The 263,865-nt window shown below is 61.9% G+C and overlaps 18 protein-coding genes and 2 long non-coding RNA genes across 70 annotated transcripts; 9 read left to right on the top strand and 11 right to left on the bottom strand.

Moving 5' to 3' along the window:
* Positions 1-361: 361 nt before the first annotated feature.
* On the top strand, positions 362-8,414 carry PKP3 (plakophilin 3). Of its 2 annotated transcripts, XR_009348800.1 has the most exons (14): positions 362-741; positions 2,855-2,934; positions 3,067-3,692; positions 3,795-3,918; positions 4,186-4,390; positions 4,672-4,846; positions 5,273-5,390; positions 5,461-5,631; positions 5,706-5,891; positions 6,376-6,529; positions 6,745-6,937; positions 7,013-7,100; positions 7,373-7,467; positions 7,550-8,414. XR_009348800.1 is itself a non-coding variant. In XM_059152815.1 (13 exons), the coding sequence occupies exons 1-13, from the start codon at positions 510-512 to the stop codon at positions 7,406-7,408; spliced, it is 2,388 nt and encodes a 795-aa protein (XP_059008798.1). In that variant the 5' UTR covers positions 362-509; the 3' UTR covers positions 7,409-8,414. The 2 variants fall into 2 exon arrangements, 1 of the variants encoding a protein (XP_059008798.1); XM_059152815.1 differs by having other exon boundaries at positions 7,373-8,414.
* A 331-nt stretch (positions 8,415-8,745) lies between these two features.
* SIGIRR (single Ig and TIR domain containing) lies at positions 8,746-17,808 on the bottom strand. 6 transcript variants are annotated; one of them, XM_059152855.1, is made up of 10 exons: positions 17,365-17,808; positions 12,776-12,938; positions 11,685-11,883; positions 11,127-11,260; positions 10,867-11,007; positions 10,330-10,473; positions 9,996-10,098; positions 9,780-9,930; positions 9,362-9,551; positions 8,746-9,069 (listed from the first exon to the last, which is right to left on the bottom strand). In XM_059152855.1, exons 1-10 carry the CDS (start codon positions 17,791-17,793, stop codon positions 8,906-8,908), a joined length of 1,818 nt encoding a protein of 605 aa, XP_059008838.1. In that variant the 5' UTR covers positions 17,794-17,808; the 3' UTR covers positions 8,746-8,905. The 6 variants fall into 6 exon arrangements, with proteins under 6 accessions (XP_059008838.1, XP_059008844.1, XP_059008853.1 ...); XM_059152861.1 differs by having other exon boundaries at positions 12,776-12,935; XM_059152870.1 differs by lacking the exon at positions 17,365-17,808 and adding an exon at positions 14,669-15,011.
* Positions 17,809-17,852: 44 nt separating this feature from the next.
* ANO9 (anoctamin 9) lies at positions 17,853-34,602 on the bottom strand. 3 transcript variants are annotated; one of them, XM_059152837.1, is made up of 24 exons: positions 34,491-34,602; positions 28,109-28,183; positions 27,898-28,023; positions 27,550-27,695; positions 26,300-26,346; positions 26,118-26,176; positions 25,967-26,037; positions 25,657-25,791; positions 25,316-25,412; positions 25,136-25,196; positions 24,945-25,027; positions 24,761-24,865; positions 24,511-24,672; positions 24,382-24,418; positions 24,062-24,173; positions 21,093-21,150; positions 20,886-20,983; positions 20,632-20,771; positions 20,343-20,495; positions 19,445-19,592; positions 18,810-18,911; positions 18,643-18,736; positions 18,411-18,523; positions 17,853-18,298 (listed from the first exon to the last, which is right to left on the bottom strand). In XM_059152837.1, the coding sequence occupies exons 1-24, from the start codon at positions 34,494-34,496 to the stop codon at positions 18,271-18,273; spliced, it is 2,256 nt and encodes a 751-aa protein (XP_059008820.1). In that variant the 5' UTR covers positions 34,497-34,602; the 3' UTR covers positions 17,853-18,270. The 3 variants fall into 3 exon arrangements, with proteins under 3 accessions (XP_059008820.1, XP_059008811.1, XP_059008825.1); XM_059152828.1 differs by lacking the exon at positions 34,491-34,602 and adding an exon at positions 28,957-29,047; XM_059152842.1 differs by lacking the exon at positions 34,491-34,602 and adding an exon at positions 26,952-27,036 and having other exon boundaries at positions 28,109-28,186.
* A 14,445-nt stretch (positions 34,603-49,047) lies between these two features.
* PTDSS2 (phosphatidylserine synthase 2) lies at positions 49,048-73,576 on the top strand. The gene is made up of 12 exons (XM_059152798.1): positions 49,048-49,338; positions 57,607-57,708; positions 64,960-65,042; positions 68,547-68,614; positions 70,165-70,299; positions 70,785-70,835; positions 71,064-71,177; positions 71,267-71,385; positions 71,802-71,916; positions 71,988-72,133; positions 72,234-72,419; positions 72,569-73,576. Exons 1-12 carry the CDS (start codon positions 49,157-49,159, stop codon positions 72,726-72,728), a joined length of 1,461 nt encoding a protein of 486 aa, XP_059008781.1. The 5' UTR covers positions 49,048-49,156; the 3' UTR covers positions 72,729-73,576.
* Positions 73,533-83,594, bottom strand: RNH1 (ribonuclease/angiogenin inhibitor 1). 5 transcript variants are annotated; one of them, XM_059152770.1, is made up of 11 exons: positions 79,651-79,751; positions 78,362-78,499; positions 77,387-77,492; positions 76,525-76,695; positions 76,015-76,185; positions 75,454-75,624; positions 75,192-75,362; positions 74,944-75,114; positions 74,567-74,737; positions 73,810-73,980; positions 73,533-73,727 (listed from the first exon to the last, which is right to left on the bottom strand). In XM_059152770.1, exons 3-11 carry the CDS (start codon positions 77,470-77,472, stop codon positions 73,640-73,642), a joined length of 1,371 nt encoding a protein of 456 aa, XP_059008753.1. In that variant the 5' UTR covers positions 77,473-77,492; positions 78,362-78,499; positions 79,651-79,751; the 3' UTR covers positions 73,533-73,639. The 5 variants fall into 5 exon arrangements, with proteins under 5 accessions (XP_059008753.1, XP_059008770.1, XP_059008743.1 ...); XM_059152787.1 differs by lacking the exons at positions 78,362-78,499; positions 79,651-79,751 and adding an exon at positions 83,465-83,594; XM_059152760.1 differs by lacking the exons at positions 78,362-78,499; positions 79,651-79,751 and adding an exon at positions 83,347-83,383.
* Positions 83,595-103,940: 20,346 nt separating this feature from the next.
* LOC131822746 (uncharacterized) lies at positions 103,941-105,726 on the top strand. Its single transcript, XR_009350304.1, has 3 exons — positions 103,941-104,043; positions 104,409-104,518; positions 105,612-105,726. It is a non-coding gene; the product is annotated as an uncharacterized LOC131822746 (long non-coding RNA).
* Positions 105,727-109,763: 4,037 nt separating this feature from the next.
* Positions 109,764-112,915, bottom strand: HRAS (HRas proto-oncogene, GTPase). 4 transcript variants are annotated; one of them, XM_059152711.1, is made up of 6 exons: positions 112,773-112,912; positions 111,896-111,969; positions 111,503-111,663; positions 111,148-111,326; positions 110,869-111,028; positions 109,764-110,210 (listed from the first exon to the last, which is right to left on the bottom strand). In XM_059152711.1, the coding sequence occupies exons 3-6, from the start codon at positions 111,611-111,613 to the stop codon at positions 110,091-110,093; spliced, it is 570 nt and encodes a 189-aa protein (XP_059008694.1). In that variant the 5' UTR covers positions 111,614-111,663; positions 111,896-111,969; positions 112,773-112,912; the 3' UTR covers positions 109,764-110,090. The 4 variants fall into 4 exon arrangements, with proteins under 4 accessions (XP_059008694.1, XP_059008687.1, XP_059008702.1 ...); XM_059152730.1 differs by lacking the exon at positions 111,896-111,969 and adding an exon at positions 110,693-110,774 and having other exon boundaries at positions 110,075-110,210; positions 112,773-112,915; XM_059152704.1 differs by lacking the exon at positions 111,896-111,969 and having other exon boundaries at positions 112,773-112,915.
* Positions 112,916-114,939: 2,024 nt separating this feature from the next.
* On the top strand, positions 114,940-133,961 carry LRRC56 (leucine rich repeat containing 56). Its single transcript, XM_059152676.1, is given in 14 exon segments — positions 114,940-115,002; positions 116,683-116,755; positions 117,212-117,313; positions 117,316-117,398; positions 120,633-120,720; positions 121,346-121,406; positions 129,330-129,426; positions 129,499-129,699; positions 130,485-130,668; positions 131,044-131,220; positions 131,300-131,364; positions 131,573-131,715; positions 131,914-132,029; positions 133,156-133,961. Coding segments are annotated over 12 exon segments (1,653 nt in total). The 5' UTR covers positions 114,940-115,002; positions 116,683-116,755; positions 117,212-117,222; the 3' UTR covers positions 133,503-133,961.
* Positions 133,904-138,885, bottom strand: LMNTD2 (lamin tail domain containing 2). 3 transcript variants are annotated; one of them, XM_059152656.1, is made up of 13 exons: positions 138,618-138,885; positions 138,030-138,237; positions 137,799-137,951; positions 137,074-137,452; positions 136,734-136,805; positions 136,555-136,643; positions 135,933-136,222; positions 135,504-135,591; positions 135,127-135,316; positions 134,918-135,037; positions 134,407-134,830; positions 134,267-134,319; positions 133,904-134,157 (listed from the first exon to the last, which is right to left on the bottom strand). In XM_059152656.1, the coding sequence occupies exons 2-13, from the start codon at positions 138,215-138,217 to the stop codon at positions 134,026-134,028; spliced, it is 2,178 nt and encodes a 725-aa protein (XP_059008639.1). In that variant the 5' UTR covers positions 138,218-138,237; positions 138,618-138,885; the 3' UTR covers positions 133,904-134,025. The 3 variants fall into 3 exon arrangements, with proteins under 3 accessions (XP_059008639.1, XP_059008633.1, XP_059008646.1); XM_059152663.1 differs by having other exon boundaries at positions 133,905-134,157; positions 137,074-137,229; positions 137,365-137,452; positions 138,030-138,885; XM_059152650.1 differs by having other exon boundaries at positions 138,030-138,885.
* Positions 138,886-140,034: 1,149 nt separating this feature from the next.
* Positions 140,035-142,857, top strand: RASSF7 (Ras association domain family member 7). Its single transcript, XM_059152690.1, is given in 7 exon segments — positions 140,035-140,160; positions 140,839-140,969; positions 141,145-141,857; positions 141,997-142,125; positions 142,202-142,235; positions 142,238-142,283; positions 142,361-142,857. Coding segments are annotated over 6 exon segments (1,329 nt in total). The 5' UTR covers positions 140,035-140,160; positions 140,839-140,845; the 3' UTR covers positions 142,644-142,857.
* A 1,622-nt stretch (positions 142,858-144,479) lies between these two features.
* On the bottom strand, positions 144,480-146,172 carry LOC131818351 (uncharacterized). Its single transcript, XR_009348790.1, has 2 exons — positions 146,075-146,172; positions 144,480-145,630 (listed from the first exon to the last, which is right to left on the bottom strand). It is a non-coding gene; the product is annotated as an uncharacterized LOC131818351 (long non-coding RNA).
* Positions 146,173-149,569: 3,397 nt separating this feature from the next.
* On the top strand, positions 149,570-176,916 carry PHRF1 (PHD and ring finger domains 1). Of its 4 annotated transcripts, none has more exons than XM_059152577.1 (18): positions 149,570-149,704; positions 153,373-153,488; positions 153,891-153,989; positions 157,814-158,031; positions 160,115-160,198; positions 161,358-161,476; positions 164,839-164,936; positions 165,079-165,254; positions 165,848-165,977; positions 169,246-169,373; positions 170,500-170,681; positions 171,012-171,131; positions 171,488-171,642; positions 172,570-175,170; positions 175,436-175,593; positions 175,713-175,973; positions 176,054-176,182; positions 176,563-176,916. In XM_059152577.1, exons 2-18 carry the CDS (start codon positions 153,395-153,397, stop codon positions 176,704-176,706), a joined length of 4,896 nt encoding a protein of 1,631 aa, XP_059008560.1. In that variant the 5' UTR covers positions 149,570-149,704; positions 153,373-153,394; the 3' UTR covers positions 176,707-176,916. The 4 variants fall into 4 exon arrangements, with proteins under 4 accessions (XP_059008560.1, XP_059008555.1, XP_059008546.1 ...); XM_059152572.1 differs by having other exon boundaries at positions 157,808-158,031; positions 171,015-171,131; XM_059152563.1 differs by having other exon boundaries at positions 157,808-158,031.
* Positions 176,917-177,250: 334 nt separating this feature from the next.
* Positions 177,251-180,494, bottom strand: IRF7 (interferon regulatory factor 7). 3 transcript variants are annotated; one of them, XM_059152618.1, is made up of 9 exons: positions 179,946-180,494; positions 179,703-179,865; positions 179,392-179,611; positions 179,046-179,098; positions 178,744-178,951; positions 178,472-178,549; positions 177,916-178,200; positions 177,704-177,822; positions 177,251-177,614 (listed from the first exon to the last, which is right to left on the bottom strand). In XM_059152618.1, exons 1-9 carry the CDS (start codon positions 179,963-179,965, stop codon positions 177,459-177,461), a joined length of 1,302 nt encoding a protein of 433 aa, XP_059008601.1. In that variant the 5' UTR covers positions 179,966-180,494; the 3' UTR covers positions 177,251-177,458. The 3 variants fall into 3 exon arrangements, with proteins under 3 accessions (XP_059008601.1, XP_059008595.1, XP_059008607.1); XM_059152612.1 differs by having other exon boundaries at positions 177,916-178,398; positions 179,946-180,492; XM_059152624.1 differs by lacking the exons at positions 178,744-178,951; positions 179,046-179,098 and having other exon boundaries at positions 177,916-178,398; positions 179,946-180,492.
* A 1,465-nt stretch (positions 180,495-181,959) lies between these two features.
* Positions 181,960-188,791, bottom strand: CDHR5 (cadherin related family member 5). Its single transcript, XM_059152599.1, has 15 exons — positions 188,617-188,791; positions 188,361-188,536; positions 187,982-188,032; positions 186,330-186,422; positions 186,152-186,253; positions 185,967-186,077; positions 185,710-185,880; positions 185,044-185,134; positions 184,790-184,887; positions 184,485-184,685; positions 184,300-184,413; positions 184,133-184,223; positions 183,511-184,005; positions 182,731-182,945; positions 181,960-182,483 (listed from the first exon to the last, which is right to left on the bottom strand). Exons 1-15 carry the CDS (start codon positions 188,774-188,776, stop codon positions 182,049-182,051), a joined length of 2,604 nt encoding a protein of 867 aa, XP_059008582.1. The 5' UTR covers positions 188,777-188,791; the 3' UTR covers positions 181,960-182,048.
* A 1,286-nt stretch (positions 188,792-190,077) lies between these two features.
* SCT (secretin) lies at positions 190,078-191,160 on the bottom strand. The gene is made up of 4 exons (XM_059152639.1): positions 190,924-191,160; positions 190,709-190,810; positions 190,522-190,614; positions 190,078-190,313 (listed from the first exon to the last, which is right to left on the bottom strand). Exons 1-4 carry the CDS (start codon positions 190,998-191,000, stop codon positions 190,190-190,192), a joined length of 396 nt encoding a protein of 131 aa, XP_059008622.1. The 5' UTR covers positions 191,001-191,160; the 3' UTR covers positions 190,078-190,189.
* Positions 191,161-202,279: 11,119 nt separating this feature from the next.
* On the top strand, positions 202,280-205,263 carry DRD4 (dopamine receptor D4). Its single transcript, XM_059159036.1, has 4 exons — positions 202,280-202,549; positions 204,096-204,208; positions 204,326-204,813; positions 204,942-205,263. The coding sequence occupies exons 1-4, from the start codon at positions 202,280-202,282 to the stop codon at positions 205,142-205,144; spliced, it is 1,074 nt and encodes a 357-aa protein (XP_059015019.1). The 3' UTR covers positions 205,145-205,263.
* A 3,415-nt stretch (positions 205,264-208,678) lies between these two features.
* Positions 208,679-231,417, bottom strand: DEAF1 (DEAF1 transcription factor). 4 transcript variants are annotated; one of them, XR_009348711.1, is made up of 15 exons: positions 231,040-231,404; positions 228,935-229,032; positions 227,110-227,239; positions 226,682-226,828; positions 226,034-226,173; positions 225,162-225,227; positions 221,639-221,765; positions 220,915-221,043; positions 220,403-220,531; positions 219,748-219,995; positions 212,711-212,800; positions 210,319-210,531; positions 209,730-209,820; positions 209,378-209,652; positions 208,679-209,134 (listed from the first exon to the last, which is right to left on the bottom strand). XR_009348711.1 is itself a non-coding variant. In XM_059152343.1 (12 exons), the coding sequence occupies exons 1-12, from the start codon at positions 231,326-231,328 to the stop codon at positions 209,030-209,032; spliced, it is 1,698 nt and encodes a 565-aa protein (XP_059008326.1). In that variant the 5' UTR covers positions 231,329-231,402; the 3' UTR covers positions 208,679-209,029. The 4 variants fall into 4 exon arrangements, 2 of the variants coding, with proteins under 2 accessions (XP_059008326.1, XP_059008336.1); XR_009348710.1 differs by lacking the exons at positions 209,730-209,820; positions 210,319-210,531; XM_059152343.1 differs by lacking the exons at positions 209,378-209,652; positions 209,730-209,820; positions 210,319-210,531 and having other exon boundaries at positions 231,040-231,402.
* Positions 231,418-231,510: 93 nt separating this feature from the next.
* Positions 231,511-232,887, bottom strand: LOC131818163 (serine/arginine repetitive matrix protein 1-like). Its single transcript, XM_059152376.1, has 2 exons — positions 232,532-232,887; positions 231,511-232,467 (listed from the first exon to the last, which is right to left on the bottom strand). Exons 1-2 carry the CDS (start codon positions 232,885-232,887, stop codon positions 231,660-231,662), a joined length of 1,164 nt encoding a protein of 387 aa, XP_059008359.1. The 3' UTR covers positions 231,511-231,659.
* On the top strand, positions 231,963-238,212 carry TMEM80 (transmembrane protein 80). Of its 22 annotated transcripts, none has more exons than XM_059152477.1 (7): positions 231,968-232,100; positions 234,564-234,611; positions 235,215-235,330; positions 235,510-235,582; positions 235,676-235,768; positions 237,332-237,657; positions 237,985-238,212. In XM_059152477.1, exons 1-6 carry the CDS (start codon positions 232,082-232,084, stop codon positions 237,535-237,537), a joined length of 555 nt encoding a protein of 184 aa, XP_059008460.1. In that variant the 5' UTR covers positions 231,968-232,081; the 3' UTR covers positions 237,538-237,657; positions 237,985-238,212. The 22 variants fall into 22 exon arrangements, with proteins under 22 accessions (XP_059008491.1, XP_059008515.1, XP_059008410.1 ...); XM_059152468.1 differs by lacking the exons at positions 231,968-232,100; positions 234,564-234,611; positions 235,215-235,330 and adding exons at positions 234,103-234,192; positions 234,396-234,534; positions 234,666-234,685 and having other exon boundaries at positions 235,489-235,582; XM_059152532.1 differs by lacking the exons at positions 234,564-234,611; positions 235,215-235,330 and adding an exon at positions 234,666-234,685 and having other exon boundaries at positions 231,964-232,100; positions 235,489-235,582.
* Positions 238,213-240,060: 1,848 nt separating this feature from the next.
* On the top strand, positions 240,061-257,642 carry EPS8L2 (EPS8 like 2). 5 transcript variants are annotated; one of them, XM_059152328.1, is made up of 21 exons: positions 240,061-240,210; positions 242,769-242,829; positions 242,914-242,969; positions 243,727-243,791; positions 250,112-250,273; positions 250,710-250,859; positions 250,924-251,003; positions 251,095-251,237; positions 251,327-251,397; positions 251,576-251,702; positions 251,902-251,990; positions 252,113-252,187; positions 252,385-252,533; positions 252,662-252,794; positions 252,921-253,039; positions 254,537-254,642; positions 255,360-255,473; positions 255,685-255,757; positions 255,929-256,109; positions 256,364-256,496; positions 256,632-257,642. In XM_059152328.1, exons 2-21 carry the CDS (start codon positions 242,786-242,788, stop codon positions 256,713-256,715), a joined length of 2,154 nt encoding a protein of 717 aa, XP_059008311.1. In that variant the 5' UTR covers positions 240,061-240,210; positions 242,769-242,785; the 3' UTR covers positions 256,716-257,642. The 5 variants fall into 5 exon arrangements, with proteins under 5 accessions (XP_059008311.1, XP_059008281.1, XP_059008271.1 ...); XM_059152298.1 differs by having other exon boundaries at positions 240,067-240,210; positions 242,711-242,829; XM_059152288.1 differs by lacking the exon at positions 240,061-240,210 and having other exon boundaries at positions 242,711-242,829; positions 250,710-250,853.
* The last annotated feature ends 6,223 nt before the right edge of the window (positions 257,643-263,865 follow it).

The raw sequence follows: 263,865 nt of genomic DNA, 5'->3' as shown, positions 1-263,865 counted from the left end.
TCTTGCGCTGACCCCTGCCTAGTTCAGGGTTGGCTGCCTGGGTCGAGGGGCTACCTGGAGCCCCAAGTCACCCAGGGAGAGGAAACCCCTCCCCTGCAGACCCCTGGAGGTGGCCGGCCACAGGCTCCCCAGCGGGCTACCCTGGCCCCTCCCAGACAACACTCAGGACAGGAGGGCCCACTGCCACTTGGGAACCAAAGCTGGGAATTAAGAGGGGCCCAGATCCCTGCTGCTCTGTCCTGGGGTGTGGGGAAGGAATAAACAGGCCAGGCAGGCCTGTTCTTCCGCCCAAATTCCACCTTAAGCAGGTGGTGGCCCCTCCCTCTTACCTGGCCCAGATGTCCCCGCCCCCAGCCGAGCTCAGGGCAGGGCCAGCGTCTGTCTCCAGGCCGGCTCTGGGCGAGGCCAGTGGGGAGGGGACTTCAGGAACAGGACGGTGAAGACAGTTCAGGCCAGAGAGGCCCCAGCGGCCCAGGCCAGGCACAGACCCAGCCAGGGCATCTGCCGCCATGCAGGACGGTAACTTCCTGCTGTCGGCCCTGCAGCCTGAGGCCGGCGTGTGCTCCCTGGCACTGCCCTCTGACCTGCAGCTGGACCGCCGGGGCGCAGAGGGGCCAGATGTGGAGCGGCTGCGGGTGGCCCGCGTCCAGGAGCAGGTCCGCGCCCGCCTCCTGCAGCTAGGCCAGCAGGCTCGGCACAACGGGGCAGCTGAACCCGAGGGGGCCACAGAGGCAGCCCGAGGTAAGCGGACGCCTGTGGGGTGGGCGCCGGGCAGTGGGAAGGGCGGCTGTGGATAGAGGTGGCCTCGGTGGGTGTGGTGGTTCGAGGGCCAGAGGCCGTGGTAGGGCTGGCGCTGAGGTTCAGCGCCCTGACTCACCGAGGCCTCGCACTGAGTCACTCGCCCTGCCCCACCAGGTGTGGGAGAAGCCATGGGTGTGGCCTCCCACCACCCAGTGGGGACCCTGGGGTCCTCTGGGCCAAGACTGGCTTGGGCTCGACCGCACCTGCCCCCGCGGCCCGGAGCGCCATGGGCACATGGCGGGATGGGCACATGGCGGGCTGGGCCGGGCCGATCTCCATCAGCACACCCGGAACACGCCCGCCGCCGGTCCCACGTAACACAGGCTCCCACCCAGTCTCAGATGCACAGACACAGGCGTCAGCCCCACAGGGACACAAACACACTGAGACACACACTGAGACACAGACAGACATCCAGGCTCCAGCGTCCCTCCACACCCCACCCCCACCCCCCTGCAGGGCCCCAAGGGAACGAGCAGACAGAAACGTGAGGGGGCGGGTCTGGGAAACCTGGACCAGAGCCAGCCGCCTGTCTGGACCAGGGTCTCCCCGTGGAATTGTAGGGGACGGCCCGGGGGCCTGACCCACTTACACTTCCTGAGAAGAACGAGCGGGGTAGCCCGCCCTCGGTGCTGGGCAGACCCCAGCGTGTGCGTGCACGTGGGTGTGGGTGTGCGTGTGCCTGTGTGTGCACGCAGGTGTGGACGTGTGTGTGCTTGTGCATGCACGCGGGTGTGGACGTGTGTGTGCACGCGTGGGTGTGTGTGCCCGTGCTTGCACGCGGGTGTGGGTGTGCGTGTGCCTGTGTGTGCACGCGTGGACGTGCGTGTGTCTGTGCGTGCGTGTGCGTTAAAGGGTCTCTCACCCGGTGAGTCAGGGCACTTGTTCCAGGAACACCATCTTCTCCCTTGCCAGACTGCAGCATTGGGGATCAGGGTCAGGGAGTAAGAGGAATGTCCCAGGATGTCAGGACACGCCAGTCCCCACAGGGCTCACTCGACCTTTAGAGGACCCTTTCCAGGACGGGTCTTGGGATGCTGGCCACTGCGGTGGGGCGGGGGTCGGGGGGTGCGGAAAGGGTCAGCCAGAGCAGCCTGGGTTCCTGAGTCCTCCCCTGCCTGGGCCTCAGCCTTGCTGCTGGCTGAGTAGTTGGGTGTCCGGGGGTCACAGGGTGGAGGAGGGAGCGGGGAGGGGTTAATTACCACCCTGGCTACCCTGCCTATTAGGGGAAGGAGTATAATTTGGGGGTGGGAATAAGGTCCCCAGGCTGGAGGTGTGTCCCCCAGGCTGGGCCTCACTAGCGTCAAAGGGTTAATAGCCCCTGCCCAGAAGCCTCATTAACCAGGGTGGGTCTGGGGAGTGTGCTGGGGGCCCAGACTGTCCAGGTCGCAGAGCCTGGGGGAGGGCAGGTCTCCTCCCTTCTCCACACGATGAGTCCTTTCAGCCGGTCACCCGCCCAGGCCCTCTGGGGACATGTGACTCTTCTCCCCCAAGCCGTGACCCCAGCAGGGACCTTAGCAGAGGCTGATCCCCACGCAGAGAACGTGGAGCCCACCTACCTGTCCATTCCCCTGCTTCGTCTCCCTCTGACTTCCCCCCAACTGTTGTCCGTCCAAGCAGCTGTCCATCTGTCCTGCCACCGCCCTCCTCGCCCCCTTCTCTCCACCCACCCACCTGTCTGTCCACTCACCACCGAGTCAGGCCGGCGTCAGCACCCTCCCTTTTCTGTGTGGCTGGACGGGGCAGGTGTGGCTCTTCCAGGTGGGACAGGGGACTGTCCTTGGCAAGCAAGCAGCACTCCTGTGTGACCACAGCACAGGACAGGCTCCCAGGAGGTCAGTGTTGCTTCCTGGAGGAGGGGGCCGGGTGTGTGCCCCAGCAGGGACTGTAAACTGATGGAGTCCCTGGCATACTTCCCAGGTGACCAGGAGGTCAGGGGGGTGAGTGTGCCTGTCCGCAGCATAGCTGGAGGGGCAGGAGGCTGTGGGAGAGGTCCAACCGGAGACCCATGAGCCATCTGACCCAGCCAGGCGACCACTGTCCCTGTCCCCAGGCACCCCGCGCGGTCACTACCACGCCCTGCAGGCCGGCTTCAGTTCCCGCTCCCAGGGCCTCAGTGGAGACAGCACCTCTGTGAGTGACACTCTCTTCATCCCCTGGAGAGGCTCGTGGGGAAGGCTGGGGGGAAGCTGGAAGCCCCAGGGTTAGGGAGAGGGGCCCGGGAGCCCCCGACACCCCCTCACTGCTCTCCTCCCTGCCCTGCAGACCTTCCGGCCCATTGCCAAGCCCTCCTACAGCCCTGCCTCCTGGTCTTCTCGCTCAGCCGTGGACCTGAGCTCTAGTCGGAGGCTGAGCTCTGCCCACAATGGGGGCAGCACCTTCGGGCTTGCAGGGTACGGGGGAGCCCAGCCCGCTGCACCGGTGCCTGCCCGGCCCCTGTCCTTCCACGAGCGGGCTGGGGTGGGGGGGCGTGTGGACTACGACACCTTGTCCCTGCGCTCGCTGAGGCTAGGGGCTGCGGGCCTGGATGACCGCTACAGCGTCGTGTCGGAGCAGCTGGAGCCCCCAGCGGCCTCCGCCTACAGGGCCTTCGCCTACGAGCGCCAGGCCAGCTCTGGCCAGGTGGGAGGCCTGGACTGGCCAGAGGCCTCCGAGGGGCCGCCCAGCCGGACCATTCGAGCTCCGGCCATGCGGACCCTGCAGCGATTCCAGAGCAGCCACCGCGGCCGCCTCGGGGCGGGGCCGGCACCGGGGGGTGGCCTGGAGCCCATGGCCCGAGCGCCGTCTGTGCGCAGCCTCAGCCTGAGCCTGGCCGACGCCAGCCACTTGCCGGACGTGCGCGGGCTGGATGGCTTCGGCGGCCGCCGCACGCTGCAGAGGCTCAGCAGCGGGTGAGCGGGGGACGGGGGCGGCGTCTGTCCGGGGGAGGGTGCTCCTGCGGCGCCCCTGGCCCGTCCCCGGGGTCACGCTGACCCCGACCCCTGTCCTTGCAGCTTTGACGACATCGACCTGCCCTCCGCCGTCAAGTACCTCATGGCCTCAGACCCCAACCTGCAGGTGCTGGGAGCCGCCTACATCCAGCACAAGTGCTACAGCGACGCGGCGGCTAAGAAGCAGGTGAGGGGCCGTGGTCCGCGAGCGCCCCCGCCGGTGCCCCTTCCCGCTGCCTCCGCGCCCGCGGGCCGGCCCACGGGCGACCCCGGCCCCGCAGAGCCGCCCCCGCAGCGAAGGGGGAGGTGCCGGCGATCCACACACCTCCGCCCGGCCCTGCGTGGCTGTGCACGCGCATCTGTGCGCACCCGCGCGCCACCCGCACAGCCGCACGCGTGCACGCGCACTGAGCCACGCGCGCTCGTGTGCTGACACCCGCCTGCCCGTGCGCAGGCCCGCAGCCTTCAGGCGGTGCCCAGGCTGGTGAAGCTGTTCAACCACGCCAACCAGGAGGTGCAGCGCCACGCCACCGGCGCCATGCGCAACCTCATCTACGACAACGCCGACAACAAGCTGGCGCTGGTGGAGGAGAATGGCATCTTCGAGCTGCTGCGCACGCTGCGGGAGCAAGACGACGAGCTGCGCAAGAACGTCACAGGTGTCCCCGCGCCACCTCCCCCGCCTGCTGTCCCTCTGCCTGTCCCCTCCACTCCCCCCCCCCCCCCGCCCCATGTCTGTCCTGGTGCACACCTCTGCGGTTAGCCTCCAAACCCCTGGTCCCTGAGCCTTGTCCTGTCCTCTGTGTCCTGCCCTGAGACCGGCAGCTCACACGCAGGCCCTCTAGCACAGCTCTTGGGTGAGGCCCCAGATGCCTCCCTGGCGGGCAGGAGGGAACCCGCAGGCTGTCGCTGACCACAGCCACGGCCCCACCTGCCCCAGGGATCCTGTGGAACCTGTCCTCCAGTGACCATCTGAAGGACCGGCTGGCCCGAGACACACTGGAGCAGCTCACGGACCTGGTGCTGAGCCCCCTATCAGGGGCCGGGGGACCACCCCTCATCCAACAGAACGCCTCTGAGGCTGAAATCTTCTATAACGCCACAGGGTTCCTCAGGTGTGCGGGAAGGGGGCAGTCAGCTGGGAGAGGCCAAGAGGGTGGGCATGGGGAGAGAGCTGAGTGCCTGTAAGGGGGCAGGGGAGGCCTGGGGAAGGGGCCTTTGACTCTGAGGGCCAGTGGCAAGGCGGATGTGAGGGGGGCTGGCGGGCGAGGCACTGCCGCCCATGCAGAAGCGAGACCAGAACCTGGGTATGGCCGAGATGTCCAATGTCCCAGGCCCTGGGGGGGGGGGGGGGGCAGGCTCAGATTTCATCAAATCGGGGACTTCATCAGACACTCATAACCCCCATCTGGATGCTTGGAGGGCCAAACAGATGCTAAGCAGCGGGGCCCAGCTCGGGGGAAGGAGGCGGGCTGGGGCTCAGGGGCTCCCCCCTGGGGTTTGGTTCCCACTGGGGATCTCGGATCTGCCTCCGCCCACAGGAACCTCAGCTCAGCATCCCAGGCCACTCGCCAGAAGATGCGTGAATGCCACGGGCTGGTGGACGCCCTGGTCACCTACACCAACCACGCCCTGGACGTGGGCAAGTGCGAGGACAAGGTGAGAGGCGGCCATCACCTCGGGGCCTGGGGGTTTCTAGCCCATTCTGACCACGGCCTGCCATCTGCAGAGCGTGGAGAACGCCGTGTGCGTGCTGAGGAACCTGTCCTACCGCCTGTATGACGAGATGCCGCCATCCGCTCTGCAGCGGCTTGAGGGCCGGGGCCGTAGGGACACGGCTGGGGCACCACCCGGCGAGGTCGTGGGCTGCTTCACACCCCAGAGCCGGCGGCTCCGAGAGGTGGGCGCAGGCCTGGGCAGCCGGGGTGGAGGGTCCTGGCCTGAGCCCGGCTGACCCTCCCCGCCTCTCTCCAGCTGCCTCTCACGGCCGACGCGCTCACCTTCGCCGAGGTGTCCAAGGACCCCAAGGGTCTTGAGTGGCTGTGGAGCCCCCAGATCGTGGGGCTGTACAATCGGCTGCTGCAGCGCTGTGAGCTCAACCCACACACAACCGAGGCGGCCGCCGGGGCCTTGCAGAACATCACGGCGGGCGACCGCAGGGTGAGGCTCCGGGCCCAGCCTCTCACAAGGGACGCGTGGGGAGAACAGGGGCACACAGGGGAGGGCTGGCGTGGATTCTGTTGGGGCGGGACGGCAGAGGAACCCAAACCTGCGGAGGAGCCGACATCGGAGGGACCGGCCGGACATGCTGCAGAGGGACCCCTGAGGGGTAGCAAGGGGTGTGAGGCCAGCATCCCCGGCCGGGCAGGCTCCGGAGGTCCCTGAGGATTTAAGGAGAGGTTTGAGCCTAGGAGGGGCCGACCCAAGGCATAGCTGGTGAGGCTCCTGGCTGGGGTTGAAGGCAGAAACAGGAAGACCTCTCAGGAGAGACACAGTGTGGGGCCGGTCCCACCTCAGAGTCTCCCAGGTCGGCTGGGGACAGAGAGGGACACAGAGAAGAACCAACTGGGAGTTCAGGCCTCGGGGCTGGGGCTCCGCCCGCTCTCACCAGCTCCTCCCGCCCCCCACACCCCCCACCCCGCAGTGGGCGGGCGTGCTGAGCCGCCTGGCCCTGGAGCAGGAGCGTATCCTGAACCCGCTGCTGGACCGGGTTCGGACCGCTGACCACCACCAGCTGCGCTCGCTGACTGGCCTCATTCGAAACCTGTCTCGGAACGCCAGAAACAAGGATGAGATGTGTGAGTTGGGCCATCCCAAAGCCTGGGTTCCGTCCTCACCCTGCCTCGCTGGGCTCACACCCGGATTTTCTCTTCTGCTCTCCATTTGGGCTGGCCTCTGGCAGCTGGAGCTGGGGGCATGGACAGGGCTGGGGGGACCGGAGGTGCGCAGGTTGCTGGGAGTGGAGGTGGAGGCTGGCTTCCCATCTCCCCCTGACCTCCTGGCCTCCCGGCAGCCACCAAGGTGGTGAGTCACCTGATTGAGAAGCTTCCTGGCAGCGTGGGTGAGAAGTGTCCCCCAGCCGACGTGCTGGTCAACATCATCGCTGTGCTCAACAACCTGGTGGTGGCCAGTCCCATCGCCGCCCGAGACTTGCTCTACTTTGACGGGCTCCGAAAGCTGGTCTTCATCAAGAAGAAGCGGGACGGGTGAGCCCCTCCCCAGCCCCGCACCCCTCCCCATGGCCCCACGAGTCTCCCTGCTGACTCCTGCTGCCCTCCCAGCCCGGACAGTGAGAAGTCCTCTCGGGCAGCCTCCAGTCTCTTGGCCAACCTCTGGCAGCACCACAAGCTCCACCGAGACTTCCGGGCGGTATGTTCTGGCGACCTGGGGCAGGCAGGGCTACCGGCTTTGACCTGGGTGTAGGACGTGGAGGCGGCAGGGTGGGCGGAGAGTGTGGGGACAGTGGGAGCGAGGCAGACCCGGGAACTCCCGCGGGGCAGGAGACTCAGGAAGAGGGAAACTCGAGATCGGAGACCAGAGACCCAGAGGGGGTCCAGGCCCAGACCAGGAAGGGTGGGGGCCTAGGGAGAGCAGGGCTCAGAAGGCAGGCACCCTAACTCTGGGCCCCCTCTCCACTGCAGAAGGGTTATCGAAAGGAGGACTTCCTGGGCCCATAGGTGAGGCCTTCCTGGAGGAGGAGGATGCGACGTGGCCCAGCCTCCAAGGGACAGGCTCTGCTCTGTGCTGCTCACTGGCCAGGCCACTGGAGAAGGCCGATGGCCTGGGGCCTCTCTCTGGAGCCCTGCGTGTGCCAGAAGGCTGATGGCCTGGGGCCTCTCGCTGGAGCTCTGTGTGAGCCCTTAAAGGACCTGGGGCACCAGGGAGGGGACGGGTGCTGGTGGCAGGGACTTGGCTTCTACAGGGCAGGGGGGAAGACAGGGCTTGAGGTTGCTCTGGTTCATGGGGTGGGGGTGGTGACCAGGTCACATGGGCAAAGGTGGGAACGGCCAGTGCTGGGAATAAACGTGGTCATGAACACAGCCCTGCGATTTTCTTCGGCCCAACCTGGGGGCCCGACCCAGTGATACAACCCAGTGTCCCCGAGCACGACCATGCCTGGCCCCATGCCTGGCCTTGAGGGAGCTCCCGCCCTGAGCACACCCAGAGGCTTCTCCAGGTCAGGAGGCCCAGGACGAGGAAGAGAGAGTGACCCTTGGGGAGAGCTGGCGAGAGTGGAGGGAACAGGACAGACGGCAGAGTCAGCTCTGATGCCGGCTGAGGCCCAGACACAGCAGAGCTGGGGACCTTGTGCCGAGGAGTGAGCACTACTGGGAGAGCTGCGAGCTTTCCTGGCTCCGGTGCCACCTGCTGGGCTGTCCTCTTGTGGCACACGCACCCAACACCCTGCCTCGCTCGGCCTGGGGGCTCCTGGCCGGGGACTGGCCTGTCCAACGGAGTCCTGGGATTCCCACATCACCAAACCAGGCCCACTCTATTTTTATAACAAAAGACTTCTCCCTTAAAGCTCAGAACCTGGGGGCGCCTGGGTGGCTCAGTGGGTTAAAGCCTCTGCCTTCGGCTCAGGTCATGATCTCAGGGTCCTGGGATGGAGCCCCCGCATCGGGCTCTCTGCTCAGCGGGGAGCCTGCTTCCTCCTCTCTCTGCCTGACTCTCTGCCTACTTGTGATCTCTCTCTGTGTGAAATAAATTTTAAAATCTTAAAAGAAAAAAAAAAGCTCAGAACCTGAGGGCCTGCCCCCTCCCCCAGAACCTGACTGGATCAGAATAGGGTAGTGGACAGTCGTGCCCCCAAGCAGACAGACCAAAGAGGCTACTACAGGAGACATTTCTGAGCTGGCTCAGGAGGGAGGCTGACAGCGGGACAGCCGGATCTGTGACAGAGTTGAGGAGCCGAGGGCCACTGACAGGCAAGACGGAAGTGAGGGAGCCCCGCCCAGGGGCTGCAGACCCCCTTCCGGCCACAGGAGAGGAGAGGAGAGGCTGAGGACCAGGCTGGATCTAAAAGGACTTTATTTTCTGGCACAAGGAGGCACACTGGGGCAGCTCCCTTGCCTGAGGGTCTGGGGGCTGGTCGTCCTGCTAAGAGGTGAAAGATCCCAGACCACCCCGCACCCAGCGGTCCTCGGAGCACTTGCTGTTTGGGCAGGCGGGGGCTACACGTCATCCTCGGACACCAGGCAGTAGAAGTCCGTGCGGGCGCTGTAGTTGCGGGAGCCGAGGTCTGAGACATCCACTTCACTCGCCCGGCCCTCTCCCAGCGAGACCCCACTGGCATGTGATGGAGCTAACGGCTCCCCAAAGACGGGCCCCCGGACACCTGGGAGAGGGTACCATCAGGCCTCCCCCTGGGTTGCCCACAGCCTGGCCCATGCATGGGGGTCCCTCCCTGCTCACCCTCCTGCCACGGTGGCATTTGAGGTCCTGGAGGTTCCCAGGCAGGCCCCAGGCCCAAGTGCCCCCAGAAAAGAGGCAGTGGGAGTGTGCTGGGGGCTCAAGCCCACTGTGGCCTGCAGCCAGACCCCTTTCTGGGCTCCTCAGCCCTGTGGACCACCGCCACCCCAGCCCAGGCCAAGCTTCTCCGGCTCAGGGGTGGAGCCAGGGGAGCCTACCCAGGTCTCCCTCGGGGTCGGGGTCCTGCTCCAGACTCAGGGTCCCACGCTCCCGGACGCGGCCTTGTGCGATGAGCATGGGGTCTTTGTCGTCCTGCAGCCGTGTCTGGGGGTCTCCCTCCGCGGCTCTGTACCGCACCTTCCGCGGCAGCGCCAGCTGCAGCTCTTTCCAGAAGTCTGAAGACGGCGCCTGGGGGCCAGCACGGGGCCGTTAGCCTGGTCACCCCAGAGAGCACCCCTGGAAGGAGCGCTCCCGTCTCAAAGGAGGCCCCTCTTCTGGGCAGCAGGCCGCAGGGCCCTCCCCCACACGGTCCCGGTCCCAAACCCCCAGACCATACAGCGGCCCGCGGAGGGGCCCCCTCCGGAGCCCGGGACCGCCCGGCCCTACGCCGGGCCCCTGCCCGCGCCCTCTCCTCACCACGGAGCCGGGCCTCCAGAGCAGCAGGGTCACCAGGTGGCGATGCTGGCGCAGCAGGCGGAGCGCGGGGTGCGCGGGGTCGCGCCTCTGGCCCTCGAAGGTGATGAAGATGGGTCTGCGTGTGAGCTCCAGCAGCCGGCACAGGCCCTCCCTGCGGGGGCGGGGCCGTCAGGGGGGTCGCGGCCCGGGGCCCACCCAGCCCGGCGCGGGACCCACCGGAAGCTGTGGCTGCACCAGGCCTGGCCGAGGAAGGCGTCCGACAGCACCACGATGAGGCGCCGGCAGCGGCTCAGGTTCACCAGGAGGTCGGCGGAGGGCTCTGGGGGGAACCGGGCGTCGGCGGGGCCGGGGCGGGGTTAGGGGGCGGGGCTATGGGGGAGGGAGGGGCCAGGGCTCGAGGCGGGGCGGGGCCTGCTGAGGGGGGCGGGGTCGGTCCCAGAGAGGGGCGTGGCGGGGCCCTAGGAGGGAGGGGCCCGGGCTCGAGACGGGGCGGGGCCTGGGCGGGGGGCGGGCTCGGCCCCAGAAAGGGGCGGGGCGGGGCCCACGGTACCCGCACGCGGCAGGAGGTCGCGGTCGTCCAGGAAGAGCTTGTAGCCCCGCCGGTGCTCGAGCTGCGGCTTCAGGATGAAGTTCACGAATTTCCGGTCCTCGGGGCTGTCGCTGTAGGAGACGTAGGCGTCGTAGAGCTTCCCGTCTGCGGACGGCGGCGGGTCAGTGCTCGGCTTTCGAGGCCCGGGCCCACCGCCCCCACCCTCCGGCGTCTTCTAAGCTCTCCCCACGCGCGTGCGGGGACCAGGCCCTCCCGCCGCAGCCGCACCCCGCAGATCCGGCACACGCGCCCGCAACCCGCCCCCGGGCCGCGCCTAGACCGTCTGTCCAGCGCTGGACTTGGGCCGCCCGGCCCTCTTCTGCTCCCCTCGCCCCTCTCCCCGGCTGTGTGCTGGGCTGTGTGCTCGGCAGAGCCTGCGGAGGGCCGCCGCCTCCCCGCTGCGACCTGCAGACCCGCACCCACCCCTCACTTGCCCCGGGGCAGCCCGCCCACCCAGATCTGAGCTCCTGCTCCCTCCTTGCCCGTCTGGCCGCGCACCGTTCATCTCCACCTCCCCGTAGGCGTCCTGGTACCAGAGCAGCACACTGAGTCGACACTTCACGTAGAGCAGGGCCGCCAGGAGCAAGACCAGCAGGACCAGGAGTGAGGCCAGCACCGCGGCCACGTGGCCTGCTGGGCCTGGGGACAGAGCCACAAGCCTGAACGAGTGCCACCCCCAGCCAGTGCCTTCCCAGCCTCAAGGCTCCCCAGACCCCCTGGGCTTCCCTTCTACCTTCTGCCCAGTGTACCCCACTCACCAGCTCTCCGAAGGGTGAAGGGGGAGGAACTGACGTTGTGGATGGAGCAGGTAAAGGCCCCATAGTCCTCAGCACGGGTCAGGTTGACCCCCAGAATACTGGACACAAGTACCTCTGAAAAGTTGTCCTTGACCCTGGGGAGATCAGACCCAGCCCTCTCACCTGGGGCCTGAGAGCATCACTGGATGCCCCTGGGCCCCACCTGTCAGACTTAACCACAGAGGCTGCAAACATGGGCTTCCCCAGTAGTCCTTGCCCCGCTAGCTAAGAGAAGTGGCCAGAACATGGTGGGGGTGTGGCTCTGAGGATAGCCACCCAGATCCTGGGTCTGGATTTTGGGGGTCAATGCCTAATTCAGGCTGTAGGATTGTGCTGGTACGCATGGTCCTGGGCTGTCTACAAGGTGCATGTCCGCAGGGGTCCCCTGTCTCTGCTGTCACTAACCCTTAGTCTGTGTCTAGAGTGGCACTCTGCCCATGTCCGGGGGTTATGGACCAGGGCTCGGGTGGCCATGGGTGTGACCGGGGTGGTCACCTGTCCGTGGACTTCATCTCTTACCAGGAGTCTTCATGGAGGTCATAATGGCTCCCGTTGCCCAGCGGCAGCCTGTCTTTCAGCCACTGGACTGAGGGCGGGGAACAGTGGGGCCCAGAGACCACCCAGGCCGTGCAGTTCAGAGCCACGACACTGCCCAGGGCAGGCTCCAGGGCCTGGTTTCCAGTTGGGGATAGGAACTCAGGGGCCCTGTCGCAGATGCCTACAGAGAGACGACCCAGATGTTAGCCATGCCTGGAATGCTGGGCTCCCCCCAGCCACAGGTGGTCTGTGGGCCAGGAAAAAAAAACAAGATGTCTGTGCACAGGTCCCACAGGGGACAGGGCTTGTCTTCCCCCCGGAGCAGCTGGCTCTTGGGTATTCTGCCTGCTCTCGATGTGGCTGCTCTGTCCTCAGAGAGGATGCTGGAAGGTGGGGGCCAGAGTCACAGCAGATCTGACCCCCTCAGCCCCACGGGGGCCCACCTGGCTGTTGCTCACCCGGCCAGGACAGGAGCCCAGCTCCCACACGTGCTGTGTGACCCTGTGGCCCACTACTGCAAGGCCCACCCCGGGTGAGCAGCTGGGCGCTGCCCCCCTCACCCCGCCACTTCTGCTGGGGGAGCTGCCCCAAGTGTGAACGCTGAGCAGGCCAGCACTTTCCACCCGGAATGGGGGCACAGGACTCCAGGACCCTCTCCTCCTGGTCGTGGGCAAGCTCGCCCTGCTCCCTGAGACCTGATTTTCAAATCAGGGTGAAGAGTCCTAGTGGGACATGAGAGGAGACCCCCGCCATCTTGATGGGGTGGTCTCTTGGCAGCCCACATGTACCCATCCTGCCCCCGGGCCCTACCACCAGCTCCCATTCCCAGTGTCCCTGAGCTCTGCTGACCCCCACAACCGTGGTGTGGAAGCTTTGGGCCAGAGAGAGCTCTGGGCCTGTCCTAACCGTGGGGTCAGGACCTCGGGCTGTGGAGGAGGGGCAAGCATAAGCCTTTGTACCCCTGGCTGGAGGCCAAGCCAAGGGCCTCAGCAACGTCACAGCGTGGAACCAGCCTGAGGGACAGGAGGGGGAAGCGGGGCCCGTGCCTGTGCCTCTTTGACCCGTCTACCTGCCATGGTCTGGCCGGGGCCTCCTCAAGGCAGCCTGGGCACAGGTGCCACCCCTGGGTTCCACGGGGCTCCTTGGATGAGCAGACGAGTCCCCCGGGGGCCTGGCGAGACTCACTCTCTGTCTTTGTGGACGGTCAGTCAGGGCACCAGGACGGGTCAGAGGCTGCTGCCATCCCGAAGGAGGAAGTTAAACAAGAACAGGATGAGTTAACATGTAACTTTGCACCGGCGGCCTCCCGATGCTAGGGACGCCCGCACAGACAGCATCACTTGGAACACGTCGCCCTGGGCTGGAGCGGGCACAGCAGGGAGGGGCCCTTGGATGGCACTGCACCTGTCCCAGGGCCACCATGACGGCCCAGGGAGGGACTGCAGAGGCACACCCTGGCAGCCCTCACGAGGGTGGGAGGTGGCTGTGTTAGCCCTAGCCCCTGGGATGGTGGTGCCACATACAAGGAGGGACATGGGGAGGGCCGTGCTCACCCAGGCCGTGGCAGGGGTTGGGGGCCTGTGAAACTTGCCCGTCCCCACGTGGTAAGTGTGAGCTGCTGAACAATGAGCCACACTCTCACTGTAGGGTTCTGTCCTAGCCGTGTCCCGTGTGTGTGGCTGTGTGGACACAGCAGCCCCCAAGGCCGAGCCAGGCCGCAGTCATGGAGACAGGAGGGGACAGCAGGGGCCTGGCTGGACTGACTCTGCTCCGACAGGCCGCCTGGGTCCCACCTCCTCCTGGCATCCCCTCACTTTGTTGTTTCCAAAACCAAAGACTTTTGTCCGCATAGTCTGGCTCTCCAAGGCCAGCCCCCACCCCACCCACAGGTGACTCTTCCGTCCTGCGTGGGGGCTAAGACCACCCCCCGTCCAGCTGCGCAGCAGCCACACATGCCTCCTGACATGAAGAGTTCTGCAGTGATCGTGGCTGGAAGGAGGAGCCCAAACCCCCCGGCGTCAGAGCCTTCACGGAGAGCCTCCCTCCTGGACCCCCGGAGCCCTGCGGCCACCCCCTCCCAGGTGCCCAGTTTCCCCCAAGGGTCCCAGCAGGTTCTCATGGAGCACTGACTCCACTCCTGCCGCAGGCGGTCCTCCCCACTCTGCAGGCCCCGGGGCTTCGCAGGGTCAGTCTCAGCCCCCCCCGCCATTCCTTCTGCGTGTTGACACGGCCACCGACCTGGCCCCGCCTTGCCACAGCCAGAAGCCCTGGGTTTGGCTAGGATGAGCTCTCCTTGGGAACTGGGGAGCATCAGCTGGGGAAGTGGTGAGGGGCTTCCTTCCAGAAGCCCCCTGGTACAGCACAGTCTTGAGGGTCCTCGAAGCAGGAAAACCAGTCCACTGGGAGGCTGTGGAACACTGGGCAGCCCACATCCCCCACCCCGGGGTGCCCAGAAGGACATGCCCTCAGCTGGGCGGCTCCCAGGGAAACCTCTGCTGCGGTCCTCCCACCTCTTCAAGCTCAGAAGAGCCCTAACCCCTGGAAAGGCAACCTTGAACCTTCCTGGAAGTTAAGGCCCAATGACACATCCAGGGACAGGCGACCCCCGCCTGCACCCCGCCCCCACATCATCTGTCTTGCACACACACCCCCACACACACCCTCTCCCCACACACAATTGTGCTAAACTCCTGTGTTGGAGTGTGTGCCTCCATGCACACTCCCTCCACCTCCAGCACCGCGGCCACACACACACACACACACACACACACACGTCCTGGCAACAGCTCCCACCAGGTGCGGGGCCACCAGCATCTGCACGAACCCCACACAGCACATACCGTCCCTGAGCCCGGCCCCTGCTGCTGGTGGCCCGTGGCCCGTGGCCTCCGGACAGCCTCCTGCCCCCCTGCTCTGACAGCCACACACATACCATGCCCCCCCTGCTCTGACGGACACACACATACCATGCCCGCCCTGCTCTGATGGACACACACGCTGCGGGTCTCCCTCAGCCAGGCCTGCCTCAGAGGACCGGCCTGGGGTTCGAAAGGTGTCCGAGGATGAGTGCCCAGGCTCCCGCCGGGCCGCGGGGCTGCTGTGGGAGTATGCGAAGTCACCTGGTTCCCGGTCTCTCCTCCTGGGGGGGGATGTCGGTCACTGAGGTCATTGACGTGTGCTTGGGGGCAAACTCTTTGCTCCCCAGCCCGGTCTGCCACACCACAGCACCAGGACACATCACCGAGCACAGAGAGGACCTGTCTTTTGTTTGTGTGTGTGTGTTAATCAGAACTTTCCCTGTAGCTTCCTGGCTTTGCAGTCACATCCTCTCCTAGACCCAAACCCCACCCAGGCAGCCACCAACCCCCCAGGCCGTTGGTGACTCTCGCCCCGCCCGACCGCCTTGCTTCTTCCTGTAACTCTGAGTCAAGCGGCTCCTTCCTCTGGGGCCCACCCCAGCCCACCCAGGCATCAGACTTCCCGAGGCCCCGCCTGGGAGGGGCTAGAGCCCAGGGGCATGTGGGTGGGGGTGCTCCCAAGGAGACGCCCAGGGGGATGTGTTGTGCCCACATGAGGAGACCCAGCGGACAGTGTGGCCTGCTTCCAGAACACGGCTGGCGATGCTCCCCTTGGGCTGGTTGGGGGCCTGTGGGCCGCTCTCCCTCATGCCAGTGTGTCTGACCTGTGACCCGCCGGGCTATGGAGGCGCCGCGCAAATTCCTGCCAATAATGGGGCCTTGAGCAGAGCTTTTGGGCCCCCTCCCCATCCAGTTCCCCCATAAAGTCCCCAACAGCAAGCAGTTAAAAGGGGGCTGTGGTATCAGATGGACCTTAGTTTTGGGATGAGAGGATAGTCCCCCTCCCTCACACACACCCCCTTTTCCAGATAAGGAGGTGGAGAAAGGCCTCCACAGAGGCTCCTGGGCTCTGAGCCCGGGCAGAGGACAGCCAGCCTCTCCCTTTGTCACCACTGACTTCCCTGCCCAGACTGACTTGGGACTCAAGGCCCAGCAATAGTGGGGCTGGTATCACCACCCACAGAGATCGCACAAGGGTCCCCTTCAGGCCCTGGCCCTGTTCTCACCTGCCCAGGCTCAGAGGCCCAGCAGTGGGCCCTCTTCAATATCAGCTTTCCTGTGTCCTCAGTCCGACCCCGTCCTGGTGGTGCTCTGCAACCCCCCCACCCCCCGTGGCCCTCAAGACCTTGAATGATGGTGCGTCTTGGGCTCAGGGCCCCACAGAGTCGCAGGAAGACCTGACTGCACACTCGCCCCAGGGGCCTCAGCTTCCTGGGTGTACACTAGCACCAGTACCAGCTCTCCTCCAAGGTGCTCCGGGGACCCTGACGCCCAGGTGACCTCCCACAGCCGTCAGGGACCTGCATGGAAGCTCCCAGGCAGGAAGCAAAGAGCCCCTCTCAAGTTCCTGCCAGGCGGCCTCCGCTCTGTGTGTCCCCTGTGTCACCAGCTTGCAGCCATGACTCCCTTCTGCTGTTAATCACCTCCAGGCCCACCCTCCAAGGTCAGCGCCAAGAAGCCCACGTGGCCTTAGGCACTGTCCTGAACCGCCCTTCGGAATCCAAGCCCCCTCCCCCACCCACACCTCAGTCTGCTCCACAACCCATGGTTCCTGGAAAGCGCCAGCTCCCGAGTGCGTCCTGGCTTGAGCTGTGCCCCCCGCCCCCGCTTACACGGCGGGACGCGATCTCCCCACTGCCCACCCCTCCGCCTTCTGCTTTGCTGCTTCGCACCCCGTGGTCTCTAGCATCTCCTGCTCATCTGGGACGCGATGCGCCCACGACGTGCCTCCCGCAGGCGAGGGGCTCCGACCCGCTCCCCTGGGGCCCCAAGGGCTCTGTTCTCCTCCACGACACACCCCACCTCCCGCTGTCCGCCTTTCGGAGCGGAGGACCAGACTTAGTCCCCCACCCAGCAGGTGCAGCGAGCAGGCTGGTCGGGGGCGGGCGCAGAGGGCGGGGACTCGGGTGGCGAGAAGGGAGCTCCGAGGCCAAGGCGCTCAGAGAGGGGAGGGCGGGTTGGGGCGCGCACAAGGGGGACGTGGATGACCGGTCGGGGTGCGCATGGGGGCAGCACCCGTGGGCAGGCCTGGCGCTGCGGGTCGAGGACGCAGACGGAGGGCGGGAACGCGCACGGAGAGCAGGGGCGCGCGCATGACGGTAGCTCCGCCCGGCGACCAGCGCCGCGCTGGGCCCCAGCCGGGTCCTCAGTGCACCCCCGGGGCCCTGGGAGGCCCGGATCCGAGCTCCGGGCAGAGGGAGGGTCCCCGCGCGCCTCGGCGTTCCTCTTCCCTCCGCTGGGCGAAGGTCAAGAGGAAGCCACTGCCCACGTCGGGCGGAGCGGGAAAACCTGGCCCTGGCCGCCACCCCCCCCACCCCCGCCCCGCCGCCAGGCCCAAGGGACGCGGACAAACTCGGGCTTCCGGGCGACGGGGGCAGCCGGCCGAACTCCGAGCCACTTCCTGCGGGACCGCACCCGCCGGCGGCCCAGAGGCTCTACTGGGCAAGGGGCCCCCTGGCTCCCAAGCTCCAAGCCCAGTCCCAGCTCCCGGGAGCCAGCGACCTCCACTCAGCCCCGTGGGTCTGACCCACTCACCTGCTGCCAAGACCTGGGGCTCGCGCGACCGCGGGGGCGGGCCGTCTCACCTGGGCCAGGTGCGCAGCGGCGACGAGCCCGGCGGCGGCAGGTGCAGCCCCGCCCAGCAGCCAGGGCCGGAGGGCGGACCCAAGAGTCCCCCTTTGCGCCCAAGTCTGGCGCTTAAGACTGTCCTGCTCGCAGGCGCCAGGAAGCCTCGGAGCTGCAACCACCCAGCCTGGGGGCACAGGGTCAACCAGCCCGACCAGCCCGAGAGTCTTGGACCCTAGGGACTCCTCACAGTTTCCACTGTCCCCAGGAGCACCTTTGGTGGTTCTGCCCCTCCTCCCCAGCTCTTCCTCCAGGAAGCCTGCCTTGACGCCTGCCCCAAACCCCAAGTGCAGGGAGGGTAGGACCTCAATAAAGCTCCCCTCACTTGGGAGCCCAAGGAATGTTGAAAGGAGGATCAGGACACTACCACATTCCAGACCTTTCCCCATCTGGACTCCAGTTTCCCATCTAGCCCCGAGGACAGACACAATCCACCAGTGGCCCAGAATCAACAGAAAAAGGGTTCATTTTACTCTAGAACGTTCTGTAGACAGAGGGGAGCCAGAGAGGTGGGGTCAGGGCCCCCTGGCCGGCCAGGAGGGTGGTGGGGCAGGACCTGAGTCCCACAAGTCAGAGGGAGGCTCAGAAAACAGGGCAGGTTTCCCTGTGTTGTGGCCTTTGAGAGACACACCCCCACCCCAGTTCTGTGAGTGGCAGGGGTCAGTTCGAGCTCAAGACAGGGCTGTCCCAAGTCTGAAGTCCTACCAGACGGATCCAGCCTGCTGCTCACACACACACTGGCCCTCCAAGACCCCACATAGACACAGACTTGCCCACGTGGACACCGGCCTCCCGGGACCCTGACATATGGCGGGAGCGGGGCGGCAGCAGGAGGCACTGGCATCTCCCAACGGGCTCTGGCTCTCCTACACTTCTGTGCTCCTGGGGCTGGGGCTGGAGCTGCAGGCAGGAAGGACATATTGGGGGTCGGGGCCAAGGCCCTCCCTCCAGCTCCCCCCTCCCCCGCACCCCAGCCTGCCTCCCTCCGTCGGATCTGCTTCCGCACCGCATTTTCTCCCGGAGTATCTGGTACTTCTCCTCCAGGACCTTGTTCTTTACGGACTGAGGGACATCAGGCACGAACCAGGCTGCAATGAGCTTGATGCACAAGGCCACGTGCTGGGGGAGCAGGGCACAAGGGCTGGCTGGAGAGGTCAGGACCCACCTAGCAGGGGCTTCGGGGTGTGGCTAGAGAGAGCTGCCCCGCCCCCCGCCCCCCTTCCCTGGGGCTGGCCCACCTCAAAGAGGATCAGGAAGACCAGACGGATGGCCAGGAGGACCCAGAACTGCTCCGATAGGCTGTAGTCCTGAGCATTGCGGTAGTCCCGGTACCTGGGGTGGGGAAGTCACGGAGGTCAGGGGCCCGGAGATCTGAGGATGCCCGTGGTGGAGGGGGGATCCAAACCTGCACTGGGTCACATTCTCCGAGCCTTCTGTCTGGATGGGGTCCTGGAAGTCCTTGGTGTAGAACACAGACAGGCTGTGGTTGACGTAGCCTGTGAGGCAGCTGGGGCAAGGGAGAGCAGGGGCCGGTGAGGGCCGCGGTGTGGCCCCTTCAGGCTCCCAGGGTGGTGCGTAGCACAGAAGCAAGAAGGCCAGGAAGGGAAGGGGCTCAGGGTGCCCGCGCCGGCCTTCCCCACAGGAGTTTCAGGGAGCCGTCCAGGGGAGAGGCCTGGAAACCCGTCCGCAGCTACAGCTGACCGTTGGAGGGCTGGAGGCGCCAGGTAAGGAAACTCTTCCGTCCTCTCCTGGGGAGCAGCCCCAAGGGTCTGCCTTTGGGAGGGAGTCACTCTGGTGGGGTCTGCTCAGGAAACTGCTGGTTCTGGGACCTTCCTCCTGCCACCGGGGTCCCCCCACCCCAGCGGTCTGCAGGCTGGTGTAGGGGGCAGGGCCACCCCCACACTCCGACTCGTGACTACCGCAGACCCTCCTGGCAGCATCAAGCCCTTCCCCCGGGGTCCCCCAGGGCTGAGCTGCAGTTTTCCAGGGGTTTTCCCAGGGGTCTCCAGACAGTCTGAGGCTCCCCCAGAGCCCCCTTACTCGACAGCAGACTGGGCCTCCGTTCGGCACGGGCCGTAGTGGTACTTGTACACCACTCGGGGGATGAACTCGGACGTGAAGGCGATGACCATCCCGTTGGCGATGACAGCCAGCACGCCGATGGTCTCCAGCACCTGCAGCCAGGTCCCTGGGCCACACGAGCCGGGTGAGGCATCTGGCCGGTCAAGCCCTGACCCACCGGCACCAGCCGCCTCACCTCCAGCCCCCTGCCCAGGCTGCTCGGGGGGAGCCTCGGTGCTTGGGAGGACCTGCTCACCTCTGCCTGTGCCACTGCTCATGGCCGCCGTCGGCAGCCTCTGCAGAAGCAGACGCAGACCAGGAGGGGCTCAGGTCTCCCCTGACCCCCATCTTCTGCCTAAAGCCCTCAGCTGCCCCCAAGCTTGCTCCACTCCGGGGTCAGAACCCCTTAACCTGGGACTAAGACTGGGGCCTCCCTCCTACTCCCACTTATCTCTCCCTCTGCCCATAGCCAGCACCCCACCCCTCTGCCCTTCCCTGACACCTGGCCATCTAAGAGAGGACAGTCTGGGTGACAGAGGCCACATCATCGTCCTGCTCTCAGTCCCTGCCCCCAGCTGCTGGACCCCTCCCTCCTCCAGCTCCCTGCTCTCAGAGCCCAGCTCTTCTGCCTGGGCCCCAAGGGGCCGCCGTTCATTCAGCCAGCTCCCACAAGGTGCACGCCAGCTCCTCTTTGGAGCACAGCCCCCTCAGGCCGACTCCCAGCCTAGAGAAGGGCTGGGGGCTGTCTGGGGAGTGAGGGGGCTTGTCTCAGAGAGATCATTTCAAGGGAACCAGCATGATCTGGTCCCAGCAGCCCTCACCGCCCCATCCCCAGCCAGAGGGCCTGTGCCCCTCGACACCCAGTCGGGCCCCTGACCGATGTCTTTGGCCTTGCGGGGCACCAGGCGCCGCTGCAGCCTGACCATCTTGATGGCATCCAGGCGGATCTCCACGAGGTTGCTGAAGAGCGCGAGCAGCGGGGCGAGCGGGAAGGCGGCCACGAAGATGGTGGTGAAGCCGTACTGGATCACTGGGGGGTGAGGCTGGCGGTCACTGCGCTCTCGGGGCACGCCCCGCACCCGACTGCCCGCCCCCGCCCACCAGGCCCCCAGGACCTGCCCCGCAACTGGCTGCTGATGGGCCCGAGCCCCAGCCACCCTGCGTACTCATCTCCATGAACTCATCGAAGAGGCTGAAGGTGCCAACTGGGTTCAGGAGGTAGTTGCGCCGCAGGCCCCTGAGCTCGGGCTCCCCGGATGCACGGCCCAGCCTGAACCGCGTGAGGCGCCACTTGTGGGCCAGCCACCTAAGGGGCGATGACAAAGAGTGGGGAACAGGGCGGGGTGCTGCGGGTGGACGGCCTGCGCGCGTGAGGGCTCCCGGGGGTGAGGCACCGGGACAGCCCTGGGGAGGTCCTCACGGGCTCAGGTACTCCACACAGTTGCTGAGTGTCTGCTTCAGGCCCATGATGATGGCCATCTGCAGGAACAGGTCCATCATGCAGCCACTAGGATGGCACTGTGGGGGCAGGGCTGGCGGTCAGGCGCGGGAGGCAGGGCTGCGGGACAGGGTGGCTTGTGGGGAGGAAGGAGCGCGGCAAAACGGCCAGGTGTCCAGGGAGACTGACCTCCTCCAGCTTCCACAGCCCCGCGAGGCGCACAGACTTCCCGGGGTGACCGTTGATCCTAGGAAGGATGGTTAGGCTGGAGGAGGGGCATGGGACCGGCTTCAGACTGGGTGAGTGGAGCAGAAGAGAAGGGGAGCGGGGCAGTAGAGGGACCAGGGGAGGGAAGGGAAGCGTGCCTCACTGCGGGCACAGAGGCTGCGTCCTGGAAGCTCTGCCCATACCCAGATGCGCCCCTGCACAGGCACTCACACATGGGCACAGGTGAAAGCCCAGCTGTCCACAGGCTCAGACAGGTTCCAGACAAGGCCTGTCGGGAGTGGCCTTAGTTTCCCCCCACTGAAACTATGCACTTAGTTTAAAATCACCTGCTTTCCATTACATGATAAAAAATACAAACTATATTAAACCAGAAGTCAGGCTTGTGGTCGATGGTCGGGAAGACAGGCTCACTTCTAAGGGCTTGGACCACTGAAGAGTCAGATTGCAGGGTTGGGCCGGGGGTCCCGGGATCCCGCACTGTCCGTTCCCCAGCTGAGCTCCCACCAGCAGTGACAAGTGTCCTTCTGCCTCAGGCAAGAGTCGAGGGACTGACAGAGCAAGAGGTCCTCACTGGAGAGATGTGGCCCAAAGCAAAGCCACTGGCACACGCCTTTCTCAATTATGGACAAGTGACATCTAGGGAAAGTCTTTAACACCAAAATCAGAGACCAAGTAAAGAAAGTGCATGATTCTACCCCCCACCCAAAAAAAAGAACATAAAAGGAGCTTGGAAGAAACAGAAGTGATACCAGAATAAAAGTTAAAAATGAGGCAAGATCCTCAGAGAAGACAAGCCGTGGCGTCCCGGTGCCACGAAGCGGATGCCGTGGAGGAACCATGCCAAGTGGCCCTGGAAGGAAAAGCATAGAAGCGTGACAGTCAAAGGGCTGGAAAACAGAGTCGAGAAAAACTCCCAGAATCTGGAACAAAAATGGGAGGGAAAAAAAGCAAAGAAATCTAGATGGTCAATGCAGAAGGTCCGGTCTGCAAACAGAATTCTAGAAAGGGGAGCAGAGGAAACCGAAGACACTAGCTGGGTGAGAATCGCTCGGAACTGAGGGACCCAAGGCTCCAGGCCCAGCAAGTGCTGGGAGTTTCTTTCCACGTCACTGATACTGAGTCCACACGGCAGGCCCGCCACAGGCACTAACTCAGCGACATCAAGCCCCTGTGCCCTCTGCGGCAGAGACAGGGAGCAAACATGCGCATGGGGCCAGAGGGGACATGGGGAGCCTGGGGGACCCGGGTTCTGGGCTGGACGGTGGAGCTGCCAGTGGAGGAGGGAGACTGAGGACAAGCCTGTGGGCACGGTAAGGTTGGGGTGCCCACAGGGCATCTGAGGGGAGCTGAGAGGCAGCTGGACCTGGGAGTCTGGACTCCAGGGAGAGGTCTGCAGACAGGGGTGCGGGCCTCACTGGTGGGTCTAGATGGTGTTGGAGACGGCGCCTGCAGTCCTGGAAACAGATAGCAGCGCATTGCGACATTTAGAGGTCGGGAGAAGAAGAGAAGCCGGAGTCTGGGGAGGCTTGAGCAGGACCCAGGAGGGGGAGGGAGGAGCAGGGAGCACGGGCCGTGGGGCGTGGTGGGGAGAACATTCCTTGAAAGGAATGGGACAGGATGCCCGTGTGGAGGTGGAGAGAATCCCGAACCAAGATAGGTGCTGAGGAGGCAGAGGGAGAGAACTGCTCCAGCAAGCCCAGGGGAAAAGACCCACCGAGACACCCCGCTGAGGCGCTTCAGAGGACTGCCTCCCTGAGATTAGAGTCGGAAGACGTCTCCCGCCAGCACGGGCTCCATCAGGCCCTCCGTAAGAGCAGCCACTTCCCTCCGTACCCCTCCTCAGGAAGCGCCTGGAAAACCGGGGGTCTCCTGCACGGTGGAGAGCCAAAGGCTCCCAGGACGCACAGGTGTGCACAGCCCCAAGGGGAGGGGCGGTCACCTAGAGGGCGTCTCCAAGGACAGCCGGGGTCTGGGGACTGCCTCATGCCTTTGATCATGCTTGGAGAACTTGGGCTTTTTAAAGGTTCCGCTGGAGTTTAAAATTCATTGGCAATATGCGTGTGTCTTTTGCAATTTAAGCAAATACACAGAAAGAACAAATGGAGCAATTATTTTCTTCAGAACCAAATTCAATGTGTTAAACCAAAAAATTGTTCTTTTCACTTCTAAGACAGAGCAGGGTAAGTCCCTGTGAGCAGCTTTACAAGGCCGAGCGTCGGAAATCAGCCAGATGTCTATCAACTGAATGGATAAATCCCAGCGAGTCCCGCAACCAAGGCTCATGCTGTGGTTTTTTAAAAATGAGGACTTGGGCACCTGGGGGACTCAGTCACTAAGCGTCTGCCTTTGGCTCAGGTCATGGTCCCAGGATCCTGGGATCGAGCCCCATGTTGAGCCCTGCATTGGGCTCCCTGCTCAGCGGGAAGCCTGCTTCTTCCCTCTCCTGCTCCCCCTGCTTGTGTTTCCTCTCTCTGTGTGTCTCTCTATGTCAAATAAAGAAATAAAATATCAAAAAAAAAAAAAAGAAAGAAAGAAAGAAAGAAAGAAAACGAAGCCTCACCCCCATGCATATGTGGGCTCTGCCCATAGTACGTTTCAGCACCATGAGAGGATAAAATTATGTTCAGGACAAAACCCTGTATGTCAACAGGTGTGTGTGTGTCCTTGGATGTGTGAAAAATTCTGGGAAGACCCAGACAGCGGTTATGGGGTCACCATATGGGGTCACAGCTGTTATGGGACCATAACAGCGGTTATGGGGTCACTTCCAGGGACGGGGAGTAGAGAGTTGGCGTCCTGTGGGATCCCCACACGTGTTTATACTGGGTGTCTGCTTGCTCTGAGCATGAGTTTGAGAATGAAGGCGAGCAGGTGTCCCCACTTTAAAGGGAGCACTAGACGGCGCGTGAGGTGGAGGGAGGCCGCCTCACCTGCCCAGGATGAAGGCGACGTAGATGAGGGACGAGAAGTGAGCGAAGAACTGGAGCGTGAAGAACTTGATTGTGAACTTGCTCTCGCGCTCGGAGAAGGTCCTGGGCTGCTCTAGAATGAGACGTGGGCTGTCCCTCACCCATCCCTGACCTGTCCCTATCCTGACAACTCAGGGACACCTGCAACCCTCACCTGTCTGCCGGGTGGGAGAGGCAGTAGAGGCAGCAGGAAGGGCTCCCTCCCCTGTCTGGAGATCTAAGACCCCAGCCCTGAACCCTCCTGTCCCTTTATGCCCACCCCCCCAGGTCCTTCCTCTCACCAAAGTCACAAAGCTTGAGGGCCACATACTTGTTGATCTGCAGGACAACCAGAAAACAGAAAACAGAGGGCTTACTTTGGGCCTCAGGGGAGGCCCTCCCCCACACCCCCTCTATCCCCACCCAGTCACCTTGGTCACGATGAGGATGACTACATAATGGACCAGGGCACCGGTCACCACCACGGCTGTGGTCACCTGCTCTTCTTGGAGGAGCAAGGCGGAGTTGAAGAGGGCAGCAGCCAGCACACGGTAGAGCACCAGGAGGTGGGCCATGCCGATCATGAGGCAGATCTGCGGAGGGCCGGCCAGGACAGGGCTCCTCAGGACGGCTGGCCCCTGGCCCTGGTCTCCAGCCCCAGTCCGGGTTCTCGGGGAGTACCATGAACAGAGACAGGACGAGGATGGCCAGGCTTCTCAGGTAGGAGTGCTGGTGTGGCCGCAGCTCGTAATCAGGGCAGTTAATGAACTCAAGCGCCATTTCCTCCTGCGGAGGGCAGGACGCACCTCAGAGGCGGGAGCGCGCCCCCGCGGGAGGCAGGCCCCTGGGTCACCCGCCGCCTCACCTGGTCCTGGTCCCACCCGTGCAGGTCCCAGTGCAAGACGACTCGGGCGCGCTGCCGCTTCCAGATCTCCAGGAACAGCGTGGCTGCGGACGGGACCAAGAGGTGACACCACGTGTTCCTGCGGCCGGCGCCATGGGCGCAAGGGGCAGGATGGCCCCGGAGCCCAGGCTGCCCCGCAAGCGCCGACTCACCCCACAGAGCCATAAAGATAGCAAAGACCACGGTGCCCTCGTTGTCGAAGAGGTGCGTGAGCTGCGGAGAGGGGCGCACCTATCGCGGCCGGCCCTGCCCCGAGCAGGGGCCCTCAGGGACCCTCAGCTTCCCCTCCTCCAGGAAGACAGGCTGCAGCCGAGCCCCCGGGGGCGGCAAACCTTGGCAAAGGTGCAGGTGTCCGAGAGCTGCTGGTACCTACGGCTGTGGTCGCCCCGAGGGCACAGGAGGACGTCGTGGGCCTCACAGATCTCCTTGCTGAGGGGCCAAGGACCGGGCTGGGGGCGGCTCTCCCCAGACCGCCCCGCCCCCGCCCGCTCCGGCGACACCAGGCCACCCCCGTCGCCCCCGGCCGCGCCCCGGCCTCGCCCCGCCCGCTCGGGCCGCTCTGACCACACCCGCCCGCCCCGGCCACGCCCCGGCCACGCCCCGGCCGCCCGGGCCACGCCCTCGTCCGCCCCCGCCGGCTCGGGCCACGCCCCGGCCACGCCCCCATCCCCACCTGATCTGGCTGGCATTGAACAGCGAGAAGCCGCTCAGGAAGACGATGAGACCCACCAGCGCAGCGGGCACCAGCATGTAGGTGTACCAGCCGAGCCAGGCGAAGTACAGGGCCACCTTCTCGCCGAAGTAGTCCCTGGGGGCACAGCTGCCCCGTCAGGGCCAGCCCCACCCGGGTGCCTCGCCGGCCAGTGCCCACTTGGGGTGTGCCACGGGTGGGGGCGAGGGGTGCACAGCATCTGTGTGTCTGGCCGAGGAGCACAGACACATCTGTTTGCAGTGGGCGCGGGCGATTTGGGGGGCATTTTCACCTGATGTCATCAATGGGCTGGCAGCGGACCATGTTTCTCCACTGGGCCCAATTCTTCAGGCCTTCCTCCCCCTGAGCACCACGGACAGACAGTGAGATCTTCCCGTCCCTGTCCGGCCCTCCTGCCCTCTCCAGGCAGGGCCACCCCTCACCTTGTGCAGGGCGAATCTGGTCTCAAAGACACCACTCTTCACCAAATCCTCTAACGTGTCTGGTGGTCACAGGGAGTCGGGTCAGAGGGGAGCAGAGGTGAGGGGGAGCCCTGCCCTGCTCTCCCCATGTCAACACCCCTTCGGGGGGCCGCTGCACAGGCCACCTTCCATCCTGTCCTTACCACCAGCGGCCGTCTTGCTGTTTAGTACAAAGTTGACAATGCGGATTCTGGAACACAAGAGCTGGTTCAGGTTGACTCTGCCTGACCTGGATGGACCCCACCTTCCATCTGGCCAGGTCCCAGGCCCCTCTGTGTCCTGGTGGAGCCCCCAGCCTGCCTGTCTTGACTGCCTGACCAGAGCCCAGAATCTAGGACTCACCAGGGAGCTCTTCCCCTGACTCCCTTGAGTCCTCCTGTGGCCCAGCTGCCCCATGACTCCATGATGGGGCTCGCTTGGGGGTAGGCCCTCCCCTCGCAGTGCTGGGTCCTGCACCATCCCCTCCCGGATACTAGGTCTAGACCCCCCCCACCTCCTATCCCACCCCCCACCTGGAGGCCCCAAACAGCCAGAACACACCCTAGGCCTTTAAATGAACAAGTCCTCACAGCCTGTGAGCCAGTTTGCCTATGGGGAGACGGAGGCTCGGACAGGCTGAGAACCTGCCCAAGCCCACAGAGCCAGGAAGTGCGACAGCCAGACATTTGGCTGCAAGGCTACAGTCCTCCAGAACGTCTTCCTGTGAGACACGGTCCCTCTAATGTCCCAGGGCACTCCCCCAGCCTGCTCCTCCAGCCCCCACCAAGGTGCCTCTACACCACCAACCGCTCGCACCTCCCAAAGACCAGCCAGTTCTGCATTCGCAGGAGCCCTCTGCCCCCATATCCGAATTCCAGGAGTGTTCTTGGCCAGTCTGCAACTGACCAGGCCCCAGCTTAGCTCAGAGGGGCCTGGGCAGAGGGGAGGCAGGTGACAGAGGAGGGATGGGGGGAGGGTGGGCGGGGCGGGGCAGGAAGCTAGACCATCAGTGGGGAGAAGGAGGTGCTTGGAGAGGAGAGGCGTGGGTGTGTGGGAGGCAGGGGACAGATGTCTGTGGAGGGACATTTGGTCTAGAGGGGGGAGGTCCGGACCCACATTCCAGGTCTTGGGAGATGACAGGACAAAGCAAGGAGGGACAGCCAGGAGATCCTCCTGGCCTGTCCAAACCCTGCCCACCCTTCAGGGAACGTGGTCACATGCACCCTGCAGAACACTCCATGAAGCGAGAACTGTCTTTATCCCGTATCACAGACAGACATGGACACTGGGGCACAGAGCTCTGTCCCTGGGACCTCTGACCTAATACCGTGCCTACAAGCCTGACTGGACCAGAAACACGGGGGGGGGGGGGGTTAGCGGTCCTCCTGGCCCCAGTTCTTGCCCAGCCTCTCACCTGGTGGTGGCTGGGACAGAGGTGGGCCTAGTGGGCTGCACTCTGGTGGCAGGACCCTCGGGCTCCATGAGGAGAGTGTGGTACAGGTCAAAGATCCTGCCGTCTGCTCGGATCCCATAGAACACCTTCTCACGGTCCTCCAGCATCTGGGGTGGGAGCGAGCTCGGGGGCCTCCTCTCCACTTCGGAAGCACCCACTTGGTGCACGGCCACTGGCCTGTCCCTTCTACTTCGGGCACAAGGCCACAGCCATTGTTCCCAGACCCCTCCCCAGGACACACCTGTCCCTTATGACCCCAGCGGCTCTGGCCCCCTGCTCCACACCAAGGCATGCCCTCCGCCAGCCCACCTTATAATGGAAGCCCTTTCTCTCGAGCTCCTCCAGGAAGTGCTGCTGCCGCTGGACCTGCCCGGCATTTCTCTGGGTGCAGCGGTCAGCCACAAGGACGTAATCCCACCACTCAGGGGCCTCAGTCTGGAGGACAAGTGGGGCTGGGGCTGGCACAGGGCACAGGCCAAGGGTGGGGCTGCGTCTGGCTGGGGCCCCGGGGGAGACTCACCTCCCCAGGCCCGATCTCCATCAGCGGGAAGCTGTCGCCTTCAGTCCCAGTCAGGATCCTGACTCTCTCCTCACCCTGGGGGCAGAGGGCAGAGGAGGACAGGATGGGGCCAGCAGCACAGCACCTCCGGGGCCAGTGCTCCAGCCCCAGGGGGGAAGCGCAAAGCTGGGGAGCAGCACCACAAGGGAACAATGGGTAGTTCCAGGTGGGGCTGGGGCTCGGTGCTAGGACACCGTGGAGGGCAACGGGCGGGGAGGCACTGGGTGACTCCCACAAAGGTCTGTTTAGAAACATCAGCAAAGGGGCGCCTGGGTGGCTCAGTGGGTTCAAGCCTCTGCCTTCGGCTCAGGTCATGATCCCAGGGTCCTGGGATCGAGCCCCACATTGAGCTCTCTGATCAGCGGGGAGCCTGCTTCCCCCTGCCCCGGCCTGCCTCTCTGCCTACTTGTGATTTCTCTCTCTCTCTCTCTATCTCTCTATCTCTCTCTCTCTCTCTGTGTCAAATAAATAAATAAATCTTAAAAAAAAAAAAAAAAAAGAAAGAAAGAAACATCAGCAAAGAGCTCTTGAAACCCTTGAGGAGAGACAAGCGGCAAACAGGGCCTCACCGAAGAGGAACGTGAGAGAGCAGGGCTGCAGGTCAGGGCCGGAGCCGCCACCTTCTGCCCTCGCGGCCACAGGCACGTCAGTGGCCTGACAGCGTTGAAGTCAACAGACTCCCCATCATGCACGAATTGGAGAAATCCTAGACCACCCGGCCTGGCCCATCCGGCCCCAAACACAAGGAAAAGGGTACTCACAGGAGCTTATTTCATATAAAAATCATGCAAATAGTTGTCTTGACTTACTTCGCTAAGCATGATACTATCCTATGATCTCTGATATGAGGAAGTGGAGATGCAACATGGGGGCGAAGGGGGTAGGAGAAGAGTCAATGAAACAACATGGGATTGGGAGGGAGACAAACCATAAGTGACTCTTAATCTCACAAAACAAACTGAGGGTTGCTGGGGGGAGGGGTTTGGGAGAAGGGGGTGGGGTTATGGACATTGGGGAGGGTATGTGCTTTGGTGAGTGCTGTGAAGTGTGTAAACTGGGAGATTCACAGACCTGTACCCCTGGGGGTAAAAATATATGTTTATAAAAAATAAAAAATTAAAGTATTAAAAAAAATCATGCAAATAACCCTAATTCCCACCAGCACGTGGGTGGATGAAGGCACCGCCCAGCCCTGCACAGCAGAAAACCATCCAGCAGGAAGGACTGGCAGCGGCCACCCATGGCCCCTGGGGACCCACGGGACAAGGGTCTGAGTTTAGGAAAAGGAAGTCCAGGGAGTTAAGTGCTGTAGGTGCACCGGGACAGACAGACAGGTGCTGAGATCGGGGGCAGAGCCTTAACAAGCGGACCGGCTACGCACACAGCCTCCAAGCCTCTCCTCACTGTGCCGCTGTCCGACTCTGGCGCAGCCCTGACGGGTGTCCCGGATCCTGGCCTCTCCTCGCCTTCTCCCTGCAGACCTGCCCTCAGGGACTTCATAACCAGGGAAGAATGTGTGGGCGGGGAGAGAAGCCTAGCGATGGCCCCCACCCCGGGTGATGAAGGTCCAGGTCTCCGTGATATCATTTAGCTGTGACGCCCTCCCCTGCCACCGATAGGCTGTGACCCGGTAGTATGTAGCCCCCTCCCTAAAACAGAGCCCTTTCTCAGCGGAAAAGGCCTTAGACTCAAGAGTTCCCGGCCGCGAACAAGGAAGGACAGAAGGACCGTCGCAGACAGGAGGAGGCTGGGGAGACGGGAAGGTAAGTGCTGTCCGGGATCCTGCACAGACCCAGGCCCAGGGCAAGGACGCCAGTAGCAAAGCTGGGGCCGCCCGAGTCCAGGCGGCCGGGTGGGGCTCTCCGTGCTGACCAGAGCCCCGGGCGATGGGGCTGTGGCGTGAGGGGGCGTGAGGCAGAGGGTTAAGAAAGCCTCCGCTACCTTCCTACACTTCACAGTTGTCCTACAACCACGCAAGTGGGCATAGGGGCAGGGGCCTCGGGCTTCGCCCACTCTTGGCAAGTAGGCAGACAGCAGGCTGTGAGGCTGACCCACAGAGCCCCGGGCCCCATTGTGGGGGCACTGAGCCACTGAGGGGTGGCGGTGCAGGACGTAGGGGACAAGGGAAGATGGTCAGGTCACAAGCTGAAGAGGAGACACCGGCTTCAGAGCCCAGAGCCCAGGCTGCCCACACCGTGTGCCCTCAGGCAGGCCTGCCCGCCCCTCCCCACCTGGTTGCAGGAAGAGCCCCGTGGCCCAGTGCAGCGCGAGGCACGCTGTGTGCACCCATGAGAGGGTCCCCGGCTCACTTCCCAGCTGGCGGCTCTCCCAGGAGGCACAGGGGTCCACAGAGTCCCAGGGCTAGGGTGCGGCTGACACACTGGGGGGGGCGGGCCCACCAGAGCACCCCGTTTCACGCCTCCTAGGCTGGCAAGTTCTGGCCCTGCCCGCCCCTCTTTGGGCACAGGGCTCCTGCCATGGCCTCCTGCCAGGCCACCACCCCTGCCCCGGGGTGACCCCAATCCTTCTCTTGGCTTGGGAGCTCAGATCAGCTGGTGGCTGGGTCTCCTCTCCACGCTCCCCCCGCCAGGACTTCATCCTGCTGAATCGCCTGGCTACTCCCCCTTCCCTCCACAACCATATTCCACCAAGCTCAAGGCCTGCCTCCTTCAGAAAGCCTCCCTGGACTGCTCCAGCCAGTCTGGCCTGGAGGGCGGCCAGCTAAGAAGCAGGCTGCCCCGTCACACTTCAATTTAAGATACACAGCAAATCCTTTGTAGTATAAGTATGTCCCAACTGTGGCATGGGACACACTTGTACTAAAAAAGAGATTTTTAATGTAAAAATTGAATGTAACTGGGTATCTGGTTTTTATTTGCTTCAAAACCTGCAATGCTAGTCCAACTCCCCAGCCACACCTATAGGCACAGCAACTACTGGCCCCAGGATGGGACCTGGTCTGCCCACTCTCCCTCTGTCCCAAGGGCAGAAGACAGAAAATGGCGACCCATGCCGCCATGGGACGGCAGGCTCTAAGCCCCCCCGTGCCAGGGTCTCCTGAAGATGGGCCTGATACAGACAGCTGTCTGGGCCCCAAGGCCCCTGGCGCTCCCGCATGGCTCATCAATTCTAAAACTCCTGCCAGAGGAGGAGGAGAAACCTGCTGTTCACAGACTTGCAGGACTGGGGGTGTGGGTGGGAGGGTGGGGGGCGGACCTTGGGCTGAGGTGCCTCTGTCCCCACAGCACGCAAGGAGGGCGTTCGGGTCACCAGTGTCGGGTCCTGTGGCTTGCCTACCATGGGGCTCGGTAAGTGTTGTCCTGGGTAATTGGTGAGTGCCACCGATGGGCAGGAAAGACCTCATGTGCTTGACTTCGGACCTGGAGGAGGCTCTCCCTGTCTCCCTGCCCAGCCCCGAACTGAGCTCCCCCAGCAGAGACGGCAAGGAGAGACCCCGGCATCGGCGTGGGCCTGAGGCTGAAGACCAGGACAACCAGGGGAGAGAGCTGGGAGCACGGGCGGGGGGGGGGGGGGAAGGCCCAGGGACCCAGGCAGGCGAGGGAGCCTGGGAAGAAGGGCCTCTCCCAGAGCATCCCTCCGAGGCCCGGCAGTGGTGGGGAGGCGGGCGCCACCTGGGTCACAGAAATGAGGCCACTGGGCCTGGTGAGCTGTTGATCCGGAACCCCTCTTTCCCCACCAGAGACACTGCACACCTTTGGAACAGTCACCCAGAGCCTCTGGGGAAGGGCTGGCTTGACCTCCTCTAAGGGTTGGCATGGGATCCGGACGGTGGAGAGTGATGCCACTGAAGGTATGCGACGGACACTGACCATGGATCTTGGCCACTGCACAGAGGGACCCCTGTGTATACTGGTCAGCCCTCGGCTACGGGCAGGAACGGCCAGGTCACAGCCCCCCACCGCCAACCAGCTCCAGTCCAGCCACCCCTTCTTGGCAGCCGGAGCAGGACCAGGTGCTGAGAATCTGCTCCTCATGTACTCTGGGCTCACCATCCCCGAGATCATCTGCTGCACACAGATCCCCTCTGTGGGCCATGACCACCTCCGCTGTCTCCAGGATCAAGCTGTCCCTCAGTCCATCTGTCCTCTAGGGTGAGAGGCCTTCACAGATGGGGACCTTGTCCCCACCTCCAGCTAAGGCAACTGCTCAGTGCTCCCTGAAGCAAGGAGTCTGGGGTGCCTGCGTCTCCGTCCCCTAGGCTCTACCTGCAGGATGCTATGTGCACCCATTAGGCTCCCAGGCCCCCAGGGCAGGGACAGGGGCTGTCCCGACACACCTAGCCTTGGAGACCCCAGCCTTCCCTGCCCTGTGCAGGCCTCAGGCGAGGTCCCGCACAGATGAGGGGTACAGACTGGGAGACCGTCTGGCGGTGTTCTCCCTCTAGTCCTTCCAGAGTCCACCCCCATGCAGGCCACACGCTTAGTGGACCAGAGCCCAGGGCTTAACACAGGCCAGAGTCCCAGGGGGCTCGCCCACTAGTTCCCAATGAGGGGACTTCTGGAGACTGCAGACCTCAGGAGACACTCCCTCCACGACAGCACGGAACACGAAGGGGCAGAGCTGGGGGAGTCCCACCCCGTCCACTCCTTCCCAGTGTGGGGCTGAAGACACTGCTGAGCAGACGTGACTGTCCCCCAGCTCCCGAGCAGGGGGTCTACACGGAACACACACGTGTGACATTACCCCAGCAGCCAGAGGAGCACACGGAGGCCTCCCCTCACTGCCCGCGGCTCATCTCACCCTGAGGTCACATTGTGACCTCTGGCGGGGTCCCATGAGCCTGCAGTTTCCTCGTCCAGCAGGGGGACCCTCCTGCCCTCTCCAAAGTGTGTGGACCCAGAGCAGCCCACCCGTGCTCCCTCAGCATTCCTGGGAGATGAAAATATGCACGCACAGGACCCGAGGGGCAGCCCGCAGTCAGCGTCCGGGACCCGGTACTCAGGACCTCCCAGAAATTCAGGACTCAGCACCTTCGAGGACTCGGTAGTGAGTACTCCTGGGGACTCAGCACTCAGCCTGAGCTTAGCAGAAGCATAAAGAACAAGAGAGAGCGGCCCGAAGGTGAGGCTGGCGGTTGGCAGGAGCCAGTCATGGAGGCTGCTGGGGCAGCTGGGACACCTAGTCCGCTGGGGGTCATGGGAGCCATGGAAGGGAAGGGCGTGCTCAGATCAGCGGGGGGCTGGAGGCCCGAGTCCTCCCTGCTGGCGCAGATGTCCCTTTCTTTTTCCTTCTTTTTTTTTTTTTTTTTTTTTTTTTTTTTTTAACTTGAGAGAAGGAAGGGGAGAGCGAGCAAGAGATCCCAGCAGAGGGCGGCAGCTCCCCACCAAGCATGGAGCCCAGTGGGGGCTCGATCCCAGGGCCATGAGCTCAGGGCCAGAGCTGAAGGCAGGTGCCTAACCTCCTGTGTCACCAGGCGCCCCTGCACATGTCCCTTTCAAAGCTTTGATTCCTTGCCTCAACCAGACCAGGTGCTGCCCCCCTGGCCCAGGCACCCCCAAGTCTGTCCTTTACCTACGCTTGGGACTGGCCGGGAAGGAAGGGGCTGACAGGGCTCAGGCTGAGTGAGGTCTGGCCATAGGCCAACCTGAGCAGCCAGGTGCCCGAGTGGGTCTGGCAGGCTGAGGAGGCGGTGGGCGAAGGTAGAGCGAGAGGCCACCTGCTTGGCCCACACCTGGGAGGGCCCTGGGGAAGCTGAGTGGGAGGCTGGTTTCACTCTCCACCCTGGCACGGGCCTCCTCCCAGAGCCACCCAGGCATTGGCCCCAGCCTGGATGGCTTCTTCCTTGGCAGAGGGGAGAAAGGATGTCTTCCTAGGATGCTTTCTTGCCTGCCTCCCTGGGGGTCCACAGCCTCCTGCTCTGCCCCCCAAATCAGAACCCAACAGCCCCCCAGCCAGCCCCCAACCTCTGCCTGGGGGAGGACTGAGGGAGCAGAGGGCTCAGCTGGCCACCCTGGGCCTTCCCCAACCCTAACTCAGCCCATCCTGGAGGCCAGAGCCCCCTGTCCCTTTGCAGAACAGAGCTGCAAATTCTGGGGAGGGACACGCCCTCCTCATCTCTGTCTCACACAGGCACAGAGGGCCTGGCCTGGGGTCCCCAGTATCCCTGGCTGGACAGGAGGAAAGCTGCCCTCTGTCTTGCTCCAACCCCCAGCCTTCCCGGGGACTCTGTCGGGGCTCTGGCCACCCTCCCCTCAGCCTTGCGGGCTGCAGGGAACCCCCACAGGTACTTTCCAGGTAATCCTGGCAGGGCTCCACAGGTGTGGAGCGGGGCAGGGGGGGCGTGGCCTGGCCACAGGTGTGGACCCCCGCACGCTGGACTCACCTGCATGCTGGCCCCGGAGTCTGGTGAGCTCTGGAAACTCGCTAGGGGCTGGCATTCGACTGGAGTGTGGCAGCCAGGCCAAGGGGCGGGAGAGTCCTACCTGACTTCCGCCTGGGACTCACCCCTCCCTCCTTCCTCTCTCCCGCCTCCCGCCTCCCCTCCCCGTCCTGCGCCTTGTGAACCTTCTGCAGGCACACCCAGGCTGGAAGAAATACCTCTCCCCTGCTCCCAGGGACCTCCGACGCCTTCCTAGGGACCGAGTCAGGTGGGGACCCTTCCCCACACCTGAGGGCGTTGCCCTCACCTGCGGGAAGGGTTCCCCTGTAAGATGGAGGTAGACTGGCCTCTCCCTCCTGGGGGGAAGCAGCATGGGCAGGGCACACGAGGATGCCCCAGCATCCCCCGCTCCCTGCTCACCTTCATTCTTCCAGACCGCAGGACACACTTGCCCTCCAGAGCGTCTGGCCCTTGCCTCCCCCCTCCCCAAGTCCAGTGTTGATTCCCTTAGAGGAGAAGCTGGGGCGGGCAGGGTTAAGGATGAGAGAGACCCCAGGAAGAAACTCCCACCCTGAGCCACTGCTTTGTGGACCCCTCTGGGGGAGGAGGGAGCTGGCCCCGGGCTGCAGGGACTCTGTGCTCTAGGCAGCAGCTGGGGAAGGCTCTGGATGCCCCCCGCAGCAAGGTGGGGGGCTCTGGCAGTTGCTCCGAGGCTGAGGACTCAGGGCAGTGGCTCCACAGGACAAGGCATATGGAAACATGGAATGGTATGAGGGGGCACCCCTGACGTCACGGGGGGCAGGGAGCGCCCCCAGGGTCAGGGTCAGCATCCTGCAGCCCATGCAAGCCTGCGGTTCAGACCCAGCAGCAGCACAGATTTGCTCCATGATCATGTGGCCCCACCGCACCCCATGGCTGCCTAGGGGACCCCATGGCAGGCTGTGACAACAGCAGGGACCAGGACTGAACTGAGGTGGCGAAGACAAGAGAGAGAGAGCAGCAGAGAACCTGCGTGACTCTGACGGAGCAAACCTGGACACACACATTAAGACTGGTGTCATGGCAAGCCCTGGTGGTAGTGGCTTCAACAAGTCCATTTCTATATATTCAGACCTGGCAACATATATATTGCTTCTCCCATAAATGAAGTCTGGGGCGGGCCTGTCCAGGACTGGTGTTAACTTGACTGTTGCTCTGGCACCTGAAACACTTGGTGGCACCACATGGCTCAAAATGGCTGCTCAACCTCCAGGCATCACACCCCCATCCAAGCCAGCAGGAAGAGGCAGGAAGGGCACTCCACCTGGCACGTAGTCCCCATGGTCTCAACTACCCTCATGGAAGCCTGGGAAGTTGGATCACTTTTCCTGTTGAAGAAGGTAGAAGGATACTAGTGTCACCCCGCTGTCTGCACAGGCTAAAGGGTCTCAGACGACCTATTCAAGTTCAGAAAACCATCAGCAAGGGCTTTTGAGCCAGAGTAATTCGAACTCAAGATCCAGGTTGCCAGCCAGCTCCTGGGCTCCCTGCTTCCTGGTCTCCAACTGCACCGGCTCAGGATGTCTGCGTCTACAGTGGCATCATGTTAAAACAGCCCATTAGTGGGTTTCCCCTGGCCCAGGTACCACCGGGTGTCCCCAAAGCTGTGGGGTCTCCCCGTCTCTGCTCGGCATTCCTGTTTGCATTGCCGCAAAGCACCGCTTCTCAATCCCACTTCCGAGGGCCTGAAGGAAGTCACGTTACGTCCAGACCCTTGCTGCCCCTCCGGCACAGACAGTGTCCCCAGCCTGGCTGAGAGAGCACGGGCCTGGCCCCACAGGAGAATAAGGACAGATCCCATCCAGGCCCATCTGGAGAGAAAACAGAGACGGCCCTTTGGGAAAGCAATTCAGCAAAAAGAATCAGAAGCCTAAAAATTGTTTATGGTTTGGTCCATTAATTCAACTTTTTATAAACTATCCTAAGGGGAAAAAATAATGAAAATGTGTAAAAATATGTCCTTTGAGGCAAAAATTATCCACCACTTAGATGCTCAGGAACAGAGAGCTGTCTGAGCAAACACGGTATGTCCGTACACGGACTGAGCAGCCGCGAATATGCTCTCGAAGAGTGGTGAGAAGGCGGGGGGCGCCGGGGACTCCGTGGGTGAAGCCTCTGCCTTCGGCTCAGGTCATGGTCTCAGGGTCCTGGGATCGAGCCCCACATCAGGCTTGGCAGGGAGCCTCTTTCTCTGCCTACGTGTGATCTCTCTCTCTCTGTCAAATAAACAAAATCTTTAAAAAATGAAAGTGACAAGAAGACAGGAAAAGGCGTATGCAGTGCTGTTGGGTGAAGAATCACGATCACAGACATCTACACGCTTTGTTGTCTTGACCAAGTTAAAATGCATTAAAATACTAAAGAGTGGATTTGATATTTATGCTCCCATCTGCTTAATGCTGTGAGCTGTTGATGGATGGATTTGCTTTTCTTCCTCCTTTTCCTTCCTCCAAACTTTCTACAACACACACATCACTTTTGTGAACCTAATTATTAAACTTATTTTATGATAATCCTAAAATCTATGATTATGGACTTAACTTCCCCAGACTTGGTCGTCCTCTCGGCCTTGATCTTAGATGCATCGTCTGAAAGCGCCGCAGTTCAGAGGTCAGCCCCTTGCCCGCAGTGTGCCCTCTCCCCCGGCTGCTGGCAGAGCCGGCCCTGCCTTGTCCTAGGGAGACAACGGGGCCTCCGCGGGCCTGCTGCTCTTCCCCCGTGGACCCTGCACCACTCCCTTTTCCTTCTTCCTCTGAGCTCCCGAGCACCCCGCCCATCTGACACCTTCCCTCCGAGGGCCAAAGTGCAGCAGGCAGCGGGCCCTGTTCCTGCCGTGTCCAAGGCTGCCTCAGACTCCCAACCTGGGGGCTGCTGGCTGCGGGGTGACAAAGCCTCCGGGAGTGCCCCCAGTGAAACCCTGCAGGCAGGAAAAGCAGGAAGGATCGCTGCTTGTCCTCAGCTTGGGAATCTGCCCTCCCAACCCCAGTGGCCTGGGTGTGATGCAGTTTTGGAATGTCGGCGAGACTGGTGGGGTCTGGAGCCAGTTCCAGAGACGTCTCCAGAGCAAAGTGTGGTCTCACTGAAGCACGGGGGCAGGCCCGGCGGGCGGGAGGCCCTGGCGCCGCTCCCTGATGCCCAGGGTCATGAGGAGCAAGTGATGACACCCTTGGGGCTGGGAGAAGCTGAGGTGAGCGAAGTCCCCGGACGACTGCCGTTGTCACCAGAGACCCGAGATCTCGGGAATGTCCCACTCGGCCTGTCGCGAGAACCTGCCAGCGGGCTGACATTTAATTTTATCCACACTTCCTTCTGCCTTTGTTTCCGACATCAGATGTGGCCCAAAGACACTCAAAGTCTCCCTGACGCCTTTTCTTAGAGGCTCACAGACAGGTCAGCATCCCACGTTCTCTCTGCGCTGGTCCCAGATTTCCCCTGCCCCTCTGGTCTCTCTGGCTGACAGCCCCTGTCCGGGGCGGGGAGCTCCCTGGGCTCAGGGCCCTGCAGCGGAGACCTTCCCAGGCTGAGCCCATGCTGCTGGGGTCAGCCAGATGCTGGCCCTTGCCTGTCACACGAGGGCTTCAGTGTGGGGACCCCAGCCCTGATGTCCTCACCCCAGGGACAGTTCTGTCTCCTGAGTGCTGTCCCCAACACCTCTGGCCCTTAAATTCCCACTGGGTTCTGTTTTCTGTCTTAGGAGCAGAGAGCCGTGGCCCCTAACTCTCCACCGGCCCTGGAAGACCTGCGGGGGCCGAGTTGTCTGGACTCCACCCACCCTGACAGACCCCGCAGCAGAAACAAGGGTCATTGTCCCTTCGGAAACCACAGCTTTCTCTGCCGTCCCTCCAAGGACAGTTGAAGAAAGCATGGCTGTCTGTGTTCTCACTGTTGGCCACCATGAGTGTGAGTCCTGCAGGCCAGGTTAGCCTTGGGGCCTGAGGCTGGACTGACCCACGGAAACATCAGCCCAGACCTGCGGCTCTCGGGTGTGCTTACAGGACAAGCTATTCCCGAGGAAGGCCAGAACTGGCCACCTCTACTGCCACCGGTTCCCCGGGGCCCCAGGCACTCCCCTCTGCGGCTGAGGAAGGTCAGAGCCTCTGCACCCTTTCCCAGGCAGAGCAGGTCCCAGGAACCAGGTGATGGACCATGTCCCCAAGCCCTGCAGTGTCCCCTGCCATGCCACGTGTGTCTGGAAGGAGTGGTCAAGACAGGAACTGGCAGAGGCTAGACCATGTTATCAGGCCCCGGGTGCAAAGCCGCAGGTGCAGACTACCTACAGAGTATGGCGGGGCAGGCGGCTGTCAGGAGGGGAGATCCAGGCCCCAGCGGGGCAGGAGCCGAGGGGGGGGACGTCACTGACCGTCGGTGCCTCAGTGTCTCAGTCTCTCAGCCAGAGATTAAAAATGGACCCAAGAGGCTGTGAAGGTCACAATAGTTAACATTTGTAAAGCGTTGGGAGCTCTCACTGGCATGTGGCCAAAGCTTGGTGGCTATTGTTAACGAACATGTGGCCGACTGCGCACAGGGCAGAGGGCACCCGTGGGATCCGGCCCAGCCCCTGCCCGGTTCCACTCTGGCCCCACTCGTAATGGGCCCGATCCCAGCTCCGCACACACACCACCCCCACTCCCAGGACAGGCTCCTGGGATCTGGCCCTGCCCCTGGCCAGCCCTGTCCTGTTTAGCTTCTGTGCCCGTGAGAGGCGGTGGCCCTCTCCGTGCAGGAAGGGGGTGGCTCCCGGCAAAATTTGGGAGAAACACCCACATCCAGGAAGCAACAGCGGCAGGAATCTGAGTGCCACCAGCTCGGTGGAGAAGAGAGGTCCTGAAGGACGGCTCTGGGCCCCCAGGGCGGGGTGAGGAACTGGCCTAAGGGGCACTTGCTGGACAGAAGGGGTGGACGGGGGTGGGCCTGCTCTGGGCACTTGGGTCCAGCATCACTTCCCCAGACAAAGCGAGTCCCAATGTGTCAGTCAGTGAAGGCCAGTGCAGTGCGGACCACAGTCCTAGTTCAGCCACAGTGCAGCCTCGTGAGCCTGACCTCATCACGCCTCCTGTGGGCTTCAGGATGGAGACCCAGGTACAACCCTGGCTGGGCTCTCCTGCCTCACTTGTCCTCACCTGCACGTGCACTGGACCATGGCCACAGTGAAGCTGGCAACCCAGGCCCACGTTGGTGTGTCAGGGCCTGGGGTGTGGGGTGGGCCCAGGGCCAGGTAGACAGCAGTAGCCAGGCCCTGCAAGGCTGGTTAACCTTAAAAATAAAACTGGGAGCTCTTTTACCAGCAAAATGAGTTTATTTTGGGATGAACAGAGAATTATAAGCTGCGACAAACGAGCTGCAGCAAAGCCACAGCCAACTCCCCAGAACTGAGGGGAGTAAAAGTCTTAGAGAGGAGGGGTGGTCAGGGGCAGCTGTGGATGAGAAGTCCCCCAGAGCAAACCGGGAGCCGCAAGTCTGTGGCTTCCCCTTGGCGGGCCTACTGCCTGGCTTAGGAGGTATTCTCGTCTCCTCCTGCAGGGACTGTAGTGTCCTCCTACAAGGTGTGTCTCTTTCTGCCAGCTTGGCCGTTGACAGCTGGGGCCGGCCCGAGTGCTCTGCCTGCTGACTCCGCTCTGTACAAAGTCTCCTTGGTATCATTACCCACATAGGATGACTGTTTGTGTTAGGGGTGCAAGTCTGTGCATCGTCCGTCTTACACGACTCCCAGCACTCACCGTAGCACATGCCTTCCCCAGTGTCCACCCCCAGCCTCCCTGTCCCTGCCCCCAGCATCCAGCAGCCCTCAGTTTGTTCCCAGACGTGAGAGTCTCGCTCTCTGGTTGCGGCTTGTTTCATGTTTCCCTCCCTTCCTCGACGTTCCTGCCTGGTTTCTCGAATTCCTCATACCAGGGAGGTCGGACGATCGTCTTTCTCCGACTGACTTGTTTTGCTCCGCGTGATGCCCTCTAGCCCACGCGCGGCGCTGCGGACGGCAGGATCACTTCTTCCGACGGCCGCGTCCTATTCCGCGGTGCGCAGGGACCACGTGTTCCCCGTCCGTCCGTCTGCGGGGGGGACATCCGGGCTCTCTCCGGAGTCCATCTGCGGGTGGACATCCGGGCCCTCCCCGCCCGCCTGCGGGGGGACATCCGGGCCCTCCCCGTCTGTCTGTCTGCGGGGGGACATCCAGGCCCTCCCCGGAGTCCGTCTGCGGTGGACATCCGGGCCCTCCCCGTCCGCCCGTCTGCGGGGGGACATCCGGGCCCTCCCCGGAGTCCGTCTGCGGGTGGACATCCAGGCCCTCCCCGTCCGCCCATCTGTGGGGGGACATCCGGGCTCTCCCTTGAGTCCGTCTGCGGGGGCCATCCGGGCTCTCCCTGGAGTCCGTCTGCGGGTGGACATCCAGGCCCTCCCCGTCCGCCCGTCTGCGGGGGGGACATCCGGGCCCTCCCCGGAGTCCGTCTGCGGGTGGACATCCTGGCTTTCCCTGGAGTCCGGCTCTTGTGGACGTCTTTGCTGGAGCGCGGCCCCTCCGCCACTTTTGTGACCTTTGGGTGAACACCCCGCATGGACGGCTGGGCATGGACAGCTCTGTCTCCACTTTCGGAGGAACGTCACACGAGGTGTCTTTTATTCGGGTTCACGAGCCAGAGAGCCGCCTCCTGGGACCGGCCTTTCCCGGCACATCGGCTGGTGCCTCTCGGGAGGTGGCACAGAGCGATCGGGGCCTGGCTGGGCCTTGGCAGGTGGGAGGGGGCTGGCAGGGGAGCCAGGGACGCTGATCTCCGTGCGGACCCCCAGTGAGACGCAGTAAAGGCCGACGGGCAGCGGAGGCCGGCAGGGGGCGCTCTCCCGCCCGTCGAGGCCTCCTCGCGCCCTCCGCCTTCCCCCGCGGGAAGCAGCCGCCACGCCCATCCGGGCGGCCCAGCCAATGAGAGCAGAGCCCAGCCAGTGACAGCACACCTCAGCCAATGCGAGTTAGCCATAGATCAGCCCATGAGAGCTGATCAGAGCCCAGCCAATGAGGGCAGAGCCCAGCCAATGAGGACAGAGCCCAGCCAATGAGGGCAGAGCCCAGCCAATGAGGACAGAGCCCAGCCAATGAGGGCAGAGCCCAGCCAGTGAGGGCAGAGCCCAGCCAGCGAGGGCAGAACCCAGCCCGTGAGGGCAGAGCCCGCCGACGAGAAGCCCCACTTCCGGCTCCCGGGTCCCTCCCCGGACTTCTTGTTCACAGAGCACCCCGCCCCCATCGCTCCTGTAGAAGAGCGTTTCTCGCCTCTGTCCTGGGAACCTGCCTGTGGTTGCGTCCTAGCTCGCTTGTCCCGAACTGCATTTTTCTGCTGTTCCCGAACAGTCCATTTTGCTGAAGGCAGTTTTGCTTTTAAGGAAAACATGACTTGGTGTCAGAAGTGGGATGCAGGTGCTGCCCCGGCGGTTCCGAGGCCGCGAGCGAACAGGTGCCAGGCCCCACAGACCCAGTCGGGCTCGCAGCTCGCCCACCGAGCCTGGGGTCGAGGGTGAGCTCTCTCCTGGGCTGTGTTTTGAGCTCTCCAGGCGTTATGCGAGACCTTTGGACGGCCTTGTCCTTTCTCGGAGTCCTTGCTTGACCTTGGGTCTGACGCCTTCCTAGAGCCAGGCTGCTCCTACCCAAACGGTACTGTTTGGAAAGTTTTCTCTTCCCTCTAGGGAAAAGCCTCTCGGAGAGGGGGTCCCGGGGATCAAACGCTTCGAGGGCACCACCGCCCCCACACTTCCACACTTCTGGGGCCCCAGCTTGCTCTAGGTTTCAAAACTGTGGTCCCTCCTCACGTGCATTCTTAACTCAATGGACGGACTCCACCAAAAGTAATTTACAACTTCGATGGCCGTGATGGGGAACGCGCCATCTCCCCAAATTCACTCTTCTCACAGCTGAGTCGGACAGCCATGTTATTTTAGTTGGTACCTTGAGGCTTCCAAACACTTCAGGGTTCAAAGTTTGCTCCCCACTTTGGTTCGTTAACTTAGAAACAGCATTTTCCAAAGAGGCAAACAACTGAAAGAAGTCAGCGTCGCCTCTGAGCCCGGCCTCCCCGTCTCCTTTGTCTCCGGCAGGTCGTGCGCTCAGGTCCCGCCTCTGGAGCCGTTTTCCTCTTCCCTCGGCACAGTCCCCACCTCCCTGCTACCCACCGCTCATTCTAACCCTCTGCTGAGCCTCCCTTTACCTCCAGACCTCTCCCCACCTGCCTCCTCCGTCTCCTGAACCTGTCCACACCTGCCGCTTCTGAAGTTCACTCTGCTGGGGCCCAGGTGAACACCAAGTTGCTCGTGTTGCCTGGACCAAGGCTGAATTCCGAGCCATATTACAAGAGTGTCCTAAAGTGACTGAGGACCCCCAGAATTTGCTGAAGAACGTAACACGGTCGCTCAAACTTACTGATCTGATTTCTCAGATTTATGTCGATGGGTCCATATGCTTGCTGGAGAGGGTCAGGCCAAACGCTGGATAAAACCAGCCCAATGGGAGCACCCTGAAAGGGATTTAGAGAAACAGATGCCTGAGTTTGGGCAAAGTACCAGAACACTTGCTGGAAATCTCCAGATGTTGGGGAAGGTCATCAAAGAGGTGTGACCCCCAGTTGACCTGTGACCTGGACCCCAGCACTTGGAAGCTCCTCACTCCGTTCCCGCATCCTCGGACCCTGGGTTCCCTTTGTGTGTCCCCGCCCCACCCCCCGCAGAGGCTGCTCCAAGGACGCAGCCTTGAGAAGGGGATGTGGTGTGGTGTTGAGAACACGTGCAGAGTAGACAGGGCTGAGCCCACTTACGGCCTCTTCATGAACTTTTCAAGATTTGGAGTCAGATGTGGGGATCCGTCCCGCTGCTGCCCAGGACAAGCCCTGTATGTCAGTTCCCTTGATGACTAGAATGGACACCTACGAACCTGGAGTGGCCGCCTCCTCAGTCTGTCCCTGCCCTCCGCCAATGGGGGGCAGATTTGGGATCGTACCCGGGAGCTCCCGAGAGGGCTGCAAGCAACATCGAGCAATTACAGGACCCTTTTCTGAGCCTGCTGACTGGAACAGATTCAGGCTTGCTCAGAGAAGCCCAATGAACCTGTTCATGACCATCACGAGCGACTCCACGTTGTCCTCAAAGAAAATTCTTCCTCTCGATGCTAAATCCACCCAGGTAGCCTTTAACTCAATTACTAATGAGCCGAACCATCATCTCATGGGAAACCTTGTCCACTCCGGACTTAGTTAACTTGGAAAACCAGCTCGTGGGCATCCTAGATGACTCACCTAAAAGAAAGACCACGACCACTCTCAATTTTCACCTCCAGCAAATTCGGTCCCTAAACAACCAGCCCCCGACCCCCAGCCCTTGATGCTATTACAGAGGGCCAGGGGACTGGTAAAGGGTCCGAGCATTCCAGCCAGCCTTTCCCAATGTCCTCCTAATTCCTGTTGTTGGGGCTCCAACCCTTCCCCTTCATCAGCTGAGAAACCGTTCTCCAGATTGGGAGTGAATCTCCTTCTTGACCCTGAAGCTATACTCTCGGGCCCAGCCCCCTGCTGTAAAGCAGCCTCTGCCTTGAAGGTCTGAGATAGATCAAACCTCAGGAGGTTCTTGGCTCGGAGCCTACTCCCTTCAGCCGAGGCCCTTTGAGGGATACTAGGGTTTTTACCTTAGTTCCTCTGCCTCTATTCCTTTACTGGACTGATATTTCTTAGGAAAATATCTTTTTTCTCCCAAAAGAGGGAAACAGTTCTAGAATTTGACAATTGTAATCAAAATAGAGAACATGATTCTTTGGTCTATTTTTTATGCTCTGCCTCTGATGGTGTTATGGTTGATTCTGGGGACGCTGACTGGGTCACTGTAAGTGACCCAGGCGGTGCATCTTTTGGTATTCTGGTGGATAAGCATAGCCAGCGCCCTTCTGCGCTCACTGGGGAAGAACAGCAGTGCATCCGGGCCATCATGCCCCAGGCCTCTGAGCCCTTCTTACTTTTCACAAACCTGGAAGCTGACCCAGACAGTAGAAAGTTTCCTTCAGCTTCCGTTTTGTTGCAGTTCATAGATGATCGCATTCTCCGCTCCCCTTCTCAGATCTCTTCACAGGAAACAGCATCCGCCTGTTAAAACTTTTGGCCTGAAAGGGAGATCGTGGTCGCCAGAGAAAAACCCGCAGGTCAGATTGTCACGACATTCCATCCCAAAACAAGGACTTCCCTTGGACCCAGACGAAAGCCCTTACATGTCGACTCCTTCTGGGAATTTATAGGAAATTCCTCTTATGCAGCTTTGTCTTGGTTTGCTGGTGGTTCTTGTCTAACAGACGGCGCTGGTAAGCGTCGTGTCAGATGTGCCATGGCAGCTCCCATATGAACTCTTCGAGCGGCACCTGTACTCTGGCTACGTCAGCCCAGCCCCTTATTCCAGCTGGTACCCTAGCCAACGGCAAAACCACAGATGGTCAAACCTATGGCAGCACATCACTGGGCGGGTAGCTCATGATCTGGAACAGGATGGAAACAATGAACCGTCCTTGCCTCCGGCGGGGCTAAAATTTAAAATGGCCCCTGTGTGCAGAATTAATTAAATGGCATACTTTTGCCAGTGGCTCTGGTTACTTTTAATATTCCCAGGCACTCCAGACTCAACACCCTGGAGGCTGAAGGAAACCACCCCACTGATAGGTCCACAAAAACCAAACCAAAACAAAACATCGCTCCCAAAGAGACCAATAGCCAAACCTCGAGTCCAAGGGAATATTCTCCATGATATGTGGAAAAATGGGCCAACAACAAATGCCCACCCACTGATCCCAGAGTAGGAAAAATCAGATGGGAAATCTAATAATTGTTTCTTTGTTCAAACTCTGGTTGGGACCCAATAATAATCCGACTGTACCAGAAATTCCAAAATTCCCACTACTTACCACTATACAAGCATTTAACCTACTGGCGAAATGCTAGCTCTGGAGAACCAACATTGGTGGAAAAATAGTAATAAGGCCGCAAACGTTGCCAGCGTGCCGGTCCTGCCTGTCTGACGTCCAATGCACAGAATTCCCACTCACACAAATGGAGCTTGGAGCTTCCCCATCCCGTGGAGATCGGTATGTTTTAGTCACAGTTTGCTTGTTCTCTCTCTGGACGCAGGTTTTCTCTGGCAGACAGGCCATGCTACTTTGGTGGCTACGATTCTGCTAGAAAAGATTATCCCTACTTGGGAACCCTTCCCAACTCCCCGTGGCCCGGGAGTCCTTTTTACGGGTCAGGTTCTCCGGCAGCTGTGCGCTGTTCCTACGGTTTTCCGGCGCTCGCACAGGGTGGATCACCCTCCGTCCTCAGAGCTTCTCAAACCCACCAGCGCCACTGTTAAGACTCAGGTGGCACAACCTGCAGAGGCCCCCCGGCGCCTCGGCAGAAGAGCTGCCATTGGTCCAACTGAACCTCAAATCCCCTCCCTTGAGAACTCACACACTCTTGCCCTTCAAGGCCGTCACAGGACGTCCCAGTGCCCTTGGCCCCTGCCTCCGACCCCCAGCGGGGAAGAGGAGACAAGGCTCAGTGCCGCAGAGGCCCAACTGCTCCCATTACAAACAGCCATCTTTTCACTGTGTGCCCCCGAGACGACGACCTTAAGTATCATATCTTGCAAATTGGAGATCTTGTTCACGGGAAAAGACACCCGGAAAGATTCTCTTCAACCTCTCTGGAAAGGCCCTTATCAGGAACCTTGAGCCAACCCTGTGCCGCCAAATCCCAGGGACAAGACTCTCAGAGCCACAGCACGCATCTGAAGCAAGCCGCGATCCCTGACTGCCCCGGCATGCCATCTCGTGACCTGAAAGTCAGGGTTTCCTGGAGGGCTCAGTCAGTGAGGCGTCTACCTTTGGCTCAGGTCACGATCGGGGTCCGGGGATGGAGCCCCATGTTGGGCTCTCTGCTCAGGACGGAGTCGGCTTGTCCCTCTCTTGCCCCTCCGCCCCTCCCTGCTGGTGTGCTCTCTTTCAAACAAATAAAATCTTAAAACAAAAATAAAAAGATTTCCTGGAATGGCAGTGGACAATCTCTGGCCAGACACTTTCCCAAGGTGTCCAGATAGGCCTGTGGGCCCTTTCTCACTGTTGCTGCTTCTCTCTCATGGAAAGACAATGTCCTTGTCTGCATTTCCCAAACCACTGAGAAAGAGAAAACCTTTTTAGATCATGACTTTTTGGAAACAGCTCCATCATGATCTTGTAACAGATTAAATTTTTTAGCCGCTTTTTCCTGAATGGTTAGAAGTTTCAGAATTCACAACTGTTTCTTTCATCTGAATGTGTGTCTGGCTCTGGATTCCTTTCCAAATTCACGGCCTCTGAATTTGCAACCTTACAGTCTGTCTTGTTGGGTAACATTTGTTTCCAAATAGTTCTTTTGACATAACAATGCTGTTTTAACACATCTTTGAAGTTTTGCTATTTTTGCAAAAAGTTCATCAGCTGTTGTGTCACGTTCATACCTGCATTGTACATCCCCAAACACACCCGATTAATTCTTTCCGTGTCCTCTTGATGTCTTCACTACTCTGCTTTCATGGCTGCAGATGGGGGCTTTCGAGAGCCCTGTGTGACTCCAGCATTGTCTTGTGGAGAGAGCCTTCTCTGTAAGTCAGAATAAGGGCCGAGAAATACAAGTTGGTTGCTTTCAGACCGAGGGTCCTAGTTTAGCGCCGTCTCGCAATTCGGAATTGCGGTGTTGCTTCTGTTTCATGTGTTTGTTTCAAGTTTTGAATTTTGTTGCCTCTCAAACTTTTGTGAAAATGATGTACTCAATACATGATCTCCAATGCTTAAAATCCTGGTAAATCTGGACTAGAGATGGGAAGTGCCTTGGAGCTCTCCCTCCTGACCTTCCTAGTTACTGCAGTGTGTCCTTACGTGCTTTCCCACGCTGTGCACTTTCTCTCCAACATGGAACATGACAACCAGAAAAGGTCCTTCCTGGCCCCCAAAGCACTAAGTACGGAAAACCTGACTCTTGATCAGGATGCTTTCAAAGAATGATCCCGATCCGAAGAGGGAAATGTGAAAATTAGTAAAAGGAAGCTCTCTTGTAGAATGGAGTCAGGAGGCCAGTGCCCAGCAGCAGTGGTCACCGCCAAGGCCAGCAAGTGGATTTACAACCCCAGCAGAGGAAGCAAGATTTCCCCTTTCACAGCCAAGGAGAAGCTATTATACTTCCAGCTCCCAGGCTGGGCTTTGCGCTTTTAACACCCCCTCCCACAACTCTTCCCCTTCCTGTATAAATAAGCTGCCCTGCCCTCTGTTCCCAGGATTTCGCTTTGGTTTTCTCGCGGCTGGCTTGTCCTAGGTCGCAATTTTATTCCAGAATAAGCCCATTTTGCTTGCAAAATAACCGGCAGTTTTATTTTAGTACCGACAACACACACACACACACACACACACACACACACATCCATTAGCAACAGCCGCACAGTTGGCCCATCCGGAGGGCACCGTCCAGTGCGTGCGACCCTCAGCACAGTCCACTTTAAAGGGTTTTCACGGCCCGGAGAAGAAACCCAGCAGCCTGCAGCCGCCGCCTCCCACGCGGCCCAGCCCGCGGGGCCATCTTCGTCCCTGTGGGTTTGCCTGTTCTGCTCCCTTCGTGTCAACGGGTCGCGCGTGACCTTGGTGACGGGCTTCTTCCGCCGACACCCCGTTTCCAGGGCTCCCCGTGTCACAGCGGGTGTCACACTGCCGTCCCCTGAGGCGGAGGGACTCGCCACGGCTTGGCTAGACCCCGTCTGCGGTCCCCACGCACCAGGAGGGGCTCGGTCGGGGCTCCCCCTCTGGCTGTCACGACGGCGGCTGCTGTCCACCGCGCGGCCCTGTCCCCTGAGGCCGCGCGCGCACCCCTCCCGCGCGTGTCCGGGACCGGCCGTGCTGGGCCCCGGGGTCACTCCGCGCTGAGCCCTCGGAGGAGCCGGCCCCGGTCTTCCAGGGGCTCGAGGCTAGGCGGGGACGCGCACAATCTGAGTTACCCAAGTCCGGGGGTCCACGCCGCTCTGCCCGCGAAGCCCCGGGAGACACCTGCCCGCCCCGGCGGACCCCGCAGCCCGGACCCCGGGCCGCGCGGACGCGCACGCGGGTGGGCGGTGGGGCGGAGCCCCAGAGGGTCGGGGTGCGGGCTCGCGACGGGAGGACGCTCCGGGGCCGCCCGGCGGCGGGGCGGGAAGCGGCGGGAGGGTGGAGGGGCTGGGGCCCGGCCCGCGGGGGCAGGAGCGTCTGGGGCAGCCCCGCCCGCGGCCCCGGGGACGGCCGGCCCCGGCTTCCTAGCAACCGCGCGGCGTCCTTCCCAGCAAGCACCGCTCCCCACCCGCGGCCGCGGCGACTACGAGGCCCAGCGTGCCCCGCGGCCCAGGCGCGCGGACTACAAGTCCCACAATGCACGGCGTGGCCCGCGGCCCGGGCGCGCGGACTACAAGTCCCACAATGCACAGCCCACCCTTTCCTCGCCGCCGCTCGCCCGGGCTCTCCCGAGACCCCGCCGGGGCCGCGCCGCGACCCCTTCCCGGCGCTCCCCGCGCCGCGCGCCGCGCGCCCTCGAGGTGACCCACAGTGCGTGGGGTCAAGGCGCGGGGCGGGGCGGAGCGGCCTGGCGGGCGCCATGCGGAGGGGCGAGCGCAGAGGCGCCGGGGGCCCGCGGCCGGGGTCCCCGGTGCCCGCGGGCAAGGCCGCGCTGGAGGAGCCGCCGGACGGGGCGGCCGCGGGCGGAGCGAGCGGGCGGGGCGCGGGCCGCCGCAGCACGGAGTCCGAGGTCTACGACGACGGCACCAACACCTTCTTCTGGTGAGCGGCGGGGCTCGGCGGACGGGCCGCCGGGGTCGCGCGGGCGCCTGGGGCTGGGGGCGACGGCCGCCCCCGAGGCCCCGGGACGGCCCCCCGCGCAGCCCCGCCGCGGCCGGCCCCCGCCGCTGCTGCAGCGCGCGGGTCGGGCCCTCGCCCCCGCTCCCGGGCCACCCGGCTGCAGAGTCCCCCTGGGCCCGCCGTCGGAGCGCCTCTCTCTGGCGCCTGCTGCTCGCCTGGGTGACCTGGTCTCCGCTCGCCCAGGCGTAGCAGTGACCGTCGCCAGCACGGGCACCTGCCCACGTGCCGGGACCTGGGCGGGTGTTGGTCACCCACGGCTTCGGTCTCTTGTCGGTTGCCGCTTGCGGAACCAGCCCTTCGACCCCCGCGCGGCTCAGTCCAGGCCACGGCTCAGGGTCAGGCTGTCCCCCCCGGCTGCCTGCATGGGCGTCGGGGACAGAGGGGCCCCCGCGAGCAGCGCCCGCCCTTCCGGAGCCTCTGTTGAAAGACGTGGCGCTCTTGCTTTATACCGAGTCGGGTCAGAGGGCTCTGACCTTGGGGTAGCCCTTCACCTGTTGGAGCCTTTCTTTCCTCCTTGGCCGGAGAGATGAGCCCCGTGTCCTAGAAGGCAGGCTTGCTGAGCGCTGGCGCCGGTGTTGCCGCCCTGCATGCTCAGCTCCTGTGCAGCTACACAGCAGAGTGCCAGCATGTTAGACCTGGGGTCGGCCCTGGGGCGACAGGCACAGTAGGTGTGACCACAGCCGCGAAGGGGATGCCACCTGGAAGCACCAGCTGTGGGATCGTTGCAGAAGACCTGGGCAGGGGAGAGACTGTTTGAGGGGAAGGCGCTGCTCCAGGCTGGAAACCGTGCAGGACATGCCCCTGGGGCTGAGCGGATGTCCTGGCTTTTATCAGAGTCAAGAGACATGCGGGAAGGGGGTGTTCATGGGGGAGCAGCCCTGCATCTGGATGAAATTAGGGCCTTCCCTGTGGGTGCCAGCAGCTGCTGCACCAGGATGGCGACCAGCTCTGCCTCGGGGACATCATGCTTTCGGGTGGCCATGGAGCCAGTGGGAGGGAGAGAGGGGCAGCATGCCCCGTCAAGGGACTTGTGGCCCCTGAGTGTCCAGAGCACTCGTGGACCCTGCTGGGCCAGCCGCATGCCGGTCAGGCCTCTCCACCAGCACGTGCCCTTCCGACGGTGGAGGGCAGGCACTGTCCTGAAAGGCACTGGCCGTGCTTGCTTCCCGTTTCCGATTGATTGACATATTGGGGGGGCAACTGGGTGTCAGGTACTGTTCTGTGGGTTTCAGCAGAGAACTGAGCAAGGAGCTGAGATTCTGGCCTGACCCCGGGGCTTCGGAAGGCAGAGTGTCCCGGCCGCGGGGATGCTGACGCAGCGCCCGAGGAAGCCACCTCAGGGAGCAGTCCCTCAGCCGCGCCGTGGAAGACGCGTGCTGACTGCTTTAGAAGCACAGACTGGCACCCACCCCCTCAAGTCCTGCCCACAGGGGTCTTGGTCAGTTGGACACACAGTCGCCTGCTGTAGCTGAGCTTACCTGCGGGGAGGGCTGCTGGGGACCACGAAGGCTTTCCAGGAGGGCAGGGGACAGGGCTGGCCGGTCAGGTGCCTGCCCGGCAGGTCTTCCGGCGGAAGACGGATGCCTCCCCACCACAGGTGTGCCGTGTGCTGTGCCCTGGGGTCTGGGTCTGTGCAGGTCCTCGGGGCACCCCAGGCCTCCCCTCACCTGGGTAGGGAAAGGAGCTTCACATTTCCTCGAGGCAGCAAACCAGGTGCCTGCTTGGTGAGGCTACTCATTCCTACCTGCAGAGAGCTAAGCCACTTGCTACCTTCTGAACCCCCTCCCACTGGCTTGCTGTGTTAGGGTTTAAAAACTTGCATTTTGTGTTTTAGAGAATTTTAATAATGAATAATAATGTTATAAAAAATTCATGTAAAGATTAAGAGTATGTTTTTGTGGAAATGATTTTCTGTTCCAGAATTGGTCAAAGGAACTTTTGTATGATTCAAAACCTTCTTTACACAAAATATGCCCCATGCTGGTGGTTGCACTGGGCCGTGGAGGACTCTGGGTGTCTCTGTTACCACTTGTTAGCCACCGAGTATGTAATTAGGGTTCAGGGCTTGCCTGTGCCGTGGAGCCTGAAGCTGGGCTCCCAGAAACCAGGCCCAAGGGATGGGGCGTAGGGACAGCTGGGTCTTCAGTGGGAAGGTCAGTGCTTTCCCTCCCGGTGGTGGTCTCCAGCATGGGGCCTCTGGGCGCCGTGGAGGACACACACTTAGGGGAACAGCACAAAGACGGGCTGACTCGTTTTCTGAAGATGGTTTAGGAGACACCTGGAGACTTGTTGTCCTGAAGAGGTGCCCCCGGGCTTGCCACCTGGAGCCGGAAGTTGGGTGTTGCTACTGGGTTAGCGCACATCCTAACCAGCTCCTAAGGCAGGAGCTGGGAGATGGTTGCTACGTTCTGGGAGTGCGTGCGTCTTAGCCACCGGGCCTTGGGCAAGCACTCTTAGTGACCCCAGGACCCTGCTGTCTGCAGTGGGTCGTAGGGTAGCTGCAAGAGCATGTGGCGGTGATGTGAATGCCCACGTTCCGAGATGCCTTTCTCAGTCCTGGTGGGGTGGGGGTTGCCAGCTTTGCCCACATCTGGGAGGCTTGGCTCTGCAGCTGATGCCTTTTCGGTCATGTTGGTCAGCAGGCCAGGAGGGTCACCGCCATGACCGCAGATAGGTCTTGCATGCCTGGGGCCAGCCCTCTGGCCTTGGCCTTTCCTGGCCGAGGCTTCCTTGTGCTGTCCGTGTGCTGGCCACACCTTCCTGTTCCTCTCCTGGGTTTGGCCTCTGCCGGCTTGGCATGATGACTGTGGTCAGCTCTAGGGACTGGCGTCTGGGTATTTGCCGCTCACAGTGGCAGGGAGCCAGCTGTCCTCACCCTCAGCATACTGAGTGACTGGAGAGTCACAGGACTTAGGGCCACTCTTGTCCTCTGCCTGGATCCCAGGACCCAAACCTCCCCTGAGTTACCTATTACCCACTGCACCAAAGGAGGCATCTGGGAGGGGCAGGGAGGTCTGCCTGTAGAGCGCTGGGTGCCCTCCGGAGTGGCCCCTCCATCCCATCGGTGGAGATGGTGCTGTGTGCGAGGCACGGGGTCGCTTGCTTTGGTTCTTCCCAGACTTACAGGGTAACATTTTCATTTTGTACACCAAACTTGCAAGCCAGCGTTTCTGTTCTCATTTCGAAGATGGGGGAATTAAACTGAAAAGGCGAGAGTCTCTCAAGACTGCAAGCCTGGTAGTCAAGCCCGTGCTTTCCCACTGTCCCACCGCCTCCCAAGAAGAGTCACAGTGGCGAACGTATGCTTTACACTAGAACTCAAAGGAAAGCACAGACCGTGGATTGAGCAGGGGTCTGACCATTAGAATTAACGGAGTTCTGTCCCCTCTGGCCACTGCCCTGGGACTTCCCTTTGTTGCCACAAGTTGCCTGTTGAAAGCGCTCTGTCGGGGGTAGAGGTCTGGCCGCACGGACACTACCAGGTCTCCGTGACAGCAGGTAATCTGCACCTGCGATTCTGCCTGCAAAGAACTGGGCTGGGGCACCTGGGGGGCTCGGGGGGTTAACCGTCCCGCTCAGGTTGTGATCCCAGGGTCCTGGGATCAAGCCCCACGTTGGGCTCCTTGCTCAGTGGGGAGCCTGCTTCTCCCTTTGCCTGCTGCTCTCCCTGCTTGTGCTCACACACACACTCTCTCTCTCCCTCTCTGTAATAAAATCTTTAAAAATATTTAAGACCAGAAGGACTGGGCTGATAATGTTTCTTCATCGAGGTGCCGTAATAATGTGTTGCCAGTGCTCAGAGAACTACGAATACGGTACCTGTTAACATCAGTGTTGGTCAATACGGTATATTTATAAAGTGATTTAGCAAAAAAATTTTTTATCAAGAAGGCAACTTTATTATTTCCCCACCTATAACTATCAGCCTGTCTCTGTGATTTTGGCTTTCCTGTTTTGTTTTGAGAGCGCGCGTGCGCGTGTGCAAGCTGGTGGGTGGGGGGCAGAGGGAGAGAGAATCTTGAGCAGGTGTCGTGCCCGGCGTGGGGCCTGCCTCGAGGCCCAGTCGCACCACCCCATGACTGACCGGAGCCGAAATCCAGAGTCAGACGCCCAGCCAGCAGGGCCCCCCGGGCACCTCTGTGAGTTTGGGTTTTGTGTTTAGATCCCGCAGGTAAGAGAGATGACACAGTGCTTTCTTTCTTACCTCACCCAACACAATGTCCTCGGGTGCCGCCTGTGTTGCACAGGTCAGGGTTTCTTCTGTTTGTGGCTGAGTGACATTCCGTTGCATAAACACATGTTTGCTTTATCCGTTCATCGGCCGACGGACACTTGGGCTGCTTCCGTATCTTGGCTGCTGTAAATAATGCCGCAGTAACATAGGGTACAGACATCTTTTCAACTTGGTGCTTTTGTTTCCTCCCGATACCCAGTAGTGGAATTCCTGGGTCTTACAGTAATTTCATTTAATTTCCGAGGACCCTCCCCGCTGTGTTCCCGCGCGGCTGCCCCAGCTCAGGTCCCACGCACAGGGACGAGGCTCCCCTTCTTCCGCGTCCTCGCTGACACCTGGCGTTTCCCGACTTGCTTGTTTCAGCCGTTCTGACAGGTGTCACGTAGCATCTCATCAAGGTTTCAGTTCATTTTTTCCTGATGCTGAGTGAGGTTGAGCATCTTTTCCTGTCTCTGGGCCATCTGGGTGTCTTCTTTGGAAAAGTGTCTGTTCATGTCTTCTGCCCATTTCTTAATTGGATTGGTTTTTTGCTGTTGAGTTTGGTGAGTTCCTCATGTATTTTGGATATGAGCTCCTTATCAGATACGTGATTTGCAACTATTTTCTCCCTTTTGCTAGGTTGCCTTTCCATTTTGTCAATGATTTCCTTTGCTGTACAGAAGAGGGGAAGTTTTTTTTCTTTTTAAAGATTTTATTTATTTATTTGACAGACGGAGATCACAAGTAGGCAGAGAGGCAGACAGACAGAGAGGAGGAAGCAGGCTCCCCCACCAAGCAGACAGCCCGATGCAGAGCTCGATCCCAGGACCCTGGGATCATGACCTGAGCCGAAGGCAGAGGCTTTAACCCACCGAGCCACCCAGGCGCCCCGAAGAGGGGAGCTTTTTAAAGACGGATTTTATATTTAATAATAAAGATTTTGCTTTCTAGTAGCAGTTGATTTTAGCAGCTCTGTAGTCTGTTCTGCTCCGAGGCTGTGGTGCCCTGTTCTCGTCCCCCAGTTTCTTGACCGTCTGCCTCCCTCTTGCCTCGGAGGGGACAGAGGAGGTCCTGCTGATTCCTAATTCTGCTCTGCAGGGCCAGGGTTGACTGCCTGAATGATAGTGTGACCATTGATCCCAAGGGACAAATAGTCGTTTTTATTTTTCAGATAATCCTTGTGGAGGATGGAAAGCTGTATGACCAGAGTTGCCCCGGGCCATCAGGGCATGTGTTTTAGCCCAAAGAAACTACAGGAAGATGACTGCTTGTGCAAAGTGTTATGAAAGAAACCTGGTTTTAAGACCCAGGACAGGGGCGCCTGGGTGGCCTAGTCACTTAAGTGTCTAACTCTTGATTTCAGCTCAAGTCTTAATCTCAGGGTCGTGAGTTCAAGCCCTGTGTTGGACTCCACATGGAGCCTCCATTTAAAAAAAAAAAAAGAAAAGACTGGAACAAAAGGCTTTCACATTTTAATTTTAGCTTCTGTGCCCCGGAGAGGCAGTCCTGGCAGAACACCCACGGGGTGCCTCTTGTATGTGGTGCCAGCACCAGGAGGGGTGGCAGGTCACCCAGCAATCTTTATTTTAAAGATTTATTTTATGGACATTGGGGAGGGTATGTGCTTTGGTGAGTGCTGTGAAGTATGTAAACCTGGTGATTCACAGACCTGTACCCCTGGGGATAAAAATATATGTTTATAAAAAATAAAAAATTATAATAAAATTTCAGCTATGAAAAAAAAAAAAGGCCAGAAATATATGATATTGCTGGCTTTAGAGATGTAGTAAAGAGGCCACGATATGAAGGTGGCTTTTAGAAGCTGAAAAAGACAAGAAAACATATTCTTTCCTGAAGTTTCTATGGGAAAAATAAATAAATAAATAAATAAAAATCAGGCCTAGTGACACCTTGGTAGTTGATGAGACTATTTTGGGCTTCTGACAATCAGGACTGTAAGATAATAAACTTCTTTTGTTTTAAATGACAAAAATAAATAAATAAATAAATAAATAAATAAATAAAGATTTATTTATTGGACAGAGAGAGCAATCGATTAGGCAGAGAGTCAGGCAGAGGGAGAGGGAAGCAAGCTCCCTGCTGAGCAGAGAGCCCTGTGTGGGGCTCGATCCCAGGACCCTGAGATCAGAACCTGAACCAAAGGCAGACGCTTTAACCCACTGAGCCACCCAGGTGCCCCTAAATAAAATCTTTAAAAATAAAAAAGAAAGAAAGAAAGAAATATGCACCGGTCGGAGAAACCCATTGTTTCTTGGAACTGCTGCGGTTGGGAACTGGGCCCTGGAGGGTTCTTCCTCCCGGCCGGTGTCTGGGTCGCGCCTGCTTAGAGTAAGTGGGATCTGCTCGTGGCTCTCCCAGCATACTTCCCAGATCCTGACTTTGTCCCAGAAATGGTCAGTGCATAACAATTTAGAGATCTGTATTTACTGTTTTGTAAGTTCCTGCAGTAACTCTGGCTTCACAGGGCCACCTCCCTGGCAGATCTGTGGGCTTCTCTGCAGGTGTCTGTGGCTGCTGCCGTCGGCCGGGTGCGGAGTGCAGCCTCAGCTCGGCCTCTGGCCTGGTCTTGGGAGAGCACCATATCAGCAGGGTCACGTGGCGCGTAAGGTCTGAGACCCCCCCCCCCACGGCCGCATGGTGCCACGCGTGGGACAGCCTCCCATGTTCCGTGGTGGTTTTAGGTCATTTGTGTTTAGGTAGTGAAGTGTCAGGTCTGCTGTTTTATTCCCTGTCCCTGTTTCTGCTCCCCTGCCCTTCTCCCGCACGTGGCTGGTCGTGTGTCTACCTCCGCAGATGGACGTGCTGGTGTTGATTAGGTCTCCAGTGTGTCCTCCTGGGCTTCCGCGGTCCCTGCCGCATCGGGTCATGCGGACCCATTCAGCCCCTCGCCTTCGGCTGCGGGTCCCGCTCACGGTGTTACGGGGGCTGCTTTCAGGAGGTAGACACGTTTGGAAGAAGTGGTGAGCAGGACAGTCTGTTTCACCAGACCTTTCCCGTTTCTGTTGCTGTCTGCTCCTTCCCGGTGGGCCGGCTGCGCTCTGTCTGAGGACTCGGGTGAGTGCTCACTCAGCCCCTTCCTGAAGGGCGTTCCTGCTGGATGCAGACTCGTCCTGGGTTGGAAGCGCCCCCATGCCATGATGCGTGCAGGATTGTCTCGGTGCGAGCTACTCACCCGGCAGCCCGGGGACCTGACTGCTCGCGGACCCTGCTCCCAGGGGAGCTGCACCCCCGGCTGCCAGAGAGCCCCGCCTCCTCCTTCCAGAGTGGGGGTGGCCGGAAGGGGCCAAGCCTGTGTCTCTGCCAGATCATCGTGGTCTTTATGTTTTTTTTTCTTTTTTAAGATTTTATTTATGTGAGAGAGAGTGAGAGAGAGCACAGAGGCAGTGGGAGAGGGGCACCCAGGCTCCCTCCTGAGCAGAGAGCCTGACGCCACGCGATACGGAGCGATGCGAGCTCTGTCCCGAGACCCGGAGATCATGACCCTAGTTGAAGGCAGAGGCTTCACCAGCTGAGCCCCCCGGGCGCCCCCTGCCAGGTCTTCTGAGTAAATGGTACTGCTGGGGACACTCACCTCCTCACTTGGGTGCTGGTGTCCCTTGGTCACAGCTCTGTCTCGTGGGCTGTCCCTTGGAATCTCTCGGATGTGGTAATTTCATGAATCCTGAGGCCCGTCTCTCTGGCTCCGTGAAAACCGCCCTGTTTCCCTGCTGCCCGGTCCCTGAGCCACGGACAGCCGCAGGAGACGCACCTCCTGCCTCCGAGCCTGCAGCCTCGAGCGCCCCGCTGGGCCGTTTGCTCTCCCAGCCGTGTGGGGCCCTTCCCACTCGACGGCGGGGCTGACGGAGCCAACACAGACCCGCGGGGAGCGGCGCTAGTGACGTCGGTCGGGGTTTCCAAGGGTGGGCGTGGGGGCCTCGCCCCCTGTCTGACCCGCGCTCCGTGCACTTGCGTTCCAGGCGGGCCCACACCCTGTCGGTGCTCTTCATCCTCACCTGCGCGCTCGGCTACGTGACTCTGCTGGAGGAGACCCCTCAGGACACGGCCTACAACACCAAGAGGTAAGCAGGCCCCTGGCGTGGTTGGGCGCGGGCACCTGCTCTACCGGCCGGGCCGTGGCTCGGGGCCGGTCTCCACACAGAGGCTGGCTGGGCTCCCGGCCCCCCACCGCTGTGTGTGCCCCAAGCGCCTCTCTGAAAAGCTGTGTGGCTTTTCAGCCCCGTTTCCCCGTGTCCAGGACCCTCGAGGGCGCCCTGCAGCCTGGGCGGGATTCGCACGAGCAACCGGCCAGAGTGTGTTGGGGCAGCACGAGGGAAGGAGCCCAGAAAGCTCTCCGGTTCTCCCGGTTCTCCGGGAGGGACGGTTTCCCTACACACCCCCGAAGCGACGCTCTGGACACCTCCTGCGCGTCCTGCGGTTCAGCTCGGTCCTGCAAGACTGTCCTCTTTCCCCACTTCCGGGCCAGGCACCAGTCGGGGCTGTCACCTGGGCTGTCACCTGGGCTTCTGACCAAGTGGCTGTAAATCCGAGGTTCCTGTGACTTCTGGGTTCTAGTCATTCGTCAGAGCAGCTCACAGAACTCAGGGAAACATTTCACTTACTAGATCCCCAGCGGATTACAAAAGGATCCAAGTCAGGAACAGCCCGACAGACATGCCCAGGGTGAGGTCTGGGGAAACGTGCGTGGTCCTGCCGGGCAAACCCCTCTCCCCGGGTCTCCACGTGTTCCCCATCCCGAAGTTCTCAAAACCTTGTCCTTGGGGCCTTATGGAGGCTTCATTACTCAGCCACGGACTGGCTAACTCATTGGCCTTTGGCGATGGAACCCGGTCTTCAGCCCCGCTGCCAACCCCAGAGGTCACAGGGTGGGCTGGAACCAGCCCTCTGATCCCTTGGTTGGCTCTCCTGGCAGCCAGCCCTCCTCCGTAGATGAGAGTCCCCAAGCCACCTCATTAACATAACAAGAGACACCTTTATCCCTTCAGAAATGCCGAGGGTTTTAGGGGTTGTGTGCCAGAAGCCAGGATGGCGAAATATGTATTTCTTCATATAAATCACAATGTCACGGAGCCTGTGAGTTTGGGTGTCTGGGGGGATCCAGATGGTGCTGATGGCCCGGGGAGGCTGTCTCCCTTCAGCCAGCCCCGTTCTTGAGCTTTGTTGATGCAGACGGGTTTTTTCGGACGGTGTCATCCTGAGGTCAGGAAGTGGGCAGGCTGCCCTCTCACTGTTATTCCCAGACACAGACGAGCTGGTGGACTGTGTTCTTTGCCGGAATCTCCTGGGCTCTGTGGCACCTCTCAGAAGTGCATGAGGGACATGAGCCGGCGTTCGAGCTGACTGCTGTGGGGTTTCTGCACTGGACGGAGTCCTCAGGCCGTGAAGCCCCCAGCGCTCCTCTGAGCCGCTTGCTCTGGTGGGACGGGGCCAGCGGGGAGGAGCAGAGGCAGAGCGCAGTGCCGTGAGATCGCTGGTCAGGTGGTGGGGGCGTGTGCAGTGCAGGTGCTCAGGTCCGTCTGAGAGTGTGGCGTGAATCCTGGCCCACGCTCCCTGGGTGTCTCGCCTGCTAGGACGTGAGGTGTCCCTGTCAGCAGGGTGCCTGGTGGCCCACGCGCACGCGCTTCAGAGCCCGCATCCAGTCCCCTGGGCTGCACCCAGCACGGCGGGGCCTCTGCTTCTCTGTGCTCGTCTGTCTGCACTTGTCGTCAGCGCAAGGTGCCCTGGCTGCCGGTTGCACGGTCCGGACCGCAGGAGGTCCTCCTGCCTTTCCCACGCCATCGGCCGGGCAGCCGTGCGAGGACTTCCTCTTTCTCCCAAGCTCTGAGCACAGGCACTGCCCGTCGTTCGGTGCCCCGCTGACTGGGGGGCGCCAGTCGGTGCTGCGGGCGTGGGCAAGGGAGTCGAGAAGTAGGAGAGGGAGCTTGGCCCCTTCGTGGCCTGAGGCTGCTCTCACTGTGGGGGTTCCTGGCCAGGGGGCCCCGAGCCCAGGGGTGCAGGAGACAGTAAGGCCGAGTTGGCTCAGTGGGTGTTTCCAGTAGGCTGTGGCCCTCTCTGAATCGGTTGCCAGCACTGGTATCTGCAGGGCACACGGGCGCAGGGGGGACCAGCAGGCAAGCTGTGGTCCCATCTGAGGAGTCCCCTGTGCTGTGACGTTAGGCCAGCGATGAGCAGCTCCAGACAGGCATTGCCACAGGTTGGAGTGCGCCCCTGGCAACAGTGGGCCCACGTGGGGCGTTCTGGGAGGGCCCTCCAAGGGTGGGGCGTCGGTGCTTCCTCACCAGATGCCTGCCGGGAAGCCCCGCCAGCCTGGACCCCGGGGTTAAGGGGCCTTGTGGGCTGTGTCTGGGCAGCAGCCATGGACCCATGTGGGCACGTCCCACCTCTGCCACTCACACCTGCTCCCTGTCCTGAGCTGCTGCCGCCCATGGCGGGGGGGGGGGGGGGGGGTTCCTCACCCCAACAGCCCCTGTGCCATTTCACTGAAGGGGACACCTCAAGGGGGTTGGGAAGTGGACACTTGTCTGCTCGGGGCACTGGAAATCTGCTGAGGGCACAGTCCCTGTCCCTCTTGGCCTTGTTCAGTGACAGAGAACCTCCTTCCCGGCCCCATACTTCTGCAGGTGGCCTGGAACCTACCCTGGCTGGTCCCTGGAAGCCTCCCTTGCCCTGGTGATGCTCCCACCCGATCCTCGCACATCTGTGGCTCTGCTGCTTCCAGGGCAGTTTTCATGGGGGTGTGGGTGGTTCCCCCGGCAGCCCCCTGGGCTGGCCCCTTCCTGTCACGTCAGAGCCTTTGATGTGAGTTAGGTTTCATGTAAAGAAAGTGCTTCCAAAAGCTACGTTTATTGTTTAAAAAAAAAAGTCTCTGTCTACATTATTCAAAGCGCAGAGAGCCGGCTTGTTTTCCTTAAGTTCTCCATTTCAGCTTGTGGGTCACTGTTCTTTTAATGGATCTAACAAACTGTTATTTGGGGGCAGTAGGTTTTTTTCTTCCAAAGTCAGCTCGATCGACCAGTACTGACCCAACACGTGTCTCGAGCGAGCGGCTCAGCGGGTTTCCGCAGGTGCGTGTGTCTGTGCAGATACAGCCCTCCACACCCGCCGTCTGCCCCGTAGGTTCGTGCACACGAGTCGCCCAGCCTGCGTGGCGTGGCTGGTTTCTTCCATGTGGCACGGTGCCTGTCAGTGGTCGGTCAGGTTCGCTGCTGGGGAGTGTCCGCTGTGTGGAAGGGCCACGGTTCCTTGATCGACTTAACCACGTGTGACATTGGGGATGTTTACGCACACGTGTGAGCATACACGTACTGACGCACAAGTAAGCTGTCACCTGTAGAACAGGAACATATTTTGCGTGTTTGTGGTGCGCCGGAAATACCACGTACTCGTACGCTGACGAGGAGCAGAGCTGGCCAGATGACCCTGCTGGGCCAGCGTGGTGGTGGCAGAGCCGTCGGGGGGCCAGACCCACGCAAGTACGGTCACCTCGTGGGGGGCGGAGGAGAAAGTCTTTCCAGCCAACGGAGCTGGGACAGCCGACTGTTTATATGCACAAAAGGAGGCTACATACAGACGTTACACTGTTCACCATCATTGAAAATAGATTATCGACCTAAATGTAAAATAAGAAACCATAAAACTTCTCAGAAGAAAACAGTAGAAAATCTGGTGACCGACCTGGGGTTCGGTGGTGACTTTTTCGGTGCGACACCAGAAATTTGACCGTCCCTTGTAGAACTAAATTTATTCTTACCACGAGGTCCAGTCACTGGAGTCCCAGGTACTAACCTGATGAAACAAAAACTCGTGTCCACAGCAACACCTGCACATGGTGTGGCCGGAGATTTATTCCTGACTGCCCAAACTTGGAAGCATTCAGCGTGCCTGTGCGTAGGTGAACGGATGAACAAAAGCAGGTACGTCCGGACCATAAGATATTATTGAGCAGCAAAAAGAGGTGCGCTGTGAAGCCGACTGAGTGTGAAGGTCCAGTCGGCTTCACTGAGCGGCTCGAGGCCGGATGGCGTCCCGTCCAGCAAGGCAAGGAGCTCCACCAAGCCGCAGGAGAGGAAGCGTGGTAAAGACAGAATGGCGCTGCAGGAAATGAGCAGAGAAGGGGGCGGAAGGCGTCTTCGGGGCTGACCGCCGCCTAGCGCCAGCCAGCTGACTCCGTGCCGACTGCAGGTCGCATTCCTGGGGTAAAGACACACTTCAGGCGGGTGTCAGGTCTCTGGTTTGCTGACTGGTGGGGCTCAGCCCAGGTGACTTGGTTTTGGGCCTGCCGTCTCCTTTTTAACACTACAAAGACGGAGGGTGAAACTCAGGTGCGTCTTACAAAGTGAAAGGAGCCGTATGGAAAGCCCACGTACTGTGTGATGTTCCATGGTGACATTTTGGCAAAGGTGCTGCCATGTGGTGGTGAGGTCAGTGGTGTCTAGGGCAGTGGGGGTCCGTGGACGGAGCATGGAGTTGAACGGGTGTTTCAGGTCTCTGTGTGGTAATGGTAGCTTTGGGACCCTTTGCATTGGGCAACACGGAGAGCAAACCTAATGGATGCAAATTAGAGAAAAGGAAGGAAGCCAGGACGTCGGGGACCCCAGGGAGCATGGCGGAGGGTGCAAGGCTCTGCGGTATCACACCTGCGTGAGGCCACCCCAGCTACGGGGCTGGAGTCTGCATGGCTCCAGGCAAAGCATGAACACACGAGCCCTGTGCTCTCGGGGACGCAGGTGCTTCCCGCAGGGGTCTGACCAGCTGTGCCGCTGCCGCACGCACCCTCTGGGGTGAGGGACCGAGTTAGCGGCCGGTGGAGGCTGGGGACTTGGGATGTCCCTGTGGCGTAGGGGCGACAGGGAATCGGAGGGAGAACGGCCCAGGAGATGACGGCTGGGAGCTGGAGGCACTGGCTTAAGGTGGACCCTGAGGGTCACACAGGGACACGGTTCAATCCAAGCACGTGCACAGTCAGCACACGCGGCTCCATCTGTCCACCAAGGGGCCCAGAAGCTACGGGGCGTCGAGCACTCCGGCCCCCGGAACTTGGTTCCCCAGACCGTCCTCCAGCGAGGGAACCAGGGCTCCTGGACGAGAGGCAGATTCCAGGCCTAGGGAAGGGAACGCCAAGCTAGTCTGGAGGGTCGTCCGGCGCCAGCCAGGAAGAGCTCAGAACAAACCGAGTCCCATAAGGATGGGGTTATGTCAAAGCTCTGATACAGGAGAAAAACTAAAAGTCCTCACAGCGGCCAAAGTGGGAACAATTGGAGCAACAGAGTTTATAAAGTCGCATCACAGCGTAATTCAAGGTATGAAATAGACACCCACAGGTCCGCTGGTACAAACGGTCAAGTGAGGGAGAAGAGCCAAGTCACCCCGCAGATGGCCTCCAGCTGAATTAGGAGCTCCTCGCCAAGGAGTGGGGGCTCGGCCCCGCAGCCCTTGCGTGCCGGTCGTGCCGAGGGACCCTCCCAAGGGCAGAGCAGGGAGGGCGGCTGACGGCACCCCAGCCAGGGGACGACAGAGCTTGCTAGTATGAGATGATCTCACTCCCAAAACCTGTAACCCCAGTCGAGTCACGGGGAGCAGCGGACAGCTCTGATGGGGACACCCGACAGAACACCTGACCAGTCCTCTTCAGAACTGTCCAGCTCTTCCAAAACGAAAGTCTGAGGCGCCGTTACCACCCAGAAGTGCTGAAGAGACATGACGACGGAATGTCATGGCCGTCCCGGTGGGATCCTGGGGCAGAAAGGGGGCTTTATTTATTTTTATGAGTTTGTTTTATTTATTTGTCAGATAGAGCACAGACGGGGAGCAGCAGGCAGAGAGAGAAGCAGGCTCCCCCCAAAGCAAGGAGCCTGATGTGGGACTCGATCCCAGGACCCTGGGATCATAACCCAGCCCGAAGGCAGCCACTCAACCCACTGAGCCCCACTGCGTGCCCCAGGAAGGGGCTTCAGACAAACAGGAAATCTGAAAACCCACAGACTGCGGTGAACGCACCAGCACGGACTGGTTAACTGGGACCGACATCTGTACTGTTGGAAGGTGCTGACGGGGCTGCGTGTGGAGACGGAGGCATTCTGTACACGGTGCGCCTGATGGACGCGCCTGCTCAGTAGCCCTGAAGGTCGCCTATAGCGCCCACGCGGGGTCTGGCTCGGGGGGCGGACCCGGTGTGGGAGGCGCCGCCCGGCACCGCTGGGTCACAGGTGCCCTAACATTTCGGCTCCCTCAGTCTGTCCTTGCGGTGAGCCCTCTGCAGGTCACCCATGGCTGCAGAGCCGTCTCTGGATCACGCTGGGAGGGGCCTCTCCGGGGCCTGGAGGGGGTCGCCCTGGGAGGGCGGCTGAGCGGGGGTCTTTGTGCTCCTCCTGCAGCCCGTGTGGACCTTACCTCCCACGACCCCCAGACGGACCGGTGTGCGTCTTCGGGCAGGTGCGTGCCTATGGGCCCTCTGTATGGGCTCCTGTGATGGGGACACGGAGTGGCCGGTGTCCTTCTGTCCCTCTGCGCCTCCTACAGTCCAAAGGCCAGCAGCCACGGGAGCCAGGACTGACCAGGAGACTGGTCAAGAGACTCAGGGTCCCCTGAGCGAAGGCAACACAGCCACGGCGGCCCACAGCCGGCATGATCAGACTTCATCTTGGTCCTCCACCCCGCCCTTGGCCCTGGTGTGGGGACAGGCAGGCGTGCCAGGGTTTCCTGTGGGGCCCGGCTTCGCCTGTGCCTGCCCTAGGCTCCGAGTGCCCTTCACGGGCAGAGGGAGACGACGTGTTTCAGGCTGACCCCTTTGGCCTCCTGTGAGGTCTCATGACGTGCTTGCGTCGGAGCCCAACAGCCCACCTGGAAGCAGCAGGCGTGTGTGTCTTTGCCGAGAAAGGGCCGGCTGTGGGGAGAGCAGGCCGCGCAGCAGCCCCAGCCCCTATGCTGGGCAGGGCGGCCGTGAGCACCGTGTGTGTCTGCAACCCTGGTGACCGGACGTGCACCCGGTGCTCCCGTGGGCTACAACGGCTGGGTCCCGGCCCTGTGGGGCAGGAAGCGGCTTTCCGGGAGGCCCCTCTGGGGCCTGGCTGGCCGCGCACACCTTGTAGGGGTTCTCTAGGTGGGAAGCACGAAGTGTGGTGGGGCGCCACGGCGCAGCCTATGTCAGGCCCAGCCCACCTCTGAGGCCCTTCTCCGGAGGGGCCCTTCTGGGCGGCACGCGGGCTCCGGAGGCCACGGCGTCAGCCCTCCCCGCTGCCCCCCCCCGCCCGCCCCCCAGAGTCACTCCCACCTGGGAGACGCGCACTGAGGGGCTGTCTGTTCTTTATTTGCAGAGGTATTGTGGCCAGTATTTTGGTTTTCTTATGTTTTGGAGTCACACAAGCTAAAGACGGGCCGTTTTCCAGACCTCATCCAGGTAACTCGCCCTTTCTTTGTCCGCGTGTGCCCACGTAACACTTCCGTCCCGGGCGGTCGTCTGCGTCCGTGCTGCCGGGGGCGGGTGGCCTGTTCTTCCCAGCCCCTCCCGGCCGGCCCGGGCACGCCGCTGTGCCCTCAGGAGGGTGAGGGCTGGGTTCCTCTCCCCTCCGACCCTTCTCCGCCCTCTGCTCCCCCCCGTCCTGCCGTGGTCCTTGTCCCCCTCTTCCCCCCGCTCTGTCTCGGGCAGCTGCTTCTGCACAGTGAGGTGCCCCAGGACTGGCCGTGGGGTCGGTGTGGGCCTGAGCTGGGGTCCCTGCTGTGGAGGTGCTTGCCGCATGCGATCGGCAGAGTCCTTCTGTCTCTCACGCCGACCCCCAAGTTAAGGGAGGCGTTCTAACAAGCCCTCGAGCCTCGGAGCTGCAGAACGTTGCTTATGCTGCCCCTGGTCCTGCCCCCAGTCCTGACCCCGTATCCCACCCCCTGTTCTGCCCTCCTGTCGCACCACACCCCACCCCCCGCCCCTGGTCCTGCCCCGACCCTGTCCTGCCCCCACTGTCCCATCCCTGGTCCTGAGCCCCTCTGTCCAGTCCCCAGTTCTCCTTGACCCCATCCTGCCCCTGGTCCTGTCCTGAATCCTGCCCCCTTATCCTGTTCCCCTGTCCTGCCTCTGGTCCTACCCCCAGCCCAGGCTGTCTAGGGCTCCAGCCTCGTTGAGGGGCTGCCTCTGAGGACAGGGCGTGGTGAGTTTTCCTGAAGTCTTAAGGCTTAGTAACATGTTTCTTTTCTGTGTTAATACGGGATGGTATTCATTGTGGAATATTGGAAAAATAAAAAAACTATTTTTAAATAGAAACAAAAATCAGCCACAGAAAGTAGCCACTTTAGGTTTTAATGTGATTTTAGGAGTCGACACACATACACAGCTTAAAAAGTGGGACCCTCTTCGGTGGCTTTTCTGTCATTTCTTTCCCACTTCAGCTTAGCGCAGACGTCCCCTTGGTAATTCTGTGTTTGGCAGCCAGACGTTCACGGGTGCTTGTCTGGCCAGCGTCGACGTGCGACGGTGTGTCCCCAGGCCCGCAGCATCGTGTGCTGCGAATTTCTGCGTGTGCGTCTGGGGTGGGTCTGATCGTTCGTTTAACACCAGGCCCTGGGAGTGGAAGCCGCAGGCCAGGGCGGGGGCGGGGGCGGGGGGGCCAGGGCGGGGGGCGCCCTGGAAGCCGGTGGTGGGACCGACCCCACAGAAGTGGTCGGGGCGCTGTGGCCGTGAGCCGGACCCATGTGGCCTGCTGCTCTGCCCCCTCAGTGTCTGCTGGGGATGCTGATGGTGGGTGACACCTCCTGGTCCCTGCCTGGGGGGCACCCAGCCCCCCAGCTTCCCATGGCTCTGTCACCAGCCTCTGAAGGCTCTGAACTCCCAGCCAGCATAGGGGGAAGAGAGAGAGAGGTTTGAAGCCGCCACAGTCAGAGCCAAGGTCCCCGTGCGATGAGTGCCTACTGGACTGGGCAGAGTCAGTGGTTCCAGGCGTGGCAGGTCCCTCGGGGGGTGCTGGGCCATGCTGGAGGCTGGACAGCTGCTTGGCCTCTAGACTCCCGGGGGCCCGTGTGCTCTGTCCGGTGGGGGTGCCAGCCAGCCTCGTCTGCAAGCCTCCCCTGTGGTCTCCGTGGGCTGCGTGAGTGCCAGCCCGGCCCCCGCCCTCGGAGGGCCCTCTCCCAGCCTGTGTTCTGGGCTCGGCTCCGCCTTCCTTTAGTTTGGAGGCTGCGGGTAAATGGGTTCCCTGCCGGTCACAACTGTGGGAGCCTGTTGTGGAGCCCCTCCTCCCCTAGAGTTGGCAGGAGGACCAGGTGGCCCTGTGCAGCGTGCTGTGGGGAACCAGGGAAGGCTCTTCGGGCCGGCAGGGTGCGCGGGTGCGGGCGCTGCAGGACCCCCTGGGGGTGGGGGGAGGGGCGGGCTGGCTGCTCGAAAAGGCCTCCTTGCCTTGATGATTTTCACGCTCATCTGTGGCTCCTTCCAAACACTAGAGAAAGCAGAGCGTGGCCAGGGCCACAGAGGCGGCTGGACATGCTGCTAAGGGAGAAAGTCAGCGGGCCGGTGGGGCAGGGGCTCCAGGAGCTCACGTGGAATGTAGGAGGCGCAGCGCCGGCCGGCCGAGTGTTTGGGGGTGGGCGGGCGGATCTGGGCCCTGGGGTCTCTACAAGTGGAGGGTGGCAGGTAGTGGGCGATGGCCGGCCCCTGACTGGGGGCAGTGGTCGGGGAGGAGACAAATCCAGTGTCCGAGGGTCACAGGAAGGTGCCTTCGCACGGTGGCGGGGTGAGCGCTCCGGGGAAGGCGGCCTGAGTCCCTTTTCAGAGGCCCTTTTAGGTCCTGCTGCAGCCCTTGTCCAGGGACAACTTGCCAAGCTTTTCCCAGACCCGAGGGCCACAAGGGCAGCATGTCACATCCACTCTTGATCCCGTGCCCCAGAATTCCTGCAACAAACCGTCCTGAGAACTGACCGCCTTCCTGCTTCCGTCCCCACCAGCCTGGGCACTCCTGGGTCTTGGGGCTGTTTCCCCTGCAAGCAGATGAGGCACAGGCCCCGAGTGCTGGGCAGGCCAGAGCCCCATGAGCTCCTCCGCGCTGGGCTGCCCTGCACCTGCAGCAGAGAGGCCAGGCTGGGCCTCTCCCACCTTGGCAAGCACCAGCCTTTTTATTCAAGGGGAGTGAGTTTTTCAAAGCAAACTCTTAGGGTTTTTTTGAACAGTGGTAGTAAGCAAAGGGAAAGTAGCTATCTTAGGCCTTTATCAGACAGGGTTATCAAGATTTCCGGAAGGTGGAAGTTAGCACGTTGGTCCAGGAATAACTCCTCTCCTTGTAACCGCGTGCTGGTGAGAAACCGCTTTCCGCATGAGCTCCGGGAACCCGGCGCTGGAAGAGATGGGGTCCTGGCTACGCAGAGGCTCCAGAGGGACAGTTTCTTTCTTCTCCGTTCTGTGGCAGTCTGGCCGGCCCTGACAAGCCAACGGGACACACGCGTGTGTTGTCTGCGGGTGGCCGAGCGAGGGGCCGTCTCCGTCACGTCACATTTCGTTTCTTTCTGGGGGAGCACGTGTGTGCTCGGCCCGCCAGCAGCTGAGAAGGGCACCACCCCAGGGACGGCTCGTCCCTCCCAAATGCGGCGTTTCCCCAGACCGGCTGCCACAGCCAGGTGCGGTCTACTCTGGGGATCCAGTGGGGCTCACGTCAGAAACCGTGTCGGTGGGACCCCTCCCGTGGACCCCCGGGGGGAACCACGTCCTGCCCACGTGGGAGAAACTGCGTCCTAGGCCGTGGGTTTTCTTAACTCGATAAACGGCATCGGCAGAAGGTTACTGCGTACTCGCTGAGCCACAGGTCCGCAGTGTGACTGGAAGCATGGCCGGGGGCGGGGGTGGGGGGCGCCACCCAGGACTGGCCGGGCTCGGGTGGCGCTCTCTGGGCTGCGGGGCCCCGCCTGACGCCTGCACCCCGCGTCTCCGCAGCGTACTGGAGGTTCTGGCTGTGCGTCAGCGTGGTCTACGAGCTCTTCCTCATCTTCATACTCTTCCAGGTAAGCAGCTTCTCCGTCAGATGGGGTGGCCCATCCGCTCCTCCGCAGCTTCCGCGGGAAGCAAGGCTGCACCCCCGGAGGAGTGGGCAGAGGCTGTGGGGGCTGCCGTCCGGGCACACCGTGTGCTCAGAGGGAGGTTGGAAACCCCTCGCCCTGTGAACCTTGGGTCAGGACTGGGCACTGGCGTCTGTCGTTCCTGTTCCTCGCCGGCTGGGTCCGGGGTCTGCTGCGATGGTGACCTCGGTCTGCAAAGTCGTTCTGCACAACCTCGGAGCTGCCAGTGGCTCTCGTCCCTCTCTGGGTGTGGCCCCATTATCCTCTTCAGTACCGCGCTTGTCACCCTGCGCGGAGAAGCCTGCCGTAGCTTGGGTCACCCGTCCCTGCGTCCCCCAGAGCCACCGACCCACCCGCTCCCCCTCTATCCCCGGGGCCCCTGAAGGGCGTCTGGGTCCCGTGCATCCTTCTGCCGAGTGGGGTGGCCAGCGACATCGGCGCCATTGCTAGAGCGGGGCTGTCGGCGACGGGCTCTCGTGGGTGCAGCTGTGGGCCCGTGAGTCGTGCACACGTCACCCATAAGGAGCAGCCGGACAGCCCCCAGCCCCCTGCACGTGTCGGGATCTGTATTGTGGCCGCTGTTGGCGGTGTGTGGAGACTCCTGCTTCTGTTTGCATTTCGGGAGTGACCTCACACTGTGGGGTGTCCCCATGGCAGGCTAAGCCTCCAGAGGCTTCTCAGCTCTTGTCCAGGTTCCATGCCCACCGGCCTGGGCTCCTGCTGACCTGCTGTCCTGACACAGGGACACAGCAGTGTCCAGCCTCACGTCCCATGGTTTCCGAAACCGCATGGGGGTGATTTCAGTTGTCAGTGATGTCAGGGTCTGCGAGTCATTTCCAGAGACCCCAAGCGGGGGATAGGGTCCATCGCAGGACAAGGCAGTGCAGCTGGGTAGCACGGGGGGCCGTGGTCACATGACGCCATGCAGGTCTGTGTCCTCTGCCCCTCCGTCCCCCTCCCTCTTCTTCCCTGCCTTGGCTGGTACTTGGGGCAGGAGCGGGGGGACGGGGTCCTGACCGTGGGCATCCTGGGATCCCTCTCTGTGGACCGAAGGCCCCAGCTGGTGGCCAGAGAGCGCCCAAGGAAGGGGAAGGTCTGGGCCTGCAGGTGGGGCAGCCTCTGACCACGCGGCCCCGGAGTCTCCTTAGCGCTAAGGCCAGAAGGAGCGATTTGCCAGCGCAGGCACCCGTGTCTGGGAAAGCTGTCCTGGTGCGCTGCTTCTGTGAGGGGAGGTGGAGAGGGGAGGCGGCAAGACGGGTGCCCCAGCTGTGTCCCCGCGTGAGGGGAGTGGGGCATCACCTTGCACGTGGACCCCCCAGTCTGCCCAACCCTGTGTTGGGGGGACGGCGGCAGAGACAGTGTTTGCCTCCCCTCGGTGGAGGTGTTTTCCACACGCCCCAAGCCACAGACATGGCTCGAGGTTTCGGGAGTTAGCCGGGTGCTCCCATGGCCACCAGCAGCGTCTGGCCCCGCTAACCAGGGTGCTGGCCTTGCAGACTGTCCAGGACGGCCGCCAGTTTCTGAAGTACGTGGACCCTAGGCTGGGGGTCCCACTGCCCGAGAGGGACTACGGGGGAAACTGCCTCATCTATGATCCACACAACAAGAGCGACCCCTTCCACAACGTCTGGGTATGGGCGGGGCCCAGGAGCCTAGTGCTCGGCAGGTGCCCGGGTATTGCTGACCTGTCCTGGATGTTTCTAGAACCCCAGTCATTCTGCAGATCAGACATGGCATGGCCCTGGCCTCCCTCCTGCTAGACCCAGGGCTCCCTTCAACTCAACCCACTTGGAGGAGGGTTAGGGGGGCCCCGGGGGTCGTGCAGCCCACATGTGGGGCACCGGCCCAGCTCACCAGGGCCCAGGTCCCTGCCATCCAGCCTGAACATGTAGTCTCGGCCCAGCCACGTACTCCCCTGGGGACCCCGTTGACGAGGGCACCGGCTCTCCTTGGTGGTCAAGGCGTGCTGACCGTGTGCGTGGGACCATGGCTTTGTCCCTCGGGTCCAACCAGTGCCACTTGGGAAGGCTAAGACTGTCCCAGCAGCCTGGACGTGGTGGGAGCGAGAGACGGGGGGCTGTGGGCTGCACCTGAGGCAGCTGTCCGGCCCCCACAGGACAAGCTGGATGGCTTTGTGCCAGCACACTTCCTTGGCTGGTACCTGAAGGTAAGATGACCTCGGCGGGGGGACGCCCTGGGCCTGCCTTGTGCTCCAAGCCCATTTCCCAGATGCGCACTGCCGTTCCGAGAGCCGGAGCGTGGTGGGTGAGGGCCTGGGGGCTGTGGCCCCAAACCTGTGCTGGTTCTTGGCACCAGCAGTGTCTTGCCCCGCCCGGGAGGGCGCTGGGGATGTCCCCCCAGCGGGCCTGGTCTGACGCTCTGCTGCGGCCCGCAGACCCTGATGATCCGTGACTGGTGGATGTGCACCATCGTGAGCGTCATGTTCGAGTTCCTCGAGTACAGCCTGGAGCACCAGCTGCCCAACTTCAGCGAGTGCTGGTGGGATCACGTAGGTGCCGCAGCTGCCTGGGGGGGAGGTGCAGAGGCCCCCGGGGAGGGGGCAGGGCACTCACCTGCGCTGCCGGCTCCTGCCCGCAGTGGATCATGGACGTGCTCGTCTGCAACGGGCTGGGCATCTACTGTGGCATGAAGACCCTCGAGTGGCTGTCTCTGAAGACGTACAAGTGGCAGGGCCTCTGGAACATTCCAACCTACAAGTGCGTCGCCTGAGCAGCTGCCCTGCTCCCTGGGGGCCAGGGTGTCCCCGTGGGGTCTGGAGGTGACGCCAGTGCGCCTTTTGGGGGGAGGGGCAGTGGACCAGGGTTCTGCCCGCGTCTCTGCTCACCAGATCTGCCCCCCAGGGCCCCAGTGGTGGCCAGGAAGCCTGCGGTCAGCTGCCCTTCGTGCCCCGGGGCTGCTCTCCTTACCATCCCTTTCCTTTGGGATCGGAAGCAGCGGTCTGGGAACAGACCCGGCAGGGCACTGGGCAGCAGGGGTCTCCCCACTCATCCGTCATGGGGCCCGGGGCAGCAGGCGGGGTCACAGGGAGGGAGCAGCCACTGGGCTCCAAGCACCTGGCATGGCTGCCTGGGGGACAGAGGCTCCACAGGATGACGGAGCCCTGTGCTCCCAGGGGCAAGATGAAGAGGATCGCCTTCCAGTTCACGCCCTACAGCTGGGTCCGCTTCGAGTGGAAGCCGGCCTCCAGCCTGCGGCGCTGGCTGGCCGTGTGCGGCATCATCCTGGTGGTAAGGCCGGCCCGTGTTGCGCGCGCCCGCCAGGCAGCCCGGCTTGCCACCGACTCTCCTGTGTCTCCCAGTTTCTGTTGGCAGAACTGAACACGTTCTACCTGAAGTTCGTGCTGTGGCTGCCCCCCGAGCACTCCCTCGTCCTCCTGCGGCTCGTGTTCTTCGTCAACGTGGGCGGTGTGGCCATGCGGGAGATCTATGACTTCATGGACGACCCGTGAGGGCCCAGGACGGGTGGGGCGGGCCCTGGCCCCCTCCGCGTTGCCGCCCCTGGGGCCCAGCGACAGCGCCCTCAGCCGAGTGCCCTCCCCCCGCAGGAAGCCCCACAAGAAGCTAGGCCAGCAGGCCTGGCTGGTGGCGGCCATCACGGCCACGGAGCTGCTCATTGTCATCAAGTACGACCCGCACACGCTCACGCTGTCCCTGCCCTTCTACATCTCGCAGTGCTGGACACTCGGCTCCGTGCTCGTGCTCACCTGGACCGTCTGGCGCTTCTTCTTGCGGTAAGGGCGTGGGCTGTCTCCCAGGCCAGGTCAGCTGGCATCTGGGTCATGGGGTCCCTCCCTGTAACTCTGGGAGCGTCCCTGTGAGGGGCAGCTTCTCAGGACCTCCGTGGGCCAGCTGGCGGTGACCTGGCTCCCGCTGTCCCCAGGGACATCACCCTGAGGTATAAGGAGACGCGGCGGCAGCAGCAACAGAGCAGGGGCGACCAGAGCACAGCCATGAGCCATGTGGATGGACACCTGCCTGAGCCCGAAGACCTCCCGGGGCCCACGGAACCGGAGAGCGAGGGGGTGCCGGCCCCAAACTGATGTAGCTCCCGACCACCGGGAGCCCCTCGGCCCATGGGGTCAGACCCTCCTTTTTCCCATGCGCATAGTGGGGCCCTGCGGGGCGGGGCGGAAGGTGGCCTGTCCCAGATGTGCGCGTGTGTGAACACGGTGTGGAGGGGTGTGGGCACGTGGGCTGCGTGTTGCTGAGGCTGCTCTGGGGTGACGAGTGTGGCTGGGCTGGCCCTGGGCAGTGGTTTCCTCCCTCCAGATCACAGGCATAACTGTGCCTTTCTCTGCTCTCTGGGCCCCGGCCACTCTGAGGCCCTGGGTGTCCATGCCGGCCACCCCAAGGCCCCAGCTGCATCTCACGGGGAGTGCGGACACCCCGATGGCTGAGAAAAACCTCACCCAGGGAGGTTTTGTCTGACCCCACAAACAGGTGGGCACGGGGCCAGGGGTCATGGGACTGGTCCCCTGAGGAAAGAGAGAGTCAAAGGCCCTGCATCTGAGGTGGGGAGGAGGGCGTGAGGGCCGTCATGAGCAAACAGAACAAGTGCACCGGTGCCGGAGGCCTGCGGCCCTGCGTCATCCTCACCAGCCCCCAGCCTCAGCCTGGTCCTGCCCTCAGCACAGGGGTTGCCCAGGGTGACGGGGGAGCGGGTACATGGGGCCACTGCTGTATTTGTGCGCTCGGGTCGGAGCCGTGCAGAGGGACGGCCAGGCCGGTGGGAGGGAGGCGGCCGTCCCAGGCACGGGTGCGTGCTTGCTGTGGGACAGCCCCGGTGGAAACACACTTAGGACCCAGGCCTGGTGGGGGCCCCACAGAAAAGACAACACTCCTCCTGCCAAAAAAAGTGCTTTAATAAAGTGTCTAGAACTTTCTTGCATTAGTGAGCTGAGAGCATCTCTTGGTTCAAAGCTAGGAGGCCCCCAGGAGGGCACGGCCGGGCTCAGGAGATGATCCTCAGGCCGGGCTTGCGCTCCCCCAGGGCCTGCAGGTCATCATCCATCTCCTCGGACCAGTAGATGTCGTAGAGGCTGTGGGCACCAGAACGTAGGGTCAGGATCTTGTGGGGACTGTGCCCCTCCAGCCTCCCCCCTCCCCGCACACGGCACTCACACCAGCTGCTCCAGCATGCAGCCGGGCTGCTCCACGCTCTCCATCAGCCACCGGATGCCTTCCTCGCTCATACAGTTGTTGCTGAGGTCCAGCTCCCGCAGACTGCAGTTGACCAGCAGGAGCGAGGCCAGGCTGGCACAGCCCTCGTCACCCACATCGCAGTCCCCGATCCTGGGCCGAGACCAGGCACGGGTCAGGACAAAAGGGCCTGCTGCTGATCACAGGGTGATGGGGGGGTCCGCAGCACACCATGTGTGGAGCAACGGGGTCCGGCCTGTCCCCCAGACCTCAAGCTTGGGAGCTCCTAGAGTCGTGCTGTTGGCCGGGTGCAGAGGGCCCGCCAAAGGCAACAGGAGCACACAGCTCCCCTCCGTGGGCACAATGGTCACACTGACCTCACACCACCTGGACCCAGGGCCCAAACCTCCCTGGACAGATGGGAGGGCACCAGAGGGCCTCATCCGACCCCTCCCCTCCTCAAGGGCATTGGGAGCTGGCTGGCTGGACAGTGAGCTGCCAAGGAGGCAACCAGAGGCAGAAGAGCAGGGGTGCAGGTACAGGGTGCACAGAGGCTCCAGGCCTCCAGGGTGAGGACCAGGAAGGGCAGGCCCAGCGCCGCTTGTCCACCTCCGCCCCCTGCCCAAGCCGACCCCTCACCCAGAAGCCACAGTAAGAAGCAGAGAGCAGACGACCGCGGAGACTGGCCCACGGCGCGTTGTGGGGAGCACGACTCGCCCCACGCCCCCGGCGCGCTCACCACAGCTCGCGCAGCACGGTACCCGGCTGGCGCAGACCCTCGCACAGCTCCCGGACGCCCGCGTCGCCTAGCTTGTTGCAGCTCAGGTGCAGCTCCATGAGGTGCTTGTTCTGGGCCAGCATCTCTCCGAAGGAGGCGCAGCTGGCGGTCGTGAAGCTGCAGGTTTTCATCCTGGGAGACAGCCGGCAGCCGGGCCCACAGCTCGAGGCGCTCTCCGAGGCCCCCGGGGGCCCGAGCAGGAAGCCCCCGACCCCCACCCTCCAAAGACAGCCAGCGCCCTACTCCTCCCCACCCCCTCGCAGAGGCCTGGCCCCCAGACACAAGCCACCGCAGCCCTGGGGCCCCTGGGGCCCCAGCCACCACCTGGCCGCACTCACCACAAGGCCTGCAGCTGGCAGCCGGGTTCCAGGACGCTCTCACACAGCAGACGGGCCCCCTCGTCCCCCAGCACGTTGTCCGCCAGGTTCATCTCCTTCAGGCTCTGCTTGGCCCTGATGACGCGGCACAGGTCTCTGCAGCCCGTGGTGGTAATGTCACAGTGCCAGAGCCTGCAGGCCCAGGGGACAGGTCACGGCAGGGGCCCCGAGGCCACGGCCCCAAGGGTGCAGGCCGGGGGCACACTCACCACAGGACCCGGATCTGGCTGCTGGAGTGCAGCAGGCTGGAGCACAGCGTGGCGATGCCCTGGTCACCCAGCTTGTTGTCCCCCAGGTCCAGGACCTGGAGCGAGGGCTTGGCTGCCACAACCCCACATAGGTCCTCACAGCTGGCTGCCGTGAGGCCGCAGTTCTCCAGCCTGGAAGCACAGGAGGGCCGGCTGGGCTGGGGAGACAGCCCTGCAGCACCCACTTCCCCCCGGCCCCCCCCCAGCCAGGCCCAGCACTTACCTGAGCGTCTCCAGCTGGCAGGCAGAGTCCACTAGGCCCTGGCACAGCACCCGCACACCGGCCTCCTCAAGCTCATTGTTGCTCACCACAAGCGCCTTGAAGTGCTGCTTGGCCTTGAGCGCTGAGGCCAGGGACGCACAGCTGGCGCCTGTCAGGTTGCAGTACTCTAGACTGGGGATGGGCGGGGGTCAGAACTCCAGCCCAGGGAGCACTGCCAGGATGGCCTCTCCGGCCCCAGGCTGCGGGGCCCATGAGACCGGGCGGGGGGGGGGGGGGGTGGGCAGCAGGGCCAGGACCATGCAGCCATGGCAAAGGGGCCATCTCCTTGGAGGCTCCCAGCCCAGGAGCCCCCCCACTGTGCCCAGGATGCCCTAGAGCTGGGAGAGAGACACCAGCCTCCCTCGCCCGGCCCATGGGTGCTTGCTGTGGGCTGCCAGGCCCACTCTTGGTGTCGGCCCATGGTCCCGGCAGCACCCAGGACAGCTGGCGGCGGTCTCCCAAGAGCCCCTTCCTCACGGCTCCCCGCAGCCCAGGGTGGGGGGTGGTCTGTCACACACTCACTGCAGGTTCTCCAGGTGGCACTGGGGGTCCAGGAGGCCCTCGCACAGCAGCTGCAGGCCCGCGTCCTCCAGCGGGTTGTTGCTGAGGTCCAGCTCCCGCAGGGTGGGCACGGAGCGCAGCACGTCGGGCAGGACCCCACAGCCGGCTTTGGTCAGGCAGCAGTTCTCGAGGCTGGAGTACAGCCAAGCTGGCCATCAGCACGGCCCCCGTCAGCTCTGGCCAATCCCGTACCCAAGGGAGCCCACCAAGCACAGCCCCATAAGAGGGCCAGAGATCTGGGGTCTCCTGAGAGCACAATGGGGCTGCTCGAGGCACTGTGAGGTCCAGAGGAAGCTGGGCCATGCATTCAGGAATGACAGGCGGGGTTGTGGCACAACCACACCCCTCGGGGAACCGGGGGCCTCGGCCAAGGCAGGAAGGGCCCCCAACGCTCCAGGACTGTCCAAGCAGGTTTGGACCTGAGCCAGGGATGGGGCATGCCCCGGGACCACATGGGTCACGCCGGCTCACCTGAGCTTCCGGATCTTGCAGGCCGGACTCTGCAGGCCCTGGAGCACCAGGCGCACCCCGCCGTCGCCCAGCATGTTGGAGCAAAGGTTCAGCTCGGTCAGGGAGGGGTTGGCCTGGAGGGCAGAGCGGATGTCCCTGCACCGCTCCTCCGTGAGACCACAGTCATCCAGCCTGTGGACAGGACACCAGGTCACCACACGGCATGTCCTGGCCTGTTCGTGGACCAAGAGCTCAACCTGGGGGAGGGATGGTTCCTGGGCGGCCCCTCCCATGAATGACCCTTGATCCCGGCGTGGTGAGTTCAAGCCCCACAGGGGGCATACAGGTTATTTTAAAAAATAAACTTAAAGAAAAGCAGCAGAGAAGTGTGTGGATTATCTCAGGAGGCTTTTGCTGCAGGCTGGGCACCACCAGGGGCCCGTGTGGGGCCCCGTGCTCCCCGCGCCTTCCCGTGCGGCACCGTCCGCGCAGGAAAGCCCGTCTATCTCCGCAAGGAAACCGAACAGCGGAAATGCTGGGAAAAGGACCCTGTGCCTCAGAGGGACACGCGGGAGAGCTCAACAACCAAACCCAGTCTTGACTCCATTTCCCAGCCCACCGCCAGCAGGGCTGCACCCCGGCGCCCTGCAGCAAGGGGACAGGCCCTCAGAGCCTCCATGCCAAGCCCGGGCCACCCCGCCTCAGCCAGGAAGAGGCTGATGTTTTCAGAGAGTGGGAAGGAAGTACAGTAACATCTCGTGCGTGTGAAAATCATGTACAATTCACAGCAAGTCCATAAACAGTGCTTTCGCAGCCCGGCGGCAGTGGGAGGGGGAGCCCGTGCGCCATGCCCGCGCCCACACCCCAAGCGGCTAGCTTCTACCTGACCACCTCGTACTGCTGCATCAAAGGCAGGAGCTCTGTCCACCGGGCGTCACTCAGCTCCTGACACTGGATGTCGAGGTTCATGGTTCGAGTCCAAGTGTTTTCTAGACAGAAGACAGAGGAAGGAGAACATCTCAGCCGGACTCTCAGTACGAGACAGGCCAGAGAGCCAGCAGACAGAAAGGAGTCGTAACAGGACCCCCAAGGCGGGGGGGGGTGGGGGGGGTGGGCTGCTGGTGTTTCAGAAGCCAGTGCCACTCCCCTGGCCAGTGCCCTTCTCCACCTCAGCCCCCAGGAGCACAAATCGGGGCAGGCAAAGGGAGGCTGCAGCCCCTGGGCTCCCCGGACAAAGGCCAACACAGAAGAACAGCAGCAGCCTCACGTCTCAGCCTCCTGCACTCCGCCCTGTGGGCCCTGCCTACCCAGGAGTGCCAAGGCCAGTGCTGGCCATCTGAAGCCGCGATCTCTCACTTGCCTGGCGACACCACGGTGTGGAGACCCCACCTGGTGGGGCACAAGAGCCAGCAAGGGGAGCAGTGCTGCAGCCTCACCCGGCCAGATGCGCCCCCCCCACCTGGCATTGAAGGAGCTCGGGCCTGAGCCTCGCCACCCTGAAGCAGCTGGCGGGAGGACAGGCGCCTGCAGCCGGCTAACAGCTCCTCAAGGGCCACCAGCCACAGGTCGACTGCCCTGGAATGGGCTGAGGAAGGAAAGCGGAGACCCCAGGCCCACTGGCCTGCACTCTGGTGTTGCCCGCATGGGTGGCCACTCGGTTCTGTGTCCACAGTCCCTTCCCAGGGACTCCCAACAAGCCGGAACACGTCCTCCGCCCCACCCTGGGTCAGCCCAGGCCCACGGAGAAATCAGGTAGGACTTTGGCAAATGAGGCTGGCATGGGAGCAGGTCACATGCCCTGAAACACCTCACCAGGGGCAGCACAGAGCCCCAAGAAGTGATTAACTGTCCAGCGTACCAGAGTTCCACGTGGACGCTGACTGCACAGGGGTGTCCCGAGGCCCTGAAGGTGGGAGCCAGAGAGCTGGGTTTCATTCAAGCGTCATCAGAAAGCCCGGGAAGGATTCACACCCGGAAACAGTGCCATTCAGCCGCCCTTTAGAAAAGCCGAGGCAAACGCTGACTGAAGCCCTCAAGAGTCTGCTGGTTCCCTGAAACCGCAGCTTCCTGGGAACACTGCCTCATCTGTGTTCCTGGCCGTGCCTAGCGGGGCCTGGCCGTGCTCAAGGGAGGACTCCCCGCCTCCATCCAGGCGGGTTCAGAGCCTACAGCCAGTGGGGGGCCAGACCAGTAAAGGCTGAGTGCCAGCCAGCAGACGAGATGCCCCAGTGCACACCCTCACTGATGGGCCAGCGGGAAAGACTGAGGGTCGGAGGTCCCGCAACGGGCCGGGTCCCACAAGCAACCCAAGTAGGAAGCCAGAGTTTGCCCAGCCCACTGCCCTGGCCACGTGAGCAAAACCCAGACCCGCCTGCCCCGGAGCCCCGGGTGTGGTCAGTAAATCCCCCAGTCCAGAGCCCTGCGTCATCGCCCCCGGAGAACGGGACGGAGGGGCGAGTTCAGCGGGACCCTCCCTCGCGGTGCGGCCCGCCGACCGGGGTCGGGCTCTGCCCCGGCGGCCCGAGGTTAAGAACGCGGGCGGGGAAGCCGGACGGGGCCGCCGGACGCCCGCACACGCCGCCCCGGGCTCGACCAGACCCTGCGGAAACCTCTTCGCCGGCACCGGGGCTCGGGGGCTCTTCTGAACCTCTGAGCGTCACGGACCCCTTGGAGAACCCCAGGAAGCCGAAGAGGCGCCGCGACTCCCTGTTTCCCCCGGAATCGAGACCCCCAGCAGCTGGGCTGCTCCCCAAGGCCCCGAAGGGCGCTGAAGGCTTTCGCGTGCGAGAAAGGGCCGCGCCCCGAGGCCAGGAGCAGGGTGTTGGTGCCCTCGGCCCGCGCCGAGCCGGACCGCAGGGCAGGGGCGTCTCGGGCCCGCTGAGCCCCGCGCAGGCGGCGGCGGAGCGCGCGGTTACCTGTGCGAGGCGCGGGCGGCGGCCAGGGACGCGCCGGGGTCCGCCCGAGGCCGCCCAGGGCCGCCACCCACCTCCGCGCGCGCCGGAGACTGCGCATGTGTCCCGGGCCGGCGCGGGGACACCCCGCGAGCGAGCGGCCGCTGGGACCCCGCGCGCAGGCACCCGCCGCCCACCCGCCCCGCTCCCCGCTCCCCGCGCCCGTCCCCCGGCGCCCCGGCCCCGCGCCGCTCACCGGCCGCCGAGCCCCCGAGCCGCGGCTTCCGTGGGGCCTGGGGTGCGGTCGGCCCTACGTCCCGGGGCGGGGTCACGCGCTGGGGCGGGCCGCGGGCGGGGCGGAAGGCCGGGGACGGCCCGGGACGCCGGCGGAGCGCGGGGGGAGGGGGGACCCGGGGGACCCCCAGGGCGCAGGAGCCGCACCACCGGGCAGGGCACTCCGCGGACGTGCGGGCCCTCACGCGAGCGCCGGCATCCCAAGGAGGGAACCCGGACCTCTGCCCGCTAGGAACACCGCGGCCCGCAGGGAAAGAGCTTCGAGGGCACTTCGGGTTTCATCAACAGGCGGGACAAGGCCGTGTTTGGAAAACCCCTGAGGGGGGCCGGGGGCTTTCTGCATCGTCCGCCTGACGAGGTCGCCCCCGCCCCCGGCCCGGGCGCGCACAGCGGAGCTCGCGCGCCCGCGCTCCCGGGCGCACCGGCGGAGGCTGCGCGCGGACTTGGACACGGGCTGGAGCGGGGTTGCCGGATGCGTCCTCGGCACGGAGGCGCTCACGGCCTCGCGGCTAACCCAGCACCTCCTGAGTGCCGAGCGCTATGCCGGGCGCTTGGGCCACGCTGGTGAGCAAGGCAGAGCGAAGGCCTCGGGCCCCGCGGAGCTCACAGTCCAATGCGGGGGACGCATGAAATCCAAAAATAAATTAATAGCATTTACAATGCGGAAAGTGCAGGGCAGGGGGTAACGCAGGGTTAAAAACAAGTCGAGAATGAGTGCTGGAGGGCCAGGGCAGAGGTCAGGTAGGTCTCCTCCCCAGCGCCAGCGAGCCTCTGGGGGCTGAGGCCCCGGGGCTGGGGCAGGCGGGGAGGGAGGTGCCCTGGTGTTCAGTTTCATAAACACAGGTGCTCACTGCAGACCTGACCCCATCTTTGCGATCACCAGGGAGCAGCACAGTATGGGATGGGGGCTGAGGACACTGGGAGCTGACCTGTTGCCTGGGGATTAGGTTCTCTAGGGAAATAAAGCGAGGGTTATTCAATCCGGGAGAATATTTGGCTGGGTCAATCCTTGCTCGGGTAACTTGCTGGGCTCCCAATGGACAAGGGGGTCTGGGCCACCAGTGCAGGGCCAGGGGTCCCAGAGAACCCAGTGGATTCAGAGAGGCGGGCTACGGCAGAGACAACCACCCCAGGGCCACCATGAGCTCCTCTGAGCAAGTCAAGTTGTCAGGCTGAACTTTTTACTAACTTTTTTTTTTTTTTTTTAAGATTTATTTATTTAGAGGGGTGCCTGGGTGGCTCAGTGGGTTAAGCCTCTGCCTTCGGATCAGATCATGATCCCAGGGTCCTGGGATTGAGCCCCACATCAGGCTCCCCGCTCAATGGGGAGCCTGCTTCTCCCTCTCCCTCTGTTCCAGCTCATTCTCTTGCTCTCTCTCAAATAAATAAATGAAATCTTTAAGAAAAAAGAAAATGGAAAGCCCTAGCATGCCCACATTCCAGAAACAAAGGCTCTGACATCTCAGTATGTGCTCCTACTCCTCTGTGCTCACAATGTTTTCTTAAAAGAAACATTTGTAATGGTAGATAGAGTATGTCCAAATCTCTACCTTACCCAGCAAAGGCGTCTTTGCAGTGTGACTAAGTAAGGGTTTTGAGATGGAAGATTGTCCTGGATGACTTGGGTAGGCCCAAAGTAGTCCTAAGGTCCTTACAAAAGGGAGGCAAAAGGTCAAAATCAGAGAGATGTGACCAGGGAAGGAAGCCTCTACAAGCCGGGCCAGGCCCAGCAGCAGGTTCTCCCCTGGAAACTGCGGAAGGAACCAGGCCCACGGATACTTGGATTTAACTCCCTAGCGCCCATTTCCCACTTCGGAGCTCCAGAACCGTAAAGTAAGAGACTCCGTGACAACGGGTCACAGCGGCGGCAGGAAACGGACACCCGATGAACTGTGGTTTCCACTTCGGAGGAGCTGCGCGGACAATGTGTACATGAATACACAGGTACACCGACCAGTAACAAACACAGTCTAACTCTGTAAAAACCTTGTTTTTTAAATATTTTATTTACTTGCTTGACAGAGAAAGAGCGAGTGCAGCGGCAGGGGAGCGGCAGGCGGAGGTGATGAGGGAGCAGGAGGCTGGCTGAGGACAAAGCAAAGCTGGCGCCTTGCACCCCCTCTTCACCCGCTCCCCTCCGTAATCTGTGTAGCGTTCCTCAGGCACCTGACCGCCATAAAACGATAAATAGTTAACTTGCAGGGATCGCAATCCTGCAGGACAGCAATCTCCCTTGCTCTACAGATGTCCTAGAGACCTAAACAGGGAGGTTACCTTATCAATAGTGTCGAGGTCGTGCCCCTAAGATGGCGCCGGGTACATAGACCGAGCAGCACGGACAGCCTACCCTGGCCACACAGGACCTCGTGCTTGTCACATGAACACCGTATGCCACCACTGCCTACGAGCCCCAGATACCTCCTGTTCACGTGAACGCCTCTGTGATTGGCTGTTATGCCCTATATAAGGCATGGGACCTTCCCCACGGGAGGAAGGAGAAAGATCGACCAGGGAATAAACACGAGCTTGTGCATCGACACGTGTGTGTGCTGGTGTTGCGTCATCTCTGCAGGCAGGGAGAGCGCGACACAATCGCACAAATTTCCAGAGGCAAATAACTCTCAGTTCCTGAAGGCCTCAGGTCTCCCTCCTCACCATACACTGGAGGAGGCCGAGCTAGAAGGGAAGGTAAATGATCGCAGGATCCTAACACCCCACCAAGGACCTCCCAGCTACCTTGATGTTAGTGCCTGACCTAAAGACACTGATCAGGCCATAAGGGCAAGGCCTCCCCGGGGCACCTTGCAGGCCCTCCCTAACACGTGAGAACTCTGTTGAAACCTCCCGTCCCTTCACCATCCCCCCAACCGCCGGGTACATAACCTGCCGACCCTACAACGGGGCAGCAGCTCTTCCTGCCCACGGGTCCTGTCCCTGTGCTTTAATAAACCACCATTTTGCACCCAAGAGGTCTCAAGAATTCTTTCTTGGTCATCGGCTCCGGACCTCAGCCCACCGAACCTGACCTAGGTTCCAGAACTTCATCAGGGACAGAGAGCAGCAGACTCCGTACCTGGCCGGGAGCCCGATGTGGGACACCCCCGTCCCCCCCACGACCCTGGGATCACGACCTGGGCCAGGCAGGCGCCCCACACAGTGTAGCCTTCCCCGTCACACCGCGCAACTGCCCGAGCGCAGCCGAGCCACGCAGCGGCCCTCCAGACCGCGACCCGCCCTCCCGCGGGACCGCCCCGCACACCACCCCAGAGCGGGGCTTCCCCGGTTCGGGGGTCCTTCCCAGCCACCGCCCGCCGGAAATGCTGCGCAGCCCAGCAGCCTCCCCCGCACTCGTGCGACCCCGCGCCGGGCGCCGACAGACCGCGGGCTCCCGCCGAGCCTCGAGAGGCCGCGCGGAGAACCGAGCCGCGCGCAGAGCCGGCGCGCGCCCGGGGCGCCCCAGCGCCGGGACTCCCAGCATGCCCCGGGAGGCAGCCAATGCGCAGGTGCGCACGCGCGGGCGCACTTGAACGCTCTGACGCCACCAGCACGCGCCGACCTCGAGCCCCGGAAAGCCCCTCCCCCGCCCCGCCAGACCCCAGCCCCACCGGACCCCGCTCCCCCTCCCCATGCACCCTGCTCTCCAGTGTCACTTCAGGACCTCGCGTCCACCCTGGCAGCATGGCTGCAGGAGCGCCCGGTGCGTGTTCACAGGCGATCCGACCAAGGTCGGCGCCGATAAGAGCAAACCCCGGGCACGGACCGCAGGACTGACTTACCTCCAGAAGACAGGCGGCGAGAGGGACAGACCTCGCCCGGCAGGGGCGGAGCCTGGCGGGGCGCGTTCTTGCTGCGGCGTCGGGACGGGCGGTGGGGCGGGGCCTGGACGCCGGGGGCGGGGTCTCGCGTGGGGCGAAGGCGGGCTGGGCGGGGGCTGGGCGTCGGGGGCGGGGCCTCGCGTGGGGCGAAGGCGGGCTGGGCGGGGAGGGGCGGGGCCTGGGCGTCGGGGGCGGGGCCTCGCGTGGGGCGAAGGCGGGCAGCCCTCCGCGCAAGTGGAGTGCTGGGGTCTCGCGGCTCCCACGTGGCGGCGGCGCGGGGCGGTGGTCCCGGCGCCGCGCCCCCCGCGTCCGGCCTGGCAGTTGCGCCTCGGACGTCCGGCCCCGGCGGTGACCTAAGGGGTCGGCGCCGGGGGCTCGGTGGGGCGACAGGAGCGAGGCTGCGTCCTCCGCGCCGCGCCGCCCGGTGGGTGGAGCCGGACAGAACGACGCGCAGACGGACGCGAGGACGGTTCCGTGCGGAAGGCCGGGTGACCGCCGGGACCGCGCGTGATCGGGGCGACGCTCGTTTCTCTGCACGGTCCCGACCTCCTGACGGCCCCGTCCCCGCGCGTCCGTTCGGGAAGCGCGTCTCGTGGAGCCCCGTGCCCGGCTGCGTCGTAGCTGCCGGGGCTGCGACCCGCAGGGACCGTCGTGCGGGAAGCGGCGGGGCGGCCGGGCCCGCGAGGAGCGGCCCGGAGGGGAGGCCGGTGTCCCCGGAGCGCCCCGCCCGCGGCCGGAGGCGGGAAGCTGGGCGCGACCGACGCGGGAGGAAAGGCCTGCGGGCGGCCGCAGGGAGCCTGGACGACGGTCCGGCGCTCCGGCGGCGCGGGGTCCTGCGGGCCCGAGGGCTGGGAGGTGCTCGAGGGAACACGCGCCGCTTCGGGCGAGGCTGTGCTGTAGCCGCTTTCGCGGACGATGCCCAGTCCCGCTGCTCGCGTTCCTGCTCTGCAGCCTCAGCGCGCCGGTGGTCCAGGCGACCCGCGCCGCCGAACTCCGTTTCCCGCGCTCTGGGAGCCCTTCTGCGGTCCGGCGTCCCTGCGGGCGCCCGGAGGACGGAGGGCCGGGCCGGGCCGAGCCGCGGCTGGAGCCACAGGTGGGACATCCCTCGGGACAGCACAGGTCCCGGGCATCCGGGCGGGACGCAGCGGGTTGTTCAGAGGAGGGAGACACCCGCATCCGTTAGAGCCGCCTGCTGCCCCGCACGTCCAGTCCTGCCGTCTCTTGCCCTTGTGTCTAAGGGGAAATCCTAGTGGAGCACCGTCGGGGCGGGGCCCGGAGTGAGTGTGGAGTCGAGCACACAATGCAGGTGCGCTTGCACGGACAACGCTTATGCGCTGGAGTCCCTAAATGCTGTGACTTCATTTTGGGTGCTTATCAAGGAGAAAGTGGTGGGCTGGTCCCCAGTTCTCAGAATTGACATTTTGCCAGATCAAGTTTGCAAACAAGGGAACTGCATCCCAGAGCCGGTAATGAGACCACAGAGAGCCGCTCCTCTGGTGACCTTTACAGGAGATGGTGGCGCGCAGGGCCTGGAACCAGCTGACCTGGGGTGGCCTTCCCCATGGTGAACGGCACCGTCATTTTTGTCCGGACACCAGCACCACCCAAGTCCCCCCTCTGAGCAGTGAGGAACCCAGATGCGGTGCAGGTAGACGCCGACACACATGGCTCCAAAGACTGATGATGCAAATTCATGCCGCACAAAACAAGGCACTTTGAGTGGGAATCTGATGTGAGGCTTAGAATTCATCACTGGACACCGGAAGGGCTCCACTGGGCTGACTCAGGCACTGGCTCCCTGGACTACCACAACAGTTACGTTTTTCGGAAAGCTGCTGAAATGGTCTACTTTCATTTTATATCTTTCTATGCCATAACCCCTTAGATTTGTTTCCTGAAATTCTTGTAATTGATAAAGAGAACTACTTGAAACAAATCTTTGGCCCTAAGACTGTTTGGTCCCCTTTGTGAGAACCAGTGAGGAGCTTGGGGGATGTGTTGTCGACCCCTGTGAAGCCAGGCGTGGAGACCACCACCATACATGTGGCTGTACCCCCTCCCACACAGAATGTGGGCCACGAGGCAGGCCGCCGGAGATTCACGGGAACTTACGTCTTTATCTTTATTTTTAAACTCAGCTCAGCTGATGTGGGATTTGGGATTTGTGGTATGTAGAAGGACTCCCCCAGTTTCCCCTCGCCCCTCCCCGAGGGGAGCACTCTTGCACATCTCCAGGGTGCAGTCTGTCCTCTGGAGCCCTTTCCACCTGCCCCATATGCTTGTCCCCACTGAACGATAATGTCTTCTGAAATGCGCACCTCTGGGTCTGTTTTGCCTTGTCCTCAATGCCTGTTGCAGCGTCTCAACACAGAGGGTCTCAGGAAACAGGAACAGAGGGGCCGAAGAGAGAAGCCCCAGGATGGGTTTGTGAGATGTTGCCCAGGAGTATCTTTGGGTGGCGTCCCTGTTCCTACTCTACTTCTGTAAATATATTCCTTTAAAAAATATCTTGTTTATTGAAATGTGAGGCACATACAGAAAAATGCACGTTGTGAACATAAAAGCACATTGGGTTTTCCCCCAACCTCCCCTCAAGTGAGCTACAACCCATTTAGGATGGAGGAGGACCGTCAGAGGGCGAGGCTTCTCTGCTCATGTGCCTGCGCTTGTGTCACTGACTGTAATTACACCGGAGACCTGCGCTCTGGAGTGTGGAGCTCCCTCTGATCTGTGGACTCGGTTCTATCCTTGGGCAGGACAAAGTTCGTGATGGGGCAGGTGTAGGGGAAGTTGGGCATACCCACCCTCTTCAGGCTCAGGCTCCTTGCCACAAGTGAGAGGATTTGGCTTTAAGTTGATGGTTTCAGTCATGCAGCAAGGAAGCAGCCAGTCAAGGGGACAGTGTGGCTTCGGGAGTCGTGTCCTGCACCGGCACGGTGTCCTGTCGCAGGGATGACCCCCTTTTCCCTCCTGCATGTAGACGCTGCAAAGATTTGCCATTCCTCGAAGACCCCGGGTCAGACCCTAAGCGACACTGGAAGCAGCAGCCTGCTCACAGGAGGGCGCCAACAGCCTCCGTCCGTTACCTCAGGGACGTGGGGGGCCACTCTGTACCGGGGATGCTTGCATGCATGTGGTAGGGAGGAAGGGCTCAGGGGTCTAGAATGACGCTCCGATCTCTGCTTCCACAGGCTCATTTTTGCCTGTTTTTAAGCTTTATAGAAATGGAAGTGTACTGCACGGTATCTTTGCTGAACAGCTGTGCGAGTGAGTGACAGCCACCCGTTTCATTGTGAGCAGGCGTGTCTAGTTGGTGTCCCTGCTGTGTTTCCTACGGCGGGCACACACCTTCCCGATGTACAGCTGAGTGTTTCCGAAAGACTGGGTTTTGGCTATTATGTGTAGCCATGCTATGAACCCACATGTCCTTCACCGAGTGTACGTGAGCGTTTCTCCTGAGTATATGTCCGGACGGTTGTTCGGGTATCGAGGCTGTGGAGGCCTCTTAACGCGGGCTGGGAAATGTTGCCGCGTTTTCTGTCTTTTCTAAGCATTCATGTAATATTGGTGCTAGCTATTCCTTAAATGTTTGTTAAAACCCATTAGCAAATTCTTTGTTTTCTTCTTAAGAAGTTTTTACATCATACATTCTATTTCCTTAGTACTTCTAGAAACATTCAGATTTTTCTGTTTCTTTCTGTGAAGGTTTTTGTCATACTTATGTCAGTCATGACATTCACATTTGTGAATCTTTGGTTAAAATCTACATCTTGAACCTCTGCCTTCGGCTCAGGTCATGATCTCAGGGTCCTGGGATCAAGCCCCGCATCGGGCTCTCTGCTCAGCGGGGAGCCTGCTTCCTCCTCTCTCTCTGCCTGCCTCCCTGCCTCCTTGCGGTCTCTCTCTGTCAAATAAATAAATGAAATCTTAAAAAAAAAATCTACACCTTTGGGGGATTCCTTTGTCTTGTGAACTGTTGTAAGAGAGGAATATTGACTCTCTACCCTGATCGTGTTTGTGTCTTTTTAGTTCTGCTAGGTTTGTGCTTTTCTATTTCTAGACTGTCAAGAGCCCATATCTTAAATCATCTTAGCATCCCAACAAATGGACTGTGTCCCCTCTGAGATGCTGCTCCTGGTGCCAGCGAGGCCACTGGCTCACCGACTGCTGCAGTGACAACAGAAACAGGCCGAGCACTCAGCTCGTGCCCCAACCGAAACCCATCTTCCTGATTCTTGCCACGCTTGCCTGAAGCACTGATGAGCTGCCCTTCAAGGATGGCAGCTTCCACCTGCCAGGCCGGAAAAGCCCTGAGCAGCAGAATGCCTAGAAGACACCCGCCCCATGTCCCCTCCTCAACCAGTACCTCACGCTGAATGCGAACCAGCTGCCCCCACCCCAGGATCACGTGCTCCGTGCCTGCTCTCTTGCACGTACCCCCGACCCTTTCCCTGTAAAACCCTCGGGGTCTGTCTTGCCAGCAGAGAGGTAGGATGTTGAGGCCTGAGCCCGCCACCTCCCCTGGTTGCCGGCACCCGAAATAAGTGGCTCCGTCTCTCCCGAACCTTCGTGGCTGGAGTTGTTGGCTTCTCTTGTCATCCGTTACCTGAGCTTGTTCGGCAGCAGCGTTGGCAAACCTGGCCAGGAGCTTTGTCCTGGCCAGGGGACTCCCCTGGACCGAGCAGGTGGCCACAGCAGCCCGCCATGGCTCTGCCCGTTTGTGGCCTGAGTCAGCAGCTGAGACGGATCAGGGAAGTCATCTCTCGGGACGCTGGTTGTGAGGTGTGTTTCTGAAGACACAGCCATGCCAGCCTTCTTTGGGGTAGGGCTTACATGCTGTTTTTTTTCCATTCCCTGACTTTTAACCCTTCTAGATTCTTTTATTTAAGGTGATCTCTTAGAATTGGAATGTAGTTGACTTCTGGGGATTTTTTTTCCTAGTCTGATGATCGTGCTTTCCACTGGAAAATTTAGACTGAAAATTTACATTTAATTTAATCACTGATATATTTTGGGCGTTTTGTTTTTTCTGCCTATTCTATGTTTCTGTTTTTCTCTTCTTTTTTCTTTTGCCATCTTCTGGGTTTTTATTTTACCATTTTCTCCGCTTTGGTAGTTTTCCATTGTTTTAGTATTATTTTAGTAGTTACTCTACGATTATACATGTGTCTTTGACTTATTAAAGCTTAACATAAGCTTATACTTGAGCCACTCCCTGGACAATCCTAGGACCTTAGAGCATTTTGTCTTTATTTGTGACTAATGATAATTAATAGTAAATAATAAGTAAATAAGTTATTAAGTTATGGAGTCAGTATTCATTTAGAATTTTGTTGCTTTTCAATCTTAACATCTTTCTACTTCCATCGGGGGTTGCTCTTTTTTTTTTTTTTTTTTTTTTCCTGCCTGAAGAACACCTGCCTGGAGTTTACTGGTGATAAATACTGCAGTTTTTGCTTTTCTGAAAATTTCTTGGTGTGCCCTCTACTTTTGAAGGATATTCATTACTGGGTATAGAATTATAGGTTGGCAGTCATTTCTGTCAGTAGTCTGAAAATGGGACTCTGTTGTCTTCCGGCTTTTCTACTTCCTGTCAGCCTTCCTGTCACGCTCTGAAGGAGGCATGTCTTTGCGGGTGCCGCAAGAGTTCCTCTCTATCTTCAGTTTCACATTCACTGGGCTGCGCCTCGCTGTGCCTCACCCTGACTTACCCTTCTCGAGGCACAAAGTACTTCTAGGATATGTAGCTTGATACCTTTCATCAGTTTGGGGATATTCTCAGCTCTTCTTTCTTCAGATATTTTGGATGCCCCTTTCTCTTTTTATTTCTTAAGATTTTGTTATTTGAGAGAGAGTGAACGAGCAAGAGAGAGAACATGAGGGGGGGCAGAGGGAGAGGGAGAAGCAGACATCCCACTGAGCAGAAAGCCTGACGCAAGCCTCGATCCCAGTGTTGGGCACAGCAAAGATGGCGCTGGCCTGCCTTCTCTTCTGGCTAGAAAAGGCGCCACCGTGGCAGTTTCGGTTCCGCATATCTCTGATATTTCCTCCTCTCGCCCAACACACCCTACCCAGTTACTGACTACGTAACCAAACCCCATAGGCTCTCTCCCCGCTGACCTCATTTCCCATCCCCTACCCAATATAAGCTGCAACCCCGCTCAATAAAGTGAGATCCTGCTTCGACAGATCCCCCGAGCCTGGTGTCGTCCGTTGGTGCGTCTGGGTTCGCGACACTCGCCATCCCGCTCAGCCCCAGGAAGGTGCCTCCGGCTGGTCCGGTCGCCTCCACCCCTCCGAGGGAACCCCAACATCCCAGGACTCTGGGATCATGACCTGAGCTGAAGGCAGATGCTTAACCAACTGAGCCCCCCAGGCACCCCACCCCCTCTCTTTCTGATCTCATTTAAGAATCCAGCTAAATACATGCTCTACCTTTCCTCTCTCCTCACATGTCTCTTACATTCTTCACTAGACTTTATATCCTTTTGACTCTCCATTTCAGGCTCAGTAATTTCCTTTGACCAGCCTTCTAGTTCACCACCTTTCTTTATCTGCATTGAGTCTGTTGTCAGTCTCCTCCATTGAGTCCTTAAGTTTAATCATGCTATTTTTCTTGTATTGGAATTTCCATTAGTTTCTGTTTCCAAATCTCCCACCTAACCAAATTAGTTATTTTTTATCATTTGACGGGATACTTAATGAAGTATACTAAGTATAGTTATTTTAAAGTCCTTATCTGATAATGGCATTATCTGCATCTCTGTTAGGTTATTTCTCTTTTGTACCATTTTTTAACTTAAATTCCATTAATTAAGGTATAAGGTATTATTTCTTTCAGAGCTAAAGGCCTAGCATTCATCAGTCTTATATAATACCCATTGCCCATGACATCACATGCCCTCCTTAATGTCCATCACCCAGTTACCCCTCCAGCAACCCTCCATTTGCTTCCTATGATTAAGAGTCTCTTATACTTTCTCCCTCTCTGGTTTTGTCTTGTTTTATTTTTTTCCGTTCTTCCCCTGTGATCCTCTGATTTGCATCTTAAATTCCACATATCAGTGAGATCATGTGATAATTGTCTTTCTCTGATTGACTTATTTCACTTAACTTACTATCCTCCAGTTCCATCCATGTCACTGCAAATAAAGATTTCACGTTTTTGGGGAGGCTGGCTAAGTAATATTCCGTTGTGTATATGAACCACATCTCTAGCCATTCATCTGTGGATGGACATCTGGGCTCTTTCCATGGCTTGGTTGTTGTGGACATTGCTGCCATAAACATTGGGGTGCGGGGCCCCTTCAGATCATTCCATTTGTATCTTTGGGGTAAATACCCAGTCGTGCAATTGCTGGGTCCTGAGGTAGCCTTATTTTTAACTTTTTGCAGAACCTCCATATGTTTTCCAGAGTGGCTGCACCAGCTTGCATAAGAGAGTTCCGCTTTCTTTGCATCCTCACCAACATTTGTTGTTTCCTGACTTGTTAATTTTAGCCGTTCTGACTGGTGTGAGGCGGTATCTCACTGTGGTTTGTATTTCCCTGATGCTGAGCGAAGGTGAGCATTTTTTTCATGGGTCTGTTGGCCATTTGGGTGTCTTCCTTGGAGAAAGGTCTGTTCTTGACTCCTGCCCATTTGTTGAATGGATTATTTGGTCTTCCATGTAGAGTTCGATAAGTTCTTTATAGATGTTTGACAATAGCCCATTATCTGATAGGGCATTTGCAAATATCTTCTCCCATTCTGCTGGTTACCTTTTGGTTTTGTCAACTGTTTCCTTTGCTGCAAAAAAGCTTTTTATCTTGATGAAGTCCCAATAGTTCGTTTTTGGCATTGTTTCCCTTGTCTTTAGAGACATGTCTAGCAAGAAGTTGCTGTGGCCGAGGTCAAAGAGGTTGCTGCCCGTGTTCTCCTCTAGGATTTTAATGGGTTCCTGTCTCACATTTATGGGTTTATTTTTGTGTGTGGTGTAAGAAAATGGTCGTGTTTCATTCTTCTGCATGTGGCTGTCCAATTTCCCAACACCATTTGTTGAAGAGACTATCTTTTTTGCATTGGACATTCTTTCCTGCTTTGTCAAAGATTAGTTGACCATAGAGTTGAAGGTGCATTTTGGGGCTCTCTATTCTGTTCCAGTGATCTATGTGTCTGTTTTTGTGCCAGTACCATACTGTCTTCGTGATTACAGCTTCGTAACAGAGTTTGAAGTCCAGAATTGTGATGCCACCAGCATCACTGTTTTCTTCTTCAACATTCCTTTGGCTATTCAGGGTCTTTTCTGGTTCCATACAGATTTTAGGATTGTTTGTTCCAGCTCTGGGAAAAAAGTAGATGGTATTTTGACAGGGATTGCATTGACTGTGTAGGGATGGTATTTTAATAGGGATTGCTCTAGGTAGCATAGGCATTTTGACAATGTTTGTTCCTCCAATCCACGAGCTTAGAACGTATTTCCATTTCTTTGTGTCTTCCTCCATTTCTGTCATGAGCATGCTGTAACTTTCTGAGGACAGATCCTTGGCCTCTTTGGTTGGGTTTATTCCTCGGTATCTGATGGTTTGGGCGCTATTGTAAATGCGATCGACTCCTTATGTTCTCTTTCTTCCGGCTCATTATTGGCGTATAGACACGCAACTGATTTCTGGGCATTGATTTTATATCCTGCCACTTTGCTGAATTCCTGTATGAGTCCTAACAATTTTGGGGTGGAGTCTTTTGGGTTTTCCACCTAGAGTACCATGTCCTCGGCAAAAACTGAGAGTTTGACTTCTTCTTTGCCAATTCGGATGCCTTTCATTTCTTTTGGTTGTCTGCTTGCCGAGGCTAGGACTCGTAGTACTATGCTGAACAGCAGTGGTGATAATCGACAGCCCTGCTGTGATCCTGGGCTTAGGGGGAAGGCTCTCAGCTTTTCCCCATTGAGAATGGTATTTGCTGGGAACTTTTCATGTATGGCTTTGATGATACTGAGGTGTGTTTCTGTTGGGTCATTTCTATCACCTGTTCTTTGTCATCTCACCTTAAGTTTACTGGTATGCCAAATTACTTTTGATTGAGTATTGCATATTTTCTGTTAATCATAGAGAATCAGATGATTGGATGATGAACTGGATACTGCCTTCTGCTGGGGCAGACCGCAGACTAGGAGTTCCAGAATCACCAGGTGACTTAACCCTAACAGTGAGTTTGGGTCACTTGAGGCCAAGCTTCCATCATACCAGGGCCAGTTCCCTTTCTGCTTGTTTGATCTGCTGTGTCTCTTCTAGGATGCAGCCAACAGCCTGGAGAACTGACTGGGGCCCATCTTCCTCAGCACAGTTTCTGAAGTTGGTTCTCTTCTCACGTCCGTGGGACTCTGTAGAAAGTTCTGGTCAGCCTCCTGGCTGTCGTCTTCTGAATGAGCAGATTATCTCTTGGGCTGAACTTTCTTCTGGGTCTCACCATCATAGTTCATCACTGTCTTGGTAGCAGTTTAATAGGTGTGTGTATTTTGTCTTAATCCTGTGCTCACTCTAACTCACGGCAGGCCATTGATCTGAGCCTCTGTTCACCATCTCAGGACATGGGGCCACCTTCCTCTTTTCAAGATTAGAAAATGCAACCCGTACTTGGGATTATACTGAAAGTCCTTGGGAGGCCCAGAAATACACATTTCTGAGAAGCAGATGCAACTCACCTTGCCTGTGCCTTCAGGAGTTATTGATTTGATGTGTGACTCAGAGTATCCACCAGGTACCTGGGTTGACATGGGCCCTTACCCCACCCTCTTGGGAAGGAGACAGAAAGGGGAATACATTTGTTGTTCAGGACACAGGGTTTACTGGCAGCATCATGACACGGATGCATAGGATACATCACACTGATCTACGGTTCCAGCCAAACTCAGATCTGCTCTGAGCTGCCCCTGCCTGAGTGTTCAGGGTACAGGTAAACCACTCCAACTGCAGGTGCAGCATTGCTGTGATGAAGGTCAGGGAGGGGACCTCATCCCACTTAGGATGGGAAAGAGGAAGGGATGGAGGCAGAGCCAAATGTGGCACTCTGTTTGGGGCCTGGTCGGGTCGGATCCTGTGGCACCTTCCACAGGCTTCCCCTTGTTGCCTTCACAGCCTTCTGAGACATAGCTCGTCCGCTTGGAGCCCCCCACCATCCCCTCAAATCTCCCTGTTTCCTTGGACCCCTCTCATCAATGGAGAGCATCCTGCCCCCCACCCAGAGTCTGCTTGTTCTCCAGGAGCTCCTCTTCCCTCTAAGAGTGTCTTGACATCTCCCTGAAGGTACCTCCCTGAACCTCCATCAGCCCTCTGGGAGCACCCTGTTCTTCTGGAACCCTACCTCATCTCCCAGGAACCCCCCACCCCCCACTGGATTCCTTCCATTCCATGCGAGGCCCTCCCCTCAATGTCCCCCAGGGTCCAGCAAGGGTAGAAATGGATCAGTCAGGCCTGCAAGTTTGCAGACCTGCTCTCGAGCTTCGGTGCACAACTTGGGTTCTGTCCGAGAGCAGGGGCAACCCCTGGAAGTTAAGGTCATGGTGGTCTGGCCCAGGGTGTCCAGGGGTATTTTGGAGGTACAGATGAGTGACGGTGTCGAGGGGTTGGCTTTCAGGATGAGAGGAAGGGACACTCCAGGGTGTCCGCTGGAGTAGCTAAGGACATGGCCTCCCGAACAGGAGGGCCAAGCAGAGCCAGCTGGAGCTGGGACAGACTTACTGTAGGGATTCGGGGATGCTCACGAGATGCCCAGGGATTTAGCTACTGGTGATGTGGAGACAGATCGCAAGCTGGTGCTTATTCACGCCTGTGGGGAGTGGACCCAGAGCTGAGCCCTGGGCACAGCTGGCATTCGCTGTCGGCCAGAGAAGGGAAAACCCATCATGGGGTCAGGGCCAGTGGCTGGGGGTCCAGGGAGACCAGCAGAGAAGGTCAACTTGGCATGAAGCCAGAGGGGCTCAACAGGCCCCTCCAGGGCACCAGGACAGACCCTAGCAATGGGGTCCGCTGTCACCATTCCTGACGGGGCGGCCTTCTGTCTCCCGGGTGGAGGAGCGCTACAAAGGGCGAGGGGAGGGGAAGGTGTGTAGCGGCAGGACACGGTTGTCATACACAGAAAAGAGAGGATTTGGAATGAGGTCACCTTCATTTGGGGACAAAAGGGACTTATTGGGGGAACCAGCTCATCTTCCTCTGGGGATGGAGAGTGGCCGTGGGAGGGATGACCTCTGTGGGGCTGACCAGTGGAGACTACACTTCTCGGGGAGCTTGGAAGAGGCCAACGGGCAACTGAGCCTCAGGGTACTGACGTGACCCAGCCCAGGTGACCCCATCTGGGGCCCGTGACTTTCCCTAAACAGGACACAGGCAGGAAGATGTCACTCACGGACTCTCACCCCGATTCCTGAGCCTCAGCGTGCATTGCCTAGGATCGAGGCTGTTGGGGTGACTGTCTCCTGTCACACCGTATCTGCCGCCCTCTTTCTTCTTGCCTTGTGGAACCTGAAAGGATTCTTCGAGCCACGGGCTGATTCACAGCCAACGGCTCCGAACCTCGTTCTCATGATTCCACAACTGGACAGCAGGATTTGGAGTCCCTAGGGGGCTCTGTCAGTGAAACATCTGCCTTCAGCTCAGGTCACGGTCCTGGAGTCCCAGGATGGAACCCTACCTGGGGCTCCTTGCTCAGTGGGGAGTCTACTTTTCCCTCTGAGCCTTCCCTCCTTTGCTCGCTCTCTCTGCCAAAGAAAGAAGGAACACTTTTGTGGTTTCCAGCCGGTCAGCATTCGTGTCTGCTGCCGCTCCCTCTGCAGGGTCCGTGAGTGTGTGCAGAAGCCCCGAGGGCCCCCAGAGCCCCTGGCGCCTCTCCAGCCCGCGGTGTGATGGTCACACGCATGTGCAGACGCTCTGGCTCAGCCCGCCCTGCTTGCCTCTGCGGGAGACGGCCTTTCCTAGGACTGCTGCGCTGCTCCCGAAGGCCGGAACTCACTGTGCTGTGCTGCTTCCCCCGGACGGCTTCACCTCCTTCCGGGAAATCTCTGGCCCCTTGCGTAGGCTCTCAGGGCCCACCTTCATTCCCTGTCAGCGGCTCGATCCCCAGTCTCGGGTGCCTGGGAGGACACGCCGGGGGGACTGTCCTTGACTGCTGTCTGCACCTGAGCCCATCCGATTTCTGTTCCCATAGGGTTGGTTTTACAATCAGAAAACAATCAGAACCAGAGCTGCCTGCGGCCTGATGGGCCTGCTTCCCTCTGAGGCCTCTCGTTTCCTTCTTGGGGGAGTGAGGCGCTGCCCACTGGTGTGGATTCTTTTTCTCTGTGTCCTCCTGCCTCCGTCTTGCTTAGATTCAGGAGGATCACAGGTTCGACAGCTCCGTGCACTCCTCTGCGCCACCCAGGGAAGTGTCGTGGTCTGTCCTGCACTGCCCTCCCCATCCCTGGGAGGTCCTGACTTTACAACTGGAAGTTTGCGTCCCCTATTCTGCCTGGTCCCTCATGACGTCCCCCCTGGGCACCAGGATGTATGTTCTCTGTGTTCAAGAGTCCATTTGGTTTTCCCTCGGTTGGTTTGTTTTGGTTTATTTGTAGCTCCCACAGGCGCTGAACTCACCCAGTGTTTGTTCTTCTCTATGTGACTCCTCTCCCTGGGCTTTATGCCCCCAGGGTCCATCCGTGTGGTCACAGTGACAGGACTTCCTTCCTTTTCCTGACTAGTAGTCTCCGGCAAAGGCCTAGCCCGGTCATCTTCATCCGCGCGTTGGGGACGGGCCCTCGGGCGACGCAGCAAGTGCAGGGCTGCTCAGATCCTCGCTTCCACACCCAGCAGCAGACTGGCCTGGCCGGGCCACAGGGTAGCTCCGTTGTTTATTTTCGGAGGAGCGACCGGACCGGACGAGCAGACAACCAAAAGAAATGAAAGGCATCCGAATTGGCAAAGAAGAAGTCAAACTCTCAGTTTTTGCCGAGGACATGGTACTCTAGGTGGAAAACCCAAAAGACTCCACCCCAAAATTGTTAGGACTCATACAGGAATTCAGCAAAGTGGCAGGATATAAAATCAATGCCCAGAAATCAGTTGCGTGTCTATACGCCAATAATGAGCCGGAAGAAAGAGAACATAAGGAGTCGATCGCATTTACAATAGCGCCCAAACCATCAGATACCGAGGAATAAACCCAACCAAAGAGGCCAAGGATCTGTCCTCAGAAAGTTACAGCATGCTCATGACAGAAATGGAGGAAGACACAAAGAAATGGAAATACGTTCTAAGCTCGTGGATTGGAGGAACAAACATTGTCAAAATGCCTATGCTACCTAGAGCAATCCCTATTAAAATACCATCCCTACACAGTCAATGCAATCCCTGTCAAAATACCATCTACTTTTTTCCCAGAGCTGGAACAAACAATCCTAAAATCTGTATGGAACCAGAAAAGACCCTGAATAGCCAAAGGAATGTTGAAGAAGAAAACAGTGATGCTGGTGGCATCACAATTCTGGACTTCAAACTCTGTTACGAAGCTGTAATCACGAAGACAGTATGGTACTGGCACAAAAACAGACACATAGATCACTGGAACAGAATAGAGAGCCCCAAAATGCACCTTCAACTCTATGGTCAACTAATCTTTGACAAAGCAGGAAAGAATGTCCAATGCAAAAAAGATAGTCTCTTCAACAAATGGTGTTGGGAAATTGGACAGCCACATGCAGAAGAATGAAACACGACCATTTTCTTACACCACACACAAAAATAAACCCATAAATGTGAGACAGGAACCCATTAAAATCCTAGAGGAGAACACGGGCAGCAACCTCTTTGACCTCGGCCACAGCAACTTCTTGCTAGACATGTCTCTAAAGACAAGGGAAACAATGCCAAAAACGAACTATTGGGACTTCATCAAGATAAAAAGCTTTTTTGCAGCAAAGGAAACAGTTGACAAAACCAAAAGGTAACCAGCAGAATGGGAGAAGATATTTGCAAATGCCCTATCAGATAATGGGCTATTGTCAAACATCTATAAAGAACTTATCGAACTCTACATGGAAGACCAAATAATCCATTCAACAAATGGGCAGGAGTCAAGAACAGACCTTTCTCCAAGGAAGACACCCAAATGGCCAACAGACCCATGAAAAAAATGCTCACCTTCGCTCAGCATCAGGGAAATACAAACCACAGTGAGATACCGCCTCACACCAGTCAGAACGGCTAAAATTAACAAGTCAGGAAACAACAAATGTTGGTGAGGATGCAAAGAAAGCGGAACTCTCTTATGCAAGCTGGTGCAGCCACTCTGGAAAACATATGGAGGTTCTGCAAAAAGTTAAAAATAAGGCTACCTCAGGACCCAGCAATTGCACGACTGGGTATTTACCCCAAAGATACAAATGGAATGATCTGAAGGGGCCCCGCACCCCAATGTTTATGACAGCAATGTCCACAACAACTGAGCCATGGAAAGAGCCCAGATGTCCATCCACAGATGAATGGATAAAGAAGATACTATATATATATATATATATATATATATATATATATATATAGTATATATACTATATATATATATAGTATATATATGTAATATATATATGTATGTATATACATATATACATATATGTATATATGTATATATAGTGTGTGTATATATATATATATATAGTATATATATGTAATATTCCACCATATATATATGGTGGAATATTACTTACCCATCCAAAAAAAGAAATCTTTCCATTTACAATGACATGGATAGGATTAGAGGGTATTGTGCTAAGCAAAATAAGTCAATCAGAGAAGGCAATTATATGATTTCACAACAGAGGAGCATAGGGGCACCTGGGTGGCTCAGTTGTTAAGCTTCTGCCTTCACTCAGGTCATGATCCCAGGGTCCTGGGATCAAACCCCCCATCAGGCTCCCTGCCCAGTGGGGAGCCTGCTTCTCCCTCTCCCGCTCCCCTCTGCTTGTGTTCCCTCTCTCACTCTCTCTCTGTCAAGAAGGAAAGAAAATCTTTAAAAATAAATAAAACACTATCTTATAAAAGAAAAAACAATAGAGGAGCATAGGGGAAGGGAAGGAAAAATAAAAGAAGATGAAACCAGAGAGGAAGACAAACCATAAGAGATTCTTAATCATAGGAAACAAACTGAGAGAGTTACTGGAGGGCAAAAGGGTGGGGGAACAGGGAAATTGGGGGACGGGCATGAAGGAGGCACGTGACGGAAGGAGCACTGGGTGTTACATGCAACGGATGAATCACTGACCCCTATCTCTGAAACTAATACTACACTATATGGTAATTAATTGGATTTAAATAAAATTAAATTTAATTTTTTTAAAAAGATAAGTTTAATAAAATCTTAAAAAAATAAAAAATAAAAATAAAAAAAAAGATCAGTTGACCATATCAGAGTGCATTTCCTTCTGGACTCTCTCTTCTGCTCCACTGGCTTTTGCCAGAACCACACTGTTGTGGCTTTGTTTGTTCTTTTTTTCTTTTTTCTTTTTTCTTTTTTTTAGGATTTTATTTATTTGACAGAGAGACACAGCGGAAGAGGGAACACAAACAGGGAGGTGGGAGAGGGAGAAGCAGGCTTCCTGCTGAGCAAGGAGTCTAATGGAGGATTCGATACCAGGACTCTGGGTTTATGACCTGAGCCAAAGGCAGACACCAGCCAAGGTGCCCCATGTGTCCCACAACTTTCTGAATTCACTCATTAGTTCTAACAGTTTTTGGTGGAGTCTCTAAGGTTTCCTATTTATAGTACCATGTCTTCAGCAAATAGGAACAGTTGACCCCCCCAGCGATGCAGAGGTCTGTTGTTTTTCTTATCCGATTGCTGCAGCTGGAACTTTCAGTGCTGAGAAGGGACTTCCTTGTCTCGTTCCTGGTCTTAGGGGAAATGGTTTCTTCACCGTCAAGTATGAGGTCAGCTGTGGGTTTCGTACATGGCCTTCACTGTTTTGATATACATTTCATTAAAACCCACTGTGTTTTTATGTTGTATTTTGTCAAACACTTTTTCTGTAAGTACTGAGATGACCTTATGATTTTTGTCCTTTGTTAATGTGACGGATCACATTGGTTGATTTGCCAGAGGGGATGTGGGTGGGCAAAATGATGATGAATATTATAAGCTATAAACTTCCAGTTATAAAATAAACAAGTCACGGAAATTTTAAAAGTACAGCATAGGGAAGAAGTTGTTGTAATAACTTGTATGAAGATAGATGGTGAGGACACTGCTCCTGAGGAGCGCTGTGGAATGTACAGAATTGCTGAATCACTAAGTTGGACTCCTGAAACTAGTGTAACATTGTGTGTTGACTCTACTTCAGTAAATATTCAAGAATAGAGGTTTCGGATAGAAATCACAATGGATCTGTGAAAGGCACTGATAAAGCTGTTCCAGAAATAAAGGCACCTCTGCAAATATGACAGAGATTTCTCAAATGTTCTTCAATGTTAATTTTTTAAAGATTGATTTATTTATGAGAGAGAGATGACACACTCACAGGTGTGAGCAGGGGGGAGAGGCAGCCAGACTCTTCGGGGAGCCCAAGCCCATCACAGGACTTGTTCCCACAACTCCGAGATCATGACCTGAGCCAAAATCAAGAGTCGGAACTTCACCTGACTAAGCACCCCAGGAGCCCCTCAAATGTTCTCGGGTACAAAACACACGCTGGCAACCCTTGGGGTGGTAGGACATTGGTGACCCTGCCATCGAAGCAGGGGGGTGCCCTGAGGGCCCGAGCATGCGAGCTAAGGGTGGTGGGAGGGCGCCAAGCCCCCCTTCCCACCGCGCGTGGTACCAAGACCCTCCCCGGGAGTAAGACCTTCAGGGGGAAGGGCTCACTGCAGACAGAACCCTGCTGGCCCGCATGGATGACACGGGCCCGCTGTCGGCAGAACGGCGGCACCCCAGGGCTCCAGCGCTGCCTGGCGCGCACTCTGCTCTGTAACCGCAGGCAGCTGGAGACGCTCGCGCTCTCTGTTCCCGGCTCTGCCACACGTTCTGACGTGCTCCCCGCATAAACCCTGTGGAGACAGCAGGCGTGGCTCCCACAGCGACAGGTCACAGGTGAGTGTGAGCTGCTCCCTTCGGGCTGCTGTGGGACCTACGGGCTCCAGGGCTGTGGCCAAGAGCCCCCGCCCCGCCCCCCCCAGCACTGACCGTGAGCTGGCACAGGCAGCCTTTCCAGAGCCCCCTGGAGGGCGGGCTGCCCCCGCTGCCACCTGGGTCCCAGCCTTCTGGGCAGGGAGCCCGCACACCCCTCCCCTCCAGGGAGCACAGAGTCCCTCCTGCGCTCCCCTCCGCCCCTCCTCAGGCGATTCCCAAATCCCAGGCTGCTGGCTGGCAAGCCCCTCCAGACTCTGGCTTTTGTGGGGACGTCCCGCTCACGGGCTTTTCCCTGTTGTCGCGTGAGCTTGTCACATCTCAGAGTCACTTTTGATCCCCGCAAGCCCGCAGGGACACTCGCTGGCCGACCGTTCCGTCCAGCCTCTGCCAGCCCTGGGTTCGGGGACACCACCCCAAGCATCAGGTCAGCAATTCCTGGAGAAACCCGGACCCCCGTGTGCTCCTGGGTACGGGGTGAAGGGACCATGCTCTCCGTGTGACCACGTGCTGGGGACGGTGGCTGGGAAGGAGTCTGGAGGCAGGAGTGCCCCGGGGAGGCAGTGCCCGCGTGGGATCCGTCGACCCAGCACGGCCCTTGGAGCCCCAGGGTTCTCTCCACTCAGGGCTCAGACAGACTGGGGATCTGCCCGCTGGGAGCACCCGCCTTGGTTCCCTGGAGGTTCTCATGCAGGGTCCCCTCGGGGTGTTTTTGGTTGGCAGCACCATGAACCAGGACCTGGAGACGCTGATGGCCTTGGAACGAGCCCACATCCTAGCCAGTTACACCCAGATGAGGCCCACAGGGGGACCTCTGCAGGGGTGGGGCCCAGAGCCAAGGATGGGCCCCTTCAGCCCAGACAAGGACTAGAGTCCTCGTGTAAAAGTGCGACGCAGGGGAGGGTCCCTGGCATGGGAAGCAGCTGAGGGTCCATCAGGGATCCTAGGGGTTAATCGTCGATGAGATCCAGGCAGGGATCCCAGACAGCAGGCGCTCGGGGGATCCAGGTGGGGTCCTAGGCGTGTAGGAGCAGGTCTGGCCCCAAGGGAGACTTCAGCAGCGAGAGCACGAATGCCCAGGCAGGGACCAGAGCCACAGTCCTGCAGAAGAGACCAAGGGGCTGTGGCTGGCCCTAGGAGTGGGGGAAGCCAGGCAGGGGACATCTCTGGTGGAGCCAGGGGTGGCAGTCAGCATGCTCCAGAGCCGACAGGGCCTGCCTCCCATGCTGCCCCTCTGCCGAGGGTCCTGGACCCCCTGAGGATGCAGGGGCGAGAGGAGCCAGTCTGCTCCCTCCTATCCCCCTGCCCCTGGCTCGGACGGGACCCCCACCACGGACCCCCTCTGTTTCAGGCACGCCCGGCGGGGTCTCCAGGGGACGCCCGGGAAGGTGCCGACCTCTCGCTGCGCAGGCTCACGGACCATCACGGCTTCCTGCAGTGAGTCCCGGGGCCGCCTCCGGCCAGCCCAGGGGCGGGATGCATTGGCAGGAACTTCTCTCTCTGGAGGCAGGACCCATGTCCCCAGCTCAGGGCCTCGTCCCCTGCAGCCCTCTGAGGGCCCGACTTGAGTTGGGACTTGGGCCAGGGCCCTGGCACCCCAACGAGGGGCCGCCACGCCTGCTTTGGGGAGGCCCGGGGCCTGCCTCCTGCATTCTGTCTGTGCGTCCCGTCAGTCCAGCTGGGACTACAGAGGGGGAGGGCTCTGGGGCGGTGGCGTCCTTTCCGTGGAAGGGCGGTGTGGTCCGGGGGAGGGCCGAGGGGTACCCTCGGGGACACGCCCCGTCAAGCCCACCATAGATTCCGAATGATTTGGGGGTTGGTAGGATGAGGCCAAGAACCAGGCCAGGTCAGGGAGGGGTGATATGCAGCAGAGGGAGGGGCCGACCCACCTGGGCGGGGGGCACGGAGAGGGACAGGAGGCTGTCCTGGAGCGGGGAGCCAGGGAAGGGGACCGCGCAGTGGCCTTGCTACGAGGGAAGGAGGCTGTTAGGCCGAGGGGCCCCGCGAGACCTCACTGTGGCCGGAGACTCCGTGAGCGGTCACAGCGCTGCTCCTGTGTCTCCAGGCACTGCTCGCCGCCCAGTGACCAGTGGCCGTGGAGGTCGGTGGGAGGGTGGGGTCGTGCTCGTGGCTCTGACAAGACGAGGGGCCAGAGCGGCAGAAGTGACCGGCAAGAGGGGTGGAGTCAGGGGACAGCAGGGTGATGGACACAGTGAGGAGAGGCAGGCCGGACACTGGGCACGCAGGCCCCGTGAGCCCGTGGTGTCCTCAGACTCTTGGTCACAGGGGCCACCCAGGCAGCAATGACAGGACTAGGAGTGGCCCATCCCACTTTAAGAGCAGGTCCCTCCTGGGGGACCGCTGAGGGACCCCAGCCCAGCCCACCTGGCAGCAACCGCCTTCTCACGCCCCAGGCGGGATGCTGCTGTCCCCCCCGAGCCACAGGCAGCTGGCAGCCCCGGCCCTCCCCGAGGTCAGGCCTCCCCTCCCCGGTCTTGGGGGCTCCGGGTCCGGGGTCTGGTCCTCAGGGCTCTGCTTCTCTTGCCTTCCAGGGAGAAGGAGCTGCCCGGCCTCAGCCCCCGAGAAGCCAAGGTATGAGCCTGTCCTGAGGCACGGGCAGGACACGGTGGGTGGGCGTGGGGCCGGTGACGACAGACCCTGTCCCCAAAGCTGTCCCCAGGGCTAGGTCACCAAAGCCCCGTCCCAGGAATCCGCACGTGGCCAGGAGCGCGCCTGAGCCCCGGAGACGCTGTCAGCAGGAGCGGCCCTGTGCCTCTCAGGCCCCTCTCAGTCTGTTCCCAGCACAGTCCCGGCCCCCAGGGCTTCTGGACGCTGCCCATGGGCCGGTCTCCCGCTCTGCGTGGCTTATCCGCTGCCCCCTTCTCCTGTTCCAGCAACATTGCCAGGAGACCCGCAGGGCCGATAAGTGGGTGAAAATGCTGAGAAACTGGGACCACTACAGGCCCAGCGAGAAGGTGGGTGCCGGGGGCCCGCAGACGGCATCTGTCCCATGGGGGTGGGGGCAAAGCCTCTGCCTCCCCCGGACCCCAACCCCACGGGAGTGCCCCTGTCTGGGGCGAGTCTGCTGGCAGAGCCCAAGCCTCCCCAGTTCCAAGCCGGCAGCAGAGGAAGCGACGGGTCAGGGCCCAGTGCCCTCCTCCTCGTGGGAGACGGGGCCCAGCTCCGAGGAGACCCAGCCTCTTGGGGACGCCACGGAGCCAAAGCCAAAAGCTTCTGGATGCCTCTTGCTCCTAGGCCTGACGGGGCGGGCCTGGTTCTGGGTCCCGGCACTGCCTTCTCTCCTGCAGATGCGTCGGCGCCTCTATAAAGGGGTCCCTCCCCAGGTGAGGGGTCAGGTGTGGGCCCTCCTGCTCCATATTGAGAAGGTCAAGTCCACCCACCAGGGGCTCTACGAGGTAAGCCCTTCCGCCCACAGCAGAGACGTGGCCCTTGGAGGAGGCCTGGGCAGGAGCCGAGGGCACCCCATGGGGAGAGGCGAGCTCGGGGGCCCAGGAGGACAGGGCTCCGTGCGGGGGAGGGGAAGACCCGCGGGCTGACCCTCGGGAGTGTCCTCGGCGCCCAGGACTGCTGAACCCGATCCCTGTCATCCCAGGCACGGTGGGCTCCTGGGGGGGGGGGGCACCTCAGACCAGGGAAGGAAGGAGGTGTCCACAGGACACGGCCCAGGGGGGCTCGGGACGCTCTCTGCTTCGGGGACAGTTGGTGGCAGTTGGGGTTCCGTGCCCTGATGCTGGCTCCTCCTCCCCGGTTCTGCCCCCAGACAATGAAGGAGCGGGCCCAGCTATCCTGCAAAGACATCAGACAAATCGACCTGGACGTGAACCGGACCTACAGGAACCACATCATGTTCCGGGACCGCTATGGCGTCGGGTGAGGCTGGGGGACAAGCAGGGCTCTGGGGGCACGGGAGCTCCTCGGGGGTCTGGCGCGACCCAGGGGGCTTCTGGGTGGGGCACGCGGGGTCTCTGAGGAGAGGGGGAGGAACGGCAGCAAACGTGGTCTCGGCCGCATGGTGAACAAGGGGGCAGGTCCCAGGGGTCCCTACCCCCCCCCCCCGGGGCTGCTGCGATGGGAGGGCATCGGGCCAGGGCCTGGCGGGGCAGCCATGTGCGCGGAACCCAAAGGTTGGCGGGGGCTGGTAGGAGGGAGCCGAGCCAGAGGGCGGGTGGTGGCAGGGGCCACTACGGGGAGCTGGGGCCGGGCAGCACAGACTCGGCCGGGCGAGGACACACATGGACGGACGAGGGGCACACGGTCAAGGGGACAGCCCGCTGGGTGTGATTCTGCGTGGACTGGCATTGTATTTTCCACAGTGGACACTGTGTAAAGATGGCCAGGACCCCGAACCCCCAAATGCCACCCGGCCCCGCCCCGGGCCCCGTGCTCACCGCCCGCATCCCCCGCCGCACGCGTCCCGCCCCGAGCCTCGCAGAAGACCGCGGGTCCCCTGGGGCTGCACTCTGCTCCTCGGGAGGCTCCCACGCGGCTCGGGCAGACCAGAGCCCCCACCCCGCTCTCCCGTCCCCCGGTAGCGAGGCCTGTTCCCCGTCCTCCTGGCCTATCCGGTCTACAACCCCGTGAGTGTCCCTGCCGCCGGCCCTCCTGTCCCGCGGGGGCCCTTTGTCCCCAGGACGCCTGAGCAGGCGGGACTCCTAGTTGGGACTCCAGTTCCCATGGCCCCAGAGACGCAAGCGAGGGGCCCTGCACCCTAGGCCTGAGGCCGGGCTGGGGTGCAGACCTCAGTGCGGGGAGGGACGGCCCCTGAGTCCCCGAGGGCTGGGTGCGGGGGTCTCTGGCCTGCACCGCTGTGGTGCTGACGCTCGGGGCTGGGTCCTGAGGAGCCCGTGGGAGGATCGATCGGGACTGGGTGTGGAGGGCGGTTCCCATTGCTCTGACCTCCCCCCAGCGCGGTGGCCCCGTCCCATGGGGTCTGGCTCCATCCCATGGGGTCTGGCTCTTGCAGGAGGTGGGCTACTGTCAGGGGATGAGCGACATCGTGGGACTCCTCCTGGTGTTCCTGGGTGAGGAAGACGCCTTCTGGGCCCTGGCCCAGCTGATGAGCTTGGAGACCCACGCCATGCACGGTAGGGGGCCTGCAGGGTGCCTGGGCGGACCTGGAACTCAGGACTCTGTCCCTCCAGGGCGGCCGCAGCGGAGGGGCAGTCCGGGACCCCCAGCCAGCCCACCTCCCCTCCGGCAAAGGGCGCGGCCCCCTCAGGGCGTCTGTAGCCACGGCCACTGGCCCCAGCGTTTGCAGACTGTTCTCGCCTTCCCACGGGGCCTTCTGCCCCCTGTCTGGCAGCCGGCTTGCCCGCCGGGTCCCCCGGCATCCCACGGCCAGATGGAGCCCTGGCGGTGGCATGTCCCGCTCCCTGGACCCTCAGTCCGGCACCCAAGCCCAGGCGTTGGGCCTGCACACCCCATCACCCTCCCCGTGGGAGGCTCGTTCTGCCCCTCAGGGCTGGGGACCCCCTTGCCCCTGCTGCGACCACCGCGGAAGTGTGCTGGGCCCGACGGGCCTGGTGCTCAGCCCGGCCACCCACTCAGCTGGGTCTGTGAGGAGGAGGGACCCCTGGCCCGGCCCCCAGGCCTGGACGGCTCTGCTGCAGTTGTGGACGAGCAGGCGCAGCCAGCGCTGGGCGGGCTGTGGGCACACACTCCGGTCGAGGCATGGGAGCGGAGCCCCCCGGCAGACCCACCGCCCACCTGCTGGGGACAAGGCCCTGATGGTGGGGTGCCTGGGGCCTTCTCAGGGTTCTTCGCTCCGGGATTCCCAAAGCTGGCCCGTTTCCAGCGGCATCATGACAGCATCATGGAGAAGGAGCTCAGAGGCCTGAAGAAACACCTGGCGAGTAGACGCTCCCGGGAGGCTCTGCCCTCACGGCCGGGGGCAGGGGTATGGGACCCGCAGAACCCTGCCCACACTGCCCAGAGCCCGGTGTCCTGCTCTGTCTCCTGCTGGGCCCAGGGCGCCCTCGGGGCTGAGCGTGGCCACGGGGAGTGTGTCCCCCTGGCTGTGCGGGTGGCGTGTGGCCTCCGGCTGGGCCCCGAGCACCTTGTGTCCTTCTGCCAGGATGAGCAAGGGACGTACACCACCAAGTGGTTTCTGCAATGTTTCGTTGGGCGGGTAAGGCCCTCAGGCAAACCTGGTCCCTGACCTGCTCCCGGCCCCAGGCCCAGGGGAAGCCCGAGCTCAGCCTCACGCTCCAGACCAGCCAGGCCCGACCCTGAAGGCCCAGAGCCTGAGGCTCGCCATCCTAATGCGTCCTGGAGCCCCAAAGGGGGCCCCTTGAGGACGTCCCAGGGGACCGGTGCTATCCATCTCCGCCTCCCCAGGGAAGACCTCGTCAGCCTGGGAGCGGACAGGCCCTCGGGCCATTCTGCGGCCAGCCTGCAGTCCTGCCAGAGTGTGTGGGCACCGAGGGTGGGACAGAGTCTGTGGCCCCCCAGGTCTGTGGGTCGTACTGGCCAGTCCCTCCCCGCCCAAGGTCGTCTGGAGCCCATCTTCCCCAGGAGGAGGACACCCACACAACGGGCTCCGGGGCCCTGTCCGATGCAGCCAGGGGTGTGGCAGGGGCTGGGCAGAGGGGAGTTCATCACCCCGTAGAGACCCCCCTGTGCCCCCCACACCCGCTCCCCCGCAGACCCCCTTCGTGCTCACCCTGACGCTATGGGACGCCTACATGCTAGACGGAGCGCGCGTCCTCACAGCTATGGCCTACACCGTCCTCAGGCTGCACCGCAGTACGGGACCCCGCGGGAGCCCAGGGGTGCCCCATGCAGGTGTGGGGGGCCAGGGAGATGGCCCACTGCTCCCGGGGGCGAGGAGCAGGCAGGCCTCGGTGGAGGGACACTGGCTGGCCGGTGGCTTGGGGGCCCCCCTGCAGAGGAGCAGCGGCCATGGGGCCTCTCCTGCCGGCTCTGCCCGCGGTGCTCCTGGGAACAGCGGGACGCCCAACCGCTGTCCCGGGCAGGATCCTGGGACAGTGGGGAGGCGCCCCTCTGCTCTGACTCACACCCATTGCCCAGAACGCCTCCTGAAGCTGCCCCTGGAAGGGCTGCAGGACTTCCTTCAAGACACCCTGGCCCAGCCCTGGGCCCTGGAGGATGAGGCCGTCCTCGGACACCTTCGGGCCTCCATGGCCCATCTCCACCGGAGGAAGTGCGACCTGCCCCCGCCAGGTGGGCTCCGGTCCCCGTTCCCTCACGCCTCGCCCCCCTGGGGCAGCTCACAGTGGACCCAGTCCCCGGGGGCCCTCCTCTGTGTCTCTGACCCTCTGCTCTTCTGCTCCAACCTCAGGGAACCCAGGCCCGGCCCGGGCATCGGGGTGCTCCCCGAGGGGGCGGGGCATGCGCGGCCTGGATGAGCTGTGAGGGGCAGGGTGGGGTGGACACCCAGGGAGCCGGGAGCACAGCCTGGGGGCGCAGCCTGCTGGAGACACTGACCCAGTCTGCCTTTTTGCAGCCAGCCCGAGGAGCTCCCCAAGATGCCCCTGGGCCAGGAGCAGATGTCCCCAGCCCCGACGGCCCTCCTCCCTGCTCCTACCCTGGAGACGCTCTCCGGAGCGGAGGGGCTGGCCTCCCCACGCCCAGCCACACTCGCTGAGCAGCCGGGACCCCTTCCCCACCAGGCTGTGATCAAGGCCGAGCGGCCGCTGCGGGAGGGAAGGTCAACGTAGCCCTTGGCTGCACCCCTGTGGCCTGAAGCCCCTGGGACCCTAGTTCTGGCACAGCTGCCCCCAGCCCAGGACCCCTCGCTGGCCTGGCAGCCCCTGCAGCAACGCAGCTCCCTCCCCAACCTGCCAGGACACCAGGGGTGTGTGTGCAGGGGGGCCTGTGGACATGGCCTTGAGGCCACAACACTGGGTCCCTTTCTCTTTAACCCCTGCTGGGGCCACCCCGGTGGCCACACCCCAGACCAGGCCCCAAAACGTCTCTGGGTCTCGTGGGATGACGTCGCCCGAGCCCAGGAAGGAGGACGCTGTAGGGCCCGGGACACCCTTCCTGCCCTGGGGCCTCTGCAGCTCCTGCCCCTTTGTGGGCTTGGACCGGTCCAGCCAAGACACCTGCCAGCACTGAGCCTGCAGCCCCAGGGCCCTGAGCCTGCCTGGGCCCCTCTGATCGCCTCCTTGATGGGAAAAGTAGATGCCCCTCGGCCTCTGGAGAAGAACTTGGGGGCCGAGAGGCTCTGGGCAGCCAGCACGGTGCCCTGCCTCCTCACTCGGGACTTCTTGGAAGATGGAAGTCCCCACCGCCCCCACCAGGAGGTACGTCACTGACCTAGAGGGACCTCCTCTGGCCTGACCCCAGAGACAACACAAGCTCCCCCGCGACCAGAAGGAAGACTGATGGGTCTCAGGCCCCATGGCCTTGGGCAGTCCTGAGTTCTGACCCAAGGCTGCTCAAGTCTTGAAGGACTCTCTGTGTCCACCTGGGGCTTGGGCATGCCCCACAGGTGCACGACTCCCACCTAGGGCAGCGCTGGGGACCACAGGTTACCCCAGCCTGGCCGCATGGACAGGCAGGTGGGCCCTGCCCTCCCCTCCCCAACAGTAGGAGGCAGGGGCCACCAGAGCGCAGGTGTCCACCAGTCACCTGGCAGCCATTGGGCAGTGGCTGAGGCCAGGCAGATGTGTTGGGATCCTGTCCGGGAACCCGGACGCTGCACACCGGCTTAGATCCACGTCCTCAGCACCTGCCTCTCAAGGAAACTCGGGAAACGTGCCGACACCTGAAGTCAGCACAGACGCCACGTGGGGGACACTAGCGCCCAGGCCTCCGTGGGACTTCCGCCTTCCCCTGAAGGAGCAGGTGTCTGCACCTGCTTGGTTCTGAGGAGAAGGAGAGGTTCGGAGGGGAAGACTCGCACCCTTGGTTCTGAGCCCCTGTTGACTGCTGGAAAGTTCAATAAAGTGTTGTCGAGGTCGAATGCAAAGCTGGCCTGACGCGTGGAGCCCAGACTCTCTGCGAGACGCGCCAGACAGACACCCAGACAGAAGAGGGTGGCTCAGCCCAGGCCGCCTCCGCAGTCCCCGCAGGGCTCCCCGCAGAGGGGCCTCCAGGCAGACAACGCAGAGGGACCCAGGCGCCTTCCCATCTCACCCAGACGCCAGCGTCAAGACCATCCAATAATTTACTGCAACTCAGCCTGTGCCCAAAGGACCAGGACGGGGCTGGGGGACGAGTGACAGCCGGGTGCCGGTGGCCTCAGGTCACCACAGTCTGTGCAAAGCGTCCTGGGAGGTGTGCGGACTCCGTGCAGGGAGCCTGGGCCGGCCCGGGGGCGCTTCCTTCCTTCCCTCCCCTGCCCCTCCCTCCGACGGCAGCACCTCCTCCTGGCATCCGGCACCTGCATGCCTCATGCCCGTGCTCCGTGCCCGTGCTCCGGGGCACAGAGGGCCTGCGAGATGGTGGGGGGAGGGGCAGGGGCCCCAAAGGGACGTCAGGACAGCAGACACTTGCAGCTCATGCAGCCAGGGCCCCCCTCGTCGGGCGGGCTCAGCTTCCGCACCTTGTGCTGCCGAATCTCGCGCACCAACGTGTAGAAGGCATCCTCCACGCCCTGGGAAGAAGGGGCCGGTTCAGAGTGGGACTCAGCCTGGGGGCCTGGCAGGGGAGGGGACCGAGGGACCCCCGGCCTCAAGCTCAGGTAGAACCCCTGCCCTCACCCCCCTTCCCATGCCAACTCCCATGTGGCTGTCAGGCCCCGCTTATCCCGCAGCCCCAGACCTGCCCCCACCAGGCAGCTCGCTCCTCAGGAGCCTCCCCGACAGGACGGGCCCGGGGTCTGGCTCGCAGCTTGAACATCCCCGTGTCCCTCTCCTTTCTGACCTGCCAACCTTGTCCCCACCAGCCCGTGAAGGGGAAGGGCCGACAAGGGCCCACAGGGCACTCTGGGGGCCGAGAAGCCAGGGCCCCAGGGTCGCCGCTCCGGCCTGGCTCAGGGCAGCTCTCTCCAGGGACCTCCGCCTCTCCCTGGAGCTGGGTCAGCGCAGACCCTGGGCCCTGGCCTCCCTCGCTGCCCTGCCGTCCGGGGACACTTACAGCGCTAGGGGCCGCTGGGTCACGGGGGTCCCGGAGGGTCCCAGAGGGTCCCGGAGCTGGAGCCAGAGCCAGAGCGGCTGCCCTGTGTCGGGGGAGAGGGGGCATGAGCACTGCTCCCTGGCAGGGGCGGGGCGGGGCGGGTCCCTGGCTTGCGGTGGGGTGCGGAGCCGGCTCACCTGGCGCGTCTTAGCCGACGTCTCGATGTAGGGGATGCCGTAGCTGCGGGCGAGGTCCTGTGCCTGCCGGGACTCCACGGTGCGGGCAGCCAGGTCACACTTGTTCCCCACCAGCACCATGGGCACGTCATCGGAGTCCTTCACTCGCTTGATCTGCTCCCTACAAGGAAGAAAGTGGGAGCCAGTCGCTCGGCCGCAGGCACAGCTGCATCCAGAACCAGGACAGAGAATGAGGAGATACCAGGACAGGGAAGCCCCGAGGGCCGGCCAGCAGCTCACCTGTACTGGTGGATGTCCTCAAAGGACTTGGTGTTGTTGATGGCAAACACACACAGGAAGCCCTCCCCGGTGCGCATGTACTGATCCCGCATGGCGCTGTACTCCTCCTGGCCTGCCGTGTCCAGGATGTCCAGCAGGCACGTCTCCCCGTCGATAACCACTTGCTTCCGGTAGGAGTCCTGCAAGAGGACAGGGCTTCAGGAACGCCCCCAACCTCTCCTAGGATGGGCCCATACTGGGCACCTCTCCTGCCCCGCCCCCAAGTCCCACAAGCGGGGGACGCCCTCCCGTGGAGCACACGGACGATAAGCCCACCTCAGGAGTGGAGGCTGGGGACAGGAGCGCTGACACTCACCTCGATGGTGGGGTCGTACTCATCCACAAAGTGGTTCTGGATCAGCTGGATGGTCAGGGCACTTTTCCCCACGCCTCCAGCGCCCACCACCACAAGCTTATATTCCGTCATCGCTCCTCAAGGGCTGAAGCACGGGGCACTGCGGTGGTCTCCCGTCCGGCCTGCTGAGGGAGCCGCACTCAGCATAGGCCCAGCCCCACAGAGCAGGCTGTCCCACCCCCTGGCCCCAAACAGCCAGGGAACTGGGCCCAGCCCCCCCCCCACACCTGCAGCCCCTCCAGCCCAGGGGTGGCAGAGGGCCCCCACTCCAGCTGCACTTATGGCTCTGAGAGAGCAGGGAGCTGGCCCCCAAAAGGCAGAGCTGACAGCTGAGAGCATCTCCCAAGCACGCACCCAAATTAGAAGTTGCTGGGTAGGCAGAAAGCCGGAGCTGGAAGCCCTGCAGGCTGAGGTTACCGGTCCCCTCCCTGCAAGAACAGGTCGGGCCACAGCAGCGTGCCCGGGCAGGCCAGCGCCAGCCTTAGACCGGCTGCGGACCCCCCCTCCCCACCCCAGCATGTTGCTGCCTTTGACAAGCATTTACTGAGCGCCTACTGCATGCCAGCCGCTGTTCCAGGGGCAGGGGGACGGGCAGAGAAAGAAGCCCCCGCCCCCTTCTCCAAGGAAAAGGCCGGCACGCGTTAAAATAAGGGGAAACCCACGGTATCCTGCTGCCAATGAGCTGCGGAGAAAGGAAGACCGAGGAGGCGGCCGGGCGCGGGTTGGGGGGGAGGACCGCTCCCGGTAACGGGCCGAGCGAGAGAACAGGCCCAGCGGAGGCGCGGGGCAGGGGTGCAGGTGAGCAAGACTCAAGGCCTCCGGCTGGGGTGTGCCGATTTGTGAGGTTGAACGCGGGGTGCCCTTGCTCCTGTCCCCAGACAGTGGGCAGCGATTTCCTAACCCCTGACTCGCCGGCTGTGTACCGTGATGGCCGCCCAGTGCCCGAGCCCTTGGGAGCGCGCCGTGGACTCGAGGGGGGCCGCGGCGGACCTCGGCTCGGGAGGCCCCCCGCACGCTGCCCGAGAGCACCGCTGGAGCCCCGCGGAGGGCAGGGCCAGGGGCGCGGACGCACCGCGCCCCCGCCGCCGCCCGCAGCCCTCCCGCCCGCTGCTCACCTGCGCCCCCGCGCGCCCCGCCGCCGCCGCCGCGCCTCCAACGCCCCGCGCCGCAGCCCCGGTCCGGGCCGCCGCCCGCCCCCCGCCCGCCCCCCGCCCGCCCCCGCCGCACTCACCGCTCACTGGCGCGACTGCCCTCGGGGCCGGGGCCGGGGCCGGGGCCGGGGCGGGGAAAGGGGCCGCGGCCGGGGCGCGCGGCTCGCCCAGCTCATGGGCTCGGTCCGCGGAGGGTGCGGCTCCGGCTGCGGGCGGCGGGGCGCGGGCGGCGGACACTCGGGGAGGTGGGGGGGGGGCGGCGGCGACCGGCGCAGGCCCCGCCCTGCGCCCGTCCGTCAGCCTGGCGCGGCTTGCCATTGGCCGAGGGCGCCGGGCCCCGCCCTGGAGCCGTCCCGCCCCGTCCCGCCCCGCTCCGGTAGGCCGACCCGCCCGCCCGTCAAGAGCCGTGGCCGGGCGGGGCTTCCGGGAAACGGCCCTGAGGGCGGTGCGGGCCCGCGAGGCCCTCGTGGGCCGCGGCCTAGGGGCGGTGGGCGCTGCCAGGCCGGAGGACTGCGAGGACGCGAGGACAAGGGTCCGGGCGCGACGGCTTCTCCGGAGAGGTTCCGGACTCTCCCAGGGGAACGGAGGCCCCTCAGGAAAGCCGGACCGACGGCGGTTGTAGGTTGGGGCGGGGTCGCTGCGGTCCGGCTCGCGCCCCTGCCCTGCCCGGGAGGGCTTCCTTGCGTCGCGACGCGCGGTCCACCGAGGGGGCCCCGGAGCCGAAGGCCAGCCCGGGGGACGAGCCTCAGGGAGGGTGGAGGGCCAGCGCCGCGGACGCCCCCCGGACTGGGGGACTGAGGGGTGGACGGAAGCCTGGAGCAAAGCAGAGGGGCGGCCGGGGCGAGGGTCAGGCTCCCGGACGGGCCGCGCCGGAAGCCTCTGGGACCCCCAGTGGCCGGAGGCTCGGCTGCCTTGCGCCCCTCTTCCCGTGCGGTGGCTCCCCTGCGCCCCTCCCCGGACATCTGGCACCTCGGTTAGTCCTTGGGCGCGGCACAGCCGGTGAGCCCAGGGCCAGAAGGTGCCGGGGCGTCTCTGCAGGGTGGGCGGGCGGGGGGCCCGTCTGCGCCCACGGAGCAGCGAAACACACATATCCTTTTTATCCCGTATAGGGGGTCTTGCTTCTCTCCAGTGCGCAGCCCCGCCGGGACTCCGAGGACCGGCCTTCTCCCGCACCCCCTCACCACCAGCCTCGCCCAGCTTGAGCAGGCCCTGCAGACCGGCCCCCCCAGCTGCCCACCACCCAGCCCTGCCAACCCTACACAAGCTTACCGTGTGGCCCAATTAACAAATGGTACCCAGCAAGTCGCACCCAAAAGTTGCTCCGAGGGGTGTACTGAAATTTCCCCCATCCCAAGCACAAACGCACATCCCATCTCCTTTCGAGATTTTAAAAAAGACATGGTTTTAACATTTTAAAAATTTTCAAAGTGGTGCAGAAACACACCTTCCTTATTTACAAAGAAGGAATGACGCGTTCCACAGAAGACCCAGCGTTGCTTGGCTTGGACGCCACCCCTCCCCATCCCCTGTGCCCTCCCGAGCCGGCCCGGGGCTGTTCTCCGGGAGCTCAGCCCACTGCAGGCCGTGACCTTGGCGGACCCCTTGGGGGGCCGCCCCCGCCGCACCGCATCACCGACCCCACGTGCCGTGGCAGTCTAGAACAGGGCGGGATTCGCGCCTGGCGCGCATAAACAGGAGCGGGTGGCGGCGTCCCTCGGGAGCATGGACACTCCAAATTCCCCTCCGGGTGTCCAGATCTGCGTTTCCCTCCTCTTCGGGGGATCCTTTCCCATGGCGCTTCCTTTTGTTTTGGCATCGACCACACTGGGAGGCGAGTGTACATCTCTGAAGGCCGGGACCTCAGGGACGACCCTCCCAGCCGGGAAAGGTGGGCGCTGCTCTGCACCAGACACTGCCTTTGCAGGGGCTGACCCCTAGCCTGTCCGCGCCCCAGCCTCCTCGCCGCCCCACCCCTCCACCCCAGCGGCTTGATGGACTTTCACCTCCGCCCCCTGGCTCCCGCCCAGCGCACAGGGCGCCTACCGCGTGGGGCCGAGCCCTCCAGATCCCAACCGGGTAGGCTGCTGCCCCGCCCCGCCGGCCTGCCCTAGCAACCGTTGCTAAGGGGCGTGGCCGAGCCCGGAGGTTCCCGCGGACTCATGAATATTTTAGCATTCAAATAAGGCTCCGGCCTCGTTGCCATGGCGCCCCGGCCCGGCAACCCTGCCACCGGAAGAACGACCCCGAGTCGGAGTGAGCGCCCGGCAGCCGAGGGCGCCCAGGGCGGTGGCACCGGGACCGACCCCGCAGGTGAGAGCCAAGCACGCTTATGGGCCTTGGGCCGTCCCGGTGGTACCCCTAGATGCCCAGTCTGGTCCTTCAGGGGCCCCGCCCACAACCCTAGCCATGCTTCGAAGGGCTCAAGGCCCTGCGCCTGCGGGGGGAGGGAGGCAGGGACCCAGACTCTGCTCTGGGTGTTTCCATAGTGGGGACCTAGGAGGGGCCAGGCCCTGCCCTCTGAGCCCCTCTACTCTGAGGTGAAGGGGTGGAGTCGTGCAGGGGACCCGGAGAGCTGATGACCCAGGCCAGGGGTTGGCATTAGCCTGTGGACATAGGCCCGCAGGTTCCCAGCTGGGGAGGTGTGTGGGGCTCCCAGAGGGGCAGGGCAGGGTGGGAGCAGGGCCATGAATAGACAGTTCCAGCCAGGGCAGGAATGGGAGGGGACAGTGTTTACAAGGGAGCTGCGGCTACCAGCCCAGGCCTGGCTTCTTGGACCCCAAGACCCTTGGGCTAGACAGGACCAGTACGCGGGGCAGGGGCAGGGTAGGACCTCTAGCGATCCGCTGTCAGGCACAGAAGGGAAGGCAGTGCGCTCAGCTCACGATAATGCCCAGAGGCATCCTGGGACTACAGCCTGACCAGCCCATACATCCAAGGCTGGGATGAGAGCAGGCAGCGCTTCCCGGGAGGCACAGTGGCGGGGGCCCTTCTGCCAGGTTTGGGCTTTTCACCAGCTGGAGAAAGGCAGACAGCAGAGGGAACCTGTGGAAAGAAATCCTGCCTGGAAACCCTGTGAGTCTGTATGTTGGGGCTCACCTGCACGGCCTTGACCTCCTTGGACCCTCAGGGTACAGATCACTTTGCAGATGAGGCCACTGAGGCACACAGAGCCTGGGCAGCTTGTCCCAGGGCTCAGCAGCCCCTTCCAAGGCTTCTGCGAAAGCCCCGCTGGCTGCTCTCCCAGCCCCAGGCATGAGCGAGAGGGCACAGCTTAATGCATCCAGGGGGCTGAGAGAGGAGCAGTGCCGGCCTGTGCCCCCACCACACCCACCAATTCCTCCAGCGGGTGGGGGAGAGCCCCCCCTTCCACACATGCAGACACAGCAGGCAAGCACACTGCCCGCAGAGGGCCCACTCGTCTTGGGGTGCAGTGCTCACTCCAGAGAATAAGCTGAAGAACAGAACGTGTCAAACTTCTCAGGAAAGTAAATCCAGGAAGGGCAGGGTAAGACAGGTGCAGTGGTCAGCGAGGCCTCAACCCAAGTTGGAGGGAAGTGCCCAGATCATTCCAGGCAGACTTCTGGCTCTAACCCTAGAGATGGCTCCAGGGCCAGGGGTCAGGCCAGGCATCTGCACCTTTAAGGGGCAATTCCAGGCACGCCTCATGCAGGTGTCCAGGGACACACTGGACAACATCCCTTGGAGCCTGGGGCTGAGGGGGCTCCAGAGGGACAAGGTGCCAGGGAGGCCCACCTGTGAGAGACAGTACAGACTGATAGACCTGGGACCCCTTTTGGAGAGAGGATGGCATTAGTCACCACCTGACTGTTCCTCATCAGCCAGTCCAGGTCCCCCATCAGGATGATCAAAGGACCTGAGGGCCAGTGCCCATAGGGACAGCCCTGACCACCTCCACACCTGGCCCTATGGCCTCAGCCTGGCCTGTCCCAAATGCCCTGGCCAGGAGGCTACCATGGCTCTCTCCTGCAGGTGTCACCGAAGACACATGCTACTGCCTTGTCTGGATGTTTGACCCGTGGTGGGAAAAGGCAGCTGCCTCCAGGTGAGGGACTCAGTGGGCAGAGGGATGTGGGGAATGCTTGAGAGCCTGAGCCTGGGCCCCCAGGCCTGGAGATCATTGGTGGAGACACACAGCACAGGGCCTGAGCCAAGGGCTTGCTGCTGGCCCCCAGCTGACAGGGCGAACATGACCTGGGGCCTCCCCTCAGACGCACAGCCTGGGCAGGACCTCAGATAGGGGAGTTCCTGCTGTGGACCCTGAAAGATGGGTAGAAACACAAGGAGGTGACCCGCCCAGACCCCAGTGGGTGAGAGCTAAGGCTTAGTGGGCAATGGTGAGGCCACCACGAGTCCCCTGGCAGGCTGAGACCGAGTGAGTGAGAGCCCCTTCAGAGTCAGGCAGGGTGAGCCAGGCAGCCCCCAGAGCCTTGCTGCGCGCGGTCCCAGCCAGGGGGAAGAGCAAAGGCTTAGTGGCTTTGCCCTCTGCCTGTCCACGCAGGTTGGATGTGAATGGCCCAGGCCTGGGACAGAGCCCACGGGCCTCGGCCAAGCGCGGCCACGGTCCCGGTGCGGGAGCTGAGCTGGCAAGGCCTGCAGACCCCCGCCCACAGAGCAAGGACCCAGGCCGCCCCAGGGACAGGTGTGCCGAGGGGCTGGACGATGAGTCCCTGTCGCCTGCCCGGCTGGTGAGTGCTGAGGGGTGGAGGGCTTAGGCCACAGGGGTGTGATGGGGCAGCCTGGGGCACGTCCAGCCTGCGCTCCATCGGCAGCCCACCGAGCCCTGCCTGACTGAGGGCCGCTTTCAGCCCCGCTTCGTCCCCAGAACTGCCTCACCCTCAGGGCCAGCCCCAGGGGCCTGGTGACACCGATGGCCCCCAGGCACTCAGGACGCCCGAGGGCGTGAGCTCGGCAGGAACTCCCAAGTGTTCTCCTGGTGCCAGGAACCACTCCGTGAACCCCAGAAGCCCCCTGTTGGAGTAGCGCCGTTCTGGTGGGCGGCTGGGCGGCAGACAGCGCCAGGTGCATGGAAGGGGCAAACCTCCAGGAGTCAAGGAAAACCCAAGCAAAGAGAAGGTCCCCTGCCGTCCAGGGCGGGCTGGCGAAGCGGCGGCTGCTCCAGGGTCCCACTGACTGTGTCGGGGGCAGCTGGGGAAGGCTTTCTCCCAAACCTGGTGGGGGGGTTGCTGCTGCCCCCCACTCCCATCCTGTGGCCCACTGGGAGATGCAGAGCCTTCTTGACTCTAGGTTCCCACCCAGCAACCCCTCTGAGCAACTCCGCACCCACTGTTGGCCATGCTGAGGCGGCAGGTCCCACCGGGTCCGGCACTGCCCAGGGTCCAGGCACTGCCCAGGCAGCCCTCAGGCCCACACCCACCCTTGCACAGGGTAAGAAGGTGCAGTGCCTGGGGAGGGGTCCCTGGAGACTCAAAGGTGACATGCTCACCAGCATGCAGAAAGGAGCCTGGCTGCCTGAGGTCCCTGCCCACCTTCCTGACCAGCTGACTCACAGAAAAGCATCCCACTGATCAGGGAAGGTGGGAGCGACACTCCTGCCGGGCCCCCTCCCCAGGCTCCAAGCCAGCTCCTCTGTGTGCACGGCCCTTCAGCCATGCCCACAGGCCCCTACCTTCCCAGGGACTTGATCCAACTTGGAGTCCATCAGGACGGCCCTCCCACCAGCTGCTCAGCTGTGGGACAGAGACAGGCCCACCCCTGCACCGGCCAGCTCTGGAATCCCCGTCCCTCTGCACATATGAGGCCTGGTTCAGACACCACAGGTGGGCTTGTTAGAGGGGCCCTCCTGGAGCCACAGGGGACACCTGGCTGACCTGCGAAGGCACTCCGGGCACTGGCTGACCCATGCACAGAGCTGGGGTCTCATCTGCTGGACAGAGCAGCTGGCTGGGGACAGAACTCCCTTCTCCGGACAGCAGGACAGGGAGGGTCCAGCCTGGCCGTGCCGGGCAGTGCCAGGAGCAAGGTGCGGGTAGGGGCAGGCCCCCCCACCGCACCCTAGCTGGACCCGGAGGGGGACCAAGCCTTGTCACCCACCTGGAATCACACACTGGGAGCCAGGCCAGGAGCTGCACTTTCCTGGGGTTCACTGGACTCTCTGTTTCATTCCCTTTCCATTTTATGCTCGTTCGTGGAAGACAGTGCCCAACAGGGGGTGTCCCTGCAGAAGTGTGTATGGTCACTGTCTTCCTCAGACGGATGGTGGGGGATGTCCCTGCCGCTCAGAAGGCTTTGTACGGCCCGGGAGCCCTACAGAATCGGGCTAGTTGGGGTGCAAGCAGCTTCATGACTCTGTTCCCTCAGATCCGCTTGGACACCCCCATCATCCTCGGGGCAGCGCCTACCCACAGCACGTCAGGTGGGCCCTGCTGACACCGAGGCACCCCGCAGCTGTCCCTTGGGCGGCCTTCCCCAGCACCTGGGCCTGGCGCGTCTCCGTATCTGTCATCTGCGGACACACAACGCTGACCACAGACCGCCCAGGTTCTGGCTGCGATGAGGTGTCTGTCCTCAGGCTTGGGGTCTGCCCGGCAGGTTCCCACTGGGATCCAGGCTAAGGGGGCCATGTGGGGCAGCCCTGTTTATGGTCAACACCTGGGGGGAAGAAGCAGGTGAACCCAGGTGCACACTTGAGGGCTCCCTGGGCCAAGCCCAGCATGCATAAGGCCACCTGCTCTGGGGTCCGTGTTATCACTGGGCAGAAACAGACGACCGTTCGAATTCAGGGGAGCAGGGACAAGTGTGAGCAACGGTCCACCTGCCCCCACACCCCCCGAGCCTCCACACCGCCAAGTCCCCATTAACCACACATCAGGTGAGCCCAGCATCTTGGGAGAAAATGTTTGCATTGGGCACATCTGAAGAAGGATTCGGGCAAGCATGAAGCCCAGTGTGGCCCCACGGCCAGCCTGCACGGTGGGAACAGCAGGGTGACTCACCAGCCTCTCCCCCTTGAGGAGGGGTCTGGGGGCCCACTGGACACATGTTTGGGCCCCACGTGCTGGGAACACACTCTACCATAGATTGCTGTCCGTATCATGGCTTCTGTCCATCCTGGGGCCTCCTTCCTTCTCTGCCCAGCTCCTACCTGGAGAACATGGTCCCGAAAACCGGCGTTTCGGACGGTCCCTGTGAGCCCCAGTCTGGGCCGTGGCTCGCTGGTCAGAGGTCAGAGGTCACCACACCTGCTTTTCAACATGGTAGAGTCCAGTGACACCGGCTGCCAAGAGCCTGAGACGGGGTCTGGACACACCTCTCTGCGACTCAGCCACTGAAAACGGGGTCACCAGCTCCCTGGAGGCCTCCCCTGAGAGCCCCAGAGCCTCTGCAGGGGTAGCAGGCGCAGAGCACCCAGCCTGCTCCCAAGACAGACCCGCACAGTCACCCGTCCTGCCGGCCGATTGGAATGGGGAGATGACCTCATCTTCCAGCCCCGCGGTCCCACATCTCCGAGCGCCCTCCCTTCCCTCGGAGCCCTGTGTCTCCTGGAGCCTTACGTGGCGAGTTCCTCACGCACGTTTTCTGCCATCCGGCCACCCCCACGGGACACTCCATTGCCGCACGACGCCCACATCTGTCTTTTCAGCCCCAGCAGCGCTCACATCAGCCTCCCAAACCGGTCCTAAACCCTCTGTTATGTGGGGGCCCGTTCCCTGGGTCTCGCGGGGACACTGGCCCTCAGGCCCAACTCTGCAGATGCCCCCCGCCAAGCACGGGTACTGTCTCTTTTCATACCCCGCGCTCTCATCCCCCACCAGCCTGCGCCGTCTGCGGCTAAGGTCAGCAGAGACGAGGCAGGGAAATATGTGCCGCCTGTCCCAGCCCATGGCCAAGGGCAGGGACGTCACGGGGAGGGAGTGACCCCTGTCCAGTCCCCACGACTGACCCGTCATCGATTTCTGCAGCGGGCCCTGGCCCAGGTAGATGACCTTCGACTGGTGAGCATGCTGGAAATGTGTGTCAACACTCGTGAGAACAGCCTGGGAAACTTCGGTGAGAGCCCCTCCCTGGCCACGCCACGCCCTCCCTGGCCACGCCATGCCCTCCCTGGCCACGCCACGCCCCCGTCCACGCCACGCCCTGGCGAGCTCGGACTCCTCTCTGAGGGCCCATCCACCCCAGTGTGACCAGCCAGGCTCTGGTCTTTGTACCCCTGCACCCCGCGGACCTGCCCTGTGCCCTACGAGACTGCCCTGCACCCCACAGACCCTTCCTACACCCCGCGGGTCCACCTGCACCCCTCTTTAAGGGATCATGGGCTTTGGGGTACACGGGGACACCAGCCAGAGGCTTCTTGTGCTCTGGCACCCAGTGCTGCGAGCTGACAGAGGCGATGGTCTGGGGTGCCTGGGGCTGGCCCTGTGGCTCAGCGGCAGGACCCAAGCTGTGGTGACCCCACCCATGCCAATGAGGCTCCCCTGCTCCAAGCAGACTTGCGAGTCCCATGGCCTCTCGGCCTCCGGGTGGCCCACTCCACTCAGGCATACCTCCCGCACCCACCTGAGGCCGAGGCTGCACCAGGACAGCCCGGTGGGGCACGGATGCCTCCGGAGGGTGCTGAGAGGGGAGTTGCAGGAGTGCGGCCTGGTCACCCACCGTTCCCTCCCATGGCGCACAGGGGTGCACCTGCCCAACCTCAGCCAACTGAAGCTGAACGGCAGCTGCCTGGGCTCCGTGCGGTGAGTACCTCTCTGGCCAGGGGCGGAGGGTCCCCACAGAGGGGCTCCTAGGTGTCCTGCGGTGTCCCTCTCCCAGCCCTAATGCCCACACTTCCAGCCTGACTGCATTGGATACATGCAGCTTGTGTTACCCGCCCCCAGCTGGGTGGAGGTCCATGCCGCCCAGGTGGTCAGTGTCAGGCCGACCACCCAGGTCAACAGACTGTGGGGTGCCTGGGAGGTGCCCCCGACCTTCCGCAGAGGGTCCTGAGCCAGCAAGAGGTCTCTGGTGGGTGCCCCAATGCCACCCACGCCTTCAGGGTTTGGAGGCACCCCTGTACCACTTGGGCGGGGAGCCTGTGGGGGCTCAGGCTGGTCCCTGTCAGCCCTTGTGCCCAGCAAGACCAGCACGGCCTCACGTAAAACATGATAGCACTTTTTTTTTTAAGATTCTATTTATTTATTTGACAGAGACACAGCGAGAGAGGGAACACAAGGGGGAGAAGGAGAGGCAGAAGCAGGCCCCTGCTGAGGAGGGAGCCGGATGCGGGGCTCGACCCCAGGACCCCGGGATCCTGACCTGAGCCGAAGGCAGACACTTAACGGCTGAGCCACCCAGATGCCCCAACAGCACTTTAATAATCAATTTAAAAGACAAAATTCAAAACTAAGGATGAATGTCTTTTGTTTACCTCACTGGCTGGAAAGAACAAAGCCCAGTTACTCTCAGACAGTTTCAGGTGTTCAAGCAAAATGGGCTGCACAAAGACACCGCTGATTTGGGGCGCCCAGGTGGCTCAGTGGGTGAGGCGTCTGACTTTTGGTTTCAGCTCCGGTCCTGATCTCAAGCTCATGGGATCAAATCCCCCATGGGGCTCCCTGCTCAGCGGGGAGCCTGCTTCTCCCTCTGCCTCTGCTGCTCCCCCCGCTCAGGTGTTTACTCGCTCCCTCTCTCCAACAACTACGTCAGTAAAATCTTTAAAAAATCATCGAAAAGAATATAATAAAACACCTGAAGGCCTGGAAATGGAAGCAAAGAAAGCCAGAAGACCGCGTGGCCCCCAGAGCAGAGAAGCTGCGAGCGGGTGCCAGGGAGCCGCGGCCTGGCGCGTTCCCACCGAGGCCGTGGGAGCGTCTGGAAACGGGGCCTCGGAGACGCCCCACATGCGTGGTTAAGCAGTGTTCTGACAGCTTAATCGCATTTATCCTTCCTCGTGAAGCCGTACAAATTAGCTCAACGAGGAGTAAGGTACTTTGGGAGCACGAAAGCAGGAGGTCACAAGGAGCAGCAGAAGGGATTGAAGATTTAAGAAGTATGACCCACCACTTGTGACAACACAGAAAATTCAATTCCAGGAAAAATGATTCGATCATAAAGTACAAGAAAACCTGTTCTGTCCCTTAATGAGAACAGTGAGAAACATGATGAGTCTCGTGGTTCCTTCCGTTATCAAATGCTGAGGCTTGGCCACAGGACATTTGCTAATGTCCACGGGCTGAAGGTGGACAGAAGTCCGTAAACGGAAACTGATTGAGTCTGACAGTCCGGGAAGCTCCCGTCACGACTTAGCTGGTGACCGCCGCATTCAGGACGCTGGAATCGCAGGCAGGAGGGAAGCCTGGCTGGCCCGGGGAGGAGGGCACAGCTCCGGACCTCGGGGTCCAGACTGCGAGTCCCATGGTGGGCACAGCCATTACTTAAAAAAACAAAAATCAAATCTCAGGCAGGATATCAAGAACTAGAAAACAGTTTTCAACGTAGTGTCTGTCTGTCCAGTGGAAGCTGAGAGAGAACTTGGCCCGGGCCGGCTCGGAGAACGCTGCTTGCCGCCCGCTAACGAGTTGTTAACTGAGCCGTGTGTGTGTGTCTCCCACCGACGCCATCGGGGCTCGCTCCGCAGTCCCTCAGGAGGGGCCCGTCCGCTCGCTGCTTCCTGGTCCCTGCGTGGCCTGTCCGGGCTTCACACGGCAAGGCGCCTCCCCACCCCCGTGAACCCCCCGGGCCCACCTTCATCTGAGCCGAAACTTTCGTTTTGGTCTGTTGCATCGATTTTGCTTGGTGATCGGGGTCTTGCTGAAGAAGCTCCTTCCCACCCCAAAGTCAGGGGGCTGCGTTCTGCTTTTCCTCTTACTCACTTTCATGGTCTCGCCTTTTCCTCTCAGGTCTTTGCTCCAACTCACCTGTGAGGTCACCTTCGGTCATGGCGTGAGGCTGGGACCGTTTTCCCTGCTGCCGTGAAGTGGGTCTGTCTTCCCGACACCCTCTGCCCCGCGATCCCCACTCACCTGCGGGCTAGGGCGCCACTCTGCCCTTTAAGGGGCCCAGGAGTGGATGTGACTGCTGGCTCTCTGTCTCATCTGTTGGTCTGTCCCTGCCCCAAGGCCCCGCTTGGCGTTGGTGGGGCTCTGAGTCCAGTGATCCGCGTCTGATGCCCTCATCTCGGCTTCCTTTCCCCGGAGCAGCCCAGCTGCTCCTGAACAGGTGCCACACTTGGTTTACGAACCGATCTTGGGTCTCGCACACGGGACTCTGTCTGGAGTTCCTTTTGGGAATTACAGAAGATTCACGTGCTAACTTGGGTTATTTGCTAAGCTATCTTCATGCCCAAATATGCTCTCACTCTCCATTCCTGCGTTCTTTTATATGCTTAAGAGCATCTTTCAATTTGCCTGTGAAGCTTGTTATCAGTTACATTTCCGTGGCGAGTCACAGAAACCTGGGTCCAGCCGTGCTCTGGGCCAAACCCAGTTCTCAGTGCTGAGAAGCCCGACCCCCGTGGAGCCCATGAGAAGCCCAGCGCTGGCTCTTGGGCTCGGTTCATTCAGCCGGTCTCCCCACAGCGAGTGAGCCCGTGTCTGACTCCTGCATGCCCCTCCCAGGACCCGACGCATCCGCAGGCTCAGGCATCCCTTGCGCCAGTGGCCGGGGGGGAATGTCAGATTTCTGCTGAGCAAAACCCCACGAACTGGCGGCGGGAGTCATCCCTGCCCAGTCGGAGAGGCCGGAGGTCAGGATCGGGGTGGACAGCCACGGCTCCTTCCGAGGCTGAGCAGGAACCCACCTCATTCCCCTGTCCTCCTGTGGGGCTTTGCTGGCTGGCCTCCACGTTCCCTTGACGTGCAGACGCAGCCCAGTCTCTGCCATCTCGTCCATGCACCCTGGGTCTCCTGTTCATAAGGACCCAGATGGCACCAGCAGTACCATAAGGTAAATAAGCATAAGGACCCACCCCAGTATGAGCTCTTTTTTTTTTTTTTTTATTAACATATAATGTATTGTTAGCCCCAGGGAGTGTGAGCTCCTCTTAACGAACTATATCTGCAACAACAGCAGCTCAGAATAGGGTCACATCCTGGGCTGCCGGGGCTTAGGGCTTCAACACACGCACATCGGTGGGGGTGGGGGAGACACAATTCATCCTGTGACAGGGATGCGACCTCCTGTGTCTACTCGTAAGAACAAGCAGGTTCCCGGCATCCTTCCTATGTTTCTTTGGGCAGAACCGTGGCATGTGCACACCCTTGAACACCAGCTGCTTGGAGGACCATGGAACTGGAACTGGTGTGGGCTCACCAGGACCCGCCCCCCCACCTTCCCCACGGCCACTTGGAATGGGGCAGGACACCCACACTCTATGAAGCAAAAGTTCCCTTAAACCAGAACGAAGTAATTCCCAGACATTTACAGTAGTTTTATAATCATGAGTGAGGTCCTGTCCCTGCTGCATTTTCTGGTTGACTCTTACAAGCATACAGAAACATTATGTTGATTTGGAAAACATTTTTTTTTAAGATTTTATTTATTTATTTGACAGGCAGAGATCCCAGTAGACAGAGAGGCAGGCAGAGAGAGAGGAGGAAGCAGGCTCCCCGCCAAGCAGAGAGCCCGACACGGGACTCGATCCCAGGACCCTGAGATCATGACCCGAGCCGAAGGCAGAGGCTCAACCCACTGAGCCACCCAGGCGCCCTGGAAAACATTTTTTTTTTTTTAAGATTTTTCTTTTTTACTTATTTGACACAGAGAAATCCCAAGTAGGCAGAGAGGCAGGCAGAGAGAGAGGAGGAAGCAGGCTCCCCACTAAGCAGAGAGCCCGATGCGGGATTCAATCCCAGGACCCCGAGAACATGACCTGAGCTGAAGGCAGAGGCTTAACCCACTGAGCCACCCAGGCGCCCCCAGAACACTTTTTTTTTTCAAGATTTTATTTATTTATGACAGAGAGACACAGCGAGAGAGGGAACACAAGCAGGAGCGGGAGAGGGAGAAGCAGGCTTCCCTCAGAGCAGGGAGCCCGATGCAAGGCTGGATCCCAGGACCCCGGGGATCATGACCTGAGCTGAAGGCAGACACGTAACCCACTGAGCCCCCCAGGTGCCCCCAGAACACATGGTTTAAATCAGTGAAACACGGCTGAGTTTCCCAACGGGCTTTGTATCTGGCAATAGTGCATCTTCATTTTCTCCTTAGTAAAACTGCCAAGCTCGTATTAATTCAAAAGTGTGTTAATTCCGTTGGAGTCTCTGTCTTGGTGAGGGTCTGATCAGCATGTCGAGGGCCGTCTTTCACTTCCAGCCCGCATGCTTCGTCCTCGTGCCTTCTAGCACGGTCTTCAGTATCAGCAAGACAGCCGCAGGCACCGTTGGTGTGCGTTTTACCTGAATGGGTGTGTGTGTGTGAGTGTCTGTGCCCCGTCAGCACGGTCAGACACCGGTGAGTCGCCTCGAGGCCCCCAGGGCACGGGGCACACTCAATCGCCAAACATGCAACTACGATTCGCTGGGCATTTTCATGCCTGCATTCGCGACGGACGCCCCTTTGCCCCCCGCCCCCAGCGTTGTGCGTCTCTGGCGCCGGCGTCAAGGCCCGACCCCTCTTCTGGCTCTTTCCGGCTGCTCTAATTTCCAAACTTCTTGTATGAGAAATCGTTGTGCAAGATCGAGAGCGCCTGTTCCATGATGGCTCGTTAGAACTTACTCTCAAAGACAGTCCGGACCTGAGGACGCAGAGCGTTGCCGGGGAGGCCGGCGTCCAGTGTCCCTCTTCTTCGGGTGCTGCTTTCTCTGGTTCCAAAACAGTGGGCATGCACTCTGCTTGCAGGGAGCTCCTGCTTCTTCATTACTGCTCTGCCGGCGGCTCCCCTCCTCTCAGATGCTGCTGGTCAGTCATCCTTCTTCCCCGTCGTCAGGCTGGAGGTCGTCCATTAACGTCCGGAAGAACGCAGTCTGGGCTCCGACAGCGTCGCCACGTTCCGTCTGGCTGTCACGACTTTCATCCTGGCCTTCATTATGTCTCCTCTTCCTGTTCTTTTTGCGGTTTGGTGGTGTTCTTTTTCTAGCCCTTGGAGCTAAAGGCCCAGCTTCATCGTTGTAACACTTTCACTGTTTTTTGGGTAAATGTGTGGAAGGCTCTTTCTCTTTACGTACCCCTTCAGGCAGGGTTCACAGATTTTGAATGCTTTGTTGTCAGTAGTTCTAAATATTTGGTAATTTTCCTATTTAATGTGAGATGAGGCAACATCTACTAGTTATTCCCCAATCTGTATCTTCCATAAAAAGGGGACTCCCCATTTTCAGCTGGGCTGAAAGTCTTCTTTTATGCCCAGACTCTCCAGCAGCACAGACAGAACGAAACAATAACAGCGGCTCAAACATGAAGACAGACTTGACGGCAAAACTGCGGGAGGCCTTGTCGAGAGGCACGGGGGCGCCTGGGGGCTCAGTGGGTGAAGCCTCTGCCTTCAGCTCAGGTCATGATCACATGACTGCAGGGTCCTGGGATCCAGCCCCGCATCGGGCTCTCTGCTCGGCGGGGAGACTGCTTCCCCATCTCTCTCTGCCTCCTTGTGATCTCTGTCTGTCAAATGAATAAATACAATCTTTACAAAAGAAAGGGAGATCGCACAGGAGACAGGAATGACAACCACGAGCCCAGCTCTCCATCCGTGCACAGAGTCTGGGGGAACCCGTGGGACGGAGGGCCTGACCCGTGCATCCGCTGCCGAAGGAGTTGGAAACCACAGAACAGAACGGAAGCTCAAAGACTCAGGAAAACTCATTGGGCATAAAAGAAGACTTTCAACTCCAGACTGGAAGAAGGCATCGGAAGCAACCGGCCAGCAGCACACCGAACAAACTCGCCCACGTGAGGATGGCTCTCGGAGGCGGCCGAGGAGATAGACTGCCTCGTCCTTCAGGAAGAGGAGGAATGATGTCTTCCTGAGTCTGCGCCACAGAGACACTCAAAACCAGACGACAGGACTGTGGAAAAGAGGCATGAACCGGGACCTGCATGCGCAGCCAGCGGCTCTGAGGGAGTGAGACCAAGGACAATCACTGGGTCAAATTAACCCTCTTGAAGAAGTCCCTGGACACAAATCTCAGCCAGTTCAGAGGCAGCAGGAAAATCCACTTGGGGCAACAGGCTGTGGATACACGGGGCGTCTCGGTAACTGGGAGGCACAGACTAAGGGGTCCTGGAGGCTAGGGGACGCTGGTCAGGTGGGAAGTGGGTCAGACGTCCCTGGGGAGCGTGTGCACTGGAAGAGGGGCCCCGCGCATGTCATCATGTGTCACGTGGGCACTTGAGCGGGGCGGGGGAATGGCGAGGGCCAAGTGTCCCGTGCGAGGGTGCAGGGTGCGCCCCGGGGAACACGGGGAGACATGCAGCCCGCCCCAGTGTGGGGCACGTGCCAGCGTGGGCGCCGGCACAGGTCCGCTCTGCCCCCAGCGCCGCCCCCCACCCCCTCGTGCCCCTGCAGGGGAGCCGCCCACGCCAGGGCCCCCAGTGGCTCAGCTCTTCCCCGCAGGATTCCACACCGAGGCTCCCAACCTGAATGCCCGAGAAGCTATTAATAGTATAATCGGAATGCCAGGGGCTCTGCAGCACGAGAGGGAAAGGTCAAAACGAAGGGTCCCGGAGGACACCAACAGGGCAGGGAGGGGCGTAGGACTTCCAGACTCCTTCAGCCCATACGGTGAGCCCCACAGAAGACGGGGCGTCTCGATATCTTCAGAACCAGCAGAGCAGCGTGAGAAAGGGTCAGAAAGCGATCAGACTCCTCAGACGCTAACTTGAGAAGACACCGTCGGGGCCAGGCTGGAGTGAGGAAATGACCCAGAACGCGGAGGGAAAGGCCGCAACCGGTAAAGGGGACAGAGAAGACAATGGTAGGGGGTCGTTCTCAGAGGACCAACACTGAGCGGCAGAGCTCCCTGCGTGAAAACAGGGAGCACGGACAGGGGAGACACAGAAGAAACGCCATCAAGACCATCCCAGAAGCCAATCAGAAGGACCTGAGCACCGGACCGGCGCCCTGTCAGGGGACACTGAGGACAAGAGGACCCCACAGGCAGAGGTGGGGTCCAAAGAGCCCTGGCCTGCCCATCCACAGCGGAGCGCGAGGTGGCAAGGACAAGTCCAGGGCTTGGGCAGGGGCCTGGCCGTGGCAGGGGTGGAGGAGGTCCTGCGGGCAGAGCTGGCTGCTGGAGGGTCTGTATGTGGGGAAGCCGTCCACAAGAAAGGCCAAACAGACGAAGGGAGAAGCTCCTGGGCTGACCCCACTGGGGAAGGGGCCGCCTTGCCCACCCCCACTGCAATGGGCAGCAGGTGGGGCCCAGCCAAGCTGTCCAATGTAGGTACCACCCCCCGACCCCCCACCACCAGCCTCAGGCCCTCCAGGGGCAGAAGAAAGCGGATTCAGCCCATGCTTGAGACCAAGAAGTGGCAGCAAAGAGGGAATGCAGGGGGGCAGGGGCTCCAGGGGCCCCTTCCGTGGCCTGGAGGGTACCACACATGAGCCACGGCTCACAGGCACCCCTGCACCTGGAGAGAGCCAGGGGTGGGTGGTGGATGGGCATGAGGCGTGGCACAGGGCCTTCATGGACACGGACTTGGCCCTCCAGCCCTAGACAGTGCTGACCAGCCAACCCTACCCTCTACAGAGACCTGGGCACTTCCCTGGCCCACTTGCAGGTGCTGTGGCTGGCTCGCTGCGGCCTGACCGACCTGGACGGCATTGGCTCCTTCCTGGCCCTGAAGGTGAGTCTTTGGTGCCCTGGGCTGGGGAGACGGTGCCCGGCCAAGTCCCGGCTGAGCCCCCTGACGCCCTAGGAACTCTACGTCTCCTACAACAACGTCTCAGACCTGAGCCCGCTGTGCCTGCTGGAGCAGCTGGAGGTGCTGGACCTGGAGGGCAATAGTGTGGAGGACCTGGGGCAGGTGTGCTACCTGCGGCTGTGCCCGAGGCTGGCCACACTCACCCTGGAGGGCAACCCGGTGTGCCTGCGGCCGGGGCCCAGCCCTTCCAACAAGGTGTGTGTCTGGGCCCCCAGCAGCACGTGCACCGGAGGGGGAGGCACTCTGGGGTCCCCCGCGGTCCCAGCGGCCCCTCTGCCCACCTGAGCACGGGCCACATCCAGGCTGGGCAACAGGGGCAAGCCCAGGGCACATCTGCAGGGCACAGCCCGCCTGCACCTGGAACTTGCCCACCATAATAACGCTCATCCTCTTGTATCGCTGGGGACCCTCTGGGCCCCAACCAGACCCCACAGAGCCCCCAGCCCGTAACAGCCCTGTGGGGTCTGTTCAGACAGCACACGGACTCGCGCACGTGCGCAGGCACGCCGGCGGAACCCTCTCCATCCCCTGCAGGCCTGGGCGTGCCCCCAGTGGGAATGCACTCACACCTGGGGGCTCACCACAACCTCCACAGCCGCACCCCCCAGCACTGCCCATGCACACCTGGCGCTCACGCTTCCTGCCCTGAGAGGCGCGGCGCCGTGCGGGGTGGGGGGGGCATGTAAGGTGGCTGCCCAGCTGGGCCGCAGCTCTGAGCTCAGGGCAGTCCCCCAGGCCAGAGGACACCACTAGGCCCTGGCTGTGAGCCTGGAGAGTGAGCTTGCATGCGGGTGGGAGCCCAGGGTCCCCAGAGTCCCTGCTGGCTCAGAGTGACCCAGGCCAGCCCGGCAGGGTGGGGTGGCATCGCCAACCCTCAGCTCCCCTGCCTTGCCCACAGAGGGCCTGGAGAAAGCCCCACAGGCCAGAGCTGGCCTGAAGGGCCCCCCGGACCCAGGCCTGCCGCACCCTCCCCCCTGCAGGTGCTCCGGGGCTACAACTACCGGACGGAGGTGCGGAAGCGAATCCCCCAGCTGCGGGTCCTGGACGAGGTGCCGGCTGCGCACCCAGGCCAGTCGGCCTCCTGGAAGCCGGGCCAGGACTGGCTCCTGGTGAAGGAAGCCATCAAGGCGGGCAGCGTCCTGGACGGCCTACTCCCTGGGCTGGGTACGGCAGCCTCTCACCAGCCCTCTGGCAAGGGCTGCCTCACCCAGCCTGGACCCCTTCCTGGCTGAGCTCCAGAAGAGGTTGCCAGCCCCCACCATCCCCAGGGAGAGAGCTCTATACCCCCAGCACCCCCCTAGGCCTCGTAGAGACGGAGAGCCGCATCTCATATCCCTTCTTGGCCTTCACCTTTTGTTCCCAGAGCCCTGCACGCTTGGCCCCAGGCCATGAGCAGCACCTGGTGGGGCGCGGACCTCCAGCCAAGAGATGCTGGGTGGCAGGGTCCCTGGTCTGTGGACAGTTCTGGCGGGGGGTGGGGCTCTTGGGCTGGCCAGCTGGTGTGGGTTTCCATGACCTCTGATTTTGACCCTCGGACAGATTGTCCCCACGGAGCCCCCATTCAGAGACTCAGCTCCAAGCTCTCCTTGCCTGAGACCCAGCCATGGGCCCCCGGGCCATGGCCTCTCTCCGTACTGGTCAGTGGGGGTCCCCTGCCTGAAAGCCTGCTTCCCAAGGACCCAGCTCCAGAGGGGGACACAAGCAACCTCACCCATGGTAAGGAACCCATCTCAGCACGAAGCTGACCCTGTAGCCCTCAAGCCCAAAGCAGACCTGGCCACACCCTCTTCCGCAGGGGCTAGTCGAGTCCTCTGCGGGAACCCCACCAAAGGCCTGTGGGAGCGTCGGCACCAGTGCCAGGTAGGCCTGCTATCCACAGCTGGGTCAGGACTCCAGGACATCTGCAGGGGACCGGTATCCCAACCTGACAGTCCCCTGCCCCACAGCCACTGCCGGCCAGAGGCTCCAGCTCTCTTACAGCAGCCAGAGCAGCCCTTCTGTCTTCAGGGGGCTCCCCGCCCAGCCCCCCTGATGGCTGTGACCTCAAGCCAGCCCCCTCTCTCGCCAGGCCTGGCCGGTTCCAGAGCAGCTACGCCCACCCAGACTGAAGGACCCGGCTGCCGGTGCCCCCAGCCCAGGGCCCGATCCTGCGGAGAGCAGTGAATCCCCAGCCTTGGCTAGTCTTCCGGCCTACAGGGAGCTGCGCCTGCGGTGAGTAGCCCCCCACCGCAATCAAGACCCACCATCGCGTGTCCTATGCGGTGGGAGGTCGTGGCCGGGGAAAGCCTTGGTACCAGGTGGGCAGGAGGAGCGGGCCACGGGAGCCTGAGGTTGGGGGATCAGCCCAGGGGCACACTCATCTGGGACGGGCTCTAAGGGCAGGGCTGCAGGCCCCTCCCCCCACTCTAGCCCCCTCCCTGGTAGGTCCCTGGAGCCCCAGCGGGAAGGTGCCGTAGCCCCCCGTGGCCCACGGAAGGACCAGTCTAGGCCCAAGACTCCCTCCGGCACCCTATGCCCGGCCCCAGGTATCGAGTGACCCCACACACTGCCCCACACCAGCATTCATCAGCTTGGGCCCCTTCCCCAGCGGGACTCAGGGCAGTCCTCTCCTGAGGGGGGCACTGCTTACACTCAAGAGCTTCCAGCCCCAAGTCCTCCTCCCTGAGCCCACGGGGTCACGGGGGTTGTGAGGGGGGAGTCTGGACCGGAAGTGGGCAGGGTGACGATGAGTGGCCAGGACAGGCCCCCTGGGCAGGGAGCAGAGCACAGGCCAATGCAGAAAGAGGCCACCAGATGGGCCGGGAGACTATGGAGGGAGGGTGCTGCCCTTACTCTGCTCCCGGGGCCTGTGCTGGGCTCAGAACACTGGCTCCAGACAGAGCACGGCTGAGTGGGACAAACACAGGAAGGACCGCAAGCCTATGGAGGCTTCCCAAAAGAAGGGTCAGGATTGACTGGTCGAACGGAGTGGGCACGCCTGGGAAGAGGGGTCTTGTAAGCAGGGGCTTTGGCTGAATGGCCCTCCTTTGTGGTGGGGAATCAAAAGGGCCAGGACGGAACAGGGACACGACAGACAGAGCCTCTGGCCTCCATGTGCTGGCAGGTGCCTGGGGGGAGGGGCCAGAGAGGGTGGGCCCTGAGACCAGCTAGTCAAGGGCGGTCAGTTATGGGGGGAGGGGGCTTGAGGGAGAACAGGCAGGGCAGCCTGATGAAGGAGTGATGACAGACAGTGGGGACTCAGGGAGAAAAGGTACCAGAGCCTCCTACTCCAGGCCAGGTCCAAGTAGGCACAGGGCGACCATGGCTATTCCATCCAGTTTGCCCGGCGTTGGGGGGGCAGGGGGAGGTGCCAGGGCTCACTCTATAGAGAGGCTTAGAACCTGGCCCGGGGACACCCTTGGGGCTGGGATCCAGTGACCCAAAACCAGAACCCAGGTTTTGTGGCCTCTGCATCCCCAGCAACTATCAGCCGTCACAGGGCTGCAGAGACACAGCTTCCCAGGGGGGCAGAGGAAATGGAAGAGGGGGGGGGCGGCGGCCTAGGGGGAGGAGCCACATGGACATTGCCACCTTGCCTGTGGTGACCCCCACCACACCTAGTGATCCCTGTGGGGTCCCTTGTCTGACATGTTGTCTTTCCTTGTTCTCCAGAGCCTTCCAGGACCTTGGGCTATAACCTGACACCCTCTCCCCCCAAGATGCCCATGCCTTCTGATTCTAGCAGCCCCTCCTGGGGCTCCACCGGCCTGCAGTCCGGGAGGCGGAGGCTCAGAGCCCTGTGTAGTTTAGGGCCTGGCCTGGGGCAAAGGCCTGGCCTAGGGCAGGGATTGGCTACAGTGACGGCAGCTCTGAGAGCCCTGGAGGTGACTTCAGGCCCAAGCATTCCAGCCCAAGGATGTCCAGCCCCAAAGCCAGCAACAGATCCAGCAGCCAGACCCCCTGGCCTCCCGTGCTTGCCGCACCTGAACCCTATCACCCCAGCCCAGTTCCACCCCTAGTGTACTGCCAAGGGCCAAGGAGCCCCAATGTGGTTGTGGGAGCCCCATGTGAACTCTGGCTTCATGGAACACAGAGCATCTTGGGGGGGGTGTTGGGGGATGGGTAATGGGCTTGAGGAAGGAGAGACCCTTCTTGGTGGCGGGGAGTCGGGAGTTGGGATCTCCAGCTGCAGGCACAAGAAAGAGCCCAGGCTAAGAGAGCGCAGGTCCCCAGCACAGGCCCAGCTGCCGGCTCCTTCCAGGGAGGCCCACCAGCTCTCTGGCAGGCCCCCTCCAGATGCCAGGGTGCGGCCAGGCCTCCCATCCCCGGGGGGTGGGGGGTCATTTGCGCAGTTCCTCGCCCACGCAGGGATGGGGGAGGGTATCCCAAAACCAAGCAAACCCTTCTCGACTCTCAGGTGTATATGAATGCGCTTTACTTCGTAGGCGACGTTGGCTCAATAAACGCTGCCGCCAGCACGGCCCGCCTCCCCCGCCTCTCTCCCAGCGCCGCCCCCTCAGCCCCGGCGTCCGCCGGCGCAGCCTACAGCCGCGCTCTCCCGGCGGCGGTGACCGGCGGGCAGGGGAGGAAGCGGAAGCCGTATCTGCTCTCAGCCGCGCTCTGCACCGACAACGCCACCATTGGGCAGCCCCGGTCCACGCCCTTGCAGCACACCTGGGGGCGCGGAGCCTCAGAGGCGCGCGGGGCCAGGGCGGGGGCCTGCGCGGAGGAGGGGGCACGGCCGGGAATGGGAGGAGGCCAAGGGGCGCGCGCACGCACTCACCCGGACCCCGGGCTCCTTCCTAGCCTGGCAGTCCTCGAGGCGCAGCCCGGCCTCTGCGGGGAACAATGACCGCGTGGGAGGGGGGGTCCGGCCGGCCTCCCCCTCCTCGCCCGCCCGCCCGCCGCGCACCGCGCGCTCACCGGGGATGGTGGGCAGGAGCTCCGGCGCCGGCGCCTCGGCGGACGGCGCTGGCACCGCCCGCGGGCGGAAGGTCTTGCTGGCGCTCAGCCGGGGGAAGAGGCCTCGCGTCCTGGTGGGGCGAGGGGCTCGTGAGATCCGAAGCCCGCCTGCGGGAAGGGGTGGGGGTGGGGGGCTGCGGAGCCTGGAGAGGCCGGGACCTGGGGAAGCAGGGACCCGCGGAGCCCACGTGGGCCTCCGCCGTCTGGCCGGGGCCTCCTGCACCCTGCCTGCCCGCAGCTGCCGAGGGCCGGGCCTCTGCGTGCCGGTGTCAGCCACCAGCCCGGCCTCTGAGAGCGGGAAGCGGTCTATGGACAAATCGGTGTTGTCAGCGAAGATCCTCGAGGCGGGGGACACGCAGTGGGCGGCCCGATGCTCGCTCAGGACCTACGGGCCGGCCGGGAGAGGCACGGGGGTCACCTCCGTCCACCGGGGCTCACTCCCACCCCACCTCTAGCTGGGATGCACACTGACCTCGCCCTTGGGGTTCAGGAGGAGAGTCACACAGCCCCGGCTAGAGTGGAAGTGCACGGGCTCCTGGCCCAAGGACGAGGGCAGGTGCTTCTTCATGCTGCGGGGCCCCTCGCCCCAAACCTGGTGGACATGGCCAGGGGGTGGGTGAGCAGCGGTGCGGGCCTGAGCCGAGGCCACCGCGGGGTTGGGGGGGGGGCGGAGGAGCGCACCGTGACGTGGTGGCGCGGAGGCAGCAGCGTGCGGGGTGGGAAGCGGTACATGCACACAGGAAAGCCGCGTTCCCGCTGCTGCAGCGTGAGGCCACCCAGGTCCGCGGTCTCCTCCGGCGACTGGTTGAGGACACGCACGAACCTCTCCCGGGCACTGACTGCCACAATCTTCAGGCAGGAACACCCTGGGCTGGGGGGAGGTGTGAGGAGGGTAGGTGCGCTACGCAGAGAGGCTTGGCCACCCCTCCAGTGCGTCCTGGTTGGAGACCCCCTCCTGCCAGGACCCCGCCGGGTCACCCCTCACCTCCAGGGGCACCCTGAATGCGGGTGCTCAGAAGCTACACAGGGCTCCCCGGTCAGGGTCAGGACTGTACTACCTGGCTGGTCCCGCTGAGCCATCCTGAGATCCAGGAAAAGACCTGTTGGAAGGGGCACCCCGTACACTGCACGCACTGTGGACATCTCCTGCGAGGCCAGACTGATGCTCAGCACCCCACAGGTGCACTGGGGAGAGGCACAGCTCTGGAGCTCAGATCCAGAGCAGGAAGGCTGGACCCGGGAGGCTGAGGGAAGCAGAGGGAGAACTCCCAAGTACGGGGGGTTGGGTGGATAGCCAGAGTGCACAGGCAGCAGCAGGTACCCTCCAAGACCACCCTAAGCCCCAGGGATGAGACTGCAGTGGCCTCAGCGACCTTGCTCCGGGCGGTCATGAATACCGAGCTGTTGGGGGACATGCTATTAGGGCTTTGGGCAGAGATCACAGCCTTGCAGGGGGTCAGTAACTGGGGAAAGCTGCTATGCCCCACCTCCAGACTGTGCCTGCATTTCCCTGCTGAGGCTCCTGGAGCTGGCCACCGTTAGCTCCTCACGGCTTGGCGCACACGGGGGGTGCCCTGTCACCTTCCGCACACAATAACACTCAGCCAGCTGGCCACTGCTGGAGTCGGAGTCCGCGCCCCCGGAGCTGCTCGTGCCCTTGAAGGGCAGGGAACTCCACTCGACACTCTTGAGACGCTGCTCTGTCCCCGATCTGCGCAGCTCCGAGCTCCACTCGCTCGACAGTGGGGCCTTTGGGGGTGGCAGGGGCCGTGGGTGCCTGTGGGCCACAGTCTGCTGATCGGCTTGCGGCGGCTGCCTTTGACTTCTAAACCCCAGCCCCACGCCCATCTAGCCCCCCCCCAGGGGGTGGGGTACCCTGGTACCCGGGGGTGGGGAGAGGGGAAGGGGCTCCTGGAAGGTCCGTGAGGGCTCAGGAGCCCTTTCCCCTCACTGTGAACCCCATCCGACAGATGGGAGAGCTGACCTTGGAAGGTGAAAGTGACTTGCCCACGGACACTAAGGGTAGAACTTGGACTCTGGTCCACATATGCCAAGGCACTTCCCGCCCCCCACCCCGCACCCCTGGAGGAGTGCACAAGGAGCAGTTACTTCGGGTCTGAGCTGGACTCCATGTTGCTGAAGAGGTTGGGATACCGCTGGGCAATGCTGTTCCAGTCCACGTCCTCCAGCCGGAAACCCTGGTCACGAAGCAACAGGCACATGGCCCTCCCCTCCCACAAGGCTGCTGGCTATGAGAGCACGTAGGGGACCTTGCTCAGCTCTCTTACCTCCCCAGTGGAGGGGCCCTGTTCACTCTCAGAGACGTCGTTGAAGTCCATCAGGGTTTCTGCAGTGACCACCTGCGCACGGGGAGCGGAGACCAGTGGGCAGGGGCTGGGGAAGAGAGGCGCTCTCCTTTGACCTCGCTAGGCACAGGTTCACAGTGGGTCAGGTGGGTGGAACCAGGGGGTCCCTCCCTGCCCCGTGGTCCTGAGGGGAGACAGGCTTCCCAGGCAGGCCAGCCCCACCAAAGGACCGGCAGGAGAGACAATGGTTACCCAGGGGCCATCCAAGGAGGGCTGGGGAGGAGAACGCAGGAGGCGAGTGCGTGGGCCGAGCAGGGCGTACCTCCACACTGCCGGTGGAGGAGCGCAGTATGCGCCCCACCCAGGAGGAGCGGGCCAGCTGCAGGAGGCAGGACTTCTGGAAGGCCTGCAGCTCAGCCTCCAGCTGCTGCATGGTGGTCGCGGTCTGCAGCAGACGTTCCTCCAGCTGGGTCTTCTCCTGCTCCCGGAGAGTGCATAGGTGCGCAGGGTCTTCTCCAGCTGCTGACCCCCCAAGGCCAACCCCTACCTGGGCCTTGCCCCTCACCCCAGCTTGGGTCCCCTCCCCGACTCCCTGGTCCCTCCTGCCCCTCACCAGCTGGGCCTGTTCCTTCTGCTTTTTCAAGTCCAGAGTCAGCTTTTGGACCTGATTTTGCAGGAACTTTTCCTGATTACGTGCACTCCTGGGGGAAGGGGCAATCATAGCAGCCCCTGCCTCGAGGTCAGCAGCCAAGGAAGGGAGGAGGGGCCCCTCTTTCCTGACACTGGCGGCCCAAGGGCATAGGGTTCCAGTGAGCCAGGCCAAGTCTGGCTCTGAGAGGTCTGGGCTGCAGGTGGGGTCTAGATGCAGCGACTCCCAGTGCGTTCGGAGTCAGGGTAGAGGGCCAGGCTTCGAGTGAGGCTTAAGGCCAGAGTAAGAAGTTACAATGTCAGTCAGGACCGGTGGTTGGGGATGGGGATCAGACAAAAACCAGTTCGGGCCAGGACAGAGGCAGGGTTGGGCTGGGGAACTAGTACTTTGCTGGTCACCTCTCAGGTGGAAGTCCAGCCACCTCACGCAGGACGTGGCAGTGCCGGGCATCCTGGCGGTTCTGGACAGCCCACCGCAGAGCCTGGATCTCCAGCTCCCGTTGGCCCCACAGCAGCCGCAAGGTGCGAGTGTCTAGAGACTCAGGGGCCAACCTGCAATGCCAGTGATCAGGCCCTGTCCCCTAGCTGGCCAGGCCCAAGTGGCTGGCCACCCATCCCTCCCTTCCTTACTGTAGGTTGACGGAGAAGACCACCCGTGTAGAGCTGGGCTTGGTGTCCTGTGTGCATGTGGGACCCCCCGGCTCTTGAGGTGTGCCCACAGGAGGCTCCAGGTGGGCGCGGACCGGCTCTTGGTCCACCTGGGATAAGGGAGCCTTTTTCTCGGCTCCTTCATCCTCTTGGCAAGACTCAGGCGCCATTCTCGGTGTTCCTGGGGGAGCTGCGAGAGACGGTAGGGCTGTCATCCTTGTGTCCTCTGTTTGGCTACGCCTGCGGGGCTCTCCTTAGAAGGCCATGCGTGTGTGTGTAAGTCTAACAGCCCTAGACAGCACCACACCATGTGTGTTTGCATGCGTGTGCACATACCCCACAGAACACTAGACTGCTGGTCACATGTGTGCCCACATCTGTATATTTCTGACCAGGACAAGGCAGCAAGCAGGTCACCCCCAGGCAACATGTCACCTGAGTGGACATTTCCTGTTGTCATCCCCATCACCCCTGCCTTCTAGGACCTGAGGTCCTATCCCTCAACCTAGAGCAAGAGTCCCCAGAGGGACTGGTCCTTTGCCTGTGATGCCCCCAGGCCCAGGGCCTTACCCCAAACACTCTCCTGAGGCCTGAAATCCAAGTGGGCCTAGGGAAAGAAAGGCTCTAGAGTGTTGCCATGGATACCAGCACCCAGAAGGGGAGGGGCTGTTTGTTACCAGGAGCTTCCAGGGAAACCCCAGACCAGGGCCCTTAGTGAGCCTTGGGCCCACCTCCCGACCCAGCGGGAAGGAGAAACTGGAAGGCTGGGTCGTTGCCCAGGTGGCCTTCGCAGGCTCAGGGGACCATGGAGCAAGGAGCAGGCCCTGCGATGGTCACACACTCAGTCTGCCACCCCAGCCAACCTTGGGGAGGCTCCCATAGTCCTCACTGTGGCAGCAGGCAGGTACTGGGGGCACGGCTGCCTGGTGTAGGGGGGCTTACCCGACTCTAGCCATCAGTGAGCCCCCCAAGTGCTTCCCACAGCATCTTCCTACTCAGAGGCTGACGCCCACCTACCTAAACCCCAAGTCAGAAGACGGTCCTTCTCCAGTCCATCTCCCACCTTGGGGAGCCCTGGGGACAGCCTCCTAACTATTACAACGGCTCTCTCTGCCCCAGAACACAAGTGAGGCACCAGATCCGACACACAGGCCAATGTCCTCCAGCCTTCACCTGCCCCTTCCCCACTTTCGATCATTCCTTAAGATCCTCAACTCTGCTTTTCCCGGGGACTTCCTGAGCTGGGGAGGACCCCCCCATGGCCCATTGTGAGGAGGCAGAGCAGGCTCCCCACGCCCGGTCCACAGACAGCACGGAGGCTGTGAGGGACCCCGGCTGCTGGGCTGGCTGGGGTTCTCGGGCTCAGGGTGCCCACGTGTGTCCACAAGTCGCAGGGGCGCCGGGCCCCACTGGGGGCAGGGAGGGGTGCGGGCAAAGAGCCCAGGGTCTTTGTCTTGCTCTGTCCCCAGCAGCTTCAGAGCAGCCTTCTCCCCCATCAGGACCACCGGGCTGGCGGCAGCCAGAGAGGGCCCGCGCCCGCCACCCGCTCCCGCAGCGCCCCCGTCCTCCGGACGGAGCCGGGTCGGGGGGCGAGGGCGGTCCCTGGCCTTGCGGGCCGCGCCCGCCCCTCTGCGTGCAGAGACCGCGGGGTCCCAGGCCGGTGCCCCCTCCCTCGGCAGGAGACGCATGGGACTGGGAGGCTTCCGAGGAAGCGGGCCCGGAAGCGGAGCCAGACACCTGTGCCGCGCGCCGCCAGCCGGCCCCGAGCCCCTCCGCGTCGCTCGCGGTCTTCCGGCGTGCGTGGACGAGGCCCGGCCCGCCCCTCCGCGCCGCCGAGCTCCGCCCACACCTGGGCGCCGCCGGGGGCGGGGCGGGCGGGGAGCCAATGGGAGGGGCGGGGCGCAGGCGGGGCGGCCAATGGGCGTTGGCTCAGGGCGGGCGGTGCGACCCTGGGAGCCAATAGGAGGGCGAGGGGCGGGGCCCTGGGGCTGCGGGCCAATGGAGTGGCGAGCCGGGGCTCGCCCGCGGCGCTGGAGGCGGCAGGTTGCGGCGGCGCCGGGCTCCGGGAAGCAGCCAGTTCGAGTCTGGGTCCCGGAGGCCAGCGAGCGCCCAGGTGAGCCGCGCAGGGACCCGGGTCCTCCCGCGTGCGGGGCGCGGCCTCGGGCGGCAACTCCGACGGAGGGACGCGGGCTGGGCCGCCGTGGGGGCCGCGCCGCACCTGCAGCGGCCCCTCGGCGGCGACGGCGGCCGCGGGTGGGGGGCGAGCGCCGCGGCTGGAGGGAGCGGCCAGGGCGCTGCTCGCCCCGGCGAGGGCCGCCCCGGAGCGGTTCCGTGGCTCCGGAGGGCCGGGGTCGGAGTGGCGGGGAAGCGGCGTTCCCATGGCAGCGGGAAGCCGTGTTTTCGTGAGGGCGCCCTTGGGTGCCGGAGCTCGGCGTCCCGTGGGAGGGGCAGTGCCCTTCGAGCCAGGTGCCTGGGGAGGCAGGAAGTGCTGGATCTGGTTAATGATTCGCCTGGTTCCGGGGGAGTGGGGCGGGGCACGGGGAGGCTGGTCAGTGGGGGAGCTTCAGAGTGCTCCTGGAGGGCACACGGGTTACCCCTTGGGGGGGCTGGTCGTGCCTCCACCCCCGCAGTGTATGACCTGCGTGCGGGGCTAGGCTATAGGAGAGCAGGACTGACATGAGGTGGGGGGCGCACAGTAGCCCTGAACCACTTCTGGGGGTGAGGAGAGGAGAGGCCAGGGGGTGGTGGGGCCAGGCAGGGCCTGACCCTCTGGCCTTTGTCCTCCCTGCAGGACAGGGATGCTGTCTGGGCTAGCAGCGATGGAGCTGAAGGTGTGGGTGGATGGCATACAGCGCGTGGTCTGTGGGGTCTCAGAGCAAACCACCTGTCAGGAAGTAGTCTTCGCACTAGCCCAAGCAATAGGTGAGTCCTTTCGGGCACAGGTAGCCCAACAGGTGCACCTGAGGTGGGGCTGGGTCCTCCGTCCCCTTCCCTGATCAAGGCTGGGGCTGGCCGCTGATCCCTCTTGCCCTCTCCTAATTTCTCAAGCCAGGTGGATGGGGGGGCGCATCAGCTGACCTGTCTCCTCCTACCCCAGGCCAGACGGGCCGCTTTGTGCTCGTGCAGCGTCTCAGGGAAAAGGAACGGCAGCTGCTGCCCCAAGAGTGTCCAGTGGGTGCCCAGGCCACCTGTGGACAGTTTGCCAGTGATGTCCAGTTTGTCCTGAGGCGGACAGGGCCCAGCCTTGCTGGGAGGCCCTCCTCAGACAGCTGCCCACCTCCTGAGCGCTGCCCAGTCCGTGCCAGCCTCCCCCCGAAGCCACGGCCAGCCCTGGGCCACGAGCAGCGCAAAGCATGGACCTTCAGCCTGGGGTGCCCCGGACTGGCCCCCAGCCCTGCACCACCTGACCCTGTGGCCCCCGTAGCACCAGTCCCAGGCTCCAGTGTAGACCTGCAGGGCCTGGAGCGCAGGGTGCGGAGGAACGCCGCAGAGCTGGGTCAGGAGGCCTTCTGGGAGCAGGAGCTGCGGCGGGAGCAGGCTCGGGAGCGGGAGGGGCAGGCGCGCCTGCAGGCCCTGAGCGCAGCCACCGCGGAGCACGCTGCCCGGCTACAGGCCCTGGATGCCCAGGCCCGTGCCCTGGAGGTGGAGCTCCATCTGGCCTCAGAGGCCCCCGGACCCCCCTCGCCCACAGCGTCTGCAGCGGAACGCCTGCGCAAGGACCTGGCTGCCCAGGAGCGGCAGAGCGCAGAAGTGCAGGGCAGCCTGGCCCTGGTGAGCAGGGCCCTGCAGGCGGCCGAGCACGCCCTACAGGTGAGCCCGCAGGCCCCCGAGCCCCTGCCAGTGGCCCCAGTGCGAGCGGATTTGGGGGCTGGCCTCTGGGTCAGGCCAAGGAGAGGGCGAGGCCATGGAGCCCCGTGGCTGCGTCCCCTGAGGGCCCCATGTGCCCCAGGCCCAAGCCCAGGAACTTGAGGAGCTGAACCGGGAGCTGCGCCAGTGCAACCTGCAGGAGTTCATCCAGCAGACGGGGGCTGCACTGCCACCAGCCCCGCGGCCAGACAGGGGCCCTCTCAGCACACAGGTCAGAGTGGTTCCAGAGGGAGCCCAGGGGCGTGGGAGGCCTGGCCCAGGTCCAAGCTGACCTGCTCTCCCCACAGGGTCTTCTGCCTCTGGCCAGAGAAGAGCCCCTCACGAGAACCCCTCGGAATCCTGCTCTAGTGTCCAGCCTGAGCCCAGAAAGTACGTCTGTCTTCCCCACTTCGGGTGGGACAGGGCCTTCCTGTCCTCAGTGCCCTCAGCCTGTCTCCTCCCCACAGTTGCCCCAATGAGGCAGAACTCCTGGAGGTAGCAGCTCTCGCCCCAAAGTGGACGTCCACTGCCAGCCTGGCCCCAGGCTCCCACGACATGACGAGCAAGGGCAGCCAAGGCCAGCCTGACCTGGAAGACAGGAGAGCTGGTGGTCACAGAGGAGTCATTCTCCCCTACAGTGGGAAGCCTTGGTGCCCTGGGCCTGAGACAGAGCACCTCAGGGCCCCGGGCTTTCCGCCGTGTGGGGGTGGAGGGAGTCTGCTGAGACCCCTGGACAGGCAGGAGGCATGACCGGCTCAGAATGTGCTACACCCCGAGGGTCACGGCTCCTTGTGGGGGATGGGAGACGTGTGGACACTGCTCAGCTGTGGGTGTGTGCTTGTGTGTGGGAGGTAGCCTTCCTCGAGCCTGCGTACACACATGGGCATGCCGCCTCCCTACCCCAACCCTAAAACCTCAATAAACTGCCCAGAATGGCTTCAGTGCGTCCTGAAGCTGTACCGGACAGGGTCTGTGGGCCCTAAAACTTGAGACCAGCCAGGGTCACTGGGGAGTCCCCCAAGCTACCTGGGGCTGGCCACGACCAGGGCTCTTGAGAAAAGGGTCTCCCAGGGACCAGTGGTCAGTTGGACCCCAAACTGGGGCTTGTAGGGCCTCCCATTTCCAGCTGCTGTGCCCATCCCCACCCAGGGGCTCTCCTTGGCAGCCCAAACCTGGATTGAGAGTTGCATAGTGTGGGGCCTTAGAGCAGCCTCGGGCCTGGTCTGGGTGTCTGTGTGGGCTCTCCCTCCTCTGGCCTACTCCTCACCAGTAGCAGGAGCTGCCACCGCATGAAGATGGTTCCTGGACAAGAGGACTCAAGGACGTGCCAGACCTGCCTATCAGGTTTATTGAGGTTTATGGAGAGCCTGTGGGGGCAGGTCCCCAGATTCCTGCCCAGAACCCAGGAGCTCTGCCCAGAGGAGCTCTGTTGGCCCCATGAGGGTGTGGCTGCCCAGCCATCCACCAGGCCCCCTCTGCTTCCCAGGTCAGTGTGCAGGCTCAAAATTAGGGCAGTGATCACAGTCCTGGGTCTGGGACGGGCTGCAGGCCCCACCTGTGAGCACCGTGGCTGGCCCTGGAGCCCTCTGTGATGGTCAGAACACAGGGGCTCGGTGCAGCCACACATACTGAGGAACAGGAGATGGAGGCACCCTCGATGATGGAGTCTCTGTGTTGAGGCTGGGAGTCAGCAACTTAGGATGGACTCAGCCTTCTGGAGTGGCCCCCGAGCTCAGCCTGGTGTTCTCCTCTTCTGGGGCTGACCATAGGGGACAAGAAGTCCTGAGTACAGGTGCGTGGAAGTCACCAAGAGCAGCTTGGGGGAGGGGATTAATGAGGACTGGATACTTCCTGCCCGAGGTGGAACCGGACCGGGAGTGACGGCGGGACAGCAGCAGCAGGGGACTTCTGGCCCAGGCTCCTCACTCCAAAGCCCCCAGCCCTACATAGCTCCTACCTACGCTGCCACCCGAGCCCACGGTCTCTCGCACAGCCACCCACTGGAGACAGGGCTGAGTGCACAGTCACACGGCTAGAGCCTGGAATGCAAATGCCCATCACGTTGTGCCCTGCGTGGGAGGGCTGGAGCGGCGGGCGGTGGCGGTCACCGCCAGGTCCAAGAGGCCTGGAATCCCCACCCACAGCCCTCACCTGTACTCGGGAGGGTGGGATGTGCCTCTGAGCACCAGCACAGGGTCGTCTCCCAAGCTGAGCACACTGGCCAGCACAGGGCAAAGCCAGGTGCAGGCTGGCAGGCAGTCCACTCCCTCCCAGTGTCATGTGCTCTCCCACACCCCAAAGGGAAGCAGTCCTGGTGCTGGCAGAGCTTGCACACCCCTGGTCTCCTGAGTCTGTTTCCAAGGAACACCTGTTCCTTCTGAAGACATCGCCAGGGACCTGTCCCCATTCTGCTACAGGCTGAAAAGCTGATGAGCCCTCTTCACCTGGGAAGGGTCCTCAGGTAGCCAGTGTGCTCTGGGGTGGGGAAGGGGGCAGAACCTTCCACCTCTGGCTGTTCCAGGTGGACAAAATCCCATATCCCCCAAAAGTGGCCAGAAGTGCTTCGTATCAGTAAGCGAACACTGGGGCTGTTGAGAAGTTTACTTCGGAGCTTTAAGCTGCTCTTTGAAAACAACGATGTGAGCTATGCTGAGCCAAGGAGACCCAGCTCCCCACTCCCGCCAGACACACACATCCAGGCCATGGCAGGGCAGGACCAAGCCAGGTCAGCCCAGCTCCCTGGCCAAGGTGAGACAGGACCCAGTCATCATCAATGTCTCTGTAGGGCCAGACTGTGCAGGGGGATGGCACTGGAGCCCCTCCTGCTCACCTCCAGTACAAAAGTACTCTTGTGGGCTGGCTGGAACACTGGGGCTCCCTGAGGGTCACCCACAGCAAGTCACTGCCTTGTGGCAGGCAACTGGCACCATTGGTTCTCAACCCCAAGGGCCACCCACAACCTCCCTGCTGCCGGCAGAACCTGTCCTGCCAAGCCTGCTAGGTGTGACCCTCAGGGCACCACAGTGACCTTTACGACAGTGTCCCTCCAAAGGTGAGTCCAAGTCCATGCAAGGCCTCAATTCAGGCTGCCTGTCCCTCACGCTGCTCTGACAATGGTGGACCCAGTGCCAGCCATCAACGCCCACCATCTGGGGAGGAGACAGGGCCTGTGGCAGGCATCCTGGCCTCTGCATGCCTGGAGGCTGCTCAGGCCATGCTTTCCGACCAGCAGATCTTCACAGTGGGTTGAGAACCCCAGCAGAGGGGCGCCTGGGTGGCTCGGTGGGTTAAGCCTCTGCCTTCGGCTCAGGTCTAGATCTCAGGATCCTGGGATTGAGTCCCGCGGGCTCTCTGCTCAGCAGGGAGCCTGCTTCCCTCTCTCTCTGCCTACTTGTGATCTCTTAGTCAACTAAATAAATAAAATATTAAAAAAAAAAAAAAAAAAGAAGAACCCCAGCAGAGAAAGCAGGCCCGGCAGCAGACAGGCTGGGGGCTCGGCCGGGTGCCCCCACCTCCAGGAGGGCACACCGCTGGGCACAAGTGGGTTCTTGGCATTCTTGCTGAGTGGTAGAAATGTGCAGAAAAGCCAAATCTGTCTTCCTTGAGTTCCCAGCAGTGGCCCTCAAGAGGCAGGTAGTAGGGGGTCCGGTCCTGAGGGCCACGGGTCTGACCAGAACACGTTGCTTCAGCTTGGCGACATTCGGAAGACCATCCAGCAACTCTGCAGGTCCCGGCACCTGAGACACACAAGGAAAGTTCCCTCCAAAGGCGCATCTGGCCCAATCTGAGCCCCCTCGTGTGGAGGGCTGTGAAGCCCCACGGTGCTTCCCCTTCCTCCCCACCCCGCTGCTGAGCGCGACAAAGGGGCGCCCTCTCCCCGCCTTGGTGTTCGTCCTCCCACCTGGTCTGGCCGTCCCTTGCCCGACACACCAGGGTCACAGAAGGGCCGGGGCGGTCGCGCTGCCCAGGGACAGATCAGCCGCTGTCACACGCACAGTGGGTCCGGAGCAGCGCAGTGTGCGGTGGGCAGTGGCTGCCCTGCGCCTGGAGGGACCACCGGGTGCACAGAAGGGCCGTCCCACCCCCGACCCCTCCCTCGCCTCCAACTTGTGCGTCCGAGCCCCACCGCACCAGCCCAGCCCGAGCCCCCGCCCGCCGGTCTGGGACCCCTCGCGCGTCACCTGCAACCGCGGCGCGGGGCCGTCGCCGGCTCTCAGCCCAAATTCGGCGGCGGCCGCGGGCCCCCGGCGCCCCGACCGGCCCCCGACCGCCCCCCGACCGCCCCCCGACCACCCCGCACCCGGAGCCTGGCCCGCGCCCCGCCCCCGGCCCGTATGCAAATACGCGAGTCTTGCGGCCAATGGCCAGCCGGGCTGGGCCCGCCCTGCTGCGTCCCAGCCAGTGGCCGCGAGGTGGGGGCGAGCCGCCACGCCCACCGCCGCGCGGCCCCTTGCGGGCGCGGCCGGCGCGTTCCTTTCCGCACGTCGGCCTCGGGGCGGGGCCGCCACCTGCCGGGCGGGGCCAGCAGACGCCGCGCTGCTGCCGTGCGGGGCGGCTCCCCCGCGGGCCGGGCAGGTGGTAGCGCCCGAGGCGCTCTCCCCGCCCTCGCGGTGGGCCCCCGGGAACGCGCGGGGTTGGGGTGCACGTATCCCGGCTGCGCCCTCCGGACGCACATGGGGCCCGCGCTGCCCGCGGCCCCGCGGAGCACTGTGGCTGGCGGGCCGGGGCTCCGCGGCACCCCAGTGGAATCCGTCACCTTGGAAGGCTCGGAATCTGAGTGCGGAGGGGACACGGCGCGGGGCGCAGGGCCATCGGTGCTTTGCCCCGTCCTGTCTGGGCTTTGAAAAAGTATAAAGCGTGAGAACAGACTGTTTCAGACCTGGGTTATTGACTCCTTGGTGATGCCCTAAGGTGGCAGCCAAGGGAGATTTGGCCCTGACCCCCTTCCCCTCACATTCTCCTCCCCGCCTCCACGGCCAAGGGGACCCCTGAGGCAGAACCAGGGGTCATGCGGACCCCCAATGGGGTAGAGACCCTTGCTCTCCTTTTGCTCCTGACACAGAAGTCCTCACAAGCCCTCTGCGCTCTTCCAAAGTGAGCCGGGGCTCCCCACTTTCCCTTACCTCACTCACTCATCTCCCGCATCTGCCTCAACCCTGGCCTCCCTAGAGGACCCCGCTCACCTGGTGCCAGCCAGCTTCAAAGGAGCCCTCGGCTCTTCACTGCCCAGGGGTCCAGCCTCAGCCACCCCTGTCCCTCATGGTTCACCTGTGGCCACACTGCCTCTACACCACCTTTTCCCGGTTCTCCCTTCCTCCAGTGACCCCCCTGCATCCTACCTGTGTGGGGCCTGGAGCCCCCCAGGTGCCCCAGCCCCAGCACAGCTCCTGCTGCACCCTTCCCATTACCACATTCATTTCATTTCTTCCTTAAAAAATCACCTGAGTGGCTAAATGCAGAGGCTCTGGGACATCGGAGCCTGAAGCTTGGGGATAGAAACCCAAGGGGCGGATGATGTGGGTGGGGCTGCCTATGGGTGGGGAAAGAGCACAGAGGAGCGGGCTCAGTTCTACTGGTGCCATGAGGGGAGGGGTCAGCGAAGCCCAGACACCTTGGTCTGGAAGAACACTAGTAATCTGCAGGACCCCTGAGAAGGCCCACACCTTCAGGACAGGGTCGAGGTTTGGAGGAAAGAAGTCTGGAGTTGGGGGACAGAGAGAAGCCATAGGTCAGGGTGACTCTGAGTTCCCTGAAGGTATGACCTTCAGCTGTGTCCCCCAGTCCTGCAGGTTCCAAATGCACCCCTTATCACCTTCTGTAGTGGGTTGAATAGTGTCCCCCAAAAGATGTCTATATCCAAATGTCTAGACCCTGGGAACATTAGGTTACTTGGGGAAAGGGTCTCTGCAGCCATAATTAAGGGTTTTGAGATAAAATCATGCTGGTTTCACTGGGTGGGCCCTAAGTCCAACAACAAGTGTACTTATAAGAGACAGATGAGAGGAAGGCCATGTAAAGACAGAGGCAAACTTTGGGGTGATGTGGCCACAAGCCAAAGAAGCCTGGAGCACCACAAACTGGAAGGGGCAGAAAAGGGTTTCCTACAGAGCAGAGCTCCCTTGGATTTCAGATCTGTAACTTCTAGGACTGTGAGAAAATCATCTGTTGTTTTAAGCTACCCAGTCTGTGGTCACTGGTTAAGGCAGGCCTGGGATGCTAACAAGTCTGCCTTCCCAAGTCAGGGAACACAGCCGTACCTGGCTCCCCCCCTCTGGCCCTGTTTGCATGCAGGCCTGATGGCAGGGAAAGAGCTGGTGGGGGCTGGATAGAACCAAGGTAGCTCCCAGTCCTGCTGCGCCCTCCTGTATCAGAGAGCAGTGCGTATCTCGTGTCTGTTCCTGCCTGGGCTGGGGTGGGCAGGAGAACAGAGTGCACTAAGCACCACCCAAACCCAGCAGGGAATACAGAGTGCAGGTCTATGAGGGGCATGGGGCAGGGTACACATGTTGTGTCCTTGCTTGGATCTAGCATGTGAGAGGTGGCAGGTGGGCGGCTAGTCAGTGTGGCCTGGAGGTGACAGTACGGACAGTGGGTATGTACAGAAGGTGCTCACATGTCCTTCCTTGCCTGACTTCCAGGTTGCCCTCCTGTTTACTTCGCACATTTCTTCAGAATCTACCAGGAGCTTCTTGCGCCCAGTCCAGCCCAGGCCATGGTGGCTCCCGATCTGGGGTCCCCCTGTGTCTGCCCTCACTAGTCTTTCCCCCACCTTGCTGCCTCGCCCCCCCCGGAGCCGGCAAGCCAGCACGTGTCATCCAGCTCCAGATCCACCGGAGCCCCTAGCGCCTCTGGCCCCTTCCCGCACTGGGCCGGGCCATCCCGGCTTGGCCTCCTTTCCGACGTCCGGCAGCGGCTTCTCGGGGCTCTCCCCACCCCTGCCACTGCCAGATCCGTCCTCACTGCCTAACACGGGCCGGTCCTCCCAGCCTCCTGAGCCCCCGACCCGACCCTGCTTGATCTTTCATCCCAGCACGGGTCAGCTTGCCACACACCACGCGGTGTACGGACCGACAGCGCTGGTGGTTTCCCGCGTCTGAAGCAGACGGGGCGCGGGGCGGGGGTCTCCTCCCGCTGGGCCCGGCACCTGGAGGAGCCCGCCCACACAGGACTCCGTCAGTGTGTGGTCCAGGAGCGACTGCAGGTCACGAAGCTGCTCGTTGCGGGAGCGCCACGGGGCAGCTGGGGCCAGAGCAACGCGGGCTGGGGGCGTGACCAACGCCGGGAGGGCCGCGGCGCCGCGTGCGGGGCAGGCAGCAGGGTGGGGGCGTGTTCACGGGCGTGGGGCGGGGCCAAGCCTAGGGGGCGGGGTCTCAGGTGTGCCGGACGGCCGCTGCCATTCGCCCTGGGCGGACGGCGGAGGCTCGGACTGTACCAAGTCCCAGCGGGGGAGGGCTGACACGGAACAGCCTACCGGCGGGGGCCTAGACCCTACAGGCTCCTCCAGACACTGGTCTTCCTGGCAGGTGAGCCAGCATTAGGCCGCGTCTTGAAGCCTCGAGGCCCTCGGCCGCGGCGAGCGGCGGCTTCCGCCCCTCCAGGCTCTTCTTCCCCTCCCTGGTCCCAGTGGTCCCCGCCCACGGGCGGGGCGAGGCGGGAGGCCCGGAAGCCGGCTCCGTGCACTTCCGGGTCGGGGAGCGCGCGGCGACGGCGACGGCGGCGGCTGCGGCGGCGGTGGCGGCGGCCTAGTCGAGGCCGGCGCTCGGGCAGCGCGGCGAGCGCCCGGGAGCGGCGGAGGGACGCAAGAGTCTCGGGTATGGGCGGGGCCCGCGGCGGCCTGGGGGGTCCCGGCCGCGCCCGGGCGCGAGGGCAGTCCCCGAGCGCCGCGCGCTTTGTCTGCGGCCTGGCCCGCAGGGCGAGGCCTGCGCCGCGCTGGCCCCGGGAGGGCGGGCGGGGAGGGCCGGCGCCCAGGCCGGGAGCCCCTTCGGCCCGCGCGCGGGTTTCTGGAGTCGCCGCCGCCTGTCCACCGTCGCGGGGGGCGCACCCGCCTGGTCCCGTGGGAGCCCCCCAGCCGTGCCCGGCGTGAGCGAGGCGTGACCCTGTGCCGACTCGTTCCCCGTTCCCGGTGGCCCCTGCGGCCGGCGGCGTCGTCTGCGTCTGGGCAGCCCGATCGGCCGGCGGGACGGTTTCCCGGTAGCTCGCGTCGTCCTCCCAGCGAGCCGCGGGAGGAGGTATTGTCCTTCCTGCTCCGCGCGTAAGGGGTGCGCGACTTGCCCCGGGCGCGCCGCTGCCGAGCGCACAGCCTCCGGCCCCTGCTCTGCGCTGTTTTTAGCAGCGCCCGGTGATGCCTTGTCAGTCGCGGAGGTCAGGGGCTGTCGTCGTTTCTCGGAGCAAGTGATGGTCGGCCTGGGAGCCTCCTTCTAGCCAGGGCTCGTGTGGCTGGACCCTGGGGCTCAGGCGAGGCCTCCCAGGACCTCCGGAGAGTGTTGAGTCAGAGTACCAGCGGCTGGCGCCTTCCGGTGCAGTCTGTGCACCAGGCCAGTGGCAGGGCTCGACCAGGACCAGCTCAGCTTTGGGCTTCTCTGCAGCCCCCCCAGAATGGACGCTTGGTGTCCACGGCAGCCCTGCATACACCTCGTTGGCCCTACTTTTTCACTTCCATTGCAGTTTCAGTTTTCAGGTCTCCTGTCCTTCGTGGCAGACGTGGCGTCAGGAACCACAGCCCTGGCCGGGTGGGAGATGTTGGACCTGGCATGCTTGCCCGGGGCCTGGCACGGGGGCCGGTTACCACCAGAAGTTCTTTGGGTTCCTTCGTAATGGTCAGAATCGTAGGTGCTTTGGGTCCTTGCATTTGAAAAGAAGAAAATTGTTTCCTCTCAGCTCCCTCAATCCAGAGCAGAGAGGAGAGCCCCAGAGTACCACCAGCGTTGCCTGTGGCCGGGAGCGGGCCGGCGGGGTGGGGATGGTGAGCATGGACAGGCGCCTGTGAGCCGGGGCTGCTGGTGGCCCCAGGAACACACAGCTCTGACCCCAGTGTTCCGGACAGGGAGAGGGCTGCTGGGGTCTCTAGTGGCTGCCGCCTCAGTATTTGCACAGGTGCTTACTCTGGGAAGTACTTTCAGAGGCTGCCTGGGTGTTTTGCCAGCAGTTAACTGTCACGTGATGATGTTAGCCCAGACGATGTTCAGCCTCGTGGCTGACACGCTCCTGCTGCCCTCACAGCTGTGGTGGAGCAGCACAGGCTCCATGGGACTTAACCCCGCAGGTGCCGGGCCTGGTGGACTTCAGCCCCATTCCTGGGTGGGTATTTCTGGCAAGCCCCAGGATCGCAACCCCAGTCGCAGCCTTGCTGACTTCTTCCGACAGCCCTCTGAGGCAGGCCCTGCCACTGCCCGTTCCCGTGGACCTGGGTCTTGGTGCACCAAGGGAGAAGCCAGGGGCTGTTTGTTCAGACTTTTGAACTTGTGCTTGTATAACACATCATCAGGGAAAGAATTTGCACCCCAGAATCTGCCCTCGGCTGTGCTCTGTCATCTCTTAGGTGGCCTCAGGGGTGACGTTTTCTGGTGTGTGAAGCATTCCCTGGTAGGGTTATGTGTGTTGGTACAGCAAACACTTGAACAGCACAGGGATTAGGGGTGCCAGTCAGTGCAGTGGATAATCCATGCATAACTTCTGACTCCCTCTGAAGACTGTTGCTGACAGCACCCTGTTGAATGGAAGCCTTACCGATGACACAAGCAGTTGATGAATGCGTGTTTCTTTTAATAAAGTGAGCTGAAGGGAAAAATACTACCAAGAACATCAAAGGGAAGGAAAGCACGTTTATAGTGCTGTATTCACCCCAAAACTTTGCACGTGCAAGTGGACCTGTGCAGTTCAAACCCATGTTTTGGGGCCGACTTGCAGAAAGGTATTTCCCTCCCTACAGGGCAGGAAGTTTGCTGCACACTTTAGGGGCAGGGTAGGCATTGGAGTAGGTGTCCCAGGATGACCTTGTGGAGTCCAGTTATGGGAATGGTGATGACACAGGCCAGAATGTTCTAGGCCCTCTTCCCTGACCCCACAGGAGAGGTGTCATCCTCCTGGAAGGGCTGTGGCCCTGTCGTATCCTGAAGTCTGTATGCCTCCAGCAGGAGTCATGGCCGGCAGCTGCAGGACGGCTGGGTCCCTGCCGTGTTGCTGAGTCGCCAGATAGTTAGGGTGCAGACCCTTAATTGAGTGGGGCCGTGGCTCATGTTCTCAACCTTAGAACACTAAGTAGAGGAAAGGGGGTGAATGATTCTGTAGAACCACCTCTGAGTGTACTGTTTCCGGGTAGGAACAGCATAAGGCAGTTGGCAGTTTCATCAAATTAACACGCCCTCACTAATTTAGAACTGGGGGCTTTGTAAGGGAAGTTAGGCTCTCCAGAGTCTGAATCTGGCCTTAGCCCCACCAGGGATTATTCTCCGGGAGCATCTGTCCAGAGGTGGTGGTGATAAGCCCTTCTCTGGTTGCCACGTGAAGCTCTGGGTGCTGGCACGTGGTGCATGGGGAGGAAGCCTGCGTGTGGGGTCCACGAAGAAGCCTTACCTGGTCGGGTCTCCTTCCCAGTTCTTGCTTTGCCCCTCTGCCTGCTGGTCTTTTGTGTGACCCATTTCCTCTGACCATGGAGAGTGGACTTGGCCTAAAGCACACCATACCCCAGGGAGGGTTTTCTTCGTCCCGGCTTTGTAAGTACCTGAGGGACTCCTTGTGGGAAGCGTTTCCTCTGAGAGTCATCTGGGAGATGAAGTGTAGAGCATTGTTGAGAAAGGAGCCCTTATTTGAGGTCAGAAGTTGGAGGTCTGGCAATGGAGGTAGATGTGTTTTGCTACATTTGTGAGGTCATCTGTCTCGGTCTTCTGTGTTGTCCTTGCAGTGACAGGACAGAGGAGGCAGGACAGGGCTCCCGGACATCAGGAGCCCAAGAGCAAAGTGGCCATGGTGTCTGAGAGATGAGCCTGGACTCTGTGTCCCGTGGGGGGGTGCGGTCAGAACAGCTCAGCGGACATGCAGCCCCTGGTGCGCGGAGGTCAGGCTGGCCAACGCTGGCCAAGAGCGACAGGGCAGGAGAGTGCAGGGACAGGGTCCTCTTAGCCCCTCCACCCTTCTGACACCTACCCCGCTAGGTTGACATCCCTGCTCTGCCTCAGCTTATAAGCCTGGCGTCAGGATTCCTTGGGACTGGTGAGGTGCCGTAGGTGCCAGACTGAAGCTTACTTAGCTCGTCGTAAATTGGGATTTCAGTTTTTTGCTCTGTAGGTGAGAATCAGGGTCTTCTCTCCTACCTGTGCACAGCTTTGCAGTTCAAGTTGCTTTCTCTCACGGCTCGGCCTCCCTGTCCTCCGGACGAACCTGTCACCGGGTCATGCTGTGTGCCGAGGGACTGTCGGGCTTTCAGTAGGGGAGCATTGCATCTTGGGACAGTTGAGAACTTCCTGACTCTGGTTTATTTCAGAGCCGAACGCCAATGTCCAGGGATGGATGACGACAGTCTGGACGAACTTGTGGACCGAAGCCCAGGGCCGGCCGGACGCCGGCGACTCAGCCCCGCCGCCCTGGCCAGCAGTACTGGTGAGCCAGTCTCCCACCCCTTCTTCCCCAGCCCGGGCGGGGCGCAGGGGGCTGCGGCTCATACCTCTCAGAAGCAGCGGGGCTGCCTCGTGTGCGGGGTCCCTTTGGAGGGTTATGTGCGTGGGTCAGTTTTCAACTTTTACTCCTTTTTCTAAGTTCTTCTTTGTCTCTGACTGCGTGAGGGCTACGTACGTTTATCTTACTGCTCCGCTGAGTCGCCCAGATGTAAGCAGAGTGAGAGGACGTGCTTCCCTGCTTCTGTCCTCACCCATGGGGGCAGCTGCTCGTAGTCCGTTGGTGGGCGCTTCGGGCACCTCCGTGCCTCCGGGAGGCGGCGTCCCCTGTCGCTGCCTTGGTCGTGACACTTTCTCGGGGGCCCTGTCTCCACTTGTTTTGCTGTAGAAGAAAGCAGTGACAGCGCCGCCGGGGGCTCCGAGGACGACACGGGCAGCGAGCGCAGCTGCAGCACGGACGAGGATGGGGGCCTGGAGGACCCGTCCGGTGAGAGCGCCGCCTGCGGCCTCCCGCTGTCCCTCGCCGGGACGGGGACCGCTGTTGACGGAACGGCGCTGGAGTTGGTGGCTGGCCCACACTGGCCAGCGGAGGGCCGCACTCCCAGCGGGCCTCACCTTCTGCCAGGGCAGGGGCTCATTTTCATCGTGATCCTTTGTTTCAGAGTTCAGTTTGACAGCACAACTTCTTTTTTTTTTTTTTTTTTTAAAGATTTTATTTATTTATTTGAGAGAGAGACAGTGAGAGAGAGCATGAGCGAGGAGAAGGTCAGAGGGAGAAGCAGGCTCCCCATGCAGCTGGGAGCCCGATGCGGGACTCGATCCCGGGACTCCGGGATCATGACCTGAGCCGAAGGCAGTCGTCCAACCACCTGAGCCACCCAGGCGTCCCAACAGCACAACTTCGTTAAAGATTAAAATGTTTAGGAATGCGGAGCAGCACGAACTGGGGTCTTTTTGGGGTGAGCCCAGTGGAGTGGATTTGCCAGCACAGTGAGCAGAGGCTTGCCGTGGCCCAGGGCCACCTGGCCAGGACTCTCAACAGGCCAGCTCAGTGTAGCCATTCGTGGCTTCCTCTCATTCTTCTGACCAGAGCCCCCGAGAGCTGACGAGCGCAGGCAGTGATTTCATTAAGGAATTCCTACCCCCTTCGTGCCGGTTGACTTCTGTGCCCTCGAACTTCTGCATAGGGAATGTTACCATAAGGGACTCTGGTTGGGCTCACAGCACCTCCTTCCCTGTCCCTCTAGCCACCTTGGCTGCCGCATGGCTTCCCAAGGCCCCCAGGCCGGGCCACCCTGTCTGAGACCCGCTGGGCTCACCTTCCAGAGAGGGAGGGCGCACTTGGCCCTAACTGCTGATAGGGCGCTAGGCTTTGGAAGTAGTCATCAAGTCGGGAGAGAGGCATGGTCCTAAAGCAAGTACCATCTGCAGATCACGGTCTCTCTGGGCTCTTGCAGTTGGCAGTGTTAGAATGTTACAGAAAGGTAACGGGCTCCTGAAGGAACAGGGTTGCAGCAGCATGAGCGGATGTGAGTTTGCAACTTTGTACGTGTTGGTGACTTACTCGTCCACAGTTGGATTTCGGATGCTGCACACAGGGACCTGAAAGTATGTCCTGAGTTTGCAGGTCACGAATAGAGTTCTTCTGATTGTCCCCCACGATTGACGTGTGGCGTTGGGCTGACCTGCAGCAGGTCTCAGGCACAGACTCTTGGCATTGGCAGAGCTGAAGGCAGGAGGTTCGTCCCTCCAGCAAAGGTTTGAGGGCCTGCTGGATGCCAGAGAATCTGGGTGGGGCCCGGAGGGAGTGCAGAAGCCCGCTGACCTGCTGTTCCTGAGCTCACCACTTAGCAGCAAAGACAGTGATGGAAAGAAGTGGTTATAACAAGGGTAGTCCATGGCAAGAGTAGGTACATGGGGCATCGCCAGAAGAGGGGTTCTGTGGGCCTAGAGTGGAGAGGAGAAGCTTCCAGAGAGGCCCGTGTAAGCTGTGTTGTGAAGACAGGAGGCAGGGGCTGGCGGTAGCGGACCGAGTGCTGCTGGAAACGGACAGGTGGCACAGAGCCGAGTGCCCAGGAGGGAAGGGGATGCGGGTGCCAGGCCTGCAGGTGGGGAGGCGCTGCATGGAGGGAGTGCCTGAGCCCTGCTCGTGGCTCACAGGCCCGTCTGCTTACGGGAGTGCCCTTGGCTCCTTCGGCACCAGCCTTGCTAACAGGCGGCGGCCTATCCTGAGCAGGTTCCGGGAAGTGCAGTCAGACCTTGAGAAGGGGAATCTCCTAAGGGGCATTTCCTGTATCCTGCAGGCCTGGCCCGTCCCAGAGCAGCTCTTTCTGCTTGCTGCTTTTCTTGCCGTAGCATTCATCTTGTAAACGGCTAGCGCGAGAGCAGCTGCTGCCTTTCCAACTTCAGGTGTCAGCTACTTGAAAGGGCCATCTGGGTGGCTCAGTCGAGTGTTGGACTCTTGATTTTGGCTTAGGTCATGATCTCGGGTCCTGAGATTGAGTCCCACATCGGGGTCTCTGCTTTGGCGGGGAGCCTGCTGTCCCCTCTCTCTCTCTTCCTGCCTCTCTGCCTACTAGTACTCCCTTGTCTGTCAAAAAAAAAAAAAAGAAAAAAATATATATCTTTAAAAAAATGTATTAGAAAAGTCTTACCACAAAAACTGAGAACGTTGGCCTCGGATCTGTGGCCTGACCCCCAGCCTCCAGGCCGAGCGCACACCACTCCACAGGGAGCTGTGACGGACGAGGGAGTGGCAGTGACAGTGGCCTGCTCAGGCTGCAGCCTCTGGGCACCCCCATCTCTGGCTCCGGCATGGACCGTGCCCTTCTTGGGGACCCTGTGTTCATCCGTACCTTCCTCACTGATCCCCTAGTGAGGCAGGACCATCGTTGGCAGCCCCTGCGGAGGGGCGCACGGAGGTAGACGGCTCAGGGCCCCGCACACCCTGTGGGTCTTTACGGCTCCTGTCCTTGCTGGTCGCCGTCCCTCATTGCCGTCGCACTCCAGATGCTGCGCAGGGTCTCGCGGCCCTGAGATGGCCAATTCTTTTGCCTTTCGGAATTCCATAGGGAGAATCTGACCGCCTGGACTGAACCCCCTTGTGCTCGCTCTGCCCTTAGCAAAGCAGGAAAGCTGAGAGAAGCCCACTCTCGAGCAGCTTCCCCCGTGCCCTTTTCAAAACTTTTGCATACCAGTTTCATTAGGTATTATTTTCGTGCTGTGTAACCAGCAGCTCAGAACAGTGTGCTCGTGACCTCAGTGTTTCCAGGGTCAGCAGTCCCGGTGTGCGTTGCTGGTCCTTTGCCCAGGTCTCACTCGCCAGCATCGGGGGTCACGAGGCTACAGGGCCCACCTGAGGCTCAGGTTCCTCCTCCAAGGGCACTGCTTGTTGGCAGAATTCAGAGCCTTGAGAGGGTAGGGCTGAAGTCGTGACCTCTGGCTGGCTGTCGGCAGGGGACTGTCCTCTGCTCCTGGAGGCCACTCCCTTGACCGGCAGGCAGGTCACAGAGCTGCTTGCTTGCTTCCACGCCTGCGGGCGCATATCGCTCTGACTTCTTTCTCTGCAACCAACCGGGGAAAATGGCTTTTAAAGGATGCACCTGTTTGGGAAAAGAGTACTTCCTCGGCCACGCCGCAGCAGGCCTGTAGGGGAGCCACGAGCTCTGTCTGCCCTGGAAGGGATTGGATGTGGCTGTGTCCTGGGCCCTGTGAGGATGCTCCTGCCACACAGGTGAACTTGAACCTCTCGTGGAGTTTGCATACGCTGACCGCTGTGTTGAACTGACAGTGTCTCCCTTTGTTGCTGGTCCGGATCCAGCCCCAGAACCTCTCAGAAATTGATCAGAACTGCCATATTGTCCAGTTAGGAATCCATGGCCCCTACATCCCCAAAGAAAAAGCAATAGACCTGTAAGGAAGGTCTCGTGTGGAGGCAGATGGTTTGTTAAGACCGTGTTTGGGGGCGGGTTTTCGGGGTGTGTGGCCCTCTCTGGAGGCTGCTGTGCTCCGCAGGGGCCGTTGTCCGACGGGGGCGGGCCCCTGGCAGCTGCCCTGATGGGGAGTGTTTGGCTTCCGCAGCAAGGGAGGGGCTTGTGGAGCCGGGATGGCCACTCAGCCGCACCCCATCCTCTTAGCTCGGAAGCCACCTCAGTGAGGTGCCCAGGGGTGGGCCTGTCGAGCAGGGCGTCAGAAAGGTGTCTGTCCCCTGAGTACAGGATTTAGAAACGTGCCTTCCTGCATGCCGCTGTGGCCTGTTTGCTTCCGGGGCTCCAGCTCGCAAAGTCACATTTCTCCTTTTTCAAGGTTCAGAAGACTCTGAAGAAGAAGGAGGAAGAGGAGAGGGCGCGGAGGCCTTGGTGGCTGTGGTGGACGCTCAGGGGAAGTTGGAAGCCAGTGGCGCATTCAGTTCTGACGATGATTCCGAGAGCTGCCCGATTTGTCTCAATACTTTCAGGGACCAGGCTGTGGGGACCCCGGAGAACTGTGCCCATTATTTCTGCCTGGATTGTATCGTCGAATGGTCCAAGGTGAGGAGGCAGCTTCTCTGGGGTCCGTCCTTCCTTCAGGATGACCTGTCTCCATTTACGAGTGACCCTGCAGTCGCCGGCCTCTTGCCCGTGGCGCGCTCTGTTCCGCGGTAGACACGGAGGCCGTAGCATTGGGTCCTTGCGTGCTCTTCACTTTGGTTGGTGTGCTCCTGACTCTCGGGGTTTCCAGGAGAGCTCAGTGTGGGGTGTTGTGCCCGTGGGGCATGGGATGAGGAGGCGGGAGAGAGAAGTGTCACTTCTGGGTCAGTGCCCCGTGGGGACCTGTGTGCGGGAATCCCGAATGACTCCGGGCAGTCTGTGGCTGGCAGAGGCAGCCCGGTATGTCGTGACCCCACAGACAGAGCGTGGGACGGAGCTCGGCACCGAGTCATGACAACCGGCAGGACAGGGAGCCCACCGGAAGACAGATAAAGGGAACGTATCAGAAATCGTATATTGTGTGATGAACTTTAATTTTTAGAAGATTTTATTTGAGAAAAGAGACAGTGAAAGAGAGCACAGGTTGGGAGGACACGGACAGGCCCTCTGCGGAGCAGGGAGCCCGATGCAGGGCTCGATCCCAGGACCCTGAGATTGTGACCTGAGCCGAAGGCAGAGGTGTCACTGACTGAGCCCCCCAGGAGCGCAACCACCCCCCCCGCCCGATGGTGAACTTGAGCAGCAGTAGCCCTCTTCCGACTTTTTAAACTACTTACTGTGAAAAACTCTGAAGATGAAGAAGAGGACAGGAGAAGTGATGAGCGCCCCCACCCCCGCCCGTCCCTGCCTTCAGGAGCCATCTGTCCTCCTCTGGGCAGCCTGGAACTCGACCCACATGGATGCTGTGTGGATGTAGTGGACCTCCATGCCTCCACCTCCCCTCGCGAGGTTAAGAGTAACCCCACCGCCCCAGTTCTGCTTCCCGTGTTTCCAGACAGCTCAGGAGTTTGGACCTTGGCCATGTTTGTGCTGCCTTGAGGCCACCTCACCTGTCTGCTGCCGCACTGTGTCGTTCCAGGGCTTCCTGTCCTGTGGGGCTGGACCTGATGGCACAGGTTAGATGAAGGGTTAAATTTTTTTCGCAACCAAAGCCTTATAAACTGAGGAGCCTGACAAGGTGCTGGTTTTCTAGTTGGTATCATACTGGATTAGAAGGAGGAGAAAATACAGGTAGAAGTGTCATGTAGGAAAAGGTTCTCGTCACAAGTAAGTTTGTCGACAGACGTTTTCCAGAACTGTCAGAACACGAAGCGCAGCGAATGGCTGAGCACAGGATAAACAGACGAAAAGTCCTACTCAGAAGCGAGTCATCGGAAGACACGTGAGACCTGTGAAGACCTTTTCTAAGACCATTGAGTCTGAACGAAGAAAGCACTTTCTGGAGGGAAGTGCCAGCTCCAAGAGATGGCCATGGCGACCCCGGGGCCTCCTGGGCCCTCAAAGCATTGTGAAGTGTGGAGAGGAGGGGCGGAAAATAGCAGGAAAATACCAAGACTTGCCGGTTCTTTCAAGAAAGGGAGAAGCCCCTCCCGGCTATTGAGATTTATGAAACGGCAGTGAGTGCACCGGACTTGCCCCGGGATGGAGACCAGGCCCCGGGAGCGTGGTGGGGACCTGCAGGTCCTGCCACACATGGTGGGCAGCAGGCAGCGTCTCGCACGAGGGAGAGAGGGGCTTGGTACATGTGTGTGAGACGGAAGGAAGGCGGGCCCGGCTTGCGGCGCGCACACAGCATCCCCCGGATTCAAGATCGGAAGCGAGCGAGCCGTGTTCTGAAGCCGTCGGAAGAAGATGCAGGGCCCCTGTCAGGACAGGGAAGGGCTCCTCACCCGGAGTCGGGGCCGCCGGGAGGACTTAAGCGAGGCCTGCCGGGAGCCAGGTTCCACCACGAGACACACCACAGGAGTCCCCGAGGGTCAGACCCAAGATGGGGCAGGACAGGAGCCCCTGTACCTCTTGGGCTGGTGTTAAGTGAAGGTTGGATGATCAGGTTATAGTGAGTTTTTGACCCCTGAGGGAATTCTTTATTTTGAATGGAGAAAATGATCCTGCGGGATCCTGACACAACTTTTATCTCTTACAGAATGCCAATTCCTGTCCAGTCGATCGAACTGTGTTTAAGTGTATTTGTATTCGAGCCCGGTTCGGTGGTAAAATCCTGAAGAAGGTAAGCAGAGGTGCAGCGGTCAAGCCCCCCGCGCCGTCTTACGTCGGTCCCTGTGTGAGGGGAGAACGTGCTTGCAGGGCCCGTCGGTTTCCTGAAGGGATCATGTTGGCCAAGTGCTTTTCAGGGAGCCACTGCGGGCCCTCTGCAGCCTGTAGGGGCGACGCCGGTTGATGGAGGAGCTGCCTTGGCCGCTGGTTCTGGGTGACGCAGACAGTGGCCGTTTCTCAGGCGTCCTCTGCCCCACGCCCACCTGCCTTCCCTCCGCCTCCCTGCTTCTCTCCTCTTGCGCCGCGGCCGACGCGGGGCGCCCACACGGCCGACGGCACTGGGCAGCTCAGAGGTTCTCCTTTGCTCTTAGGTGTGTGCTCTGTAGAGGCACGCGGAGCTCCTGGCGGTAGGCCTGCCGTTTCGTCTTGGAGCCCGAGGTGTGCGGGCACTCGGGCCCTTGCTGGGCTCTGGTTTGTGCTGCAGGAGGCAGCTGCGGTTCTGGCCCTGGCCCAGGCGCTCTGTTCTCCTCCACCCGGGAGCGCTTCCCACGTCGGGTGGGCAGCCTCCGTTTACCCAGACTGGACCCTGAGCCCTTGCTGGGTGTGCAGAGAGGTCCTGGCAGCCCATGAGCGAGCCCGGCTCGAGAAGGTCCAGGAGCCACGGTGTGGGAGTCACCTGCCCGGCTCTGGAGAAAAAGCCGTGTGTGTGTGTGACAGGAGGAGGAGAGGCAGAGGCTGTGCCCTGTGGCGTGGGGAGACAGGTGGGGTGCAGATGTGGTGTCCCATCTGAGGGGACTGTGTCCCCAGACCTCGCACATGTGAAGGCTCGGATGACGGAAGCTCCGAGGACCACATCTCTGAGCCTGCATGTTGAGGGCCGGCCCCACATGGGGCTGGGACTGTCCCAGTGCCGCGGCCCATGTGAGGACCGTGTCCTTGGCATCTGTGTCTCCCTGTCTTTGCCGGGTCATACAGTCATTCTCACCAGAGGAAAGGCCTGCTGCTTCTGTCCTGCTCCCTCCTCGTGCTCCAGTGCCAGTGTCCTGGCTTGTGGCTGCCGGTTCCCTCTGCTCTGCGGCCCCTCCCCACCACCGGCAGGGAGAGGCTGCGCGGTCTGCTTCACAGTTTGGGCTGTACCTGCCGTGTGTCCAGCAGTGCTCTCCTGCTCACAGATTCCAGTGGAGAATGCCAGAGCCGGAGAGGATGAGGAAGAAGACCCAACCTTCTGTGAGGTGTGCGGCAGGAGTGACCGGGAGGACCGTCTGCTCCTCTGTGACGGCTGTGACGCCGGGTGAGCCTGGGGCCCTCCTCGTGGTGGCTCCGAAGGGCCCTGAGCCCCTTCTGCTGTCCCTAGTCCCTTACGGCTGGGAAGTGCCACAGGAAGCCCTGTGTTCTGGGCTTCCTCCCCTCAGTTGCGGTTGCGGTCGCCGAGGCCAAGCCCGCTGTGTCGGGAGCACCTGAATCCCAGGCCGCCGGTTGGTAGCCGGCAGACCTCCCGGGCTCCTCCGTTCCCTGCCGTTTATACTCTCGGCCTGTTCCTTCCAAATATCGTGAGGCTCCTTACAGAGATGCATGTAACACATCAAGACAGAAAAGCTGGGGTCTTTGGGGCCAGTCAGCAGCCCTGGGGGCCCAGACAAAGGACTTGTGTGGGACCCCGCCTTTTATGAGGTCAGGTGAGCCCTGTGTCCAGCAGGCCCTGGCTCCTGGGAGCCTTTGCCCAGCCTCCTTCCATCGTGGTTCCTCTTCTCAGGGACTCCCCCAGGGGCTGCCACTGGATGTCCGCAGATCAGTCTGTAAGCTTGTGGTGATGGGGCTGCGGCAGCGTCTCGGGGCACAGGCGGTAATGAGAGAATCCCACGGGGCTGGCAGGTCTGGAACTTCCTCCTGGGCTGCAGGTAGCCCTTTTCAGGATTGGGCTGAGAAGCAGCAGGAGGAAGTCTTGAGCCCTGGGGACTCAGAGCTGGCCCTGGAGGCGCTCGCTTTGTTCCGCTGCAGGCTGGCCCAGGCTCTGACCCTGCCCTGCGCCTCCCGCGCCAGCCAGACAGCTGACGCGCGCTGTGCATGGACCTCCCTGAGACGCCTTCTGGGGCCTCCCTCTCTGGGGCCGCCCTCGCGGCTGGCACGCTCTGCCCGTGTGCCCTTCCACGAGGGGCTGCCGGCGTGCGTGCCGTGTGAGTGCTCCACTCAGGGTGCTCCAGCTGGGGGGCCGGGGGCAGGCATGTCTGACTGCCCCCTGCTCCTTGGTCACTGTGAGTCTGGGGGACAGAAGGGGGTGCCTTCAGCGTCCTGCAAACCCCCGAGACCAGTCCCTGCTCTGCCATCCCCTGTGCTTCGTGTACAGTCTTGCCTGAGTACGGGCGGGAAGCTGAGGAAGCGTGGTCTGAGCAGGCAGCTTCACTCAGAGCTCGCTTTCCATGCGAAACCGGTCCTGCCCCGTGTTTGTGGCCATTTGGGGCCTGGAGCAGCCGGGTGCTATAGGAGAGGCCATCTGGGGTGGGAAGTGCTGTCCGTGGTCCTGGCCACTGGCCTCTGCTCTTATAGCCCAGGGCCCCCCAGCCGGATGCCAGACTCCGGTGCCTTCTGCTCCTCCGCAGCGGCCGGAGAGCCCGGGTGAGGCCGTTCGAACGTTTGCTCACGGGCGGCTCGTGTCCCTGCCGCTTCTGAATTGGGCCCATGGCCTCAGTGCTTTGCGCCAGGGTCTCTGTGTAATCTTAGACACTGGACAGAGGCTTGTAAGGACTTTTCACAGCTTTGTTAACTTTTTTATTCTTATAAAGTATGTTTGTGAATTTAACGTATGGATGTTTGTATTTTCCGTGCTTGAATTATTTAGCAGGTAAGAAAGCTCAAGTATGTAAAAATCCTGGTGAATCTAAAACGTTAAGCGCATAGGGGTCTCGTGCCTCCAGGCGCCCCCACGCCGCTCTTACCCGCCGCCTGCCGCATCTTGTCGTTGTCGCTCGTCTTTTCCCGAAATGACTCCGTTACGTTGGAAGTAGAGTCACAAGGCTGTCGATACACAAATGTGTGTGACAGATCCTGCACTATTACTGGAAATGAAGTACAGATTATCCCTGATTTTTTTGAAACTTGCAGTTGAACGGAAAGGCATTGAGTCACCAGAGACGCCACTGAGGACGTCACTGTGGTCCTTGCAGGCAGGAGGCCAGCTCTGGGTGCCTGGTCTACCCCGCTGTGCGGGGAATTGGGGATAGAGCTGTGCCCTGTCCAGGTGGCTGCTCTGTGACCCTCCCTCTGTGAGTCCCCAGCCAGTCTTGCCTATGCACGGACTGCGCAGGACACAGGCTGGCCGGGCCGGGCACCTGTCACATAGCAGTGGCCTCCCCTCGAGGCCCTGGACCTTGGCCTGAGGAACACGTGGAGTGAGCCGTGTCGGGTCCTTGGAGCGCTTTGTGAGAAGCTGCGCAATTCCTGATTCTCGTCTTGTGACCACGGAGCTCTCAGAAGGATCTTCTGAGGCTGGGATCTACTTGGGGTGTTGGGGTGCTCCCCAGGACTTGATGCTGGCCTGGACTGGCCAGGTTGCCTTCCAGGAGGGGCCTCCCAGCCCCCACTCCCGTCCCTGTGGCCCTTTTGTGAAGTCCTCCCCCAGCCTGGCTCCCTGGGTCCTCACATTCCCCCCCCAACCCCGTGACCAGCAGGTGGTCCTTCAGCTGCTCAGGATCTGAGCTCGGGTCTTCAGGGACTTAGTGGGGACTCCATTTGGGTGTCCATCTGGCTCAGGGATGTCTGGGGTCTTGGCGTGAAGGTGGAGAGGCTGGCATGGGCAGCCCATGCCAGCCGTGAAGTGAATCTTCCCAAGCTGCTTTCATTGAAGACTGGGTCGAAGCCACTGGGAGACTGGGCTTGGGCCCCGTTTCTCTTTGCTCTCAGCACACAGAACCTGCCTTTCTCCCTTGGCTCCTCGGACTGGGTTGTGAAGGATGTGGTGCCAACATTTGAAACTCTTGGGGCTGCCGAGTGACCGTGGGGCGGGGAAGGACAAGCTGAGGTCCCATAACCAGCCAGAAGTGAGGCTCCAGGTGCAGGCAGGTGCAGGATACCGGCCATGGTTGGCCGCACGCCCCCCACGGGATAGAACTGCCCTCCCATCACGAGGCCACCTACGCCCATCCTTCCACGCAGTACACCTCCTATGGAGGATTCCGGAGCCGCTGGGCCCCCTTTGGAGGGCGGAGATAGCCAGCGTGCCCCAGGGAAGGATGCAGGAAGATAGGGAGCCTCGTGTCTCCCATCCGATGCATGTGGACCTCTGACCGGGCCGGCCTGCATCGCGTCCCTAAGCTCAGCTTGGCGAGATGCTCCAGGTGGAAGCTGCCCGCAGCACCTCACTGTGCGCTCAAGGCCCTTTCTCCGGTGGGGAGAGGAAGCACTGGGTCCCTCTCTCTCCCAAGGACCCGGTCCGTGGGTCAGGGCCCCTCCCTTATGATCTCAGGTAACCTCACCACTCCCGAGACCCCATGTCCAAATGCAGCGACTTTGGGTATTAGCGCTTCGACATGGGGACTGGGAGTCACGATTCAGTCTACAGCGGGGGCATGGCAGTCTTGGGACACATCAGGATGATGGTGGTGGCTCCCGGGATCGTGACAGTGGTGCTAAAGCCCCGTCTGCTCCTCGTTCCTGTAGGTACCACATGGAGTGTCTGGACCCTCCTCTCCAGGAGGTGCCAGTGGATGAGTGGTTCTGTCCGGAATGTGCTGCGCCTGGAGCTGCTCCCGCGGCAGGTATAGGTGCCGCCTCCCCCTCACCTTCTGGGAGAACTTGTAGGGTTTTCTGTCAGGGCAGCCCAGGACCCCGGGGAGATGCCCCCTGCCAGGCCAAGGCCATGGCAGACACACATCAGTCCAGGATGCACCTTCTTCCCAGATGCGGGTCCTGTGAGTGAGGAGGAGGTCTCCCTGCTGTTGGCTGACGTGGTGCCCACCACTAGCCGGCTTCGGCCCCACGCGGGGAGGACCCGTGCTATTGCCAGGACGCGGCAGAGCGAGAGGGTCCGAGCTACTGTGAACCGGAACCGGATCTCCACCGCCAGGAGGATTCAGGTGGGCGCCCACGGTTGAGGCTGCCGGTCCCGCCGTGGAGCCGTGCCCAACTCAGCCCCTCGGGATGCAGGGCCCTGTGGGAACACCAGCCACGGACAGCCCTGGCCCGGGGGTGGAGTTGGGGGGGGGCTCTTCTCTGCTGTCTGGCTGCTCAGGGAGTCGGGTGAGAGGACCTGGCGGAGGCGACTGCCCCAGCGCCCTGTCACAGATGCCTGCAGTCCTGCCTCCCTCCCTCCTGTGTCCGCCTCGCGCCTCATCTCCCTGGGCCCCCGCCGTGGCTGGCAGCCCGCACAGTCGGCTCCTTGTCACCCCGACTCGCGTCTCAGGAGGCCCTCCCCGGCCCCGGACTGCCCGTGGGAGCGCGCGGCGTTTGTCGGAAGCAAGAAGGACGCACCCGCTCGGTCTGTTACTGGCAGGCCGAGGGCGTCCAGCTTCCGTGGTCGGTTTGGTGGGGCTGGCACTGGGTCCCTCAGGGGCTCCCAGGTGGTGCCGCCCCTGCTGGGGTCCTGCCCGGAGTCCTCCTCAGGGCACAGGGCCTGCGTGAGAAGCCCATGGGCGGTCGCCCTGCTGACGGCGCCGTCCTTGCCGTGTAGCATGTCCCACGGTACCTCATGTCTTCTCTGCTGGACGAGACCATCGAGGCTGTCGCTGCGGGTCTGAGCTCTGCTGTGTACCAGCGCCCCGTGACGCCCCGAGCCCCCGCCAAGCGCAGGAGGAGAGTAGGTAAGCCCGGGTGTGGTGGTTCCGCTGCGGGCCGCGCGTGTGTGTCCCTGGGCAGCAGCCGGCCACGTGCTCGCCTCCCACGAGCTTCACCCGCAGAGCCGCGTCACGTTCTGCACGCTGGTGTTTTCACATCACAGAAGTATGGCACAGACACTCCGTGGGCCGGGCTGGTGGGGTCCGCCCAGGCCTTCTGACCATCCACCGCAGGCCTCCTGCACACGCATCCGGGTGACTCGGCCGCCCCCAGTTGGTTGGGAAGCACTCTGTAGGCCTTGGTGGCAGAACGGTCTCGCTTCCCCCCAGATGCAGCGGTACACCAGGAAGCCCCTGCTTCTGGGCCTTTCTCTGTGGGAGCCATTGAACTGATTAATTCAGGGGCTTCTTGTCTTTTTCTGTGTTCGTTCTGCTGATTCTGTCCCAGTAAGTCCTGTCTTTGCCTGGTGTCAGTAGGCACCTCCTGGGGAGAAGCCCTGGGGTTCTTGTGGGCAGTACCCACCCGACCCCACACCGGCCCTGCCCGCAGAGTGCGACGGGTGGCTTCCAGGGTCCGGCTCAAGCTCTGACCCTTAGCAGGCATGGGCTCTGGTGGGGAGCTCTGCTTCTCCCCGTCGGTTGTCAGCTGACTGGCTTACTCGGTGGGTCATGATCTGAGGCACTGATCCAGGTTGGACAGCGGGGCCATTGCGGCCCCACCCGGCCCTTCCCTTCCCAGCGGGTGCCCTTCGCCCTGGACACTAGCTTTGCCCGTTTTCAGACGTCCGTGAGGTCCTCCCGAGCGCACAGTGGCTTGTCACGTGGCGTGACATGGTGCTCTCGGAGCCCGTGTCAGTGGTGGAAGAGGTTCTGTTGCAGAGGGTCAGCGTCCCCTGAACATGCCGTAGTCTGTCAACGGGTTTCCTGAGGCTGGTCGCCTGGCTTGTGTTCTGCTTGGGCTGATGGGACAGAGCTGCTGCGAGTGTTCTGAATGTCCTCGTGGCTTGCTGGCAGGTGCCCGGTTTCTCCTGGGGAAGGAGATGGGGGGCTCACGGGGGGAAGATGCAGTTAGGGTTCTGTGGCTCCGTACCCGACAGTAGCACACGCACCCCCCTCCTGCAGTCCTGGGGATGGTCGGCGTTTGTCGTCGCTGTGCCCGCAGGGTATGTGACACGCCCTCTCGTGCCCTGCGTTCCCCACTTTTGGGGCAGAGACCCGGGTACTGTCTGGCTCTGTGGCTTGCAGAGGTGTGGGGGTGGGCAGCCTGCACTTGTGGGCCTCCCCGCCATGCGACCGCGCTCTGTGCGTGTTCTCCACCAGGGTGGGCCGTCCCTTCCAGCCCTTTCTAGTGGACAGAGCCGGGAAATCCATGCTAAGGTCATGCCGTTCGTGACGTGACTGAACAAAGGTTATGGGGTTTCGTATCGTGTCATCTGCATCTTCAGGTGTTTGTGTCAGAAACGTGGCAGTTCAGTGCTCGCTGGTGCCCCTGCTCACCCGTCTCCTTGCCCAGAGAACAGCCTCAGAACAGCTCAGGTCTTGCCAGCACTGGTGCACGAGGCAGGACTGGAGGTGTTTGCTTTGGTCCCCAGCGCGCACCCTACCGAGGACAGGCCACACCCCCGTCCCCTGTGCTCATGCAGTGGAGAACAGTTCTTCTGTCATTGGTTGCGTCTGGCTTGCTCCTTTTTGCCTGGTAGTTTTTCTTTGGTTTGGGGTTCTTTTTTTTTTTTTAAAGATTTTATTTATTTATTTGACAGATCACAAGCAGGCAGAGAGAGAGGAGGAAGCAGGCTCCCCGCTGAGCAGAGAGCCCGATGCGGGGCTCGATCCCAGGACCCTGGGATCATGACCTGAGCCGAAGGCAGAGGCTTAACCCACTGAGCCACCCAGGCACCTTGGTTTGGGGTTCTTTTTTGGTTTCCTGTTTTGTTTCGTTTTGTTTTGGTTTTGTTAGTGAGTTTCTCGCTTCTGCAGACTTCTGTCAAAGCTTTGGAGGCAGAGGGAGAAGGGCGTAGCGAGTCCTCACTCAGCCACCGCATCGCCCGGCCTCGACCTCACTTGTCCCCCTCACCTGCTCCCTTCCGTGTGGTCTCGAAGCAGATCTTTCTTGTCATCGGCCTCTTCCCTGGAGGTATTTTCTAATGTGTTTCTGAGAGGCGCAGTCTTTTTTCCTTTGAGCTGAAGCACAGTATCCTTGTGACCCCTGAGAAGACAAGTAGTGGCTCCTTAACGCCGTGAGATAGTCTCAGGGTTGAAGGTTCTAATTGTGTCATAAATGTGATAGAATTTTAAAACCTAGTTTATTTGAATCCAGAGCCTGGCAAGATCCGTGCTACACTGTCAGCCGCGCCCGGTGAGTGGCTCTGGGAGCTCCTGACTCTGGGGGCAACTGGGGGGCCGGGGCGCCCCTCCTGCTGTGGCGGCCAGGAGCGGAGCCACAGGGTCCCCCCGCCTTCACCCGGCTTCACCCGAAACTGTCGTCCGACTGGATTTGTGTTTGCGAGCGGCCGGGCGGAGGGCGCAGGTGGGCCCCGCTGGGCTCACCGAGGCAGGGAGAGGCCTCCCCGCTGTGGAGTGGGATCCTAGTCCTTCCCCAGGCCCGGGTTTGCGTCGCAGAAGCTCGCTTGCTAGTCACTTGCTAGGTGGAGTTCGGGCAGGGCTGTGAGGGCCCAGAGCTTGCACGAAGGCCGTGGCGAGCGTTATTCCCCGCAGACTTCGCCAGGGCCCATTGCTCCGACCCTGCGGAGGCTGCTCCTTCCAGGCTGGAGCCCCCACCGGGTTCCAGGGGCTGCTGGGGCATCCTGGAATGAGGGTTCTTCTTGAGCCCATGGTAGCGTCCCTGAGCCGGACCAGGGCCGAAGCGCAGAGTGTGGGCAGTTTGGTCTCGAGGACGGGCTGCAGGAGCTGTGCGGCCAGTGCCCCACACCCCAGTCCGTCGGGAGCAGCCTCAGGGTCACAGCCGGTGGCTGCATACCTGGGGCTCCTCATTTCATTTCGCTCTGTGTCATCAGGGCTGGTAGCTTGACTTTTCCTTTCATTTTGCTGTGTGACAAATGATGTGGGACAGTCCCTGGTTTAAAATCCGGCCTGGCAGGTGGCTCTGCACCACCGCCGCGCCTCCTCGCTCCTCCTCACGGAAATGCTGGTGATGCTACGGCCTGTTTCTGCACGTGACTGTCTTCGTGCCAGGTCCTGGGGGCGCAGAGTGCGTCCTTGAGGGGGGACACCCAGGGCAGGGCCGGGGGGCTCGGGGCACGGAGGGGAGCATAGACTCTCAGTGTGCTTTTTGTAGGAAGACGGAGGAAAGTGTCGGGAAGAAGGAAAACGCTGTCCAGGTCGTCTGTGAAGAGCAGAAGCTCCGGGACGAGATCTAAGAAGCGCCAGGGTCGCGTGAGGAAGAGAAAAGGGAAAAAGTCAAAGGTAGCCTCGGACGGTAGCGCCCTCCGTGTGCCCTCAGTTCCTTCGTGCGGCTAGGTGGCGGGTCGCGCAGAAAAAGCTCCCTTTTTCTCTATTTGCTTAGAGATCCACCAATAAAAATGAACATTTTCACAGCACACATAAAAGATGGGGCTGAGACAAGAGATTGCCCAGGACCCTTTGGACATCCCGAGGGCTTGCGTGGGACTCCTGACACCCCAGGGCTGGGCCCTGGGCGGCGCAGCGGGTCTGGAGGCCGCGTGGCCGTGGCCAGCAGCTTGTCCGGGAGGCAGGCGGAGGGTCACCTGGTGCCCGGGAGCCCGGTGGGAGCTGTGGGGGAGTTGAGAGAGGAATGCTGCCCGCGGCATGTGGCCAGGTTTTCGGCCGGGACACTCTTGTCCTGCCGAGGTGACTCAAGAGGGTCCCCGGCGAGCACTGCCCACGTCAGGCCGTTCCCCACGCTCTGGTTCTCTTACCCCCCAGGCTTCAGGGCTGGCCCTTCCTTGTGTGTGCCGCCTGTGTCACGTGTCCCAGCTCTGAAGGGTCGTCCTCCCCACGCTCATGGGCCGCGCTGGGAGCGCGTTAACATGAAAAGTTCGAGCCCAGTTGTGGCCGTCGTGCAGGTGTTTGTTGCTACTGAACATGAACTTAACACCTGGACCTTTGTCGTTGCCTGATGGCCTGAGTGCGTAGAGCGCACACTTACAGAGCCTACACTTCTGTTTCAATGAGAGCGAGCAGCTGCTCTGGTGGTCCGCTGATGTGAAAGTCCTGGAGGGTTGGTGGCACACCTGCCGGGTGGGGATGCAGGTCCCCCAGCACTGCTCCTCAGGTGTGTAGGCAGCCGTCACCTGGACAGCCTGTCGTGCTGCTTGGCAGTATGTGTGCAGGGTCGGACCCCCCACCCTGCAATGGGAGGGTCCCAGGTGTGCAGGGTCGACGCCCCCGCGGCACGGTGCACCAGCTGTGCCCAGCTTCTGCAGGCAGTTTTGCAGTGTGTTAGGTTGGGGATGTTGAGATGCGCTCGTTAAATCTGTCGGAATAAAATCTCTAAACGCTGTTAACACACACGAAGCCCTTCAGCTCCCATCTGGCTTACCATTCCTTGCCTTTTGTGACTTCGGTTCAGAATGAAGCCACAGCTCGCTCCCGCATCGCACGGACACTGGGCCTCCGGGGTCCGGCCCGTGGAGCCTGCATCCCGTCTGTGCACAAGCCGGCAGACCCCTCTCTGGGGCTGATGCGTGCGGACATCGGCGTGGCCTCCCTGTCGCTCTTTGGAGACCCCTATGAGCTGGACCCCTTTGACAGGTAAGGGCAGGGCGACCTCCCTCCTTTCCTTGTGGGCAGTGGCCTCGGACGTTGCGTTTGAACAGCGACGGTGGCGATTGCGGACCCCTCCTCAGAGTCACGGGGTGTGACGGAGCGGAGCGCCCTACACCCACCTCTGCTCGAGCAGAGAAGGTCCAGCTTGCACACCCGCCCCAGCGAGCTGTTGCTGGCACAAAGCCCCTCCAGGGGGCCCGTGTGCCACTTGGGGCACGAGTGCTGCCGCATATGCCATCGAGGAGGGGCCTAGGGTCTCCCTGGGCCTCCGATGGTGTGGGGTCAGCATCCCTTCGGCCCGCGTTCTCTCTCCAGCAGTGAAGAGCCGTCTGCAAACCCTGCTTCCCCGTTGAGTGCCAAGAGGCGGGTCCTGTCCCAGTCAGCGCTGCGTTCTCACCGGCCCGTAGCCAGGCCCGTGGCCGTGGGGCTCTCCAGGTGTGTGCGGGCAGGGGGCCATGGTCCTGGGGGGCAGCCCAGACCACGGGGCTCCACAGGGGCTGGCGCTCCACCTGGCCTGGGAGGAAGTGCCGCAGTCTGTCTGGGTGTGTGGTGGGGGCGAGGAGCCATGGGAGCTTGAGGCCACCACTGCACACCCTCCCTGCCGCAGGACTGTTGGGGGCATTTGGGGTCAGAAGCGTCAGATGATCTCACCTCCGAACAGGCTGCTTTTCTTTTTGGGGGCTGCTGGCTGCGTGCAATGCTGCCCGCTTGCAGGGTGCTGGGGGGCTGGGGCTCCCGCCTGGCGTGAGGGTCTTGGGCACAGGGAGGCAGCTGCGAGTCGGTACCTGCAGGAGGAGTGTTCCTGCCGCGGCGCCTGAGCCGGAGGTGGACGAGGCCCCTGTCCCAGACCTGGTGGGGAGCATCCTGTCGGGCCAGAGCCTGCTGATGATGAATGGGGCGGACATCGTCATCCACCGGGACGGCTCCCTCAGCGCCAAGAGTGCAGGTGAGGTGGCTGCCACGCGGAGCCCATCTGCGTCCGTGCGGGCGCCCTCTCTGCCTTGACCTCTGGGAATGCGCCCCTTGGTTCTCCTTACCTCTGAGCCAGTGGTAAAGGAGACAGTTGAACTAAAACGCATTCTCTGCTCAGAATGGACGTTGAAGGGGCACGGTTTTCTCATTTCTTCTCCGTTAACTCTACCTGCCTTTCTGAAAGAGTTCACAGGCTGAGAGTCGAGGTGATGATGGGGTTTCTGGACCAGCCCACAGACTCTCTGTGGTCGTAACGTGGCTGCTGTGCATTCCCACAGCCACAGAGCCAGCCCCTGTAGATCCCGCCCCCATGTAGCCGGGCCTGGGAGGTTTTTGGGGTTGGGGTCCCCAGCCATGGAGGATGGGGCTGGCTGTACCTTTCCTGTCCCAGGCGCACACGTGCGCGTGTGCGTGCGCACACACACCTACCTGCCATGACAAGCCTCTGTAACTGGCAGGGACACTTTCCATGGGTGCAGAGCACACCCGTGAGACCCATGAGGAAGTATCTCTGGTGGCACGTGAGACCTGAGCACTGGCCCAGACCTCCAGGTGCACCGAGGTCTCAGGGGTGAAGGGGGAACTGGCTTTTATTTATCTATTTATTGTGACTTTTTAAAAGGTTTTATTCATGATTCCAGAGAGCAGGCCAGGGAGTTGGGGGGCAGAGGGAGAGGGAGAAGCCGGCTCCCCAGCCCGACACACGGCTCGGTCGCAGGAGGCCGAGATCGTGACCTGAGCCAAAGGGAGACACTTTGAGCCCCCCCAGGCGCCCTGGGAATAGGCAGTTAAAAGCACAGCTTTTAGGGGAAGGCCGTTGTGATCTGGGCCAGGTGACGCACTGCTCGCGCTGGAGGAGCAGGCGGCGGGGACTGACGGCCGCTCACCTCTTGTCTTCCAGCACCTGTTTCCTTCCCTCGGAGCACAGGCGGCTCATCCCAAGGCGCGGAGCACCGTGGGCCCAGGCCCTGCCTGCAGCCCCGAGCGCCGCACTCGGGAAGTGGGCCACAGGGCGCGGGGCTGAGCTGTCATGGCGGGCCAGCGCCCTCCCGTGTCCCTGCCCTCAGGACTGGGGCGACTGTGAGACTGGACCCGTCTGTGACCCCTCTGTCTGGTCAGACTCAGAACCTGTCAGGCGTGCGCGGGCCTGGCTTAAAGCAAAGGGACGACACTCGATGGGACAGTGACAGCCGACGCGCTCTGCTTCCCAGCTCCGCGTCCTCCAAGACCCCCAGTAGCTGCTGTCACCTGCCGCCCGCCGGTGCGTTGCTGGGCCAGGCCCTGAAGCCAGCTCCCAGGAGGCCCGACATCTCTGAGCTACCACGGATACCAAAGGTCAGAAGGGAGGACGGCGGCGGCAGACAGACGGACGCGGCGCCCGCCAGCGAGCAACGCGCCGAGATCCCCAGCTCCTGCATCAGCCGGCTCACGGGCAGGGAGGGCCCTGGGCAGCCCGGCCATGGTGCCAGAGCTGAGGGAGAGCCAAGCCACAGGGGCCCACAGGACCCTGGCCCGCACTCCGGGGGCGGCTCCCAATCCCCCGCCTCACTGGGACCCTCGAAGGGGAAGGGGGTCAGCTCGACCTTTGAGAGCTTCAGGATCAATATTCCCGGGAACACAGCACATTCTGGCAGACTCTCCAATCCCGGCTTTTGTAACACGTTTCGGCCGGTCGACAACAAGGTGCAGAGGAAGGAGGCTCCGTCGCCCCTGTTCTCCATCAGGAAGACCAAACAGCTCAAGAGTGAGATCTACGACCCCTTTGACCCCACAGGCTCTGACTCCAGTTCTGCCGGCAGCAGCCCCGAGCGCCTGGGCTCTGGCCTCCTGCCGTCTGAGATCACACGCACCATCTCCATCAACAGCCCGAAGGCCCCAATGTTGCAGACTGTGCGCTGTGTCACCTCTTACACCGTGGAGACGGTCTTGGGGACGGAGCCCGAGCCCCCTCGGGGGCCCTCCTCCAGCGGGCTGGAGCTCCGGGGCGAGGGGGCTGCCGAGGGGACCTCCGACCTGGAGTGCGAGGGGCTGCGCGAGGGGCTGGGCGAGGGTCAGGGCTCAGCCTCCCGGGCACAGAGGCCCTCCCCACCGGAGCCATGGGAGGACAAGGGCCAGCTGCCCTGCAGTACCTTCTTTGGCTCCGAGGAGCGGATGGTGACGTGCGTGACTGTAGCCGAGCCGGAGGCCCCACCCAGCCCTGATGCACCACAGATGACCACCCACAGGATCGTGGAGCTGAGGTCCCCGTCGTGCTCCCGCTCCACGTCCAGCTCCCGTGGCGGGAAGAAAGCCAAGAGGAAGCGAGCCACATCCAGGGAGCACAGGAGGACCCGCTCGGGCTCCCGCTCGGGTTCCCGCTCTGGGGACAGGAGCTCACGGTCTGTGTCGCCCCCGGTAGGGGATGACCACCCCAGGAGGCAGCAGACCAAGTCCCGGGGCCGGAGGTCTTCTAGCGACCACTCCAGCAGCCACGAGCGAGCCAAGCGGAAGAAGACAAAGGATGAGCGCAGGAGGAAGAGGGACTCCCGGGGTCACGGCCGGCGGAGATCCAGGTCCCGCTCGGGCAGCCCCGGCAGCTCCTCCCACGAACGCAGGGAGAGTAGGAGGAGGAAGCGGAGGCGGTCAGGGTCCAGGTCTCGGGGGCGGGAGTGCTCTCCCCCCAGCAGCCTAGAGAGAGCCCGGAGGCACCGGCACCCAAGGGAGAGGAGCCCCCGAGAGAGGAGCCGGGAGCGGCCCCGAACCCGGTGGGGCTCCCACGAGAGGAGGAAGCGTAGATCCAGGTCACCGAGGTCGCCGAGCACAGAGCACAGGTCCCGGGAGCACCAGCGTCCTCGCTCCCATGAGAGGCGACCAAGGCCTCGCTCTCCAGAGAGGAAGTTGGCCCCTGTTCTCCAGGAGGAGCAGAAGCCTGACCAGGAGCTGCCAGCCAGGCAGCTGGCCCCGGCAGGAGCAGACGCCTCCCCAGCTGGGGCCGAAACCCACAAGGTGGCTCCAGAGGCCCCGGCGGGCCATCCGCCCGAGGACCTGGATTACGGTGACTCTGTCGAGGCAGGACACATCTTTGAGGATTTCTCAAGCGAAGCCTTCTTCATGCAGCTGGATGACATGAGCTCCCCGCCCTCCCCTGAGAGCACAGACTCCTCCCCAGAGCGGGACCTACCCCCAACTCCCTCCATCCCGCCGGCCGGCGGGCACCAGCAGGACACCAGCCTGGCCGTGGCAGTCATCCGCCGGGAGGTGTCGTCCATCCACGGTGAAGACACCGCCCAGGCCCCGCCCCGGGCACAGGGCCCTGAAGAGAGGCCCGGGCTCCAGCAGGAGGCCACTGGGGCCGCCATGGTGGCCGGCGCCCTGGGAAGCCGGGCTGTGGGCGCGGTGCCCGTGGGGAAGGAGGAAGGCCCCCCCCAGCCCCCCCTCCTACGGGCTAAAGCGCTGGTGAAGAGAGTCACGTGGAACCTGCAGGAGGCGCAGAGTGGCGCCCCCGCCGCGGACCCAGGCCTGCGTGAGTAGGACACTTCTGCGGGCGCTCACGGGCATGACTCGGGGCAGCACGGGGTGGTGGCCCTTGGGCTGTGTGTTTGGCAGTGGTGAGGGGGCACACGGATCTCTTTGGTCCCTGGGGTAGCATAGACCACAAGGTAGGGAGGTGGTTGCAGCCTAGGCTGTGGTCCTTCTGCTGGGATGCCTTTCTGGAGTTCTCCAGCTGGGAAGCCGCTTCTGGCCCAGGGTGGCCAAGAGCACCCACCCTCCCCTGTGTTGGCCCTCAGGAATGCCGCTCCACAGGCCCCAGAAGCCCCGGGAAGGGGTCTGGGAAACAGAAGACATGGGCCCCTCGATGGGGTTCCAGCAGGCACCCTTCTCTGAGCCCCCTCCCGCCGGTTACGCGCTTCCAGAGTCCGGCTTCCCTGAAGCGGAGCCCTCTCAGGTAGGTGCCTGGGTTGGAGCTACGTGGTGCCAGGCTGGGGCTGAGGACTCCCCTCTGTGGCGGGGCTCTTGCTGGGGCAGTGGGGAGCGCTACCCTGAACCATGCGCGTTTCTGTCCAGGTTTATACCCCAAACCTGCCTCCCGCCCCAGCTCTGCCTGTGAGTCTCCCGCCGTACGCAGCAGCCAGCCAGCCCGCGGTGCAGTACATCCTGCACGGGAGCCTTCCCCTGGCGAGCTGCGGGGTCCCGCAGAGCCCGGCCCCGGGGCCCCCCGCCCTGCCCACAGTCTCCGAACCGGCCACCTACAGCAGTGGCACCAGCAACTCCGAGGAGAGGGCGGCGGCTCCCAGGCCTGCTGCGGAGAAGGCCAAGAATGAGGAGGTAAGTGTGGGTCCCCGGCCCACGGCGGGGCTGGCGGCACGGCCCCTGGCCGGGTGGTCACCCCCCATGCTTGCCCCCAGTACATGAAGAAGCTGCAGGTGCAGGAGCGGGCGGTCGAGGAGGTGAAGCTGGCCATCAAGCCCTTCTACCAGAAGCGGGAGGTGACCAAGGAGGAGTACAAGGACATCCTGCGCAAGGCTGTGCAGAAGGTGGGTGTGCGCGGGAGGGGCCGACGGCCGGAGGCCGCTTCTGTCTTCCTGCGGCGGGAGCTCAGGTGCTCGGGAAAAGGAAGCATGGGTGTTGGTGAGGGGACAGGACGGCGCCCCCGTCCCTTGCTCAGCGGGCGAGAGACAGGAGGTACGGACGCACCGCTTCCGCAGGTGGGGGAGCCAGAGCCTGAGGGTGGTTTTCGGGCCCAGGGCGTTGGGGCCAAATCTGGGGCCCACGGCCACACGTGGCGTGTCTGGCCAGGGGCTGGGCCCTCAGCAGGCCTGCGAGGCGGCCCTGGCAGGGGGATGTGTCTTGCTTGGTGCCTGTCCCCCCTGGAGGGCTATCTGGGTCATGTGTGCCCCTCCCCCCACGCCCCCAGATATGTCACAGCAAGAGCGGGGAGATCAACCCCGTGAAAGTGGGTAACCTGGTGAGGGCCTACGTGGACAAATACCGACACATGCGCCGGCACCGGAGGGCCGAGGCTGGGGAGGAGGCGCCCGCCCAGGGCCCCGAGAGCTGAGGCCGCCCCTGGCGCTCCCGCTGGGGACGGCAGAAGCAGAGGCCTCGGAAGACAGCCAGCCAGCACTACGGTATCAGGGCTCCCGCGATCACACGTGCCCTGCGCACTTGTCCTGCTCAGTTTCAAACTGGACCTTTTTATATGTATATTATAGATACACGGTTTCCATTGTGTTCTAATTTATCAAAAATGGATTATCTTTAGAAACTTCTTGATTGACTCAGTACTTGAAAGTCAAAGGCTTTGGTATCAGGAGGGGCCTGGCGGGTGGAAGGAGCTCCTTGACCCCTCGCCGATGGCCTGATTTTATTCTCTGGAGTAAGGAGGGAAGGCCGTGCCCAGCCCTCTGTTAGCTCTGTAAGTGACGCGCGCGCGTGTTGGCTGCCTCCCTCCAGCAGAGCGCGGTGTGGGTGGGTCTGGAAGGCGGCAGGGCGGGGGCTGCACACAGCACAGAGTCGACTAGACCCTCCGTGGTGCCTCTCCCCAGCACCTGCAGGGGCAGATGCCTCCTGTCCCCGGGGCGTTTTGTATTCTTTGAGTAGAGTTTGTTGGCTCTAAAGCGTGTGGCCTGTTTTTTCATTGTGAAGACGGAGGAGGGCGGGCGGGGCAGGGTGGTCGCCTCGCGTCCTGGGCCTGTAGGTGTTGGGGGCTCCCGGGAGTCTGCTGCCCCTTCTGAGCCCGAGCCCACCCCTGCACAGGACACCAGCACTGACTCTTGAGGCCTTTTTCTTGGCTTGGAGACGGGCCGGCCCTCAGGCAGGCTGCTGCACCTCCATGAGGAAGCACTCCAGGTCCTCGTAGAGGCTGTTGGAGCTGGACAGGCAGAGGCCAAGGCTGCTGCTGTCCAGGGAGGACACCCCTTCTCTCTGCACGTACTCCAGGTGCGCCCGGCACAGCCACGGCTCCAGCTGTGGGCAGGGTGTCATCAGTACAGACAAACAGGACAGGACAGACAGGGGCTGTGTGCGGCCTTGCCTCCCGGAACCCCAAGCCTCACCTTCACCAGCACCAGGCTCTTCTCCTTGGGCCTCCCAGCTGACAGGTCCTGCCCGAAACCCAGGTAGATGGTGTAGTGCGGGGAGCCCGGACGCCGGCGAGCCCGGAACTCCATCATCTCTGCAGGGGGGAGCTCCGGTGAGCGGGGTGGGGGAGGCAGGAGGACGGGAGCGGGCAGGGATGGCGCGGCCCCAAGTCAGGTGCATCACTGACCTCGGAAGAAGGTGCTGAAGTCGAAGATGGGGGTGTCTTGGTTCCTTTGCAGCAGGCGGGGGGGTGTGGAGGGGCTGGCCGAGCCCAGGGGTCCTCCCACCTCCCAGTAGACCTTGCATTTGCCCCGGCGCCGGGCCCACAGCCTACAGCCCCGGAGCTCCAGCTGCAGTCCCGGGGCCACGTGCTGCAGCAGCTTCTCGGTGTAGTGCATCTGCTTCTGGTCAGGGAGCTCGGCCGGGCTCGGGAAGGCCACGTGCTGGGGCTCAGTGGCTGTGGTGGCTGGGCCTGGGGATCCATAAAGGAACACGAAGCTTGGACGCCACACCACCTCCTGCAGCACTGTGCGGCCCTTGTACATGATGGTCACGTCCAGGGCCCTCAGGCTGGGCTCTCGGTGCGATCCAGGCTCAGCAGCCACCCCGGGGCAAGGCTCCACCTCTGGTGGAGGCTGCCAGGGCTCCAGGACCCGGGCCAGGCCTGCATCTGGGGAGGAAGGCCCAAGCTGAAACCTGGCCCTCCAGGCCCTCACTCCCGCACACACCCCTCCGGCTCTCACCTGTCTCCTGCGCCTGGTGCACAGGGACCGTGTGTCCTGCCCTTGGCAGAGAAGGCTCCGTGTTTAGGAGCTCCAGGCCTGAGGAGGAAAATGCGCAGTTGGGAGCAGCCAGACAGGCGGGGCTGTGGCCGGCTCCATCTCCACGGGCGTCCTCCCTCCCACCACATCCCTAGCCACTCCCTCTCCTCTTGGACTCTGCCCTCCCGCCTTCGCCCCCCCCCCCCCATGGAACTCTGCAAGGCTGAGCGCCCCCACCAGACACAGCCTCTCACCGGGAGCCTCTGGGGGCACCGGGTCCCCCACCCATGCAGCTTCCAGCAGGTGGGCCTCCAGGCAGCTCTGCTCCAGAGCCTGGAGCAAGAGGTCCCCAGCACTGTCGGCTGCGCCAAAAGGAGGGCTTGGGGCGCCGAGCTCAGGGCTCAGTCCAAGCCCTGGCCTCTCAGCAGCGTCTCCTGCCAGGCATGGCCCTGGGAGCTCACCCTGCAGGGGAGGAGGGGCTGGCGTCAGCAGCTCGCCAGCCCCAGGGAAGACTGGCAGCCCCCACCTGGAAACAAGGAGGGCTGAACAGGCTCACCATCAAGGGCAGGGTGTCTTCAAGGGCCACCTCCCCCTGCTGAGTGCCCGCACCTTACAAGAGAGAATTGGGATCAGGGCAGTATGGGATGAGACTCTGGAGTGGGACGCTTGTGTACGTGTCTCTGGGTAGGCCCTCAGAGCTGCCCCCCCCCCCCACTAATCCCAGCAGTCCCAATCAGCTTTCCCTGCCCTCCCCCAACAACCTGGCACCAGCCTCTCTGAGGCCAGTTTCTGGAAAGCACGGCTCTGCTCGTGGGGTCTGTGTCCAGCGGAGAGCAGAATCCCAGTGCCCTCCCAGCCCTGATCTCTGCCCCAAACGTCCTGCCGCACCCCTGGCTCCTCACCTGTCTCCGCAGGCTCGAAGCTGAGCGCGTACACTTTGTGCGGGTCAGCGGGGTCCCCTGAGTTGTCCTGCAGCATCACGAACCGCTGGGTGCTGTGCAGCGCACAGCGGAAGTTGGTTTTCCAGACGGCCCGGAGCGCGCCCTCCAGGGCCAGCTGGTCACCCCCGCCCCTGCCTTCGCTGCTGCTGGGCGGCCACCTGCCGCGAGCCACCGCCCAGGCCTGGGGGAAGGGACCGACGGTGTGAGTGAGCATGGGGGCGCGCGCCAGGCCCCGGGCCGGCCCTCCCACCCAGCCGGGCTGGGGGTCCCACCTTGAAGATGCGGGAGTCCGCCTCCCCCAGGTCCTTCCGCGAGAAGTGCTTCCAGGGCACGCGGAAGCGCGTGCGGGCCGCGTCCAGCCACCGCAGACCCTCGTAGCGGCCGCTGCTGACCTCCCCCAGGAGCCAGTCTCCGAAGAGCAGGCGCGGGGGCCTCCTGCGGGCGGGGCGGCCGGCGGGTGAGGGTGCGGGCGGCCGGCGGAGTGGCCGCGCAGCCGGGGTGGGACGGGGGCTCACCTGTCAGCGGCCGCGGCCATCGCTCGCTGCGCGGGACCGACGCGGGGGGCGCGGGGGCGCGGGGGGCCTCCGCCGGGAGGGGCGGTCACGGCCGCAGCCGGGAAGCGTGGCTCGCGGGTGCCCACGGACGGTGCGGCGCAGGCGCTCCACGTGCGGGGACCCCAGACGCGGCGGAGGGCCGCGGGCCACGACGTTGCCGAGGTGCGGGCTCCGGGCGGCGGCGGCGCGGGGATGAGCACAGCGCGGGGCTGCCGGGGGGGCTGCGCGGGCGCCGGGGGTCCCGGGCGTAGAGTCGGCGCCCAGTCCTGGGCGGGAGGGCGCCGTCGGGGCCCCCTTCGGAGACACCGCGGGGGCGGCCGCGGGCTGGGGCGCGCTCCGGGCGCCGGGAAAGCGAAACCGCGCGCCGGGAAAGCGAAACCTAAGCCGAAGCCGGGACCGCTCGCCACCCGCGGCCCGTCAGCGGGACGACCGCCCCCTCTCCGTCCCGCCCCGACTCCGGGCGCCGGACCCTCCCCACGCGCCGGGCCGCCGGGGCTGGAAGCCTGGTCTCCCGGAGCGGCCGGAACGCGCGCTTTTATGGGGACCGGCCTGCGGGGGGGCAGGGGGCGGGGCGGGGCTGCAGGTGCAGCCGAGGAAGTCACGTGCTCCGGCGCCGGGGGTCCCCTGTGTGCTGGGGGGACGCGTTCCCCAGGCCCCCGCCGAGGCTCCCGGATGCGGGCGGGGGTCGTGCAGGGGCGGCGGGACTGGCGGGTCCTGCGGGGTCCAGTCACTCCTCTCCCTCAAGGAGCACCCAGCCCCGCACACGCAGGGACGGGGCAGGGCGCCACTGGCAACTCGGGGGGGTGGGGAGGCAGTGGGGTGAACTGAAGACCCCACCCTTCTTCCCTTCTCTTCCCCGGGGAAGTGGGTCGTGGAGGAGAGCGTGGGCCAAGGGGCAGCCCTGCGCTTTGGATTTTTTTTTTTTTTTTTTTTTTTTTTAAGTAGCTTCGCACCCAGAGTAGCGCCAACCAGGGGTATCCCATCGTCCAGACCCCCGCTGAGAGCAAGGTGGGGTGCTCCACCGGCCAAGCCACCCAGGCTCCCCGCTGGTTTGGGGTTCTTTAAAGATTTTATTTGTGGAAGAGAGAGCTTGCAGGAGCAGAAGGGAGGTCGGAGGGAGAGGGTCTCCGAGCCGGTCCCCGCTGAGTTCGGAGCCCCCTCCTGGCTGGAAGCCAGACCCCGAGATCACCACCTGAAGGGAAATCCAGAGTCCGTGGGTGACCCACGGAGCCAACCAGGCGCCCCCACCCTTCCGCCTTTGTAATCTTAATGAGAATTGTTCAGACAAGAATGCTCACACCCTTGAGAATAAGATATTTGGAAAGCAGTTCGTGGTGGCTTTTCATAGGAAACATGCAGAGGACCCACAAGGGACAGTGAGGAGGGGTCAGGGAGGAAGTCCAGCCTGCGGTCCTGCCCTGGGGAGGCCGGCAGAGGAGGCTCTGTCCCCCACTCTCTGGCTCTGGTGCCCCTCCTAGCGGGGGTCCACCTGCCACAATCCTCCCCCGCCCATGGCCTGCAGCCACTGCTTCCCAGTCCTGTCACTCAGCCCCTGCACCAAGCCACAGGTGACAGTCCGGAAGCCAGGACCGGGTGCCTCCCCGCCCCGAGTGTTTACTGCCCACAGGGGACCTCACAGGCCCACAGGCTGTCACCCCCCCGCGAGGTCTCCAGGGAGTTTGCTCAGGTCAAGAATCTCCATGTCAGCTGGGGAGGTGGGGGCCCCGCAGTGCAGGCCTCCCTCTCGCCCCCGCGGTCAGGCCTTGAGAGGAACTGAGGCCTCCAGCTGGCGCTAGTGTGGAAAGGCCCACTGCGGGCGGGCACAGCACGTGGTTTACGGGAAGCCCCAGTGCCACCCGGCCCAGGCAGGGGCGGGGCCAGGGATAGGATGCGCCGTCACCTCCCTCGGCCAGCAGCTGGGGGGGGGGGGGCGACCCTGGCTGGAGGGGCCGCTGACTCTCATGCAGCCGAACTGGGAAACTGTCGCTTTATTGTGCGCATTGGAGTGGGGGCGAGTGGCTGGCAGACATCAGGTCCTGCCCACGGGGGAGGGGGGGAGCCCAGCTAGACGTAGGAGGAGCCAGTGCTGGGCGTGTCATCGGCGTGGGGACCAGCAACCGCTTCCTCGTCGCTGCCGGCCTCGCTGCCAGAGTCGTTGGCGCCAGCCGCGTCGGAGGCGGGCGTGTTGAGGACCACCACGTCGGCCTCAGCCCCAATGTCCTCCCCAAACCACACGGCCTTGTAGCCACCCTCGGGCCGCCGCTCCTTGGTCAGGATGGACCTCACGGCTGCTGGGCTGCCTCCATCGCGGGTCAGCTCGGGGGTCTCTGAGGCTGGACGCAGGGTCGTAGTGCTGGGGGGCTCCGGAAGCGCAGGCTCTGGTGGCTCCGCGGGCTCCGGAGCCGCCCGCATGAGACCAGGGGAGGAGTAGGGAGCTGGGGCCCAGTTGGCCTCCTGGGGAGCATCGAAGGCCTCATTGTCAAAGCCGAGGGGCTGCTCCTGCGGAGGGGAGAGGGGCGGCCAGGGCCTCAACCAGGACCCCAGGCCTGGGCCGGGACCCCCACCCCAGAGACAAGGACCCAGGCTAGCCCTTCCTTTTCGCCTCTTTCGGCCTCCTCCGCATTGTGTGCACTATACCCCAGCCTTCCGCACCTCTGCTCCCGTCCCTGCCCCTTCTCTGTCCCCCTGTCCACCTCACCTGCCTGTCTCCCTCTCTAGTCCTGCCCCCAGCCCCCCAGGGCCTCACCACAGCTTTCCCAGAGCAACACTTGAGCTGCTGGCCGTAGTGCTTGTGGACCAGAATGAGCAGGGCGAGCAGAGCCAGAAGGAGCAGTGCGCCCAGCACCCCGCCCAGGGCCGCCATGTCCACGACAGAGAAGCGCCGGTCCCCGGCGGCACCGACACCGGGCTCGCCGTCCCCGGGGGTCCCCGCAGTGCTGCCTCCTCCAGTCTGGGCTGGCCCTGGGAGCAACACCACCCACTGACCATCAGCATCCCAAGCGCTTCCCAGACAGACCTGCCCCAGGCTTTAGACACCGTGACAACAAGCCAAAACCGGGTGTCCCACCAGAGCTGGGGTTCTGGGGCATGATACCACTCCCCTGCTGCCCACCGCCCTGCCGAGGAACTGTGTGTGCCCGGGGCCCTTGGGGAGGCTGCCAAATGGGGGGAGATGGGGGTCAAGGCCCACCAGCTCCTGGTGGAAGTGGGGGGCCCAGCACCATAGGAGGGACCATGAAGGCAGTGCTGGGACCCCTGGAGAGAACAGCCTGGAATTATAGGCCCACTGGACCCCAAATCTGGCTTCTGCCCCGTCCTCCATACACCTTCCCCAGGTTACCTTGTTGGGAGCCCCAGAACAGGTCTCTACCCAGACCAGAGCAAACCCCCTGGGATTTCATGGTCAGTGTGGTCAGGCTGGGCCTCCCTCTGCCCCGGGTGGGCCCTGCCCTACAGGGATTCCCAGGACCCCCACAGTAAGCATCAGGGAATATATGGGTGACTCTGGGGCAAATGAGAGGGCTACCTGAGGTTTGGGGAGTTCTGCTGGGCCCAGAGGGCATCGGCTGAGAGGTTCCTGGCTTCAGCGACTGTGTTGAGCCCCCGCTGGTTGAAGCTGATGGGAGGAAGGTGCTGGTTTCCACGCTGGGGGGCCCGCCGGGCGTAGATGAGGCAGGTGGCCTTGGAATTGTGCTTGAAGGGGGCTGTGGGCCCTGAGAGGGCCCCGGGGTCACAGAGCTGGCCGTCGAGGGTCCCTGAGAGGGCCCCGGGGTCGCAGAGCTGGCCGTCGAGGGTCCCTGAGAGGGCCCCGGGGTCGCAGAGCTGGCCGTCGAGGGTCCCTGAGAGGGCCCCGGGGTCGCAGAGCTGGTTGTCGAGGGTCCCTGAGAGGGCCCTGGGGTTGCAGAGCTGGTCGTCGAGGGTCCCTGAGAGGGCCCCGGGGGTCTGGGGGCTTCCGACGTGGTGCTGCTGGGGGGCCGGCTTGTTCTTCCAGTCTCTGGGGATGTGGGGGTCTCGGGGGGACCTGGGGACCAGGGACAGAATTCAGGCTTGGCTCTGCCTCCAGCAAGCCTGCCCTGGGGAAGCCACCAGCCCAGCTAGGCAAGAGGCCTTCCCTGAGGCGCTGCCTGGGGGGTCCACGTCCGGCTCACCTGTGGGGGGGGTGGGCTCCTCCCACTCCAGCACCTGTATCTCCACCACCGTGCGGGCTGTACTCGCGGTCACTGTGTTGTTGGCCTCAACCTGGAGCAGAAAGGGGGCATGTCCCTCGCAGGCCCCGCCTTAGCCCCTGCCCCTTGAAGATGCCCCCTGCCCTCACCTCTGCGTAGAAGACCCCCTCGTCAGCCAACAGGGAGGCGGTCAGCAGGGTCTCGCCATCCATCCGGAAGTCAGTGTTATTGGTGACGCGGTAGGTGATGGCAGAGTTGAGGTCCTAAACATGGCCCAGTGAGTCCCGGGCCCAGGCGGCCCCCCCAGCCCCCCCGCAGCGGGGCTGGCGCCTACCGGAAAGTCAGGGTCCTGGGCCCAGACCCTCAGAGGCAGGGAGGGAGCGGCTGCGTCCTTGACCTCCACGCCGCCTCCAGAGCCACGCGCCACCATGCCGTGGTAGCGGCTCTTGGCGAAGTAGGGCGGGCTCCCGGCGGCATTTCGGGCCTCGATCTGGACCCAGGTCACCGAGTAGCGGGCGCCGTCTGCCTGCTCACCCTGGGGAAAGGGGAGGCCTCAGCGAGGGTCCCAGCGGGTTCTCAAGGGCAAGTCTTGCAGCCTGAGGCTCAGGAAGGCCATGGAGGCCTGGCCAGGGCGCCCACCTTGACCACCAGAGTGAAGGTCTTTGGGCTGGGGACACTTCTGGTCATGGTGAGATTGCCCGAGTCAGCGCCAATGGCAAACGTGCCATCTTCTTGTCCTGCGAGGGTGGTGGGAAAGCTTGGCCTCCTGCCCCCTCCAGCGGCCTGAGGGCGAGGGTCCCACGGGCTCTGCCCAAGTCCCCCAGAGCCCCCGCAGCCCAGGGTGGGGTGGGGTGCAGGACACAGAGGGAAACAGGGCTGCGGCCCGCACTCACCCCGCACAATGCTGTAGAGGATGTGCTGGCTGATGCCCTGATCCCCGTCCACGGCGTGGACGGGCCCTGGACGGAGCACGAGGGGGCCTGGCTGCGGGGACAGGGACAGGAGGAGATGCCTTGGGGCTGGGGTGTTGGGCCCAGCTGACCGTCCGACGTCCCTTAACAGGAAAGTTGTCTCTCCGCGAGGGCCCTCCCGGCCCCCCGCTCCGCTGCTACGGACTTGACTTGCTCAAAGACACCCGACCGATGGAACAACGGGCGTTTCCAGAGCGGGCACGCGCGTGGGACAGGCAGAAGTCATGGGGAGTCGGGGTCAGGTGCTCAGGACGATCCACTGTGCTCCGGCGTCTCCGTGGGCCTCTTGGGCCGGAGCAGGGACGTCAGTGGGTCAGAGAGGCCGCCTGGAGCACCACCACGGCCCCTCACGCTGCCGCCCTCCCAGCGCACGGGACTAGGTCCCCAAGGCGCTGCCCAGCCCTGCCCCGAGACCACCAGGCCACGCACCTCCGTCTACACTGAGGGGCTCCGTCACCGCTCGCCACCCCGTGGTTGGGTGGGATTGGCTTCCAAAGAACGTTCGCATGAAAATCGCAACCAAATGTGGCCCCCTGACTCCCGAGCCCTGCCCCCTATGTCCCTCCTGCCCTCCCTGACCCCCCGTACCAGCTGGTGCCCCGTGGGGACAGCACCGTGGTACTCGGCGTTGATGCAGACGTGGTGGTCTGAGTAGGCACAGGGCAGGAACCAGGGGGGGCGAAGGTCAGCAGGCTGCACCTCCAGGATCAAGGTGGCTGTGGCCGTGTGGCTGGGCTCTGCGTTCTCCTCCCGTGTGTCCTGCAGCAGCGGAGCCCGGCTGGATCAAGCCCGGGGGTCCTGGGCTGGGGGTGGCTCGGGGGGGACCTGAGCCCCCGCCTGCTTACCCGCACCAGCAGCAGGAAGTCGATGCTCTGCTGCGCGTCAAAGTCCAGGCGCCGGTCCAGCCGCAGGGCGGGGAGGTTGGTGCCCACCAGGGAGAAGAAGCTACCAGCGCCCTGGGGAGGCAGGGGGTGGGACCCAGTCTTGGAGCCCAGGAGGACACAGAAGGAGGGTTTGGGGGGACACTGACCGGGGTCACCTCCTGGAGGGTATAGAACAAGATGTCATCCTGGTCGCGATCCTGGGCCTCCAGTCCCGTCGCAGGGATGACGATGGTGCTCACTTTAGTGTCCTGGGGGAAGCGGGGGAGTGAGTGGTCTGGCTGTACCCTTGACCCCCGTGGTCGAGCCCCTGGCCCTCTCGCTCACCTCAGACACTTTCTCCACCTTGACTTGAAAGGGGAACTTGGGCGGGTTGTCGTTGATGTCCAGCACAAACACAAAGACTCTGAGCTGCGTCACCTGCGGGACAGGGTGGGGTCAGCCGTGCTGCGCTCTGGTGGCCGCCGGTCCTGGGCTCCTGCTCCGCGTGGATTGCAGACAGAGCACAGACACAACCCCGCAGCTCATGAGGCGGCCAGCGCCCCGGAGAGCAGCACAGGCGCGGGGCAGGGTGGGGGGGGCCCGGCAAAACCCTTCATGAGAACAGTGGGAGAACGCTCGAGGTGCTTCAGAAATTATTATTCTCAAGAACAAGGAAGAGAGAAGGAGAAGCTGTAGATTGAAAGAGGCTTAAGAGGGGGCGCCTGGGGGGCTCAATGGGTTAAACCCTCTGCCTTCGGCTCAGGTCATGATCTCAGGGTCCTGGGATCAAGCCCCGCGTCGGGCTCTCTGCTCCGCGGGGAGCCTGCTTCCTCCTCTCTCTCTCTCTCCCTGCCTCTCTGCCTGCCTGTGGTCTCTGTCAAATAAATTTTAAAAATCTTAAAAAAATAATAATAATAATAAGAGGCTTAAGAGGGGCACCCAGCTGGCTCAGTGGGAGGAGAAGTTGACTCTCCATCTCCGGTTGTGAGCTGAAGCCCACGTCGCCGTCGCCGGTAGAGAGGACTTAAAGAATCCACCAACCTAGGAAGGAAGGGGGAAGGGGAGGGGGGGGGACTCGGGAGGCCTAGCGGCCAGGCGCAGTAGGTGGGCTGTGCCGGGGTCTCTGTGACTGTGGGAATGGGAGGGCGTCAGGTGTGACATGATGCTGAGGAGCCCTTTTCCCGGAGGCCGCGGCACTGTGGCTGTTTAGGAAGGCCTTGTCTTCCGGAGTCCCGTGCTGAGGTGTCGTGGTGGCGTGCCTACCGTCTGCGCCAGGACAGCTCCAGGCACTGGAGCACTGGAGCCTGTGGGCCGTGGGTCCAGTCCAGCCGGCAGGTGCGTGCGCGGGGCTTGTGGCTTAAAACAGGGCGGTCGATGCCTCCCTGGGAAGGGGAGCTCGGAGGGAAGACGCGAGACGGTGGGAGAGGGCGGCAGGTGCCCATCTGAGGAGAGGGCTCGAGGCTGGCTGGAGTGAGGTCGGGGTCCGCGCACCCAGCCTGCACCCCGCGGTCCGTGCGGCCTCGGCTCCGAGTGAGAAAGCAGCCGGGCTGTCCACTTGCTTGGTAAGAGTGTCTGGCCGCACTGAGAGTGGACTCGCCAGGGCCAAGAGGGGAGCAAGCGGACCGGTTGACAGTTGGAAGTTTCCAGAAAGGAGATGCTGGTGGCCAAGGCTCTGACTGATGTGGAGTCCTGGCTGAGGCAGAGCCCACAGCCTTGCTGACAGAGAGACATGAGGAGCTCAGTGGGGGGTGAGGGACCCGGCAGGGTGAAGTGCCTTCCGTGGTGGGGGCTCTGGGTCAGGGGTCTCTGCTGGGGTCTGCATCTCAGGGCAGAGTCTGGGCTGGAGGAAGTGTGGGCGTCAACATACCACAGGGTGAGGTCACCAGGGAGTGGCCCTGGACCAAGCTGAGCAGAGTGGAGAGGTCGGGGCCTGGAGTGCGCTGACATCACAGGCTGGGGATGGCCACACAGGGGCGGGGGGTGCGGGGGGTACTCACCACGGTCCCGCCACTTCTGCACTCCAGGTGCGCCTCCAGCATCGTGTTCTCCTGAGGGGGCAGACGAGGGTCAGGGTCACCTGCCCAGCTGACTGCAGCGTGCTGGCCCCATGTCACAAGTGAGGAGACAGGCGGGGAGGGTCCCCAGCAGCCCTGCTAAGTCCAGAGGGCATCGGGGGCCCAGGCAGCTCGAGCCCCCAACCACCCTACCCACCTTGGGGCCCCAAGAAGGGCCAGTCATTGCCTGGAGGGCGCAGAAACCTCAGGCCGCCTGGGACGCCTTGTCTGGGGAGGGGTGCGGGCGGCGGCTTGGGTCCTGTGGAGGGTGAGCCCTCCCGCCGCCCCCACGGGGGAACCCCGCCCGGCCTGCCATCTGCACCTCATAGTCGGGGGTCACGTTGAGAAAGAGCTGAGTCCCCTGGATCCGGAAGGCGTCGGGGGTGGACGACGGTCCGAGGGTCACGTGCTGGCCCGCGGGGACAGAGATGTCAGCCAGGGGCTCAGGCCGGTTAGTGTTCTCTGCGACTTCGAAGATGGTGTCGCTCACAGAGCAGACTGGAAAGTTGGAGAGGAAGAGTCAGTGCCCTCCTGGGACCCGCCCACCGCCCAGCCCCCTGCCCCCACCCCGCAGGTACCCTGGGCCCGGGCCGTGGCCATGAGAAGTGACAGCAGCAGGGCCCAAGCCCCCATCTTGGTGGCCGTCCCCTGGCCAGACCCTCTGAGCAGCTGGCTGGCGCTGCTGGTGGTGGCTGGGCCGGGCGACCTTCGCTCCCGCCAGGCACCGCCCCGTGTCATGATCCTTTACAAGCCGCAGGCCTCCTCCAAGGGGGCTCCCGCCGGCCGCCCGGCCAGGCCTACCCTGCTGCGGGGAGGGGGCAAGCTGGGGTGGGGGTTCCCCAACAGAGCTGGGCCACATATGGGGGACCAAGGGGGCTCAGCTCTCAAACCTAGGGCAGGACGTAGAAGGTGCTCAGGATACCCTGGGCCTGGGGAGGGGGCTGGGGGGTGTGGCTGGGTGGGCAGAAGCTGGGGCAGGGAGCTGGGGGGCAGGGGCTCAGCTGTGGCTTCTGTGTTGGCTGTACCCACCCCTCCCCCCCAATCCTGGCAGCCCCTCTGCTGGCCTCTTCTTCCAGAATCATCCTGGAGCAAGGTTCAGGCCCCAGTTGCTCCCTCCAGGTCCACCTCCTCCCGCCTACCCCCACACCAACCATCTAAGTCTGGAAGGAAAAGGCTGTTTGTGCCCCGGGATCACCCCTGCTTGTCTTGGAAACCAGCCCATCCCCTCCAGGGGGGTGGGGTGGGCAGGACCGCAGAAATGAGGATGGCTGAGCTTTAGGGGGCTGCGGGAGCTCCTGGGGGGCCCCATGGGTTCCGGTGCTTGCCAGAGGAGTTCCTGGCAAGGCTCCTTGGCCCAGACCCCCAACTGCCCTTCCCTCAAAGGCACCCCCCGCCCCACCCCCACGGGCCAGGCCTCAGCAGCAGCAGGGAGAGGCAGGAGGGAGGGGCTGCTACCACGCCGGGGGTGGGGGTTGTGGCTGTGGTCCTTCCGCTCTCTAGCTTTGCCTGGCCGCTGCCCCCTAAGGCTCCCGGCCCCTGCAGGTGGTGCCTGCCTGGCTCCCGCAGGCCCCAGCTCCTCCCAGGGTTTCGTGACCCCCCCCCCCTCGTCAGGCTCAAAGCAGTCAAGCCACGAGAGACCACAGAACCTGGAGCCGGAGCTGTGGCATGCGTGGGGGTCCTCTCTCGCTGGAGCGGACGCCGGGGCCCTTCTGCCACCGCTTCCTGCCCGGGGCCTCCTCACCCCCTCAGTCTCCCCCCTCAGCCGCTCCACTGCCCCACACGGGGCCTCCGGGACAGACGTCCTGTGCCCCCCACCCACGCACCCAGAGCCCCGGAGTGTTTGCCGAGTGGACGGCAGGGATGCGGGTGTGTCTCGGGGAAGCTCCGGGGACAGCAGAGATAGGGGAGGAGAGGCACCCGCTGGCTCCCCAGGTTTAAAGGGCAGCTGGGTGCGGTCACCGGGCTACAGGCTGCGGTCGGGGCCTCCTGCATTCTGACCGCCCTGACCTGGGAGAGGGTGCGGAGTGAGCTCACAGGGCCAGTGTCTGAATTCCTCCTTTATTGGCGACAAGTGCAAGCCCTCCTCCTCCTCCTCCCCCCTCCCCTGGCCGCTCCGTGCAGGCGCCGGTGCCCGCGGGGACGCCTTCTTCCTCAGGACCGGCTTCGGGTGGCCTCCACAGCGGGGATGGCTGGCTCTGCCAAGGTGGCCCCAGACCCGGACCCAGGAGGCAACCGGGGAGACCAGGTCTGATCCAGGGGGTCCCTCAGGGGCATCCTGCGGGGACAGCCAGGTCAGGGGCGGGAGACTGCGGGCCCCCTAGGGGAACCGGGCCTCCTCTGGTCACCAGCACTGTTTCCCCTTCCCAGACGCCGGGCCCCCTGCCGCGCCCCGTTCCTGTCCCAGACCCAGGGTCCTGGGGGGGGGGGGGCAGAGGAAGGGTGCGGGGCAGGAGCAGGTGGGTGCCGCGGGCGGCGGGGCTCACCAGGCCTGCAGGGTGGGTGTGTACGGCCAGTGCAGGCAGAGGCGGCCCTCGGCCGACTTGGTCCAGCTCGTGCTGTTCTCCGGGTCCTGCTCGCTGCCCCCCATCCCAAGTCGAATTAGTCCCGGAGGTGCCCGGCGCCCACGCCCCGCAGTTCTCCCGCAGCCGGGGGAGCGCCGCAGCCCCTCACCTGCGCTTGCCCACCAGGCCCTGGAGCAGCCGCTGCAGCCGCGCGCTCTCCCGCAGGCGGCTGAGCTCGCTGGTGAACGTCCCATCCGAGTGCCGCGGGGCCCTGCGGGGCGGGGGGCGGGGGCGCGCGCCGGTTCAGGGCCAGGCGGCGGGCGGGGGGCGCGCCGGGCCGGGGGTGGGGGGGTGGGGTTCGAGGAGCGGGCGTGGGTCCCTCACCTGGGGGGCGCGGGGAGCGCGGCGGAGCCCCGGAGCAGCGGCGGCAGCAGCAGCAGCAGCAGGGGCGCGACGGCCATGGCGGGCGCGCGGGGGGCTGAGCGCTGCTGCGGCCGCCCGAGCTCCGCGCGGCCCCTTTATAGCGCCCGGGAGCGGGGCATCGATCGAACCCGAAGGTCAGAGCCGCCCACCCAGCTGTCGCCCGGGCTGGCCGCCCGCCCCCACCGCCGCGGCGGCGCCCCTTGGCTAGCTGGGCAGGGAGGGGAGCGCTGCGCCGGGGCGCGCGCCCGCGGGGGTCGGGGAGGGGCGCCCCCGAGGGCGGAGGGACGTCCGGGCGAGGCTGCAGCGGGAACAGCATGTGCAAAGCCTCCGAGCCGTTTCCGCTCTGGGCGCAGAGGGGGCGAGCGCCCCGGGCCGGGGACTCCGCGGGAGAGGCGGGGCGGGCGGTGGGAATGGGGAAGGCTGGGCCGGTGCCTCTTGCCCGAACCTACTGCTCAATTTTTCTTAAACATAAAACTGCTCTTTATGAAATTCTACTGATTATTTTATTTTTATTTTTATTTTTTTAATTTTTTTTTAAAGATTTTATTTATTTATTTGACAGAGAGAGATCACAAGTAGATGGAGAGGCAGGCAGAGAGCGAGAGAGGGAAGCAGGCTCCCCGCTGAGCAGAGAGCCCGACGCGGGGCTCGATCCCAGGACCCTGAGATCATGACCCGAGCCGAAGGCAGCGGCTTAACCCACTGAGCCACCCAGGCGCCCCTCTACTGATTATTTTTAAATGAGTGTAAAGTTTGGGGCACCAGTCTGGCTCAGTCAGTAGGGCATTCGATTCTTGATCTTGGGGTCGTGAGTTTGAACCCCACATTGGGTGTAAAGATTACTTATATAAATAAAAACTCCAAAAAAAATTTTTTTAAATGAATGTAAAGGGGCACCTGGGTGGCTCAGTGGGTTAAGCCTCTGCCTTCGGCTCAGGTCATGATCCCAGGGTTCTGGGATCGAGCCCCGCATCAGGCTCTCTGCTCAGTGGGGAACCTGCTTCCTCCTCTCTCTCTGCCTGCCTCTCTGCCTACTTGTGACTTCTGTCTGCCAAATCAATAAATAAAATCTTTAAAAAATAAGTAAAATAAAATGAATGTAAAGTTTAACACAAAAACTACTGGTTTATCATTTCATTTACTAGTTTTGTAATTTCTGTTTAAGGATTTCATTAGTACTGGTTTTTAAAAGCCTAAACTGATTTAATCCCCTATTGATTAAGCAGGAGTAACTGGGCTACCTGCCTTTTTCCCAGCAGTCTGTCTGCATCTCCACCTCCTGTCCAACCCCAGTCTGCATGTAGCCTCTCCAGCCTTGGGAAGTTCAAATGAAGGGCATCCTGAGGCTGGATCCAGCTCTGCCTGCAGCCCACTTCCACACCCCCCGCCTCTCCCCTGCCCCCCCCCCCCGCAGAGTCTGGGTTGGCCTCCCCAAGGTCCTGGCCTACACCCTCATGAACCAATGGAGCCACCCAGGCGGCGGGAATAAAAGAAGACACTTATCAGATATGTGATTTATAAATATCTTCACCCATTCTGTGAGTCCTGTTTTCACTCCTTTGATAGTGTCCTTTGATGCACAAAAGATTTTTGTTTCATGAAATCCAATTATCACTTGGTGTTTTCTTGGTGCTTCTGGTGTTAGGCTTAAGAAACCATTGCCAAATTCAAGGTCGTGAAGATTTGCTCCTATATCTTCCTCTAAGATTTCTACAGTTTTAGATCATACATTTAGGTCTCTGATCCATTTTGAGTTCTTTTTTGCATGTAGTTCTTGTCGTGCTCGGGGATGCAGCGTTGTCCCAACACTGTGCGGCTCAGACTCTTCTTCCCTCGATGAACACTCCTGACACCCTTGTTGAAAATCAGTTGATTTGGGGCGCCTGAGTGGCCCGGCTGGTTAAGCCTCTGCCTTCCGCTCAGGTCATGAACCCAGGGTCCTGGGATCCAGCCCTGCCCTGGGCTCCCTGCTCAGCGGGGGGTCTGCTTCTCCTTCTGCCCTGCCCCCTGCTTGTGCTCTGGTGTGCTCTTTCTCTATCAAATAAATAAAAATCTAAGGGTGCCTGGGTGGCTCAGTTGTTAAGCGTCTCCCTTCAGCTCATGTCATAATCCCAGGGTCGTGGGATCCAGCCCCATACCTGGCTCCCTGCTCAGCAGGAGGCCTGTTTCTCCCACTCCCACTCCCCCTGCTGTGTTCCCCCTCTCGCTGTGTCTCTCTCTGTCAAATAAATAAATAAAATCTTTAAAAATAAATAAATAGGGGCACCTGGGTGACTCAGTGGGTTAAAGCCTCTGCCTTCGGCTCAGGTCATGATTTCAGGGTCCTGGGATCGAGCCCCGCATCAGGCTCTCTGCTCGGCGGGGAGCCTGCTTCCTCCTCTCTCTCTGCCTGCCTCTCTGCCTACGTGTGATCTCTGTCAGATAAATAAATAAAATATTTTTTAAAATAAATAAATATCTTTCTAAAAAAGAAAATCAATTTATTTTAAATGTATGAGTATTGATTTCTGAATTCTAAACTCTGTTTCATTGATCTATGTCTAACTGTCTGCCCGTATCATTCTGTTTTGATTCCTGTAGCTTTGTAGTAAATTTTGAAATTAGGAGCCATGAGTCCTACGACTGTTTTTCTTTTTCAAGATCGTCTTGGTTATTTGTGGTTCCTTACATACACATCCATACGAACTTAGGATTGGCTTTTCTATTTCGTAAAAAAAAAAAAGAAGAAGAAGAAGCTAAGGGAATTCTGCTAGGGAGGGTATCAAATCGACCGTTGGGTTTGCTGAGAAAGGCCGCCTTCACACTACGAAGTCTTCTAGGCCATGAGCGTCGCCGCCTTTAGCCTCGCCAACAACGTTTCGTACTATCGGTGTGCACGTCTTTCATCTTGCTTAAATTTCTTCTTCTCTATTTTTATTTTTAAGATTTACTTATTTGAGAGAGACAGAGACAGTTGAGAGAGAGAGAGCACGCGCACACGTGGGAAGAGCGGAGGGAGAGGGAGAGAGAACCCCAAGGCGATTCCGAGCGGCGCCAGTGGAGTGTGGAGCCCCACGTCGGCCAGACGGCATAGCCCGAGCGGAAAGCCAGAGTGGGAATCTCAGCTCACTGTGCCAGCCACGGGCCCCCTTGGAATTTTTTTCTGACTATTTTATTCCTTTTTTTTCTTTGGTGAATAGCAAAAAGTTTATTAACGGATAGTAAGGTTTATTGAGTGACAGTACAAAGTTCCAGAAGAGGGAAGGAACCCTGGAGGGTTGCCCTCTATGCATTTTATCCTTCTTTTTTTTAAAAGATTTTATTTATTTATTTGTCAGAGACAGAGGGAGAGAGAGCAAGTGAGCACAGGCAGACAGAGAGGCAGGCAGAGGCAGAGGGAGAAGCAGGCTCCCCGCCGAGCAAGGAGCCCGATGCGGGACTCGATCCCAGGACGCTGGGATCACGACCTGAGCCGAAGGCAGCGGCTTAACCCACTGAGCCACCCAGGCGTCCCCATTTTATTCTTTTTGATGCTATTACAAATGAGGTATTTTCTTAACTTCATTTCTGAATTGTTCTTTGTTAGTATACAGAAATAAAACTGATTTTTGCATGATGATCTCACGCCCTGCAACTTTTCTGAATTTATTTATTAGCTGTAATAGGGTTTTGTTTTGTTGGATTTTCTATGCATAAGATCATGTCATCTGCAATTAGAAATAGTTTATTTTTTCCTTTCCAATTTTGGATACCTTTTATTTCTTTTTCTTGCCTAATTGTTCTAGCTAGAACTTCTAGCACATGACAAGGAGAAGCAGCAAAAGAGGGTGTCATTGTCGTTTTCTTGATCTTAGGAGAAAAGCTTCCAGTCTCTCACTGTTGAGTGTAATGTTTCCTGTGGGTTTTTTTTTTTTTTAAGATTTTTATTTATTTATTTGACAGAGAGAGATCACAAGCAGGCAGAGAGGCAGGCAGAGAAAGAGAAGGAAGCAGGTTCCCCGCTGAGCAGAGAGCCCGATGCGGGGCTCGATCCCAGGACTCTGAGATCATGTCCTGAGCAGAAGGCAGAGGCTTTAACCCACTGAGCCACCCAGGTGCCCCTCCTGTGGGTTTTTGATAGATGTCCTTTATCACGTTGAGGAAGTTTCTTTCTTTCTTTTCTTAAGTTTCTTTCTACTCATAGTTTATTGAGGTTTTTTTTTTTTTTTTTTTAAATCATAGAAGGGTAGAAGGGTATTGGATTTCATCAAATGCTTTTTCTGCATCTGTTGCATTGATTAAATGGGCATTTCCCCTCTGTTCTAGCAATGTGATATTCTACACTTGCTGAGTTTTTTCTGTTGAATTACTGGTGCCTTCCTTGAATAAACACCACCAAGTGCATAATCTTTTGAAAAATGCTGCTGGATTAAGTTTGCTCAGATTTTGTTGAAGAGTTTTGTTTTTTTGTTTTCTTTTTAGAGATTTTATTTATGTATTTGTCAGAGGGAGAGAGAAAGAGCAAGGGTGCACAAGCAGGGGGAGCAGCCGGCAGAGGGAGCAGCAGGCTCCCCACCGAGCAGAGAGCAGGATGTGGGGCTCCCTCTGAGGACCCCGGGATCATGACCCAAGTGGAAGGCAGACGCTTAACCGACTGAGCCACGTGGTCATCCCTGTTGAAGAGTTTTGTATATATATTTATAAGGGATATTAATCTGGAGCTTTCTTTCTTGTGATGTCATTGTTGAGCTCTGAGAGTTCTTTATATATGTTGTATACAAGTCCTTTGCTAAAAATGTAATCTGCTGATATTTTCTCCTATTCTATGAGTGGAAATTTTTTAAACTTAAAAAAAAAAGATGTTATTTATTTGAGAGAGAGAACGAGTGCACAAGCATGGGGAGAGGCAGAGGGAGGGGGAAAAGCGGACTCTCTGCTGAGCAGAGAGCCCCAAGCTTGGCTCAGCCCAGGACACTAGGACCATGACCTGAGCTGAAGGCAGGCATTTAACCACTGAGCCACCTGGGAGCCCCAATCCAGTACCTGTTTTGTCAGATTTCTACATATTACATAATGTAATTGTTGTACATAATACATAAGCTGTTGTAAATGCTGTTGTGCTTTTACTTTTTAATTTTGGCTTCCAGTTATTTGTCGCTGGTGTACAGAAACACAAGGATCTTCATGTGTCAACTTTGTACCCTGCCACCTGGCTCAGCTGACTTGTTAGTTCTGGGAGCTTTTGTAGATTCCTTGGGATTTTACTTAGACAGTCATGTTGTCTGTGAATAGGGGCAGTTTGCTTCTCCCTCTGCAATCTGCATGTATTTTATTTGTGAATTTTTTATCGCTCAATTGCACTGGCTGGAATGGCAGCACAATGTTGACTAACAATGGTGAGAACGGACACCCTTTTTCCTGAGTTTAGGTGGAAAGCACTCAATCTTGCATCATTAAGAGTCATGCTGGCTGCAGGGTTTGAAGATGCCTTTTGCTGGGTTGAGGGAGCACCTTCCGGTTCTAGGTTGCTAAGCACTTTCATCATGAGCACATATTGAATTTTCTCAAATGTTTTTCTCCATCAGTCAATACGATCATGTGGTATTTCTTCTTTGGATTGCCAAATGGTATTTTACATTAGTTTGAGACCATCCTTCTTTTCAAATTAAGTAGTTAATGCTATGAATTTTCCCCTGAACAGAGCTTTAGCTCCGTCCCATAAATTTTGATATCATGTTTTTTTTTCCCTTTAGTTCAAATTATTTTCTAATTTCTCCTTTGACCCACTTTTTACTTCAAATTGTGTTAATTCCAAAATTTTTAGAGATTTTTCTGCTTTCTTTCTGTTGGTTTCTAGTTTAATCCCTTTATGGCCAGAGAACATACTTTGTATGACTTACATTCTTTTAAAAACATATGTTAAGCTTTCTTTTTTGATGCAGAATATGGTCTAGCTTGGTGAATGTGCCATGTCAACTTGAAGAGCATCTGTATTTCTCTGTCATTGCACGCACTGCTCCATAAATGTCAAATCTGTCTACTTGGTTGATGGTCATGCAGCTTCTTCGATAGCTTTGCTGACTTTCTACTTTTTCTATTGATTAAGGAGAGAGTCTTAAACTATCAAACAACTCTTACAAGCCAAATAAGTGTTATCTAGAATGTTTCAAGCATCCCATAAAATTCTGCAGCAAATGGCTACAAAACTGGCTCCAGCACCTGTTCCAGTGTCACCACGAGGCTGACCGCTCTGGCTTCTGTCCTAGTCTTGAGGGTTGCAGACACTCATCAGTCCCAGCAGGGGGGAGGGACCTTCAAGGCTGCATATCCCAGCTTTCACCAGCTGGAGGCTTTGGACAGAATTAGGACATCATTCCATCAGGCTGAGCTGCTCAGCTCTGCACCTTTTTTTTTTTAAAGATTTTTATTATTTATTTACTTGTCAGAGAGAGAGAGAGCACAAGCAGGGGGAGCAGCAGAGGGAGAAGGAAAAGCAGGCTCCCTCTGAGCCGGATGTGGGACTCGATTCCAGAACCCTGGGATCCTGACCTGAGCTGAAGGCGGAGGCTTCACCCCCTGAACCCCTCAGGCACCCCTATGGCTACTCTTTTTGAGGTATGGTTCTATGAATTTAAAAAAATGTATTCAGGGGCACCTGGGTGGTTCAGTGGGTAAAGCCTCTGCCTTCGGCTCAGTCATGATCCCAGGGTCCTGGGATGAAGCCCCGCATCGGGCTCTCTGCTCAGCAGGAGCCTGCTTCCCCCTCTCTCTCTTTGCCTGCCTCTCTGCCTACTTGTGATCTCTCTCTCTGTCAAATAAATAAATAAAATCTTTAAAAAATTTTTTATTTTTTAAGAATTTTTTTTTAAAGATTTATTTATTTATTTATTTATTTGACAGACAGAGATCCCAAGTAGGCAGAGAGGCAGGCAGCGAGAGATGCAGGGGAAGCAGGCCCCTGCTGAGCAGAGAGCCTGATGCGGGACTCGATCCCAGGACCCGGGGATCATGACCTGAGCCGAAGGCCGAGGCTTTGCCCACTGAGCAACACAGGCGCCCCAGAAGAAAATATTTTTAACTGAACGTGATCAATGGATCAGACAAATGTGTGGGACGCATGTCGGAGGGACGTATGTAGCGTTAAGTGGTTGTGTCAGGAAAGCACTGGGCTCACAAACCAGAAACAGGACAAACTGGGGACAGAGCCCGCAGGAGGATAAACAGAGATAAAAGTAGAAATGAGTGAAACTGAAACAAACTGTAGGGAAAAAATCAATGAAACCAAAGTTGGTTCTTTGAAAAGATGAGGAACATTAAGAAACCTCTAGCACAAAGGCTGCTGTATTCTAGAAAAACACACACTTCGCGAACAGAGGGACGAAGGGGCCTTGGCCGCGGAAACCTGCGCGCGGACACGGCTCGCGAAGGGACGCGTGGGCCACGTGAGGACGACCGGGAGACTCCGGCTCCGCGCGGACACGCGTCCTCGCCGGCCTGCGGCCCGGGAAGGGAACACGGCCGGACGCCGTCGCGGCGACCCCCGCGGGCGCCCGTCCGCCCCCATGTGCTGCCGACAGGAGAAGCGAAGGGGGCGCCGCCGCGCAGTGAGCAGACCCGCGCCGGGCCGAGGCCGCCTGCGAGAGGGCCACAGCCGCGGAGCCCCCGGACCCGCGATGCCGCCCCGAATCCGGCCTCTGTGCAAGGAAGGGCGCCCCCCGCCCACCGGGCTTCGTGCTGAGGGCAAGGCCGGCCGGCGGCCCCCACCCGGGCCAGCTCCAGCGCAGCAGCAGCTCGGGGGGAGCCTGCGAGCCTCTCCGCGGAGGCGGTAAGAAGACCCGAGAGGCCTGGACACCTGCTTGCCTTCAGGCGGCCTAAGAATAGACGTTCCCGAACCGCGGGCGGAACCCACACCCACGGCCGCCCCGCCGCTCACCGGGGGCAGGCGGAAGCTTTCCCCATAAGAACAAGGCAAATATGTCTGCTTTCACCATTTCTGAACCTTCTGGCAAGTTCCAGTTAGTAAAATAAGGGGGAAGAAATGAGGAAGGGCGTCCAGGCAAGAACGGGAGACGTCAAGTGGTCTGTCCTTAGTTAGAAATTCTGAGGAAAACTAAAAAACAAACAAACAAAAATCCTGGCATTAATAAGTTTTAGCAACAACAAAGACACAAGGTCAACACATAAAAACTGTATTTCTGGGGACGCCTGGGTGGCTCAGTCGGTTAAGCGTCTGCCTTCAGCTCAGGTCATGATCCTGGAGTCCGGGAATCGGGTCCCTGCTCTGCCGGGAGCTTCTCCTTCTCCCACTCCCCCTGCTTCTGTTCCCTCCCTTGCTGTTTCTCTCTCTGTCAAATAAATAAAATCTTTAAAAAATAAAAAATAACAAGCCCTATATTTCTACATGTCAGCAAAGAAATTAGAAATATTTCTAAAAAGAAGCCATGACACATTTAGTTATAAATCTTACAAAATATGTGCAGGATCCTTATGCTAAAAACAAAATACTGAGGAAAGAAATCAAATGGAGAGACGCACCTGTACTCACAGACTGGGGGACCCCACCCCCTGGAGAGGTCAGTTGGCCCCAAACTAGCGGCTGGGATTGAACACGAGGGCGACCACATTCCCAGCAGGCCTGTGTTCGTTGATACAGACAACCTGATCAAAATCCACAGACACAGGGGCGCCCTGGCGGCTCAGTTACTGAAGCGTCTGCCTTCAGCTCAGGTCAGGATCTGGGGTCCTGGGATTGAGGCCTCGTGTGGGCTCCCCGTTCAGCAGGGGGCCTGCTTCTCCCTCTCAACCCTGCTTGTTTTCTCTCTCTCAAATAAATAAATAAATAAAGTCTTTTAAAAAATCCATACATAGAGACAAAAGAACTAGAACAGTCGAAACAATTTTGTGAAGGAACAAAGTTCAAGCACTCCAGGAGCCTGATGTCCTGACTTTCCGTGAAGCCGTGGTCCAGGCTGCGTGTTGTGGCCGGAGGGGCAGACAACCTGCAGCTAGTGGGAGACAGCGGGACAGGAGAGGGAGGAAAAAGAAAGAGCTCCACACGAATACAATCAAGTGATTTTCTGATAGAAGTTCAAAAGCAATCTCATGGAGAGAAGAGTCTTTTCAACAGATGATGCGGAGATGATCGGACAGCCATAGGCAAGGACAGACAGACAGAGCTTCAGCTCACACCTTCTGTGTAAAAAAGAGTAAGACGTGAGAATGAAGTAACAAGGTACAGCCTGGGAGAAAATATTTTCACATCATGTATCTGACTCTTTTTAAATCTTATTTATTTATTTCTGTATTTTTAATTTATTTGAGAGAGAGAGAGAAAGAGGGAGAAGCAGGCTTCCACTGAGCCCGGAGACCCATTCAGGACTCGATCCCAGGACCCAGGATCATGACCTGAGCCGGAGGCAGAGGCTTTAACCCACGAGCCACCCAGGCGCCCCAAGCCTTTTCACTCTTAATGGTCGCCGACATCTGGGGGCCAGGAGGAAACTCCAAGCCGGTCAGAGGCTAGACCACATTCACTAGTTGGCACCCAACCCCAGATGGCAGAGCTGCCTCTGCCCTGGACTGTGAGAGAACCACGTTCCTCCTGCTCCAGTCACCAGCCTCACCAGCCATCTTGTTCCAGGCTCCGCAGGGCAGAAAGCCTGCCCGTCCCTCTACTGCTCCAGCCGAAAGGGATGGGGGTGCCAGACGGGCCTCAGATCTGGGAGTCCAGCCACACGGGCCCTGCACACACATTTCCTGTGCCAGATCCATGTGCCCTCACCCCTTAACACAATCAGTACGGCATTTTTCCCCCAGAGTCCTTGTTTTCTCTTCCAGGTTTTCTTTATTTGAGAGAGAGAGCGTGCTCGAGAGCCAGCAGGGAGCGGGGTGGAGGCGGAGGGAGCAGCAGCGGAGCGCAAGCAGAGTCCTGGCAGAGCGCAGAGTCCCCCAGGCGCCTAGATCAGGGGGCCTAGATCACCGGAAGGAGTCTGAGGCTGAGCCACTTAGGCGCCCCTTTTTTTCTCTTTAATACTCGGGTGCTCGGCTCATCGAGCTGGCCACTGCGTCCCCTGCTGCCCCTGTGAGCTCTTGGCCGCAGCTCTGTGCTCCAGGCCCCCCCTGAGTCTCCGGGCCTCCCCGGCGTGGGAACTGCGCCTGGGGCGGTCCCACAGAGCCACGGAGGGCGCATTTCCCGCCCGTTGGCCAGGGGCTCTGGGCTCTGGGTCACTCTGGTTTAGTAATTCTCGCCAAACGGCAAGTTCCGTGTACCTGACCCCGCAGCCGGGCTGACCCCGCCGCCCCGCCGTCTCCGGCTAACTCTGTGCGGTGAGCAGTCCCGCCTACGCGGACCTGGGACACTGCCCCCCACAGCCCGCACCGCCCTAGCCTCCCGTGCCCCCACAGTCATGTGTTGGCAGGCGGCGGTGACCCACCGACTTGGCCCGGGATCCTGCGAGTTTGTAGGATTGGCGGTGCAGGCTGTGGGGGTCTCGTTTGGGGCAGGCGGGACCAGGACAATCGCGAAGCTCCGAGCGCACAGTCGTCCTGTTACCTCACTTCACGCTCAGAAGGAAGCACCCGGCCGCGACCTTTGTTGGAGAGTAACTGGGCAGGGTCCGTCCGGGTCGGGGATGAGAGGCTGCTTCAGGGGATGGGGCGCAGGCCCCAGAGTGGGGCCTGCAAACATTTGGTGGGGGACGCCCTGGGGCACGAGAGGTTGGGTCGGGTGAACCGAGGGAAGCCCCATCAGGGGGCCCACGGGGGACACCGGCGAGGAGTTGGGGTCTCCCGCCGTCTGGCGGAACCGGCCTGATAAGGGTGTTCTCGGGGTGCCCTGTGGGCGCGTGAAGCGGCCCCGCCTCCGCCTGGAGCCGCCTCCCGGGGAGCAGATGCCCCTCGGGCGCAGGCGGGGCCCGAGATCTCCGGGGCCGGGGATCTCCGGGGCCCGGGGATCTCCGGGGCCCGGGGATCTCCGGGGCCCGGGGACGGCGCTGGCGTGGGGCGCCCGCACACCTCGAGGGAGGGTCCAGCAGACCTTCCACCCGGGTCGGTTTCCCAGAGCGCAGCCCCGCGCGTACCTCCAGCCCTGCGCGGCGGGGCGATGGGGGCCCCCCCGCGCCGATCATCTCGCTTAAGTCTTCCCTCGAGGGCACGCGTCCTGCGCGCCTGTCGGAGCGCGAGAACCCAAGAGCCACAAAGGCACCTTAGAGTGCCCGGGGCGCACGGAGCGCGGCGGGTCGGGCCGGGACTCTCGCCGCGCTGGGGGCGTGCCCGGGGGGCGGGGCTCCGGGGGTCGCGACCCCGGCGCTGTCCGCGGTGCTGAGCGCCCGCCCGGGCGCCGCGGGGGCGCAGGGGAGCCATGGGGAACCGCAGCGCGGCGGACGCGGACGGGCTGCTGGCAGGGCGCGGGCCGGGAACCGGCGGCGGCGCGGGGTCTCCCGGAGCGGCGGCGGCGCTGGCGGGGGGCGTGCTGCTCATCGGAGCGGTGCTCGCGGGGAACGCGCTCGTGTGCGTCAGCGTGGCGGCCGAGCGCGCCCTGCAGACGCCCACCAACTACTTCATCGTGAGCCTGGCGGCCGCCGACCTGCTCCTCGCCCTGCTCGTGCTGCCCCTCTTCGTCTACTCCGAGGTGAGCCCGCGTCCGGACCGCACGCGCACGCCTCACCTGCTCCTTCGTCCCCTGTCCCCGTCCACCCTGAGGACCCAGAACCACCCGGCCGCTGGGCTTCTCGGGAACCCTGAGCCAGGGCGGCTGCAAGGACCCTGTGCCTGGTCCTCGGTCCGCTCTGACTCCCCGCAGCATCTCACTGTCAGTTAACCTGCCTGGCTAACTGGTTGTCTGTCCTTCCTCTGTATCTCTCTTCTGTCCCTGTTTTGGCGTCTCCCACCTAAAAGAGGTCTTTGCCTTTCAAGCTAGGGACCTCAGAAACAGGCAACGTGGGCAGTCCAGCCACCCACCACCTCCTCAGCCGAGGTTCCATTCCCCAGGGGAGCCAGATGGACAGGCAGATTCCGGTTTACTCTCCCCCCGCCACCCCTGCTCTCCCTGGGGCACAGGGACATACACACATCACTGCACAAAGCCACAGCCAGGCGTGACCAGGAACACGCGCACATCAGAGCACCCCAGGGAAGGAGACCCTCACTCGTACACATAGTGCCCACAGCAGGAGGACCATTTAGCTGCCAGGAGCTGAGGGGAAGTGAGCAGGGTTGGAAGGGGAGGCCCTGCCCTGATGCTGGAACCCAAAGCAGGGGTTGGTGTGGGGTCCAGCGCCCCTTCCAAGAACCAGGGTCCAGAAGCCTCCATCCCCAGATCACATCTGGCCCTCAGGTGGGTCCTCCTTGGTGCCAGCCCTTGACTATTTCGTGATTTGGACAGAGAAAAGCTGCTTACGCCTGGGCGGGGAGCACAGTGACCCAGGCAGGGGGGAGAGTCGGGGACGCTCCATTTTTCTAAAGTGGACATGGTGAGACTGGGCAGGGCTGGGACAGAGCTAGCAGGACAAGGACACACATGACCTGCCCCTCCCCTGGAGCCACAGACAGACGTCACAGTGACAGCTCTTAAGCTCCTAATCGCCCCAAATCAGCGGAGGGGATTTAGAAGGGGGGTGGCTGTCTGCTCCTTTGCCCTTGGTAGGGGCAGCGGGCCGGTGCCAAGGCCTTTACATCTTGCAACTCATTTACCCTCAAGGCAATTGTGTGGATACTATTGTCACCCTCGTTTTACAGATGAGGGGACAAAAGTGAGGTGACCTGTGGAGTCCCAGAGTGGTGATGGAGTCTAACCACACAGGCTGACTCTTAGCCATCCTGTTGGCAGGAAAGGAGGTCAGTGGGCTTCAGGCTCCAGGCAGCCGGCCTCCTGGGGGAGCACCCCCTCCCCCGAGCTCTGCAGCATCAGGGATCAGAGTCCCGGACCCTCGAGGCCCCATCTCCAGGGGTGCCCCCAGGCCTCTCTTGGCTTTTGCAGAAAGTGGGGAGGGAGGGAATCTTGTCCAGCTCAGTGGGAAGACTGCCCGGGTGTGCGGGCCTCTGGCACAGCCCCGCTCCCCCAGGCGTGTGGGGGTCAGAAGCGCACAGTGCCGGTGGCTATGAGGTCTCGGAGGGAGACCAGCGGCGGGCCTTGTGTCTGTTGTCCCCCGCACCCCGTGCCCCTTCCCGGGGCGCAGGTCCAGGGTGGCGTGTGGCAGTTCAGCCCCGGCCTCTGCGACGCTCTCATGGCCATGGATGTCATGCTGTGCACGGCCTCCATCTTCAACCTGTGCGCCATCAGCGCCGACAGGTGAGCCGCCGCCGCCCCGCCCCGCGCCCGGCCGCGCCCGGCCCCGCGCCCCTCCGCGCCCTCACCGCGCCCCTCCCCTGTCCCGGCCGCCCGCGCCGCTCCCCCCCCCCCCCACAGGTTCGTGGCGGTGGCCGTGCCGCTGAGCTACAACCGCCAGAGCGGCGGCGGGCGTCAGCTGCTGCTCATCGGCGCCACGTGGCTGCTGTCGGCCGCGGTGGCGGCGCCGGTGCTGTGCGGCCTCAACGACGCGCGCGGCCGCGACCCCGCCGTGTGCCGCCTGGAGGACCGCGACTACGTGGTCTACTCGTCCGTCTGCTCCTTCTTCCTGCCCTGCCCGGTCATGCTGCTGCTCTACTGGGCCACGTTCCGCGGCCTGCGGCGCTGGGAGGCCGCCCGTCGCACCAAGCTGCACGGCCGCCGGCCGCGCCGGCCCAGCGGCCCCGGCCCGCCGCCCCCCGAGGCCGTCGAGACCCCCGAGGCCCCCGAGGCCATCCCGACTCCCGACGCCACTCCGGCCGAGCCCGCGCTGCCGGCGAGCGAGGAGAGGCGCGCCAAGATCACGGGCCGCGAGCGCAAGGCCATGAGGGTCCTGCCCGTGGTGGTCGGTGGGTTCCCGCCTGGGGTCGGTGGGCGGAGGGGAAGCGGGCAGCGCCCACGGCGGGAGACGGAGCCCGGGGCAGGCGGGGGGCGCCGCAGGGACCCCGGCTCACCGCCGCCCCGCCCCCGCCCCCAGGGGCCTTCCTGGTGTGCTGGACGCCCTTCTTCGTGGTGCACATCACCGGGGCGCTGTGTCCCGCCTGCGCCGTGCCTCCGCGGCTGGTCAGCGCCGTCACCTGGCTGGGCTACGTCAACAGCGCGCTCAACCCCCTCATCTACACGGTCTTCAACGCCGAGTTCCGCGCGGTCTTCCGCAAGGCCCTTCGCCTCTGCTGCTGAGCAGCCCCCCGCCCCCGCCCCCGCCCCCGAGAGTCCTCTGCGGGGACCTGGCGGTGCCTCAGGGGGCAGGACCCCAGCAAGGGTGGGGGTGGCTTTGTCGGGCTGATTAAACCAGTACCTTCCGGAACACCTGCTGGGAAGGCCGGCGGTGGGGAGTGCGCGAGGGGAGGAGGCAGGGGTGGGGCGGTGCGCGGAGGAGGAGCTTCGGCCGCACGTGGAGCGCAGACCCCCCCTCCCCCACGCCGCCCCACTAAACCGGCCCGGCCAGCTAAGCCCCTCCCTCCCGAGGAAGCCCAGAGAACTGACCCCACAAAGCCGGCTCCAGGCTGGGGTGGGAGGTGAGGCGGGAAGCAAGCCAGCTTTGGGGGGGGGGGGGGCGGGCAGGGCAGGGAGACTCCAGGGAAGTCCCTTCCGCTTATCCCAGGGAGAAACTTCCAGAACCAGCGCAGCCCTTGCCCGCGTAGGCCGGGACTCTGCGGGGCTGCCTACAGGCTCACTTACCGGGATTCACACCGTCCTCCAAAAGGTTCCCTCCTGACACCCCCATCCCAGCTGTCCCGGGTCAGCAGCCTCAGCCCCCTCGGCCCCCTCTCTCAGCGGGAGAGTGTGGACAGCTGTCCTGCAGTCTGGACGTGGCAGCTTCCTGAGACTGCCCTTGCCCCAGGGGGAAGACAGCCCCGCCCAGACCGGGCCCCTGCTTCAGCAAGGAACTCCAGGGTGGCTACGCACCCCTCTCCAGGGAGCGGGCCTCGCCCACCATTTTGGCGGCTGCCCCCCAGGTCAGAGCGCCGCTCCCTGCCTGCTCAGTTTTGACGAGGTCCAAAGCCCTGAGGAGACAGGCCTGGGGTGCTGGCTGGGCCCAGCGAGGCAGCCTCCCTCCCCTTGCAGGAGGTGCCTGGCCCAAGGCAAGGCCGAGCCACCAGCTGCCATCCTGGGGAGGTGGGGGCGGCTCTCAGCCCCTCCAACCTGCTCTCCCCGTCCTGGGGCCCAAACTCACAAGAGCGCGGGTTGCCCCTCCCCACCCGTGGGTGCCCGCCCTCCCTCCCCCAAGGTCTCCGTGGGAGGGAGGCGAGGGCCATGTGGTAGACTCTGGCTCTGGTGGCTCCTTGAGTTTCTGGCACCCTCTTGCCCATGAAGCGTGAGGATAGTTGCAGCAGGCACCCTGGGTCTCCCCACAGGGAGCAGCCCTGATGTGGGGACCGGAGGCCCAAATGGCACAACGGAGCTGTCCCAACTGGCTATCTTTGGCACAGACGGTCCCTCCTGGGGGTCTCAGACTTGAAGACCAGGGAGGGTCCCTGGGGCCCCCGGTGGAAGGCAAGGTCAGAGCAACCCCCCTGCCCCTGTGTCCTCTGATGCTTCTGCCAGGGGCACCTGTGAAGCCCCTGCAGGTAGACAGCGAGCCGTACCCTTGACCAGCACCACATGGCAACGGCAGGCCACTCCCGAGCTCAGCTCCGTCCCTTGGGTGCACTCCTCACTTTCGCGTGTGTGCGGGCAGGGCTGACCCACCCGTGAGCTGCACCTGCCCTCAGGCTGAGCTGGGAACAGGCTGGAGCTGCTGGGGACCCCGTACTGTCCCCACTGGCCCTGGAGGCAGAACCTGCAGCTCCCGCAGCAGAGGACAAGGTGCACACTGGGGGTAGGGGTGCACACACAGAGCCACAGAGGGCCTGGCTAGCAGGGAAGCCCCCAGAGGAGCCCCGGCTGTCCGGCTCACTCAGCCACCCCCACCGACGCCCAGGGTCACCCTAGCCTGTCGCTCCCTGGAGCTTCGGCTCAGAAGACCCACAGCACCCCAAGTGGCCTGGCCTGTGCCGATGGCTGGCCCCTCGCCTGTCTCCCGAGGCTGCGCCCAGCAGGAGATGTTGTCAGAAGCCTTGACCCGAACTCTTGAGGACCTGCAACAAAGGCCGTTCCTCCAGTCTCCTGCCCACCCCCCAGGTGTGGCCACACAGAGAACATTTTGTGGCCAAGAAAGGAGACATTGAAAAACCGTCCCCAAAACGTGCGGTCCTGAGGGCTCTATTTTTTTCTTCTTACTTTACGGAGGCCCCATGCTCAGTGTGGCCCAGTACGGGGCTTGAACTGTCGACCCTGAGATCATGAGTTGGCCACTTAACCGACTGAGGCACCCAGGTGCCCGGGGAGAGCAAGGTGCCCCCACCCTGGGATGGAGCCAGCCCCAGGCAGGGGCGCAGGGGCGGTGCGGGGCCGGAACTTTACTTGCAAGGACTCTGGTGCTTACTTTGCGAGCATTTCTGGGATGGAGAGGTTGCTTCTGAAGATGCAGACCCCTTCTGCGGAGGCTGACCTGCTCCCCCCACCCCAGGGAAGCAGGCCCATGGCCAAGGGTTGAGAACTGCCCCCTTCCCGCCGTGTTCTGTCTGCAGCGGCGGAAAAACCGCTCCGCGTGCGTGATGAAGGTGCCCCGGGGGGAGACGGTCTGGGGCACATGACGGGGCCAGGGTCACATCCCACTGCCAGCTCCTTAGCCCTGGGCACAGGCCCCGACTTCTCGGCCTCCATCTCCCCGAGAGCTGGTGGCAGAGGCAGGAAGATGAAGTACAGGGGCTCCGGTACTTGTTAGACTCAGTAAAAGAAAAACCCAAAGAACCCAGCTCAGCTGAAGAGCTCAAGGAGCCCAGAGGCAGGGCGGGGTTCCGGAGAGCGGGGCTCCTGGTGGGCTCCCTGAGAGCCACCGGCTGCACTTCTGTCCTAAGCCCAGGGCCAGGCCGGCCCCCCCCGGGGACACGGCTGAGGGGGCAGTAGCGGCTTCTGCGACTCCCGAGCTCACGGCCCTGGCCATCACCGCGGTGGACGCCCCCTCAGCTCGCTCCGGAGCCGGAGCCCCAAATGCGAAGTCTCCAGGGTGCTACCGACTTGGAATAACTTAACGGAAGAGAGAGTGTGTGTGTGTGTGTGTGTGTGTGTGTGTGTGTGTGACTCACTGAAACGTCACTTGGAGGCTCGCGTCAAAACCGCGGGATGATCCCCACAGGTGGGTCTGAGCCCCCGCGGCCGGGCAGGCCCGCCACCACCACCGCCACGCCACCGCCACCGCACAGCAGATGCGGTCTCCTGCTGCCGCGGGTGCCAGGGCCACAAGGGCATTTCTGGAAACCCACAGAAGCTTCCAGAACACAGGTGACAGTTCCTCAGGCACCACTCCTGGTCAACGGGGGGAGGCAGGTCCTGTTTCCAGGGCCAGCCGAGCCTGACCCCCCAGGCGCTGGGCCCAGTGACCCTCTGCCCTCTGCCCCTCAGAGCAGGCAGGGGGAAGCAAGGCTGGCCTCAGCTCCGAGCGGTCAGGGTACTCGGGGTGGAACCTCGTGCTGGGGCAGAGCGGAAGAAAGCCGGGGCCGCGTCACTGGACAGACGGGACAGGAGGGGCCCCGGGCCTGGGGCAGCACCTGCCCGGCGCTCGGGCCTCCGTGGGGTGAACGCTGTGGCCCGGCCTCACCGCGGCCCCGCGCAGTCAGGAGAGATGAAACTGGGGCCCACCCACCTCCTGGACATCTGGGAAGCTGGAGCTGGGGTCACCCGTCCCGGGGGGGCAGGGAGGTCACCTTTATTGACAGACACGTTATGTACACGTGTGTTACCACACACGTCACACCTGTGGGAAAGACCAGGCGCACGCGATCCAGGGGATAAAAACAGCACCGAGAGAAGGCGCCATGGGCCTGGGGCCTGCGTCCACCAGCCGCTGCCCCGGCCTCCCTCTGGACTTCTGGGTGGCGGGAGCTCATTTCTGAGGGCACAGGTCACTTAGAGTCTGTTAACAACTTGACCAGCAAGTGTTTTCACCTTCTCCTCAACATCCCCTGAGGTCCCCAACCCCCGGCAGCTCCGTGGAACCAAGGCGGGAGGACCCGGGGACCCTCACACGGTGACTTTCTCCATCACGCTGTCAGTGACGTGGACTTCGTCCGCCTGGACAGTGACGGCTGCCGACTGACCACACAGGTGCTGGTGGTCCTTCCAGTCCTAAAAGGAGAGCACAGCCCCCGTTACCATGAGCGACCACCTCACCGCGCAGCGGGGCAGGGCCTGGGGCGGGGGCCACCCCCGACACACGCAGCCTCTGCTCTCGGCCCAGCTCACGAGGCAGACTGCCGGGACGGGCCTGAAACATGCCGAGACCCAGAAGCACGTCTACATTCTGGCCCCTCCTGCCTTTCGGAGAGACTCACAAAAGAAATGCTCGTGTGTACAAGGAAATTTTTATACCTGATACTGTTGCCCACGGTTTTATTTGCAATCCCAAAGTAAGGAAAGCTGGAGCCAGCCACGAGTCCACAGAACGGTTTGGTGGCACTGGCTCGTGGGAAGACGGGACAGAGGCTGCCACCAGCCTCTTTGTGGGCAGAAAGAGAGCTGAGCTCCGGCGAGGCTGGAGCCGTGTGCAGGCCGTGTGGAGCCGCCTCTCGGCCTGGATGGGCTTCTGCAGGAGGCTTGGCGGCCAGGGCCAGCGAGGGCGTTAGTCAAAACAGACAGACGTAACCCTAGACGAGGTTAGCGTTTGATTAGAAAGTGACAGGACACGAGTGACTGTAAACACGCTCAGGGGAAACACACGCACCCGCACGCCAACAGGTGGCTTCTAGGCCGGCAGGACTCCTGCCGTCTTCGTGCTGTCCTACGTTCTCCAAACTCCCTATAGTAAGTGCGCCCTATTTTTACAATAAAATAGTAACGTTTAAAAGCATTGTATAAGGGGCCTGGGTGGCTCAATCATTAAGCATCTCCCTATGGCTCAGGTCATGATCCCAGGATCCTGGGATGGAGCCCCGTGTTGGGGGGGGGTCGCTGCACGGCAGGAAGCCTGTTTCTCCCTCTGCCTGCTGCTCCCCCTGCTTGTGCTCTCTCATTGTCTCTCTCTGTCAAATAAAGAAAATCTTTTTTTTTTTTTTTTAAAGATTTTATTTACTTATTTGACAGACAGAGATCACAAGTAGGCAGAGAGGCAGGCAGAGAGAGAGGAGGAAGCAGGCTCCCTGCTGAGCAGAGAGCCCGATGCGGGACTCGATCCCAGGACCCTGGGATCATGACCTGAGCTAAAGGCAGAGACTTAACCCACTGAGCCACCCAGGCGCCCCAATAAGAAAAATCTTTAATAAAATAAAATAAAATCGTTATATCAAAAAAATGGAAGTCTAACTTGGAATTACCTAAAATAAACTCTGTAAATCCTCACAGTGTGTGAGCCCTCCAGGCTGGCGTCAGGTCCGCCGCATCTGAGCCCTACACGACAGTTAACTCAACCTGCGTCGTGGCGGCATGTGGGACAGCGGGAATCATACGTGTTTTAAGAGGAAACAGGAAACTGGCAAGAGTTCTAAGACTCAATGCCCACAGCACGATCTCCGCTAAAGAGCTCTGCCCTGCAGACAACACCGGTGAGAAAGTGAGCGGACAAGTCCCAGGCCGGGAGGAAACGTGTGGAGTCCGGAGTCCGAGGAAGGACCGTGTCCAGGTGTACAGAGCCCTCCGCGCACAGGGGGAAAATAGTTGAACAAATGTTTCCTCCAAAAAGACGCACCAATGCCCACCGAGCGCGGGAAAGGACGCATGGCCTCCCAGCAGCTGGGGAGGGTTCTCAGCGTCCCCAGTTACGGGCAGAGTGCGGATTAACCGCGCTGGCACACCACCGGACCCGACCCAGACGACCACGGTCTGCCGCACGGCACCCAGTGTGGGAAGGCAGTTGGGAACTGTCTCAGCAAAGCTAAACTCAAACTTCCAGACGACCCAGCACGCCTGCACCACTGTGTCCAGCTGGGCGTGCGGACACGTGCACACCCGAGAAGGCACACCACACGGGGCAGGAACTGGTGACGACACATGCCACTGGCGCAGGAGCCGAGACGTGCGCACCTCACAGCAGACGGGCCAGGCAACCACACAGAGCTGAGAAGCCAGAGGCTCTGGGCACTGAGCTGCCCGCAGAAGGCAACTCTATGCAGACTAGAGCCGGGGGGTGGCCACGAGGTCTTCCAGGGTGGCGGGAGGTTCTGAAGGGCACGTGCATTTTGAACAATCCCTCAGTTACAGCTGAAAAGGGGCGGTTCTGTGGTGTGGCCGTCACCTGTCCACGAAGGTGCACCCCCCATGTGGGCACAGGACACAGGAAGGACGCAGTCTGAGGGCTGGAATCCACAAGGGTCCCACCCAGGGCCACCCAGCAGCACCAACCCCCATCACCCGTTCTCAGGGCACAGAGAACTGGTGGCGGCCCTTCTGGCGGGACCGCGCGGGTCCTGAAGTCGGCATCTCCAGCCGACTACGAGGGGCTCGGGTTCCCGGCTCTCCCTCATACCCCGTCCAGAGTTCATTTTGGGTCCAACATGAGACATACAGTTTTCAAAATACATTTTCTACCAACTTGCAGAAATAGCACGTCTTCGTCCACACAACACACAGGAAAGGTGGCCCATGGAGCAAGGGAATCGGTCAACAAGCCTGCGCCTTGGAAGGCCTCCCAGTTCACAGACGGAGGCCCCAGACCCTAGTTTACATCCAGACAAAACCTGGTCTGAAAGAATCCCACCAAGAAATAAACCCACAGACCCTCCTGCGCAGGCCCCCGTTCAGGGTGGATGGCGGAGACCAGCCTAGAGCACTGCACCCTCCCGGCCCCCCCGGTCAGGTCTCCTGCTCAGTCCTGGGCACAGGCTCCTGCCCCATGGTGGCCGGTGAACCCTGCCTCCATCTCCTCAGTGCAGAGCCTGCTGACAACCACTGCAGGGAAACGCAGATGGACGGACAGACGGGAGGCAGGTCCTGCCCCCACAGACGCAGCTACAGGCCACCAAGGCCTTAGCAGCAACACGCCCTGGTGCCCCGTTGGGGGCGACGGGCAGGTCTCTGGGCCCCGCAGGATGGGAGAACCCGCCCCTTCCTACCTGGGCCGCAGCCTCTGCCTTGTGAAGGCCTCAGGCTCCCGCAGACCCGGCGCTCACCCCCCCAATCATCTTCGCCCCCTCCCGACCAGCATCGCTACCCGGGCCACAGACTCACTGGGGGCCAAGGAGAGCTTCGGAAAGCCACCAAGTGGCAAGTGCCCTGGCTGGGGACAGCGATGTCAGCATGCACATGTCCACCTCGTAAAGGCAGCAGGACGGCGGCCCTAACGGCTCCATTTGCTCGTCCACACAACACGATGCCTTCTCGGCTCTGCCGCCGAGAGGGAATCACACCCGCGGTTGCCGTGCAGCTCAGCTCCCTGCTGAGTCCGCAGGAAGAGCTGCCAACACCGGCTCACACAGCTGCGACTCCAGAAATGCCCGTGAGCCCCGGAAGCAGAGAGGCGGGCAGAGCCACCTGCCAGGACCCACACCCAAGGGCCCGGGGCTGGGAAGTGTGGACCGTGGCAGCCTCAGGGCAGGGGTCCCCCAAGGCCTGGCCACAGTACTTGCCACAGCGGCTCCTTCAGGACTTTCACGGAGCCCACAGACCCTGGGCAAACAGGCTAGCCAGGGCGGGCGGGGGCTGGGCCTCCTGGAAGGGGCCGGGCAGCGTCTCTGAGCGGGGACTGGTGGGGGCGGGGCGGCGAACACGCACCTTGCGCTGGCAGAAGGTGGAGCAGTAGTTCACTTTGTGGCAGCCGGTGCACTCGCTCAGGGCCTCCCGGCCGCAGTTGACACAGGACTGCTGCAAGATGGACACAGGCCGGTCAGTGTCCTGCCCGTCCGCCCTCACACGTGTCCTCACCCCCAGGGACGCCCAGACGCATGTCTCCGTCACGCCCACAGCCAGCTCCTTCTCTCTACCCAAGAGGGTCTACGCGCCTCGCCCACGGCAGACGCGGACAAGCCAACAAGCTGCGTTTTCCGGAGCCCGAGGCACTTCATTGGCGCCAAGCAAGCAAAGGACGCCAGCCTGGGAGCAACTACCTTCACCGCCGAAGGCCGACGGCCCTCAGTCATGGCTGACGCCGCCCGCGCCCGCGAACCCCCGGACTGTGCCGGAGTGGCCGGGAGCACATTGGGACCCCACCCCGCCACCCCATCCCTAGCCTGTGCCACCCCACCAGCCCGCCGGTCTCTATGTTGGTGGAGACACGCGCTCTGCACGCTCTTCCCCGAACCCCGTAAATGGAGCTTTGCCTTTGAACTAAGTGAGGACTTCACGCAGGTAAGTGACCTGTCCCCGGCTGATCGCAGTGGCGCGGCCCGTGCAGGGGTCATCAAGCCCTGGGCTCCCCGCCAACGCCCCGGCATGGAGACAGGTGCGAGGCACAGGCCGGGACACCGGGTCTGCAGAGGCCAGAGAGCACGAGAGTGTCCCGGCGACACTGACGGCCAGCGAGGGCCTGTGCGCGTGCGGCGGTGGGTCAGGGTGTGGGAAGTGCCCATGTGGGGCAGACGCGCCTGCTGGTCCCCGGGGCCCGGCTTGGCGTGGGTGAGGGGCCGCAGCCGGCCGGCCGCAGGGCTCCGTTCTGAACGTCCGCTTCCTTCCTCACAAGCCGTCGTGTTCTCCATGTCTAACGTTCTTCTGCTCGTAAAACGCCCCGGGGAGCCCGGCTCGCTCCTGGAAGTAGGAGCAATAGCAGGCGCCCAAGCGGTTCAGTTTGCCGCCTGCCTCTGCTTTATAAGACAAACGCGCAAAGGGAAGAAAGAAAAGACCGTCTAGAGCCACTACGGAAATTTCTCCAGAAGAGCAAGGGCTTCCCAGAGTTCACGGCCCACCAAGTGGACGCAGAGGTGCGGCTGGGCGGGAGGCCCTCCCAGGTAGGGGCTCGGTGGGAGCGCGCGCCCGGGAGAGGCTTCACACTGCAGGAGCGGGGGGCTCCGAGTCCCCCCGCGTCTCTCCCCGCAGGGAGCACGTGCTCTCCCAGGTTCGCGCTCCAACCGCCCAGAGGTGCCCACAGGAAGCAGAGCCTCGGAATGGAATCGAAAGGTCACAACGAACACCCGGCCGGGGACGGACGCCTCCAACGCGTGGGAACGCCCCGCATCTCCACCTGCCCCACGCGGGGTAAGTATTTAACAGAAATCACACTGCGGCTGGCACCAGAGTCTGCCGCTTCAGCTGCCCGTACAGAGACAGACGGACACGGACGAAAACACCGACCAGTCTGTACACGCAGGTTGTGAGCACGCCCGACTCCGTCCCTCCGCCAAGGGGCCCGGAAGCTACGACGCCCCAGTGGCGACGAGCACACCGGCCCCCGCAACTCGGTTCCCCAGACCGTCGTCCAGCGAGGGAACCGGGGCTCCCGGAGGAGGGGCTGGTTCCAGGCCTGGGGAAGGAGAGGCCAAGCTAGGTCTGGGGGGTCGTCCGGCGCCAGAAAGTGCACCGGTGGGAGGACGCCAGAGGGACCCAGGAGCCAAGCAAGAGCGCCCAGCGGGCAGAGGAAGGAGCAGGTGGGGCACAGCCGGACAGGAAGCACACGGCCACGAGCCATCCTGATGCGTCTCTAAGGCACAAGAATTCCAAACACCCGGATGCCGCGCCCAGCCCTGCTGTGCCCTGCCGGGCGCAGGAAAAACCCCTGAGCCTCCTGCTGCCTGTGGCCTGCCCCTCAGGTGCCCAAGCCGAGCCTTGGGGTCTTGGGTCCTTCAGGGTTAGATCAGGGCCAGAGGGTGGGCCCGTGAGGGATGAGTGCCCCGAAGAGAGCAGAGAGTGCTCCGTGCCCCAAGGGGAGCCCACGATGAGAGCCCACGATGAGCACGTGGGGTCCGCAGCCTGGAAGAGGCCCTCGGGGACCCGAGCCCACAAGCCGGCGGGCGCCCCGACTCCACCCCGGCCCAGGGGACTGTCTGGGCCCCAGGTACCCACGCAATCCCTCCACTGGGCACTTCTGTGCCGTGCCGCGCTTGGGTCTTCAAACTGAGGATGACCAGCACGAGGCTGAGGCCTGGCGAAGGGCCGCTGGTGGCCAGGCAAGGCCATCAGCCAGGAGCACCACGGCCGGCCCCAGCCGGGGCTCAGGACCCCGAGGCCATGGGCCAGCTTCTGCTGGACACCATGGCCCTGACAGGGAAGGGTCTGCTCTTCTGCCCCGTGGGATCGCTGCTGAGCTAATTACACACGCGGGCGCAAACCACGCAGGAAGAAAACTGCGAACGTGGGACGCGTCTCACCCTGGCCGAGTCTGCTTTTCTCCTTCGCAATCGTGGACGAAGCGTCCGGCGGGCGGTCCGAGGCCTGCCGCCCTGGACAGCGACAGCCGCGTTCTTGCTCAGGGAGCCCCCGAGGCAGGGTTCCCGGCGTCTTCCTGAACCCTACGGCCCTCACTGCTCGTGTCCTGACCCTGACCCCCCGATACTCCTGGGGACATACTTCGGGACAGGCTGCACCACGATCTTTCCAGTCAAGCAGCCAGCAGCGTGTGCTTTTCCAACCCCGAACGTGTCCCCACACCGCAGTCACACCGAGGACGCCCCGCGATGGCACGGAAGCGTGTGTTCTCCGTGGGCGGGAGCCGCAGGGAGGGAGATCTGCTTTCACACTGGCCCATGTCCAACCCTCCTGTCACGGAGAGTCCCGCCACAGAGAAACTTCGCGGTATCCACACGAAGAGCCCAGACGGCCCGTGGACCCACGCGGCTCTCCGGCCGCCTCACGGGCCTCTGTCCCCATGCTGGGGGCTGCTTCTCGCGGTGGGACACCTGCTCTGGGCCTCCCCCCTCCCACCGGCTTGCGGGGGGCCCTTCCTGCCCTTCCGAACCCCGCCAGGCCCCAGAAGGTCCCTGACAGCAGGCTCTCCATGGGGGCCGCGAGGTCCCTTCACTTCACAAGACCAGAGCATGCAGGCGTGGCCACCACAGGGCCACAGAGCTCAGACCTGTCATTCCCCCATGAGCATAACTGGGCTCTGCAAGCGCACGTGACATCACCAGGCCACCCACATTTAAGAATGACATGTCCTGGGACGCCTGGGTGGCTCAGTGGGTTAAGCCTCTGCCTTCCGCTCAGGTCATGATCTCAGGGTCCTGGGATCGAGCCCCGCGTCGGGCTCTCTGCTCAGGCAGTCTGCCTGCCTACTTGAGATCTCTGTCTGTCAAATAGTTGAATAAAATCTTAAAAAAAAAAAAAAAAATGACACGTCCTGTCCAGGGCTCAAGAGAAGACACGGACCTGTCACAGGTCCAGCTGATTCCACCGCGGGACGCCGACGGGACGGACGTGCTCAGCGGGGAAGACGCGCCCAGAAGCGGCCCTTTCCCAGAAAGGCTATGTTCTCCCACCTGTGGATTTTTGAGAATAAAAGCATTTTGTGTCTGTTTCTTTCTTAAAAATACATAAAATTACCAATAAAATCCAGAGCCCCACCTTGGGGTGGGGGTAACCTTCCCAATCCAGCCACAGGCAAGAGACTGGCCCCTGTGTCACACACTTTTCCCAACAGGAGTTCGGCTTTTGGACCGTGAGTGTGAACGGAGAACGTGTGTGCTCTTGCACAGGAGAAAGCGGACATGCCGGCGGCCCCAGTGCTGAGCTCCACGCGGCTGAGTGTGGCCGCAGCCCGGCAGACGGGCACCCCCACCCACTGTGTCTCCATGTGCTTTCATGTCCGACCTACTCGTCACTGGAGAATTCTGACCAAGGGGTCACCTACAAATTCTATTCTGTGAGAGAAAAGCCCACGTGAATGAGTGTGGACAAATCTAAAACCACAACTCCCTCCCCGGCTCCTCTCCTCGCCAGCTCGAAGCGGAGATTTCTGTGCGGCCGGTGCCACCTGGACCTGTCTGACAGGAGCTGCACTCACGGGGAGGCGGTCTCGGTGCCCCCGGCTGGCGGGGGGGGCGCACAGAGCACAGGGTGTCCCCAGACGCTAGTCTCCGCAGCACGGAACCAGGCTGCGCCAGCCACCAGGGATGGGCCCGCAGCTCAGTGACCGTTCTGAGTAGGAACACCAATGTCTGTTTTCCCGTCTATGCTTCTGCGGAGTCTGAATTAGCAAAATGCAGACACTTCTTCCTTTTCAGTCCCTAGACGCTGCCCGGGCGGCGGTGCAGGGACGTCCTCTCCTTCCCAGAAGGAGGCTGCTGGACAGACAGAAGGAGCAGTCGGGGAGCTGGCAGCCGCCCCGAGTGCAGCCTGGGCCACGGGACGCCGGGCAGGAGGCTTTCCTTCCCAGCTCACATTCCTTCCTCACCCTTAATTCTTTTTTTTTTTAAATTTTTACTTCTTTAAAGATCTTATTTATTTGAGACACAGACAATGACAGAGATAGTGACAGTGAGGGCAGGCAGGGGAAGCAGGAGAAGTACACTCCCGGCTGAGCAGGGAGCCCAATGTGGGGCTCGATCCCAGGACCCCGAGATCATGACATCAGCCAGACGCAGACACTCAACCGACTGAGCCACCCAGGCGCCCCTTTCCCCTCCCTTTAAATGATCCTTTTAACTCTGGGGGAAGATCCCAGCAACACCCACTCAGCCCCTGGGGGTACGTGCAGCCATCACAGGGGACCCAATGCACAGCTGTCACTTTTACCTTTTACAATCACATTGACTTCCCGGGGCTTGAACTCACAACCTCGAGACCAAGACCTGAGCTGAGATTAAGAGTCAGATGCCTAACTGACCAAACCAGCCAGGAGCCCCTAAGAGTACTTTTTCTAAGCAAACACAAATACCGATTTTAAGATGGGCAGAGGGCCTGCAGAGAGACGGCCCCGGCGCAGACAGCGCGTGGTCCAGTGGCTGGCTGTCATTGTGTCCCCGAGGGGAAGCACAGCACAGGGAGACACCTGCTCCCACCCACTGGGCCGCCTGAGCCTCACTGTCTGCATGACATCAGCCCCGCCGCCAGACTTCGGGAGGAAAGGGGGCACGGTGCCCGCGCCACACCACGAAGCACGCCATGCGCCAACCAATGCCAGGGCAGAGGTGCGGGATCAGTGGGGCCGTGAGCACCCACAGCCGGCAACCAGACCGCTGACCACGGGAGAGCCGTCTCAGGAAGCGGCCAAGCAGCACCACAGAGCCTCTCACTGACACGGGATTCTGTCTGAGACCAACATCAGGAAGAAATCTAGAAACTTCTCAAACATTTGAGAACCTACCAGTCATTATCTTTAGGTAAAGAGATTAAAATTTTTTTTTCTGCTTTTCTCTTTTTTTACAGAATTCATCATGGATCATGTATTACTTTAAAATTATAGTTTTTCAAAAAATATTTTAAATTTATCTGCTTCTTCGAGGGAGCAACATTTTTCTTCCTTGGAAAAAAACCCTACATTAAGCTCCCAAGATGGAGAGGAGAAGGGAGTTGGGGGAAGTCGGAGGGGGAGAGGCACCACGCGAGACTGTGGACTCTGAGGAACGAACAGGATTTTGGAGGGGCGGGGGTGGGGGACTGGGAGGGCCTGGTGGTGGTATTAAGGAGGCAGGTACTGCCTGGAGCACTGGTGTGGTGCATAAACAATGAATTCTGGGACACTGAAAAGAAATTTAAAAAAAATTAAGAGGGGCGCCTGCGTGGCTCAGTGGGTTAAGCCGCTGCCTTCGGCTCAGGTCATGATCCCAGGTTCCTGGGATCGAGCCCCGCGTCGGGCTCTCTGCTCAGCGGGGAGCCTGCTTCCCTCTCTCTCTCTCTGCCTGCCTCTCTGTCTACTTTTGATCTCTCTCTGTCAAATAAATAAATAAAACCTTTAAAAAAAAAAAAAAATTAAGAACCCAGAGGCGCCTGGGTGGCTTAGCCGGTTACGTGTCCGCCTTCAGCTCAGGTCATGGTCTCAGGGTCCCGGGATCGAGCCCTCGGCAGCTCTCTGCTCAGCGGGGGACCTGCTTCTCCCTCTGCGCTGTCCCTTCCCCTGCTTGTGTGTGTGACAGACAGACAGACAGATGAAACCTTTACAGAAACCACCACCACCATCGCCTGCTGGCGTGTTTCCAGCCTCTGCTCCGTTCTGTGCGACCCAACGGACCGCACTCCGCGGCACACAGACCGCCCTGCGGGCGCACGCCTGCGTCCTCGTGCCACGGTGGGGGGAGACAGGCCCCCCGCAACGGAAAGGCCGTGCGAGAAAAGCCAAAGGGGCTGAGCCTTCTCTGTGCTGCAGCGACCAGCTGCCGTGAGAAAGCGCTCTGTCCCGAGGCCCACGAACCCTGAGTCACGCTTGGGATCTTATTTCTGAAGAACACGATGGAAGCTTTAAGGGAAACGCCCACAACGGTGCCCAAGGGGCCAAGGAGGCGGTCTCCGCAGGGCACCGAGATGCAGACAAGGGGCTAGGACCGGAAAGGGGGTAGAAACGGGAAAGCCACACGCCTGCCCACCAGCTGCCTCCAAGACAGCCCAGAGGAGGCCTCTGCAAACCGCACAGAGCCGACGGTCTGAAAGTACACACGACATCTGTCTGTGACAGATGAGGGTCCAAAACCAAGTACCACGGGCCAGTGCAGAGCGGCTCTCCCTCTCGAAATACACCAACCCCATTTACAAGAACAGAAACACCCGAGCACGGAGAGCGGTCAGCGTCCTCTGAGAAAAGCCTCGTATGTGAACGATTCTCTGGTCCTGCTCTTCCAGAAAGGTGGGGAACGTAAGCCACCGTAGACAGCGCACAGAGGGCCCCCAGGCCAGCAGAAGGCGCAGGCCGATCAGCCACAGACCGGGCCTTCTGCTCAGCCTGACATTACCTCTTTCCGCTCGGTCTCTGCCTGGACGCGGGCCTGGGCCACGGCCGCTTCTCGGTAGGAGCTGGCCTGCTTGGCCTGCTCGAACAGCGTCTTCAGCTGCTGCGCCGTACTGAGCAAGGAGTTGACCATCTCTTCCAGGTACAGCCAGCTCCGCGGCTCCGACATTTCCAGCCCGGTGACCGCCGTGGGAGACGCGGCTTTGGTGGGGGCGGACGGTGGAACTGCCAAGGCCGGCAGCGAGGTTAGCACTGGGTCAGACGGAGAGCGAAATGGAACAGGATGTCAACACGCTTCCTTCCTAGGTTTCGACGTGGAGCGACGCCAACATGGGTCCTTCCACGTTCGGCAACACTGAGCACGCCTTGCCGTCCCCCGTCCCCGTGCCGCAGGGACCGCGCACCCCCGCAGGCAGGTGGCGCGAGGGCACCGCCTCCCTTGGCAGGTCCCCGCAGTGGCTCAGGCCCCCCGTGGGCCGCCACGTGGGCCGAGCTCGAACAGACACGCAGCCACAGACACGGGCCGCGGAGGGGACTTCGCCAGCCCCCGCTGGAGTGCCTCAACCGGAAAAACCCAGACAAAACCCACTTCGCCTCCAAAGTGCACCTTCATGAGCAACTTGGGGCTCCCAGCCTGCAAGCCGGGCTCTCGGACCCACCTATTTTGGGATGAGATGTCGGCAACGCAGCTTCTGGAAACGGCGCAATCTGACAGCTGTCCTGGTAACCTGGGTAGTGGGGCTCCGGGTGGCCGACTCTGCAGGAGGGCTGCACCCCTGCCTCTTGCACTGTCGGGACAGACGGGACCCGCCGGCCTGCTGACCTGACTACGGCCGCACCAGCGCCCGGCTCAGTCGGGGCGGTGGAGATGCTGGAAGCGGGGTACCCCGGGCCATGCCGAGCCCCAGCTGCGTCTCTCCGGCTTCTGGCCATCACTCCCGCAGCCCCTACCGGTGCTCCCAGGGGCTCGAGCTGCGCAGCGGGCCGACAGCAGCCGTGGGCGGACCAGAGCGCTTTCTGTGACACTGGTGGGACCCACGCCCGCAGGCCTGCCCGGTGCCCCCACCCCCGCACCCACCCATCCCAGGCCTCGGCTCCAGGCTGCCCCCACCATGCCCCAGGTCAACAGAGGTGACGGGTCCCCGCAGGGCAGGTGCTGAGGACAACTCACCCGTGGCTCCCGCGAAGACATCGCCCTGGGCCGGGCTCTCTGAGATGACTGCGGTAGCCTCCACAGTGGACGCCCGGTCAAAGGTCAGCGCGCCCGAGGTAGTGATCTGTCCTGAGGGGGTCACGGTGACTGGAAAAGCACAAGTACCTTTCACCACCGGCTCACCCACGGGGCAGGCCCTAGACGCCTCTGCAAAGGCAGGAAGAGACCGGGGACCCCAGGCGCCAGGGAGGGGACTGGGGCCGAGGCACGGGGGGCAGGCTCTCCATGACAACCCACTCGCATCCCGACTGGCCACAGAGGCAGGAAGGGCCTCAGTGGGAACAAGGCACAAAGCATCGCCCCCCCAAAGGCTGCTCCCCGTGGCCTGACTCTGCCCGACTCTGCCCGGCCACCGTGTGTCCACAGCTTCTGCGGGTGCCTGGCACCGGCCCAACGCGCAGCCCCCCAGGACGGCCCTGCTCCACGCCCTCGGTCCCTGCCACCCCGCCTGGGCCACAAACGCAGACTTTCCCCGTCCTCTAGGCTGTTCACGGGCCGCGGGCACTGAAACCTAAGGAGAGCCTTCGCTGGGAAGACTCGCCTCATGAGGAAATACGTGCGCGTGTGTGCAGAGAGGTCTGTGGAGACCAAGGAGCCCCCGAGGGGACCCTGCCCTGAACATCAAGGCAAGCCCCAGGGGTCGGAGGTCGGGGGCGGCGCGGCCCCGCCCGCTCCCACTCACAGGCGGCGGCCGCTGCGGCAGGGAGCAGCGCGATGTTTTTGGGGGGCTCCTTCTTCACGGGGGTTGCAGGCAGCTCACTCTCCTTCTTGCGCCTTTTGTAGGGGACGAAGAGCCTGACCGGGCCGCTCTGCGGGGAGAGGGGTTAATGAGGGGGAGGACAGCGCCGCCCCCAGCCCCACTGCTGACGCAGCCACCAGCTCGGCTGCCCCCTGCGCTGGGGGCAGGACGAGACTCATCACGGCCGGGGACCAAGGACCGACCTCCTTCAGACCCCAGGTTCCTTACCGGGACGGAAGAACACGGGACTCACACTGTTTGAACAGAAGAATCACCAACACGCGGGGTTTTAGGGTTAGGTGAGCGCAAAGAGCCAAAGCAAACCACGACCGAGTTACGGAGACAGGAGAGCCCCTGCCCCAGCCGGAGGATCTCAGCGGGGAGGAGGCGGCCTTGTGGTCGCCAAGCACAGGGGAGACAACAAACCAGCTGCCACAGAAGCGGCAGTGACCAACACGGACCAGATCCCCGGGGCCAGGGCGGGGGGGATGACTGCAGACCCCAAGGGCCACACCTTCTTGCTGGACGGCGCAGTGCCCAGGGGCGTGAGACCTTCAGGAGCGGACGCAGGCCCACCGCCATGAACCCCGCCCCTCGGGCTTTCACCTGGGTCTTCTGGCTTTCAATTCTAGAATCTCCACTGGAGCTTTCTTGTAATTCCCCACTCGTTAGAGACACAGCCCGCCCTGCCCCCGCTCTGCACAGGGCACACGTGAAGGCCGGACCCCCAGTCGCTGTTTCTGAAGTGCGGCCACGGGGATCGGGGCTGTACGTGCACCACCCCCGCCGCCAGGGGGCCTCGCCGGTTAGAAACCAGTGCAGGGGTGAAGCCCCCCACTCCCCGCCGGTCTGTGGTGCTCTGCAGCGGCCACTGGAGCGACTGAGACATGGGCCATGGGTTCTCCAGATGCGTCCCTCGGTTCTGTGAACACTGACGGTACCGCGGCCTCCGTCCCAGCGACATCTCAGCCGAGTCCGCCGCACCTTTTCTTCTGTGTGGCTCGCACTCCCTGCTTGTGTGTCTTACAACTTTTTGTTGAAAACTGGACGTTTTAGGAGCTGTACTCTAGCGACACCGAGACCGACCCCTTCTTTGCGGGGCCTTCTGCTGCTGCCCATGGGCTTGGGGACCAGGCTATGCCCCGGCGGAGTCACACAGGGGAGTCCCCCGGTGGGGGAGTCCCATCCGGCAGAGCTTCTGTGAGGGGTGGGGAGTCACCCCTGCAGAGTCTCACAGTGGAGTCACACTGGGGAGGGGGGGTCACACCCCCACAGGTGCTCCGCGGCTTCCGCTGGCAGCACCAGTGCCCCCAAACGCCCGGGGCATAAACTGCCCCACCGTCGGACCCCAACTGCAGGAGGGCTCCTTTACGGGGAATTTTCAAGACAAATCTTTGGGGTCTGATCTCATCCCAGGACTCCTCTGACTGGTTCTCCGGTCAGCCTGCTGCTCTCGTGCTCTGCCGGCCTCCTCCGCGGGGCCCATGTCCACACGGCCCTGCTCCGGAGGCGGGGGCAGGAAGGGTCGCCACGTCGGCTTTAGCAGCAGGGCACTGGGCAGGGGCAGAGCTTCTGGTCCCGGCCTGCCTCCTGTGGCATGGACCCCCATGCTAGGAGCAAGCTGGGGGACACTGGGGCACGGTATCCCTGCCTGGACACTCCTGGGGGAGCCTCTGCCCTCTGGGAGAGGCTGGGTGCAGGAAGAGAACCCCGATCTCCCGGTCATGCTTGCCCAGAATTTAGTTTCTGCAACTCAGAGCCAGGACTGGGCCCGGGAAATGCTGCTGTCCTCCCGGTCCCGGTCGCAGTGCCGAGGGGACAGGGACTGGGGCTCCCTGCACACAGCGCTGTAGGGAAGCGGGAATGAGGTGTGCGGGGCTCTTCAGGCTACTGTCCCTGAAGGGGAAGCCGAAGTGTTAGCATTTACAAGTTCCAGTCACCAAGTTTTAGTTTACAGATCGTGCCTTTGGTTTCCACCCGAGAAACCCCAGGCCGTGAAGCTCTCCCGTTTTCTTCCACACACGTTAGGTTTGTGTTTTGGATAAATCCGGATCCGTGCTGTTTTGGAGGCACTTGCATATAAAGCGCTGGGGTGAGGCCAAGGCGTGTCCCCAGCGCACGGCGTCCAGCTGTGCCCGCAGCACATGCGGGGGCACACGGAGCCTCTGGCGTCGCCGAACGGTACGTCTTCGCGACAGCCACTGTGGGACAGGGCCTACCCGGCCTGTGCTGGGCGCCGCCAGCTTCAGTCGCCGTCTCAGAACTGCGTCGGCTGTCCTACGCCCTGTGCCTTTCCAGATGCGCTTTCAAGTCAGCTCGTCTGAAGCGCCAGGGCCCCGCGGAGATTGTGGCGGGAAGCGCGGGAACCTACAGAGCACTGAGGGGAGCCGGCACTTGCCTCGCTGTCCACCCCACGGCCCTGGCGCACTGTCCCGGCTCTCCCCGGGGTCTTCTCGACGGCGTTTTCTAGGTTTTTCATACACGGATCCGGTACACGTTCTCAGATTCACGTCATTTCAACATCGCGGAGTAACCGCAGACAATTCTACCAAGTGGCCCGAACTTCCGAACGGAGCGAATTTCCTCCCACCGCTTTCCCTTACAAGAGTCCCCGGAATCTCACCACTAGCTTCTCCAGGCGAACTGCAAATTCATTTAATTTTCACAAAAGTATCCCCTTGTTGATTCCACCAGAATCACATCTAGTCTATACAGGACCTAGACAATTCTAGAATACTTAGTTTTCCACCCAAGGGGGTGATGTCTCTTCAATTAAACGTTCTTTCATATCTTCTAATAATGAAGCAGATGAGTAATCAAAATAAAGTCAGGAAATCTCATCAAGCAGCTATTAAAACCTGAAAATATTTTAAAACAGAACCCAACACTAAGGAAGACTAAACACTGGGGTATTCAGGCGAGTCAGTACCATGCTTTAGAAAGCCGTACAGCAACATCCGCTAAAATCAATGAAAAACAATTATCCTTTCCGAACCTGTTAAGGATCCGGGATAAAAAAATATTTCAAAAGATAATAAAGCTCCTTTGAAATAATTTCAACATAGTAGTTTTAAGACATGACATTAAAAAATGTAGAACATAAAGCAGCACACGTACACGTCTCATAACCACAGAAGCAAAGCGTGCGTCTGGTTTGGGGTGAAGATGGTGACGTCACAGGCGCTTTCTACTGTTTGGACAAGTCCCCTTCCGTGTGCTTTGACCACTGTGTGGGGCCGGCCTCGTGTACCACCCGAGGCATCAGAGTAACATCTGAGAAGCTGAATTTGGGTGAGACACTGCCAACAACCCCTCGCTAGGCTGCGGGGCGCGAGGGACCCAAGGACACACGGCCCGAGAGCTGGACAGGACAGGCACGCAAGCAGGGAGCTGAGGGTCGGAAGCGCCTGTGAGCAGACAGAGCCGCTGAGCGAGCCTGGTGACTGGTCACTTCCTGGCGACTCACCAAGGTCATGTCGTCACAGCACGCGGCGCAGGTGCAAGACGCAGCATGAGGGTTTAGGATCCCGTCCTGAAATTCAGAGAGCCCCGGCGGTGCGTGAGAAAGTCGGCCTTCCGCGCAAACCACCAGCGCTAGAGAGGGGCAGCCAGCTCTGCCGCCAGTCTGCCACTCGTGGGTTAAAGCCCTGTCACTTCCAGAAACTGCTCTCCCCCACACGTCTATGCAAGGCCATTACCAAGGGCAGGATCCACTGTTTCCTCTCCAGGAGGTGAAAAGATTCTATGGGCATTCTTCCCTTCTTTCTAAGATTTTATCCATTTGTTTGTCAAGACAGGGAGAGAGAGCACAGCAAGGGGAGGGGCAGAGGGAGGAGGAGGCTATCAGCTGAGCAGCGAGCCCGATGCGGAACCCAAGCCAGGACCCTGAGGCCAGGATCTGAGCCGAAGGCGGCTGCCCAGCGGACTGAGCCTCCCAGGCGACCCCGGCCATCACTTCTTGACCAGCGCCCAAAGTGCTCCGCTGCGAGGAGCAGTCAGAGGCCTGTCCTCACATGACGAGTACACGGAGACAGAGGGAAGCTGGGCTTCCAAAGAGGGCCTGGGCCTCGGCCGGACTGGCCAAGTCGTGTCATGCTCCTGCCCAAACCGTCACCGCCCTGCGTGAAGCCCCGGCAAGACGAGCCTGGGTGCCTGGCCCAGGGCCACACGTCCCAGGGGCAGAGGACCCATGGCCTGACCTCACGCCTGCATTCTGTGCTCCCCACGGGGCGCGGTGGCCCAGGGAAGCACCCTTCGCCACACACCCCCTCCCCGGCCCAGTCCCGGGAGCCCCCCGCCGCCCCGCCGGTGCCCTCGGCCCTCCGTCAGACGCAGCACCTGAATGAGGCACTGCAGCGGCCGGCCTGCGTAGCGGATGCTCCTCTTCCAGTCTTTACTGCTGGCTCTCCCCGCCATGGCCTCAAACTCGGTGGGACTGTACCAGTTCTCCCCCTGCTTAATGCAGCGGCCCCGGCCCCCTGAAGCGACAGCCGGGCCGGCAGAGTGAAGGCGCGGCCCGCCCGCAGCACCCGGGCTCTGCTTGCCCGTCTCCCGCCTGGCGCCCGCTGAGCCGCTCCCACACCAGAGCCCCTGCCCAGGCCTACAAGACCGCGCCCCTCCGCGGAATCCCCCACAAACCCCCGCCTGCTCTCTCTCGGCGCACCACCCCCCGCGCACCACAACCCGCCACGGTCTCACGCGGAGCTCATGGCATCTGCCGCGCTCCCAGAATGGGGGAGAGTCCCCATCGCCCGTGGGTCCCCATCCTGACCCGGGAACTTAGGAAGCTCATTCCAGTCCTGCCTCTCCCCTGGCTTTCCCTCGGCCACTATGTCCTCTCCACGTGCCCCCACCACGCCCCAAACCTGTCGTGGCCTCAGCTCTAGTGCCCAGGGCCGCGAGCCTGGCCTGCCCCGCTGGGCCCGCGCTGGGCAGGGGCGGCCGGGGGTAAGGGTGTGCCCGCAGCCCAGCCCCACGCCGCCTCACCTGAGCCCAGCCGACTCTTGAACAACGTGCCGCTGATGTTCCGGCACCGCACGGGCAGCTCGCTGTCATACACTGACGGGTCCCAGTTGTACTTGGTGCCCCCTCTTTCCTGGCCGGGAGCTGCAGGACTTGGAGGACACTGAGGGCCTTGGGCAAAGGAAGCATTTGGAAAGTAAGAGAGGCGGGGCGCACCCAGCCTACCTGGAAAGGCACGAGCACCGCCTGGGCTCCGACGGCGGGTTCTCCCGCTCCCACCCGGACGCAGCAGCACGGCCCCTTCCACCCTGGGCAGCCCCTTCTAGCCTGGAAAAGCCCACGTCCTCGACTCAAACAGCATTTCTATTCCAAGTTTACCACACGACTAAGCCAGTCCCAGCGCACTTGGGTGTGTTCTGCCCCGGGAGGCCTGGAGTGGGGACGGGCAGCACCTGGGGTGAGCGGAGCGGCGGGCCCCTTCAGCCCGGCCGTCTCCACGATGCTCCCGTCTGTGTGCACGACGATCAGCGTGGCCTTCTCGGTGTTCAGGCTGTCCCCGATCTGCAGCGCCGTCCTGCCAGACTGGAGACAGAACATCCCTAAGTCGTCTCAGACGACAGCTACAGGGCCTGGCCCCTGGTCCTTGCCAACCGCCACAACAAGGGCACCTCACTGGACTTCAGGTGCTCCGAATTCCCGAAACACAGGGCCAAGCACAAGAAGGGCCGTGCTCTACCTGGGAGGCCCAGTGCAAACACTCACCACCACCTGCCAAAGGGAAAGAAGGAGCACGTCCCATAAAGGAAAAAAGGGCCCTCCGTCTGCCTGAGCAGCCCGCACGCTCACAGGTCTCTAGGGAGGGTCCCGAGAAACCAAGCACAGTCACAGCCGGGGGTCTGGCACGGGACTCCCTTCTCACATCCGTGCCCAAGCACAGCTCTGCCGATGGCCACTGCACACCAGGACCTCCCCTGCCGCACTGCTCACACCTGGCCACCGTGGCCAGGGGCTACAATGACAGCATCTGCTTCCTCTGGGTCAGCCTGGCCTCGTCCTTCAAGCTGCCCTGCTCCCCAGGCGAGCCAGGTGCCCCCTCCTGTCCCTGCTGTCCCTAGGCCCCCGCCTCACAGGGCTCCGGCAAATGAACTCTCAAGGCTTTGCCCAGACCGCCCTGGGGTGGGCGCCACTCACTCCAAGCTGCCGGTTCAAACCCAGCACCTGGGCTGCTCTGATGCTTCTTGGTGAGAACAGAAACCACAAAGGCAAGTGAAAAAGACCTTCCCTTGGGGCGCCTGGGTGGCTCAGTGGGTTAAAGCCTCTGCCTTCAGCTCAGGTCATGATCTCAGGGTCCTGGGATCGAGCCCCACATCAGGCTCTCTGCTCCACAGGGAGCCTGCTCCCCCTCCCACCTCTCTGCCTACTTGGGATCTCTGTCTGTCAAATAGATAAATAAAATCTTTAAAAAGAAAAAGACCTTCCCTTACATCTGAAAACCCAATCAGGGAAGGTGAGTAGCAGCTCCCGCCCAGGCACACACACCTGGGCCACACCAAGGGCCTGGGCTTATACACCTGGAGGGTCGCTGTCTTGCTTAAGCACGTCCACACGGCTCGTGCAGGATCACTGAAGACGTGCAACCCTCTGCTCCGCGGTCAGCTACGAATCACAGAACCGTTTTCCTCACTGAGGCCAACGACAGTACAGAGATATTGGGCGGGCTCCCTTTCGGTTTCCAGCAGGATCACACGGAGTCCACAGGGTCTCCTGTCCTCAGAGCCTGCTGCGAGCACCACACCCAGGATGGTCCTCCCTAGCTCCCTGACCCTCTGGCTCCAGGCTCTTCTACCAAGGCTAGAAAGGAACCGTAACTAAGGGACGCCTGGGTGGCTCAGTGGGTTGAGCCGCTGCCTTCGGCTCAGGTCATGGTCTCAGCGTCCTAGGATCGAGTTCTGCATCGGGCTCAGGAGGGAGCCTGCTTCTCTCTCCGCCTCTCTGCCCGCTTGCGTTCTCTCTCTCTCTTCCTCTCTCACAAATAAATACATTAATTAAAAAAAAAGAAAGAAAGAAACCGTAACTAAGAGCTGTGGCAAAGCTCCAGAAGAGTCCCACATGGTGTGGTCTTCGGGCAAGGCCCGGGAGACCGGAGCACAGCCTGAGGGCAGGGCGCAGCCACAAGCCTCCAGGCAGCCAGGGAACCCAGAGCAGGCCTCTGGGAGAGCCAGCTTCAGGGAAGACGTGCTCTGGGGTCTGGGGAACAGTGCTCACAGGGCCGCTTACCAGAACGTGTCCCGAGAGGGAGGCAGCATTCGCCACGGACGTGGTGAAGACGTTGTCTGCGGAGGCACCCACGTTGGCCACGGTCACCGTGGTCACCTCTGCAACACAGGGGCCTGACTCAGCACGTCATCAGAGCCGGGGGCCTCCCACCTGGACCCCAAAACAGCATCTCCCCATCAGGTATCTGCGTTTCCAACCAAGGGACTCGACATTTGTACACTAAGTGCAACACTTCTAGGCCGCAGCCTAGGTGACCCGGGTCTCCGGAAGAGAGGAGAGGCTCTCCCAGCATCAGAGCCTTTCATCCGCAGAGAAAACCGCCCCGCCGCGCTCCCACTGAGCTGCCCCCGGGCTTCGTGCTCCCTTCTAGGAGAAAACCACACACCACGGCTCCACACGTGCTGTGGTCATCCCGTGACCAGACAGCTGCCCTGTCACCAACACACAGTTCCCCCTCGTCCCCGCCCCCCTCTCCAGGTCAGCACAGGGCAGGCTCAGGCCCCTTCACTGTCTTCCTCCTCCACCTCCCCCTCTCCAGGCCCCTGCCCGCTGCAGAGGCTCTCCCGCTCGGGGGCTGGGTCCCACCGCGCTCCTGGGCAGCCTCTGGCATGTGGGAAACACCCACAAACACGGGCTGGAAGAGTCCTGCACACTCCATCAAGCCGGCGCCCCCCAAACCACGCTGGAACACCTGTCCCCCGTCTGCACCCTGCCCTAGACCACACCGCAGGAGGGCCGAGGGGATCCCCGCCTGAACACACCGGACTCGGCCAAGCAGCTGTCTGCCCGGAGGAGGCGGCCTCACATCCCGCTGGGTTGTTTCCACCTGGAAACATCGTGACCTCAGGAACTTAGAAAAGCACTAATGGTTTCATGTATGTAAAAACACGGTAAAATTTTGCAGGAAAAACAACTCATTTCTCTGAGGCTGCGATGAACGGTATCCCATTTCTTTTCTGCATCCACAAAAAGTACACGCAAAAATCACAAAAAAAAAAAAGAAAAGAAAGAAAGAAAAAAGAAAAGCTTCATGGTCCCAAGTCCCAATATTAAACCAATTTAGTGACAAGACAAAGACTCTAACAGCCACAAAGCCTTCACCCCTCGTTCGGGAGGACCCCGAGCAGACCACACCCAGAGCCGCGGCACGGGGGCAAGCAGGACGTGGCCTGCAGCTGAGGGCAGGTGAACACCTGGAGTGACCAGGACCACCAGGACCACCAGGACCGAGGCGGCTGCCGTCCAGTCCCCGAAGCCAGGAGGCTCCGTAGGGGAAAGTGCCTGATAATGTGTGAAGGCAACACCATGGGGCTCTGCCAGGGTTCCCACTCACAGCTCTGAGTCCCCAAGGCCTCCAGGGCCACCGGGGAGCTCCCAGTTAAGCGGGGTCCAACCCCTGGGAAAGTCTCTGCCATCTCTGGGTTGGCAGAATGAGGAGACAGACAGTGACAGACCAGGACGGCCATCTGAGGAGTCAAAGGATGCTGCGCCCGCAGGTCACAGGGCTCCCCAGCTGGGTGAGCACTGTCTTGCTCCCCAGCTCTCAGATCAACCCTGAGCTGGCCCTTGGGATTCCAGGTGACCGGACACAGGCACCCCCAGGCTTGTCTGGGGCAGGAGCCAGGTCGGATCCCCACTCCCCTAACCCCCAGCCCCCAGGGTCACCAGCGCCAGAGAGAGACAGAGCAGAGGTCCGGCAGGGGGAGAGGCAGGTGCGGGGAAGGTTCTGGAAAGAGCACAGGATGCTTCACAGGGGAGTGGCGCGGGCACACGGGAAAGAGGTGTGGGAGGCAGTTTCGGGGAAGAGTGCGGGGTGGGCGGGCTGGGCCGGCGACGCGGGCGGCATGCGGCAACGTCAAGGCGCACGAGGTAGGTGTGAGGCATGCAGGGGGCACGTGGTCGGGGGAGCAGAGGCCGGCGGGGCGCGCACAGCGGGTGAGTGCAGGGCAGGTGCGCGCACAGCGGGTGTGTGCAGGGCAGGTGCGCGCACAGCGGGTGTGTGCAGGGCAGGTGCGCGCACAGCGGGTGAGTGCAGGGCAGGTGCGCGGGGCGGGTGCGCAGGTGCGCGGGGCAGGTGCGCGGGAACCGCGGGCGGCGGCACTTGCCTGCGAAGGCGGCGGCCGCGGCGGCCTCGTCGGGGCCCGGGAGGGCCTCGGCGCCCATGTCCATGTGCCCGGGCTCGGCGGCCATCACCGCCACGGCCGTCACCCGCCGCGTCTCGCGCTCTGCCTCCGAGTCCCCGTCCTCCTCCGAATCCTCGTCCCTGCTGAGCACCGGCTCCTCCGCCTCGCCTCCTGCTGCGGCCGCGGCCGCCGCCGCCACAGCGGCCGCGGCCGCCACCGCCGCCGCCTCGGCCAGGCCCAGCTGCTTGGCGGCCGAGTCCGAGTCCTCCATCCGGACTCCACCGAGCCGGCCCGAAGGCGTCGGCCGGGGCCGCCCGAAGGCCGGGACGGGGCCCGAAGCGCGCCGCGCGAGCAGGGCCGCCCGAGCCGAGCCGAGGCCGCCCGAAGCGGCCAGCCGAGCCGAGCCTGCCCGAAGCCGCCCGCCCCGCCGAGCCGAGGCCGCCCGAACAGGGGCCGAACCGGCACGAAGCGGCCCAGTCGAGCCCTGCCGACGGCCAAGAGTCCGGAACCGAGGAGGGCCGAAGCGGCCCGAAGCGCGGAGCCGAGTCTGTCCGAATTGGCCCGAGGCGGCACGAGGACTTCCGAGCAGCTCTGCGCTACCCTCACTCGGCGCCTAGGCGGCCTGCGCCACCCGCCGTGCCCCGCAACGGGGTCGCCGACTGCGGGGCCGAATCTCGCCGGCCTCCGACGCAGCGCGCCCAGAGAACCTTTCGCCGTAGGCTCCGCTCGCCCCCGCCGCGAGTGGGAGCCGAGTCCGTCCGAGGCGGAGCCGAACGGAGCCGAACCCTGCCGAGCCCGAATACGCTCGAGCCTCGGCTCTCCGCCTCCTCCAGTACGAAAGTGCCCGAGCGCTGCCGGACGGGTTGAACCGGCCTCGGCCGCGGATCGGAATCAACTCCCGAAGTGCGGCGCGGTCGGGCCCCTTCGGGAGCAGAAACGAAAATGGCCGAAGGGACGCGAATAGCGCGGAGCCGAGAGACTGCTGGGATCGCGGAGGACTCGGCGGGCGGGGCCGGGCGGCAAGATGGCTGCCGGAGGGCCAGGTGAGGGCCCGGGATGGGCGTTTGGGGAGCCGCCGGGGGCCCCGGGGCGGGACGCGACGGTCTCGGGACAGCGCAGAGCTCGTAGGCCCGCGGCTTGGGCTGGGGGCCCGGGCGGGCGGGGGCGGAGGTCATCTCAGGAAGGGGGGTCGGTCGGGTCTGGTTCTTTCCGGTGATGGAAAGGCGGACCGGAGTGAGGCGGCTCCGGCGGTGGCGGTGCGGCCGTCTCGAGTCTCGGCGAGGTGCAGCCCCGGCCCTTCGGGTGCCTCTTGCCCGCCGGTGGCCGGCGCCCCGCTCGGCGCAGACACCCGGCTGTGCACGGCCCTGGGGGGTTGTGGGGGTCGTTCCTCGCCGCCGGCCCCGGGGGCACCTCGTTCCCGGGGGGACCCCGTCTCCCAACGCCGACCCCGGGGGGACCTCGTTCCCGGGGGGACCCCGTCTCCCGCCGCCGACCCCGGGGGGACCCCGTCTCCCGCCGCCGGCCCCGGGGGGACCCCGTCTCCCGCCGCCGGCCCCGGGGGGACCCCGGCCCCCGGGGGGCCGCGTGCACCCTGCCGTGGGCCCCGGGCGCTGGGATCCGGGCGGGGGCAGCGGCTTGCTCCAGAGAGGTAGGGGGCACCGGGGGCCTTGAGGCCGGGCAAGAGCTTGTCAGCGCCGGGGGGGGGGGGGGGGCACCCTGTCGCCGTCGCCAGCAGCTTTGTGTCCAGGACAGAGTGCTGGGCAACGTGGCAAGCCCCTGCTGGAGACCGGGTCCCCCGCGTCGGCGGTGGGAGCCCCAAGCCGTGGGCATTGCTCCTGCCGGTGCAGGTTCTGCTCGCGCCACCGGGTCACCGCGGGCAGTGTCCCTTGTAGCTCCCGGCTGTCGGCAGGCGGGCCGGCTCTCGTGTGCACCCCTGTGCACGAGGGGAGGGCGGCTGGGTTGCTCGCCCCGGGTTCGTCTGGGCGCTTGCCCTCTCCGGACGCAAAGCCTCCCCCAGCCTCTGCCCCGCCGGAAACCTCTGGCCCGAGGACGGAGAGCAGGGAGCCGAGGTGGGCAGCCGAGGGGCCGCGGTCTGTGCTTTGGGAGAGCCCCCGCCCGCTCCAGTTCACTGCAGTGAGAAGTCACACGGGGTCTCTGCAGCGTCCTCGGTCACCTTAGGGGGAGCGTGTGCTCCCTTCACTTCCATGGGAACTTGCCCCTGTTCCGGGGCTCTTGTCAGAGGGACTCGTTGGCGAAACGTGCGGCTGCCAGAAGCGGTCCTTAGGCGGAGCTCCTGGAGGTCTGAAACCCCTAGACCAGCCAACCCGATCGTAGCCGCCTTTAATGTCAGTTATTTAAGCCCTGGATGGTGTAGGGTTTTTATGCCACGGTTGCCCCCTGAGCCCCCGCGGTTCTGGTCTGTGACCGCGGCTGGCAGGTAGATTTGAAGCGTCTGAAGCCAGCCTTCAAGAGAAGAATCAAAAGGGAGGAAAACCCCAGTTACTGCGAAACCCACCCAAGTGGCGGCACGTGCGGAGGCCGCCGCGTTTCGCTAGGGCCTGGAGAGGAGCAGATTGGGTTTCAGGGGCTCACTGCCCAGATGCGATCCAGGTTTCTATCCCGCCCGGCTTCTCGCTCCCTGCACGTGCTGCCTCCTGCACGCCGAGCTCGGGGTCTCGGGGGCCAGTTCCCCTGCTGACCCCTTGAAGACCTCTGCCCACGCGAGACTCCAGAAGGCCCGAATCCACTTTGATGTCCCCCACAGACACCGAGGCTGAGCGTCTCTCTCCTGCCCTCTTGGGGGTTCAGGGAAAGTGGAACTGGAGAGAAGACCAGACAGATGGTTCCCATCGCTGTCCTGCCTGCCGCTTGGCGGTGTGGCTCCCGTCTCCTTCTAGAGGGCCCGTCGCCCAGATTCTAAATTGTCACTGACGTTACTGTCCCAGATGTGCCACTAGCGTGAGCCTCTTGAGACGGTAAGTCGGCCCCAGGAGACATTCCAGCAGAGGCTGAGCCGCGCGAAGACCATTTCACCATTTCACGGGGAGAGCGGCCGGCGTCGTGGGATGCGGGGAAACACGCACCTGCTGTGGGGTGGGAACGTCTGAGATGCACGTGACAGACCGGATGGCTGCTGTAGGAAATGACTCTTTGGGTGACGTTTGGGACAATATACAAAATTCTGGGGGAGAGAAAGTATCATCAATTGCCCCCCCAGAAAGATTTGTACCCTGAATTAGAGAAGGTTCTCCTCTGATTCCCCGCGGTCAATGTGCGGGAGGCAGGGGGGTGAGAAGAGCTGAGTGTGCTGGTGCCCACACCTTTCCCCTCCCTGGCAGGGCAGCAGAATTCTGCCTCTCCTGGCTGGAGGCCTCTTCCCTCGCGCCGCTGGGGTCCCGAGTGCTCTCTCCCAGCCCCGGGTTCGGAAAAGCAGAGGGCAGACTCTCCTCGGAGGGAGGGACCTAGCTACGGGCCCAGATAACGGTGGCTCCTTCCTATAAACACAGGAGAAAAGAATAAGCCGGGATCCTCCGTCAGGGCCGGAAATGACCCAGGTAGGCACCGGGTTGGACCTGCGGCCTCACTCACTGATGCGCTTTCTTTTCCAGGGAGGGCTTCCTCAGCAGTCGTATCCTTCTGCTGTGTCCCTGGGTCCCTCAGCCGGCCTCAGGCCCGGGCAGCCCCGGGACGGCACCCGAGAGCTAGTTTGCTGGACACATGAAGGCAGCTTTGAGTTCCAGCTTTCTGTTCCTTTAAACCCCACACACACCCTTTCTCCAAGTTTGGTAGGAATTCTGCTTTTAGATGGACTGAGTGGGTGGCGCAGTTGGCTAAACGGGAGGGACACTCGTGAACAGACTGAGTCAATGAGACTTCAGTGGGCCAGGCGGCTCCCCTGCACAGGGGGGGGGGGGTGTGTGTGTCTGGGTGTCTGTGTGTCTGTGTGTCTGTGTGTCTGTGTCTGTGGCTGCCTGCCTCCCAGCAGGACCCGCCCAACCCCAGGGCAAGACAGTGGAGGCCCCTCCCTTTGAACTTTTTTACCGTAAACAAAGCGGTAGGGTTGGTAGACCTTTAACTGCACAAGAAAAGAATATATTTTCTTTAAAGAAAATGAGAAAAAAAAGTCATTTTTTTCTATCTCGTAACCTGGGCCACAGACAGGGTGATGCCCCCAAGGAAGCCTGGTGTTCCAAGGCCATCCTGCCTGCAGTCACCAGGGACAGACGCAGCCCTCCGGTTCCAGGCTAGGACACTTCCTGTGACACCGGAGGAGGTGGGAGGAAGCCCCCCGCTCCGCACCAGGCAGGGTGCCGGTGGCCAGGTCCCCGAGGCCACCCGCAGGTGCCGCTTGCAGCTGGCGGGTGTGCCCCCTGGGGTGGACGCGCGGGCAGGGCCCGTCTCCAGGCCCGTGAGTCCTTAACGGCTGGCCAGCTCTCGTCCGTCTCTCTGCAGCTGCTGCTCTACCTGAGCGGGGCCTGCTGGGCCCTGCACCTCCTAGCTACGCTCCTGATGATTCTGTATAAAAGTGAGTCTTCACCGCAGAGGCCGCGGGAGGGGTCCTCGCTGCTCCCCGCGCCCGCGGAACTGGAGTTCTGCTCTGTTGCCCGCCGTTCTGCAGGTCAGGTTTTCAGTTACCCTAACCCTTACCTGGTCCTCGACCTGACTCTGCTGCTTCTGATGGGGGCTCTGGAAGTGACCCGGCTGTATCTCGGTGAGTTGCAGAGGGCCACGGATCCCTCGCTTCCGGCCCGGGAACCCTTTACGACGTCCGTCCTTTATCACGTGCTTCCTAGAGCCGACCACTCAGCCGCTCGCTTTGCTTGCCTCCCCCTGGCACGAAGCACTGGCCGGCCTATTCAGGACAACTCTGGCAGCGGCCTTGGGAGAGCAGCTTCCACTGGAAGCCTGTCCTGAGAAGCCACAGGGGGACGCGCGGCGCCGAGAGCCCCAAAATATTCACCTCATCTCCTTCCTTCCCCTCCCGTTGGCCTCAGCAGTCTGGAGCAGGATCTGGAGTGTTCTGTCGAGTCCCCAACAGGCCAGCGGAGCCTGGAGTTGCAGGAGGGCCCCCCGAGCAGCCTCGGTCCAGCTCCGGGCCACGCAGGGGCCCTCAGGCAGCCCCGTTTGAGTTCTCCCTCAGCATGAGCTTTGCCCTGTAGCCCGGCCCGGCCAGCGCTCAGCACACAGGGTGCAGGCTCGCCTCTGGCCAGCTCACAGGCACACTCATGCCAGCACATCTGCGTTCCACGATGGGATCGTACATGCGTGTTCCGCGACTACGTCTGGGAAACACGCCCTCCGTTGGAAGAGCTGGTTGAGCCGGTGACAGCTGGCGCTCCCAGGCCCCTTGCACACGCACACCAGGGACGCCGTCAGTGGCGAGGAAGTGGGTACACGCCCTTGTCAGCAGGGCCTCAGGACTCTTCAGGGGACAGGAGCAAGTCTCCTGGGCCATCATGCTGGGCACATGGGGCTGTCCGTGTCCGCTCTCACGGACGAGCCCACGCAGCTGGGAGGGAGGCGGATGGTGCTGGGCCCCTGGGTCCGCCGCAGCAGCCAGGGATCAGCGTTTCCTGGGATCGAGCCATTTGTCTGTAAAGTACTCACTTTGGTTTGACTTTTTACAGGCGTGCATGGCATTTTCCAGAGTTGGCCTTAGCCCAGAGTAAAATAGTTTTGGGAAAAAAAATTTTTTTTTAAGATTTTATTTATTTGACAGACAGAGATCACATGTAGGCAGAGAGGCAGGCAGAGAGAGAAGAGGAAGCAGGCTCCCCCACCGAGCAGGGAGCCCGACACGGGGCTCCATCCCAGGACCCCAGGATCATGACCTGAGCCGAAGGCAGAGGCTTAACCCACTGAGCCACCCAGGCGCCCCAATTTTTGGAAATTTATAAACAAAAACTTCTCAGTCCATTTGGAATTAGGAAAAGGTATCAGAATGCAACTGGGATCGATTTTAGAAAAGGAAATGCCCTCTCCCGCGCCCACAACTGACCCAGAGGCTGAGATTCAAACATTATCTGGCGACTGGTTTTTACCCTCTCTAGGGAGAACACACCCTTTGTCACACTTCGCTTTCTGACGATTCATGAGTGATGTGGCCCCAACGGGACCTTTGACCGGAGGTCCTCAGCCCTGCGTCCAGAGGGCCGTGCTGGTGACAAGCTTGCACTCGGCCTCCCCACCGCCTCACAGCCCTCCTGGGCACACACGGGTCAGAGTAGGTGTCCCGGAGCCCAGCACCCACTCACCCGTCTGCTCTGCTCTCCAGGCACCAAGGGCAACCTGACAGAGGCCGAGGTGCCGCTGGCCATCAGCCTGGTCCTTACCGCGGGCGGCGCCCTGCTGTCCACCTACTTCCTGCTCTGGCAGACGCTGGTGCTGTGGGCAGACTGCATCCTCAGCACCACGCTCCTGGCACTGCATGGCCTGGAGGCCGTCCTGCAGCTGGTGGCCATTGCTGCCTTCGTCAGCTAGGCAGGCGGTACTTGGCATCCCCCACCCTGGGCGGGACACCCCGGACAGAAGCCACGCCCTGGGTGCTCGGCGATGCCTGGTGGCTCCCTCTCAGCTGCGCCAACCTGCTTGACCGCCGAGGTGAGTGGGTGAGGACGGTGCACGTTTGCACACAATTGTTGGGATTCCGTGCTTTCCACACTGGTCCCCTTGGAGCTCCGGCGTGGTGTGGGAAGCCCGGGACCGTGGCCCACAGCAGGCCACGTCCTGGACGAGCGTACACCGGCTTTGCAACAGAAAGAAAAATGCCAGGGAGCCGGCAAGCTCTGGTGTTTGGGGGGATTTTTGCAGTGGTGGCCCCTTCCCTCTGGGGCTTCTGCGGGGAGGTGGTCTAAAGCCCCGGCACTGAGGGGAGGGAGGCAGGGAGCAGGTGAGTGACAGAGAGCAGCCTGCCACTGTCCTGGGCAGGGGCTTCGGGGCTCCAGTCCAGGCCTCAGTCCGAGAAACGTCAGCAGCCCGCGCTGTGCTGGATGTGTCTGCCGACCAGAAGGGCCGGAAGGACTCCGCGCCAGTAACCTGCCTTCCTCTGCCCCGTGCCCTGTCCGCGTTCGGAGTAACTGTTTGAACATCGACATGGCTTCTCTTGGCCGTGTTGTCGAATAAAGGAGCGTGTGTAGCTGCCTGCATTTCTCCTAAGACCGCCCGCTCTTCCAGGCTGCTCTCGATACACAGAAGCACACCCCGCCCGGGCCTCACCCAGAAACCCAGGGAGCAGTGCTTCCCCCTTCCCCCGGGAAGCAGCAAAGCCGGGCCTCAGGGCCGGTCCCGGACCTCCACAGAGACCGGCTTTCAGCAGAGGGGTAGCAGCAGCCCACTCTGTCATCTTGTCCTCCTCAGGGGCAAGTGGGAGCAGGAGCTCCCTCCTCCGCCAACTTTGGCTCTGGTCCAGTGCACATCTGTGGCCCCAGGGGCCGCATGTGGGCGCCCTCGTGCTCACCTGCTGCTCCGGTGTTCAGCAGAGCTGCCTGCCTCTGGTGCCATGGCCTCCCCCAGGGGACTTGGGAAGATGGGACCGGCGCACTCGCTCTTCGTGGAAGGGCTCAGCCAGCTCCTGGGCAGACCTGGCAGCAGGACACTTGTGGCCTTAAGCATTCATGACCTCTTGCCCAAGGATTGAGGCCAGGACCTGACTCCCCTATCGCTTTGGCCACACAGAGGGGGCAGTCAGCTGTCCTCAGAGGACACCATGGCTCCAGGTCGCTCCAGAGGCCCCCTGCTGCCTCCCAGTCTGAGGACAGGGACTTCAATTTCAGAAACGCAGTGCTGCCCACCTTAGCCGCTCCCTTCTGTGCGTGCCTGCCCGCCCGGGCTCAGGCTCCAGGACAGACGAGGGCAGGCCTGTGCCTTCTCTGTGTGCTCAGCAGGGTAGGGGAGAGAACCAGGAAGCCAGGGCTCAGGGGCAGGGCCGGACCAGAGAGGAAGGCCACTTCCTGCACCACTCCGAGAGCTCACCTGTGAGGCCTCAGACAGGTGGAGGGGACACCTGCCCTGGGGCTGGGGGGGGGGCTCCATTCTCCCAGGGGGTCCCCAGGAAGTGCTCTGTGTCAGCCGCGGTAAACAAAGGCCTCCTGCCCTTGGGACCCTGCGCCTTTTTCCACCCCCACCCCAGGAACAGTGGCCAGACCTTTGGGTCTTTGCACGCGCCTGGGGGTGCCCACCGCTGCCCGGACTTGCCTTCTGCCCTTTCTCTCCTTCCTCCCTGGCCAGCTGGCTGACGCAGGGGGAGTCGGATTGGAGGAAGGGTACCCACTTCCCGCCCCAACCCTCGCTCTGGGCAGGGGGTGGGGCCTGGGCCTAAGGAGGGAGCCCCAGCCTGGAGTGCCCTCCCACACCTGTTCTCCGCCCTGGCAGTACTGAACAAACAGCCTAGGCCGCAGGCGCCCCCACCCTCCCAGCAGACACCCCATCCCTCGGGGCGGGGCGGGGGGGGTGCCCAGGCTGGACTAGGGCAGCACAGAAAGACCGTGGAGGAGAAACCTCTCCTGCCTGGGGTGCTGGGAGCACAGGGCTCCCGGGTCTCTGGCCTCCGATCCTGCCTGTGACACCCACTCACAGTGAAGCCTGACGCTAGCCCTCCCCCCAGACCAGAGGCGCCGGCCGAAGAGGGGATTCTGCCCTGGGGCCTGGCGTCCAGGGTAGGCCCCTCTCTCTGCTGCGGCAGCTAAGGCTTGGGGGCACCCGGCAAGGGATAACTGGCGGCTGCCGGGGCGCAGCGAGGCCTGCCTTGGGAAGATCTTCGAACTTCGCCGGGCCTGGTCGCCCGGCACATCCCCACGGGTGAGGGGCTCCCGATCCGCCTACCCGTCCATGGGAACCCCAGCTCTGGGGGCGGGGTCTGCGTCTCCAGGGGGCCCTCGGGGCGGGCGTTAGGGACCGTCCGCAGGGAGCCCCGGGGGGCGGGGCCGAGGCGGAGGGGCGGGGCGTCCTCCCCGCCCCGCCCGCCGCGCCCGCGGGCTCCCGGGTCTCTAACCTGCCTCTCAGGTTCCTCCCCGCGGCCCCGCCCTGGCCCGGCCCAGCCGCGCGTCCCTCCCGCTGCCGAGCCCGGGCGCCCAGGCGAGAAGCCGACAGACGGGCGGACGGACGCGCGGACAAGGGGACCCACGGGCGGCGCGATCGCGGGGCCGCGAGGAGCAGGTGAGCGCCCCACGGTCTCCACCTGCCCACCCCGCCCTGCCGGGCACCCGCCGGAGCTTTGGCGGAGGAGCGACCCAGAATCCCTGCGGACAGACGGCGGTCTGACTCGGCCTCAGTTTCCCCAGCCGGCCGTGCGATGGGGGCTCTGGCCGGAGTCTGTGGGCCGGGCCGGAGTGCAGGAGGTGCGATAGGGCTGCGCGGAACCTGCGGCCAGAAGCCTGGTCCCGCTGCGGCCTGCTCTGCCCGGCCTGATCCTGGGGCGGTGCCGGTGCACAGGGACTTTTTAAAAGCAGTGGCCCCTGAGTCAGCCGGCCCCCTCCCAGCCCCGGGGCTCGGCGGACGGAACCCCTTCCTCCAGCGAAGGGGGTGGGAAGCGGCTTCTCCCCGCCCCTGGAAGGTCCCAAACCCCCTTCCACGGGACAGGCTGAGGCCTCCTTTGCGGTCAGTGGCTCCCTGTGGGTCGGGTAGGGAGGCACTTCCTGGCTGTCTGAGCCAGGAGGGAATCCAGGGCCAGAGAAGCATCAGGCTAGGGTCAAGTTCTGGGTCAAGGGGTGTGGGAGTTTCAGGGAGGAGGAGGCTGTGGGCTCGGCTGCAGGAAGCCTGTGTGTGCCGGACCTGAGGCTCCCCCAGGTTCCTTCTCCCTGGGCCAGGCTGGCCTGGGGCCGCCCCTCTGTGGGAAGGTGTCCCTGGTGGCAGGGGAGGAGGGTAGGCAGGTGTATGGTGTTTCTGAGGTGCACCCAAAGACCACCTCTGCCCCAGCTCCAGGGGTAGTCAGCCCCAGCAGTGAGCCAGGGCCCAGCTGGGGGCGCCTCTCCTTCCCTACCCCTGCACGGCTCCCCCAGCCCCTTTGGGGAGGACTGGGGGGAGGGCCCTGCCCCGGGGGGGGGGGGGGGGGCCTCTCCTGGGGCCCGCCTAGGACTAGGACCGGATGGGGCCTCAGCGCCTCAGCATGCCGCCCCGCCCAGTCTGTCGGATCCCCGGTGCCTGCCTCCCCAGCGCACCTGGAGCCCACCCCTTCCCCACCCAGGCTTAGTCCTCCTTACCAGCCAGGCTGGGCCCTCCCCAGCAGGAGGCTCCCAGAGGGGCAGAGCCAAGGGCCAGAGGGGTTCCCCCATTCCAGGGCTCCACCCGGCTCCCCCTGGGCCTTAAGCCGACTCCTCCCCAAGGTCACTTGGCTGTGAGCTGGAATTTGAACTTGGAGCTGGTCCCTCCACCCTCCCTGCCCTACTGGGGCCTCCACCGCAGCCCAACCAGGCACCATGCTCGGCCTTCCCTCCGCACCCGGAAGATGGCTGCAGGAAAACCAAAGTGAAGCCTGGGCCCTGGGCTGGTCCCGATCCCAGGGGCCCACATGGCTCCCCTGCCCCAGTTGCCAGGCCGGACTGGGCCTGTGGCGGCCCCTCCCCCAGCTCTTCCCCACCCCAGATGCCAGCACCTGGACTCACATCTGTGGCTGGCTGTGCCCGGCCCCCACCCTGCTCCAGGGAGTTGAAGGCCATGGGTTCACGGCTATGCCTGGCCTAGGCGCCCCAAGGAGGGGGGCTGTGTGTGCCCGGGGGCCTAGTTTTTCTGCCCAGGTGTGTGTGTACCCAGACACACGTGCCCAGTGCCCTTGGCTCAGCCCGTCAGGAATCCCATTAAGCAAACACTCAGTTCTCTCGCTGAGGTCATGAACATTCCGGACATTCTCCACAGACGGGTGATCAGAGGAATCTGGCCAAGCCTCTACTCCCACTCACCCTCAGAGAGCCAGGACCCTCGGGGGCACATGGGAGGGGGTGGTCTAAAGCCCCCAGGCATCTCACACCTCCTGGAGACCCTCTATGTCAGTAGGACCTGGTCAAACCAGAAGGAACCCTAGATACCCATTCCCCTGGCCTGGGACCACCCACTCTGGCTGACCCTACATACAGAGGGACAGCCTTGGCAGAGGTCCCCAGGGGACACAGGCCCCACAGGACATGTTAGCCTGGCCCAGAGGGGCCAGGTCTGCTCACCACCCAGAGGGTATGCTCCCTCTAGACCTTGTTCTGGGCTCTGGGTCCCCAACCTCCCTCCCCGTCCCCCACCCCAACGCCATCCAGGGTCCAGTCTCATACTGTGCTGCTTTCCTCTGGTATTGGCTCCCACCTGCTTCAGGGCCTTTGAACATGGGTTCCCCCTGCTTGGAAGTGGTTCCTCTCCCAGGTCCCCTTTCAGAGCACTAGGACACTGTCCTTGCAGGCCGGCCCCAGATAGCCCTGAGAGTGGGACTCCCCTACTGGTCCACCCTGGGGCACATGTCTGCCAGCTGCCACCTGGGCCCGGAGGTCCTGCTGTGGCCAGGAGGCAGAACTCTGCTCCCTGAGGACACCCTGCCCAAGCACCCTGGGGAACCTGGGGAGGACATCAGGGCCGCAGCCTCTGGATCTGGGTGGGCGGCAGAGATCAAGCCTTGGGAGCTGTGAAGCCACCCACCAGGCCCCAGGGAGGTGTCAGCTCGGCTGCGGTCTCCACTCAGGTGTGGGTCCGGCACGAGGTCCTGGACTCCAGCCACAAGGCTGCCTTTCCATCACCAGCCACCACCAACGACGCCATGAGCCAGCTGGGGTCCGTGAGCTGCTGCCCGGGTGCTGCCAAGTGAGTCCCCACCCCCGACCCACTGAGCAGTCCCCAGGGAGGGGTGCGGTGTGGGCCTCGCCCTCAACAGCCCCTCCCCTGCAGTGGCAGCCTGGGCCGGTCTGACGGTGTGGCCAAGATGAGTGCCAAGGACCTGTTTGGTGAGTGAGGCTGGAGGATGGGCTGTGGGGTCTCGCCCACTCCCCTCTCCCAGGCTGCGCCAGGCGCCCACCAGAGGGAGGCGGGTCAGCCCTCAGTGTCCAAAGGAGGTCCCTGGACCCTCAAGAAGCAACAGCTGCTCAGGTTCCTCCTTCCCTCCCTCGCTGTAAGGAGAGAGGCCTTTACTAATAATTCAGGGACCATCAATATTGATTGGGCAGTGCTCTTCGCCGCAACCCGATAGCCCGGGGGGTGCGGCTTCCGCTGGACCGAGCGCCAGGCGGCTGAAGGGGCGGAGCCTGGCCAGCCCCACCTCGCCCCGCTCTGCCCCTCCCCCTAGGCTCACTGGTGTGCCCTGTCTGGAAAGTGAGGAGCCCCGGGGAGGGGCCCGGAGATGTTAGCTCCCGGCTCTTGGAGGAGGGGATGCCCGGGACTGGACACTTGCCCGGGAAGGTGGGCCAGGAGCCTCCTTGGGAGGAGATGCTCAGCCTCTTCCAGCCCCCCAGGACCGACCCCTAGCAAAGGGGTCCTGGGGGCAGAGGGAGCTGGGGGTCCTTTCCCGGGGGCCATTCTGGGGGCAGAGGGAGGTTTTCGCTCTGCCCAGAAGGTCCCTCACATTTCACACCCTCGAGTCCTTTCTGGCGGCAGCACCCCTCGCCTCCACGCGGCCTCCCTGTGGCCCAGTCAGGGCGCCCAGTCCCAGTGCCAGGGCTGTGGGGCCTGCCCTCTGCTGTGAGTGACTGGTGACTCCCTGCTCAGAACAGAGGAAGAAGTACTCCAACTCCAACATCATCATGCAGGAGACCTCCCAGTACCACGTCCAGGTGAGGCCAGCCCCCAAGGAGCACCCCCAGCGTCCCTGTGCAGATGGGGAAACTGAGGCACAAGAAGACAGCCCAGCTTCCAACTCCCACAGCAGGCAGCCAGAGCCAGGGACTGCCCCACACCTGTCCTAGGATCAGCCACAGTAGGGGGTGCCCTCCAATCCTGGGAAGGTCACAGTCTGGGGGCCATGAGAGCCGTGGAGCTGTTTCAGGGGAATGAAGCTGCCAGTGGCCAGCACAGGCCAGGCGAGGACAAGGCCTGGGTGCTGTCTGGCAGCACTCAGGTGGGAGAGCCCTGTGGGAAGGAAACTGGCCCCAGACAAGACACTGGATGAGCACGGAGAAGACAGGACACAGACAGGCTTAGTGAGGCCCCGCAGGGAAAGCCAGGTCACATGGACTCTGCGAGGGTCCGCACTCTCGGCCGCACGCCAGACCAGCGGCCAGCTCAATTTTAGTATATGTGCTGCCGAAGCGAGCACCAGCGGCCAGCTCAGAAGGGTTTTCACCCTGGGTGAGCTTTGATTCACACTTAGAACTCAGGAAATTTGTTTTTAAATGACCTTCCTGGTTGTTGGCCACTGTCCCAGCCTGTAGGACAGCAGGGCTCAGAAGGGCTGAGGAGGGAGGAGGGGCAGCCTTAGACCAGGAACGGGGGGGGGGGGGGGGGCTTGGACCAGGAAATAGGGGGGACCCTGAGCCAGGAAGGGGGGCCCTGGATCAGGAAGAGGAGTCCTTGGTCAGGAAGGGAAGATGAGGACTTCCCTCCCCACAGAACCCCCAAACCCAAGAGGCCAGGCAAGTCGCCGCTTTCTGAGTGTCAGGTTCCTGATCTAGATGTGGGGCCACAGAGACACTGGGAGTCCGTAGGCTCCGGAATTGGGCTGTGTTGAGCGAGCAGCCCTTCCTGCCAGGCATCTGCTGGCTCAGGGTCGAAGGGCAGAGCACAGGGTGGGGACAGGTCAGCTTCGTCCCCTTCCTTCCAGGCAGCTCGGCCACCCCTCTCGGGGTTGGGGCAACGTTGCCCTTCTGGACTTTGCTCCAAGCTGACGTGTGGAGAGACCCCAGCCCAGGGCTACCTCTCCTGCTTGTCCAGCAGCTGGCAGGGCTGGGGGAGTGGATGGGCTTCGCCTGCCCCTCCCAGGTGAGGAAACCAAGGCACACAGCGAGGGAAGGAGGTGGGAGCAAGATCAGACCCGGCCCTGGCAATGGGGGGCTGCCAAGCCTCACAGGTTTGTTAGTTTTCCTGTTTTCTAAGTTAGTGTGCCACAGGGGAGGGCGTGGCCGGCCGTTCAGGTTAGGGCCGTCACCCACCTGGCCGGGACACAGCAGCTCCTTCACCCCGGAACGCACTGCCGCTGACCTTGGCAGCCACCGTGTTCCCCATGCGCCATCCAGCAACACCACTCTGTCCCTTGGCCCTCGAGTTTTGCTTTTGGAGAATCCCCCTCTCTCCCCGCGCTGCTCCAGTCGTGGAATTCATATTAGAACACCTTTGTTCTGCTGGGTGGACTTCTTTCAAGAAAACGCATGTGTAGGATGAGGCTTCTCTAAGCTCTGGGCTGCAAGGAACATCTCCCCCGGGCATGCTAGCCCCTGAGGACCCGACGGGTGGCCCTGCTTCTGGACACGTGTGCGTACAACTGCACCTGCTGGCGGGTGGGACCCTTTGCACACATCGTCAAGTGTGTGGGCCAGAGAGAGCTTCTGCTGGTCTGGCTCGCGGTCGATGTGCGTGACTGTGTCGCATGAGCAGAAGGGCGTGATTCTGAAGCTGTCCGGCCATATCCACTTCCCCCAAGGTTAAGGGCGTTTTGTTGGCGTTTGTTTTTAGGGTGCAAGTGCGTGGTCATTGCCCGACCCAAGGCTCTGAAGAGTCCTCCCTGTGTCTTCTTCTAGAGACACCGGAGTTGAGGCTTTTCCATTTCAGTCTGTGACCCACTCGAACTGGATTTTTGTGTATGAGACTCGCGGCTAATTTTTCCCCATAGCAACGTGCTGTTACACCAAGAAGACATCCAATTGCTTCGGTGTCCTTGCCAAAAACCAAGGAGCTGAACATGGATGAGTCTGTCCATGCTTTGTTTCCCGACCTTTCCCTCACTCGGGCTTTGTTACTGAACTTGAGACCAAGCAGTCTCATCCTGCAGCTTCGTACGCCTTCTCCTAAGACCTTCCGACCGGCGCCAGCTCTGTGGGCTGCATTCACATTCCAAGCCCCCAGAAAAGCCTGCTGGAATTGTTTTTTAAGACTTTATTTGTTTATTTGACAGAGATCACAGCTAGGCAGAGAGGCAGTCGGGGGCGGGGCACCCCAAGCCTGGTAGAACTGTGACTGGCCTTGAGTCAGTTGAGTCCCACCAAACAGGTGTCGCGTGACAGGACGCCGCACTGACCCTGAGTCCTTCTGTGAGCCAGGGTCACTCAGGCGTCCCTCAGAATGTTCACCGTTTCCACTGGAAGGGTCTGGAGTGTCTCTACACATTCCTCAGGTATTTGACGTGTAGAAGCTGTGGTAAATGGCACAGTCTTTTAAAAAGCCGTTTTGGGGGGCACCTGGGGGGCTCAGTGGGCTAAAGCCTCTGCCGTCGGCTCAGGTCATGGTCTCAGGGTCCTGGGATCAAGCCCCGCGTCTGGCTCTCTGCTCAGCAGGAGCCTGCTTCCCCCCGCCCCACCTGCCTCTCTGCCTGCTTGTGATCGCTGCCTCCCTCTCTCTCTCTCTGTCAAATAAATAAAATAAAATCTTAACAAATAGAAAGGCACTTTCGGATCATCACATATGGAGGAACAATTAAATCTCCGTACAGTGACCGAGTGTCCTGAGATGTGGCTGAACTCACCTGCTCGCGTGAGCAACCTGATGGGAACCCCCTGACTTTCCTACCCACAGTCAGGCTGTCTGAAACACAGAACTGCTTACCGTATGTTTAGAACTTCGCCGTCCTGGCTAGGACCACCAGTACGATGCGGAGTAAAAGGAACACGGAGTGCACGTCCCTGTGTCCCATTCTAGGAAGAAATATCCAGTATTTCCCCGCTGTGCAGGCTGCCTATTTTTGTAGGTAGTTTCTGAGTGAGGAAGCTCCTTTCCGTTCTTTGCCGAGAGTTTTTATCAGGAGAGGTGTTAAATTTTGTCCAGTGCTTTCTCCAAATTTACAGAGATGTATTTGCGACTCCTCAGGCCGTCACGCTGATTTTTCTCAATGTCGAGCCGCCCTCGCGTTTTTGCGATGGACCTTGTTCGTCCGTGTGCAGAACCCTTTCTGTGTGTGGAGGGACTCACTTGTGGATATTGTGTCTGCGTTATGTTCATTAGAGGGTTTGCTCTATAATTTTCCCGTAAAGCCGGGACAGATTTTGGTGTCAGAATGGTGGTGCCTTATTGAATGAGTGGGGAAAGCGTCCCTACTCCTTGGCTTTCAGAAAGAATTTGTGAAAGACTGTTTTTACTTCTTCCTTAAGTTTTTCTTAGGATTCACCTGGGAAGCCCTCTGAATATAGGGGTTTCATGGGAGATTTTTGGCTATGAATTCACTTGGACGCATGGAAGATCTGTAGTGATCGACCTCCTCTTCTCCTAGTTGTTGGCCGCTGGTGTTCTCTCTCTCCCTCTCAGCAGTCCTGGCGGGGTTTATCCGTTTCATTCATCTTTTCAGATTTTCATCATCTTTCTAGAACGAACTTCAGACTTCGTTGATTTTTCTGTACCGTTTGTCCGGTTATGACTTTTCTCTCCTCCGAACACCCTTCTTCCCGCTTACTTGGGTCTCATGGGCTCGCCTTTTTCTAGTTTCCTACAGAAGACGTGCAGGTCACGGATATGAAATATTCCTTCTTTTCTAACTTCTTTATTTACGGCTGTATGTTCCTTCCTACCAACTCCTTTCTCCATATCCTGCACAGTTGGTACGCATGCCTTTAGCTTTTATTTTTTTTAAGATTTAATTTTACTTATTTGAGCGACGGAGAGAGAGCAAGAGCAGGCTGAGGGGCAGAGGGAGAGGGAGAAGCGGGCTCCCCGGCGGGCCTCGACCCTGGCACCCTGGCAATCCTGACTTCATCCGAAGGCAGATGCGTCACCTACTGAGCCACCAGGGACCCCACGCTCGCACCTTGACTGCCATTCGGTCGCGAACATTTTCTGGTTCCCCACGACTCCTTCTCTGCCCGTCTTTGCTCACCTGAGCATGCACAGCGACACACTCAGCGACGTTCTCCCCTGCCCCTGCTTGTGGGCCCTGCGGTGTCCTGAGGTTGCTCCGGGCTCTCTTTGTTTTCATTTGTCTCAAAGTCTTTCCCGATTTCCCTCCTGACATCCTTCACCGTTGGATGTTGATGTAGGAGTGCACTGCTCAATTTCCAATTATTTGAGGGTTTTCAAGTCATTTCTGTTACTGGTTCCTCTATAATCCCATTATGGGCAGAACACACTTTGCCGGGTTTCCGTCACGTGGAGGGCACGGTGACTTGTCTCGGAGCCAGGGAGATAGTTTTGCTTGGTTCAGTGGCGTCAGGTTTTGCCAACAGTGTGTGCTCCGGGACTCGCCCGCCTCAGCCACAGTAGGGCCCCCGCTCCCTCTGACCTGCTGACGCACAGGTCGGCGGGGACCACCCCCCAGGACCACACTGGGTCTCAAATGGGGTAGGGGTCCCTGAATTGTGAGGAGAGAGCGCCTGGGGCGTGCAGAGCGGGGCCTCCCGCTCCCCCACAGCTAACCTGCGCATGGGGCCCGCCAGGACGCGTTGGACTGGTCCGTGAAACGGGCAGAAGGCCGGCACTTGACCCCCTCAGAAGCAGGGGCGTCGGACTGCACTTGGCAATTCTTTTGTTGAATGAGACGACACACAATTTTCTGTATTAAAAAGTGAGTTATATTTCTTTTCCCAGAGACTCTCTTGTCAGCTCTTTTGCCGATTTTTCTATTGGAGTGTTAATCTTTTACTTATTCACAGATTTTTTTTCATTCATTTAATCATTTATCTCTGGTATTCTTACTAACTATACTTAACAAAATAGAGCTTTTAACAAAGGAAGAGTTGCCGTTGGACTAAACGTTGGTCTTTTTACATAAGATCAGCCTTCGCCGGGTCTATTACAGTGGTTTGTTCCACTTTTATTTTTCTTTTTACTTTGTAGACAGTGTTTTCTCCAGGCAGAAATGTTTGCTTTTTTTTTTTTTTTTTAAGGTTTATTTATTTATTTATTTGACAGACGGAGAGGCAGGCAGAGAGAGGGGGGTGAAGCAGGCTCCCAGCCGAGCAGAGAGCCCGATGCGGGGCTCGATCCCAGGACCCTGAGACCATGACCTGAGCCGAACAGCGGCTTAACCCACTGAGCCCCCCAGGCGCCCCAGAAATGTTTACTTTTTCATTAGGTCAGATTTTTTGGTCTTTTGTTCTGAGCGCCTGGATTTTCTTCCTTGCTTAGGAAGGCCGTGAGGAAGGCCGTTCTGAGGTCACCAGAAATCGTCCAGCACTTTCTCCTGGTGCTTTTGCGGCTGGGCCTCGACTGCCCAGCGTTGCAGACAGTGTTTCCGGGTGGCTCAGCGCTGGTGACTGACTGCAGCCAAGGACGGGAGACACGTGGGGGAGCCCTAGAGGGAGGAGGAGCCTGAGTCAGGCCTGGGCACGGAGGAAGAAGGAGGGTCCCCAGAAGAGGAGGACTGGGCTGCTCAGGGGTCCCCAGGGCCACCCCACAAAGCACTCCACGTGGCCGTTCAGATGCTCCCTCATCCCAGTACACTCACTGAGGCCTGCTGTGTGCTTGGCCCCGTCCCAGGCACTAGGGCCATAGCAGTGAGTCCAGCAGCCAGCAGCTAGTGTCAGACTGTGATCAACAAAACAAGGCAGGTCAGGGGTTGAGAGTGCCGCCGCCGGAGCCAGGCAGGGGGAGCAGGTCTGAGCGGAGCCTTGAAGGAAGACAGGGCTGGGGAAGAGCAGGGGAGGCTAACTGGGAGTAGACCATGCAAAGGGCCTGGGGTGAGCCTGAGCCAGGTCTGCTGGGGGCACAGGGAGGCCGGTGTGCCCGGAGCCCAGCCACAGCAGATGAGGTGGGGAGACAGAGAGTCTGTGTGCGGCTGCCAAAGGTTTTGTCGGGCATGTCCTCGGCCCCCACAGACCAGGAAGGCAGAGCAGAGACCTTCCCCTAAGGTAGGGCTATGTGTCTTCAGACCCCCAGGGTAGGGAATGTTCCCCCCACACCCCACCCCCAGGCTCCCAAGGTTGGCCCTGGCACCTCAGGCCCCCCGGGGTGCAGCCCCTTGACCCTCGTCTGGGCACACGGAGGGCCCTCACCAGCGTGACCCCCTGGCCACCCCCAGCACCTGGCCACGTTCATCATGGACAAGAGTGAGGCGATCGTGTCTGTGGACGACGCCATCCGGAAGCTGGTGCAGCTGAGCTCCAAGGAGAAGGTGTGGGCGCAGGAGATGCTGCTGCAGGTCAATGACCAGTGTCTGCGGCTGCTGGACGTGGAGACCCAGGTGCGGCAGCCTCGGGGCAGCCGAAGGCCAGGACCCAGGCTGCGGGGGCCTCCCCGTGGGGCGGGGCAGGATGAGGAGGGCGAAGGTTCGGTGGGGCAGGGAGGGCTGCAGGCCGGCGAGCGTCCAGGCGACCCTGGCCCACGTAGCGCCCTGCCCACCTCTGGCTCCAGCCTGTCTCACAGCTGTCCCAAGGCAGCGCCAGGGCCTGGTAGAGTCCCGGTTGGCGTCTGTGCCCCGTCCCCCATCGGTTATGTCCGTGACCGTGTCCACGGCACACACCCCGCAGGCCGGGCTCCCGGGGCGCTGTGTCCGTGGCCCAAGTGCACCTGGCGCGGGTGGCTGTGAGCCTGCGTCTGTCGGGCCGTGTGTGGGGGTCACATCCAGAGTCGCGCCCGGGCGACCTCGCCAAGCTGCCTCCGAGCCCCCTGTCCCACAGGAGGAGCTGGAGAACTTCCCGCTGCCCACCGTGCGGCACAGCCAGACGGTGCCCAACCAGCCGCGGTGCCCCTCGGTGCTGCTGCTCGTGTGCCAGGACTCGGAGCAGAGCAAACCCGACATCCACTTCTTCCACTGCGACCAGGTGGAGGTGAGGAGGGGCGGCGGCGGGAGGGCCCAGGCGCCTGCGCCTGCCTGACCCCCGGTGCCCCCAGGCGGAGCTGGTGCACGAGGACATCGAGAGCGCGCTGGCCGACTGCCGTCTCGGGAAGAAGCTGCGGCCGCAGACCCTGAAGTAGGCGGGGGGCGCGGGGGCGGCGCGAGGGCGGCGCGAGGGCGGCGCGGGGGGCGGCGGGCCAGGCTGAGCGCCCTTCGGCCCCTTGCAGGGGACACCAGGAGAAGATCCGGCAGCGGCAGTCGGTCCTGCCCGCCCCCAGGGGCCCAGCCCCTATCCCCTTCCAGCGCTACGGCGGTGACTCCCCGGCCGCCAAGAACCGAGTGGGCCCGCCGATGCCCCTCCCCGAGCCAGGTCTGCGGAGGGAGCCGCACTGGGGCTGCCTGCGGGTCCCTGGGGGCGGCCCGCGGCAGGAACAGCTGATGTCTGCCTCCCCCGTCCAGGCTTGCGCCGCCGGGAGTCGCAGGATGAGGAGCCCCGCGCGGTGCTGGCTCAGAAGATAGAGAAGGAAACGGTGCGTCTTGGGGCGGGTGGGGCGCCCCTCACCTGCCCGGGGTCCCCATCGGGTGGGGGCCCCTCCAGCCAGCCCCCGGGGCAGCACCCACCTCCTCCCCCAGGCCGGGGACCAAGAGACAGTGTGTGGGGCAGTCCCTGCCCCCGAAGTCTGACCCCCGCCTCCACTCTGACCCCAGCAAATCCTCAACTGTGCCCTGGACGACATTGAGTGGTTCGTGGCTCGGCTGCAGAAGGCGGCAGAGGCTTTCAAACAGCTGAACCAGCGGAAGAAGGGGAAGAAGAAAGGGAAGAAGGGGCCAGCAGGTGCGGAAGGGGAGGGGGTCCCCGAAGCAACTGTGGGGGTGTGGGGAGACGGAGACGGGGAGGGAGGAGAGAACAGGGCGTGAAGGCGGCAGGGGCCACTGCTGCAGGAGATGGGGCCGGGCAGGCGGGCGGCTGGAGGCCAGGCCCCCCACCCAGACGCGGGGAACGGCGGCCAAGCTGAGCCAGGGCCCCGTTCCAGAGGGTGTCCTGACGCTGCGTGCACGACCCCCCACGGAGGCCCAGTTCATTGACTGTTTTCAGAAAATCAAGCTGGCTGTCAACCTGCTGGTGAGTGCCAGGCCCCCTCCCACCCCGTCCCTACCCGTCCCTCTGTGCTGACAGTGCGGGGAGTGCGGGTCTTTGCCCGCCTTGTGGGCAGCCCCATCGCCCGCCTGTCTGCTCACCCCCAGGCCAAGCTGCAGAAGCACATCCAGAGCCCCAGCGCGGCCGAGCTCGTGCACTTCCTCTTCGGACCTCTGGACCTGGTGCCTGGGGCTGGGAGCGGGACCCCGGGGTGGTTTGCCCCTGGCTAAAGGGGGGAGGAACCAAATGCCTACCTTGGGCAGGCAACTGGGGCCACGTGCCCAGGCTGTGGGCATGGCTGGCCGGTGGTGCTGCCAGCGAGCCAGCTGGGACGGGGGTCCGGGGCTCAGGGGCTCCTCTGAATCCCGCTGTGCCTTAGATCGTCGGCACCTGTGGGGGCCCAGACATCGCACGCTCCGTCTCCAGCCCTATGCTTTCCCGCGAGGCCGTGGGCTTCCTGCAAGGCCACCTAGTCCCCAAGGAGATGACACTATGGGAGTCGCTGGGGGAGACATGGACTCGTCCCCGGTGCGGTGGCAGCAGCGGGCAAGGGGGCGTGGGAAGGGCCCCTGGGCTGGGTGAGGGGTGGGAAGCAGCTGAGGTGGGGCCCGTTCCCATGGGTGGGCCTGGCTCACCCCAGGACCTCCCACCTCCAGATCAGAGTGGCCACGGGAGCCGCAGGTGCCCATCTACGTGCCTAAGTTCCACAGCGGCTGGGAGCCACCCCTGGACGTGTTCCAGGAGGCTCCCTGGGAAGTGGAGGGGCTGGCGTCTGCCCCCAACGATGAGGTCAGAGCACTCACGGCCCCACCCCAGACGGGCCTTCCCCTCCTCCACCACTGCTCACCGCCTCAGCCCACTGCTGTCCACCGCCCTCACCCCACACCAAGCCCAGGTGGTCCTTTTTCCCCACAGCCTACTCCCGTGAACCGATCATCCTTCCGAAACTCCCCCAAACACAGCCTTGTATCTGAGCCCACAGCTCCGGCCCCGGGAGACCCTCTTCCCCCAGTGAGCGCCCCACATGCTCACAGGTAAGTCCCTCTGAAAATGAGGGAGTGTGACACTCCCCCCTAGAAACAGGGAGGCGCTGAGAGGAGTGTGCTGCCACCAGGTGGCGGCACATGCCTTGTTCATGGGGTTCAAAACGGCATTTTTCCAAACTAGAACCAGGTTTTCATTCTAACTTTACAACATAAAATTAAAGAGAAGAATCTCAAAACCACCTGTAAACTCACACGCGCTCTCTCTTTGGGTGTCCTCATGTATGTCTTAGAATCACGGTTAGAAGTTTACCAAGTCAGGGACACCTGGGGGGCTCCGTTGTTAAGCGGATGCCTTTGGCTCAGGTCATGATCCCAGGGTCATGGGATCGAGCCCCACATCGGGCTCCCTGCTCAGAGGGAAGCCTGCTTCCCCCTCTCCCACTCCTCCTGCTTGTGCTCCCTCTCCCACTGTGTCTCTCTCTGTCAAATAAACAAATAAAATCTTAAAAAAAAAAAAAATGAAGAAGAAGTTTACCAAGTCACTAAACTTAAGTGGGGTCACCAACCCTGTCGCCCCATTGGGGCTGATTCAGGCCCAGCTTCAGAGCCAGAAAAGGAGACTGAAGGTTCGAGCCAAGGACAGCCGCTCGCCCCACCCGTGCACGCGCTTCCACAGACCCCGGGTCTTGGGTCTCGGGGACTGCCCAGCCTTCCTCCCCTCTGCGCCTCCTTTCTGTTCTCATTCCTGGCCCAAGAGCTGTCCCAGAAGAAAGCTCGTTTCCCTGCCAGGTCCCAGGATTCAGTTTCAGTAGGGGAGGGGGCTGAAGTCTGTGTCTGACCCTCTCGATGCCCCCCACAGCCAGCCTGATGTCCATGGCTCCTGGCCTAGGACCACACTTGAAGAAATATTTTCATCCTTTGGCCTCCAACCCCTGGCCAGTCCTGGCTCTGGGGCCACCTCGGCCTCAGCTCCCTCCCCTGTATGGTGTCCCAAGGCCCACCATGTGAGGGAGCTGCCTCGATGACTGGGGGCCAGACTGGCCAGGAGGGGACAGCCCAGCCTGGGTGGCAGCCACAGGCCTGCTGTGTGCTGAGGCCAGGATGCCAACGCCACGCCCCTACAGCCCGTGGGCAGTCCGCTGTGGGTGCCTGTGCACCAGGCTGTGGCTCTGGAAACAGCTGGCCCTCCCGCACTGGTCAGCTGCTTCCAGGGATGGCAGTGACCCTGTCATTTCCTGGGTGCCTTTCTGGCTCTGGGTCCCCTGAGGGACCAGACCTGGCGGCCCCTGATCTTAAACAGGCCTTGCCATGCCCACAGGCCCCCTCACCACCCCCCCTCCCCCCCCCCCCGCGCAGCCCCCACCTCCATGCAGGGGCCCTAGACGCTCTGGGGCTGTCACAGTTTCCATTCCCGGCTGAGGAGCCTCAGCCTCTCTCTGCTGTGACCTCAGAGAGCTGAGCAGGAGGCAGCACGCACTTGGGAAGCTGCTCCCCCAGCCCAGCCCCAGACCCAGGAGGAGACCCCAGCCCTTCTGTTCCACACAGGGGTTACGAACCGGGGCCAGCCATGGCCAAGTACGTCAGGATCCTCTATGACTTCACAGCCCGCAACGCCAACGAGCTGTCGGTGCTCAAGGATGAGGTCCTGGAGGTGAGCCGGGTCCTGGGCAGGAGGGACCCCTCCAGGAAAGGCAGGTTAAGTGGTGGCCGGGGCAGGCAGGAGCCAGGCGACCCCATGCTGGCATACGGCACACCTGTCCAATCCCTTTCCCCAGGACCCCTTCTCCTGGGCTCCAGTCTGGGTCCACAGCCTGCCCCCCCCCCAGCACAGCCTGGCTAAGGGGCCTCCGTGTCTCGGGCATCTCAGAGGGGGGCTCAGGGGCCCCCCGTGCTGGGCTAAGCTGGGCTCACACTGAAGGATGGGTGTTCTCTGTGCCAAGTGGGGGAGCCTCTAGGTCTCAGCCAGGGCTCGTCATTCACACCCACCCCTGGAGCCCCCTTGAGACACGGTCTGTTTGGTGCCAGCCCTGAATCCAGGCCACCCACTGGGGGACAGAAAGTGGAGCAGGCTGCTGTGTGGGGCGGTGATCTATATGCAAAGGCCAGAGGCACCCTCACTCAGGATGCTGCTGGGGCGGGGTGGGTGGAGATAAGGGAGGGACCATAGCCTCTGTGGGTGGGATGGAGGCAGGGCAGGACCTCCAGGGGGACTCAGGACTCCCCCACAGGATTGGGGGGGTTCAGAGCAAACACCTAGAACTCTCTCTGGCCTGCCTGCAAAGAGGGTCTCACACACCCTGCGCTGGGGACCACAGCAGGGTGGAGGCCTGTGAGTTGGCGATGCTTGGGGGGGGGGGGGTGCCTGCAGGTGCTGGAGGACGGCCACCAGTGGTGGAAGGTTCGGAATCGCAGCGGCCAGGCGGGCTACGTGCCCAGCAACATCCTGGATGAGACTCGGCTAGAGGAGGCATCCCCCCAGCAGGTGAGTGCCCGGAGCCGGGGCTCTGCTGCCCCCACTGCGGAAGGGGAGAGGCGGGGCAGACCCACAACACCCCAGGATCCTCCCTCCGGGCGGGTGGGGCCGCAGGCCCAGGATGGGGGTAGGGGCGAGAAGGGATGCCTCAGCTTCTCCTGGAGACAACCCTGCGGGGAGGAATGCTGAGCTGAAGCTGATGGCGTCCCCACCCCCGCAGGCCAGTCTGAAATATTGGGGTCCTGCCAGCCCCACACACAAGCTGCCCCCAAGCTTCGCAGGGAACAAAGACGGTGAGAGATGCCCTGCCGGGGGATGAGGGCCACCAGAGCGATGCGGGTACGGGGCCCCGAGCGCCCCCGGGGGGAGGCAGCGGGGAGAGGGTCCCCGAGCAGGGAAGGGCCTCCGCCCCACCCCGCCCCGGGTCAGCTCGCGGCGGGCCTGAGCGCCGGCCCCGCCCGCAGAGCTGATCCACCACATGGACGAGGTCAACGACGAGCTCATCAAGAAGATCAGCCACATCAAGGCGCAGCCGCAGCGGCACTTCCGCGTGGAGCGCAGCCAGCCGGCGGCCGTGCCGCTCACCTACGAGTCGGGGCCGGCCGAGGTCCGCGCCTGGCTGGAGGCCAAGGCCTTCAGCGCGCGGTGAGCGCGGGGCGGGGCCGCGGGGCGGGGCCGCGGGGCGGGGCCGCGGGGCGGGGCCGCGGGGCGGGGCCGCGGGGCGGGGCCGCGGGGCGGGGCCGCGGGGCGGGGCCGCGGGGCGGGGCCGCGGGGCGGGGCCGCGGGGCGGGGCCGCGGGGCGGGGCCGCGGGGCGGGGCCGCGGGGCGGGGCCGCGGGGCGGGGCCGCGGGGCGGAGGGCGGGCGCCCCGCGCTCACGCCCGCCCCGCCCCGCGCCCAGGATCGTGGAGAACCTGGGCATCCTGACGGGGCCGCAGCTCTTCTCACTCAACAAGGACGAGCTGAAGAAGGTGTGCGGGGAGGAGGGCATCCGCGTGTACAGCCAGCTCACCGTGCAGAAGGCCGTCCTGGAGGTGCGCCTGCCCGCCCCGCCCTGCGCCTCCCCGCCCCTCCTCCTTCGGGGCTCCTGGGTGGCGGGGAAAGGGGGAGGCCCCCGGCCGCCGGCCCGGGGCGGGGCCTGAGTTGAGGCTGCCCCACGCGCTCCCCAGAAGCAGCCGGGCGGGTCGGAGCTGGAGGAGCTCATCAGCAAGTTTCACTCCAAGACCCAGCGGCGGCTGGAGGACGACAGCTAGACCTGGCCGGCGGGGCCCGGCACACCTGCGGCTGGGGGAGACGGAGACGCGCCCGCGGAGAGGCCCGCCGCCGTGCATGGAGTATTATTTTTGTATGTGTGTATACCTTGGACCACGGACACGGGTGGTGGGTGGTGCCGGCTGGGCACGGCTCACCACTTCATGGCACAGGCCTGTCCTCAGGCGCCACAAGGCCTCAGCCTACACCTGTCTGCCCGCCCCGAGGCCTGCCTCCACCAAACTAGCCACCTGAGATGCCAGCCCCTCATGCCCCTGCCCCCGAAGCCAGAGCCCTGGCTTTTCCAGCCCCGCCCAGCCCCCTTCCTCCCGTGACGCCTCTCCCTGAGGCTGCAGAGCCCCCAGGAGGCAGGCAGGGACCTGAACTTTGGCCCCCCATCCACATGGGCGTTCCCCCTGGCACTCGTGACCCTGGCCCCAAACCTCACCTCCACGGCTGCTAGTTTTCCATGCACCTGAACCTCCACACCTCCAGGTGGGCTGTGGGCCCGAAGGGCAGCCGACCTGACCACCGGCTCTGAGCTGGGCCTCGCCCCCAGATATCGCCCATAGCGCCCACCCAGCACGCTGCTTCTCAAGGGTGTCCTGGGAGGTGGTCCGAGCTCCCCTGGGGTGGGTGCGTGCTACACTCCCTCCACCCTGGCCAGGATAGGGGGCGGGGGCGAGAAGGGGTGTCCAGATGGCCTGGACACGTACTCACTCAAGTACGACCTTAGACAGCCCCACACACACCCAAGGCAGAGCTCAAGGAGGGAACTTTGTCCATCCAAGTTTAAGGCCAGGCTTGCCCTGTGTGCTGTGTGGGTGGTGGTTGAGTCTTGGAGCCCTGAACTCTGCCGGTTACACCTAGAGATGAGAGGTGGCTACGGGTCAATAACCATGTCATTAAACCAGTGAGGCGCCCTGACAGCCACATGTCTGTGTCCTGGAGATGGGCTGGGGTCATCATGCACCTGGAGCCTGCCCGCACTCACAGCCTCTGTAAGAACCGCTGGGCAGAGGCCGGGTCACGGGCCTTCCAAATGAGGCCATGTACCCCTGCCTCCAGTAGGGGTACCCAGGAGCCCCTCACCACCACGTGTATCCAAGCGGACCCTGAGGATATCCCTAAGAGGTGCAGGGTTGAGGGGCCCATGCCCACTCTGCACGCTGTGGCTCTCCCAGCCCGAGTGTCCAGAAGGCCCAAGGAACCCAGGTGGGCGGAAGGGCTGGGGAGCCAGGTCTTCGGGACCTCAGGGAGGGCCAGCCAGGGGTGTGAGTCTGAGAGGCAAGGCGGAAGCTCAGCCCCACGCAGAGGGAGGTGCTGCAGAGAAGGGTGCTGACGGGCACCGGACGAGGTGGTGGTGAGCTCGGAGGTGTCCGACAGGGAGTAGAGGAGCCCCTGGTCAGCAGCCCTCTGCACCTCCAGGACACCTGACCTCACCTGCCTGGCCCTTGGAGGAGGCCTCTGGCGCCCTCTGCCGGCGGCCCTGCGTGCTGCAGAGTGTGCGTCCTGGGGGCACCTAGTACCCGGCCAGATGGGGACAACTTGATCTCTTGATCTGCGTTTCCAGAAGCAGTGGGTGGGCCAACCCTGGGTGAGGGTGTCTGGAGGGCTCATTCCTGGGGCCTCAACCGCAGGGAGCTCCATGCAGAGGTCGTTCCTTGTGGGGCTGGGGGATGGAGAGGGCTGTCTCTCAGCTGTCGGCTGGTTGGCCACCAAGCCAGGCTCGGCCCTCAGAAGCCCCGACGCTCAGCTGGGACAGACCGCAGGGACAGGGTCTGTCCCCCAGGACGCGGCCACCCGAAGCTGGGCTGCCTCCGGGCCTTGACCACCATGGCCTCCTCTCCTCGGAAGAGGAAGGTCCTCCCTAAGCTCTAGGCCAAAAGAGGAAGGTTGATCCTCCCAGACCCAGGCAGGACCCCGCAGACAGGGAAATAGAACCAAAAAGGGAATGGGAGGGGTTGTGTGTTGGCTGTCCCTCTGGAAACCCGGGTCCCTCTCGCCTAGAACCACCCAGAAGGATGGGCCTCCTGACCAGACCACCCTCCCACCAGACCAGACCCTGTGGAGCAGGCATGGGCACCCCCAGCTCCGCCTGCTCTGAAGGGGGCCTCTGCTGGCCCTGTGGTGCCCACTAGAACTGGAGCTCAGAGGGACAGCTCCCCATCCTGACCCCACCCGGCAGGGCTCTGCCTCCAGCAGGAAGGTGGTGCTGGCTGGGCTTTGGCGACACTCCCTTCCAGCGGGGTCACTTAGCCCCTGGGAGCCCCAGATCCTACGCTTCTTTCCTTGCTGTCTCTCCCCACCTCCTCCATCTCATCCACGGGCCACTGCTCCATCCCCCTCTGGCCCCACTGTGCTCCCTGGACAGCGTGAGGAGGAGCTGATCTCCAAGACCCCAGCCCCCTGGCTCCCTAGTACCCCAGGCCCCTCATTCCCTAACCCCTGCAGCCCTAGGCCAGCTCCTGTTACCCAGGAGCTACTACTGGTTCCAGGATGGTCAGGCCCCACCTGTCTGCTGGGCCTCTGGGCCCCTGGAAGAGGCTTCCCCACCACTTCCTCCGACGGACTGAGTGTGGTGAGCCCAAGGCCACATAGCCTTCAGCGTAGGTGTGAGTACATGACAGCATTCCTGTCCAAGGCCACCAGATTAGGGGACGACTGAACTCCACCCTGTCTGACATCCTGGTGATTTCAGGTCCATAAAAGTAGGCTTGGATGAAGAACAAAGCACAGGAGAAAAGAAAAGAAAGAAGAAGGCCCAGGGGCGCCGCCGGGGGCTCAGTCATTAAGCGTCTGCCTTCTGCTCGGGTCAGGATCCCAGGGTCCTAGGATGGAGCCCTGCATCGGGCTCCCTGCTCGGCGGGGAGTCTGCTCCCTTCTCCCAGCCCTGCTCGCGTTTCGTGTTTCCGCTCTCACTTTCTCTCTCGCTGTCGAATAAATAAATAAATAAAATCTTTGAAAAAAAGGAAAGAACGAGCAAGCAAGGTCCAGAGGGGCCAGGTCACCTGCCCAGAGCCCTGGAGCAGGCGAGGAGCTGGCCTCAAAGGCAGCCGGGCCTGATTTGTGTCCTAGCCTGACCTGGTCTGTCCTCACCCCAGACTGGGCAAGCAGGAAAGAGGGAGGGTCCGGTGGTGCCAGCCCCGGTGGTGGCAGGGACTGCGGAGGGTCTGACCGTGGGAGTGTCCCGCTGGGCAGGAGGGGCTGAGCTGCCCACCCAGCGTCCGCCCTGTGCCCGGCTCTGCCGCCGGCAAACATCCCACCAACAAAGCCTGTCTCTGTTACAGGGACAGGCATGTCTTTGTGGCCCTCCCCCGACCCGCTGGTTTCATTCGCCTCCTCGCCCACTCGGGACTGGCCTAGAGCCAAGAGGGGCTTCTTTTTTATTTTTTAAAGATTTTTATTTATTTACTTACTTACTTACTTACTTGAGACGGAGAGAGAGAGAGTGAGCGGTGGGAAGGGGCAGAGGGAGAGGAAGGAGCAGGCTCCCCACTGAAGAGGGACACTTTCCATGAACTCCCCCAGGAGGGGCTTCCTTAAGAAGAGGGTTTGGGGGCATCTCGGTGGCTTACTCAGTTAAGCATCTGCCTTTGACTTGGGTCATGGTCTCAGGGTGCTGGGATCGAGCCGTGCATCGGGCTCCCTGCTCCGTGGGGAGCCTGCTTCTCCCTCTCCTACTCCCCCTGCTGTGTTTCCTCTCTCTCTTGCTCTCTCTACAATAAATAAAATCTTTTACAAAAGGAAAAGAGTCATTTCTTTGTCCTTTCTGTTTTACTTTTCCAAAATATTTGATTTCCCCAGAGGTTAGTGCAGGCAAAGGCTAGCACAGGAGTTAGGTGTCCTTCACACCCGGACCAAGTGGCCAGAGACGGAACGCGGCCTAGAGGGGCACCTGTTACCTGAACCAGGTGGTGCTCGGCAGGGATGACTCCGGCAGAGAGAGGACTCGCGGGCGGAGCGGCACTGAGAAGGCGGCTCTGTGTCCCGAGAAGCAGAGAGAGGAGACTGGGAACCTCCCCCACAAGCCCTAGAGAATCCCAGAAGCAGGACAATTACCAGGTTCCTGGAAGAAAATGCGGAAAACGTCTTTGAGATAAAGCTGAGGAGGAAGTTTCTGTTCAAAACCTCACACTGAGCTGCTGAGTTTGGCTTCATCATCACTGAGGATGTAGCTCGCGGGCGGCCCACAGGGACCCCCCCCCCCGCGGCACACGCCGGCAGCAGGCCCGGTGGGGCGTGTCCTTCCGTGGGGCCCCGCGCTCTCAGCGAGTGTCCTAATAAGACAGAGTGTGTTGGACATTGGATTGAGTCCCCACCCCCCGGCTCACACAGGGCAGGGTCCTTAGGTTGGGCCTCAATCCAACATGACTGCGGTCGTTGTAATGACACCGGACAGGTGCGCGTCCCGGGAACATGGAGGCAGAGGTGAGGGCGTGGTCGTCTGCGAGGTGAGAAGCTCCCGCAGTGGTCCACAGCCGTCGGGGGGCGCCGCGCAACCCCAACCGGGGGGACCAGCCCCGCCAGCACCGTGAGCTCAGCCCCCTCCCCCACTCGTGCTGTTCGACCCCTGCCCTTGACCGCTTCGCTGCGGCCGCCCCAGGGGAGCCGCAAAGTGACTGCCTTTTTGACCCAATTATCGTAAAGCGGCCCTGGGGAGGGGGTCTCTTGGCTCCTTTGCAAGGACCAGGCTTGGTGCACCCCTTCCCCCCACACGCGCCCGGGGCGGTGCGAAGTCCCGGGGAACAACCACCTCATCTCTCTCCACCCAGCCGTGCCCCGAGCTGAGGCCCACGGCCAGGCCGCCCCAGGCAGCGCTCTCCTGCCGCGGCCGTCCTGGCCCCTCGGGAGAACCCGGCCTCCGTGCCGTGGCTGCTCGGACCCGGGGTCCCGGTGGCCCTTCTCCCCAAATGAACGAGGGGCCCCGTCGCTTCAAGGAGAACAGGGGCCGGCGTCGTGGCCATGGTGAGTCGGAGCGTCTGCGTCAGGCGGGTGGAGCCCCACGCGAGACGCGTTTTCAGGCAAGTTTCCCGTGGCCCAGCCCCAGGCTGCAGACAGGGGCCGGCCACGCGTGCAGAGGCACCCACGGCTGCAAACACGGGCCCCCCGCCGTGGCCACGCGGGTTGGTCAGTACGGGGTGACTCCCGCCCCTGTCAAGCGAGCCAACGACGTGGCCTCAGGGCCCGAGCCCGGCCGCCCAGCGCGGCCACTCGCAGAGTCTTCGTTTCCAGTCGTCGTAAAATACACAGGACATAAAACGTGCCGTCTTCCCTGTCTCTAAGCCCACGGCTCAGGGCACGAAGCACATTCACACTGTTGTGCGGCCGTCCCCACCACCCGTCTCCAGAACTCTCCATCTTCCCAAACGGAGACTCTGTCCCCGTGAGACACCGACCCCCTCCCTCCCCTGGCCCCGGCGCTTGCCGTCCACTCTCTGTCCCTGCGAATCCGGAGACTCCAGAGACCCCATCTGGGTGGGATCCTGTAGTATTTGTCCCTCTGTGTCTGGCCTATTTCACTCCTCACCACATCCCCCAAGTCCATCAGCTGTGGCAGGTGTTTGTGTGTCCCTCCGTGGGACCGAGGGACAGTATGGTGTGTGGATGGACCACGTGTACCCGCGCGTCCGTCGATGGACGTGGGGGCTGCTCCTGTGGGTCAGCGGCTGTGAACGCGGGCGTGCAAGCGTCCACACGCATCCCTGCTTTCAGTTCTCTGGGTGCATAACTAGAAGAGGAACGGCCCGATCACACGGTCATTCCATTCTCAATTTCTGCAGGAACCGCCACGACGTCCATTCCGCTGACCGTGCGGGGTGCAGGGTCCAGCCTGCACGCCCTCCCACACGCGGGGCTCCCGCTCTCTGTGGACGGCAGCCGTCCTGACGGCGGGAACCGTATCCCGGAAGCCAGGACAGTGTCAGTCTGAGGAGTTCGAGTTCGGAAGCAAGGCTTCCAGGACACTGAGGGGTCACCGACTACTGTCTGGGCAAATCTTGGTCCCGAGAGCCTTCAGAGCCTGCAGCCAGCGTGTTTGGAGGATGGTTGCCAACACGTATCCTGGGGACTTGGGTAGAGATACAGGGATTTTCATATACTAAGGCAGGTGGGGTGCTGGCAGGGGCTCAGCCAGTAAGCATCTGACTCTTGGTTTTGGCTCAGGTCATGATCTCAGGGTCGTGAGCTCAAGCCCCGTATTGGGATCACTGGGTAAGGAGCCGACTTAAAACAAGAAGAAAAGTGGGGGGGGAGAGAGGAGGCCTGGGTGGCTCAGTGGGTTAAGCCGCTGCCTTCAGCTCAGGTCATGATCTCAGGGTCCTGGGATGGAGCCCCGCATCGGGCTCTCTGCTTGGTGGTGAGCCTGCTTCCTCCTCTCTCTCTGCCTGCCTCGCTGCCTACTTGTGATCTGTCAAATAAATAAATAAAAATCTTAAAAAAAAATTTTTTTTTAATTAAATAAATAAATAATCTTTTTTTTTTTTTTAAGATTTTTATTTATTTGATTGGGGGGGCACAAGCAGGGGAAGCATGAGAGGCAGAAGCAGGCTTCTTGCTCAGCAGGGGGCCCGATGCGGGGCTCGATCCCTGGACTCGGGGATCATGACCTGAGCGGCAGGCAGACACTTAACCCACTGAGCCACCCAGGCGTCCAGAAAAGGCTCTAAAAACAAAAAGAAAGAAAAGAAGAGACTTACAGGATCCTGGAGGTCAGGCTAAGGTCAAGCTAAGGTCGCAAAGTGTTCACAATGATGCCGCTGGGTTCTTGGAGGAAGGTCATCCCGCAGGTGTCAAGGGCTTGTCAATGGGCTGAGAGTTAGGAGGAAGTTTTTAGTTATTTATTTGACAGACAGAGACCACACGCAGGCAGAGAGAAGGTGGGGGGAGCAGGCCCCCGCCGAGCAGAGAGCCCGATGCGGGCTCGATCCCAGGACCCTGGAATCATGACCTGAGCCGAAGGCAGAGGCTCTAACCCACTGAGCCCCCCAGGCGCCCCGGAAGTTCAGTCTTTTTTCCGTGTTTCTCTTGCCTTTGTTCCTCACACTGTTGCTGGTCACACCACCTGCCGGGGCCAGTCTGGCCCGACTCAGGCCCCCACCCCCACCGCCACACCCTCCCTCGTCACCTGCTCTGTCCCGGGCTGTCCTCTCC

This window comes from Mustela lutreola, chromosome 1, assembly GCF_030435805.1.
Source record: "Mustela lutreola isolate mMusLut2 chromosome 1, mMusLut2.pri, whole genome shotgun sequence".
Lineage (NCBI taxonomy): Eukaryota > Metazoa > Chordata > Mammalia > Carnivora > Mustelidae > Mustela > Mustela lutreola.
The sequence above is the reverse complement of the archived record's forward strand: the minus strand, read 5'-3'. Positions and strand labels throughout refer to the sequence as shown.

What these genes read in the sequence shown, in the direction of transcription:
- PHRF1 (XM_059152563.1), top strand. Translation starts at nt 153,395, where the DNA reads ATGGATGACGACAGTCTGGACGAACTTGTGGACCGAAGCCCAGGGCCG. An exon ending in TGTGACGGCTGTGACGCCGG is followed by an intron (nt 161,477 to 164,838) that starts GTGAGCCTGGGG and finishes TCGTTCCTGTAG; the next exon opens with GTACCACATGGAGTGTCTGG. An exon ending in GAGCTGGACCCCTTTGACAG is followed by an intron (nt 170,682 to 171,011) that starts GTAAGGGCAGGG and finishes TTCTCTCTCCAG; the next exon opens with CAGTGAAGAGCCGTCTGCAA.
- PKP3 (XM_059152815.1), top strand. Translation starts at nt 510, where the DNA reads ATGCAGGACGGTAACTTCCTGCTGTCGGCCCTGCAGCCTGAGGCCGGC. An exon ending in TCACGGCGGGCGACCGCAGG is followed by an intron (nt 5,892 to 6,375) that starts GTGAGGCTCCGG and finishes CCCACCCCGCAG; the next exon opens with TGGGCGGGCGTGCTGAGCCG. An exon ending in TCCACCGAGACTTCCGGGCG is followed by an intron (nt 7,101 to 7,372) that starts GTATGTTCTGGC and finishes TCTCCACTGCAG; the next exon opens with AAGGGTTATCGAAAGGAGGA.
- DEAF1 (XM_059152343.1), bottom strand. Translation starts at nt 231,328, where the DNA reads ATGGAGGACTCGGACTCGGCCGCCAAGCAGCTGGGCCTGGCCGAGGCG. An exon ending in GACATCTCATCCCAAAATAG is followed by an intron (nt 219,996 to 220,402) that starts GTGGGTCCGAGA and finishes CGTCTGACCCAG; the next exon opens with TGCTAACCTCGCTGCCGGCC. An exon ending in CCACCTTCTGCCAGCGCAAG is followed by an intron (nt 209,135 to 212,710) that starts GTGCGTGTTCGC and finishes CTCTCCTTTTAG; the next exon opens with GACTGGAAGGACCACCAGCA.
- TMEM80 (XM_059152398.1), top strand. Translation starts at nt 234,603, where the DNA reads ATGACCCAGGTAGGCACCGGGTTGGACCTGCGGCCTCACTCACTGATG. An exon ending in ACACCCTTTCTCCAAGTTTG is followed by an intron (nt 234,843 to 235,509) that starts GTAGGAATTCTG and finishes GTCTCTCTGCAG; the next exon opens with CTGCTGCTCTACCTGAGCGG. An exon ending in AGTGACCCGGCTGTATCTCG is followed by an intron (nt 235,769 to 237,331) that starts GTGAGTTGCAGA and finishes TCTGCTCTCCAG; the next exon opens with GCACCAAGGGCAACCTGACA.
- RNH1 (XM_059152751.1), bottom strand. Translation starts at nt 79,515, where the DNA reads ATGCGCAGTCTCCGGCGCGCGCGGAGGTGGGTGGCGGCCCTGGGCGGC. An exon ending in AGCCAGATCCGGGTCCTGTG is followed by an intron (nt 75,115 to 75,191) that starts GTGAGTGTGCCC and finishes CTGGGCCTGCAG; the next exon opens with GCTCTGGCACTGTGACATTA. An exon ending in TGCCAGCTGCAGGCCTTGTG is followed by an intron (nt 74,738 to 74,943) that starts GTGAGTGCGGCC and finishes GCTGTCTCCCAG; the next exon opens with GATGAAAACCTGCAGCTTCA.
- DRD4 (XM_059159036.1), top strand. Translation starts at nt 202,280, where the DNA reads ATGGGGAACCGCAGCGCGGCGGACGCGGACGGGCTGCTGGCAGGGCGC. An exon ending in CCCTCTTCGTCTACTCCGAG is followed by an intron (nt 202,550 to 204,095) that starts GTGAGCCCGCGT and finishes CCCGGGGCGCAG; the next exon opens with GTCCAGGGTGGCGTGTGGCA. An exon ending in TGCGCCATCAGCGCCGACAG is followed by an intron (nt 204,209 to 204,325) that starts GTGAGCCGCCGC and finishes CCCCCCCCACAG; the next exon opens with GTTCGTGGCGGTGGCCGTGC.
- LOC131818163 (XM_059152376.1), bottom strand. Translation starts at nt 232,887, where the DNA reads ATGCCCACGGCTTGGGGCTCCCACCGCCGACGCGGGGGACCCGGTCTC. An exon ending in GGTCGGCGGCGGGAGACGGG is followed by an intron (nt 232,468 to 232,531) that starts GTCCCCCCGGGA and finishes CCCGGGAACGAG; the next exon opens with GTGCCCCCGGGGCCGGCGGC.
- HRAS (XM_059152704.1), bottom strand. Translation starts at nt 111,613, where the DNA reads ATGACGGAATATAAGCTTGTGGTGGTGGGCGCTGGAGGCGTGGGGAAA. An exon ending in GAGGACATCCACCAGTACAG is followed by an intron (nt 111,029 to 111,147) that starts GTGAGCTGCTGG and finishes TCTTCCTTGTAG; the next exon opens with GGAGCAGATCAAGCGAGTGA. An exon ending in CGTCGGCTAAGACGCGCCAG is followed by an intron (nt 110,211 to 110,868) that starts GTGAGCCGGCTC and finishes CCTTCTTCCCAG; the next exon opens with GGCGTGGAGGATGCCTTCTA.
- CDHR5 (XM_059152599.1), bottom strand. Translation starts at nt 188,776, where the DNA reads ATGACACGGGGCGGTGCCTGGCGGGAGCGAAGGTCGCCCGGCCCAGCC. An exon ending in TCCCCACGGGGCACCAGCTG is followed by an intron (nt 185,135 to 185,709) that starts GTACGGGGGGTC and finishes CTGTCCCCGCAG; the next exon opens with CCAGGCCCCCTCGTGCTCCG. An exon ending in CAGAACTCCCCAAACCTCAG is followed by an intron (nt 182,946 to 183,510) that starts GTAGCCCTCTCA and finishes TGTTGCTCCCAG; the next exon opens with GGCCAGCCCAGACTGGAGGA.
- IRF7 (XM_059152612.1), bottom strand. Translation starts at nt 179,965, where the DNA reads ATGGCCGCGGCCGCTGACAG. An exon ending in AAGACACCCTGCCCTTGATG is followed by an intron (nt 178,952 to 179,045) that starts GTGAGCCTGTTC and finishes CCTCCCCTGCAG; the next exon opens with GGTGAGCTCCCAGGGCCATG. An exon ending in GGTGCCCCCAGAGGCTCCCG is followed by an intron (nt 178,550 to 178,743) that starts GTGAGAGGCTGT and finishes TTTCCTCCTCAG; the next exon opens with GCCTGGAGCTCCTAAACACG.
- SCT (XM_059152639.1), bottom strand. Translation starts at nt 191,000, where the DNA reads ATGGCCGTCGCGCCCCTGCTGCTGCTGCTGCTGCCGCCGCTGCTCCGG. An exon ending in GCGCTCCCCGCGCCCCCCAG is followed by an intron (nt 190,811 to 190,923) that starts GTGAGGGACCCA and finishes CCCGCCCCGCAG; the next exon opens with GGCCCCGCGGCACTCGGATG. An exon ending in ACACCCACCCTGCAGGCCTG is followed by an intron (nt 190,314 to 190,521) that starts GTGAGCCCCGCC and finishes CTGTCCCCGCAG; the next exon opens with GATGCCCCTGAGGGACCCCC.
- PTDSS2 (XM_059152798.1), top strand. Translation starts at nt 49,157, where the DNA reads ATGCGGAGGGGCGAGCGCAGAGGCGCCGGGGGCCCGCGGCCGGGGTCC. An exon ending in TCCTTGGCTGGTACCTGAAG is followed by an intron (nt 70,836 to 71,063) that starts GTAAGATGACCT and finishes TGCGGCCCGCAG; the next exon opens with ACCCTGATGATCCGTGACTG. An exon ending in TGTGCGGCATCATCCTGGTG is followed by an intron (nt 71,917 to 71,987) that starts GTAAGGCCGGCC and finishes TGTGTCTCCCAG; the next exon opens with TTTCTGTTGGCAGAACTGAA.
- EPS8L2 (XM_059152328.1), top strand. Translation starts at nt 242,786, where the DNA reads ATGAGCCAGCTGGGGTCCGTGAGCTGCTGCCCGGGTGCTGCCAA. An exon ending in CTGCGGCCGCAGACCCTGAA is followed by an intron (nt 251,004 to 251,094) that starts GTAGGCGGGGGG and finishes GGCCCCTTGCAG; the next exon opens with GGGACACCAGGAGAAGATCC. An exon ending in TCTTCGGACCTCTGGACCTG is followed by an intron (nt 252,188 to 252,384) that starts GTGCCTGGGGCT and finishes GCTGTGCCTTAG; the next exon opens with ATCGTCGGCACCTGTGGGGG.
- LMNTD2 (XM_059152650.1), bottom strand. Translation starts at nt 138,262, where the DNA reads ATGACAGCCCTACCGTCTCTCGCAGCTCCCCCAGGAACACCGAGAATG. An exon ending in AATGCAGGCACAGTCTGGAG is followed by an intron (nt 135,592 to 135,932) that starts GTGGGGCATAGC and finishes CTGGCCTCGCAG; the next exon opens with GAGATGTCCACAGTGCGTGC. An exon ending in TCCTGAACCCCAAGGGCGAG is followed by an intron (nt 134,831 to 134,917) that starts GTCAGTGTGCAT and finishes GCCGGCCCGTAG; the next exon opens with GTCCTGAGCGAGCATCGGGC.
- SIGIRR (XM_059152855.1), bottom strand. Translation starts at nt 17,793, where the DNA reads ATGGGGAAAGGTCTGGAATGTGGTAGTGTCCTGATCCTCCTTTCAACA. An exon ending in CGACCTCCTGCCGCGTGCGG is followed by an intron (nt 10,099 to 10,329) that starts GTACCGTGGGCC and finishes GGTTCCCCCCAG; the next exon opens with AGCCCTCCGCCGACCTCCTG. An exon ending in TGGTGCAGCCACAGCTTCCG is followed by an intron (nt 9,931 to 9,995) that starts GTGGGTCCCGCG and finishes CCGCCCCCGCAG; the next exon opens with GGAGGGCCTGTGCCGGCTGC.
- ANO9 (XM_059152828.1), bottom strand. An exon ending in CCAGATTCGCCCTGCACAAG is followed by an intron (nt 26,038 to 26,117) that starts GTGAGGGGTGGC and finishes CGTGGTGCTCAG; the next exon opens with GGGGAGGAAGGCCTGAAGAA. An exon ending in TATCTTTATGGCTCTGTGGG is followed by an intron (nt 25,028 to 25,135) that starts GTGAGTCGGCGC and finishes TCCCGTCCGCAG; the next exon opens with CCACGCTGTTCCTGGAGATC.